General features: G+C 39.2%; 20 protein-coding genes, 6 long non-coding RNA genes and 51 other non-coding genes across 83 annotated transcripts; 24 read left to right on the top strand and 53 right to left on the bottom strand.

The window, feature by feature from the left end:
• The first annotated feature begins 31671 nt into the window (after positions 1–31671).
• Positions 31672–33067, top strand: LOC124196637 (superoxide dismutase [Mn], mitochondrial-like). 2 transcript variants are annotated; one of them, XM_046591788.1, is made up of 6 exons: positions 31672–31785; positions 31847–31965; positions 32045–32107; positions 32215–32387; positions 32457–32750; positions 32824–33067. In XM_046591788.1, exons 1-6 carry the CDS (start codon positions 31687–31689, stop codon positions 32973–32975), a joined length of 900 nt encoding a protein of 299 aa, XP_046447744.1. In that variant the 5' UTR covers positions 31672–31686; the 3' UTR covers positions 32976–33067. The 2 variants fall into 2 exon arrangements, with proteins under 2 accessions (XP_046447744.1, XP_046447745.1); XM_046591789.1 differs by lacking the exon at positions 31672–31785 and having other exon boundaries at positions 31923–31965; positions 32059–32107.
• LOC124196636 (ecto-NOX disulfide-thiol exchanger 2-like) lies at positions 33012–36987 on the bottom strand. 2 transcript variants are annotated; one of them, XM_046591787.1, is made up of 10 exons: positions 36587–36987; positions 35894–36477; positions 35642–35813; positions 35432–35557; positions 35105–35361; positions 34834–35047; positions 34037–34143; positions 33623–33760; positions 33318–33558; positions 33012–33259 (listed from the first exon to the last, which is right to left on the bottom strand). In XM_046591787.1, the coding sequence occupies exons 1-10, from the start codon at positions 36636–36638 to the stop codon at positions 33078–33080; spliced, it is 2073 nt and encodes a 690-aa protein (XP_046447743.1). In that variant the 5' UTR covers positions 36639–36987; the 3' UTR covers positions 33012–33077. The 2 variants fall into 2 exon arrangements, with proteins under 2 accessions (XP_046447743.1, XP_046447742.1); XM_046591786.1 differs by having other exon boundaries at positions 35432–35813; positions 36587–36805.
• A 66-nt stretch (positions 36988–37053) lies between these two features.
• On the top strand, positions 37054–37727 carry LOC124196638. Its single transcript, XM_046591790.1, has 3 exons — positions 37054–37234; positions 37298–37394; positions 37467–37727. The coding sequence occupies exons 1-3, from the start codon at positions 37131–37133 to the stop codon at positions 37695–37697; spliced, it is 432 nt and encodes a 143-aa protein (XP_046447746.1). The 5' UTR covers positions 37054–37130; the 3' UTR covers positions 37698–37727.
• A 319-nt stretch (positions 37728–38046) lies between these two features.
• LOC124196639 (glycine-rich cell wall structural protein-like) lies at positions 38047–38940 on the bottom strand. The gene is made up of 4 exons (XM_046591791.1): positions 38799–38940; positions 38665–38723; positions 38441–38531; positions 38047–38359 (listed from the first exon to the last, which is right to left on the bottom strand). Exons 1-4 carry the CDS (start codon positions 38824–38826, stop codon positions 38175–38177), a joined length of 363 nt encoding a protein of 120 aa, XP_046447747.1. The 5' UTR covers positions 38827–38940; the 3' UTR covers positions 38047–38174.
• Positions 38941–39394: 454 nt separating this feature from the next.
• LOC124197396 (mucin-5AC-like) lies at positions 39395–43085 on the top strand. 2 transcript variants are annotated; one of them, XM_046592840.1, is made up of 3 exons: positions 39395–39538; positions 39773–42031; positions 42143–43085. In XM_046592840.1, exons 1-3 carry the CDS (start codon positions 39511–39513, stop codon positions 42973–42975), a joined length of 3120 nt encoding a protein of 1039 aa, XP_046448796.1. In that variant the 5' UTR covers positions 39395–39510; the 3' UTR covers positions 42976–43085. The 2 variants fall into 2 exon arrangements, with proteins under 2 accessions (XP_046448796.1, XP_046448795.1); XM_046592839.1 differs by having other exon boundaries at positions 39773–43085.
• Positions 43086–43802: 717 nt separating this feature from the next.
• LOC124197429 (cAMP-dependent protein kinase, catalytic subunit-like) lies at positions 43803–46125 on the top strand. Of its 2 annotated transcripts, none has more exons than XM_046592878.1 (4): positions 43803–44096; positions 44160–44650; positions 44750–44865; positions 44967–46125. In XM_046592878.1, the coding sequence occupies exons 1-4, from the start codon at positions 43879–43881 to the stop codon at positions 45723–45725; spliced, it is 1584 nt and encodes a 527-aa protein (XP_046448834.1). In that variant the 5' UTR covers positions 43803–43878; the 3' UTR covers positions 45726–46125. The 2 variants fall into 2 exon arrangements, with proteins under 2 accessions (XP_046448834.1, XP_046448833.1); XM_046592877.1 differs by having other exon boundaries at positions 44958–45809.
• A 100-nt stretch (positions 46126–46225) lies between these two features.
• On the bottom strand, positions 46226–48846 carry LOC124197430 (cytochrome P450 4C1-like). Its single transcript, XM_046592879.1, has 11 exons — positions 48683–48846; positions 48492–48601; positions 48340–48430; positions 48065–48271; positions 47895–47961; positions 47659–47788; positions 47511–47595; positions 47328–47431; positions 47191–47259; positions 46781–47129; positions 46226–46674 (listed from the first exon to the last, which is right to left on the bottom strand). The coding sequence occupies exons 1-11, from the start codon at positions 48834–48836 to the stop codon at positions 46490–46492; spliced, it is 1551 nt and encodes a 516-aa protein (XP_046448835.1). The 5' UTR covers positions 48837–48846; the 3' UTR covers positions 46226–46489.
• Positions 48847–52784: 3938 nt separating this feature from the next.
• LOC124196696 (peroxiredoxin-5, mitochondrial-like) lies at positions 52785–53394 on the top strand. The gene is made up of 2 exons (XM_046591865.1): positions 52785–52925; positions 53002–53394. Exons 1-2 carry the CDS (start codon positions 52785–52787, stop codon positions 53332–53334), a joined length of 474 nt encoding a protein of 157 aa, XP_046447821.1. The 3' UTR covers positions 53335–53394.
• A 966-nt stretch (positions 53395–54360) lies between these two features.
• On the top strand, positions 54361–55237 carry LOC124197378 (peroxiredoxin-5, mitochondrial-like). The gene is made up of 3 exons (XM_046592819.1): positions 54361–54533; positions 54611–54745; positions 54825–55237. The coding sequence occupies exons 1-3, from the start codon at positions 54408–54410 to the stop codon at positions 55155–55157; spliced, it is 594 nt and encodes a 197-aa protein (XP_046448775.1). The 5' UTR covers positions 54361–54407; the 3' UTR covers positions 55158–55237.
• Positions 55238–55774: 537 nt separating this feature from the next.
• On the bottom strand, positions 55775–60001 carry LOC124197377. The gene is made up of 17 exons (XM_046592818.1): positions 59736–60001; positions 59579–59655; positions 59218–59503; positions 59086–59142; positions 58946–59027; positions 58666–58867; positions 58395–58567; positions 58142–58328; positions 57786–58081; positions 57575–57715; positions 57251–57511; positions 57002–57188; positions 56778–56940; positions 56595–56707; positions 56393–56529; positions 56212–56328; positions 55775–56138 (listed from the first exon to the last, which is right to left on the bottom strand). Exons 1-17 carry the CDS (start codon positions 59833–59835, stop codon positions 55997–55999), a joined length of 2721 nt encoding a protein of 906 aa, XP_046448774.1. The 5' UTR covers positions 59836–60001; the 3' UTR covers positions 55775–55996.
• A 9024-nt stretch (positions 60002–69025) lies between these two features.
• Positions 69026–71231, top strand: LOC124196656 (homeobox protein goosecoid-like). The gene is made up of 3 exons (XM_046591813.1): positions 69026–69699; positions 69908–70356; positions 70804–71231. The coding sequence occupies exons 1-3, from the start codon at positions 69156–69158 to the stop codon at positions 70996–70998; spliced, it is 1188 nt and encodes a 395-aa protein (XP_046447769.1). The 5' UTR covers positions 69026–69155; the 3' UTR covers positions 70999–71231.
• A 12102-nt stretch (positions 71232–83333) lies between these two features.
• LOC124198455 lies at positions 83334–84351 on the bottom strand. Its single transcript, XR_006876570.1, has 3 exons — positions 84223–84351; positions 83780–84166; positions 83334–83704 (listed from the first exon to the last, which is right to left on the bottom strand). It is a non-coding gene; the product is annotated as an uncharacterized LOC124198455 (long non-coding RNA).
• Positions 84352–84394: 43 nt separating this feature from the next.
• On the top strand, positions 84395–85542 carry LOC124198451. Its single transcript, XR_006876565.1, has 5 exons — positions 84395–84799; positions 84882–84915; positions 84999–85043; positions 85114–85191; positions 85272–85542. It is a non-coding gene; the product is annotated as an uncharacterized LOC124198451 (long non-coding RNA).
• LOC124198449 (HEAT repeat-containing protein 5B-like) lies at positions 85466–93403 on the bottom strand. Of its 2 annotated transcripts, XM_046594292.1 has the most exons (21): positions 93065–93403; positions 92788–92999; positions 92579–92726; positions 92401–92511; positions 91969–92340; positions 91657–91906; positions 91455–91594; positions 91267–91397; positions 91073–91199; positions 90771–91001; positions 90557–90693; positions 90386–90495; positions 89315–90325; positions 89082–89251; positions 88210–89016; positions 87811–88139; positions 87629–87744; positions 87349–87543; positions 86159–87280; positions 85951–86096; positions 85466–85879 (listed from the first exon to the last, which is right to left on the bottom strand). In XM_046594292.1, exons 1-21 carry the CDS (start codon positions 93188–93190, stop codon positions 85706–85708), a joined length of 6165 nt encoding a protein of 2054 aa, XP_046450248.1. In that variant the 5' UTR covers positions 93191–93403; the 3' UTR covers positions 85466–85705. The 2 variants fall into 2 exon arrangements, with proteins under 2 accessions (XP_046450248.1, XP_046450247.1); XM_046594291.1 differs by having other exon boundaries at positions 87629–88139; positions 93065–93398.
• A 603-nt stretch (positions 93404–94006) lies between these two features.
• On the bottom strand, positions 94007–95370 carry LOC124198450 (zinc finger protein 511-like). Its single transcript, XM_046594293.1, has 3 exons — positions 94757–95370; positions 94491–94692; positions 94007–94411 (listed from the first exon to the last, which is right to left on the bottom strand). Exons 1-3 carry the CDS (start codon positions 94936–94938, stop codon positions 94073–94075), a joined length of 723 nt encoding a protein of 240 aa, XP_046450249.1. The 5' UTR covers positions 94939–95370; the 3' UTR covers positions 94007–94072.
• A 152-nt stretch (positions 95371–95522) lies between these two features.
• LOC124198454 lies at positions 95523–101162 on the top strand. The gene is made up of 10 exons (XR_006876569.1): positions 95523–95629; positions 95771–95987; positions 97648–98546; positions 98606–99200; positions 99360–99498; positions 99563–100323; positions 100389–100567; positions 100629–100733; positions 100799–101014; positions 101086–101162. It is a non-coding gene; the product is annotated as an uncharacterized LOC124198454 (long non-coding RNA).
• LOC124198453 lies at positions 96045–96496 on the top strand. Its single transcript, XR_006876568.1, has 3 exons — positions 96045–96178; positions 96249–96297; positions 96362–96496. It is a non-coding gene; the product is annotated as an uncharacterized LOC124198453 (long non-coding RNA).
• On the bottom strand, positions 96863–97509 carry LOC124198452. Of its 2 annotated transcripts, none has more exons than XR_006876566.1 (4): positions 97388–97509; positions 97279–97317; positions 97101–97214; positions 96863–97018 (listed from the first exon to the last, which is right to left on the bottom strand). It is a non-coding gene; the product is annotated as an uncharacterized LOC124198452 (long non-coding RNA). The 2 variants fall into 2 exon arrangements; XR_006876567.1 differs by having other exon boundaries at positions 97374–97509.
• A 12685-nt stretch (positions 101163–113847) lies between the features above and the next one.
• Positions 113848–113920, top strand: Trnav-uac. The gene has a single exon. It is a non-coding gene; the product is annotated as a tRNA-Val (tRNA).
• A 3410-nt stretch (positions 113921–117330) lies between these two features.
• Positions 117331–117402, bottom strand: Trnac-gca. Its single transcript has one exon. It is a non-coding gene; the product is annotated as a tRNA-Cys (tRNA).
• Positions 117403–120747: 3345 nt separating this feature from the next.
• Positions 120748–120819, bottom strand: Trnaa-ugc. Its single transcript has one exon. It is a non-coding gene; the product is annotated as a tRNA-Ala (tRNA).
• A 792-nt stretch (positions 120820–121611) lies between these two features.
• Positions 121612–121683, bottom strand: Trnaa-ugc. Its single transcript has one exon. It is a non-coding gene; the product is annotated as a tRNA-Ala (tRNA).
• Positions 121684–121794: 111 nt separating this feature from the next.
• Trnal-uaa lies at positions 121795–121931 on the bottom strand. The gene is made up of 2 exons: positions 121895–121931; positions 121795–121839 (listed from the first exon to the last, which is right to left on the bottom strand). It is a non-coding gene; the product is annotated as a tRNA-Leu (tRNA).
• A 1558-nt stretch (positions 121932–123489) lies between these two features.
• Positions 123490–123562, top strand: Trnav-uac. Its single transcript has one exon. It is a non-coding gene; the product is annotated as a tRNA-Val (tRNA).
• A 3538-nt stretch (positions 123563–127100) lies between these two features.
• On the bottom strand, positions 127101–127172 carry Trnaa-cgc. Its single transcript has one exon. It is a non-coding gene; the product is annotated as a tRNA-Ala (tRNA).
• Positions 127173–127814: 642 nt separating this feature from the next.
• Positions 127815–127886, bottom strand: Trnaa-ugc. Its single transcript has one exon. It is a non-coding gene; the product is annotated as a tRNA-Ala (tRNA).
• Positions 127887–127953: 67 nt separating this feature from the next.
• Positions 127954–128025, bottom strand: Trnaa-cgc. The gene has a single exon. It is a non-coding gene; the product is annotated as a tRNA-Ala (tRNA).
• A 643-nt stretch (positions 128026–128668) lies between these two features.
• Trnaa-ugc lies at positions 128669–128740 on the bottom strand. Its single transcript has one exon. It is a non-coding gene; the product is annotated as a tRNA-Ala (tRNA).
• A 783-nt stretch (positions 128741–129523) lies between these two features.
• Trnaa-ugc lies at positions 129524–129595 on the bottom strand. The gene has a single exon. It is a non-coding gene; the product is annotated as a tRNA-Ala (tRNA).
• A 67-nt stretch (positions 129596–129662) lies between these two features.
• Trnaa-cgc lies at positions 129663–129734 on the bottom strand. Its single transcript has one exon. It is a non-coding gene; the product is annotated as a tRNA-Ala (tRNA).
• A 643-nt stretch (positions 129735–130377) lies between these two features.
• Positions 130378–130449, bottom strand: Trnaa-ugc. The gene has a single exon. It is a non-coding gene; the product is annotated as a tRNA-Ala (tRNA).
• A 250-nt stretch (positions 130450–130699) lies between these two features.
• Positions 130700–130836, bottom strand: Trnal-uaa. The gene is made up of 2 exons: positions 130800–130836; positions 130700–130744 (listed from the first exon to the last, which is right to left on the bottom strand). It is a non-coding gene; the product is annotated as a tRNA-Leu (tRNA).
• A 2422-nt stretch (positions 130837–133258) lies between these two features.
• Positions 133259–133330, bottom strand: Trnaa-cgc. The gene has a single exon. It is a non-coding gene; the product is annotated as a tRNA-Ala (tRNA).
• A 643-nt stretch (positions 133331–133973) lies between these two features.
• Positions 133974–134045, bottom strand: Trnaa-ugc. Its single transcript has one exon. It is a non-coding gene; the product is annotated as a tRNA-Ala (tRNA).
• A 782-nt stretch (positions 134046–134827) lies between these two features.
• On the bottom strand, positions 134828–134899 carry Trnaa-ugc. The gene has a single exon. It is a non-coding gene; the product is annotated as a tRNA-Ala (tRNA).
• Positions 134900–135669: 770 nt separating this feature from the next.
• Positions 135670–135741, bottom strand: Trnaa-ugc. Its single transcript has one exon. It is a non-coding gene; the product is annotated as a tRNA-Ala (tRNA).
• A 67-nt stretch (positions 135742–135808) lies between these two features.
• Trnaa-cgc lies at positions 135809–135880 on the bottom strand. Its single transcript has one exon. It is a non-coding gene; the product is annotated as a tRNA-Ala (tRNA).
• A 1801-nt stretch (positions 135881–137681) lies between these two features.
• Positions 137682–137754, top strand: Trnav-uac. Its single transcript has one exon. It is a non-coding gene; the product is annotated as a tRNA-Val (tRNA).
• A 3539-nt stretch (positions 137755–141293) lies between these two features.
• Positions 141294–141365, bottom strand: Trnaa-cgc. The gene has a single exon. It is a non-coding gene; the product is annotated as a tRNA-Ala (tRNA).
• Positions 141366–142008: 643 nt separating this feature from the next.
• Trnaa-ugc lies at positions 142009–142080 on the bottom strand. Its single transcript has one exon. It is a non-coding gene; the product is annotated as a tRNA-Ala (tRNA).
• Positions 142081–142850: 770 nt separating this feature from the next.
• Positions 142851–142922, bottom strand: Trnaa-ugc. Its single transcript has one exon. It is a non-coding gene; the product is annotated as a tRNA-Ala (tRNA).
• Positions 142923–143960: 1038 nt separating this feature from the next.
• Trnav-uac lies at positions 143961–144033 on the top strand. The gene has a single exon. It is a non-coding gene; the product is annotated as a tRNA-Val (tRNA).
• Positions 144034–147570: 3537 nt separating this feature from the next.
• Positions 147571–147642, bottom strand: Trnaa-cgc. The gene has a single exon. It is a non-coding gene; the product is annotated as a tRNA-Ala (tRNA).
• A 643-nt stretch (positions 147643–148285) lies between these two features.
• Positions 148286–148357, bottom strand: Trnaa-ugc. Its single transcript has one exon. It is a non-coding gene; the product is annotated as a tRNA-Ala (tRNA).
• A 784-nt stretch (positions 148358–149141) lies between these two features.
• Positions 149142–149213, bottom strand: Trnaa-ugc. Its single transcript has one exon. It is a non-coding gene; the product is annotated as a tRNA-Ala (tRNA).
• Positions 149214–149280: 67 nt separating this feature from the next.
• Positions 149281–149352, bottom strand: Trnaa-cgc. Its single transcript has one exon. It is a non-coding gene; the product is annotated as a tRNA-Ala (tRNA).
• A 1835-nt stretch (positions 149353–151187) lies between these two features.
• On the bottom strand, positions 151188–151259 carry Trnac-gca. The gene has a single exon. It is a non-coding gene; the product is annotated as a tRNA-Cys (tRNA).
• Positions 151260–159170: 7911 nt separating this feature from the next.
• Positions 159171–161184, bottom strand: LOC124198382. Its single transcript, XM_046594213.1, has 2 exons — positions 161172–161184; positions 159171–161071 (listed from the first exon to the last, which is right to left on the bottom strand). The coding sequence occupies exons 1-2, from the start codon at positions 161182–161184 to the stop codon at positions 159171–159173; spliced, it is 1914 nt and encodes a 637-aa protein (XP_046450169.1).
• A 5061-nt stretch (positions 161185–166245) lies between these two features.
• On the bottom strand, positions 166246–169128 carry LOC124198383. The gene has a single exon (XM_046594215.1). It carries the CDS (start codon positions 169126–169128, stop codon positions 166246–166248), a length of 2883 nt encoding a protein of 960 aa, XP_046450171.1.
• A 2142-nt stretch (positions 169129–171270) lies between these two features.
• On the bottom strand, positions 171271–171342 carry Trnac-gca. Its single transcript has one exon. It is a non-coding gene; the product is annotated as a tRNA-Cys (tRNA).
• A 1150-nt stretch (positions 171343–172492) lies between these two features.
• Positions 172493–172564, bottom strand: Trnac-gca. Its single transcript has one exon. It is a non-coding gene; the product is annotated as a tRNA-Cys (tRNA).
• Positions 172565–175057: 2493 nt separating this feature from the next.
• On the bottom strand, positions 175058–175129 carry Trnaa-ugc. Its single transcript has one exon. It is a non-coding gene; the product is annotated as a tRNA-Ala (tRNA).
• An 85-nt stretch (positions 175130–175214) lies between these two features.
• Trnal-uaa lies at positions 175215–175351 on the bottom strand. Its single transcript has 2 exons — positions 175315–175351; positions 175215–175260 (listed from the first exon to the last, which is right to left on the bottom strand). It is a non-coding gene; the product is annotated as a tRNA-Leu (tRNA).
• Positions 175352–178794: 3443 nt separating this feature from the next.
• Positions 178795–178866, bottom strand: Trnaa-ugc. The gene has a single exon. It is a non-coding gene; the product is annotated as a tRNA-Ala (tRNA).
• A 67-nt stretch (positions 178867–178933) lies between these two features.
• Trnaa-cgc lies at positions 178934–179005 on the bottom strand. The gene has a single exon. It is a non-coding gene; the product is annotated as a tRNA-Ala (tRNA).
• Positions 179006–179116: 111 nt separating this feature from the next.
• Trnal-uaa lies at positions 179117–179253 on the bottom strand. Its single transcript has 2 exons — positions 179217–179253; positions 179117–179161 (listed from the first exon to the last, which is right to left on the bottom strand). It is a non-coding gene; the product is annotated as a tRNA-Leu (tRNA).
• A 2439-nt stretch (positions 179254–181692) lies between these two features.
• Positions 181693–181764, bottom strand: Trnac-gca. The gene has a single exon. It is a non-coding gene; the product is annotated as a tRNA-Cys (tRNA).
• Positions 181765–189712: 7948 nt separating this feature from the next.
• On the top strand, positions 189713–191566 carry LOC124198384 (ATP-dependent DNA helicase PIF1-like). The gene is made up of 2 exons (XM_046594216.1): positions 189713–191348; positions 191439–191566. The coding sequence occupies exons 1-2, from the start codon at positions 189713–189715 to the stop codon at positions 191564–191566; spliced, it is 1764 nt and encodes a 587-aa protein (XP_046450172.1).
• Positions 191567–193820: 2254 nt separating this feature from the next.
• Positions 193821–194605, bottom strand: LOC124198188. Its single transcript, XM_046593900.1, has 4 exons — positions 194481–194605; positions 194348–194419; positions 194021–194285; positions 193821–193960 (listed from the first exon to the last, which is right to left on the bottom strand). The coding sequence occupies exons 1-4, from the start codon at positions 194491–194493 to the stop codon at positions 193834–193836; spliced, it is 477 nt and encodes a 158-aa protein (XP_046449856.1). The 5' UTR covers positions 194494–194605; the 3' UTR covers positions 193821–193833.
• A 3502-nt stretch (positions 194606–198107) lies between these two features.
• Trnav-uac lies at positions 198108–198180 on the top strand. Its single transcript has one exon. It is a non-coding gene; the product is annotated as a tRNA-Val (tRNA).
• An 810-nt stretch (positions 198181–198990) lies between these two features.
• Trnac-gca lies at positions 198991–199061 on the bottom strand. The gene has a single exon. It is a non-coding gene; the product is annotated as a tRNA-Cys (tRNA).
• A 396-nt stretch (positions 199062–199457) lies between these two features.
• Positions 199458–199529, bottom strand: Trnac-gca. Its single transcript has one exon. It is a non-coding gene; the product is annotated as a tRNA-Cys (tRNA).
• Positions 199530–200679: 1150 nt separating this feature from the next.
• Trnac-gca lies at positions 200680–200751 on the bottom strand. The gene has a single exon. It is a non-coding gene; the product is annotated as a tRNA-Cys (tRNA).
• Positions 200752–201486: 735 nt separating this feature from the next.
• Trnav-uac lies at positions 201487–201559 on the top strand. Its single transcript has one exon. It is a non-coding gene; the product is annotated as a tRNA-Val (tRNA).
• An 810-nt stretch (positions 201560–202369) lies between these two features.
• Positions 202370–202441, bottom strand: Trnac-gca. Its single transcript has one exon. It is a non-coding gene; the product is annotated as a tRNA-Cys (tRNA).
• Positions 202442–203176: 735 nt separating this feature from the next.
• Positions 203177–203249, top strand: Trnav-uac. Its single transcript has one exon. It is a non-coding gene; the product is annotated as a tRNA-Val (tRNA).
• Positions 203250–204059: 810 nt separating this feature from the next.
• Positions 204060–204131, bottom strand: Trnac-gca. Its single transcript has one exon. It is a non-coding gene; the product is annotated as a tRNA-Cys (tRNA).
• A 396-nt stretch (positions 204132–204527) lies between these two features.
• Trnac-gca lies at positions 204528–204599 on the bottom strand. The gene has a single exon. It is a non-coding gene; the product is annotated as a tRNA-Cys (tRNA).
• A 1856-nt stretch (positions 204600–206455) lies between these two features.
• Trnac-gca lies at positions 206456–206527 on the bottom strand. Its single transcript has one exon. It is a non-coding gene; the product is annotated as a tRNA-Cys (tRNA).
• Positions 206528–206923: 396 nt separating this feature from the next.
• Positions 206924–206995, bottom strand: Trnac-gca. The gene has a single exon. It is a non-coding gene; the product is annotated as a tRNA-Cys (tRNA).
• A 1150-nt stretch (positions 206996–208145) lies between these two features.
• On the bottom strand, positions 208146–208217 carry Trnac-gca. Its single transcript has one exon. It is a non-coding gene; the product is annotated as a tRNA-Cys (tRNA).
• Positions 208218–208953: 736 nt separating this feature from the next.
• Trnav-uac lies at positions 208954–209026 on the top strand. The gene has a single exon. It is a non-coding gene; the product is annotated as a tRNA-Val (tRNA).
• A 5858-nt stretch (positions 209027–214884) lies between these two features.
• Positions 214885–214957, top strand: Trnav-uac. Its single transcript has one exon. It is a non-coding gene; the product is annotated as a tRNA-Val (tRNA).
• A 703-nt stretch (positions 214958–215660) lies between these two features.
• Positions 215661–216699, top strand: LOC124198211. The gene is made up of 3 exons (XR_006876515.1): positions 215661–215772; positions 215831–215926; positions 215981–216699. It is a non-coding gene; the product is annotated as an uncharacterized LOC124198211 (long non-coding RNA).
• A 750-nt stretch (positions 216700–217449) lies between these two features.
• Positions 217450–220559, top strand: LOC124198385. The gene is made up of 3 exons (XM_046594217.1): positions 217450–217943; positions 218219–219041; positions 219108–220559. Exons 1-3 carry the CDS (start codon positions 217450–217452, stop codon positions 220557–220559), a joined length of 2769 nt encoding a protein of 922 aa, XP_046450173.1.
• Positions 220464–221785, top strand: LOC124197389. The gene is made up of 2 exons (XM_046592829.1): positions 220464–221269; positions 221336–221785. The coding sequence occupies exons 1-2, from the start codon at positions 220941–220943 to the stop codon at positions 221661–221663; spliced, it is 657 nt and encodes a 218-aa protein (XP_046448785.1). The 5' UTR covers positions 220464–220940; the 3' UTR covers positions 221664–221785.
• A 7596-nt stretch (positions 221786–229381) lies between these two features.
• On the top strand, positions 229382–229996 carry LOC124198386 (secreted RxLR effector protein 161-like). Its single transcript, XM_046594218.1, has one exon. The coding sequence runs from the start codon at positions 229382–229384 to the stop codon at positions 229994–229996; it is 615 nt and encodes a 204-aa protein (XP_046450174.1).
• Positions 229997–239619: the final 9623 nt, after the last annotated feature.

Raw genomic sequence — 239619 nt, forward strand, 5'->3', positions numbered from 1 at the left:
CCAGGGTGATCCCGAAGGAACTGTCTGATCAGGTATGCTTTTTATCCCTGAGTATGAATCCACAAGCTTGATTGTCATTTTCCATTTTCCTTCTAGATCCACACTCAATGCAATAAAAAGCTCGCAGACCTGGAAAAGAAGCTTCGAGAAGAAACATCGAGGCAAAAAAAAATTGTGTATTGTCACCCCCTAATTCTTTCCCTAAAAAATGATTTGAAATTCCACCGTGATTCAATCGACTCCACCCCTCTAGGCGAGATAGAGTTGACCCTGCCGATTTCGGTTCAGACAGCTACAACCTCCATCAAACATAATGGTGTTATATCAGATAACGGAACTATGGTTCTGGTTGCCCACTTAATGGCATATCAGAACTCATACAAAGTCAAAAAAAAATGTACAACAGTTGAATTTAAGAAGTGTTAGTTTTTATTGTTCGTATTTTTTTTCGGTTCTTTGACTGGGGCTTTTGGGGTGTATTACACACTTGTTTTCTACATTTCTTTTATTGCCATTAATTAATTTACTTTTCATTAAAATGTGGTTTTTACAGCAGCTCCCAGAGTTGAAAGATTATTATAAGATGATGAATTCCATACAAAAATATCTGAGGAAGTTTCTCCATACATGCCGTACTTAATTTTCAATTATATCCATTTTCAATTCCATATTTCACAGGGTCTTCAGTTTGACATCCATGAACTCGTTGTATCTCGAGGGGGAAACATACTTCTGCACTCCGCACCGATGAAGAATGGCAGAGGATGGTGGAGCGAGTTCGTGAGTTGGAGGAAGAAGTTCGTATTTAGCGGATTAAAAATGAAGATATCTTTAAAGGAAAATCATTTTGTATGAATTTCAAGGAAAGACATGTAACACGGCAAAAATTCATTTCAATCTATCACAAAAAAAACCTCAACGTGGTATTCTGTGCCCTGTCTACATGAGCCATCACTTCCCACGAACCCTTCCACTTCGATTTCTGGTAAAAGTTAAAATGATATGATGTAATTTTATTTGAAGCGTAACATGAAAAAACAAAAAAAAGAAAATAGTTCGGACTCACATACTGCACAAACGAAAACTCTAGTTACGTTAGGGTTTTCCTCGCTTTTCTTCTCCAACATTGCACACGTGTTTTGGACAATGTCGCAAATACACGCCGATCTGACCAGACTGACGACGTTGAGTGATTGGTGATTATGCAGACGTCTTCGTCGTCGTTTTCTAGGCGGTTTCCGTCCTAGCCGTCACCCCAACGAACGAAAAGAAACCAGAATCCAACAGAATACCAAGTCGCAGATGGCGTTGTTCGCATTCATTGGGAATTTTCGTCGACGGCCAATTCACACGGCATCTTTGAGGAAGTGTTCTACGTAAACTGTTTTCCGGTCAATATTGAAAATGCCACCACACTCTTTTTTCCGGCGTTCAAACCCTGATCTCCACTTTCAAAACTATTTCTGTTTGACGTGCTCTGCCTCGTCAGTTGGTGCGGGACGAGCCGTTGGAGAGACTCAACCACCTTCGTGAAGCAAAAAGAAACGCACTTGCCATCGAAAAGCCTCCAGGTGCATCTTGGCACGTGAGTAAATGGGATGAGCATAATGGCTTTGTCGATTGATAATTCCAGGACAACCTTTCGTGGAACAGTGATCGTTCTTTACAAAGTAAAGGTGGCCTGTTTTTAAGGTGAAGTTTCACATGCTGGATGTTATCTTGATTTCGTCTGCCTGGTAGGAAGACAAATCCCTTGTATACTGTTTGGCCATCCTTGTCGACAAGTGATTCCTGTTGGGCGAATGGTTTCTCAGTCAAGCTACAAAATCTAAAATGTAACTTTACTATACGAGGCAAAGGATGTTCACCAAAAACTAATGAGAAAATAATAATTCTTCGAGGCGATTTTCAATTTCACCAGTTATCCCTTTATATTACTTCGAATTTCCCTATTTTCCCCCTATTATTCCTTCGGATATTGATTTTTGTGCAAATATTTTAAGTTGTAAATATTTTTGAAGTTTTATAAGCATTAGTAACACATACGTATGAGTAGACTCGAAAGGTAAATATATAAAGAGTATATAAGATATTTTTGACATCTTTTCCTCTGAAGTTATTTCTGATTATCTTATTTAATAAAGTGCAAATAAGTTAAACGGATCTTGTTCCCGTTGCTATTTGGGTTCTCTTACTTTCGTCAACAAGAAATGAAAATAATATTCGCACTACTCACTATCAAAGGAGGGAAGAAGCGACGTTGCCAAGTTAAAACAATGCCTAAGACGAATTGGGCTTCTAGCATTTTCAAATATTCAAATTTTTGTTTACTTGCCGCCGTTGCTCAAAGTGATTCCCTCCCTGAATTTCAAAATTATTTCAAATTAATTGTTTCTTTATTATCTTCAATAATATTTGTTTACATCACGCTGGGCAAAGGTGCGTTAAATTATAAGCTCTTATTTTCCGAAAGTCACGTGACTCAGCTTTTTGACCAATGAAAACTTCTTTTAATTTCGCCAGAATGAGCATACTATTTTTGAGGAATAAGTAGAGAAATTGAAATGACTTATTTAAACAATTCGTCAACGTAACGTGTTCTCCATTGTCTTGTTTTCGTTCGTGTGAGGGATATCGTCTTTGTTCTAGTAGGAGATATTTACCCGTCCTCCGAAAGAAAACGAAGGGGTACTTCCATGAAAAGTCGAATTTTTCCGTCGCAAAAAAAAATATTTGCACCATTTTTTTACTGTGGGTTCTTATTGTTATCAAGATTACTTTTGCTAAAGGAAAAAATTTTCCAGTCAGCAGGACCTGAGGAATAAATCCCCGAATTTTTCCCTTTTTTAATTTTTTAGATGCGTGTTTTTACGATTTATTTAACATTTGGCCTATTCATTTTTTTTAAGAAAAAAGAGAAAATAGCGAAAAGAATGAGAAAATTTTTCTCTTTCTTTTGGTTTGTGTCCGGTAAAAAAAAAATTTCTCCCGTCTATCCCAAAAATTCATCCCAAGATTAAAATTTTGATTAAATTTTGACAAAATCTGGCCGCTCGGACGGCCTTCATTTTTTTTAAGAGTAATAGAAATGTTTGTAATGAACGACGATAAAAAAAAATCACGCTCAACCCGCTATCAGTTTAAAAGTTTTTGAAAAGTTAAAATTTTTTTTTGAAAACCGTATTTTTTTTGCGTGTTTTCACCGCGCGCGGAGATCACTGTTCTCGTTGGAACAGAATTTTTTAAGAACATCAATCGTTTGAATTATCTAAGTACATCATTTATGGCCTTTTAAGTGGAGTTAAAAACTTAAGCAGTTCAAGTAAAGCATAATAATTTTTGTCCAATAAACTGCTGTCACAAGTCTAGTCTAGTCAAAAGTTGTATTCAGTAATTTGTTTTTCTTTATCAATTGTCTCCTGTATGACTTCTTGCTTTAACGTCATCTTTCACATGTCGTAATCGACGTTCTGTTTTTTTAAATGGCCCTTAAACCTGAAATTAGGGTTCCCACGCGACCAAAATCGATTGAAAAATGGACCAATCGAACGCATTGTTTTATAAACAATCGTAATCGATTCTCAATCGACTAATTTTTTTTACCATCGAATATAATTGTTTGATTAATTTTTGTTAACAATTATAATCGATTAAAATCGATTAAAAGAAATAAAATAAAAAAGTGTAAATTCGAAAAAGTAAAATTCGAAAATATTCGATTATAATCGATTAAAATTTACTTAAATCGATAAAATTGTGATACAACAAAATGAATTTATTTCATATAACAATGGATCTAGAATAAGTTTTTCACATATTTTGAATCTTTCTGTTCAAGACTTCATGAAAGCTGCCAATATAGACAACTTCTATCTTATCCCAGGAAAAATTATGGAAAACGATGTCAATGATATGCAAAATTACGCTGAGACAATAATTAAGACTTATGTCTTAAAAAAAGTAAAAAAAAAAACATAACAATTATTTAAATGTTTCCCACTTAAAGCTTATTATTGATGTCGTTACTCGCTGGAATTCGTAGTTTGGAATGATAGAAAAAGCATTGCAAATGAAAGGGGTCAGAATCAGTTCAAAGAGTTACAGTTAATCAGTTGGATGAATTTATTAATTTGCAGTAATTTTCCAAAGGTAATTAATCGATTTATGCAGAAAACATCCGACAGGACTGTCAAAATCTTAAATCTTTCAGAATTTGAATAGGAATTCCTGGTGGAAGTGAATGAACTATTAAAAGTATATAAAAAAACGTTTAGAACTTATTTTATTGAACAGGATTTCAAAATGGCCAGGAGCAGTCCATAAAAATTTTTTATTTGCTCATTCAACGCCTAAATGGCTATTTAGATATTTAAAAATCTAGATAAAACCCCAAATTTCATCGAATTGGAAAAATATGGAAAATCCATTGTCACTACAAAGATGGCATGGTTAGCAAAAAAAGGTTTTTCAAGTATTTCTACCTTTCGAGTATGCCATTCATTCACTCGACACAAGTATAAGATACATGACATATATAAAATATGTATTGTATACGCAAAATTTATTTATTTATAGTGTTCGACCCGCGTTTTAAGCTCCAGTACTTCAAACAAGCTGGGTGCCTGTCAGTCAAGTTGACGAAATTAAACGTAAAGCCACCACAGCCAGAATCCTCTAAAGTTGTTGATATGGTTTGGTCCGTTTGCTCATCAGCATCACAGTCAGCCAACGTAAATTAAATTTTTTACATAGACGAATTTCAATTATTTTTAGAAGAACCATTGGTTCTCAATAGTAATCTAAATTTCTCCCTTCCGGAATGGTGGAAGGAGAAAGAAGAAAAATTCCCATGTTTGTCTGACGTGGCAAATTATATTCTCGCTTTCACTGCAACATTGATGCCAGTAGAGTGACAATTTTCTGGAATGGTTGACGTTGTAACACCTGTCCGAGCCTTATTACATGCCGAGACAATTCAAATGTTCCATGAGGTTAAAGTAGACTAAAATGCTAAAAATATCGTGTTGACATGTTTATATCTATTAGCCAGAAACAAACATTACCAAAACAAACCATAATCTATACTCACATTTGGTTTTCTTTATTCTAAACTGAAGTTCCGCCTTAATTGAAAGGCATAGAAAACTTTGATTGCACATATTTAAAAGGCAGATGATTGGTTTTAGCTTTTTTTTTGATGATTTTTAGATTTGTTTAATAGCTGGTCATATATCCCGGGAGTTTTGTTTCGACTCGGGGCAAGGTAGAGAGCATTTAATCCAGATAATTTTCAGTTGTCCAGCATTCTGTTAATACAAGACGATGGAATTGTTCGGGTTAATCAGCATATATGTGGTGACCGACACCGCAGATGATCTGAATGAAGACCTCTTGATTTAAACATTCAACTGAACAATGGGAAAAAACCGCTTACTTACTGCATAAACAACATGTTTTGCAACAAAAACTGCCACAGTTGCTGCATCAACGGCAATTTCAACAAGTAACATTTCATTCTTCACTTTCTTAATGTAAACTACTTTGCCACACTGTGAGCAGAAATCGGCAAGAATATCGAAAGTAACTTTTCGCTTTAAATAATAAAAGGGTAACAATCAATGCTGTGGTGATGTCTGGGAAAAAAATTAAAAATGACACACAACAACAACTGTAATTTTGAAAACAATTAATTACTTTTTTTCTGGTACAGTAACGTTAGTTGCATCAATGATGTCTGGCATAGCAGGAATTGGCATCTTGGACTGCGATGTAGATGGCAATTCGTCACATTAGCCTTCAAAGAAACACTTCCACTAGGTTTTAGTTTACTCTTTAACTAAGATTTGGAATACATTAAGATATATACCACTTAGTGCTGCTATAATTAGTATATCTAGAGATACAACTTACAGAAGGAGAGGTAGCATTGCGTTACGTTTTCAAAATCACTGTAACTTTACCTGCGTTTGGGCCTTCCTGCAGCAAACTCATCATGAAATTCTCTAAGGGATAATTAGGGCCAATTAAGGTGCCATTTATACCACAAATATCTTTTGCTTGGTATAACACACCACACTCTTGGAACAGGTGCAACAGAAATAAATTATAATCATCATTTCTTGCAATTCGATTGCGCATACGCATGTCAATATGACTGATATATTCTTGAAATTCATCCGCAACCACCGTTGATGCATCGCCAATTTTAATCCTAAAATTTTTCATGTATAATCTTTAATAATAATAATAAAACATCATATTTAACAATTACGGGTTTTCCACTGCAACATTAACTGTTTGTTGCTGAAATAGCGATTCATCCATAGAGTCGAAATCTGGTTACCAATTTTCATCAAAACAACTGCTTCTGTTGGAAACATATTCGTTATTTTAAAACAAATAACAAATAACTTTTGTATGATACGATTGTGGTTGGTGAATGATTGGTTCTTCGATTGTGACATTTTCCGCAACTGAAACTTTCTCGACTCTATGATGATAAGGTTCAACAATCTCAACGTCACAACGCTCTCCCTTCCCATAACTTGTTTCCGAAGGTAGTACATCACTTACTCTATAAAGGTGAGATAATTTTTTATTTGTTCTAAAATAGCAAATTACATAAATGACATACCTTTCACTGTTCTTTACCTCTATTGCACGATGTAACCGAAAATTTGATTGTCAATAGTGGCTCGTTTTTCGGCAAAAAACCACATTTTTTACTCGAAAAAGTTGTTATGGGATGGAGAGTTCGTTCATGAGTTATTCTACTCCACTTTTTAGTAAATGTTGATTTAAATTTGGACATTCTGCATTATAATTTTGGATCAACATTTTTCGGTTCTGCGTAAATGTAACAATTTTTATTTCCAGCAGTAACGTTTGTGGGTAAAAATAAGGATTGTTCCAAAATGTTTTTTTTGCGTCGAAATTTCATTAATAATTAACTTCTGTAAGTTTGCATTTCTTTCTGTAACCATTATAGATTTCGATAAACAGAACTCTTTTTTCTCAATCGAACAAGACTAAATTTAGGTTGACGTAATTAATTAGGTTGACGTCCAAATAGGCGCTCTCCCTTTCGACCAGAATGTGGAGAGGAGTTTGACCTTTCTCGTCGATAGCGTTAGGATCTGCTCCAAGATGAAGAAACTTTTTGATGAGGCTTAGTTTTTCGGTAGTTTCTACCCGAGCTTCTTCGGTCGTTATTTCTGCAACTATAACGTGAAGAGCAGTGGTTTTGCGTTGCAGAAAGAACGATCTCAGATATCTGTGCAGATGCTGGTTCAATTGCCTTTTTTCTTGCTCGTTTAACTGAGGAGAAATGGACTCTAGAACGAAAACTAGATCGCAAACGATATTGGAAATCCCATGGTACGTTAAATTGAAGTCTGAATCCATCATGCTTGCCACTGTTTCGAGGAGGGCATCTACATCAATGTAATATTCATTACTTTGCTCATAATCGTCAGCTTCAGCATTATTGTCAGCTTGATCTTCAGCTTTATTGTCAGCTTGAGCTTCAAAATCACCGTCACCCTCTTCTTCAAGACCACCGTCAACTTCAAGATCACCGTCACTCTCATCTTCAACACCACCGTCATCTTTAAGATCACCGTCACCTTCATCGTCATTTTCATTATGGTCAAACTCAATGGAAGATAAAATTGCTGGATTTCTGAAATGAGAAGCAATTTTCCCGGATACTTCAGTGATGGCAAGTAGGTTGGTATAGTTGAGTTCTTCTCTTCCTGGATATTCGGGTAGTTTTTTTGCCAAAAGTGCCAAAAAGTGAGACGAAAACGCAAGGGATTTAATAAAAATAGCTAATGTTTGAAGGGAAAGCCATTGTTCTGGATCGAATCCAGTCATTTGTTCCAGGATGAAAAGGAAAGTTTGGATTACGACTCTCTTCAATTCAACAGAAACTTCGTTTTGACCCTCGTAGCCCTGCATCTTATCAGTCACGAATTGGTATAATCTTCGGATATATAACCCCTAAGGATGTCCGGGATTATCTTTCCTGGAAATTCTTCGAATCACAATTAGATATTGACGTTGCATTCGAACGATACAGCTTAGTCGCACGTGCACATCACGGTCAACTATGTCACGCTAGAAATGGTCCTCCAATAGATCCAGTTCTTCCATGGTCATGAATTCTACAGCATTTCCGAAAACCTCAGAAGATGCCACAGTTGTAACACCCACGTAAGGTATCTTGGGCAAATGTGGCTCACCAACAGCAGGGAAATATCGAAGAGCCATGGCTTCTCTCCAGCACCTAAACATCACTGGAAAAGATTTGCTGTCCCAATCATAATATTTTAGCATTGTATGGGCAGCGATTTATATTTACCATCTTGATCATATTCATAGAGAGATGCACCAATCAGTTCTAATGCAATGATCATGATGTCACGAGGAATTGTAGCTGACTCGAAAACAATTCTTGCAATTACATTCAACCACGTCCTACATCCAAAATTCAGTTCTTTTGTTAGATGATCAATAAGGTCTACAATTGATATTTCTGGTTGAAAAACTTGATGAATGGCAAGGAGAAACATATCACTTTCTCGGTCACATTCTCTTAGAAACCCCACCAACTCATCAATAAGGTCAAAATGTGAGCTTTTCATCACTGTAACCAGAGGTGTTTCCCCATCCTCGTTCCATTGTTGAACCAAACTGGTCAACACTTCAGTCTGGCTATAAGAAATTCGAATTTATTTAAATCTTTGAACTGAATTGTTTCTTACAGCTTCAGACACAAGACGATTGCAGTGTTCTGCTCGCAAGTTTGCAGCCATAGCGATAGGACAAACGTCAAAAGAGTAAAAACTAAGCGATATTGAAATATGAAAAATTTGATTCACGAGCACAGTGGGAAATGAGTGTGCAGTGAGTGATGAGCTCCTAGTACTAAATAGTCGCCAGCTATGGCGCTTTGTTACTTTTAGGCGGGGAAAACCACATTTTAATTATTAAAGACTAAACAGCATCCTGTTCTGTGACCTGATTGAACGGTGAGCATGACACTTATGAATTAATCCAGTTATCAGTTTGCTGGAATATGTTTGTATGGTTATTTTTTCTTACAAATTCGTATTTGTTATTTTTCAAAGTGTGGAATTGAACAATTGAAGTAGGCCTAATAAAAAGGTAACTATTCGCAATAGCCGAAACCTCTAACGGCCTCATTTGGCCATTTTTTTAGTTCTGGCAAAGCCTGAAGGAAATCAATCATTCTATGAGATATTTCTGGTTTTCTCCAGAAAGAAAATTTAATAATAAGAATTTAATCCATGGAAGTAATATTTGGAAAGTAGGGCTACTTTATTAATACAATCAAACTTTGTTATTGTACACCTCTAGATAATTTAATAAGTATTGCACGTTTGGCAGCCTGCACCGGTGCGGTGGTAAGGGAGGGCAGGAGTCACAGGGAGCGACGGGAAAGTGGTCGCACTTTGGCCAGAACCCGTTTTCATCGGCCTTCCAGGTCAGAGTGAATTTCTCTCCTTTGGAGGAGACTCAGTAAGAGGATCCAGCGTTGGTGTTGCCATAAGCGTCGTCGTAAGTGGCTTTGCCATAAGAATCGTAGGCGACGCCTAGCCTCTTCTTCTGCACCTGCGTTTCCTCGCAAGTAGTGTATTCGGATCCAGAGTAGCTGCAAAATTAATAACAAGCAATTTCTATTATTATTTGTCTTGATAAATTCAAAGAGAACTTATGGATGTTTGCCCCCAATTGCTGCTTCCGTCGAGATTGCGGACGTCGTGTTTGCCCGGTGATGGTGATTCCACCATTTTTGCTGTCCTTGTTGCAGCCGGAAGAACCGTAGCTGGGAGATGTCATGTAATTGGAATCTCTATGGTATGATGGGTAGCGGTAGCCGGAAGAAGCGGCAACAGTAACGGGCAAGAGAGTGGCGACGATGAACTAAATACAATTTAAATCTAAATTGATGGAAAAAAATAAAATTGAATAAAGTGGAATTATCTAAGTTCATGTTGCAATTTTTTGCAATCTTGTCAAGCTTCATGTTGATTCGATTTTTTGTTCCTACGAATGGTACTTTGGGTAGGTAATCGCTGTTCTTTTTATACTCACTGGTACTCCCATGTTAACTATCGAAATTTGTAAATAAAAAAAATAGAAATGTTTAAAAACTTTGTAAATGTTGGGAATTCAGAGGTGGGACAATAAACAAGCAATTTTTCTATTTCAAATTTCAAAGCTTGAGGCACATAATCATTTTTATTTAATAATTATTATTTTTATTTTGTTAACTGGAACATATTACCTGCAGGAAAGTGATTTTGGAACCGTAATAATGACAGCGGCGCGCGATCTGCTTTTGCTGAGCTAAATTGGTGTTGATTCACTCGCAAACATTTCAGATAACTTTGCTTCCCTTGGCAATCTGAGGAATCGGACCTATCGTTAAAAGTGATAGAGGTATAAAATTAAAGAAGGTATGAAATACCAAAAGCTGAAAGACGCTTGGATGACGTCATGACAGGAAACGCGATCCTTCACAGCCATGAAGGGCAGACGACGAACAAAAGTCGTGGACGCTGAAGAAATACCAGATGCCAATCGATGATAAGGAAGACATGCAGGTCATCGGTCTGGGCTGGGCACACGATCAATGAAAATGAAATCATAGGTCCTAGTTTTAGGTGTGGGAGAGAAATGGAATAATACAAATAAAAAAAGTGCAAATAAAATAACAAGTTAAAAATAAGTTGATATAAGTTAACAAAACTGGCCCAATTGTTGGAAAAAGACAACTTTAGAAAACAAAGCGGAAGCAGTTCTTTAAAAATGTTAGGGCGCAGAGTTTTTGGGCAGATATGAAGGCGAATAATTCGACATGGCAATGAGAAAAGACTAAAAATAATAAGAAATACCTGAACAGCGATTTTCACTAGTGGGGCCGGGTCTAACCACTGCAACAAAATTGTTAAATTAAAATTGATGGATAGGATATTCTATAGAGACCATAATGAATCATTTTACTTGCGGATTGCCTTCCTTGGCTTGATACACCGTCACTGTGAATTGTGGGGTGGCGTAACCCCGTCCCGTGGAAAGAAGTGGTTGGTTTCAAACGTTTGGTAATCGCCTAGCGCACGTTCAATGACGTCCAATTTTAGCGCGTGCTTCCTCACCCCAAAGTTTGGAGGCAACGCCCCACGTTATGGTCTGTGTAAGAAATAACAATAATTAATTTAATGGCGAATTTACAGATAGGCCTATAGTAAAAACTGAAAAGTTAACACACGTCATCATCTTCTTCGATGACAGTCACAACAAGCACGGGCTGAAAAACCAAAATGAATCAAATGAAAGACGATTTTTTGAAAAATGGTTGCTAAGAGAACAAGGACAAGAACATCCAGGGACATCCAGGAACATCCAGGGACATCCAGGGCCAGATGACCTTCAAGTTGGTGTTGCTGATAAAAATTCAATGAAATCATGAATTCACGAAATCGGTTTTTGGAAAGCGATTTTTCAGTTACGCACGTGTACAAATGCCAACAAAGAAACAGACATACAAAAAACCAATAAACTTATTCGTGGTGCCACCGAGGACGTCAACTCCCATCAACTTCCTCATCACCATACAGCGGCAATCACGAACAAATTCCATTGGAGCTGAAGCACTGCAACTACTCCGTGATTTTTCTGTCATCCAGTCAGTAAGAAAGAATTTGAATGTCTCTTAATTTATTGTTAAGATTCGTGCTAGAACTAAAGGAAATTAAATATTTAATTATTCTAAATCAAATTAAAATTTCATTACTTCATAATGAAATTTTAATAATCTTTCAAACTTTCTTGTGGAATCACTAACAATTTTCAAAAATTTGAATTAATTGTTATTAAATTGAAATTTCAATAATAATTAAAACTATCCACTACAGAGCAATGCCTCATTTGAATAACCATGTTCAATTCGTTATGCCACCAATTGGATCTGTGGGTAGTGGGCTTTCTAGCTACCGTGACATGTTCTGTGCATTGAAAGATAAAAAGGGAACCATCTATTCCCCAATTAGTAGCATCGTGTACATGTTGACCACATTCATCCGAAAAGGGTACGACAAGGTCACGCTCGTGGCATAAAAAATGTCATCGATTATCTGCAAACCCTCAAATTTGGTAATCTATTCAATTTGTAATTATTCGTCGCAGTGCTAATTACAAATTTGACAAATGTAGATTCAATTACTTGAAGATTTCAAGAAATTCAATATTTTACCAACAGACATTTCTTTCTTTTTGGGTGGCTTTGAAACCCAGGAAGGAAATGTTTGTTGCAATCCATATTCCTTAAAGGGAGTAGAAATGTTGAACATTTTCCAAAAAAAGAGGTAAATTTTTTTTTCAAATTTCAAATCTATCGTATTTTAAATTTGTTATCTAATTCATAGAATCTGCCTTGGGTCAACGAACTTAAACTAAACTGTTTTGCGCGAATGATTATTGACGGAATGGGTGTGGGAAGGAATACTACCAAAATACAAGAAGAATTTTTATCTCCTGAAGAAATAATTGGAATTAAAAAAAAATTGCAATTATACAAAAAGAAGATGAAGATGACAAGGGTGAAGAATGATTTTGGATAAATGTTTGAAGACTAGACCGGTGCTAATTAATCATTTGTACTTTTTTCTTTTCTTAAACAATACAGTTTCCCGATAATACTGGGCTTTCCAAAATTAACAGTCTTAAACTTCATTAATCTTTGTAAGACAAATTATAGTTTCTAATTTATAATTAAAATTATAATATAATTTCACTTTATTTTGATATACTTATTTGTTATACTTTATTTATGGATTATTTCACTAGAAATTTAATCACTTAAATATTTGATTTAAATTGAAGTGTAACAATTTTATTAATTAAACAAGCTGCTAACCGGCATCACTTCAGACCAAATTATTTTTTATTTTGAGAGTTATTGTTTATTTTTATTAGTTAATCCGTTGGCTGGCACCGTTTGCTTCAATATTTCAATAACAGATTTCACAAATATTTAGGTTGTGGAAATGTAGATGTATTGCATACTGTTCAATCCAAAATATGTCTATCATCTGATGACTATTTCGTCATAATTCCCCTTACGCTCTTCAAGTTAAAGTGCATAATGTTCCTCATGTAAATTGGTAGCTCAGTCAGAAACATGTACAATGCCCAGTTGTATCCCAGTGTGGCAGAGAGTAAAGCCCAGCATGGTGGAGACTTAATAATGGCCATCCATGGCACACGTAACTTCTGAATTTTATAGTCAACAAAATGTTTTACAATGTGGTTACCTTTAAAAGTGACTATATACTCTAGCATTTTTCGCTAAAATTGTTGATGATTATCTATTATATATATATTGTATTCCCGTTCTTGTCTAGATATCCTGGGATGTAGCGCTGGAGAATCTTAAATAAAGAAAAGCCAAGCACTGACAACAACTGCAGAGAGTGATCCTTAAATGTAGAACACAGCCTCCCAGACCAAAGAATCTGCCATCATTTCACTGAAAAATGTCTTGAGAATCGTTCCCATCTGGCTGCCTGAGAATATGAAAGATGAAAAAATGTTTCACTCTGATTCTGGTGCCCACCTGGCCACCAAGGGCTGCATAGATTGAACCAAAGCTCCCTGACAGATGGTTAAATAAATCAACTTCATTCATCTTGAAAATCTGGACTAATCATACATTCACCTGTGCTATACGAAGCATGACTTCCCATTATGAAGAATTCGACTCATACACTTGCAAGAAATGGAAAGCAAACTGTCACAATGCCAACTATGACTTAAAACGAGGCAAACAAGTATTTCGTCCCGATTTTTTCTGCCAGCCTTCTGCCCGTCAACTGAGTGATGATGTAGCCCCAAAAGAAGGAGCCGGAAACAAGCGACTGGAGTATGAAAAACAAAATTGTATACAAAGAATTCTTCTATTCAAAGTAGTAGTTGAATAGTACCTAAACATCCGGACTGGTTTCTGTGTTGTTTTCAACTACTACGTCAAAGCCGCACTCTTGTGTGATTGATTACTATGGGGCCTGACCGTTCATCATTTGATTTTATTAATTTCTTCTCCTACGTGTAATCCAACATCTTATTATTTTTTGACGGGGTAATGTTTTCAATTTCCAGTTTGGTTTTATTGTATTAGCACGAGGAAGAGTTTCAGATTGAAATGAATCAATTTATTGCGCGCCGGATGAAAAAGTATATTTGTTGCGGGGATAAGCCAAAATGTACGAAAAGAAAAAAAGGATCAGGAAATGATAAAAGAATTTGTAGAAGAGAAATGAGACACGGAAAGAAAAAGAAGAAAAAAATATGAGGAAAACAGATGGCAAGGACAGATCCACCATTAAATTACCATTAACTTTGCAGAGCCTGTGCCAACACACCGAGGTACGTTTAAACAAAATCCCGTCTCATCAAAGAGTTGCGACTGAAATATTTGGAAAATCTAGGAAGGAGTTGAAAGTCGATTAGTAAAGTCTTTGAGAACTATGGATTATTTGGCGTTAGGCGAGCTATTGACCGAAGCAGATGCTATGTGTCGTGTGTGTTGTGTCTGTGTGTAAATGAGACACACTTTACAAAAAACCATGTTCCGTTTCAATCTGGAAATGGGATCAATTGAGCTGGAACTTTCCTTCCCTTTGATTAGTCTGAATTAAACTTGACTTTCCATGAACTTCTCGAGATTCAGAAAATCCGTTAACTGTTGTCGATGTTCAAGTCTTCTAACACCAGTACAATGGACCTGATTTTCTCCTACTTACCTAGACAACAACAACTATCAAGATTATAACCTCCGTTTAAGAGTTTAATATGATTAAATAATTGCTTCAATCAATTTAGACTTACTATTAGAAACATTTCATGTGTGCAGGTTCTGCTCACCTTGTGGTACTTCAGCATTTTACAACGTTCGATGGCCAACACTTTGATTTTGTTGGATCTTGCACATATCTCCTCGTCCGAGACTTTTTAACTTACAACTTTACACTAGATATGCAATATGTCAACTAACGCGGAAAGCCTTACGCATCGGTTCTTCAGCAGATCATTGATGGTGTTTAGTGGAACTTAGATCTAGCCAACCACACCGTACGCGCTAATGGAATCAGCCAAATGCTTCCGTCTTTTGGTTCCTCTACTAAACATGACACTACCGCTTTTTTTACGAAAATGGGAAATTTGTCATAGAATCACTTGCAAAAGAAATTGGACTGGAATGTATCGCAGCTAATGACTGCTGCACTTTTACATATTCTGGTAATTTACGAAAAATGTCTTTCCGTAATGTGTGCTAAAAACTTGCCCATTTACAGGTTGGTACAACAATAAAGTCTCTGGATTGCTGAATACCTGGAGTTATTAGATTAGGTTAGTTTCAATAGAGTTAGCAGCTTTAGCTACTTTCTGTTCTTTTCTATGATAGAATCCTCTTTTGATGTGCTTTTATGATCTATTCAATCGTTTCTATATTGAAAATATTAATCGTCGTCTTGACGGGTAACACCTATAGTTGATCTTGCATAACAACCATATTCGAATGGATTTCTTGATAACCAATTGATAGTTCAAGAAAACTATGGTCGCTCTTCAAGGACATCAAACGACATTAAACGATTGCCCTTGTTAATTTGCATGAATTCTCTGCAAATTCCGCATTTCATACGCTCCTGGTTTGGCAGAACCATTATTTATGAAATGGAAAAGAAATTAGAATTAAAAGAAAAATATAATTTTGAACTGCACATACCGTACTGCATTTCAAACAATACAATCTTTCCATTCTTTCTTCCCCACACTGTATACCCCCTTTCTGTTGCATTACTTAGGCTTGTTTTTATATCTTCATTTCTTTCTCGCCTCCACCTCCCACATTTCATAACCACGATGTCTTTTTTTTTGCTCACCCTTTTTCTTCAACTTTATTGTCTCAATTTAACCTTCACTCATTTCACCAGTACAAAATCCTCCAAATTCTATAGTAAATCGAGCTCTTCCCACCTTCCCAAGGTTAATTTTCCAGAATTTGACGTTAGTGTTTATTACACTTATTACATTATTGGCGTGCCTTCTGGGACGTATTTGAATTTGAGGTTCAACAAAGGTACCTACACTGGAGACACGGATTTCAACGTCTTAAACTCTCGACTGAAGGGCCTACCCAAAGCAGCACTATCAGGCCTCACTCTAAAACAACAAAAGATCGCTTCGGTCAAGATAAGAGAATCAGAGCTGCCCAGACGCGAGAGATTTATAACATGGCGAAGCCTTAACTGATTTTGCAAGTCTACACATCTTTGCTGACCAGTTGGAATCGCACATCAGAGGCTCGGATGCTTTTGGCAAACCGGCTGACTCGTTTGTTGATCTCGTTTACATTCTCTTGGATAAGCTCTTGTCTGACCTACGTCGTAAATTGGCTCGGCAATATGGGACTACAGAATGGACTCTAGAGGATTTGGAGGTAGTGACAAAATGAGAACTTGAGATATTGTACGATATTCCATTCAAACAGCATTACAACCAGAATTCGACAGGTTTTCAAAAAAACAATATGATTTTCGCGGAGCATCTCAATCTACAAAGAAGAAGCAACGTTTACTGCACCAAACTTGTATCAGGAAAGCAACCAAGCTGTGCTTAAACTGCTTATACGAGTCACACATTAATTTGAAAGAATGCACTTCCAAGATTCGTTGCAAATACTGCTCCAAGGCTCATAACTTCAGTTTTCATCTAGAAATCTCAGAAGAAATCTCCAAGAACCAAACCGTGGTCTCCATGTCAGTTTCTATGTCTCCATCCACAACCTTGGTGCCCGCTATTCATCATTCGAATTCGTTGGGATCGTTTTCACAGCCGTACATCTTTCTCAAGACAGCGGTTTTTTATATGCACGCTTCAAGGGCTTTAAAGAACGTGCTTACATACTCATCGATGAGGGATCGCAATCTATCTTTATAACATTACTTCTGGCTAAATTATTGCGCCTAAAGCAATTTTTCCGTCAAAATTTTCTGTTTTCCGGTTTCTCCACGAATCCAAAATATTTTTCTAGGCGGCATGACATACGACTTGTGAAATGTTCTTATTAAAGTCTCCCTTGTCCTTCAACACATTTTGGCAACATGACAAGTCATTTGAATTACTAGTTACTGCACACTCTAGTACCTCTGACTCGACAGCACAGCATTCACTTTCTATCACAATCTCCAAAGACATACCAGAACTGATATTAACCTTATCCCAATCACTCTTTTCGAAATTCCCGGAACCCAACTGTGGTAACATCACTTTGAACATGTACGTATTGATTTTTGACTTAATTTCACAACAAGCTTCATTTTCAACAGGAACATATACTACAGCAATATCACATTCAATGAAAACAAGAAGCACGCCAAATAGAGATCCAGTCACGATCATCTGCTGTTGAATTTGATAGTGATAAGGATGGTTTTTCTTTAACGAAAAAGCATCGCCATCTTGGTTAAATGATAAGAAGAAATCACTATGAGATTCAGCAACTTCACTTAATTTATTAATGTCACGGTATTCCCACAAGCAGTTCCTCTCAAGAACACCAGTTCCGTGACATTTGCAATGAAAAAGTCCATCAGGTGAAGCTCCAATTCATAAATTATTATTTACAAATGTAGAGAACAGTTGAGAAAAATAAACATACCGTGTTGCTTCTGTAGAAAACTTACTTCCAGCAGGGTACCTTTTTCAATAGCAACATAGAAGGATTGTCTGTGAAAGTGTGAAAAATGTGATATGATTGTGAGGCAGTAAATAAACTATAGTTGTAACTGTTTCAAATTAGTGACTAAAACTGATTGATTGTTGCTTTTGTAACTGCTTCTGATTGTGGTTTTGTGATTATGAAAACAAAATTCCTTTTGTAGTCTAACACATTCCAATAGTATGTATTCCTATGGTTTTCCTAACAAGAATAGATTGTAGAAATCTGAAAGTGGTTTCGGGATATCTTATATGATACCATCAGCTGAACAAATTCATGTTGAAGCAATTCTTGGCTGAAAATTGATTTTTCTTTTTTGGACATTACTGGAACATCATTAGTTGATAAAATATTTATTTTTTTACTTTTTGGGGTTCGTTCTACGGAATTTACCTGATGGGATCTATTAAAATCACTGAGTATATGGATACTATGAACAAACACAGATCGCTAAGGGTGAATACTAATCATTGGTTTTCCTTAGATGTATTGGGCATAGTAGTTGCACAGAAAAAACTGTAACACACTGCATCGACGTGGCAGCATACTCCACTTAGTCTTATGAATAAAATTCTGTCTATTATTTTTTTTTTCTTCAATGTAAATATAAAGTATCGTGGCGTTAGGATTTCATTTTGTTGGCTAACTGACGAACAGGAATGTACAGTGGGCATTTTCCTTCGTGCTTTGATCTCCAAATTCACCTAAAACAATTTTTATCTTCTAGCCACTCAGCTTGTGGATTGCCGGGGCAATGACAGGGGCAATGAAGTTGTAAGCCACTCTTTACGTTCTAAATCATGTTTTTTTTTGTCCCAGAATTTGTTGGTATAACAGTTAGTGCAGTTAGAGTGATGGATTCTCCTTAGATGATTCGTTGCTTGAAACTGAATTCGCTGCTGGTGATTTAAATTGTGAAGCTGGCAGGTAAAAATACATTATCTACACTTGTATTCCATAAGAAGTGGGAAAAAAGCAAATGGTGATGGTTCACTCGGGAAAGGGATTTTGAAAACTTTACATGCACACAATTGATGGGCCAAAGAATTTAATTTAGAAAACTATTTTGGCCGACTATGAAAGTGTTGTCTTTGTCCTGGATGAAATTATAAATGCATATAAATTCTCCGTTGTCTAAAAATACATACCGAAAAAACAGTGAAAGCACCCAAGAAGAATACAAAGCAATTTCATATTGATTACTGTAAGGAAAAGCAGACACGATCGGACCGCCACAGTGTGATTTCTGAAGAGAAAACGAAACATTTTGTTTTGGAAACATTCGGCTATTGGTCTATTGAGTTCACATATGCCATTTCACCAATACGTTTGACTAGTTGTGCAAGCGGCTTGTCACTTTTACGAATAAGTTTTTTTAACCGCTGAAGGAAGATTTCAAAAGGAAAACAACCAAAGCTAACAAGTAAACTGAAACGACGGACATCGTCAACAAGATGAAGCAAAGAGTGAACATGTATAGTGACAAAATGCCACCCTACACAACTTTTGGGCTTTCTGTACAAAATGGCTGAGTAGTCGATTACAAAGAATTACAACCAATTCTCTATCTAAATGAGAAGGTTCAGAAGACAATAGCTCGATTGCGGTGTGCAAACATAGAAAATAAATGTATAATGAAGCTGGTAACCCGTCCTTAAGAACGACGGGTCCTGTGTATAGCAAAAATTCCCTAAGTTCAGTAGCATTCATCTTGGCAGTTCACTTAATAAACACGGAATTCACGCAAATTCATAAGAAACGTTTTTTTTTTCTTAAATTCAAAAATTTCTCGATTTATGCAGAAGGCAATTTTTAGTAATTAATTGCAAACGAGAATCTCGTTTTACCCAAATTTGAAGCAATTTCAGCATGCAACTCAGGCAGACCACGTGCATATAGTATAGGACTACATCTTTAACCATTTCAAATTGATCAAGTTGAAGTAAGATAGATTTAGGTACATGAAAATCGATATCTTCTTAGCTAACAAAAGCTTCTTGAGTTCGCTGGTGGACATCATGAACAGGAAAAATGACACGACCATGTTTTTTTCCTGTTTTTTTGTAAATAAAGCCTCTCGTTGCACACTTGGAGCAAAAATTCTACAAATGATAAGAAAATTAGATTAGCAGTGGTAAATTCAATTGTTTTCTTGTATCTGAATTGATTTTCTCAGCAGTAATGGCCAGCTGTTCCAGTAGCTGATGCAGACTTAGCTGGATTTTCTGCTGTAAAAGCTGTAATTTTAATTTGAACTCGTTGCATCTCTCCAGTTGACGTTTCTACGTCGATGCCACCTTTTGCCATAATGAAATCCATTTCCTTAATGAAAGGGGTAAAATACTCATCAATATAATCTGGTTTGCTCATTCCATGAAATACACCGATTGGGAACGGAGTTATTTCTCCTTTGATGAGACCCAGTAGAGGCCAAAAGGAACTAGCGCTGCTCTTTGCTGAAGGAATGCCGTCAATGTTTATTAGAAGTTGAACTGGCTTGCTCATGGAGAATAAAGGAATTTGTCGAAGTTGGTCTTGCAAACATTTTTCAACACTAAAACATACACAAACATACTGTCCACCAAAAATGCGTTATTTTGTAGATGAATTACTCTTGGTGTATTGAGCAGGGTACGGGAATCCTTTGGAAGATGACCAAAAAAATCATTCTGGTATTTCAACTCCCTTAGTCCACTTAACAATGAAGGCTTTTCCCTAGCACACAAGTTTTCTAATATCGAAAAAAGATTATTACGTGGTTGTAGATCTTTTCACGCTTCACAATAATCTAAAAAAACATCATGTTGAAAGCTTATTTTTCGCCTACACTAGGATTTCTTATTCTCTTTACGATAACTCAAACGATCGCAAAAAGGAGGGTACAACTTTAGCCGTGGGTAATGTCTACTGTACAAATTATTCATTTATCAATTTATTTGTCGTTTATAACAAATATTTTTATTTTATGAGCATTAATTTGGGGCATAATGGCATTTACTAAAGTCCGTTACTTTGGGTGGGTTGGAACAGACGATCTGTGCAAAATGGTAAAACAGTGTGCGGGCTTAGGGAGGAGGAATTTCTTTTGCTTTTCCTATATTTCCTTGCCATTACTATTTCTTCAGATCTTTATTATTTAAGGATAACCGATTTACGTAATTGATAACCCAAAGCCAAGGCCCCTTAATTCCTCCTCGGTGATAGGAGGTTTCTTATGTTTATGCACAAGACAAAAAATGTTATAATAACAATATATGTTTTTTTTTTTAATTTTGAATATACTAAATTGTGAATATCAAATAAATAAAAGAAAAATGATGTAATATGTAGAGTTTTATGACAGACATCTAAATAAAAACTAAGCATATCTTTTTGACATGCAATAGCCTGTGCATCTGGTATCTCACGAAAACAGAAAGTCCCCACCCATCCACAATGCTTCTTCCCGTATATTCGGCGCTTAAAAAAAAAAATTGACACAAAATGTAGCTTGTTCGTCCCTACATCACATTCAAAAAGGAACTTTTAAAACTATTATTTAAGATGCTCAAGATATCACGATTTTCGTGACACTTCTATTTGCAAAAATTTTATTCAACGCACTTCTCTCTCTGACTCGAGTTGTGACATTGTCACTAGATGCGGAAGAGTAGTCTTGCACATAGTTTCAGGTCTTTAGTTAACTTTTCTTGTTTCCTATGTATCAAGGGCCTATTATCAATTGACACAGATGGGACTTGATACATATGACAAATTTAATTCTAATTTGATAACTAAGAAAAATATTAGGAAACATATGAACTTGAATCCGAAAGGTGCGTTTCTCTGGAAAATATGAGAAAGACAGGAAACAACCGTTTGATACGTAGTGGGCAAGCCGTTCTTATAACCTTATAAGCTTTCTATTAAAAAGATACTATAGCGCGTAGTTTTAATTTACATGATCATTTAATTTTAAGGAAGAGGAGGAAAATATGGGCCACCTTTTTTCATACTTTCCTCTTCTCCCTTTTCTTCCCTCTTCCGATTCTCTATGGGTTAATTGGGTCTCTAAAACAGTAAACATTAAGAAAAATATTAAAATGTTTTGTATATTCTGTAAAATACATAATAAACAGTGGGTCGAGGTTGCCTTCTTGGATATGTATTTTCCCGTGTTAAGTGCAACCACAACCCCAAAGTATTGGCAAAATGGAGGTTCTTTTCATTGAGCAGTCAAGGAAGGGAAGAATAAAGTGGGAAAGAAAGGGGTCAACCCCTCTTTCTGCACTCTCCTTTGCCATTCTTTTTTTACCCCTTCCTTCCCTTTGCTTACGGAAAAAACAACAAAACATATCAATATTTAGGGGTTGTGGCACACCAAACTTGGGAAAATTCCCATCAGATGGCATCCCTGATCCACTCTTATAAAGTAGGCATGCCGAGTACAGTATACATATTGCGACTGCTGCCACCACGCGTGGCGTTACTGACTGGAAAATAATTCGGATTTTGTTTTAAAAAATGTGATAAAAATGAAATTTTTCCAACAGAATTGGGTATTCCATCAAATTTACATTAAAATAGTATAAAAGAAAAAAAAATTAAATAAAAAACAACTCCGAAGAGCTCTATAGGTCTCTTTACGGTTGTGTTTTCATTACTCAGATATTTGGCAACGAAGCCACCAATGTAACAGCGCGAAAGATGCCAACTAATGAAAATTGCGTGAAAGGGGGGTAAGTAGGAATCAGTAGGCTGGTAAAATCCACCCGTTAGGGAGGAGGGGCTTCACGCACTTCTCTCTCTGAATCGCGTTGTGTCATTGTCACTAGATGCGGAAGGGTAGTCTTGCACATAGTTTCAGGTGTTTAGTAGCCATCGTTATGACATTTAGTCTGCTGTCTAGCCATAACATTTGAATAGTGAATGTGCCTTCTTGTGTTGTATGTTGCAAAACAAGCAAGCCGTCTAAAAAAATACGAATCCAATGAAACAAAGCGTGTTTTTTTTTATTTCTAGCGTGTAATCCATTTTCCGTTTTTTTCTAAATTTAATTTCGTTGTACTTAAGAAAAGAAAAATGTGTTAAACTAACTTGGCACTAGACTCTAGAGGGTTGTGGTGGAGACAGAGAGTTGCACTAAGCAAAACGAGGTCTCCCACTTCTTTCCGATATACTGAACCAAGACGGCCGTTTAGAGGGAGCTTTGATTATCTGGCTCTATTGTTTGAAATAGTTTTTTTTTTATAATATCCATTTAATTTTTCTCTTATTTTCTTTTTTGGTCTCATCCACAACAATATTGTTCTTTCTATTTCATATAGAGATGTGTTGCGTTTCTTGGTAAATGAAATTAATGATCTTTAATTAGGATTTCACTTTTAAGAAGATCAATCACTTAATTGTTGATTTAGTAGATTGTGTCTTCTTATAGCAATTCTTCTTCTTGTCGATGTCAATTCAAATTTGACTCTACTGACATCAAGCTTAGATCTCTCTGATAGAAAGAAAAGATTAAAACAAAATTTTGGATAGAAGTAAATTATTTTATAGATTTTTAAACGGTAACGGTGAAAAAGGGAAGGTACCTTGCTTGAGTTCAACTCTTTTATTGTGCTGCATTTCAAGGGCTTTCTATCCCAGTCTTTGTTTTTGGAGGAGTAGTTGTAAATCGTTTCTATTTGTGTTCGGTGATTATTTATAAAACCCATAAGTCGGTCTGTGGCGTATTTATTATATGTGGCGATTTTCAACCTGTCTGTGGTGACGTTCATATGCATTCATTAAATAAATAAATAAAGTGTCCAGAAGTGTCCAGACACAATAATTCATTATTTTTAGGATCTATGATATGTTGAACTGAAAGGTCCTCCATTTTCTCAAGTTTTTGGTGCCTGTACAGCTATAAGAGAGAGAATCTTCTACCTCAACCGCAATTTGTTTTCACTGTGGGTTTGTCATCTGCTAGATTGTTTGCCTGCATACAGCGACTCCACAGGGCACGTATCAACCCTTTCTTTACAAAATTCAGGAAAAACGTGTCTAATGTAAACCTTTTAGTCATGGTCTCTTCTTCGACGTTTGTCGGAATGTTTTTTTCCGGTTCTCTGTCGATATGGTGAAGCAACTGACTTTTTGCTATACGGGTTTCTAGTTTTCCAAATTATGTGAGATGGAGAACTAGTTTTGGACAATAAAGTTCGGGTAGATGTCCAGCCTACAGAGTGAGCAGATTCGAGTGCAGATGTTGTACCCGCCGCACCGGACGACGTGGGTACCGCTGACATGTCCTGGTTCCACGGTCGTGCATATTTAGTGACAAAGGCAAGTATGAATTTCCGAAAATAAATACAAACGTTTGTTGCAGTTTTGGTTTTCTTGTCAATGATGAGGTTTGGAAATCTCACCAACGTGGTGTCCACAACAAAACGGATAGAATCCGGATGTGGATGCAGCGTCTGAATCTCAATGGAGTCGGCTAATGTCCGATATACAGCCTTATACTCGTTTTTGGACAATAGAGTTTTCGCATTTTTCATCTTCTTGGTCAGGGTGGTTCCGAAAAATGATGGCACTTTGTATCTTTTAGTATCAAGTCGACGATACCCTTTATCATTATGTTCTGACAAAGGGAAAATTTGGCTGTAAATTTCCTGAGCATTCACCTCTTCATCAGAGTCTGTGGAAAAAAATAGTTACGACAACATTCACTTTCATTAAGCCAACTGTACTAATCATACCACTAGGCACATTATCAGAATCTAGTTCAGAATCCAACGCAATAGAACTATGTTGATTAGATGTAGAAGCGGTCACCAAATTGTCTATGCAAAATAAATCAAATGATTAGAATAAAATTTACTTTCATTAAGTATACAATTTACAACTAGACACATGATCACAATCCAATCCAGAATCAAATGGAGAAAAAGTATTAAGAAGCTTGGATGTAGTAGCAATCCCCAAATTGCCTGCAAAGAGAAATCATATAAAATCTTACTAGACATTCTGTGTTAAATGACTAAATAATATACCTGAATGTGTGTAATCTTGAAAAGATATTCGTGAACTATTTTGGTGAAGAATGGGAGTTGAATGGAGTATGTTATCAAAGTCTTGTGGCGATTGTGACTCATGCATGAAAGGGACAACCACACCTTCAAACGTGAACTGTGGGATTTTTTTCACGACACAGCACAATTCAGATAGATGTGTTTTGAGCGAATTATCAGATACATTTACCCATTTACTCACTCGGAACTCACTCTCTCTTTCAAAACTACAATAACCTGATTCAAAGACACTAGCTAACTCTTTATTTTTGGAAACCATACGATTTGCAATTTGTTGCAAGTCGCTTTGCTCAGTTGAGATTTCTTCTAGAACAATTTCATATGGGGCATTTGCCTTACCGTCAACTAATTCGACAAATTCACACCGTTTCTTCACGTTATCAAGAGACGCAATTTTCGTTACTAAACTCTAATGCAAATTAAATTTTGACAAGTCTTCGCCGTTTGGAGGTTGCCGTCTTGCCCTCTTAACAAAAACCATGCTTGATTGCGTACCTTTTTAATTAATTGTTGCAACACAGCAAACCTTTCTCTTTGTAGCCCAGAAATTCCGGGGTCCATATGTCCAAAAATTTTCAATCAATTTGAAAAAATGAGAATGATACATGAAACCCCAAAATTCTCGAAAAAAGTCAAGATTTCGTACATTCACTTATTTTGGGGGGTTGACAACCCCGAATAAATTGTACCCTTTTGTTTAGTGGCTACATCTTGATTTGTGGATCGCAATGATTCCATTTTGGCTTTGAAAGAACTCAGTGAAACGGCTGGCCCTCCAACTTGAGTGAGAAGGCCTCTTCTTTCATCCAACAACAGTTGATTGCTATAGTTAGGGTCGTTGACTGTTGCCAATCTGTGAGGCAGTTGTGTAAGTTTTCGGATGACAGTGCAAAAGCTTTAGGCCGCTCTCGCCCATGATGCAAATTTGTTTATAGTACACAACGAAATGAGTCATCATCCCGGTTTAAAAACGAATTACAATTTCTCGTGTTTACCTGAAACAACTTGTCCTTTGCATCGCCATATTAGTGATGTGTGCTTGGACGTACGTTTTGCGCAATCAATTCAGCCAACTTACTTTGCTTTCTTGCAATTAGTTGTCTAAAGTGTTTTTCGCTTTTCCATCTTCCCTGGTAGATGCTTTGGGGTTTTATTTCCTTCTCTTCCACAAACATCACATTTTCGTCAAACTGCACTCTGATGTCTGCTGTTCGTGATCTCCCTTGCCAAAATTGAGGAGATTTTAACGTGACTATCACACCATTTTGACGGCGACTTATCGGCTCCTAACTTGTCTTCCTGTGGACGCATAATTCATTTACACAACCTAAGCAATAAAAATATAAATAGCACGGTAAATTGTTACCTGAGTTGGAATGCGATACATGCCTTCCTGTGGGAAAACACTTCCCGTCACTCCTTCAGGACGTCTAAAGAATTATTACATGTATTATACGTTGATGATACGTAAACATTGTTTCTACAACAAACGGCAATGACACCTCAAAGCAACTGTTGGGTGTTTCAATTTAGCCGCTGCATGTTCCAGAGCTCCCAGATGTTGGTAGCCCTGGCATCACTTTTGCCTGCAACAGAAACAACAGCAGCTCCAACGGTTTTTGGGAAAGCATCGGTGAAAATCACACAAATGGCCCGCGCCCATTGCACACGACCCACAAAGTGGATGTGTTTGGCGGAATCCTTAAATGTTCTCTCTCTTTTTTGTTTTTTTTTTGTTTCATATTTTTCCCACTGGTAGTGTCACTCACCCGTCCATTCAGTGTTTGATATGCGTTTGAGAACTTTGGGGCCTCGTCCACAATGTAAGATTGGTCTGCTTCCCCTGCGTCCTGGTAAGGAGTGTTGTCCTGTTGGGAATTTCTGAGACGAAGGTTTGGTTAGAAAGAGCTTTGGTCTCCAGATAGACCCGCGGTTAGAGTATAGGGGGACAACATTCCTTACCAGAACGCAGCCAAGCCGCTGATCTTACTTCGTGGCCTCGACAACCAGTGGCCATTGTAATTTTTGAAAAGGGCGTCGTTCTCTCACTACGGTCGGAAACTTCGACCACGCCCTAAAACTCTGAATTGTGACAACAGATTAAACGAAAAAGGCAAAGAAATTAGACATATAAAAAAATAGGGGTTTGAAACATCACTAGTTGCATGGTAGCGCCTGGGAACTTTAACGTGTTGCAGGTTGCAGACAACGAGGACGGGCACTCAGAGCGCTACACGCGAAACAGCAGAGGGCACTGAGATTCGATAAAGAACAGTGTAACAGACTAAAAAATGGGAAAAAGGATTTGGAACAAGAAACACCTTGAAGAGGGAAAAAACTAAGTATGTTTGTGAAGTTTACAGGACATAATAAACAAAATTTAGAGAAATGTTACTGATAACCCAGCTGGAACTCAGCAATAGAAAATGTGCAACACTTTACTTATTAAATAGACCTCTGCAATAGACACTGCGAAATCAAAAATAAATAAAAAACCTAGGCACTAGAGAACCTCTGCAATGGAGACTGCGAAAATTAAGAGTAAAGTCAAAGAAAACTTAGGGACTAAAGCACCTTTGTAATAGAGACTGCGAAATTTAAAAAAATAAAAATAAAAACTTTAAAAACAGTTTTCGATGTGCTAAACGTAGCACATCGAACACTTTTTTGGGGGGTTCCACTAACCATTCAGAGACGCATTGGTAGCTTCAATCAAGGATAATTTGTGTATTTGGGTACGAGACGTTTAATGATTGAATTATTTGGGGTTTTTTTTACTTGGTAGTGTTGCAGTAACCGGAATGGAGGACGAGGACGACTTAATTATTTTCTACGAAGAGGAACCCAACGTCGAACACTTGGCAGGTAACTGTAACGGTGATGAACTCTCAAACGACTGACGAACCAAACACGGGAAACTGCACGTTTTGTTTTCAGGCTTCGACGAAATCGCGAAGCACAACAACGCCATTGTAGCCGAGATAACTATTCACTACAACAATCGAAGGGCACCATATTCCAGTGTGGCGGTGAACACACGTGACATTAGAGCCCTCAGGAACGAAATTGACATACTCACGAAACTAGAGAACCCGCATCACATGCACATCCATCGTCAAAGTTGGTTTTCTTTTGTGTCTGGTCGCGAAACTTATTGCAGCCACATAAACTTCTTTGAGAAGGGAAAAGACGGTTGTGACTGCTTTACATATTACTAATGCTAACAGTGTATGTTGCTTTCTGGGTCGCAGATGGTGGACTCTGCCGTTAACTGGACAGCACATGATGTATCTCGTCATGGAATTGATTCACGGTGGTGACTTGCAGCAGAGACTGTTCGACGTTGGGCATTTGTCTGAGCATACTGCCAGGTTTTTCTTTCGTTCAAATAGTCTTTGCCATAAAGTACTGTCACGACCGCTCACCTCCAATTGTTCACCACGACCTCAACCCTGGAAACATTTTGCTGGCTGACTCAATAGTAAAGTCTGTAGTAAAGTAGAGTCAGGCGAGTTTGTGAGAGTAAAGGTAAGCACGTCAATTAAGTCTTTCAGGATGACAAGTTCTAATTTCTTTTTTTTTTCTTGCTTTTCTTTCTATCCGGTTTCCATTCGATATGGTGCGATTTGTTGCAACGGCCGGGATTCCGGGGAAGAAGATTGCTGATTTTGGACTCTTGAAACATCTCTTGAGTCCCTCGACGTTGAAGACCTTTTGCTGAACCGAGTTGTCCATCGCCACGGAAGTAAGACGCCAATTGGAGGACGCCGACGTTAAGCCTTAGCCCAGATAGGAATTATTGTCCCAAGGCGGGACCAAAGCCGTGCGGATGGTGCGGGGGGCACAGGGGAATCTCTAAGAGGTCCCATTGCGAGCCCTTATTTGAACACGTTACTCATTTTCATCTTGTCGGATACGTCATTTTTTACTCCCTCTCGTAGAAGTCTCTGATGCGTCCCGTTTTTATTTTTTGGCTCCTTCTCGACACTTAGAAAATTTCGGAGAAACTGTCTTTGTCTTTTCGCGGCAAAGTTTGATTCTAAAATTCTATTATTAGCTTTATCTTCAAAACTCAGATATGATTTCGTGGTCCATCTGTATAGTACTGGCTTCTCACCACGACGATCCGGGTTCGATCCCCGGGTTAGATTCCATATTTCTTCAACTATGGTGGTTATATGCAGTCGAATTATGATGTGTGCCTCGTAACCCTTTGCATACTCTGACAAATAAACTTTGTCCGGATTGTCCGGATATCCGGATCACCGTTCGTGAAAAAATGTCGGCAAAGCAAACACTCATATGAAAAAGAAGAGTAAAAAAAAAGAACGAAATTCAGAGTCCAGAAAAAGATTTATTATTAATGACTTCTTGAGATCCTTTTTCCGTCCCAAGTACGTCTAAAGTCCATCCAATGGGTCGGGATAAGGACCGCTATGAGATCTCGGCGAAGCGGACATTGGCCATACGTAAAAGACGTCCTAGGAATGTAAACTTTGGAATCTGCTATGTGCCAAGTACATCCCAGACGTCTCAAAGTGACGTGTTTTGGGCGTCTATGGGACTGCAGTGTGCTATCTGGGTAGACGGCGGCAGCCAACGTGTGGAGTTTGGGCGTTATCCTGCATTACATACTGTTCGGGAGACATCCATCGTGCTCCCGCGCAGATTACACGGATCGGTCGACGTCCACCCAACGTACGTATAGCGGGTCTATTAATTTTCCACTTTTTGATCCGTCTGGTTATTTATCATAGATTTTTTTTATGTCGTTTGACCTGATTGTTGGGAATATAATGGCCCAACAGCCGACGACAACTTGGTCCGGCCGCCGCACTACTACCCAGGTGCATTTACGCGACTATTTCCTAGGGGGCCCCGGTTAGGTTGCCCCAATTATCGCATTGTCCTCCCCCCCCTTTAATTTTTACAGCCCCAAAAATTACTGTAATTCTCGTCAGTGTGTGTGAATAAACGAAGGGTACAAGATTTAGCCCAAGTGTCTTCAAATTTCTCTATTTAAACTATAAGTATGGCCTAGACACAACACAACTGTATTTAAAGTTTAACATTATCCTGCGAAACCGTTTAGTAAAATCAGTTAAAATTCAAGTCCCACCCATCCACCACATTCAAATAAAAACAGATTTTTTTTCTCTCATCAGGGCCATCAAACATGTGAATACCCCTAAAAAAGAAAGAGTATTTTTTTCTTAAACTCTCATTACTCACGCGCGGCCATTTGTAAAATGGTGTGGCCCTTAAACAACCGACGGCCAGTTTCTCTTTCGACAAAGATTGTTCTTTTTTTCTCTGTGTGCCGTCCCCCAACTGGTGGCCATTGTAATATTCGTGCCATTGTTCATCTGGCAACCATTTTTTTCTCTCTTTCTCTCTGTGTGTGTGTCGGTCATTTGCAAATTTGGTGATTCGTCTCTCATTGGACGGCCATTTTTTGCAAAGTTTTCCGTTGCGCGCCGTTTATTATCTGATTCGGCCATTGATCATTCCTTTGTGTCGTCACCGTGTCATCTTGACAGCCGTTTCATTTTACTTTTTTCTGGTGAGCCGTCTCACACCTAGACGGTTAATCCTTCAAATTTGTGTGTCTCTCTCTCTCGTTTTATGTTCCCTCTCTTCTTCCCAATTTTTTTAGCGTCGTGAACTAATTCTTTCTTTACTATCTCTCAATAAATTAGTAGACGAGCCGAAAGGTCTCCAAAATCTGCAGCAAAATAGGAAAGAGGAGCCAGAGGATAAAGAGGGTGCAGTTGCGCTAACAGGGGCTATTGCCCCCTTGGGTGGAGCCGCCACCTCGTCCCCCAGCACGAGAGCCAATCCCGGACAAGGCGGATAATAATTTATTAATTTGTTGTTCTCAAGATATGTTTAAGATATATTGGCAAGATATCTAAGAGAGATGACATTTAGCCACTGTATAGCTGGTACAAAGATATCATTAGTTATCTTTACAATAGATGTAAATGTATCTACAAGTTATCCGCAAGATATCTTTTTCTACTTGGGTAATCGTGTATTGTGACCTCTGTATACATGAGGATTGATGCTTAACAGGATGGCCTGTCCACCATATATGAACCAGCTTGTGGAAACCGGTTCTTGTTTTCCTAAGTCACAATCCAGCATAAATCGCCATCTTTTATGGTTTAAGGTGACGCTGTACTTGACTGTTTCAGCTTTTATTCCATGCTTTGTTCAATTGGAAATAACTGTGACAACCGAAATAAAATCTTGAACGGCAGATCACGGTTCCCTTATTTGGCAACACCCTTTGGCCTTCGTGTAACTTAGGATCTCCCCAGTCTCTTGGTACGGGAGGAAGCATCGAGGAATTCTGTTTTCAACATTATTCCCGAAACGATCACGGACAGATTGGAATCACGAACGAGTACAACCTCGAGACTGATCTCCAACGGGACCTTGATGAATTATTGGGGAAAATCCCCAATTAGTCTCGTTTCAAAGCCCGTAAAACTTTATTTACTTTGTATTAATTATATTAATTGAGGGGAACACAGCAGAAAAACCCTTTACCGATTTTCTTAAATGATTTCCAAAACACTCGCAAGGAGGACGCAGGGGGAAGTTGCAGCGGCAAACAAAATGTCCCCCTTGCGGATGTGTTGCAAATCATTTAGGAAAATTGAAAAAGGGTAAAATGAAAGCTTGAAGCTTGAAAGCTTTAATTTTCCCGAGCGTTATGTATGAGTGATTAACACACCCGCTTGGTGGTGATTAGCACAGCCAGAACTAGAAGTGGCTTGAGGAGCAGCACACAAATCGGGTGTGCTAATTACTAATATGAACCCCATGATTTTTTCCACGGGGGTTTTACACAGAAGTTCATTACTAAGGTCGAAAGAAAGCTCATGCAAAAAATTCACTATTAATTTGCTTGGGGTAAAATAGCTTATTTGACTATATTATGTACTATTTTTGAGAAAGTTGCTGCTCCCTTTAGTCTGTCGTTTTTACAGTTAATACAGCCGAGAGCCGACTCTGGAGCGTCCGAGCGGACGACGTTAGTTGTAGTTTTTTTTCGTCGTTGTCGACTACCGGTTCTATTATAACGTTTCGATTGTAAGCATCAGCCTTAATTTGTTTGTCTTTTCTTTTACATTTCAACTTTTTCATTCGTCTTTATTCAACCAACATTTAGTTCAAAACGCCCAGGAGCAACCCATAAAATGTTTCGCACGGTTCAGCAGCGAATGTGGTCAAGGTAAGTTTCATTTCTTCGAATAAACCAAATAAATTATTTAAGATTACACTTTTAATAAGTAATTCGTACCATGACTGCTAACTTAATTAGTAATAAAATCTGCATAGATATATGTTTGCACGACCAAAACATACCTTGCCCGATTTGCCGTATGATTATAACGCACTGGAACCAGTTATTTCGGCTGAAATTATGCAACTGCATCATCAAAAACATCACCAGACGTATGTCAATATGCTGAACCAATCAGAAGAAAAATTCATGGAAGCAAAAGAAAAGAGTCAGTAGTTCTTCAGTAGGAATATTTTTATAATAAAGTTGTATTTTTAATATTTGATGTTTTGTTTAGATGATCTAAAAACTATGATTTCTCTTGGACCAATGCTTCGATTTAATGGCGGAGGTCATCTCAACCACTCAATTTTCTGGCAAAATTTATCCCCTAACGGAGGTGAACCTGAGGGAGAACTGTTAGAAACAATAAATAAGGATTATGGTTCACTTGAGAACTTCAAGAACATCTTTTCATCAGCGACAGTAGCAATTCAAGGTTCAGGATGGGGTTGGCTAGGGTATAATAAATCCACTAAAACTTTAGCCATCACCACTTGCTCTAATCAAGACCCTCTGGAACCTACTACAGGTAAATATAACTAGTATTTTAGTAATTAGTATTTTTTTTTTTTTTTTACACTTACATTTTTATATGTTTATAGGATTAGTTCCGCTGCTCGGGATAGACGTTTGGGAGCACGCGTACTACCTTCAATATAAAAACGTTCGAGCTGACTATGTTAAAAATTTGTTCAAAATAATCAACTGGAAAGACGTTTCTTCTCGTCTGGCTTCAGCGAAGCAGTCATCTTAGAAATTTTGTTTTCTGATTCATAGAATATAACATTAGTTAAGATTGTAACAGACGAGTGTGTATGTTGATTCAATACAGAAAATGGGCTATGATCTTAATATTCTAAAGGAAGAACAACTTGAAACGCCAAAGGTCAGACGTAAAAGAAAAAAGCTCTTTATTACGAAGTAAAACTTTCTCCACTTCTTCTTTGGTGCAAGAGCTATCCGATTTTCGGACGAATTCGTAAACATCGTTGAGACTCGTACCATGGTGTTGTACAGAGAGGAAAACTGATAGTAAACCTACAAGTAAACGTGATTTAAAGGTTTTGTTGTCAACAAAACTATCTCCTCGGCATACTTAGAAATTTGGCGGAACGATCATCAGAAAGACTGTCAGGCGCATCGGTACTATTAGCCAATTGAATGGGTAATGAAGTTGATTTATCCTTTATGGATCTTAATCTCTCTTCAGTCAAATTTTTTTCCAGGGTTTTAACGTGCTGTTCCTTCATTTGCAGCTCCAGCTTAAGGTCGGAACGAACTATCTCCACTTCGTTTTTATAAGCCTCGAGTTGGCAACGTAAACTGTCATTTTCCTCCTGTTGACACCCAAATGAAATAGAATTCTTTATCGAAATATCAAATAAATAAAATAAATGTTACCTTAAGATGCGCAATGCTTTTTTCGGAAGCGTTAGACTTGTAGCGGCGGGGTTCATCCGATTCGGAATCTGAAAACTCCATGTTGTCGTCATCTTTGCTGCTCGTTAAAAACTCGACAGTGGGCTCCAATTTAATGTCCTAGAAGAAATCAAATTCACGTAAGACCACATGGACATCATATGTACAATAAGGTCCCAATCAAGCAATGGGATCCAAACCCTTAATAGTCTAATTATTACCTCTACGCATCCACTTAAAACACTCGCTTTTGCTAGACTTACCAACAAACTTACGTTCCTTACAGGGCAAATCAGGGGTGGAAGAACTGGCGGGATATGTAGAGTGAAACAGCGAAACACAAATTCAAAGAAGAGAAGGAGAAAAAGATGGGAATGGGATTGAAAATTAACATACCATCACGTGTTTTTTCCACGACTCGAGACTCTTTCGTTGAGCTTTGGTGAAATGATCCCAGGCTTTTTGGTGACTTGCTGCTTGAAATAGCCGCTCCATTTCACCCACTAGTTTGGAAATCAGAGGTGACAACCAACCAAATGAGAAGAAAAAGAGAGGCAAAGAAACGCCACCAATTACCATTTATCATGAATCGTTCGCTGACCGGATGATAGGAACTTAAATGACTATCCAAACAAAACAGAAGTTTCGTTGGTTCCATCTTATTTACTAAACAATACGTGAGGACTTGAGCGACACCGCACTACGTTCACAAACAAAATGTCAAACAATGTTTTTTGTTTGGTTTTATTATTATTATAAAAATGAGTTTAAAATTCTACTGAACATTTGAATGGAGTAGCTTGAGTCCATCAGTCATAAAAATTTTAGACGTTTAGTGGGATACTGACCTTGCTGAAAGTTACTTTAAATATGATCTCCACATTGACGCAATCAACATATTCTGACTCATTTACCTTAATTTATTGATGAATTAATTCTGCTGAGACCTTTCTATTTAGAATGCATGTCTGATGAAAGCTGAACCATTATACATGGTTGAACCGCAAAACCTTTATTTTTTTTTACTTTTTAAACTAACCATGGACCAGAACACTATGGAAATCATTTACTCTTGTTAATTTATCGTTTGTAAAGGTTTGACTAAGATATAATGGCACATTGTTTCAAGTGAGAAAAGATGACCCTATTCAAATCCCAGAAAAGATTGGTAATTGTGAACGAAAGCCACTTACGTTGCGAGGTCAGATGAAGGAATTTCTGCCGTAAAGAATCATGGGTCCTACGAGCCTCTTCTTCTAGTTGACTTTTTTCAGATCCCAGACGACGCAAATGTGCATGAGCAGATTGGATCATTGAGTAGAAACCATTTGAATTTCTTTTGGAGCAGTCGCCACGTTCAAGCCAAGTAGCTAAGATCTGAACGGCTCGACCAAACCTTTCCTCATTCTAAATATATTTGTGTAAGTTATGAACACTGTCGACTATTTTATTTATGTAATTTACTTTCAACTGTTCGACCACGACATGTGCTTCGTGTTCGGCATAATGAGGCACTGGTGGTGGCGAAGGCGGTCTCCATTTGTCCTCTTCAATTCTCTGCCGATGGCGTAATTCACGCTCAAGCCGTCGTGCTTGACATTCGTATTCATATTGGTCGTCTCGCGCTTGTGCAAAGTCGACGTGCAGCCGGCCGCTGCTTGTATTGCTGGTACTTGGATTATTAGCGTCTGGTTTCTGATTGTTCAAACGTACACGATAACCTGATAAGTTCAAAATAAATACCTGTAAAAAAAATAAAGGCGTAACAGAAATTTTAATGAATCGCCATACCTGAGAGAAGAATAGCAGTATCGACGAAGCATTCACGTTCAAATCTGACATGAGCAAAGTTCTTTTTGCTCATCCGTATCGTAAGTATACTGCCACACCGTTCAAATATCTCTCTCAAAATTTCCTCTGCAATGATTGAGAACAAAAATTGTTGAATCAACAGAAATACTGGTGAAATCGGTGAAATCAATCTCAAAACTAATATTATACCAGTAATATTTTCAGCCAATCCTCCAACGAAAACGGTCTTGCATCCGAGAGGACGTTCTCTTGTTGTTGGGAGCGGGGCTTGTGGATTAGGTGGAAAAAGCACACAGCTTTTGAGATGAATTGGTTCTTTGGTTGGATGTGAAACATTTCCCATACCAGAGACAAGGCCAAACTGCAACAAAAAATAAGATTATTACAAACTTCTCTGATTAAGATTGTAAAATATGCAATATGCAACATTAATTTTCTTACATCAAAGGGCATTTGAGGTCCCATTGCTGCCATGAAGGAGGAAGCATCTGATGAATACATTGAGTTGTTGACCAGAGAAGGATTGGCCATAGAGAAACCCAGACCCATTGGCATAGGAGGGTTGTCCCAAACATTATTTGACTGAGCATTATTATCTCTTTGTTCACTAGGTTCATTACTGCTGGGAGAATTGGAAAGCACCATGATGTCATCATCACTCTCACACGCCAGACTATTGCTTCTCATTCTTTTTCTTGATTCTCTGTTCTTGCCATCATGTCTCTCTCTGCTGTTGCTGCTGCCAGACTGGTTTAAGTAGCGCTCATTTTCTTTCCCATTCTCTGATGTATTTTCATTTTCGTGTGGGTTTGGCCTAGCCAAGCCTTCAGGTCCACGGTTGACTCCAGAAATTCTCTGGTTGGTTGCCAGCATACCTCCAAGCCCCAAACCTAATGCTGCAGATTGCATGGTAAAGGGTAGACCTGGGATACCCTGTCCAGCAGAAGTCATTAAAGCAGAAAAAGGAAGACCTCCCAGTGTAATATGGTTGTGACCAAGAGTCATGGGTCCAGCATTTGAAGATCCTAAACGGATAATTCAATTTTTAAATCCGTGTAATCAATAAAATGCATTCCCATCGTTCGTTGGGGAAATTGTTAAGTACAACATTAAATTTAACTTGAAAACACATACCAGAGGCTTGAGAGCCTAGAGGTAGTCCAATAAAAGCATATGGATTAGACATTTTCAGGTTGTTTCCGAGTAGTTAATTTCCGAAGCCAACGAGATTCACGATAATTTAAAACAAATCTTTATTTAGATTTACAAAACGCAAAAATACTCTTATCCTCCTCCCGATGTCCACCTCGCACCGTAAACTAGCCTATCTAGATTCTAGAGGGCGGGATAGGGAAGATAAAGATGGATCACGGATCCTTTTGAAATCTATATTGGAACTTGGAAGTGTTAATTATTAAATATGTAAAACAATTATGATTAACATTAGTCTTATCTCTAAAACTTGAATTTTATTTTTAATTTTTTTTATTTTGTTAAATAGAAAAAGGTTAAATATAGAAAAAGCAGAAAAAGAGGAACTGAGTGAGGTTGCCAGCGCCATCTCGTCACTGCTTAATATAAAGAACGAATGTAAAAAGGTTTCATAGGTGGCAGTTGCCATGCATGTCAAATCAAAACAAAAACCAAAGCACTGAAAGCAGCTTCTTACAAAATCAACATGCGAAATACGACAAATAACGAAAATCTCAGCACAAATACACCCACCAGCAAAAGTGGGATAAAAACGCTTCCTGATAAATATTATTACCTGGATGTCCAAGTGTAAGTAAGTTTATTTATTGAATTTCTTTATATATTATAACCCAAAAAATTATTGGTTAACAGAGAATTCGAAGAGACCACGGGGAAAAAACAACCTGTCTTTACAAAAGAATTAATTAAACTATCTGTCTCAAATGCAATTAAAAAATTGTATGGAGAGGTAAAGCTAGTGAAAAATATCTGTTATAATATTTCATAGTTTCAACCAGTAATTTATTCTTTCTTTTCTTAGCTTGGAAGTGCAGCAACAATTGATGTTATTTTTCTAGACCAGGCTACTAAAAGAATTATTCTCAGGTGTCCAAGTTGTTTTTATGTAAAACTTCATAGTTCCCTCACTTTAGCTACTCACTATGAAGGCCATGATTGCTATTTTCAAGTCCACAAAGCCTCAAGCACACTTATCAGTTTAGATTGTCACAGTCGAACCTACAGTTTTTCAAAGGAAGATCAACAATTGTGAAAAATACATGATCATGTTTTTTTTTGTAAATTTACAAAAAGTATGATAATTGACTAATGTTGTCCCATCAATATTATGTGTAAGGTTTTCAATTTACAAAATAGAAATACCTTAGGCATTTGAAATGCTCAACATTTCAACAAATAATGGTTAAATTAATGACACATAAAAAAATGATCTTTTAAGTTTTTGTTTAATTGGAACCAGGTATTTTTTTTTTTACAGATGAAAATGCAAAAGGCCTTTCGTAATCAGCACAGTCGTGGTAACAACAAACAGCTAACAGATAAAATATTAATTCATTAATTTAATCAATGCCCATCAAAATAAGTTACATAATGAAAAGATGAAAGATCAACAGATTTTTTTTATTTGTTTTCTTCCATGCATTTTAAACAAAAATCAGAATCCAATGGACAGAGAGAATGCATATACGTTAACTAACGAAGGTGTTATTATTGCGTCCGGCGCAACAGGTTAGCGATTTTTATTGCTGAAAAAAGATCCGCCATATCCATAGGTATTCCCACCACCTCCATATCCGCCACCGCCACCTTCATTCAAGTAAGGACCAAAGGCTCCCAATGCAGCACCTAGATCGTAAGTCGCCGCTCCGTACGCTCCCTGAACCCCAATGTTTCCTGTGAAAGTGTTGTAAGCTCCTAAAGGATCAAAAATATTAAATGTTACATTGAAGCAATAACTCCGATGTATAGAGATATTGACTATTTTTTTCCACGTACCCAATGCCGAAGAGACGCTGTATGTCGAACCTTTGTTACCGATGTTGTAGCCCCCTGCTGATGCTGGTGATGTCGCAGCGCCACGACGGAACTTGAACCGGTATTCAAAAAGACATCAAATTAGTCAAGCCCCAATAAAGTAAGTACTGCTAACGAGACCCAAGTGATTTGTTCGCTGATCTGATTATTAAACTTATAGGCTAGTTAAGAGATCATTGACCTACTCGGTTCTGGTGATACAAAGGGAAGGATTCTTCTTGTGCCTGGCTCAAAGCCACCAAACCTAGCCAAAATGAAATAGGTGAATAGAAAATCATTCCAAGTTGAATACCTTCATACGACGTTGATTTAAGCTTACCTAATAAGAAAATACAGAGGAACTTCATAGCGATGCGTCTTGAGCTGTTGACTTTCTGAGACAAAGTCAAAACAAGTTGCCATCAATTGGTCATACCCCTCCTCTTTATAGTCGCTAAATACTAGTCCAGTAGAATGGAGAAATAAGAGAAAGTCAGAAATACGCCGAGTAGAATCGCTTTCCCTTTTAAGCAATTAATTAAGTGCAAAGCTGATAGTTATATTATGCTAATATTGCGCTATGAATGCGATTGAGCGATTCGAGTCAGTGTCAACGGACGGTCGTATTTGTGTTGGCAAATCAGAATTACGCATTGAGTTCTACAGAGTTTTAATCAGTCCGGAACAACACCGAATTTCTTCTCTGTCCAACCAATCCATAATATTTTGTAGTTATTGTTCCTACTTCCTTTTATTTTCTCTCCTTCTTTTGTGTCCTGTTGAACAATTAGAATGATCTCCATAAATTAGGTCGAGTTGGAAAGCGGATATTGGCGGTGGCATTCAATGGAAGCGTTCGAGCGTGCCGGGTTTGAAGCTAAGAATGAGACAGTAGAAAGATCTACCTTCTTTTGATTCAAGTGAAACAAGTGAACTCGATATAGATCTTAACCGAGCTGATAAATGCCGTCGCAACTTAGTTCGTGCCATTCTTAGACGGCGACAGCTCTACTCTTGTAGCTAAATATCCCTTGCTGATCGGAGAGATCAGGATGATATTTCTGAATCTCATTTGCTACAGTAAGTTCTTATTGCATACTACTTTGATTTTATAAAGATTTAAACTATATTTTGCGTCATCTAATATTATTTTTGATTGACTCTTTTAACGAATATTACCAAAGCGCACATTTTGAACAGAAATTATCAAAAGATTGCGTTAGCAGTAAAATAATTATATATTGTTTCGACATCGCCATTTACGGTATTTAGTGAACTAAAAAGCTAAATTTTAATGAAGTCATTTTTTGAAAGGTTTGGCTGTGGCTGTGGCGGCAGGTGGCTTGGTTAAAGTTAAAGATCACGACTTGAATGAGTATCGATTGGCTCCCAAAAGGGATCATCGGAAGATCCGTTCAAGCAAAGAAGGAATCGAGTTGCCATTTGCTGGAGAACAACAACCTTTCGTTCAACAACCTGACGAGCACTCTACTCTTCACCCAGGCACAACTGCAGATGAGCCCGTCAATTCGGTCGCGCCCAACACTTCCTTCCTGCTGGAACTGCCCTACCCTTCGCACTTCCTCGTCTCGCTGCAGATGCTTAACCTTTCACTTCCTTTCATCGAAACCGGAATCGCAGTTCCAGAAGACCCGCCAACACCAGAATTCGATTTAAATCAAGTGTTGAAAAATCGACAGTACCAATCGCCGACGAGACCGGAAGAAAATCAAGGCGAAGCTCCGGCTTCTCTTGCAGATCAAGGAGACGTAAGTGGAGGAGGGAGGCGGGCAATTAACCGGAAAAGACATCGAACTCCAGTCCGGCGTTTACCCAAACGATCCGCCGATGTTGCCAGTGCAAATACGATTGGCAAACCCGTCAAATTCCGGAGTTGGAACGCTTCGAATCCTTCGTCTGTTCAGCGACGTCAGGAGTTCACTAGCAAGTTGAGATCCACAACAACTCCGAGGCCGACGTTCATTAAAAAGTTCCAGGCGAAGCAACTGAATCAAAGGGTCAACACAACAGCTAAATCTAATAGTCATAAACGTCCGCCGCGCCCATCGCCCGTCAATGAATACAAAACCAAAGACCTGCCAGTGACGACTTCTCTGCTGGAACAAAGCTTCGCTACCCCCGATCAACGAGAATCATCTGATTTCAATCGCCCGAGTGTTAGTGGAACGTCTGATCGGTTTGTGATCCATCCAGCTGCTGACCATCCAGCGCAGAAAATTCGAATGGGAGGGTTCCGACCCATTCAGCCTAGTAGGCCATCTCTCAGTCCAAACAGACTTGGTCCATCAGCTTCTTCTGATAGATTCACTCGTTTAAATTTACGCGAGAAATCGATAAATGGTCATTCCGATCAATTTATTCCAATTATTCCTATAACACGCGACACTACGACATCCGCCACGACAGAAACAGTTGAAGTTCGCTTCGATTTCCCTCCTCCTTCACGGCTTCGCTTCATCTCTTCATCGTCGACGACTTCCAATCCTTTACCGAAACCAGGACGCTTAACCAAGTACATCTCCCAGTTTCATTCTTCTCCATCGCTGAAAGTCCCCAGTGAGGAAATTACCCAAATTCAAAAGCCGGAAACAACTGCGAATAATGAAGCTGGTAGAGACAAAGTTGCACCTGATAGTAGCAGTAACGAATTCCTCGTATTTGCCACTACGACCACTACCCCAACGACGGAATTCGTTCCCAATTTGAAATTCCCTTCTTTTGAATTGCCGTCCGTCGATGGATCGTCAAGCCCCACGACTCTTCCTCCGCCACTTTCCATTGAGGAATTGATAAAAAAATTCACTGGCAAAGATTTCGTGACCGATTCAACATCTGATAGTTCGACTCCCAATCCGCCTCAGCATCCTTCCCCGATTGAACCTCAGAATACAAGTAGCACAACAACGACCGTCAAATCGACTCTATCAACTCCGGAATTGGAATCGCTGGACGACCTGGAGGCTAGTCTGAAGCAACTGTTGGTGATCACGACATCGACGTCGACTCAAATCCCCAGCAGCAGCCAATCTTTTATTCCTATAGATGCCCCGACAACATCTTCGCCGTCGACTAGCACGCCAAGCGGAACATCCAGTTTCACGCTGCCCGTTCTTCCGCCGCCCAGCGTGAGCCCCGTCACGGAGAAAACCGTATTCCCGCAACAAGAAACTACCACCGTCCAAACCACTACAACTAAAGAGACACTGTTTCCATCCGAATCGGAAATTAACAAATCAGCTCCCCATCCGTCGACTGTTGTTAATTCGTCAATTAAATTGGAGACATCAACTCAACCCGTTTCCGTCCAGCGAGGGCCACTTGACGTTTCGTCTTTTGATGGTCCTTACAATTCAGGAGCTGGCCAGAATCAAGGATTCAATTTCCAACCGTCAGGTTACCCACAGCAGCAACAGCAACAGTTCCAGTCGAACAACAATTTCGGCGGGTTCTCCGGAGGTTTCGGTGGTGGTAGTAGCGGAGATCTGATAGGTGGGCAGCAGAATCCTTACTACTACGGTGCTGGATTGTTTACGGGCTCGTCCGGAGGACAAGGTCAGTTTTCGAATAACTTCCAAAATGGGTTTGATGGGACACTACATTATAGCCCGACTGGGCCACCTGTGGGTGAATCGAACGCCATCACTCAAGGATTATCCCTTTTAGCAAGCTTCGGCGGATCGGGAGGCGGCCAGCAATTCAACTTCCAACCGTCTTCGAGCAATTATCAACAGCCGTCAGGTTATCAGCAGTCGTTCAACGACTTTGCCCATCCGGCATCTCTTCAGGCGTCTTCGCAGATCCAGGCCACTTCGAGTTTACCTTCCCAAGGATTCTCTTCCTATTCCCAAGGATATCCTTCTTTTAACCTTGTCCAGCAACAACCTCAATCCTATGCCCAGCAGCCCTATCAACTTTCCCAGCAACCACAGAATTTCCCGTCTCAACAACAGCAGCAACAAGTTTACGCACCGACCCAACAGCAATCTTACCAGTTGGTAGGTGCCAACCCTGGATCTGGAAATTTGATTCCAGTTCAGGTGATTCAATTCCAACCGCAAGGTGCTTATCAGTCATCCGCTGGATCCGCACCCGCACCAGAAAATTCTGGTTCAACCCAAGTGACCATCAACCCGTCACAATTTGGCACACTTTTGTCTTCTTCTGTCGATGCTTCCGGTCTTCCGGCCGGAACAGCATCGATTACAAGTTTGTCTTCTTCCAGTACAGGTACTGGTAGTAGTAGTAGCGGAACGAATAATGTTCCGGCTGCCAAAGAGAAATCGATCGATGCGGCCTCTTCGCAACTGGTCGAGGTCCATTTGAAACCAGTTTTGCATTCCATATTTGCGGATCAGGAAGCGGAATCTTCTCAATCTGTACAGCTAATTTCTGTTGGGCCCGAGACCGATAAGTTCGGTCCGGCCACCGACTCGTTGAAAACTGGAGCGAGGAAATCTTTGTACAACCGAGGACTCCAATCGGGTTATTATCCTTAATTCAATCAATGTCATCATGTCATTTTTTATACATAGTTCATCATACACCGATATTACTACGTACTTATAGTTTGGTGGTTGCGAATAAACGATATAGTCAACTATTAAAATATGCTCATTTTTATCTACTGCAATACAAAGGCATTCACAAACATTTTCCCTTGATAGATCAATAAAAAATCATTTGATCTACGTATTTGTCAAGGAAAAATTGTCTCAAAAAGAATTTCAAAAGAGGAAAAATATAAAAAAATAAAAAAAAAATAAATAAATAAACAATCAATAAAACAATAGTTAAAGAAAATATGAGAGACCGATTGAGAGACAGCAACTCAGCTACGAGTGATACTAGGCATATATACCATACCAGAACCGGTCGTCAGTAGTAAAGGCTGTCGTTCGTGACTATATGAATAAGGCGGAAGGTCTTAATAAAGGTGAGCGTGTGTACTGAGAGAATGAAACAAATACGCAAATACATTTGCAAAAAAATTGTCGATTATTAGCTACCTATAGTACCTCTACCTACCGTGTAATGTCACACCACACTTTTTTCATTAAAAAAAAATATATGTCTGAATGTATACACATTTCAATATTGCATTAGTAATTACCTTTCAAACCAATTCTGGTGTTCTCGCTCGCCCTGTGAAATCGGAAAAAATAAGAAATTTAAAAAAGTATTTTCGTTTTAGGTCGACTCTCCTATACAAGTGCATAGCGTACGTTGTAACTATTTTCAGTGATAAGATGTTGTGGACTTTTTATCAGATGCTCTTATCAAAACTTTATCTTAAAATTGATGTGGCAATTCACATCCAATTTTCGTAGCCTTTCACATTCATTTTTCATTTGGTCGAGCTAAAGTCAAGTTAAAAACAAAAATAATTATTTAGCAAAAATATGTTTTCTTCTTGGTTTCGCAAAATTCAAATTGAACGCCAAGTACCAATCGGGGAAGGGGGATTTAGCTTAGTTTTACTCGGGAAGTTTAATGGTCATGAAGTTGCAGTAAAAAAAGTTGAGTTACGTAACGTAAATAACGAGGAAATAGTGTTGAAACAATTGGACCACCCCAATGTCATCAAATTATTTTACTCTGAAAGCGACGCCAATTTCAAGTAAAAAATACAAAGTTAGTTGAAATAATATAAACCTGATTGTTTGCTGGTGATTATTATTAGGTATTTTGCTTTGGAACTCTGTCGCGCATCTTTAGATCAGTTGTTTCTAAAGCCTGATCATCCGCGAAAATACAAAGGACCCAAATTACCACATCATTTGACAGTGTTTATTCAGTTGGCTACGGGTCTCGAGTACATCCACTCCAAGAATTTAATTCATCGAGATATCAAACCGGCAAATGTTCTTATATCCGTCGACTCTGATGGATTGGTAACAATCAAATGGGCGGATTTTGGATTGTCCCGATTCGTTAACGAAAGAGGGACATGCACGCTAAGCGGAATCAAAGGAACTATGAACTGGTTCGCTCCCGAGTTGCTGAGAAGTATTGAGAGAGACGACGTAGAACTGGGACGAGGTACAGTCAAGAGCGACGTCTTTGCATTAGCTCTCGTCTTTGGCTATCTTCTCTTGGGTGGGCAACATCTTTACGGTCAGGAGATTGAAGTTCCTATAAACATCGTGAAACAAGCAACGGTCAATATGGAAAGTAGGTATTTTTTTATAGCCTATAATATATATTAATATTTACTGTACTGTAATGGTATGCAAACCAAATAAGATTTTTTTTAAACACACTGTTGAGCAGAAATTGATAACTCGCATTACGCTCGGGATCTTCTGTGCAAAATGTTGGAGGACGAATCTGGCAAAAGAATTTCCTCATTTGAAGTTGCCAATGAATTAAAATCTATCAAAAATGAGGTAGGCTACTGATTATACGTTGGACGGTTTTTATTCATATTTCTTACTAGTTGATGCCTAAATCTCACAACTGAGCTCATTTCTGTTGTTAGGTTTTAAAGAAAGAAGAAGAATTGAGGCGAATGTGCTGGCGAACAAGTTTGGATCTAGAGAAAATCAAACTCTTAATCCAAAGAGGAATTGATGTGAATGGGAAGGATAACAACGAGCGGAATGCACTTCATTTCCTATGTCGATATAATTCAAGTGATAAATTAAGGGACGCAATCAAACTCTTAATCCAACTCGGGATCGACGTGAATGGAAAGGATAACGACGGGTGGAATGCACTTCATTCCCTGTGTCTCTATAACTCAAGTGAGGAATTGATGGACGCAATCAAACTCTTAACCCAATTCGGGATCGATGTTAACGGAAAGGATAACAACGGGCGGAATGCACTTCATTTGATGTGTCTGTATAATTCAAATGATAAATTAATGGACGCAATCAAACTCTTAATCCAACTTGGGATTGATGTGAATGGAAAGGATAACGACGGGTGGAATGCACTTCATTTCCTGTGTCTAAATAATTCAAGTGAGAAATTAATGGACGCAATCAAACTCTTAATCCAACTTGGAATCGATGTTAACGGAAAGGATAACAACGGGTGGAATGCACTTCATTATTTGTGTTCGAATAATTCAAGTGATGAGAAATTATTGGACGCAATCAAGCTCTTAATCCAACTTGGGATCGAAGTAAACTTAACTGGCTTTGATGCGCGATCTTTATTACATAGAAACGAACACATAAGAGAAAATATTGAAAAGATCATCGAATTTCTCGATAGAGCAGCCATTTCTCATCAAAAATAATTGTCACTACCTACTGAGAGGCATAGAAAAAACCATCGCACGCGTTGACAGGATTCCGGTCAGAGATAAGGAGATGGCTTACTCTATGTAAAGTCTAGCATAGAGTAAGCCATCTCCTTATCTCTGATTCCGATCAATAATACACCAATTAGTTGCATATATTTACCAATTGTTGATTATTTTACATGATTATTTTACAATAATCAGTTATCATCAGGTGTCCAGGCTATTTATTATATTTTGATCAACCTACAATCCAATACTACACAATTCGCATCAATACTCCGTACCATCCGTCTCAACGTTTTTTGGTTAATTGAACTAGCTGTATCTGCTGTTTAACAAACTTTGAGAAATAAAAATCACCAAGTAATTCTGTTTTGAAATTTCAATACCAGTAGCATCAGCAGCTTTTGATGAATGGAAGAATAATTAAAGTTAATGAAGCGAAAATAGAATTGAAATAGAATCAGTTACGCATTGTATTGAAATAACTGGAGTTGTTTAGGAAACCGAATTTTTATTCAGCCCGATACCAAGTAGTGTATTCGATAGAAAGATATGATAACAAAATCAACGGTAGTATAAAGAATGTAGGACAAAAGCGGTTTTCGTTGTAAGCCTATAGCATAGCCGCCATTAGAATTGAGAAGCTCGTATAAAAGTAGCACCACAAACAATTTCATTCCAATGCTATGACTAAATAATAATCAAATATAGCTTCCAACATAAACAAACAGCCACAAAACGAACTCATTCCAAAATCATTCAGAGCCCAAAAAGTTGTCAACGAGGGGAGTGAGTATCATCGGCATTCCATGATGAGGTTTCAGAACCAAATCGGCGGATGGTTTGGCCGGTCCGTGTTTGTCAGTGTCGTAAGTAAAACGGAAACGTCTCAGCAAGGTAGACATGATAACTTTCTCTTCAAAGAGAGCGAATCTCTGACCTATAAAAAGCGTCAAAGAAAATAAGCCAAAATCAAATAAAACATAATCAGCCATGGATGACGGATAGTCGGAAAAGAAATAAGGAGCTAGGGCGAACTGTTTTACCGATACAATTCCTCGGTCCGGCGCTGAAGGGAACGAAGGCAAACGGATGTCTCCCAACGAGTTGCTCGTTTTCAAATCGTTCCGGTTTGAAGACGAGAGGATCCGGAAAGACCTCTTCGTTACGATGAAGTGAGTAGATGTGCATCGATATGGTTGAGCCGGCTGGAACTTTGTATCCATTCAGCACAATATCTTCACTTATGTATCGTTTGATGTTGGGTACGCTCGGGTAGAGTCGCAGAGACTCTTTGATGCAACACTCTAGGTATTTCAGTTTGGTGGTGTCTTCTAAGGTACAGGGACGATTTGAATCGCCAAAAACATGGCTCAACTCCTCTCTTACTCGCTCCTGAAAATGTTGTGAATACTGTACTAAATGTAAAAGGTTACAGATAATAAAAATGATTTACCTGTTGCTCCGGGTGAGTACCCATGCAGTATAAGAACCAAACGGCAGCGGATGCAGTGGTGTCGTGACCCTGTGAAAGCGCAAGTAGTATAATGGATTATTGTGACATTTTTTTAAATTAAAATAAAAAATATAAACCTCAAACATAAAAGTATCAACTTCATTTCGTATGTCTGTATCAGTTAAATCAGCCCCTTCTTTGGCAGCAATCAACATTAAATCCAGAAATGCTCTCCTTTTTTCTAGAAAGAAAAAATAGTTCATTCAAATTAAATTGCCAACTTATATAGAATCACGTTATTTTTTGATCAATCAATATACTCGATTCAAATTCAACTTCTTTTTTCCCTTCCGTTTGTTTCATTTCAATTTCTTGATCGATTTCTTTTTTCCTATCTGTAATCACCTATCAGCAAAAAGAAATGATTGAAAAATGTTAAACAATAAAGAGGCTAGAATCGCTTAATACTTTAGAAGTGAAATCGTGAATGACTTTCAAGCTTTTCTTGTACTCTTTGCCTTTTGTCGTCAAGAAAAATATCCATCGAGGGACCAAGCGCCATACCGAAAAGAAATTTTCGAAAAGTAACAAGGAAAACCTGTAATTAATTATACAATGTTTTTCCAAATTTTTAGATCTTTTGCTTCGCGAGAAGAATTAAGCGCACCAATTTTTTAAAAAAGTGTTTTAAAAATGGTGTATACTTCTGAACCGCATTAAGGTACTCTGAATCTTCCAACTGAGCGTTGACCTGAATGCCCATAGCCGCTTCTATAAAAAAAAAACACGTACAAATAATAAAACAAAAACATTTGAACTTAATCGATAAATCAATTACAATGAATGAAATTAGTTCCGTGAAATGCACAATTACCGCAGATAATGTCGAGAGTGCATCGTTTGAGAAAGGGAAACACTTCGATTTCCCTTTCATTATTCAATTCTCCTTCTTTAGATAGTGAACGATGTAACTGCTGGCAAAGAATGTCGGCATTTTTATTGAAAGTGTCGAAGAAATTGTCCAGAATTTGGAAATGGAAGGCAGGGGTCAACAAACGCCTTCTCTTTCGCCACTTGCTTTCTATTAAAACAATTTAGAAAACAAAAATTCTGGCTAACGTTTTGTAAGTCAAAGGCCAACTTTATTACCTTTTGCAGTAAGAAGTCCTTCGCCTAGCCAGGGCAAAAGGGGATCGTAGACTTCACCTTTGTTGATGAATTTTTGGCTGGACATTATTTCCTTTAGAAAAATTCAATGATCAAATATTTGCCTATAAACTGACGCGATTAATTTTGTTTACTTCCATGAGTGATGGAGAAGAAATGTCTATGAACGCTTGAAAGGCGACCCATACGCGGTATATGCGCCCGTATATTTTGGGCCATTTTTCTTGAAGGATTTCTAGGGAACCTTTGTAAACAAGTATGCATATCATAAGAATAAGATTGAAATATTAGAAAGAATAATTGCTTTTGTTTTTTGGTTTTTTACCGTGTGGATTACGAGGAATTAATAAGGCATTGCCCATGACAGGGACTTTTGGGGGTCCTGGTATCAGATCTATGGTTTTCACGTATGTGGAGTATTCCCATCTCAGGTAAAGCAAGAAAATCACGGCCGCAGCCAGACAAACGACCAAAAACATTGGATTTCACTAGTTTGTCAATTGTTTTAACAAAAAACTGAACTGCAATAACAGAACCGAGTTATTAGTGAACGCCACTCCGCTGCAAAGATACGTCAAGGACTCGAGCGTCAAGATTACAGTGTTTACGATGACAGCTCGTGTGTTGTATACATTTTTGTATTCACGAGTGTTTTTTTTTCCTTATCGTGATTCGAGAAGACTTTCTTATACCTCTAACAGCGTCATCTAGCGAAAAGAGCCCATTCTAATCTGGATTTTGGATTTGAAAAAGAAATCACGCGCGCGGTATTATCTGTTGATATAGAAATTAACACGTGAACCTGTTTGCTGCAAAGAACGCTTTGTATTGCTACTCGCCTAGCCACAATCGTCAACAGCACTGAGTCCCCCTCTCTTATTCCTTTGTCTGGGTAGGTCCTTCTCCCCCTCTCTTCTTTCCTGGCTATCCTGCGTTGCCGCACTGTCCAGTTTGTTTATCTTTTATACTCAACACCTCCCCTCAAACTGGACCCCCAAAAATAAACATGAGCACAGAATACACAGCATATTTGAATCAGACATAAATACTAGGTTCAGTGTCACAAGACAAATAATAAGAAAAGAAATATCAGCCTCCTTTAACTCTTCAGTTACACCTCCCCTACACCCCGAACGCCAATCTTGTCACGGAGATACTTGAAGCGTGGAGCAGCCAGGGGTTTCGTGAGTGCATCGGCCAGTTGCTCCTGGGAGCTTACATAGTTTATCATCTCTTCTGTCATGTCGATCGTAACGCTTCCTTTTTCTGTCCGCTTCTTCTCCTTCTCTCTCACGCCGGCGTTTGTATTGACGGCATTGAGCTCTAACATGCGTAGTGGAGTTGCACTCCCAGCATGTTCTCGGTATACCAGCATGTTGACTGGAAGGGTGGCTTTTTCCTTTGTTCTGACCGTACTGGGCAGGAAGTGCTTGCTCTTTGTGCTGTGATTCATCTCTGTTCGGCTTACTGAGATAGGCAGTATCAGATGTCGATTTTGCTTCTTCGTCGTTGCGCAGGCTCTTGTCCAATGCTATAAGGCGAGTAGTCAGTTTCTTGAGAGTTTTCTCTGCAACAGGCGTGCTGTCCCATGCAAAGGCAAAAACACGGAACTCTGGAGGAAGCGACATGAGTATCTTTGCCATTATTTGATTATCATCAATAGCTATGTTGAGGCTCTTCAGACGGAATGCTATCTGTTCCAACTCAGTCAGGAAGCTTGATACACTTTGGCTTGGTCGAAATGTGCATCCATAGAACTTTGTCCACAATAGAGGTGCATTGTCTGCGGCATCTTCTTCATACTCAGTCTCCAATTTCATCCACATCTCTTGGGCTGTGCTACAAGACATCAGGATCCTTGATTGGTCTTCTTTGATGGCGCCAAATATGTTCTGCATTGCCGTGGTATTTCTCTTGTTCCAGTTGGTTATATCAGCTGCATTTTCAATCACCTGGTCAGCATTGCGTCTCTGATTGTGGTAACAAAACGAGAAGATGGTTAGGTTTGTGATATCCATGGCAGCCTCACATTATCTCAATGTGGAATCTCCCTCACATCATCTCGATGTGGAATACCTCTCACATTATCTCAATGTGGAATCTCCCTCACATCATCTCGATGTGGAATACCTCTCACATTATCTCAATGTGGAATCTCCCTCACATCATCTCGATGTGGAAAAACACTCAGCTGTCTCCTAGATGCTTGCAACTCTAGCACACACTTGTCCACCATCATATGATGGAATTTAGCCAGAGTGACCAAACAGATTGAGAAAGAAACACAAAAAAAGAGAAATGTCCAGCAAACACAAACACACAAAAAACAAAATCAAGTGGCAGAGATTAAGCACTCACGCCGGGATCTAAGTTTGTCAATTTAATAGTTGGTACCACGCCACAGATAGGCATCTCATATCGCGTTGTTGTCAGGCACGGATCACACACATAAAGAAAACAATAAATCATCAATAAACTTACTTCAGCAGGTTGCCGTTGAGTCCCGTTCACGACTTCCCAAAGCTCAACACTTTGTAACGCCAGCTTCATTCCAAATTTCCAAGACGCGTAGTTTTTCCCATTCAGACACCATACAACATGGCGGCGGCCATCTTTCTCCATCACTCCAGAAAAGAATTTCTAATTTCTTGGGAACAGTTAGCCGGGGACACACACAAAAAAAATAATTGTTCAGACAGAGTAGCTGTTAGCTGTGCGTACAGCTGGGCCCATAACCTGTTGATATAGAAATTAACACGTGAACCTGTTTGCTGCAAAGAACGCTTTGTATTGCTACTCGCCTAGCCACAATCGTCAACAGCACTGAGTCCCCCTCTCTTATTCCTTTGTCTGGGTAGGTCCTTCTCCCCCTCTCTTCTTTCCTGGCTATCCTGCGTTGCCGCACTGTCCAGTTTGTTTATCTTTTATACTCAACATTATCGGCTCGCTTTTATCTTGCTGATACGGAAATAAATATACAATGTGCACTAATTTGCAATGCCATCGTGACTTGCTCTTTTTGTTTACTCCGGTTTGGTTTCTGAGGTACAACCTTCAAATCGTAATCTGACGATTTATATTTAGAAGTTTAATTGTGGATTTTACTGGCATATCACGCAAAAATCCATTGGTTTCCACTTTTCCTTGATAATTGCAACAGGACTTACGAGATCATCTTTTTTTGAATTTTTAAGGCTTAAAGAAAATCATGCAGAAGTAACTAATAACGACTAATAGGGCTAAATGATTTCACCGTAGGTTTCTAACGTTCCCTAGATGACGCCAAAGACAGCCGAGATCAAATGGTAGGTGACAAAATAGTTAAACCAAAAATGACGGCTTGACTTGTCAAGTCCACTATAGTGTCTAGCTCATTCGAGCGTGCTGGTCGAGCGCGGTCAAGCGCACAATTCCGGCGCAATCGTTGTAAACTTTCAACAACCTTGGCGATAACATTTTTAAGGTTGAAAACGTAAACATAATTTATGCGTCTTGGGATTGTGGCAGCGTGGATCCATTTTTAGTAAATTATACACATTGTGTGATAGGACAAGATTCGTGATGAAGAATTGAAGATGCAGATTATCATGATGATAATTATTAGTGGCCGATAACTGTCAGTTTCGATGGCTGCTACCCGTGTTTGCTGTGTATCACCGAAAATTAGACTTGAGATATTTTAATTAAGAGTTTTTAAACTTCCTGTTCACATGTAGACATCATAAGCAACCCAAGGAAAACGATGCGGTAGATTATCCAGCTTTTTGTCGTATAATGATGAATAGTAATATGCCTCAATAAAGAAAACAATTTTCTTGCAATTTTCTAATTCTGTAAAACTTGGGTTGGACTCAACATTGTTTGACATTAGCATTTTCGGTTTTGTTTCGCTTCACTTATTCCAACCAGCGAGCTTAGTCAATTATGTAAGATATCGTTCTACCTATTTTTACGAACGGATAGACCAGACGAGTCGTCGACGCGTTTCTTCCGTTTGCTTCTATTGCTTCTTCACTCAAGTCGCGATATTTAAAAGACTTTGTTTTAATAAAAGAACAACTCACTTTCAAGGGGAATTCGCTAGATGCGGACCAAAACAGCTGATATCCAAGTGTATCGTTTTCGTCGTTTTCATCGTTGGGTTTTTTTTTTCGTCGTTGATTACCGACGTTGTCAGCATCGTCGTAAGATTTCGTTTTTCGTTGCAGTTTCGTTGCGTTACGGCCCATTGTATATTAAGGGCGACGATTTTGTCCAAGCTTTCAGTTTCCAGTTGGCATAGTGGGTCTCAACCTCTCAACTTCACTTATCTCGAAAAAAGTCGCAAAGAAATACATTTAGCATCTACTTTCAATATGCCGATTAAGGTACTTCTGTATTATTTTAGAAAATGTATAATTGTATAAACAAATGTTACCTTCTCTTTTATGCAGAGCGGAGATAAACTACCAAGTGTGGATTTGTATGAAAATACACCGACCGCTAAAGTCAATATTGCCGAGTTGACTGCTGGTAAGAAGGTGATCATCATTGGTGTTCCTGGTGCCTTTACCCCTTGTTGTTCCAAGGTACCTATATTGCCTTGTTCAAATCAAGTTGATTTTATTCATGACATTTACTCTTTATTTTTTTTTACATTGCCAGACTCATCTGCCAAGCTATATTTCTGACTATGAGAAGTTCAAATCAAAGGGAATTGATGAAATTGTCTGCGTTGCTGTCAATGACCCATACGTGATGGCTGCCTGGGGAAAAGATCAAAATGCTGATGGAAAAGTCCGCATGCTAGCCGACACCAACGGCGCCTTTGCTAAGGCCGTGGATCTTGAAAAAGATATGTCCGGACCTTTAGGAAACGTTCGATGCCAACGCTTCTCGATGTTCGTAGACGACGGAGTAGTCAAAGCCCTCAACGTTGAGCCTGATGGTACTGGGGCTAGTTGCTCATTGTCCAATAATATCTTGTCTCAATTCTAAACAAAATCGTTCCTATAAAAACAAATTTAGAACGAGTCGAATACATGATTTAATAGCTTAATAGCTCAGAAATCGTTGTTTACCTTATCATACATATCATTTTATTATTCATTTTTCGCATGCTTTTCACCTCCCAAAGAATCCATTCTTCATTTAGTCAACCGAAATATCTGTATCAATTGAAATGAAAATCGGATACGATCCATATTTTTCAACTTTCTAAGGACAAATGATATCTCTGCAGGTTTCTAACATTCACTAGATGACGCCAGAGACAGCCGAGATCAAATGGTAGGTGACAATTTAACCAAAAATGACGTCTTGACTTCATCTTCATGTCCATTGTTGTCGAGCTCATTAGAGCGTGCCGGTCGAGCGCGGTCAAGCGCACAATTTTCGGCACGAACGTTGTAAACGTTCAACAACCTTGGCAATAACATTTTTAAGGTTGAAATCATAAACATTTGAGTCTTATCTTTGTGACATTAATATTAATCCAGTATTAAATTGTAAACATTGTCTGATACTAAGGGAAATAATATGGGATGATGATGCAGCATCAATTATTGATTGATAAGTGTCAGTTTCGACCTTTGTGCTATAAGGTAACATCGAATAATTAGACTTATAAGGTATTAATTATAATTTGTAATTTTTCTGCTCTTCCGACAACAAAATTAGGCGGAAGACGGACACGTTCATGCTTTTGCCGTGAAAATCCTTGTTTCACGCGACTTCTCAATAATAAAAGAAAAGGTGGGACATAAATCTGTTCTACTTAGGTTGTTAAAAATTGTCTCAACATAAAAATTTGTCTTTTTTGATTTCGTTTTATTAATTAAATCCTGCGTGCTTGGTCATTCTGACAGTTTCCTTTTACTAGTTTTCAATGTTCTGAGGTACGGTGTAGATCTATTTTCTCTGTTTGCTTTTGTCTCATCAGTCACGATGATTATTAGACTTTGCGATAACAATTTCAGCTTCAAGCGGAATCCGCTAGATGCGGGGGAAAACAGCTGATATTCCCGTTACGTAACACAATATTTGTTCGATAAAGTTTTGTCGGTTTCGCCATGGCTCTTCGTATAATAAAGTCGTCGATTTTGTCCAAGGTTCCAGAAAGCATAGTCGGTCTCAACTTCACGGTGTTTGGTCGTAAAGAAATACATTTAGCATCTACCTTCAATATGCCGATTAAGGTACGAAAAGAAACATAATTATATAAATTTTAATTAAACATCTATAAAAAGAATTTTTAACTCCTTTTTTTATTCAGAGTGGAGATAAACTACCAAGTGTGGATTTGTATGAAAATACACCTGCCACTAAAGTCAATATTGCAGAGTTGACTGCTGGTAAGAAGGTGATCATCTTTGGTGTTCCTGGTGCCTTCACTCCTGGCTGTTCTAAGGTAGCCTATGCCTTTATTATATTTAAGTGAATCATAAGTAGTTTATTACAATGTCTTTTTATTTGTTTGCCATATCCAGACTCATCTGCCAGGCTATGTTTCTGACTTTGAAAAGTTCAAATCAAAGGGAATTGATGAAATTGTCTGCGTTTCTGTCAATGACCCATTTGTGATGGCCGCCTGGGGAAAAGATCAAAATGCTGATGGAAAAGTCCGCATGCTTGCCGACACCAACGGCGCTTTCGCTAAGGCCGCCGATCTTGAAAAAGATTTGTCGGGACCTTTGGGAAGTGTCAGATGTCAACGCTTCTCGATGTTGGTTGAAGACGGGGTAGTCAAAGCCCTCAACGTTGAACCTGATGGCACAGGACTGACTTGCTCACTATCCAACAGTATCTTGTCACAATTGTAATCAAAATCGTTCGTACGTAAAAATGATTTGGAACGAGTCAAAAATACACATAAAGTTTAGCAATCGTTGCTTACCTTGCATATTTGCTATTATTTATTCATCTGACATACTTTTCAACATCACGAACAACCCATTCTTCATTTAATCACCCGGTTAAATATAAAACCGCAAAGATGGATGATGTTCGCCCACTTTATCTATTATTTTTAATTTGTCTTTCCGTAATTTATAGAAAAACGACCGAGCATAGACTTTCCATTTCCAATCTTAACATGATATACATATGTGTACCTAATACATAAAAGCAAACAAAATCTACGAACATTCGGGAAAAACGAACGGTTATTTTACTGATAACTCTGACAACAAAATCTTCAGAAGTGAAATCAGCATAAACTATTTTATGGTAACCACGGGGTTCCGGGGTTCCCATTTCCACGGGAAACCCCGACCGCAGCAACAGAATTTCACAATTAATTGCGCAACTGATTAGGATTCATTTTAAAGGCTGGGTTTGTGATAACAGTAATTTAAACCATAAATTAAATTCAGCCTGATGGTGCAATTTGAAAAAAAAAATCCTTAGTAAGATTTTCGTAATGGAGCTAAGTGTGGAATTCGATAAATATGAAGTTTATTTAACCACCTCCTGAATATAATTTCATTTTTAGCTTGTAATTAACAATAGCGTAAATTGCAAAAAACACATTTGCAATAAAAAAATAAACAATGATTCAAAATTAAAGAATAATACTGTCCCTTCGAAATCAGTTCCACTGTGGAATGCGCTACTAGTTGATTGCAGATGGAATGATTTTTAAACATCTATAATCAACATTCTACAAATCTGATGTATCGACGTTAGCCAAAAGCCGTTGAATCGACGTGTTTAGTGCTCCAATTATATTATTCAATCCATTAGAGGGGTTCTGATATTGCTGTACCCACAGCTGTTGAAAACGCTCGGTTAGACTAAGCATTCTGAAATGGAAAAAACACACAAATGAAGAATTAAGTAACAGAACAAATATTTCTTTTATGAAAAAAAAATTACTTGTTAGCTGCATCTGTTCGTAAAGTTGGCGTTAGGTTAGCGACACCCAAATTGATGGCAGCCACACCCATATTGCTATTTGGGTTGCTCCCAATGGTGAGAATTCCCCTCAAAATACTACCATAAAAACGCAATTGTGGAAACATTATCATGTCATAAAATAAGCACAAAAAGTTCTTACCGACAAGCCAGGAGAAGGAAATCGGCAGAGAGAAGGGCTTGAACAGCAATTGTCTTCATGAAATAATGACGACCTTCTGTAACAACGGTTGCTTCAGTAAGCAGTTTGTGCCATTTTTTGGTGTGGCGAATAGTTCGCTACAAATAAATACAGATAAATTGCTTTTTGTAAAGAGTCATTAAATTAACCAAACTCAAGTTACCACAACGCATTCCATATTGAGGTTATCTACATTAACACTGTCGGGATCTAAAAGCAAGCGGTAGTGAACAGATCCTTCCTTTGGGGGTAAAGAAGGCGGGATGGTGGCAGAATCTGAAAGAGTATAAATAAGAAATTTTTTCGGGGAAAAGACCTATACAATATTTTATTTGGTATCTATTACCAAATGCATTGGGAAGATCAAGTTCCCCACGAGCGTGACGAAGAAGCCAAGTTTCTAATCGCCCCATCTCGACAATTGCTACTCCGACTGAAAAACGTTTGTCGAGTGGTTCATTCAAAACCCACAGTGAAACAAGTTCGCCCATGGAATTTTGAATGTAGTCCTAGAATTTAATCAGTTGGATGTATGATTCTTGGAATGAAGAATATAATCACATATTTTACCCAATGGATGGAATGATTCCAAGCCAAGCCAGCCTGTAAAATCCATCCTGGCCAAGCAAAATGTAACGATCCTAAGGCCACTGAATCAGTCCATGTTGCTACAAACGATCCCAATGCTCCTCTTTCTACAGCAGCATGCACTGCATGAAGAATATTGGCTGAAGCTGCATCTGGGTAACCTATTACACTTCAAAATTCCATGTTGTCAAAAATGACAATTCCTAATGAATTAAATTAGTGCATATTTACCTATCCCATGAAGCAGTTCCGGCACAGAAACACAAGGCAGCCGAACTTTCCCACGCCGACTTGGATTTGTCATGGAAATTATAATCTGCCTGGAACCCATACTCAACCAAGATATGGCCAAAGTTAAGGATTGGTTGAATTTGCTTCTCTCTCAAGCTATTTGCACACAAAAGCCATGTTATATCGGGTGAACTACCATTCAGTAATTCGTAGTTAGCTTCGGCAAGAAGAGTTGTTAAGCCAGGACCAGCATGAAAAAGCCTAAACAAAAATAATGCTTAAATTTGAAACCTAAAAAGAAACGCAAAGATCTTAGAGCTTTACTTGGTGGATGGAAAACACGCTTGGGAGGTGACGACCAATTCTTGTAGCACGCGTGGTTCTTTACAATCTCCTTCCACATCCAGGGCTGGTACTAGTTCCATTCCTCGGTCCGTGCAATAACGATCCAGGCTGATAATTTCACTGCTCCCATAATAAAACCGATTAACGCTGTTAAACAATTGCAAAATAACGTGTCGTTTGTTTGAAATACATTTTGGTGTAGGGCCAAGGCCATTGTGAGCCTCCGGAGGTATTGACTCGACTGTAGAGATGAATTTGATTGAGTTTCATAGAACGCCAAATATCAATCATTGAAAATAGCGAGTCGAGAAGTGGGACGCGGCCGGCCGAACTGACATCAAGCAGAACTGCACGCATCCGCAGCGAGGGACTATCCTCGATGTGGAGTGGGGGTAACTGACCATCATCAAAACACAGCACGATAAGCTGTTCTAGAGTACTCAAAGCGTAATGCAGCCCTTGTCGGTCGGATGAAATGATGGATATCTGAAATGCGGAAAAATCATTTCAGGATTGTAAACGAATTTTCAAAATCAAATTATTTACTTTAGTAGGTGATATTGTTAATCGATAAGATTCGCTACTAGGAAACAGTTGAGACTTGACGCAACATGTCAATTTATTCTCGTTATCTTCGGTCACTTCTGTGTTATTGGGCTTCACATTACCGATAGTAGGATCGATTCCGAGCAAAGCAAGTTGAGGTTTGTGCACATCCCAGATATCAAGTATACTGTAATATAAAATCATGTGAACAAGTTAACACTGAATTGATTTAGGTTCTGAAAAATTTTTTTACTCGTGTAACGGAATAGAACAGGCGACGAAAGATATGTTCCATGACTGGTGAATTTGGAACGGTTGACCTTCCAATTGTTGTATTTGTTTTGGTGGAGGCCAAAGCCAATGTAGTCGAGCATCGGTAATCACTGGGCGTATGGGTGTGCGTATAAAAGGCAAGGAAGTGGCAATCTAATCAAGAAAAAAATTGTGAAGGAAAAATATGCATTGCAAGTGGATGATATTTTAAGTCGAATTTTATTATATATGGTAAGAAATTAGAAATTTACCTCATCGACACTAAGCGCACTCTCGGTTCCAGGTGAGGCAGGCCCAACTCGATAACTTTGTTGAATATTACCATTAACATTCCCATTTATCTCCATTGGAGCTTTAGGGGACATGCTATTTTCTTTACTGGAGCGAGCAAGAAGATCTGTTAGCGGTGAATCGGGAACAGCCAAGTCTATGGCAGATTTCCCTTTTAAATGGCTGAATGTAGATAAAATTTCATTTAAAATTCACACTTGACAGAAAGCAGTTGAGAAAATAAATGTCTGTAAAACACACCTAGTTCCTTGAACGAGAAAATTTACGTCCGCGCCCATTTTTATGAGTAGATTAACAATATCATAATTTCCTGCTTGAACAGCTGCATAAAAATATACATATAAGTAATGCAGATTCAGAACATTAACAGATTATCAAACCTTCATGCAATGGAGTGAGTCCTTTTGCATTAGCGCAATCCAATATGGTTCCTTGTTCTATAATGAAAATATAATTCTTGTAGCAATGAAACATTTAAAATTGATTTACTACTTATGGAAATTTTTTTATACCTGTGAGAAAATGTATTGCTTCTTTATTTGAAAAAGAAACTGCCCAATGCAGAAGGGTGTTTAATTTTTCAGAATTATCTCTAATATCTGTTTCAATGGCTGAGTAATACAACTTTTCCATCATTCCCATATCATGGCTAGCGATAGAAGCAAATAATGCATCCTTGTATGCAGACCTGGTGTGTTTGTCGGCAATGGCAGATAAAGGCTTTTCACCCTTAATGTTAACAACTGTAGGATCTGCTCCATAGTTTAACAAAAGTCTAACCATATCTGATTGATTGTTCTGTGGAATAAATTATGTAGAAGAAAAAATCTAAATTTGAATGTACAGAGGTAATAAGTTAGCTTAATTGAATACCTTTGTAACTAAATGGAGAAATGTTCCATCTTCTCTTGAACAGTTTAAAAATTTAAGAAATTCCTTTTCATCCCAATCTGTATCATAAATGAGAAAAGCATGAATTCAGAGATAAATATGGGAAAAGTGAAGTGACACCCGGCCACTATGGTCAAACCTTTTTTTATTGTGTCGATCACTGCTTTCAGAACATCTGTTCGGTGGGCTTCAATAGACGTTTTGACACTATTAGAAGCTTCATCTTCGTCTATCTTCATAATAATAATTAGCCTCGGTGATTCTGTTAATCCACAAATTGAAAGGATAGCAAAAGTTTCGATGTTTTGGGAGATTCGCCACGAAGGCAATTTCCCAAAAAAATTTTGTATTTATTATTGACACTAACAACAACGTTGCCAACTGGCAACTGCTTCCCGTTCAACGCCCCTTGGGGGCTCGAATCCGAAAACTTTTATCACAGATATAAAGACCACTCGTCGTCTTTATCTATGCTTTTATCATGGGCATGGCATGGAGAGATAATGTTCAAAAGAAATGACTACCTTGCGACAATCCCCATTACTCGTAATTGGTATCGTCAAAAGTTACACTTGACTTGAATTTGTGCCAGCCTAGAAATTGTTTTTAAATTTGAAAACGCTTAACTGCTGTTGCTATTCAGTGATCATTTACATTAAAAAATCATTTCGCATCACGAAATCATTTGCACATCTTATGTATTACCCGCGCGAGCTTCTAGATCTTTTTAACGGAAACCTACGACCAGTAGGTTGTAGACCGAGCCTCAGAGTGCTGAACACGACACGACTATCACGTTTAGTTAGACATTTGTTGGAAATAATTTCCAACGTAAAACTATAGAATAACAAAAACTATAGAACGTAAAGCTATAGAATTATACTGTTTAATTCAAATAATTTCGAAATAACAAATGAAGTGAACTTGAAATTTATTTTATTTTAAAATTCGATCGTCATACAACAATAACATGTTTTGATGACATATGGATCTCAATTGGTAGCTGGCCCGAACGTTTAGTAGCCTATCGGATGATCGAGTCCTCGTAATTAGGGGGATATTCATATTCCGGCGGCAGATCCGGGTAAATGGTTTGATACAGTACATTTTCTGTTTCTTCTGTTGTTGTTGATCCGCCTGTCGTCGCAGGTGGTTCGTGCAACGAAGGTGTGGGGGGTGGTGTCAGGTTTGCGGGGACTTGGCCAGTTTGGGATGTTGGGTCGTTGTTGACTGGAACGTCATTCCAGTGACATGGAAGTGTTGGTTCTTTTTTAGTTTTCTGCCAAAAACTATCCACTGCTAACCACACACAAGCTACAGCGAAGCATTTTAGGTAGCCGGAAACAAATTCTTGGTCGAAATTTGCAACATTATCTGAGATGACGTCGTATCCAATTACCACGGTGAAGCCTATAGCGACTGTCAACTCGAACAGTGCAGAAACTATCTGATTCCTCTTTCGCCACTTTCCCTCCTTCTCCCACTTCCAGTAGTAAATGACTTGTAGTACCGTTGCAAACATCAGGTAAGCTTGTACTGCAGCTAAAGGGGGCAGCGCGTTGGATAGGGCCGGGATCCACATTTCAGGAGGTGTTGTGCATGTAACCAAAACAACCGGGTTCCAATCTTCAGGATGACTGTCGGGACTGCACAGGAGATCTAGCCCCTGAGGTTTGCAGGCGGCTAGGAAGTTTGGAGCCAGAGTTTCAGTGGGGCCGTTGTTCACCCACAGCCAGGCGAAAACTGATCCAGTGAATAACGATAAAAGCCATAGCAGAAGTTGAAAGAAAAACCGTATGATGGATTTCTTTTCTGATATTTTTCTGAACATGAAGCTTAAGATGATGAAGCCACAGCTAGCACCTGTGCCAAATTTGATACCATTTTTCGCATCTCTGAGGGATATCCACGGGAACTTAATTTTGTCGTCGTTGCATGTAACTTTGATTGGTTTGTTCATATCTGGTGGATCAGCAGGTTTATGGACAAAACACAGCAAAAAAATCCACACGATCAGTAGCATTAATACCATTAGAAATGCAATCACATCTTTGTTGGATGATAAGAATTTGGTCGATTTTGAAAAAGCATTTTTCACTTTAGCGATGGGGATGACTTTTGAAAATGCGTTTTTGACTTGTTCGAATTTCGTCATGGTGAATTAAATCGAGTTTTAATTTGATGATTATCCGGATTATCCGCTTCGTCTAGCGGTCGTATATATGCCCTTCGTGCATGGACGGAAACTTGCTCCGCAGTTTCTTAACTGGCCATTTATTCTAGATTTTGCAATAATCAACTTGAAAAAATTATTTTCACATTTAGTGATTCGTTAACTTACAATTTTACTCAATAATGTTCTAAAAAAATTACTATTTTAGAAAGGTAAAACAATTAGCAATCCTATAACTCGAATAATTTGTAACGTCCAAAACTTTGTTCGAAGTCAGTAATTCACATCTTTCGGATTTGGTTTGTAAAATGAACTTATTTTTTTATATTTTGTTACGTTTAACTCTTAATTCATGTCAGTGATTTTCACACCAAAAATCGTGAAACATACAGGAGTCATTTCCGCCTCTGTTTTAGAGACCCAGAGAGATCCCTCCCTGGGTATGGACGGGTATGGAGAGCTCTCTCTCTACTACCCATAACTACTTCTTTTCTCTACTAACCTAATCTCTCCATACCCATGCTTTCCGCTACTAGGTTTATTTGACTCGACCGCTCGAGCTCACGCACATTAGCCTTTCATGACTCTCAGTTATTTTATTTTAAAAAAATAAAACAATCTGAGCATATTTCGGGTATTTTCCATTAGTCGATTACAGCGAGTCATACCACGCCATTAATACTTCTTATGTAAAACTAGTTTTTAGTTAAAAAACAAAACATGTACTACTGCTTGAATATGATTAGAAGCTTACTTGAAAACGTAGTCTGTTTTGTTTTCGTTATTTTTAAATGCATTTATTTTTTCAGACGAGGATCCAACATACTAGAAACTCATAACATGTTTACATATTGGACGTCTATTTTAGGATTTTTTCCCGTATGAATGAACAAGTTCCATACCGAATCGGATGAATAATAAAAAACACACTCAAACATGTTGGACTGAATTGTATATATGTGACTTTAATACGTTTAAAACTTTCACATTCGGCCCAATCCGCATCAAAGCAATCACCATGCAGGCATTTTCTCTTGAGTTGCGATAAGAATCAAATTTACAAAGCTATTAGCAAAAGTGCAAAAGTCAAATAATAAAACAGGACACACACACACACGTGCAGTAAACAGCCGGCCTTGTGCATTGTATATATCTAGGCCTCTACTCTCTATACTATCCGTGTATATATGTGTGGTATCCAGCCGCCCAGTTGGTCCATCCTGTTTCAATATTGGCTTGGCAATCAGACGAACGGCTAACAAGACTATCTGTTAACCAGGGAGGGAGGGAGGTCATCTAGTACATAGATATACCGAGGGCTAAAAGGGTTGTTAAGAGAATGAGGTGACAAAAAAGCCACAGAGCTCCAAACACACACATGTCCTGCTGTACAGCCCATCAGAACACAGCTGCGCTTGATCCCCCCTTTCCATTTCTTGGGGCTGGACAACTTGACTGGGCAGCTAACAAGCACATTGTTGGCCGTGTGTGACGATGGGAGGACACGGAGTGCAACAGTTTGGAAACCAGAGAGACAATCAACACCACCAATGTGTGCCGAGTGACATCCAAATCTAACACCCACTAAATCAACATTGACTCAAACGTCCACGACTAAAGTATAGACGCTTGCCTCTACACCTTATATTATATTGCTAGTCTCGTATATATATAAGCAACTGAAATCCTACATCTTTACGGCACACAACACACAAACACAAGGCCGATGGCGATCCAATATTATTCGGTTGAGGCCCTCATTATAATGCCATTATTCTAAGTCAATAGGCACAGACGTAAAAAATGCTTTTAAACTAATATACGCGCCTCAATTAATTAATGGGCTCAAAAAGGTTAAGGGGGGTCAATCGCCTATCCATCATCTGCTGATCGCCTGTGAATTGCTGAATTGTTGACGATGAGGTTTTAAGCCCAGCAGCTAGGCCAGTATAAATAGACGTTTAGCAGAATCTTTTTCTTAAACACATGAAATATTCCACAGCAAGCGAAGTTCTAGCTGATCGACCACGTGCCAAAATCTTGGTGGTCAAATACAATCTGTTCTCCATTCGATCATTCACAACTTGTGTGTGCACACAAAAGTAAAAAGTAAAAAAAAAAAAAGGTTTGACTCTTGTGTGTTAGTTCTCTCTGTGAAGCTTAAAATAAGAAATCCCCAAAAAATAAAAGTTGATTCCATTTACTGGCTGAAAAAAATAAGGGTGGATAGGCAGCCATCATATATGCTGGATGACGGCCCGGCTATCTACTATACCTTGTCGAGCTCCTCCTGAACTAATAGTTCTTTGGTGGTCGACCATATAGGCCTACGTCCTATAGACTATATCCTGGAGAGTTTTTGTGTTCGTGGGTGCTGCCGTGATGACCGAAGGAAAATCCCAGTATCAATGGGGAGTATATGGGAGCTATTGTCAAAGCGTATTGAAGACTCTAGGGGTCCAGCAGCAAAGAACCGCACACAATGGGTACAGTGTGTCCACCCCCACCAACAAACTAAAAAAATAAAATAAAAAAAACTGGAACTTGTGCCCGGAGTAGCAACAGCACTCAACGCCCAACCAGTGAAAGATTCTTTTTTTCTTCCATCCATCCGCACCTGTGCTGCCCTTGTTGGCATATTGGACGCCTATGCACAGCTCAGTGTATAGCATTGTTATATTAGCTTATAGGCCTCTCCTATAAGGATCTATTCAGATCTATGGTGCTGCCTTGTACACGTGACGAATTGACTCTTGGCGATGGATGATGGCTGTGTTTGAGCGTCCTAATGGGATGACAACAACTAGACGTCCGCTCCTCCCCCAATGTCCATTCTCCATTCCACGTCAACACGTTTATCTGCGGTTGTGGTGATGGGTCGCGGATGTTGGACGGGTTTTATATTCTCAACTCGGCACGTGAGCCGATGGAACACTTGTCGATTTATCACCAACACACAGCCAATTTCATTGCTGCAGAGATAACCTACACGTGCCAAGAGACTCGGGTTCAAGATATATGGTCCACAGCTATCGTGTTGGGTGTGGGTCTCTTTTGTGGCTTATAATACACAGCACAGAAAATCCATTATCGCCGATCCATCATCAGGATCGATCAACATTGTTCCGATTTCTTGTTTTTTTTCTGTCCTTTTCTTTGGTTGGCAATGATAAAATGAGACTTTCATTTTTAGCGATTCCCAACCGAATAATTGAAACCCGATGAGAAGCCTCCAACGTTTCGAATTAGCCAAATCAGCTGCTGCGGTTTATAATTAGATTGGCGGAAATAGCTTGATTTCGGCCCTGAATGCATGAAACCAATAAGTTGTGAATGTCTGTTGTACGAATCGCCTATAGATCCTTTTCGTTCTAACATCCAAATAGATTAATTGAATTTACAAATCATATATACAGCCAAACAAGTAAGTCAGATAGCAGTTATGGAGTTGTAACCTATGGCAAATGCCATTAGGATCATATAAATATAGCAACCGGGATGAGCTTTAAAGCCCATATGGTCATCCAATAAAAAACAACGGGGGGCCCAGCAGAAAGAGGAAGCCACACACTGGCGCCAGAATAATGGTCGTCGGATATTGTGCAGCAAGAAGGATCAATCACGCACGAAGTCGTAGATTTAATCCCCGTATAACCTGTCCTTTATTAGATCCTTTTTTCGGGAGAAGTTATATACACAGCTCACGTTATTCTATGAGCAGTGCGGATCAACGGACAAAAGAGTATAGGCTACATCGATGGAATAGTATAAGGCATACGGTATGTGTATATCCCGTGCGTACGCATATAGTCGGGCCGTCTAATCCCAGCACGAGAGGATCAGGATCAGGACCCCGTAAGTTAATTATTCAGATTTGGTGCATATATCTATATAGACGCAAATTTGGCGTGTTGAGGAATGTCACCCAAGTACAAATATTATAAAGGATAAGCTGTCGCAAAATAAGACCAACAAGGCGTGTCGCTAGAGCTGTGCCCGCTGCTGCTGCTGGACCTGCTGACGGCCATGTGCTAGAACAAAGTAACGGAAGTCTGTCAAAAGGCTAATCCGTTGATTCCCTTTGTTTTAGCCGACTATAGAGAGAATGTGTGTGTGATGACGGTGTGTATTTCGCTATGGTGGATATTATAGCTATACAGCTAGCGGCAGGGGTCACAGATGACGTTTTCTGAATTTCCTGATTCTTCCTCGCGTCTTACGGCCTGGCGCGCTCCTTTTGTCGTCAGCTCCAGCACTCAACTCCTTTGAGGCTACGTGGTGTATAGATTAGACCGTCATAAGCCTAGGTGCATTTTGGGCGGTGAAGATATATCCCCCCCCCCCACCACTACCACCGTCACTTATGACGGCGCTAAAAAGTAAAAACTCAAGGGAGAATTATTTTTAATTTAGTGCGCGTTTGGTTATCACACGTAGCTGATAATCGGTCATCTATTTAGGAAAAATGATCTTGATAGTAAAATTTTGAGTATAATCTGGCGATGAAACAACGTTTCTATATTGCTGATTGTTGAAGTTTCATTCAAGTAATTCGAAAACCCGTGTTTTGTTCCCAATCGAAAAATCGACGTTTACAATTATTTCGCTACGAAAAATACTTTGGTTAGCATTTTTTTTTATTTTTTTGCAAAAGGTTCGTTCTTCGAATGACCGGATTTGTTAGTAATAATGGCGTCGAAATGATCAATATCCTGTTTGTTGATAGCCTAATCAAAGAAAACTGATTTTAAAAAATGTAGGAACTCGTCGTAGTATCTCCACTTTCATTATAACAAATTATAGTGCAATTTAACGCAGATGATTTGTTTCATTGCCTTTTATTTCCTTGCTACTTCCAGTTTTTGGCGATAAAAAAACATAGATTTTACCAAAAATAAATTAAAATAATTCTTCTTCAATGTAGCTATTGGCCTATTTCATAAGTCACCCCTACTATTTGTGGATGCAGAACAAAAACTGATTGATATGTTTCTGTATATGTAACTGTAATAACAGACGTCAGCAAAGGAAAAGGAAATCCCTTATCCGGCGCACATTAAAAATCAAGAACCTCTGATGTGAAAGTAAAAATAGCTTTCCAACATAGCCACCACATGATATCTTTTATGGAGCAAGCGCTTGTAACGCGTTCAATAAAACGATTATTAAGCCAGACAAGGATGGGCCAATAGCTGCTGCCAAACACTTAACGAAAATGGTGATCGCGAGTTGAAATGTTCCATAATATATCGATGTGTTTACGAAAGACGGGTTCACCAACCCCGTCACTCACGGGCATTCCAGGACTTGCCTCCAGCCTTTGAAATAGTGCATACACACCTTGTCAGCAAGAAAAAATACTACGGAGGATTTTTATATACTAGATGTGATTATAATTTAATCTGCAATAAGGCAATCATGAAGTCCATCGCATTCAACTGATTTGCGACATCCGCCATTCCCAATAATCTGCGCACTAGTTTATCGACCATTTTTATTTTATTTTTAAAACCTGTCACCCGATTTGTATATTGCCACCGGCCAAATGCGTAGACCTTTCAGACTTACGGAAGTATCGCTTAATGGCCATCGATTTTTGCCCAATCTGTCGCTCGACCCTGATGCACGTGCAAGAACAAAAAACACAAGAGCAAACCCATACGCGTCTCTGGTGTTTATACGAGAAACCTATGCAGCATATAGCACCTGGTGATGGAAGGGCACCTGGATGAAAAACACCTAAAAAAAAAGAGATGGACCGCGCGCAAGTGGCTGCTGGAAGATTTACTCATTTAAGACAAGTGAATCTCCCGAGACATCACAGCCATTTTCTTCCAGTATAACAAGGAGGAGGCTGTGAAGGTGTGAAGTCAGGTAGGCACTGAAAACCCCCAAAAATAAAAAGACGGAATTTGGCGAAATTGCCTTTTATTTCAAAAATATTTAAAAAAAAGGGAAAAAATTGTGGCCGGTGTCTCATCCCGTCGAGCGAGGGAGACAGCCTGGCGACAAAACACAAAAAGCCAATTGTTATTGGGTGGGAAATTCCGTCTGCGGCAGACTGCATGTCGCCGCCAGTTTTGGCTGCAGCAAATCACCTTCCGCGCCTGGAATATAATATCCACCTGGGCTTTTTTTTATTCGCGTCTTTTGATTAGCTTAAATGCGCCCAGTAGTCCCACCGTTTTGGCCTCTGGAGGAATTAAAATAAAAAATAGAAAATAAAAAAGAAACGCAGGCGACTTGATCCCATTGTCTTTTGATGGGCGACAGCCAATGACATGCGCATTTAGGCCTACACAAGTCAGTCGGATATTTGACACTTGCCGAACGCACTCTGCTGCTAATACACGACGCGAGGAAGTTGCTGTTGGACGTAATTTTCTCGCTTCCTTTCAGCTAGCAGCACTCTTGCCGATTAAATATTGATAAATCACTTATAGAGTCTAGCGCATAATAACTGTATATATATATACGCGCGTGTGTATAATGTGTGTACAACTCTGGGTTGTAATTGAATTACCTGTGCCGGCTAGAGAGAGATATAATATAATCGTGAGAGACATGGCTTTATATATACGTGTGCTGCTGTTTTGGCTGGCGTTATTGAAACCCATGATGTTTGTTGGACCCGAGGATTTAGACTTATATTATATGCGCGCATATAAAGACGATCGATAATGCCCTGATATGGTAATCTGATTATAAAAAAAATTCCCGGCGTCGTCTATATAACGTGTCTAGTAGTATGTAGCCTGCTGCCTACCTATATGCACGGTACACAGGTGCGACAATGTCACATCGGCAGTCTCTCTTCTCTCACACACCGTATAGCCTTGATTCATAATTCAATTAGAGCTTCAATCACGGGCGCAGTCCTATAGATTCGATTCAATTTTGCCTCTTTTTCTTTTTTATTTCTCCCCTATTTCTACCAAATTTTTCGATCATCCATTTTTAAAGCCTGGTACTAGGAAAGCAACCCCCCGAAAAATATTGATATTGATGTGACTATAATATAACCGATACAGTTCAAGGGCCACATTTTTTTAGCGGCTGGTGCTGGGTGATCTGATGGCGTATGTGTGGCTAATTGAGCATCCGCTTGGGACCTTTGGTCGCGGAGCGAATGAAAAGATTTCCGACCAAAGAGGGGGGCGGAGTCCCAGTAGAGGAGGAGCCTCTGTGTGTGTGAGTGTGTGTCTGTGTATGGGATGTAGGTAGGTATAAAACCAAGGTGAGTTTTCTCAATGTCTAGCAGTCAGTTCCTGGCAGAATAAGAAGTGAGTCTTCCATATTTCTTGAACAAACTTGTGTGGCGGTAGATCATCTCAAAACGTGTGCAGCACAGTCATCAGAATATAATAACAGCAGAGTATTAGCCAAATGGCCGGTTCGATTTCTTTCGCGCCCAGCAGTGTTCCACAAGTGTCCGGCTTGTTGAAAGACCGAGCCTTAATCAAAGGAGGACAGCAACAACAACAGTCACCTCCGTCGACCACCAGCAGATTGATTTCAAAGAAAATGTCGGCCACAACAACAACAACAACTACCGGCGTCCACAATAAGATGGGCGACCATCACCACCACCAGCCCGTCAACGCCATTAGTCGCAAATCGTCCGTCTTCACCATCGAAAATCTCCTGGCTCCCAGCATCAAAAGTCCAGCCTCTCCGCCGGTGGTGGTGGTGTCCAGCAACAGCCTCAACCGGGCCAGCACTTCGCCCAGCAGCGGCACCTCTCCGTCCGCCTACAGCCCATCAGCCGAGCTGGTCCAGCAGCAGCAACAACAATTCCACCAGCAATTCCATCACCATCAGCAGCAGCAACAGAATTTGTTCTCCGTCGTCGGCGGCGGCCACCATCCGCACCAACACATTATGCCGCTCAGTTTGACCGATCCGGCTGCTTACGGCTACGCCTATTTAGGTAAAATTTACATATAACAACAAAATCGTGCTGGGCACACCATGCAATATGGTTATTCGGCCTGTTTCCCGTCTAGTAATGCGATTAGAGAGAAAGTCATTTCGAGACGGCCGAGAATCCTTGGAAACCAAAATGTCGATCCCATTTACGAAAGTCGGCCAGAAATAGCCGATGATTTATTCTAACATTCTTTTGATTTTAAAAATAGGAATGCTATCGGGACATCCTGCTTCCGGGTTGTATCCGCAACATTGCGGCGTCATGCAGCAGCAGCAGCAACAGTCGTCGTCGTCATCGTCGCCTAATTTATCTGTGATAGCGGCCGGCAATAATGGCGGCAGCAACGTCGGTCCGACCTTATTCTCCGTGCCTCACCACCACCACCACCTTCTACCACACCACCAGGGATGCTGGGCATTCCCGTCGCATCACCACCACCACCACCAGTCCAGTGGCAATTCCAATCATCTGGTCGTCGGCTCCAGTTTGGCGTCGATGACGACGTCGAGCGGCAAGCGCAAGCGGCGCCATCGCACCATCTTCACCGAGGAGCAGCTGGAAAAATTGGAGGCCACTTTTCTCCAGACGCACTACCCCGACGTCCTACTCCGCGAGCAGTTGGCCCTCACCGTCGACCTCAAGGAAGAGCGAGTTGAGGTTAGTTTTTGTTAAATCAAAAAATCTGTTTTTATTATTTATAGGCCTATATTTGCGGTTAAAACAAAAAAAAGAGGGGAAAAATAGAACGCGGGATTAAATGCGGATTAAAAAAAGAGACTTGTGCTGCTGGAACATGGGAATCGACTCAGCCGCGATCTGCTACTCTTTTTTTATTTTTTAATATTGTTGTTTCAATGAAGCGCCCGCCGTATTTTGATATGCGACGCGCTTAGCTGTTGGCCGGGCCCCCCTTTTGTTTTCCTTTGGCCGTCTCTTATAATCTGAATAAAGTGAGCCGGATCTACTATCTCTCTAAATCTATTATTGTAGGCCAGCAGTTGACACAAGATTCCGGATTTTTTTTATTTATTATTGATACAGTGGCTTTATAGATAGACGAGATTTGGGTGGAAGATGAGCTAATCATTTATTTATTTTCATCAGGTTTGGTTCAAGAACCGACGGGCCAAGTGGAGGAAACAGAGGCGAGAAGAGCAGGAGCAGATGCGGGCCAGACAGCAGAACCCCCACCAGCACCTCGCCGGCCATCATCGCTCCTCCTTGGTCAAAGACGCGATGCTGGACAACGGAGACGACCTCTCCATGGACATGGACCTCGACGCCGATCTCAGCGCATAAGAGACAAAAATCTGATCATTGAGATATGCCTATACATAGATACAAATTTGAATGTATTGTGTGTTAAATAACTTCAACTTGTGTGTCATTTTATTTTGTCAACTTGTTTGTTCCTTTTTTTTTTGAATTATTATTAATTTTGAATGGCTTAGAACCGACCAGGATTATATCATGTATTATCTATATTATCATGTGCAAAGCATTATATATACACTTGGTGACTTATATATATACGAAATTGGATCTTTTATATATAGTAGAACCTTATTTAGATCTGATTCTTGATTCAGATGGGCCAAATATTTGTTTGGCTCCCTATAAAAATCTACCGATTGAAACCGAAAAATGATTTCCAATAGTCAAATATTATAGCTACTACTTATTCTATTAGGTATAGCTATAAGTAGCAAATAATATTTAAAAAAAACGTGATTTGATATTTCTCTCTCTATTACACCGGCCCACGAAGGATATACATTTATAGTCTCTTCTCTTCTTACTTGTCATGCAGCATTGGCTGACTGCCACTGCCACTGCACCGGGGCTACTAATCGGCTTTGAGCCCCGGAAAGTAGAAGGTGAGTCAAGAATCGATATAAGACTTGTTCAAAGTATATATAAAGAGCGCTCGTCGTGTTGTCGCCGTTTTGTTTCAACACACATACGACTAAAGAGAGTGGAGGACATCGTAGAAATCACAATAAGTAGCGACGACTCGTAAGAATGTGGGCGGCAACTCTTGAAACAAAACAAAAAGGTGGGAGGATCTTTTCGGATTTCTTGTCTAAGATATTAGAAAGGACATTTGGTCTGCTGTTGTACGCGTCTACTACTAGCTATACTAGCTACTACTACTAGACATAGAAGAAGACTTGGCCGGCCATGTTTGGCCCAGCGACACCACACATACATTATAAACTATACACAGGCATTAAGTCTAAATCTTGAAAATGTGGAAAGCAGAGGGAGACAGACGATGGCGGGTCAGTTTTGGCCGACTTAGTGAATAAGGGGGTGTCTCTTGTAAGCCTGTTAACGGCTTAGAGTACTACTTTGCGTGAGTATTGCATCAGCAGCAGCAGTAGCGGACAAAAAGTGAACGGAACAAAATAATAATGTTTGGTCGGAGAACTCTCTAAGTCTTAATAGTTTCTCGGACAGAGTTAGTTCAGGATATCAGGGAAGCCCTGCGGCCGTTCGACCGGTGACCGCATCATCCACCTTCAAAGTCGCGTCGTGATTTCTACCCCCAAATCACATTAGTAATAGTCGTGTAGAGTGTGAACAAAAACGCGTCATCTAATATTCTATAATAATAACAAAATGGAAGCCACCAAGCAAGTGAAATACAAATGAATTTGCAAAGTTCTATTGTGTTTGATCCAATTGATTGGGGATATTATTCTTCGCTTTTGATGTTAATTCAAAAAATGATTTACATAAGCAATGATTAATAAATTGCCCAGCAACTGAAACAAGTATAGAGCGGGTCATATGCGTGTGTCTAATGTTTAACGGGAGCGCGACCTTATAACCGTAAGTCTAATGAGTTTATTTGGATTTGAAAGAAAATCTAGAAAATGGAAAATAAAAGACGGGCGTCTTAGCATTTAAGCTAAATTGCTGTTGATGGAATCGCTCTTCTTTTCCCGCTCCTCCTCGGCGAGGTTCGTTGAAAACGTTGATTAAATACTCGACAGCGCATTTCTACGTCTTCTCCAACCCCCCTTATGCCTAAACAGGCTTCTCTTATTCCCTCCTTTCTCTTTCAATCTTCTTATAACACATGTGCGCACAATATATTAAAGGAATCCATTATATAATATAGTCCCCCCCCCCCTCCATCCAGAAAAACGGGAAAATCCGTTTGTTTTCACCTCGCAACCGGGCCGTCTTATAATTCTAATTCCCCAAAAAACGTTCGTTCACAGAAATAACCGCAGCGCGGACGACAATTCGTGTTTTTAGGCCTATATAATTTACGATCACACGCGCTCGTTCATTTCCTTTCGCTTCTGACCGTGCGATTTTGCCTTCTTTTTTAATTTTATATTTTTCCACCAGCTGGGCAGCGCTGGGCAGCAAGAGAGAGGAGGAGCATCAGGTCATCAAGCGGATGACAGCAAACAATTGACGCAAACTATTTGGACAGTGAACTTTGTGTTGAGGAATGTCGAGAGCTCGTCAAGCTCAAACTACCCTCCTAGAACATGGTGGAATAATGCAGAAGAAGCTACTGTTTAGAGGCTGGCTGCTGGACAACTATTCGTTCACCTTTTTATTTAGAAAAAAGAAAGAGAAGCTGCTGGCCAGCAACCCAGGTTATATGGGCACACGCGCGCTTATATTCCTCCGTTTTGAATGGCCACCCAGTGAAGAGCATAAGAGCGTGTGTACATAATGGTTCAATGGGCAGAAAAAGGGCGTTGTTTCTTATACTTGTGTATTGCTCATTTGAGTTAGACACGACAACGACGGGATGCTGCTGGAGTGCTGCTGGATTCAACAAGCAGGTAGGCCACCAACGAATTCGTCGTTCCTTTGATTCACTTTGTCTCTTTTCAAACTGTCGAGAGAGTCTTGAAAAGGAACAACTGACGTCCAGCAACGTTTGATCTTACACAAAGTGTGGCGAAAAAGAACGGGCCGTTTTTTCCCTCAACAAGTCTGCACGTCCTCAAGTCGATTTCTGGCGATTTCTTAGAAGATAAAAGCCACCTGACCGTTTCAGCTTTTCAACTTCTTATTCTTTTATTTGTTATTTCCCTTCACCTGCTGATGTATACATTTCCTTATTTTTTTTTTTGGTAGGGGTTATATTCTCTCGACGGAGATTTGGACCCGTCAGCATCAGCAGCACTACCTTTCTCCGTCCAACCGCGATTGATGTTTCTTACATTGTCAAATAGTAGGTGACTGTTGAGGAACATTCACGAGCTTCGAGTGTTTACCAGCCGGCCAGTCTAGACTCCAGAGACTTTTGTCTGTGTCATTTCTCTGATTTCTCTGTCATTCTGATGCTGCCTGTTTATTATTTCTTAATGCCGTTTAACTGTTTAAGAGATCTGTACTATTACAACAACAAGGGCTTCCCGTTTTGCCCTCCAAAGTGAAAGGCGCCATGACGACGCGATCCAGAAACCAATCAGCGAAATGGCCGACATGAAATCAAAATCAAAAGGTTCTAGGCGATTCCGTAGAAAATGCATCAATCGTTGGCGAATGTAGAACTGCTATAAAAAATAGGTGCACTACATTATTATTAGAGATTGAACCGGCAGGAATGACGTAGGTGGAAGCGGCGATTCAAAGCGGAAACCATACGACTCTATACAACAACTTCTGTACATATACGATCCTGTATTAGAAATATCCTCCTACATAGCTATATAATGCTTTAGCAGCCACACACAGAGCGTTGACGATTCATCAAGTGTGTTAGATTCTCTCTCTTGTGTGTGTGTACGGATGGAAAAAGCCTTAGAGAAGCTGCTGCGGCCAAGGGGAAATCACAACCGGGCGACGAAATGAAAAATAGGAGAGAAACTGCTGGGCTGATGCTGGAGATTGGGAGGATGTTGTGCGCGGGATATGAAAGTGCCAGGATCGTAGCCTACACACAACAAAACAGAGAGCCTTGGCAACTAGCGATCGACGGCCGTGCGTGTATTTGTGTGTGTGGTGACCTTATTTACCGCTTTGGCTGCCGAGAGTTTCGGCACTGCTTAGTTAATCTCCTTGTACGGATTCCTCTCCTCCTCACTCCTGCTGGCGCTCCTTGATTCTCCCTGGTAGCGCGACGACACTGCAAAGGATTCCGAATCTGATTTAAACCTTTGCCAAACACAACCAACATACTAAACACATACACACACAGGCTGTAGCTACGATATAATAGAGAGAACTGGCGGATGTATTCTAATACACATCAGGATGCCGTAGGAATCAAAGCCAACAACATTTCGTGCGCACAGAATATACACGACACACAAGAGTCCGCTGTGTACATTTTAAACGACATACCCACACACACACGAGAGCTAATAGAGGGTCTATTATTACAGGCCAATAATATAGCCGCGGAGGAAAACCCGTGCATATGTCCAACGGTTTTGATGATATTTCGGTTGCTGCGAGGTTAAGATCAATTTGTCAAATTGAACCAAATACAAATCTGACACTTTGGCCATCAGCCAACAGCAGTCACAAGTTTTGAATGTGAATAATAAAGTGTCGAAACTAGGATTTTCTATGTGTGTACGGAAATAAGCTAGGGGGATTAAGAGGGAACTGATATGAGAGTGGGCAAACATTCCTCAAAGTGGATAGGCGTGAAATTGTTTTTCAATTTTATTTTTTTGGTTATATTCCAGTGGATTTAGACTTTTTTATTCTTTACTTTTAATTCTTCGGCGTGTTGAAAGTCCGTCTCTCCTTTGCCGCTCGGCTCATCCGGCCAAACAAATCTCAACCGAATCTCGAACCAGCGCGCGGTACAGCTTTTAGGCCTACATGTTGTGGATTGCTGGACCATCACAGAGTGCTGGACCTAGCCGCCGGATCATGTTCGAATCGAATAAAACCGCTTAAGGAAACAATTGGGAGAGAAAAAAAGACGGAATGAATGTACTATATACGTGTATAAGGGAAACCGCAGCATATATGCATGATGGACAGCATTATAGCCGGCTGGATGAAAGTGTGTGTTGGGCTCTGACCCACAGCCCGGCTTTTTTTATTTTATTTTCGAGGAATTAACCCCCCGTCGAGGCCTATATCTATCCTCTCCGAGCTGGATATAAATATATATCTACCAGGGCGGCTTCCCTTTTATCTATTTCCTCATAGATTTCAATGTTGAATGGTGGTGAGCTGGCAGAAGAGACATGTGAAGTTTTATTTACCCCAACTATTTAGTATTGTTTTCCAGGGGGGCAACAGGCGTATATATATTCTGTTGCTGGTCCTGCTGGACTATACTCCTGCTGCATGGTGTCCCTGTGTAGTATATAGGGCCTATTGTGTTGTTTCTTTTTTTTTTCCTGGTTTTGTTTTCTTCGGTTGTCATCAGGTCAGCTGAGGTCACCTTCAACAGTTTACCCCCACGGCTTTTTATTTTCCCCACCGTGTGTTTGGTCCCGCCCGTTGTGCTATAATCCTCTCGGTTCTTAAGCGAGCTTAAAGATGCAGCCGGGCCTGTATATGTACCGTCAACCCTATATAGCCGGCCGGCCCGGATCATTTATAAAACTATGGCCGCAAACGGTCAAAACTCTCAGATTTAAGGATCGCCCGTAGAGTCTGAGTTGGTGCTGGGCATAGTGTGTGTGTGTGTGTGTAGAATGTTAATTGAAGATTATTCATGTGTGTGTAATTTCTCACATGTATCAAGTTGGTAATACTGGGAGGGGGGCGGGGAGGAGAACCGGCTGCTCCTGGTTGGCCAGCTATATCCTGGAGGATATATCATTCCATCCCTTTTTTCTCCAGTCGATCATCACTAAATTCAACGATCGTGTGTAGAGAGCAGATGATCAGCAACATACTCTAAGCTGTGTGTCAAAGATCTCAAGTTAGGGGTATACTATATCGACTCAGCACAACTTTGAAAATATATACAGTATACGTTTAACCCGGTGAATTTGAGCCGCGGCTATACCCCCCAGCACCTTCGAGCCGATAGATAACGATCCGCGCGACCTGACAAACGACAAGAAAAAAACGATAATCCCACGGATTATTTGTATAAAGCAGACGAGGATTGAGATTAGCCTCTTTTTTTGTTCCCCTCTGTCAATCTCTCTTGTCGTGTACTGTACTATACACAACCCTGTGTGCGTTATCATGTATACAAGCGCTTATTGTGTGTATGTGTGTGTGTGTCACCGTGTGTGGGCATCGGAAAATCCCGGGCTGGAATATAATAATAAATCTCCTCTCGTCATTGGATGGAAAGAATGGAGAGGAGAGTGATCAGCTGTTGATCCGTTGCTATCTCTAACACAATGCAACGCTGATTCAATCCCGCGTATGCGATCAGAAATAAAAGTATTTACACGATCCCCCATGTACAAATTTCGACATCCATCTGTTTGCATGTTAACAAGCAGCGATCCGGCCTGTACCTTTCAAATCTCACATTTATGCAAAACACACACATCCAGTTATCAATTTGATAAGCCTATAGTAATATTCGAACTTGAAGTTAAATGGATTGACGGAATCTTGGTTGTATGTTTGTATTGGAAATAAAAAATTTTAAAAATAGAAATCAATTTGTTCATTTGATTCTGAACAAAATAAAATTTATGGCATTTCTCTTGCGGCAGCCGACATCGACGAGGGTCTTCCGGATGACGAAGGATAGATCCGGTCTAAAATTTTGAAAAATAAAAATAAAAAGGCGCATTATAGACTGTGTATCAATGTGTACCGAAAAGGCCCTCGGCATAACTAACAATACATGAAAAAAAAGCGGTTGAGCCGTATATACGACATGTTATATAGGCGACTGAATGAAATAAAAAGATAAACAGACTCGACTCACAATAACAGGAGAAGAAGAAAAAATAAAAATAGACACACACACACACGGAGCACAACACCGGAAAAAGAGATGATGATGCCGGAGCGCGGCGCATTTGTCCGTCTATTGTAATCCATTGTAGCGGACACAAATATCCTCCGAGTGAATTGAATCGAGATGTGATAGAAGAACATCACATCATATCCCCATGCTGTGTATATCATACCGGGGACAGGAATTCAGCCCGCCCCGTGAGTTACTATATAGGCCAGCAGTTATGGCCATGGCCAGCATATGAGGTGCGATTTGGGACCCACAGGATGGAACGTATAGGAAAAAGGAAACAGAAAAAATGGTGCGCGCCGTGTACAGACAAGCGGCTTAGTTGGACCTACACGACAGTTGGACATTGTTCAGATGCAGTTACGCCTGAAAGTTCAACAATCTTTCCAATAGCCGAGAGAGAGAGAGTGTGTGGGTGGGGGAGGGACCCCCTCAAAGACCACCCCACTCGCTCAACAGTTTCCTTCTTTATTCCTCTCCATTTTCATACCCCCAGCGACAAATTTAACTTTTGGGGCGAATATATAAAAACTGTACATATGCTGACAGGCTGGTGTACAGTTAACATCTCGGAACTAGTCCAGCTATAATAATTACCAAGTGATGAAACAAAAATCTTTACTGATTAGAATTGGTGAGGTACTAGTCGGACTACTAACAATATTAATAATGAAAAGACTGGAACACGTGTTTACAGTCTGTTAAATCCGTGATAGGCCGGGCCCGAGTGTAGAAAAAGGACAAAGAAGAGATGGAAGACGGCCCTTGCTTCCTTATTCCTTGTATATGTACTACAAGACACACAGGAGACGAATTGGCCCACCCTATAGAAAAATCCCCGCATCGCCGGAATACCTCTTGTTCATTTTCATTTTCGTTCCCAAATAGTAGCCTATATAGAATTCGGGGCTGCTGCCATGAAGGGATGTATTCAAGTATATACATATTTATATTGATATACAAAATACAAAGATATGTATAGTTGTATACACACACACAGAGAGAGAGAGACTAGAAACTGATCAGAGTCATTCATAACCGTTGATCCTCTTATAAAGCACAGCGCAGACCCCGCGTCCAGTCCAGTCTCGAAACACACATTCCGCCGACGGATTTATAGTACCTACAAGATATTCCTCTGTTATATAGTAGTAGTAGCTTACTCAGTATATCCTTGTGTGCAGCAACCTATACGAATCGACAAAAATGTCCCAGTCGGCACAAACGTCGCACGTTTCCGGAATAATAGGGTAGGTCTTTCTGCATTACACATCAAAGTTGGACCAACCCGAATTGGGAAACAATTTTTCTAATCCCGATGCAATTGTACACCGAGAACTCTACAAGAATCCCGTATAAGGAAACTCCATTGGATCCTGCGCAACGTTCTATTGAACACCGAGTCGAAATGACAGCAAATTTCGAAAACTTGCAACCGTTCCCAAAAAGTGTGTTATAGATACTTTCTTTTTTAGAATGAATAGCTGCTCAGAGACTAAGCAGTCAAACATGTTGTATAACGAAAAAGCTCTTTTGATCAAACATGTCAGATGCCATTGAACGTTTTCTTCGTAAACTCTCGGCCGAAATAAGAGACTTATTGGGCGAAGAAGACTTGTTTCCGATTTGCAGTCGGCATATCACATAATAAGTCTGTACAGGAATCCAAACAACAACTCTCTCTGACGTACATTTGTGCCTACATTTGTGCTTCAGTTTTGATGGCCAATAATTCGTTTACTTTTCTAGTGCTTTCTATTCATCAGGGATTGTGACGAGAGTCACTAGGCGATCAAATTACTAGTGAAACACGAGCTGTTTGTCAGCTCGGTTCACGACTTGACAACTTTTAAATGGTTTAAAACGTTAAAAGGGTTAGATTTAGTAATGTTCTTTAGGTATTTCTTGAATTATTCCGGTTGGCGGAGCACAAAAACCTGGGCGCCGCAGTGCTTCCAGCTATTTATACGGCCGCGTCCGATGTACCGGTACAAAAGGAAACTACCCAACGACATTTTTTCTCGACATTTTAGTCGACAGCAGCAGTCGGTTCCTCGGGCGACGCAATGTGCACGTGCCATTCGTTTCCTTGAATGGATCGTGGAATCAATTTGAAAAAAATATTTTATTGGCCGTTGAGCAATCGTCAATGAAACGAGTTCAATATCGAAAATGCAGCAGCGGATTATGCAAGGAACTATAAGATATGGAGTGTGGCACAGAGAGAGTTCGTCTCGTGATCCTTGACAAACATCTGAGCTGCTGAGCTGATTGGAGTGAATGCGACTGCGATCCTCGACTGGCCGCTCAGAGAGAAAACAACCGCCCACACAATCGGCTTTTCGAATTATCCACCCACTGAGGAATATCTACGCGCTCCTTTTCTTTGCTCCTTTTTTTTCCCCCGTCGCAATTTTTTTTTTATTGAAACGAAAAAATATTAAATAAAAATATTAATTCGTATGTTTATATCTAAACTTGTATCCATGGCGTTATTTCATCTGAATCAATGGAAAGAGGAAAATCAGACAGCATCTCTACTCGCTCAGCTTGAACCAATCCGATTGACCAAAGCGCTTTTTCTCCCTTCTTCATCACGCAAAGTGCTCGCAGAGGACGTTCACGTCGGCCCGACAGCAACCAGACGGACACAACACTAACCCCCCTTATAAACTTAATTCAAATCCAACCTCTTTTAATCGCCAATCAGACAAAGAAATCACCTGGATAACAAGCAAAAGATTCATCTCTCCATTTTTCCAAATGATGTATCGAATTTCGGAGCAAGTGCCCACGGTCATGGATGATTGATTGATTGATACAGTTTGTCGATGACAAGCACCAATTGAAATCGAGACCAATTCAATTTCGCGTATACCTTTCATAATCACCCCAAATAATTTAGTTTTTATCAGCCAGGAGATGGGGGGGGGGATTCCCTTTCGTAACGAATTTCGATCCAACTATAGCATGGCGACCATTTGCCAGCCAACCGTCAAACAAAGCCGTCAGTCAACCAATCCAATGAATCGAATAATGTGTGCCAACTCCCTTGTTAGTCCTCCCATCAGGTATTTCCCCCCTCTCAAACGGTCTCTTTTGTGTGTCAAACGCGCGTACCGAATCAGCCATCAGCTGCTACTCTTCTTCTTCATTCACAACAAGGGGAAGAAAAAACGAGAATTTAGGAAAAAGAGAAAAGGAAAAAAGGTTAATGCGCAATGTTGAAAATGTGTTCAACGATTCACTGCTGTATTTTCGGGTTCGGTGACATGTCGTTTTACATCCGTTTTTTAAATCTTTCGTTTAATCAAGTGTAAAGGGAGGTGAGAGACAAAGAAGGGAGGGGTATAAGGAAGGAGGAAGTTGAGAGGGATCTCATCTGGATACACAGATATCATATAGGGACAAAACAATCGAACACGTAACCAAAAAAAGGAAAAAAAAATATTTGAATGAAAAAAATACTAAATAAAAAAAAAAAATCCCAAAATAAATAATAATAAAAAAAAAATGTGTTGTTTCGACTTTGGATACTAGGAGGATTGGGATGTGATCATGAAGGGGTGGGAGGAGGGATTGGATGTTTAGCTGGTGGTCGAATGAAACTGAAAAAAAAAAAAAGTGAAACGATGGTTGTTAGCACACTGAAGACGCCGAGGCGCTTATTTCAAGAATGAGCAGCCCGTTCTTAAGAAGGTGGTGGTTGCGACACCGAAAAATTAACGCATTTTTACCAATTTTTTTTTGTTTTTTACTTTAATTTTTATAATCGATTGTTCAGACATGGACAATTAGTCCGATTGGGGGTTTATCTAATATAGAGAAAAGAATCAATTGATTGCGATGGGTGAAATGATGACGGAGAAAAGGGATTTCCCCCTATGTGAAGCAAGTTGGGGGTGGTGATAGGAGATAGAGAGGGGGTGGGTGGGTAAAGGAAAGTGGTGGTAAAGGGATTGAGGTTTGGGCCCAGCTCCTCACAGAGGACATAGAAGTGAACCCCAATTGTATGACCCATCGAGAGATGAACAAAATCACCAATCCCAATTATTTCAATCAGTTACGACTGGACGACGAACCAAAGAAAATAGAAAAAAAAAAAATTAAAATAAAGAAAGAAAGCCACAAAAAAAAGAAGAGAAGAAAGAAGACAAAAATTACAAGTACATAGCGCAATCACACACGACATAATGTTTTTAACCACAAACGGGCTATAATCATTTCATACGGAAACTCGAGGTGTAATATAAAGGAAAGCGTCAAAAAGTGACAGAAGCGGTGATAGCCGAAAATCATTGTGACGGGATGGAGTAAGTTGCCATAGATCAGCAAAATGAAACCGGAGGGGGGTGTGCTCGTATTTGAATTTTCCAAGTGATCCACCGTTACTTATATGTCACAATCTTTTTCTTTCTAGAAAAAAAAAAACGAACAAACCAAAATCAGAAAAAGGACTGCAAAGTGCTTCCGGGTGATGACAGACTAATCATAATGATGATGGGACTTTCGTCAACTGAGAAAAGATCGTAGTTTGGAGCTTGGGTGGTATTCTTTTCTTTTTCTGTTGAAAACTTTCCAGATTTCACTTCAAAACGACACACATTGGCGCACGCATACACTGTACTACACCACAATGATTTGACTGATGACTTTACAAGCCGGTTGTCTTCGCGGGGGCAAAAAATTAAACAAAGTGAAAAATAAAGAAGAAGAAAAAAAAATTGGTATAATTAATAAATTGTACGAAAGAAGATTCCCCGGCCTATTCTTTAAAAAAGAAACGATACGACCCCATCCTTGTTCGTGGCCACAGTCCTTTCAATGAATTCCAAGCACACCGTGAAACATTAAATGATGCAAGCGCCACAATAAAATTTTTATGACAACCAATCTACAGAAATGACAAAATGTACAAGATTATTTCTATTTCATCCCATGTTACCCAGTAGCAGTAGTTTAAGCAGTACGACTGAAAATGTCAGTGATCGTTTTGAATAAGAGCGAACGTGATCAACTGCCCCAACAATGCAGCGTTGCTACAGACGAAAAACGACACACACAAAGCAACTCGTATACTTCGTGATCATGAGGTTTGAAACGATTCATTTACATACCTTGCAAACAATAAGATTTGACTGAAGCTAAATCCGATAGGGCATGAATTGAAGTAGATTTCAACTGAAGTTGATTAAGTGACCCAGCGAAATTGCGTGCTTGATTTGACTGAAAAATTCGAAAGACTTTCCGCGCAATTTGTACATGCGTTGCTGATGGTGAAAACTGGTTTGAACCGACTTTTTCTAATATAATAATCGATTCACGAAAACGAGAAAAATCTCACGAAAACATTTTTCCCACTGACAGACCAATACTGTAAAAGAACTGTAAGTGAAAGAAAATGAAGATAAGATAAAAAAAGAATCCAACCTTTCTAATAATATAATTATCTTGAAAAAAATCTATGTATATTTTTTCGATTTATCTATCGATATAATAATACGGTTTGTCGTCACCAGATGTATATTCGTATTTGCACATTCGCAATTTTTTTTTAATTAGACAGAAAAACAAATTTATATTTTACAGGAAACATACTTACCATAGAATTTCTTCGTAGATGTAATTGCAATGACGTAAACTATCCGACAGAAGTGCATGATGTTTCTTTTCATAAAAATTACTTGTATTTTCCAATAATTGTTTTAGAAAACGCAACGCGTGATTCACGGAAAATCGTGGCACATAGCATTTCGTACTTTTACAATTTCAGAATAAAACTGTTATGCTTTAAAATATTCATAGATCCGACCGTCGTAATCCATAGCCAATACTTTCCCATTCTCTAGAAAACTGCATTATATTTCGACCATTACTTAAACCGGAAATGATTGCAATAGTAGAGCTATAAAAAGATCTCGTCTGGGAAAAAAGAAGTTTTGCAATCAACTGATATTTTTTTGCGCCTTCGTGAGGAGATGTTACTTGCCGAACTCGACTATCGTGATGATAGTGGCTTTTCTCAGACTCGCCTTTCGCGATCGATTTCTGAATGCATGTGGTATCAGGACGATGATGCGGAACAGTTTTTTATGTCGACGTACTTCATTTCTTTCTCTGAAATAGTCATTAATGTGGATGAAATAAAAATGTAAATGATAAAAACAAGATATATGTTTCAATGTTTGTTACTAATTATACAGCTATGAATTTCGTGTTCATCATCGTGGAATGGGAAGGCGGCATCTCACGGATGCAAGATTATCAATCAGACGTGCCAATACACTTTAGATTTTTTCTTGTCTTTTTACTCCAAACTTTGTGAGCGCTTTAAACTTGGTAACGTTAAATAATTAAATTCGCAGAGCGGCTGGTCGAATGCAAATTCCCTCCTGTTCGTGTTCTATCAAAATGCAGTCTAGGATTCGGCGCTTCAGCTAGTTTAGAAAGCCTTCTTCGCCTTGGAAATTGCATCTCCGTGAAAGATTCATGAATGTCTATTTTTTATTTTCTGGATTTAACTTGCGCATGTGATGAAAGTATAAGGGTTCTCAGTAGTCGGTAGCCTTTATATAATTTCTGTAAAAAATTATTTTTATAATGTTTGTATTAAAATCGACTTACATCAGACTTACTTGAATTAGGTGCTCATAGAAATCCAGTGATTAAATGGATTTTTGTGAAAGAAAATTCCACGATGTGTCACTTGTCTGTTGTCCTTGTATGATGGAGGTGAGGATGAGGACGCAAATAAAGTTTCTACATGCCAGATTATTTTGCCATAAGAGATTCCGTGATTAACGTGAGTTTTGTGATTCGTAATTAGTATACAAAACAACGAACTGCCTTGTTGCCAAACCAGGTAGGATAAAAAGGTAATATAACAAAAAATTTTATAAAAAAAGAGCTCGAATCATGAACAGCAACATGTTTTTTAAATCATATTCATTATAAAGTATGATTAATATAAACAACATTCGCATTTATATTTGTTTCTATAGCATCGATTAATGTTGAAGCAGAGCTGTAAAGAAGTCTGCAGTTCTGCAACCGTTATCAGGTAGATAGCATTTTTAGGCGTTTGTCGACACCGTGAGGCAGACCGTAATCTCATTAGACAAGCAAGCGAGTTAAACACGCTTGGACAGGATCGACGGATCGTTGAAAAAGAGATCACGAAATGACAAAACTGAAGATTCTTATAACTTACTGGTAATTTTTCTGATAACTTTGATTCAAGAAAATGTTTGTTTTAATGACAAACTGACATATAATTTTAATTTGTATATTTCAGTGGTGCCTGAGGGTACCGTGGGAAGTTCAACAAGGTACGTTTTTGTCTCGTTATTCTGACAAACACTGTGAAACCAAATATAATTGCATCAATAATAATCATTAATTTTGTTTACAGCTCAAACAAGAGCTTGATGGACTCTTCCCAGGTCTTCTAGATATTGTAAGTGCATCCAGTTATTTACAACAGACATACATACATAATTATTTACTTTACTGCGTCAATTTTGCAGACAGGAGAAGGTACTCCTGGTGTCACTGGCTACTTTGAAGTAGGAATTGAGAATGGCAAACTCCTTCACTCAAAGAAAGTAAGAGATGTATAAGTTTTTTATCCTCTTACACTATAGTTGGATCAATTTTCTGATATTAATGATTATTTATTTGATAGAATGGAAGTGGCTTTGTGGACACTCCTGCCAAGATGCAGGCCATTGTTGATGGTATTAAACTGGCTTTAGCTGAATAACTAATAAAGCCCCACTACTTAAACATACCATCTAGCAGGAGAAAATGTGTTTTACTAGTAATTACAATGACTTGAGTGACAAGGATGAAGGGGCTGATTGAAAAACATTTGTTGAATCAGTTTCTGATGGTTTATTTTGTCTTACTCTTGTTATTGAAAGAACATGGTAAAATACAAATGATTGCATAACTGACCCACTACTGTGTAAATGTGTTGTGAGTTTCTACATCCACACTCAAATGAAAAATAAGTCACATAAAAACAATCCTTTAAGCCATACACTGGACTTAAAGGTCACAAGGATATGATCACGAATCACAAAGTAATAAGCTTGCCAAATCAATAAATCATCAAATCTAATTAAAATTGCTGAAATCGGTTTTCAATTTGATGGTGGGAGCCGCCTTGGTTTCCACTGCGGTGCTCATCGCACCCGATTTAGGATTTCTAGAACAGAATTGGTTTGCTCGGGCAGCTGACTCAAGTTTTGTTCTCAGCTCCGGTAAGTAACTCAATAATGATTTGAATTCCTATTTTTTTAAATATACAGAAACTGAATTGAGTTAGAAGGCCAATAGACTGCAAAGGTATTTTAATTCACCTGTGGATATTGGGTGCCTATCCGCGTCAATGTTTGTAAAGCGTGGGTGTGTAAGGTTTTAGTCAAAGGATTCGCCGCTTTCATCTGCGTCGGATCCAATAGGCAACCAATAAGGATGGGGACCAAAAGTTGCAAGACCAATAGACCTGTCAAATATTACATAATATAAAGTGTGTGTCTTAGTGGAACGATTTCAAAATGAGCTTACAATTTTCGGCGTCGGCAAGTGCAGTCAGAGCTTCCACACAGTTGATAGACTCAATGGTCATCAATAGCTGTTGCTGAGACTCGATGAGACGAGATGTAGGGCTACATAGATGTGCCACAATTTTCGGGGCCAGTGCGTGGACGTAGGGCGTCAGTGGGCGAAGGATTGACTTAGCGTTATCGGAATGCGATGCCAACTGACGAGTTGCATCCTGGAGTAGATTGTCAAATAGTCGTAAAGTGTGTAGCCTAAGTCTTGCGTCGGTGGACTGTAGTGACTGCTGGAAGGCATTAAGTGAAGGATACAATAAAGCGGGACACGAAAGTAACCCAGACGGAGCGTGCAGCAACATTTCGGAGACAGCACTCAATAGAACTAATGGATCCAGACGGTCTTCTTCCTGGCCAGCTTTGCCCCAATCCAAAAGACGAGCAGTACAGCTCTGGAGTAATTTGCCGTACGGCGCTTCTGTTTCCGCTAGTTTCGAAAATGGATGACAACAGAACGTACGCAAACAACGCAATGCTGCTTGAATAGACGGCGATTCCAGTGTTCGGGCCTCTTTCAAGACGTTGGTGACTAAATGTAACAACGCTGGTAGAAGTGAAAGAGCACCGTGCGGCGAACAGACAGAGGGCAATATTCCCATTACGTCTAGAGCGGCAGCCACTAGTTCTTCGCCTACGTTCCCATTAATGCTAACTGCTCTTTTCACACCTCTAGTGCTGCTTGTGGTACTGGGGTCCATATTTGGATAAACTTGAACGAGTAGGCAGAGGCAGACTTCAAGAGCAGCAAAAACTAACGAAGTGCCCGGCAAGAGTTCTCCTTCACTGCCACCTTCCCCTGCAGCGAGAGGGTCACTCAACCGATTCATTTGCTCGTGAGTGGCTTGCACAAGTGCCAATAAAACCTCGAAAGCTTGCTTTTGGATTGAGGCTTTCTTCGTCAACACCACGCGATGAAGAACGTTGCAAACTTCGACTGTTAGCGGTGCCTGACAGGTCATTGAATTTCGGGCTTTTGGAGAGTGCAATAATGCTTGAAGGGCATACAAGCAAGCCTCAGTCGAGGAGTCCGGTTCGGTTGATTTAAGATCACACAAAGCTTCTAGGGCAATTCCTGGTGTTAAAAGTCGGAATGTGCTTATAAGTTTAAGAGACGATACGTGATTTTTCGAAAGGTAATACCGAATACTAGGAAGAAGTGGTTGGAGTAGACATTATCTGGTTCAATTGTTTCACCGGCGTTATTTACATGACCCAACCAAAGTGCCGCAGCCTGGAGCAGAGGGGGCCAGCTCAGTTTGTAATAAGGTCGTGACAAATCGGCCGCATCGTGAGTGTAAAACGTTCCTCCTTCTGGTGGCAACTGAGGGCCAAATTCTAAAAATTAAAGTTGTGTTAGAACTCTACAAGAATGCAAATAATAACATATGATAAATATGATAAAGGATATGTAAAAATTCACCTGGAGGAAGCGTGAGAAGAGCATGATCTTTCAGAGCTGCAAGCCAAAATTGTGCCAAACCGGCCAGTTCTGGTTTGACCAAAGGCAAAAGCAAATGACGACTCTCGGCAACTTTGCTGTAGGAATATAGACACATTTCAAATGTGTAATGTATTAAAGTAAAAAAATTAATCGGACAATACCTGTCTTTCATTGCGGTATCGTTAGACATTGCCGTTACGTAAACCTCAGCCCAAGCTTTGAGGACCGACAAATTCTCAAGAGTGGCAGCGCTCTCATTGTACAAACGGTGCTGTTGAAGACCACCTATTCCACTTATTGGGGGAAGAGTCGATTGTTGAGCAGCAGTGATTCGATTCAATGCCGAAAGAAGAAGCTGTTGAACTCGACGGAGATCTGACAGATCTTGAGCTACACCGCAACACATCCATGTGCTACAGACATGGCAGGCAGCAGCAGTGACGTTTGGGGCAGTATCAGCACTGAAAGCTGGTCTTAAGGCAGCGCTTATCTTTTAAACAATCAAGTGGAAATTAAGAATAGACAAAAAAACAAACAAAACAACAAACATGATTTAATACTTGAGCTTGATATTGTTCAAGGATTGAATGGCCGGGAAATTCAGGCTCTTGTTGGCTGGCAAAACAATCAATGAGCAGTTGAAGTAGACGGAGGCCTTCCATGCGAAGGGCGTCACAATCGGAAGTGGCTGCGATAAACGCTAATCGAATCAGATCGGAGAGGTGCAGAACCAAGAAATCGGTTCCATTCGAGCTGCTAAGTTGGCGAGCGGTTGCCAAGTCAAAGTGAGCCGTTGCCGTACTTTCTCGCATTAGCAACAGCAGTTTTCCGGCGGATTGAGCAGCAAAGACTCTGGTAGGCCAGCGAGGAGGAGGCAGACCAGCTGGGCGACTGCTAGGGGTAGGTGAAAGACTGTCTCCATTTGCGTGAAACTCTTCTTCGTCGTCATCTACTGCACCATCGCCATCTGCATCGGCAGTTGATGATGAGCTTTTAAGTCCTACAGTGGGTTGCCCATGCTGTCCAGATGGAGCAGGACCAGCAGTTGTATCAGCCGATGTCGTCAGCACTTCCTTGAAGAGCGTCAACCATGAGCTGAGCTGCTGCTCCGCTAAGGTAGTCAGAAGACCGTTCAAAGTGTCTCGGAGATGACGCTGCAACATGACGTCTACTTCGCTATCTAATAGTAGAAGTAGCGCCATTGGCAATCCTTGTTTCGATCCGTTGAACAGCGGAATTGCACGACTTGATTCTGTTACGTAGGCGGCAGCATGCTCACAGACTTCTCTGGCCTCTCTCTGTACTAATTGACGCAAGCATGAGACCGCTGCTCGTCGCAGACCCAAATGTTGATTGCTAATAGATCGCTAATGGTGGCAATAATAAATTAGAAAAATAAAATAAAGGTATGATCAAGAAATGCGAGACTTACACAAAGAAGAGGAACAAGTTTGCTAAGATTGACGTGACGTGGTGCAAACATGTGCATCTGCTGTAGGCAAAAGATGGCTTCGGACTGGACTACGGGACTACTGTGTTGCTGGAGTAGAGCACATGCGGACAAGAGAGAAGATCTAGCAGCGATGATGTTGCCAGTATTTCCTATGAAGGTAAAAGTATATGGTTTATAATCTAAAGTATTACACGTTGATTTTTAACATTTACCTTGGAGTTCAGGACCAAAAGCAGTTACCAAAGCTGCACAGCAACGGCCTACTGCCCTGAGCACTTCTACATTGGTTGAAGGAACTGTCATCAATAACTGCAACGCCATATTGGAGCACGAGTCCGCAAATGGCCGAAACACTGGGCCACTTGCTTCTCCAATTGACGCTAGTGCATGAAGGGCCCATTGTTGTACCATTGCTGACGACGTATCTTGGCTAAGGGCGGTCAAAATGGAAATGCTGCTACTTAGTTGTTGCGAAGAGGCTAGACCTAAGCCACCACCATAGCGATGTAAACATCCTAGGGCAAGACTGTGCCCTGTCCTACTCGCAGCGTCTCGGCTGTTCTTCAGTTTATCGAAACTAGTTTGAATAGCTTCACTCGTAAAACGCTGATCCAATCCTATTTGAGCCAAACGACCTACGGCTTCAGCCGCAGCACAACGTAGGGCAGGGCAGGTAGGATTAACGAGTCCGGCTTGGATAAGACTGGAGAGGCCTTTGCGAAGTTCTTCGGCATTGGGACCTAATCCAACCTTTGTTTCGGCTACATTACGCAGCGCAGCAAGTAAACCGGCAAAAATATTCGTTTGAACGGCTTGACGGGTTTTGGCTTGTTTGATGCTATCCTCAAAATGGATCAACAGCTGGAGACGGTGTTTGTGTAGTACTCGAGGGAAAACGTGTCCAAATAGCGTGATTGATGCATCGATAACTGCTACACCCAAGGGAAGTGGCCCAGGAACGTTCCCAACATTCTGTGACCTATCCGTCACCAAAGCATAAAGCGAACATGGATCGTGTTCAAGGGCTCCTGAACCGGCAGCACTGTTGGGCAACAGCTGTTGTTGAAGCAAATTGTAGTCTGAATCTTGAAGATCTGGATGCAACAAGACTGCTGAACCATCAGGTTGGCATTGTTGCTGCAACAGAGATGTGGTTGTATTGGCTGGATTTTCAGCTAAAGTGAACTCAGCCACCAGTAAACGCAAAAGTTGAGTATAACTCGCTAAAAAAAGTATTAAGTAAAGTATTGTTCTTTAGAGCAGACATCCCAAAACGTAAATACCTTCATAGTATTGAGGAGGGACTAAAGAAAGAGCATCGTAAAGACGAAGACGAACCATAGCGCATGCTGCCTTGAGAGGCTGTCCATATGTCTTGACGACTGTTGCAATGCTAATCATCACATGTTTCGTTTATATAAAATAAATGCATAGCTTATGAATTGAAAATAAACCTTGTTAGCATAGTGATGGCGGCATCCAGCGGACCCATTAGACGTTTAGTTATATCCTCAGTTGTGGCCAGCTGTGGACAGTGTCGGAGGAAGCTACAAATTGACGAAAGGGCACCAGCGCGACCCTCGAGCGCCACCTGAGAGAAATAATTATATTAATAAAGATTTATGGCAATCTAAGTTGACTGGATAATCATAAAAAATATGACAGTACCTGCCAGGTGAAAGCATCGCCACGAGCTTTCTCAGATTCTAATTCCTTAGCTGAACGAGGGAAACTGTTGCGCCAAAGGAGCAACATTCGAGGAACCAGGCTACTGACCACAGATACCCCCAAAGTCATAACAGCTCCGATGAGTAACCAACCAGCCTGTGTGCGCTGGACGGCGAGTCTGTTGTTTTGGCTTGCACTTCTTAATAGCTCCTCGGCAGTGTTGAACACAATCTAAAGACGTCGTTTTAAGATTATAGCAAACTGAAAGATAATAATAAACAAATATTGCATTTTATGATTACCTTTCCACGGTTATGTGGGATGCCCAAGCTAGAAGATGAAACACCAGCTATCAATGCTGCCAAAGCGGCGCTGTAACCTGACACAGCTTCGGGCGTGCTTCGAAGATTTTCTAGGGCATCAACACATCTTTACAAATACCAAAGAAAAATTAATGTTATTATTTTTTTTTAAGTCGGGATACTAAATCAGTTACTTGTCGATCAGAAGTGTAAGATGAGATGGAACAGCAACGGCCATAGACTGCAGACTCCAAGCTGCTGCAAGACGAGCAGCTTGCGACGGATGAAGCAAGACAGCGATAGCACAATCAATTACGCCAGCTCCCTACAATACATTTTGTTTTCAATGAGAAAGGCTTGTACAATTATGAAACCAATTTACCTGATCGGCCAAAAGAGCCGATGCAGAGCTAGCAAGACTGTGAACAAGTGAGCCAAGCTCTTGCAGTGCACAAACAAGAAGATGTTGACTAAATATAGTTTCCTGCGTGCTACTGTCTTTTGCATTCTCCGGATTGGGATCTAACACAAAGAAGATGAGCAATTTAGTTTTTCATTAATGGGTGGATTTATGACAGCTATACCTATGCTGTTCATCTGATGATTAATAATGCGAGCTAATTCTTTACAAGCAGCCGTTTGCTGCTTCTCGCCCAACATTTTGCCCAACAGTGAACGAAACACGAAAGTGATGCACTGACGGGAATAGACGGCGTCAACGTGGGTAGGAGCAGCTCGCGGCTGGGCTGCTAAATCAAGTAGATGCTGCAACATGGTGTTTAAGTGGCGCTCCAACCATGTAGAACCAAGTTGTTGGACCATGACGACGTAGCTCTGTTATAGATTTTTGTAAGATACTTGACTAAGAATTTGAATTTTTAAATCTAATCTAATACCATTGTGACTCCAACTCGAACTTCTCGGCTTGTGGCAGCTGGTCCTTTAATCATTTCACCTGTTCCCTTTAGGAAACCTCCACCTCCACGCAAAAATCCGGTCGAAATTACTCCTAGAACTTCTTCTACTGATGCAACCTTCGCCGCTGAAGATGCAGCAGACTGGTTCGCTGCTGCCGAAAGACCGGTTCTTGCTGGACCAGGTTTAGGAGGTGTAAGTGCTGCAGCAGCAGCATGACCTAACAAAAGGGCCACAGCGCATCGAACTTCATGATTGGAACCTTCGAGAGCACGAAAGCTCAGTGCAGCTATGGATTCAAATTCGTTAAGCTGTAGGATACTAGACGAATGTTTCATGACTTCCCACATGCACTGCAAAATTCAGATGAATGAAATCAGAGAAAAAATAAAATTCAGCCATATTTGTCTTACCCTGGCTGCTGCAGCCCGAACATTCATGTTTCTGTCTGACAGACATAACTTGCAGGTCTTAAAGATATCACGATGCTGATTGGATGCTGCTGAACCCATTCCACAACACAGCTTAAACAGAAACAGTATAAACAAATATTTATAATTTAAATTTATAAAAACATGAAATGGATTTTACCTTTTCTAAAGTTACTAAACTCTCTGCTCTTGTTTGAGACTCACTGTTTTTAAGTCCTCTAAGCAATACTTGAACAGATTCATCATATGATCTTCCTGCCATACGCCCAAGTCTTTCGTATAAGAATCCCAAGGTAGTAATAGAAGCTCTGTATAGGAATTAAAAGTTTGTCTGAATAAGACAACCAACAAGTCACAAATTTGACTTACAAACGAGTCATGAGAAAACTTGGTGAATCATCTCTGCTCTTTAACACATCATTCAGCTTGTTGATAGTATCAAAAAGAAGGAATGCATCTCCTACGCTAAACAGAGTGGCTAAGCATTGACCAATTAATTGCCGTATTGGAGGACCTGGGCTTGAATGGATTTGAGCCAAAAGCTGTTCAACAATTTTTTTCTGGCAGTCTTTGATGTCATTCTTCAAATATAACAATGAAATCAATAAATTGGTTAAAATAATAAAGGAGTTGCAACAAATATTACCTTTTGAGCTGCTATTAAAACATTTTCTAGGAACTGTAACCATTCATAAACAAAGAGGGATTTTTTTGCTTCAGGTATTTTGGCAAGTGCTTCCTCATTAAGAATCAAGCTGTGGCTCATTTCCATGATTGGAAAGGCAGCAGTTCGTCTTAAAATTAAATACCAACTTAACTATCTGTTTCTTTAAAATATTGCATTGACTTGAATGTCATACAAGGGAATTTCGCTAACGCCACTCCAATGACAATTGACAAATCTATATTTTATTTTTCCCCTGTAAAATAATGAGTAACCATAGGAATCTAGGTTGCAAGAAGACTAATAAATACAACTCAGACGACAATGACATCTAGCAACGTTAGTAGACAACACGACAGATTTTTAAACTTCTTGATTCAGCTTATCAGGTATAACCGTATATAACCTGTTAATCTGTTATAATATTCACAATTCACATTAAAACCTTTCATGCTGCATGGAGATCTAGATACGAAAAAAAAAAAAACTTTTTTAACCGCGATAAAAAGACCAGGAATACTAGGAATAATAGGACGACGAAGTCGTTTTGCGGCAACACATTATAGCAGAATCCTAGTTGCAATTTTTATCCCGCCCCCTCATTTGAAAGTGGACGAAATTCAAATGACGAATAAGTTAAAAACTTTGGTACACAACACAAACTTTTCGCAACTTTTTGCATTTAATTTATTCGTACTATATACCAGAAATGATAAAATTTTGAAATATCGAATAAGCTAGTAGGAAACTTTGCCACGTTACCGATGACTAGTTTGGTATTCAAATACTTCTAGCCTGGCTTATAGTCAGCTTATAGTGTGCAGTGTGAATGTCTAAACTTCATGCCTGTGGTATGTATTCTATTGATAACATTTAAGTCTTTAAATCATAGTTCAAGTAAATGGAGTACCATAATTGCATAAATGAGATTTGATCATATTTTATTTTTTTTAAAGATTTTAATTTAACATTATTACTTATTATATATTTTTATTCCATGGATGGTAAAGCTTCTTCCAGATCCGCCATTGACACCTCCAGATCTTCAGCTGTGTTCCGGGATTTTTTATTGCCCGAATGAAATCCTCCACGACCACGGCTTCGAAACATACCCCGATTCGAACTGTGCCCAAACCCAAACATTTTACTGGCTGGCTTGGGTTTAATTACTGAAGGATCTGTATTAGCAGCTAACTTCTTTTTCTTTTCACCATTCTTAGAAGAATCATAGCGAAAGTCAGGGGGGAATTTATGCACTTCTATGCAGTGTGAGCGTCGTTCATTCTTAGCTGAAAATCTTAAGTTGCAGCTCTCCACAAAACATTGGAACTAAACAAAAATAAATTTGAAGTACATTTGAAGGAAATATTCAGAAATATAAAATTTTTTGAAGTGGAAAAAAGATTACCATTGGTTTCCTTTCTGCAAGGGCTGCAAAGTAAGAATCATGTCTTTCAGAAATGTGCAAATCCAATAAATGTGGGGATGGAAGACGCTTATGACAGGTATCACAAACAAACCGATGATTAGTATTATAGTGGTCTTCAAAGCTAACCAAGGTATAAAATACTTTCACACACCCAGGAACATGGCATGTAAACTTTTTTATACTGCAAATGATAAAGAAATTATACAATTTGAACCTCAGTTTTTAAAATAAATTCCATAACTTACTTAGGATGAAGAAAATCTTCATTGTCAAATATAATTATTGATTTTTTACCCAGAACATTTTGGCACAATTTGTTGCCTGGCTCATAAAAGTTATCATCGATGAATCTCCTTCGAACTCCAAATTGTGACAATCTCTCCCAATTATTGTTCAATTGCGGACGTAAGTTTTCCGACGACATCATATAAAAAAAGTCTCGACGCAGTCGACAACGACACTGATTGTCACTAGGAAAAATAAACAGACAAACAAATAACGTGGGCCGCACTAAATCGTGGGGATAACTAAAACTCGGGGAACGGACTCGGGGGTCGCCATTTTCGATTTTCCCCGAGCTTTATTGTGTTCAAACGGGGTGACGGGTAAACAACAAATTAACCCACTAAAACTCGGGGAATGGACTCGGAGAATGATTTTTTGGAGGCTATGGAGTGGAGTCATAGCATAGTAAATGCTATGGAGCAGAGCATAGCATAGTAAACAACAAATTAACCCACTAAAACTCGGGGAATGGACTCGGGGAATGATTTTTTGGAGGCTATGGAGTGGAGCATAGCCTACGTAAGTTACGGCCACTCAACGTACGGTACGTTCGCCCCTGCAAGTTTTGGGGAAGCTTCCACCCACCCACCCAACATAGCCAGAAGGCATGCTGTCCCTATTACACAGCATTGCCACTTTTCAAAGGGGATAGCCAAGGAACGATTCGAAATTTTTATATAGGAAGTAAGCGATTGGTGGCTTAGTCATAGCACAGATAAAGACCACTGGTTGATTCTCTCCATAAGAGAATTAACATGGCCAACTGTCGCCAACATTCTTGCTACCCTTCCTCCGATTTCTCCAATCTTGGACTACTTGTCCTGCCCTCTATTGTACGTTTTCATCTCTACACTCTGCTTAATTCTATTCAATTGCAATGATTCAATTGATTTCTCTGCTTTTTCAATTGGCAAACGTCAAAATTAAATACAATATGAATTCTTAATAAAAATTTTTATGAAAAAATTACCTAGGACTTTTAAACGCCGGCAAAGAATTTTACCAAAACAGAGGGAAAACAATCTTCGTCTGCAAAACCCTTCGTAGCCTCGGTGCAGTACAGTACTTTATCCGCTAGAGGCACTACAAGCACTCCAAGAACTCGGGGTCAGTAGGGATAGGGCTAAAAGGATAGCACATAATCAACCATTCGTCTTTATCTATGGTCATAGGTGGATACTTATAAAAGAGGTATAGACCTCTTGCACAATGCGGATAGCAGGATTCTTGTAGTCCGACAACGCTGCAATCCGCCATATTGAGAAAACCACACCCTTTTTTAACACTGTCTCTTATGGAAGTATTTTTTCAAAGTGCTTTTTCTCCTAACTGGATAACAACTTCGACCAAAGAAAAATATTTAAAAATACTACATCATTCAGGTAATCCGTAGCATGTAAGTTTTCCACTATTGAAGTAGTGGAAGTCATACTAATTAAATGTTTTGTACAGGGCATATGGGCATTGTTTACATATGTAGGACCCAAACACCCCCAAACATGTATAGTTTACTTGTAATTTTCAACATGTAAACACTTGGTAATTGATTTTTCCTTATTATTTAGATTGTCATGTTTGACGAGGTATTGGTGGAAAATGCTGTAATCCATCTATTCGACCTCTCAAGAAGAACTGGTGGTGTTATTTTTAAAAAGCAATATTCTGTGGCATTCCTTGTTGGATATGTATCTTTTGGATAGTTTATTCATACATAGATTTTTTTGTGTTTCAAATGATTTGTATTTGTTAGCATTATTTAAAATAGAGAATATGGATGCATACAAAATAGACAATTGGGATGCTTCATCATCGTTGAGAAGTTGCTGTAATCCTTGGATAGTTGAAATGAGTAAGTGAAATTGTTTGCGTCTTTGTTTTAATCTAGCTTCCAATTTCTGACATTCACATTCTGAGGCTTCTAGTACCTGTCGCAATAGAGATAATTTCTCTTGGGTGCTCTTTCGATCAGGCTGTGTTTGAATAATGGCAGCCAAAGCATCATATTCCATTTTATTCCTACGAATCTGTCTTGCTTCTTGCAACTCCTTCTTGGTTGCTTCAATGTCTTTTTGAGCTGACACAATTCCTTCTTCGATCTGGTTGTAAAGGTCATCATATAGTGTTAATGCTCTGCAGTGTTCATTTCACAGCACCTAAAGGATTTTGTGGCAGCAAATTCACATTGGGAAATTTGACCGATCATTCTGGCATTAGATGCTTGTCTGTAAAACATAAAAATACATCACATAAGCAAGTATAGGGGAAAATTTTACAGAAAGTATAAATTATGGTGTTTTAAATTACCAACTTCGAAAGATAGCGTTCTTTTGCCTCGGTTGGCAAACTATCAGAATAGTTGGATAGGTCGAATAATTGGATTATAGCATTTTCCACCAATACCTCGTCACACATGACAATCTAAATAATAAGGAAAAATCAATTACCAAGTGTTTACATGTTAAAAATTACAAGTAAACTATACATGTTTGGGTCCTACATATGTAAACAATGCCCATATGCCCTGTACAAAACATTTAATTAGTATGACTTCCACTACTTCAATAGTGGAAAAATTACATGCTACGGATTACCTGAATAATGTAGTATTTTTAAATATTTTTCTTTGGTCGAAGTTGTTATCCAGTTAGGAGAAAAAGCACTTTGAAAAAATACTTCCATAAGAGACAGTGTTAAAAAAGGGTGTGGTTTTCTCAATATGGCGGATTGCAGCGTTGTCGGACTACAAGAATCCTGCTATCCGCATTGTGCAAGAGGTCTATTAGGTTCAAATCTGTGGAAGACATTAATCATTTTTCAAAATTTTTTCCTTATTTTTTCCATATTTTTAAAGGGAAATGCCTAGAATCTGGAAAAAAATGCGAGTTTTTTCACATTTTTTAAAACTAAATCTGAATTTTTTTTTCTAAGTCCTTGCTAAAGAAAACAAAATTCAGATTTTGTTTAAACGCACACCGGTGTGCGGCCCTACTAATTGGAGCTCACGCACAACACATCTGAACAATCCGAAGCGCTAACCATTACACCCAAGAATTGCTAGAGGGGAACGCATTTAAATGATTTTTTATCCACTGAAATCTAGTACAATATTAGTGTTCCTGCATGGCAATGTCTCCATTTCCTCTCAGTTCCCTTTTACTTTCTGGTATAATTTCTTGTGCAGATGACACAAAACATCCGAAAAATCTTATTGAATACTATTTTTGCCATACAAATAAAAAATCAAATCAAATATAATTGAAGATTGAAATAATAAAACATTTCGCTTATGCCAAGATTTGAACCACTAACACATATGTGATGGGAATGTTTGAAGTTACCAAACAATTATTTACTCAATTCCATTTTTCCAAAAAGAATCATATTTTTTTATTAAAATTTTGAATTTCCAACAAACAAACCTCGGCCATGCAACTTCAACATATCGGTATGCTCTGGTGTGCGGTCCCACTAATTCGAGCTCACGCACACCGGTTTGACGCCCTACTAATTAGAGCTCACACACAACACATCTGAACAATCCGAAGCGCTAACCATTACACCCAAGAATTGCTAGAGGGGAACGTATTTAAATGATTTTTGATCCACTCAAATCTAGTACAATATTAGTGTTCCTGCATGGCAATTAGTAAAACCTCGGCCATCCCCGTCTACGAATGATGTGGCGCCCATACCTAATGCAGCACCCGTCCCTGATAAAATCATCCCCGACAATTTCTTATCAACTGATAGGTAATACTTACAATTACTTTTTTTTTAAATTACCCCCTTGACTTGATTTTTCTTTTTAGTATTAATGGTGAATCAGTTGGTTATGATAGTGGTTCTTTTCTTAAAAAAACTCAACATTCCAATCGTGCGTCTAAGACGGTAGTTCGTAAAGTTAAGGCATCGAAAACAACTACTGCCAAATTAGCGTCGCATGTAATGGCATCGACGCTGGGCCGACGAAATCCTCGTCGTCGATTAAGATGACAATTTCTCAAGTTCGTACAGTCTTCATTGATGAAGCAAACTACTTATTGACTGATAGGTTTTGATCAATATTGTCCGTTTTATTAGTATTTCACTGATGTGTTGTTTCTCACTTAGAGTAAACGTTGAAACAATTGCTGCTAGCAGCAATTGCAAGCAGCAATTGCAGCAATTCTAGCAGCGGTTCTATTCTTGAAAAAACTAAAATTGCGAATAACGTTTCTAAAACTGTTCTGAAACCCATGGGATTAGTAAAAAAAAATCCTTTCTGCTGTCAATGACTGCTGTCAAAGCAGTGTCGCTTCTAAATAGCATGGATGCTGGACCAACCAAATCCTCTTCGTCCGCTGAGATTATTAGTTTCTCAAGTGTGTTTAGCCATCATTGATAAAACAAATTACCGACTGAAAGGTAGTCGTACAATTATCCGTTTTATTAATACCCTTTTGACTTTTTTTCTAGTTTTTTTTATGTTAACGTTTTTCAATCAGTTGCTACCACTAGCAGTCCCATTACTGAATAAACTAACATTTCGAATAACGTTTCTATGACTGTTTCGAAACCTAACAGATTAGTCAAAATACCTGCTGTTAAAACTGTGCCGCTTCTAAATAGCACGAATCCATACCAAATCGTATTCCCCCGCTAAGAATATAGTTTCTCAAGTGCCTCCAGCCAACATTGATAAAACAAACTACTCCACTGAAAGGTAATGTTTACAATGATGCGTTTTATTAATACCCCTTTGACTTTTTTCTTGTTTTTTTTTCTAGTATTAATGTGGAATCAAATGCAGCAGTGGTTGAATTGTTGAAAAAACCAGCGTTTCAATTTACGTTTCTAAGACTGTGCTGAAACCCATGGAATTAGTCAAAACACCTTCTGTAAAACTAGTGTCGCTTCTAAAAAGCATGGATGCTGCACCGACGAAATCGTCTTCGTCCGCTGAGATGATTGATCGATGACGATTATTGATCCTTTTCCCCACATCGCTTTCCCTTTTCCGCAACCACAGCTTCCCCACCAGTTAACCAATCTATAATTGGTTATCTGTGACTCTGCCGAGTCAGACCCATCACTCACCTTATTATCACCCATATGAATTCCTATTTTAACTGAAACGAATCCGATTATGAATCAGCTAGAGGCGCTAGAGGGTAGGCATAACGTTTTTGCCTTCATGCGACTCTAGCGTAAGAGAACGGAAACCAATCCGTTCTACGGCCCTCAAAAAATCCGTTTTTTAACGACACGGAATCGGATTAGTATCAGTTCACTGGTGAAGACTGTGTTGAGCTAACCATGTGTGTTTTTATCTAGGCTAATAAATAAAACGTACATCAAGTTAAGTTAACTATTTACGTTTTTCTTAATTTTCTTTCTTCTGGCAAATGAAATGGGGAAAAAAAATTCTCGTACTGAAGATGCGATAGAAAGGTTATGACAATTGCCCCCAAAAAAGTATAGTGATGGGCTCAAGATATCAATTAAGGAGTCCACGAAGAGAGGGCGAATTCGTTGAGTGAAACGCACGGTATTTTTTTGTATTCAATTTATTTGTTTATTTTTTCACTAAACTGTTGCTGTTATTAATGGTAGTTGGCTGCACTTGAAAGAGACAGTGGGGCTAACGTAGTTATGTTTATGCATACACCAAATGAAAAAGTTTCCAGTTTCAGAACTCGTGCTTATGGAAATATAGGAAAACAATTAGTTGAAACAACCAGCGTTTCGTTTGTGCAAATTGCAATTAAAAGCTCATGTTGCAGAATTTTAGGGTAGGCTATGATAGAATATATTAAGTGACATTCTAATTATTTAAAAAGTAATTGTTTTTAGCTAACCGTTCAAGTGCTGTGGAAATTGAAGATGCTCAGTTATCAGATAAAGATTCATTTAGAGAAGCCAATCATCTTTCTGAAGAAAAAGACGAAATGAATCAAGGTACACTTCTCTTTTGATATTACATCATACAGATCTTTAAAAAAATGTACATTTTGTAATCTCAGCTATAGAAAACTTCCATGTTGGTGGGAAAACCATAAATGACCTAAGTTTCGAAGCTAGTGAGGATTCTGATGATGCAGTAAAATTGACCCGACGAAAAAAAAGTGACAATGAACCCAAAAATAAAAAAACAAACAAATCTTCTGGTGCTAGTGTAACTGATGAAAATAACAGCGAAACTTTCACTAATTCTGTCTCCGGACCAAATTCAAAACCAAGTAGATTAATTAACATAGTTATTTAATTACGTACTGTGTCTTATACAAGTGTGTCATGCCATTATTTACAGCTGGTGGACATCAACCTCGCAAATCAAGATCCAAGAAATTGAAAAAAACCGCGTTTCTGTGCCCCCCCCCCCCCAAAAAAAGGCAAAAAGGACTGCTGAAACTAAGAAAAAGCTACCAATAATTTCCTACCATGCAGCAATCCCCAGCTAAAGTCCTCGTTCACCCAATTGATGAAGAATGTGGTAAGAAGAGTGATTTACACATAATTGTTCCAAGCCTTAAACAATTTATTTCCCATTAAAGACAGTCGAGATTCTGCTGAAATACTAAACGCGGTCCTAAGAAAACGGAGTATGCAACCCCAATCGAATTTAAGAAACTTTGGGAACGATGTTTACAGCACCGATGAGGAAAATAACGAGGTGCTCGATCTTCCGATCACAACAAAGGCTACGATTCACAGAAGTGTAGGAAACGGTAACAAAATGTTGAGATAGTTTGACTTATTTACTTATTAAGACTTAATATTTCTGTTTTCAGAAAATGAACGTGATACAATAGATAAAAAAAGCAAAGAGAACAAAAGGAAAACTACCATTTTTGTTTCCCCCAAGAAGAAAAAAAACGCTTCTGGAATGATCATCAAACCTAAACTGCCGTTCACGAATGAGGCCCTACTCAAAGAATGGAGCGATGGAAACGGTAATAACAAGAAGTTTTAAAAATATTTTGACTTATTTTCTTATGAAAGCTTGTTTCTCCAAGGCTTTCAAAGATGGTGATGGTTGTAACAATGATGAAACAATTGTTAAAAATAGAAAAGTGTTCCTGAAAAAAACTGTACCTGGAAAAGTTGAAAAATCACTTACCAGGAAATTGGCTTCCAATTCAACAACAAGCAAACAAGCCGATTTGGCAAATATTCTGTGTCCTAAGGAACTAATAGTCAGGATCGAAAGATTGTAAGAAAAATGCAGAACTATGGTAAAAAATTGCCTTAAGAATTGGTGGTACCGCCAATAGTGTATTTTGAAAATGAAAATTTCAAGCAGCATAACTCAGAACTCGATTTTAAAACTTGAAAAGATGGTCATAAACTCGGTATTTATTAAAATGTTTTCATTGTTAAACATGTTGAAAGGAAATAAATGTGCAAAGAATCATTTTCAAAAACAGGTTTTGCGATTTCATAGAGGCTATTAATGCAACTTCTGTCAACCTATCTCCTTTATTCTTAATTTTTTAGTTATAAGCGCAGTAGGAACATATGAATAACTAATATTATAAAATAATAGGACCGCAAACAGGATTATGTTTCTAATTTAGAAAGAACTGACATCATTGTTGGTTTACCAATAATACTGACAGAAAATTTTTTAAGTTTTTAACGTAGTAATTTGACAATTGAAACTTTTTTTAAATTGAGGTTTTATAAAAGAATAATTGTCAGTAATCTCATTTTCTTAGCAACAAATTTTTTACAGAATAGCAGTTAACTAGAATAACTAATATTTGCCTCTTAAGATTTTCCAAGGTAAGGCGATCACATTCAATTACCGCCTTCAAAATGATCGCCTTACGGATACTTCTCGTATTTTTTTAACACAGGAAAAAGTTCAAAAAATTTTCTCATTTTTTGCGATCTTGTAGGTCAATACTAGGGAATCACCCAACCGCGGTGAAAAAACACGTCAAAAAATTTTGTCCAAATTTATTATCAAAATGTAAAAAAAAATTAAATTATTATTATAAACATTTTTATTTTTTTTTAAAGGAGAATAACTGAGAATCAAGCTTTTTCACGTTCAACCAAAATTTAATAAATATTGATAAAAAAAAATTTGTTCAACAGGCCCTTTTGTAACTTTGCGCATTGAAATGGGGAAGTAAAAGACGTTCAGACTACATCGAATAAGTGTCAAAAACAGCCAGTAGACTAAACCAAATGTCGACATAACAGTCTCTCGACGAAAGAGCCTATACAAAATTGCAATGAGGGAACCGTTTTTCATAGTTGGACCAAGAAAGGCCTACCAATGAAAATATTTATTTATTCCCTACCATTAGAATAAAAGGAATAATATACGAAATATTTGAAATAACTTAACAAGGTTTTTTTTTCAGATAATGCCGCAGCACATTAGATGGATTTGAAATAAAAAAATACCCTTTTCTAGAATTGTGAAGAAATTTAAATTTTTGTAACCTTCGACAGATCCTTTTGTCGCGTCACCTAAGAAAAACTTCATACTTGAACAAAAAATTTCATTCATTGTGACAAACTCTATGGAAAAATGGAGTTAGATAATAAGAACAAGAGGATGTCACGTTCACACACAGAGTAAATAAATTTGATAAAATAACAATCGTTCGACAGGCTCTTTTGTCGCGTTGCGTATGAAAAGACTGAAACAAATGGGTTCGAAAAGATTCAGTAAACTGTGGTGACCCTGAAAATGCGATCTGTAGGTTCTTTTATTGGGTTTTATGAAAAAAAGCTGAGGCAATACGACAAGGTTTGGTAAAAAAAATATCGGTGTTCGATCGGCTCTTTTGTCGCGTTTCCTTAAAAAAGGTTTTTCAAGTGTAGTATATAGAATTTCAACTGCTTGCCGTTGGTTCTAGGGCTCGTCGGTATTTTCAAAAAAGGTTCATTAGTAGAAAAAAAATTATTTTTAGGGATACACAAAAATCGGTGTTCGATCGGCCCTTTTGTCGCGGTGCCATAAAAAAGGTTTTTCAAGTGTAGTATATAGAATTTTCACGCTTGCCATTGGTTCTAGGGCTCATCGGTCTTTCTCAAAAAGAGGTTCAGCAGAAGAAAAAAAAATTTTAGGGGGGGGGGCACGATTTCAAATTTCGTTCTCAATGGCTGAAATTGTTCCAAATGGGGTCAATCATAAAATTTCAACTACAAAAAACGATTGCCAGTCCTCCTCCGGAGATTCAAAAAAAAAAAAAAAGTGTTGGTACTTCGATGGGACCTTTTGTCATCGACAAATATCGGGTACGACAGAACCATTTGTCACATTGGGAGACAACTTGGTGAGACCAGGTTGGGATGCGCAATCAAAGAATCATTTGGTTAATTATTGAGTTTCTATCGAACAGGAGGCCAGTCAGATATTTCAGTTATTTAAGTGAAGAAACTGTGTGTTATTAAATAATACTTCTTGAACAGCTTTAACGCAGATCAGTTTCCATAAGTTGATGAGAATTTCTTTCAAACTTTCAAAAATCAGGCTGATACGTAGAAATATTTCGAATGGGCTTATTTTTAAATTCAATAAAGACATCAATGATACAATTTAACTGAATAAACCCAATAATATGTCGTTCCCTATATTAGGTTCAACTAAACAGGGGGCATCCGGGGTTGAACCGGGGACATTTCGATCTGCAGTCAAATGCCCTACCACTGAGCTATACCCCCGATATTTTTACATCTTACCCCGTATTATTAGCCCTCCATTTTTATTAAGAATAACTGACTCGTTTTAATTTCTCCATTTTAATTAAGAGTAACTGACTCTGAAATATCGATTGATATTTTTTAAAAATTGGATTTCGTTTCTCTGATATTTCTCCAAGAGAAATGTCGATAATTGATGCCTATTTTTCATCATGTGGCTTTCATTTGGTCAGCTATATCCTGATTATATCGTTGGGGGGACATAAACATGTTATGTTGATTTTGGCTTAAAATTTTTGGCAGAAACCAAAAGTTTTTATGATTCTGGCGAAATGAAATTGTTGCCATCTATCTAATGTTAACGTTTCCATAGTGTATAGTGGTTATCACGTCGGCTTTACATGCTGGAGATCCTCAGTTCGATCCTATGTGGAAACAATTAACCAACTTAAATCCTAGTATGGAATTGCATTTCCTATTGTATTTTCTCGATAATAGCCAATATCTGGACTTGTGTACTGCTATGTAAAATGTGTAATGGAAGAAGAGCGGTAGGAATCTTACACGCTAACTAGCTAGTCTGTACACTTAAAAGGGTGCCACTACCAAGTTGTATTTGTTTGGCTATCCGTCTGGTGTTATCCCAACGAAAAGCAGTCAAAACTGGCGCTTTTTTAACGCAACAATAACCGCTGAAGTTTTGACTTGATTACTGCAAAATGGTAATGTTACATCACTAGAGATAATTTTACAACTATGCAGTCTATCATCCTAGCACTCATTAGAATTAAATGTAAAAAGATAAAATATAGGAATATCACTTATGTGTATCTTAAGATGAAGTTTCTCCCACATTTGCCACTTCCCACATTTGAGGGCCAAATGAATCTCATGAAGATTATGATTTCTGGAGCGATAAATGGTGAAGTGGTTGTTTTTGGTAATTTCCAACTTTTTTTTTATAAGGCAAATACCAATTCATTTGTTTTTATCATTTTTTTTAAAACGTAGTCTACCTAGTTTTAGAATCATATAAGACCAATTTTCTTTTAATCGCAGTATTTTTGTTTTCTACAGATGTAAAGAATGGTCATAAAAAAAAAGACCTTGATACTTCTGCCAGTTAAAATAGTTCCGTCAATCCGACTTCAGTTCTAAAACGGAAGATAAACACGATTGATGTTGACGTGCAGCCAAGTTCTGCAGCCAGCGGCGATATTCCGTCAACTTCGACTGCTTTGTCTCCCCCTATTAAAAAGGGTTCTCTTTCAAATCCATTAAAACAATTAGCTTTACCTTACCAAAAGCGCTACGCTGGTCACCCTAGGAAAAATGGAAAGGGATACTTTTTGGAGTACAATAAATCCCCAAAAATTGTCTCAAAGAAATCACTTATCGAGAAACAACAAACAAAAGAGTAAGAACCAAAATTTTCAACAATTTTTGTTATCAGTAATTGTTATTTCTTTTTCCATTAGTGTTCCTGTCATGGATAATTGGATCTCAAAAGGCACCTTTTATAATTGATTTCGAAAAGAAAATTGTAGAGGAAGAATTAACGTAATCCAAGCCGATGTTAGCAATGCAGTTACGGAAGACGTTGTTGAAAAGGAACTTGAATGTTTTCAATCATTGTTTACCCCTGATGATTGGGCTGCTGTCCTTCAAACGAGTAAGTTTTTATTTCATTTTATTTGTATTTTATCATCATATTGACATTTTATTTTAGTTGATGTGAAGAAAAATCGAAGAAGTCAAAAATATTTCCGTGTAAGGAATGCAATGCGAATATTCTAAAAAATGTTTCGGCTATTTTCTGTGATTCTTGCCTGGAATGGTTTCACATGTCGTACGAGAAAGTATCAAGAGAACCAGCATCACAACATTATGTTTGCATAACTTGTAGAAAATGATGTGTGAGGCACCGCCAAACAAGAATCCGTACATTGACACTTAATTGCTTCGTCATTTACAGGCAAAGAAGTTATGGTTTTTTTTTAGAAACTCGAACCTGTTTAAAAATGTTAGTTTGAAGTTATGGTGATTTCGTAGAAACTCGCACCTGTTTTAAAATGTAATTTTGTCATGTGAACAATTAAGAAAAGAAACTTTTTCAAAAAATACATTGAATGAAATTTTGCATTCTTTTTAATTAGTCTTTTTAAATGGAATGACGTTATTCTAAAACGAAAATTAAGAAATTCGTATACAACTTATTTTGGTGTAGGCTACTTAATATACGCTATGAATTATAAATTTGTAAAACAATAAAGGTACACAAGTAAAGCCATGTATCTTATTATTTAAATAAATTAAACCTAGAGAAATTGACAATCCTTTAATTTCAGCAATGTGTCTTCAATTGAATCAAGCCAAACAGCAGCGAAGGTTATCCTGATAAGAAAATTTGAATGTGAATTGTTGTGATCACTAACAAGAATAACTGTTAGTTATGAGTTAAAGAGAAACATGGCAACACAAATAAGGAGTAGAATTCCCATGAATACTTTACTGGAATCAATGTAATTATGAGTTAAAGAGAAACAGGGCAACACAAAAATTTTTTAGCCGTTTGAAAAATCTGCAAAAATAAATCGCTAGAAATCTGACCGATTCACTATAAATTTTCTCTTGATGGATTTTTCCAGTGAATGCCACCTAATTGTTTTCGGTTAATTTCGACACCCTTACTGTGAGATTCTACCCTGACAAACAAGAACTTTGTTGCTAAGAATGAACTCATTATTGAGTCACGGATCCATATTTTTCATTTTGTTGACGGGTACTGTTGCATCACTTGTCCCTTATTTTTTTTCTATTCGTCACACACTTTTTCTATAATGGAGAAGAAAATTGTTCTTGATTTCGTGGAACGTTTGTTATCCCGTTCGTTGGCAACTGAATTAGATGTCGTGGATATAGGAGACAATAAGGAAATATCAAACTTATTTTTATCGGTATTTACTTTTAATTTTTTTCTTGTATAAATATTTTCTTAGTATTAAATTGGTTGGTCGTTTGGTGTCCTTCTACACCCAAATTTTGATTCCTAATGTGTTAGAAGTAAAAAAAATTCATTTTTGTTGACTTCAACGGTGGTACATTCGTTGCTTCTGCTGTATGTGGAACACATTTCAAATTTTCACGCGATCTCGAGATTATTTGTTTTGTTTTTTTTTGTTTTTTATTTTTTAATTTTTTTTTGCTTGTTATTCCATTATTTTTTCAGGTGAATACGAGTTATCGTATATCGCGTTATGGAATTTTAGGCTATAGGGAAGACGATAAAAAACAATTCCGCTGTAAATCTGATTTCCAGCTACTCTTCCACAAGTATACTGCAGTACGTAGGCTAAGTTAATTTTTTTATGTTTTCCGCTCAATATGACCTTAAATCAACTTTTTTTCATCAACAGTGTGATCCGATTGAGGTGACAAACGGAGTTTTTTCTTTTATTTTCCCTGTTTTCCGTTACGAATTTTGTTCTATTACTTCATTAAAGTGTTCTTCTGCTAAAATTGGAGTTATTGTTGGTAATTTTTTTTATTCGTATTTAAATTTCATTAATTGAAAAAATATTTATTTTAAGATTTGTGTGGCATCGTGTCTTCCGTTCACGAAGATGAATCCATTTTGATAGAGCAGTTGTCTGTGCTCTTTGGAGAAGAAAAGTTGGAAGTACCCTACAGCACAGACAGCAACATTCCGTCTTTTAGACGTCTTTTGTCCCAGTGATCGGGACCGATGGTACCGTTTAAAAGCCCGTACGAAACTTTTAGCTTAAATTTTGACTGTTAGCTAATAACAGCTCACCCGGCGCTAGGCTAAAAAATCAAACCAGCTATAATGCTGCAATCACCTCGAAATTTTTCATCTTAAAATAATTCCCCTTTTTTTAAGCAGATATCAGCTTTTTTTTTCAAGCTAGGGCGTTTTCTTATCTTGCTTGAAAAAATTAACCTGAAAACCAGCTTGAATTTCCCCCCTTAATATTTTTCCTAACTGTAAGCTAATTCCACTATTGAAATTTTAATCTAGGGTTTAGCTCCACTTTTTTTAGCAGATATTCAGCTTTTATTTTCCAAGCTAGGTTGTTTTCTGATCTGGCTTGAAATTATTAACCTTTAAATCAGCTCGAATTTTTTCCCCTTAACATATTTCCTAACTGTTTCACCTAATTGTAGTATTGAATTTTTAATCTAGGGTTTCGCTTAATTTGATCGAAATAAATCATGATATTAAAAAAAAGGTTAAACAAATGCGGCATGTGGGGTGGTCAGGCACAGACACAAAATAATTAGGCCTACAGATTTTTTTTTATTTACAACCTAAAAACCTACGCATAGTAGGTACGTATAATAGTTATGGGCAAAAGGCGAAATTTAGAAAATATTTTTTTACATTACAAATGGTTTGTTTTTATATAAGTTTTTTATTAGTGAAATTAGAAGTCTATGTGAAGAATTAGGCCTATCGACACAATTATAACAGCATCAAATATTTTTTACCTATTACATATCAAAAGATACCAGATCGGGACAACCAGCAGCAATAAGTAAGTAGGTGCAGCAAAAAACTCAAAATCAGTAAATGGATGGGTGATCCTGCTAACAATGGGAATGCGCGCGGAAAGATCTTTTTCTTCATTAGGTAAGGCAGCGAGAAAATTTCAAGTTGCCTTCAATCTAAGATTTATAGCTAGAAAAACGAGTAACCTGAACCCCGGTCAAATCCGGGGAACTTTTGTCTAGCGTAAAGTCGGACTCTTTTGCAATTCGCTTTCCTGTAGCACGATCTACCCGTAATAGATTTTATCGTGGGAAATCTGCCCAGTGACTACCTTACTTGAAGATTATCACGGCGATGCTATAGACATCTGGTGGTGATGCTGGTTGTTGCGTCATCAAAGATTGCGTCATAACGGCGACGACATCTGGTGTCGGGCATGTTTGGGCATGTTCCATTTTGGGGGAGGAGCCTGTGTTGACACATTGTTGACACAGACACAGGCTCCTCCCCCAAAAGCTTGTTCTTTTATTATATATATATAGATAATAGCTAAATCTACTCTAAAATTCCCAAAATGGAATTTTAAAATTTTGACCTGAAAATTTCTAGCTAAAACCGCCTAACTTCGTAGCTAATTCTAGTACAGAATTAGCTAAAAGTTTCGTACGGGAGGCGTCTTTCTGGGTGGTTTTAAGAGGACCAAACTGGGAAACATGTCCGTTATTTCGGGGTTTAAATACGGCCAAAGCCGGTTTTTTAAACTTTAAACAAAATTAATCAAATTTTTGTTTAAATTTAGCCTAAAACATGCTAACATTTCTTTTTTTATTATTTAAAAATAAATTTATGGTTAAATCACTTAAATTGTAATTTCTGAAGCCGAATTTCAAATATAATAGTTTTCTTCGCTCTGCGGTTTAAACGCATTAGTTTTTCACATTCGAATTACTGGTCCGACACTCTAACCACTCGCCCATTACCTGTTATAATTGAATAGAAGTTTGAAAACAGGATTGTTAAGATAGCATTTGGACTTAGAGTTTTCGCGGATTTCGTGTCTTTGTGTCATTGTTCACAAACCCAAAACACAAAAACGAGACCAGTTTTAGACTGCTTTGGGCCAAACGATTTGTGCCCATAAAAAACCAATTTGGGACCACACGAATTGGAAGGACAAAGGCCGTTTTTTTCCATCCTTTTTTTCCCGGCACGACAGGGGCGTCAGACGGAACCCTTTAATTTTTAAGCGTTTCAATTTTCTTTTTCATTTCATTTCAATACGGATAAAAACCTTTTTTTTTCCGGATTGTTTGTACGGTACGGAAGGGACGGTTTTTTTACCGCTTAAAAACCAGGGATGTTGTCTGGGAGATTTGCAATAAATATTTTCTCTTTTAAATTCATCTTATTTTTCTTTGTCTCGATAGGTTATGGTGATTGGACATCGAAAAATTGTCAATCATTTGCGTAGTTGCAACGGTGACAACCCAGTTTTGCGCAATAGTTTTATCAAGATTTATGGACTCAAGCTTGTCAGCAATGGCTCTTTGCCTATAGCTGCTCTTTGCGAGGACAGTTGGATAGAAATTTTTCCCATGTAGTAATTCCCATTTTAAATTCTTCAACTTAGAAGCTCACATAAACTGTAACGTATACGATAATACAAATCTACAACTACAATGCCATTTATTTCGAATTTCTCATATTCTCGGTAATTCATAAATGATAACCATTAAAAGGTTTTCTTTCATAAAACAATCGTGATTCATGTTCTCCACTTGTTATTTTAATAATAAATATGTTTTTGTTGTGACACTGAAACATTCCTTATCATTTGCGTAGTTGTTCTCCACTTTTTAGTAAAAAAAAATAAAATAAAAAATCCTTTTTTAGCGTAGTACTTATTTTCCGTCTTTTTTTACTTAAAAAAAAATAAACATTTTTTAGCGTAGTACTTAATTTTCCGTCTGTACATCTTCGAATTATTCTTGAATTTTCTCACCTTACATCATTTTCCTTAGTGGCATTTTTTTCATAATCCTGTTTATTCTTTTAACTCTACCTCTTAACATCACTAACTATTTTAGCGCGAAACGGGAGACGGTTAAGCAACCCTTTTACCTGACGCAAAATGAATAGAGAATAAGGCTGATAGACAAATTCTATTAATTGCCACTATTCTGTCACACCACCGTTTAATTCTAGAACTCTTGCTAATCAAGCGTTCGTAAATTTCATTTTGCGTTCCGTAAAAGGGTTGCTTAACCGTCTTCCGTTTCGCGGTAAAATAGTTAGTGATGTTAAAAGGTAGAGTTAAGAAAAGAGGGGGGTAGAGGGGTTTGGGTTAACAAGGAAAAATGCGCACAAATAACAACCCCTTTCTCTTGTGATAGGCTCACACTACCCGCCAATACAGAGTAAAAAGGCGTATATTTGAGCACAAGGTACACAAACTTTCAGCCACGACTGTAGATCGTGAAGATCCCGAATTGCAAATGGCTATGAAAATGTTCAATCGCAGATCCTTTGAAGATGAACAAGAAGACGAAGATGTTTACGAAGCCAATCTAGCATCCAGTCGTTCCCGGTCTTCAGCGGAACTTATCGTTAAAAGTCATTCACCATCATTACTTAAACGTCCTTCTACGTCTTTAGCCATCACAACTGTTAGTTTGTTGTCAAACAAACCGCAAGAAAATTCCCCTGCTTGTAGTTTACGTGAGACAGTTAATCGTTCTAAACGTCAACTAGGCGAAAAATCTGATATGTCATCATCAATACGTCTTCTTCGTGATAGGTTGGACGTTCTTAATTCCGTCATATTAGGACGTAGACTAAGGGATGACCCCCTGAGAGACGATGATATACCCAAATAAGATCAATTCGATATCATGTATGGAAAGACTAAAGATTTAATCTAATACACAACAACACGTCTAATACGTAAATTAAGTGTTATTCTTTGTCGCTTTGCGAATCCTTCATACTTATAATATGAAATAGAGAATACCTTCGATATAGAAAATAGAAGCTTTATCGAATCTAAATACTTTGTAAATTTGATTATCGTCAAATAGATAAAAAATGTCAGCACGTTGATGATAAAACGGAACCATTCTCCTTCTCACTTCTATTCGTTTTTCATACAATTCATCCTCATTCGCATCACTGTCATTGTCACTATTTAAGACTTCGTTAAAAACATCAAGGTAAAGTTCTAACTCATCGATGTTATTCATCTTCTATTCTCACTAGACCACTTAATAATGAAAACAATGACACGGGAAATACTAAAATTAGGACAACAATAGCTGTAAGCATTAGCTTAAGCACGGAATTTTAAGAAAATAATCTCTGTGATCCATAAAATAGTTGGCTTACAAAAAAAGCTAACTTAAGACTAAAAAGACAAGTTCAAAAAAAAATCTTAAAAAAAGGTGAGTTGAGAAAAGCTAAAACACGGTTTTAGGAAAATCCAAGCTTAAATTGGATTTTTAAGCCAAAAACAGTAAGATAAGAAAAAATTCCGCGCTTAAGTCAAGGCTAGAATATGGCCCCAGTTTCCATAAGTTGATGAGAATTTCTTTCAAACTTTCAAAAGTCAGGCTGATACGTAGAAATATTTCTAGTGAGCTGATTATCGAATTCAATAAACACATCAAGGAAAAAATTTAACTGAATAAACCCAATAATAGTTCATTCCCAATATTAGGTTAAACTTAATAGGGACATCCGGGGTTGTACCAGGGACATTTCGATCTGCAGACGAATGCTCTTCCACTGAGCTACACCCCCGATAGTTTTACATTTTACCGCGTATTTGTATTATTCCTCCATTTGGCTCTTCCCTACCAAGACAGGTTTTCTGATATCGAAAAACGATTAATACAGGGTTGTAGATCTTTTTACGCTGATCATTTTTAATATAGGGTTTAGGCTATGTTTGTGGGGAGCTACCACAAACGACACGACGACGCCACGCCTCCCGCTCTTGTCGCGGTCGTGAGTTACCAGTTTACCACCGATCTTCCACTTCCATCAAATCTAGAAGCTTTTAAATTTAATTTATCAAAAATCGATTTATTTTTCGACCGAGATTTGAACCTCGGTCCTTCGACATGGCATCACGGGTCGCTAACCATAAGGCTACCGTTGACATGATTGAGTTAAGGGAAAGCATGAGCCGTATGGCAGCTCCCACAAGCTTTATGTAATGCAACATGTGACTGCATGATATAGCAGTGACTGATGCTATTAAAATTTAAAATTTTCAAAATTTTAATTTTTATCGAATTATTTTTTTGACTTGGTCGAGATTCGAACCTCAGTCCTTCGACATTTCAGCACGGGATGCTGACCATTAGACCACCGGTGACATGGGAGCAGCTGGGGAACATGGGCTCGTATAGTATGGCCCAGGTATAAACCCCCCTTCACTCACCCCTCTCCCATGGGTACGCGCCACCCCGCCCCGCTCGACCCCCTTTCTGGCCGGCTTGGGCTGCACGTCAGCTCCGTAAAACTCAAAACTTTGAACGCGTTTTACGGGCACTTCCGCTCATTTGCACACCCTAAACCCTATATTAAAAATGATCAGCGTAAAAAGATCTACAACCCTGTATTAATCGTTTGTCGATATCAGAAAACCTGTCTTGGTAGGGAAGAGCCCTCAATTTTAATTAAGAGTTTCTGACTCTGAAATATCGATTGATATTTTTTAAAAATTGGATTTCTTTTCTCTGATATTTCACGAAACGAAATGTCGATAATTGATGCCTATTTTTTCATCGTGTGGCTTTCAGGTCAAGTCAGCTATATCCTTATTATATATTTGGGGGACATATACATGTTATGTTGATTTTGGCGAAATAAATTTTTTGCCATCATTATGAAATTTACGTTTCCATAGTGTAGTGGTTATGACGTCGGCTTTACACGCTGAAGGTCCTCAGTTCGATCCTGGGTGGAAACAATTTTACTACTTTAATCCGAGTATGGAATTGCATTTCCTATTGTACTTTCTCGATAATAGCCAATATCTGGACTTGTGTACTGCTATGTAAAATGTGTAATGGAAGAAGAGCGGTAGGAATCTTACACGCTAACTAGCTAGTCTGTACACTTAAAAGGGTGCCACTACCAAGTTGTATTTGTTTGGCTATCCGTCTGGTGTCATCCCAACGAAAAGCAGTCAAAACTGGCGCTTTTTTAACGCAACAATAACCGCTGAAGTTTTGACTTGATTACTGAAAAATGGTAATGTTACATCACTAGAGATAATTTTACAACTATGCAGTCTATCATCCTAGCACTCATTACATACAAAGTAAAAAGATAAAATATAGGAATATCACTTATGTGTATCTTAGCAGTAAATCCTCATAACCACCGATGTAGTTATCACCATAGTGCGAGCGATAATCCAAGTGCATTTTACCATGACATATTAGATAGTATTGGATTACAACGTTGATTTGTATGAGCCTGGCTAGCTCAGTCGGAACAGCATGAGACTCTTAAGTATTAATTGCAATTGTACACACGACCTGGGTTTTACATTTTTCGCTAAGATTATCGTACCTGGCAGGTTCTTTCTATATTGTGCGCAAATCTGCTACTGATACAGTGATAATTCTATGGTGTGATTATTGTTTTGTCACTATATATTTGATGTAAATCTTTAAATAAATGATACAAAAGTTTCCATATAAACAGGTAAGCATGCAGAAAACCGCAAGTTATTTCATTTTAAAACATCTTAATAAAGAACATCCGTTGTATACAGTACCCACCAAACTATTAGGTACACCCCCCTTTTTTCAGTGCATTCTTATGGCACTACGTGTCCTAGGAAAAATGCAATAACTCTTGAACCGCTTGAGCTAGATTTTTTTCCTTTTGGCCTTGAGTAGATCTAATGATGATCTACATTTTTTCTACACATGAAGTCGTCGTAGGATTAACCCCCACGGCGCTACGGTATCGTTCAGTTTATTAGGTACACCCATTTTCCCCCATATGCGCCGTGTTAAATACGGCGTTTTCAAATTTTTACAAAAAATACTAAAAGTAAAGCTAAAATGATTTTCTTTGTGCCAAAAGATGCACAATTCTTCACTCTATACGAATATAGAAAATGATTTGCAAAAAAACCAACTCAGAGAACCCTTCCCTATACCCTAAAGTTTTCCACTTCAACATTTTTACGGCAAAATAATAACTGGCGCTGTCGCCACCAGAGGCACTGCAGGATACGGGCTGTTGCTACCAGCCGCCAGCTCTCACAGAATATGGTTTGAGGTCACTTTAATTATTTTTGTGAATAACGTAGCTATTTGAATTCAAAAGATGTGTTTCATGAGAAATTTTTATTCGCAAATATTGCGAAAAAGCTAAAACTTCAAATTTTATTCTTGGTTCCATTAGAAAATAAACAATCAAATATGCGATATGCGATGCGAAAATGAAAATAATCAGATTTTTTTTAAATATCGTGTGTGCCCTCCCTTGGCTTGTATTACTGCTCGGCATCGGTCAGCCATTGTGCCGATGTATCGCTGAATTAATTCGGGCGTAATCATATCCCATGCTTTCTCGAGTTCCTTCCAAATGGTTTTCACGGTGACTCGGTCGGATTCTTCTAGCCTAGATTTTACAAAATCCCAGACCTGCTCAATAGGATTTAAATCCGGGCTCTGGGGAGGCCAAACCATGCGCTTTAACACTCCTAGACTCACATAACAAATTTTAGGAATAATAATTAGGCGAGAATTCATTTGTCTACCTAATTTTTCTTTTCTTTCTAAATATCCTCGACAAAGATGTGACGAATGTTTAGGATCATTGTCTTCTTGATAGACAAATCCTTCTCCGAGTAACCGAAGACCTCCTGGCACTGCCTAGTATAAAATTTTACTGTCATTCGTGTTAACAAAACAAAAGAGAATTTTTTTTTACCTGACGAATCAAAATTTGGTGATAAGTTTGCTTAGTCATGATCCCTACTATTCTGTGCAGGGGTAAAGCTCCTTTGGCACAAATTGCCCCCCAACACATTACCGAACCCCCTCCAAATTTTACAGTTGGTACAAGGCACTCATTCCTATATCTTTCGCCGGGTTTTCTTCTGACAAATGTGCGTCGATGTGTTCCAAAGACTTCTACTTTAGTTTCATCAGTAAACAATACTCGATTCCACTGTTCTACAGTCCAATTTACATGTTCTTGAGCAAATTTTAGGCGTTTTCGTATATTAGCTTTTCTGAGAAGAGGTTTTTTGCACGCAACTCGGCCGTTCATATCAAAGCTTTGCAGGGATCGACGCACAGTAGACATTGAAACTGGGGTACTTATCGCGGAGTTGACTTCTTGAGTAAGAACAGGCAAAGTTTTTCTACGATCTCGTTTTGACAATAATTGCAAATATCTAGCAGTTGCATCGGAAATTTTAGGTTTACAAGAAGTCTTCCTTTCTCTTTTTCCTATGCATTCTGTCTCATTAAATCTATCGATAGCCTGCTTTACTGCGTTTACACTACGGCCTAGAAGAAGAGAAATTTTACGTAACGAAGCACCTTCCTGTCCAAGTGTCACAATTTTAGATTTTTCCGTCACAGTCAAATCACTCGCTCTCCCCATTTTTACCTTTGGACAGGAATTTTTGATCACCACAACTTGTAACTTGAGAATAAATGAAGGCTCGATAAAATCGCGGGTAAAAGAAACAATCGGAAACAATATAGTCATTTTCTTGGGGGTTAGGCAAGATATTCTTTAATAAACAAAGAGAATTTTCCCGTTTAATGACATTGATTCTTTCAAATTCTTCCCGCCGAGGAGGCGAGGTAACATATCTGATTCTACCCCAAACCATATTTTGTGAGAGCTGGCGGCTGGTAGCAACAGCCCGTATCCTGCAGTGCCTCTGGTGACGACAGCGCCAGTTATTATTTTGCCGCAAAAATGTTGAAGTGGAAAACTTTAGGGTATAGGAAGGGTTCTCTGAGTTGGTTTTTTTGCAAATCATTCTCTATATTCGTATAGAGTGAAGAATTGTGCATCTTTTGGCACAAAGAAAATCATTTTAGCTTTACTTTTAGTATTTTTTGTAAATTTTTTAAAACGCCGTATTTAACACGGCGCATATGGGGGAAAACGGGTGTACCTAATAAACTGAACGATACCGTAGCGCCGTGGGGGTTAATCCTACGACGACTTCATGTGTAGAAAAAATGTAGATCATCATTAGATCTACTCAAGGCCAAAAGGAAAAAAATCTAGCTCAAGCGGTTCAAGAGTTATTGCATTTTTCCTAGGACACGTAGTGCCATAAGAATGCACTGAAAAAAGGGGGGTGTACCTAATAGTTTGGTGGGTACTGTAAGGGGGCACCCAGGTTTGAACTGGGGACATTTCGATCTGCAGTCGAATGCTCTACCACTGAGCTATACCCCCATAAATGGTTGTATGAGTTTACCTTCGACATTCTGGATTATAAGGTATTAATTTTGCGAAAAAAAAAACTTATCTTTTAATTTTTGTTTCACACAGGATGCGCAAACAAAGAATCATTTGGTTAATAATTGAGTTTCTATTGAACAGGAGGCCACGTCAGATATTTCAGTTATTTAAGTGAAGAAACTGTGTGTTATTAAATAATACTTCTTGAACAGCTTTAACGCAGATCAGTTTCCATAAGCTGATGAGAATTTCTTTCAAACTTTCAAAAGTCAGGCTGATACGTAGAAATATTTTTAGTGAGCTGATTTTCAAATTCAATAAACACAACAATGAAACAATTTAACTGAATAAACCCAATAATAGTTCATTCCCTGTATTAGATTCAACTTAATAGAGGGCATCCGTGGTTGAACCGGGGACATTTCGATCTGCAGTCGAATGCTCTTCCACTGAGCTATACCCCCGATATTTTTACGTTTTACCGCGTATTTGTATTATTCCCCTATTTTAATTAAGAGTAACTGACTCTGAAATATCGATTTATCCCTGAGGTATATTAATATACGAAGGTCCTTAACAATATAGGGTGTGGGGTATAGGGGGTAGGGTAGTAGTAGCTAGTAGTGAATTTCAGAGGGTTTAATGTCCATTTAGTTATCCTTTATACGTTTCTTCCCTGAATGACCAATCGTCACCAAATTTTGTACGTAATTCTGTCAAAATTTGATACATGTCACACATTTGTACATGATGATCTTGGTTTTAATAAATTTTTTGATCAAGTAAAATTTCTATTCCCCTTTTTTTTAACAGTTAGTCATCAACCAAGAAGTTGAGGAACATTTTAAAAATGTTTGATCATACTCATTTTAAAGCTCTGGGTCATCTCTCTCTTCTTCCCTTGTCCTCTCCACAGTCATCAAGATCTTTTAGCGGTCGTGAACAGTTACCACTGATCTTCCACTTCCATTTACCTCCGAAAGTTTTTTAATAAGCAATCCACCACTCAACCGCACCAAATCCATGGACCCCACTTTTTTTCCCCATTCCGCTATGGGACCAAGAAATCTGAAATAATTCAGGCATATCCAGTTTTTTTAGTTCGGATTCACCTGTTTTTGCAGAATTTAAATATTCCCTGCCGTTCGGGAGATATTTAATGTTAAAGTTTGAGTTTTTTCAAATTTTAACAATTTTAGGGGTCTTTGGCATCGCTTTTTGGGTAAATGCTAACCTTTAAAAAAAAACAAATTCAACCAAAAGTTTGCTTGGCCATCCCTTAATACCAATCCAAAAGAAATTTACATTCCGAATTAGATTGACCGAGTTATTCTCAATCTAGTAAAGTGTAATTTTGACCAGTTTCCCACCCAGCCTAGTCGCAATTTTTATTACTCTCCCTCGCGTTCCTAGCGTCCATAGCGGAATGGGAAAAAAAGTGGGGTCCATGGATTTGTTGCGGTTGAGTGTTGGATTGCATGTTGAGTGTAATTTTTCAAAAGTTACAAATTTAAATTTCCTAAATGGCTTGATCGAGATTCGAACCCCGAACCATACCAGTGGCAGCTCGGTTTGCTAACCATGAGACCAACATTAACATAAGATTCAAGGGAAAACGTGGTCAGGTTGGTGTGTACACCAAACAATGTAACGAAAGACGAAGTAAAGCTATGGTAATATCGCTAGCGACGCTACCATCGGTATCGATTTTGGAACCGGTCGTAAAACACTTAGGTTATATGCCTGAATTAAGATTTTTTCAGCGGTGGTTTAATCTAACTGCTATAAGAGCACATCCATTTCTTTATAGTTAATATGTAACTAATAATTTTTCCAATTCCATGTTACTATAGTAATAAATGTTGGTAAAACTTAATCTAAACATGAAGTGCGACATGGGGTGGCGGGAAAAAGCCTCCGCCACACCTAAGTCGCACCACTCATAATATTAACAGATTATTAGTCAATTAGTTATAAAGAATCAATTATGAAAGAGAATAAAGGGAAACAGAATTTTCCAAACGTTAAAGTATGTATTAATCTACCATAACCTTTATTTTCTGTCTCTTTAACGTTTAAAAAAATCACCGAAGGATATTACCGAAGGAATCTTGTATTGCAATGTGGCGTAAACTAGGTGTATTGAGAAGAGCACACAATTGTAACAATGACAGGGAAAAATATCAATAATTAATGGCAATTATATGCTTTTCTGTTCAATTTTAGAGGATCATTGCAGGTTTAATCGACAGTGCCACAACCGAACGGCCGTCAGAAAATACCGCTGGCACGACAAAAGCCGATTTCTACCAGTAGAAGAAAAAGAACGATAAGAAAGATTATGCCCTATCGTTTTGCAAGGTACTTGTTTGATCACTGGGTATTTACACTTTTCACGAGATATTCGTAGGAATGTGGAATGTAGTTTCATTCTGTTGGCAGACCTGACAATGGTCCTTTTATCAAAATGAAAGTAATTATAGTATGGAGTTGCGGATGATTGAACTCCAAGCTTTTCGCATGCAAAGCGATCACTCTACCACTGAGTTACAACCCCTTGACAATCGAGACTACCAGTATGTTCCTGATACTTGATTTTTAACACTCGATTATTTGCAAAAGCTTGGAGTTGCGGAGGATTGAACTCCGGTCTTCTCACATGCGAAGCGAGCACTCTACCTCTGAGTTACAGCCCCTTAACATTTGTTCGTTTGCTTTGAGTGACTTTTAACGATTGCGACACGTATGTGTTTTCAATGGAGAAGAAGATTTAAAGTGAAAAAGAATAAAACTTGAAAGGAAGGTTTTGTAAAGAGTGGGGTACGAACCCACGCCTTCTTCGAAGACCAGAATGCCAAGTAACGGATTCTACAAGATTACCTATTAATCTATTATTTGAATTAGAATCTTAAGTCTGGCGCCTTAACCACTCGGCAATCTTGACATTGTCAACGCAATAACTACTTATATTGCAATGTGGTGTAAACTAGGTGTATTGAGAAGAGCACACAATTGTAACAATGACAGGGCAAAATATCAATAATTAATGGCAATTGTATGCTTTTCTGTTCAATTTTCGAAGATGATTGCAGGTTTAATCGAAAGTGCAACAACCGAATGGCCGTCAGAAAATACCGCTGGGACGACAAAAGCCGGTTTCTACCAGTAGAAGAAAAAGAACGATAAGAAAGATTAATTCCTATCGTTTTGCAAGTACTTGTTTGATCACTGGGTATTTACAGTTTTCACGAGATATTCCTAAGAATGTTGAATGTGGTTTCATTCTGTTGGCAGACCTGACAAAGGTCTTTATGTTTTTAACTGGAAGTGATTATAGTATGGAGTTGCGGAGAATTGAACTCCGGGCTTTCCGCATGCAAAGCGAACACTCTACCACTGAGTTACAACCCCTTGACAATCGAGACTACCAGTATGTTCCTGATACTTGCTTTTTACTACTCGATTATTTGCACTACCTTGGAGTTGCGGAGGATTGAACTCCGGTATTCTCATATGCGAAGCGAGCACTCTACCTCTGAATTACAACCCCTTAACTTATGCTCGTTTGCTTTAAGTGACTGTTAACGATTGCGACACGTACGTGTTTTCAATGGAGAAGAAGATTTAAAGTGAAAAAGAATAAAACTTTAAAGGAAGGTTTTGTCAAGAGTGGGGTTCGAACCCACGCCTTCTTCGAAGACCAGAATGCCAAGTAACGGATATCACAAGATTACCTATTAATCTATTATTCTATTATTTGATTTAGAATCTTAATTCTGGCTCTTTAACCACTCGGCCATCTTGACATTGTTATCGCAATGGCTACTTTTATTGCAATGTGGCGTAAAATAGGTGTATTGAGAAGAGCACACAATTATAACAATGACAGAGAAAAATATCAATAATTAATGGCAATTGTATGCTTTTCTGTTCAATTTTCGAGGATCATGGCAGGTTTAATCGACAGTGCCACAACCGAATGGCCGTCAGAAAATACCGCTGGGACGACAAAAGCCGGTTTCTACCAGTAGAAGAAAATTAACGATAAGAAAGATTATGCCCTATCGTTTTGCAAGTACTTGTTTGTTCACTGGGTATTTACACTTTTCACGAGATATTCGTTAGAATGTGGAATGTAGTTTCATTCTGTTGGCAGACCTAACAATGGTCTTTTTTTTTTTCAAAATCAATGTGATTATAGTATGGAGTTGCGGAGGATCGAACTCCGGGCTTTTCGCATGCAAAGCGAACACTCTACCACTGAGTTACAACCCCTTAACTTATGCTCGTTTGCTTTGAGTGACTGTTAACGATTGTGACACGTTTGTGTTTTCAATGGAGAAGAAGATTTAAAGTGAAAAAGAATAAAACTTGAAAGGAAGGTTTTGTCAAGAGTGGGGTACGAACCCACGCCTTCTTCGAAGACCAGAATGCCAAGTAACGGATTTCACAAGATTACCTATTAATCTATTATTTGAATTAGTATCTTAAGTCTGGCGCCTTAACCACTCGGCCATCTTGACATTGTTAACGCAATGACTACTTATCGCTTAGGTATATTTATATACGAAGGTCCTTAACAATATAGGGTGTGGGGTATAGGGGGGAAGGGTAGTAGTAGCTAGTAGTGAAATTCAGAGGGTTTAATGTCCATTTAGTTATCCTTTATACGTTTCTTCCCTGAATGACCAATCGTCACCAAATTTTGTACATAATTCTGTCAAAATTTGATACATGTCGTAACGGGGTTTCATTTGTTTTCATTACTGTTTTAAAAATTTAATTTGCGTACTTGTTACCTAGCTGGTTGCCGAATCCTAGGCAGTGAATTCGCTTTTGTTTGCTTAACCTTCCAACTGTCAGTGCAGTGAGTGCTCAGCAGTGTTAACAAAAAGAAAAAAAGTTTGAATCTTCCCTAGCAATTCAAGTTTTGATGATATGATATTGATATTTTGATGATATTTGATTTGATTTTTATTGTTCTTGTTCGATTTCGTCTTTATTGTTCTTATTATTGCCTCTTTTTGTTAACTGTTTTTAATAAATGATGATCTTGATTTTAATAAATTTTTTGATCAAGTAAAATTTTTATTCCCCTTTTTTTTAACAGTTAGTAATCAACCAAGAAGTTGAGGAACATTTTAAAAATGTTTGATCATACAAATTTTGAAGCTCTGGGTCATCTCTCTCTTCTTCCCTTGTCCTCTCCACAGTCATCAAGATCTTTTGGCGGTCGTGAAGAGTTACCACCGATCTTCCACTTCCATTTACCTCCAAAAGTTTTTTAAGTGTAATTTTTCAAAAGTTACAAATGGCTTGATCGAGATTCGAACCCCGAACCATACGAGTGGCAGCCCGGGTTGCTAACCATTTGACCAACATTGGCTTATGATTTAAGGGAAAGCGTGGTCAGGTTGGTGTGTACACCAAACAATGTAACGAAAGACGAAGTAAAGCTATGGTAATATCGCTAGCGACGCTACCATCGGTATCGATTTTGGAACCGGTCGTAAAACACTTAGGTTATATGCCTGAATTAAGATTTTTTCAGCGGTGGTTTAATCTAACTGCTATAAGAGCACATCCAATTCTTTATAGTTAATATGTAACTAATAATTTTTCCAATTCCATGTTACTATAGTAATAAATGTTGCTAAAACTTAATCTAAACGACGTGGGGTGGCGGGGCGAAGCCTCCGCCACTCCTAAGTCGCACCACTCATAATATTAACAAATTATTAGTCAATTAGTTATAAAGAATCAATTATGAAAGAGAATAAAGGGAAAGAGAATTTTCCAAACGTTATAGTATGTATTAATCTACCATAACCTTTATTTTCTGTCTCTTTAACGTTTAAAAAAATTACCGAAGGATATTACCGAAGGAATCTTGTATTTTTTAAAAATTATATTTCTTTTCTCTGATATTTCACGAAACGAAATGTCGATAATTGATGCCTATTTTTTCATCGTGTGGCTTTCAGGTCAAGTCAGCTATATCCTTATTATATATTTGGGGGACATAAACATGTTATGGTGATTTTGGCGAAATAAATTTTTTGCCATATTTCAAAAATTAACGTTTCCATAGTGTAGTGGTTATCACGTCGGCTTTACACGCTGAAGGTCCTCAATTCGATCCTGGGTGGAAACAATCTGACAACTTTAATCCGAGTATGGAATCGCATTTCCTTTTGTACTTTCTCGATAATAGCCAATATCTGGACTTGTGTACTGCTATGTAAAATGTGTAATGGAAGAAGAGCGGTAGGAATCTTACACGCTAACTAGCTAGTCTGTACACTTAAAAGGGTGCCACTACCAAGTTGTATTTGTTTGGCTATCCGTCTGGTGTCATCCCAACGAAAAGCAGTCAAAACTGGCGCTTTTTTAACGCAACAATAACCGCTGAAGTTTTGAATTGATTACTGCAAAATGGTAATGTTACATCACTAGAGATAATTTTACAACTATGCAGTCTATCATCCTAGCACTCATTACATACAAAGTAAAAAGATAAAATATAGGAATATCACTTATGTGTATCTTAGCAGTAAATCCTCATAACCACCGATGTAGTTATCACCATAGTGCGAGCGATAATCCAAGTGCATTTTACCATGACATAATAGATAGTATTGGATTACAACGTTGATTTTTATGAGCCTGGCTAGCTCAGTCGGAACAGCATGAGACTCTTAAGTATTAATTGCAATTGTACACACGACCGGGGTTTTACATTTTTCACTAAGATTATCGTACCTGGCAGGTTCTTTCTATATTGTGCGCAAATCTGCTACTGATACAGTGATAATTCTATGGTGTGATTATTGTTTTGTCACTATATATTTGATGTAAATCTTTAAATAAATGATACAAAAGTTTCCATATAAACAGGTAAGCATGCAGAAAACCGCAAGTTATTTCATTTTAAAACATCTCAATGATGAACATCCGTTGTATAAGGGGGCATCCAGGTTTGAACTGGGGACATTTCTGTTTGCAGTCGATTGCTCTACCACTGAGCTATACCCCCATAAATGATTGTATGAGTTTACCTTCGACATTCTGGATTATAAGGTATTAATTTTGCGAAAAAAACCTTATCTTTTAATTTTTGTTTCACACAGGATGCGCGAACAAAGAATCATTTGGTTAATAATTGAGTTTCTATTGAACAGGAGGCCACGTCAGATATTTCAGTTATTTAAGTGAAGAAACTGTGTGTTATTAAATAATACTTCTTGAACAGCTTTAACGCAGATCAGTTTCCATAAGCTGATGAGAATTTCTTTCAAACTTTCAAAAGTCAGGCTGATACGTAAAAATATTTTTAGTGAGCTGATTTTCAAATTCAATAAACACAACAATGAAACAATTTAACTGAATAAACCCAATAATAGTTCATTCCCTGTATTAGATTCAACTTAATAGGGGGCATCCGTGGTTGAACCGGGGACATTTCGATCTGCAGTCGAATGCTCTTCCACTGAGCTATACCCCCGATATTTTTACATTTTACCGCGTATTTGTATTATTCCCCTATTTTAATTAAGAGTAACTGACTCTGAAATATCGATTTATCCCTGAGGTATATTTATATACGAAGGTCCTTAACAATATAGGGTGTGGGGTATAGGGGGTAGGGTAGTAGTAGCTAGTAGTGAATTTCAGAGGGTTTAATGTCCATTTAGTTATCCTTTATACGTTTCTTCCCTGAATGACCAATCGTCACCAAATTTTGTACGTAATTCTGTCAAAATTTGATACATGTCACACATTTGTACATGATGATCTTGATTTTAATAAATTTTTTGATCAAGTAAAATTTCTATTCCCCTTTTTTTTAACAGTTAGTCATCAACCAAGAAGTTGAGGAACATTTTAAAAATGTTTGATCATACTCATTTTGAAGCTCTGGGTCATCTCTCTCTTCTTCCCTTGTCCTCTCCACAGTCATCAAGATCTTTTAGCGGTCGTGAACAGTTACCACCGATCTTCCACTTCCATTTACCTCCGAAAGTTTTTTAACAATTAATCCACCACTCAACCGCACCAAATCCATGGACCCCACTTTTTTTCCCCATTCCACTATGGGACCAAGAAATCTGAAATAATTCAGGCATATCCAGTTTTTTAGTTCGGATTCACCTGTTTTTGCAGAATTTAAATATTCCCTGCCGTTCGGGAGATATTTAATGTTAAAGTTTGAGTTTTTTTCAAATTTTAACAATTTTAGGGGTCTTTGGCATCGCTTTTTGGGTAAATGCTAACCTTTAAAAAAAAACAAATTCAACCAAAAGTTTGCTTGGCCATCCCTTAATACCAATCCAAAAGAAATTTACATTCCGAATTAGATTGACCGAGTTATTCCCAATCTAGTAAAGTGTAATTTTGACCAGTTTCCCACCCAGCCTAGTCGCAATTTTTTTATTACTCTCCCTCGCGTTCCTAGCGTCCATAGCGGAATGGGAAAAAAGTGGGGTCCATGGATTTGGTGCGGTTGAGTGTTGGATTGCTTGTTAAGTGTAATTTTTCAAAAGTTACAAATATAAATTTCCTAAATGGCTTGATCGAGATTCGAACCCCGAACCATACCAGTGGCAGCCTGGGTTGCTAACCATGAGACCAACATTAACATAAGATTTAAGGGAAAACGTGGTCAGGTTGGTGTGTACACCAAACGATGTAACGAAAGACGAAGTAAAGCTATGGTAATATGACGCAACCATCGGTATCGATTTTGGAACCGGTCGTAAAACACTTAGGTTATATGCCTGAATTAAGATTTTTTCAGCGGTGGTTTAATCTAACTGCTATAAGAGCACATCCATTTCTTTATAGTTAATATGTAACTAATAATTTTTCCAATTCCATGTTACTATAGTAATAAATGTTGCTAAAACTTAATCTAAACATGAAGTGCGACGTGGGGTGGCGGGAAAAAGCCTCCGCCACACCTAAGTCGCACCACTCATAATATTAACAGATTATTAGTCAATTAGTTATAAAGAATCAATTATGAAAGAGAATAAAGGGAAACAGAATTTTCCAAACGTTAAAGTATGTATTAATCTACCATAACCTTTATTTTCTGTCTCTTTAACGTTTAAAAAAATTACCGAAGGATATTACCGAAGGAATCTTGTATTGCAATGTGGCGTAAACTAGGTGTATTGAGAAGAGCACACAATTGTAACAATGACAGGGAAAAATATCAATAATTAATGGAAATTTTATGCTTTTCTGTTCAATTTTAGAGGATCATTGCAGGTTTAATCGACAGTGCCACAACCGAATGGCCGTCAGAAAATACCACTGGGACGACAAAAGCCGGTTTCTACCAGTAGAAGAAAAAGAACGATAAGAAAGATTATGCCCTATCGTTTTGCAAGGTACTTGTTTGATCACTGGGTATTTACACTTTTCACGAGATATTCGTAGGAATTTAGAATGTAGTTTCATTCTGTTGGCAGACCTGACAATGGTCCTTTTATCAAAATGAAAGTGATTATAGTATGGAGTTGCGGATGATTGAACTCCAAGCTTTTCGCATGCAAAGCGATCACTCTACCACTGAGTTACAACCCCTTGACAATCGAGACTACCAGTATGTTCCTGATACTTGCTTTTCGCAAGCCACACACTCTATTATTGCTATTGCTATTAACACTCTATTATTTGCAAAAGCTTGGAGTTGCGGAGGATTGAACTCCGGTCTTCTCACATGCGAAGCGAGCACTCTACCTCTGAGTTACAACCCCTTAACTTATGCTCGTTTGCTTTAAGTGACTGTTAACGATTGTGACACGTATGTGTTTTCAATGGAGAAGAAGATTTAAAGTGAAAAAGAATAAAACTTTAAAGGAAGGTTTTGTCAAGAGTGGGGTTCGAACCCACGCCTTCTTCGAATACCAGAATGCCAAGTAACGGATATCACAAGATTACCTATTAACTATTATTTGAATTAGAATCTTAAGTCTGGCTCTTTAACCACTCGGCCATCTTGACATTGTTATCGCAATGGCTACTTTTATTGCAATGTGGCGTAAAATAGGTGTATTGAGAAGAGCACACAATTGTAACAATGACAGGGAAAAATATCAATAATTAATGGCAATTGTATGCTTTTCTGTTCAATTTTCGAAGATCATTGCAGGTTTAATCGAAAGTGCCACAACCGAATGGCCGTCAGAAAATACCGCTGGGACGACAAAAGCCGGTTTCTACCAGTAGAAGAAAAATAACGATAAGAAAGATTATGCCCTATCGTTTTGCAAGTACTTGTTTGTTCACTGGGTATTTACACTTTTCACGAGATATTCGTTAGAATGTGGAATGTAGTTTCATTCTGTTGGCAGACCTAACAATGGTCTTTTTTTTTCAAAATCAAAGTGATTATAGTATGGAGTTGCGGAGGATCGAACTCCGGGCTTTTCGCATGCAAAGCGAACACTCTACCACTGAGTTACAACCCCTTGGCAATCGAGACTACCAGTATTTTTCTGATACTTGCTTTTTACCACTCGATTATTTGCACTACCTTGGAGTTGCGGAGGATTGAACTCCGGTATTCTCACATGCGAAGCGAGCACTCTACCTCTGAGTTACAACCCCTTAACTTATGCTCGTTTGCTTTGAGTGACTGTTAACGATTGTGACACGTATGTGTTTTCAATGGAGAAGAAGATTTAAAGTGAAAAAGAATAAAACTTGAAAGGAAGGTTTTGTAAAGAGTGGGGTACGAACCCACGCCTTCTTCGAAGACCAGAATGCCAAGTAACGGATTCTACAAGATTACCTATTAATCTATTATTTGAATTAGAATCTTAAGTCTGGCGCCTTAACCACTCGGCAATCTTGACATTGTCAACGCAATAACTACTTATATTGCAATGTGGTGTAAACTAGGTGTATTGAGAAGAGCACACAATTGTAACAATGACAGGGCAAAATATCAATAATTAATGGCAATTGTATGCTTTTCTGTTCAATTTTCGAAGATCATTGCAGGTTTAATCGAAAGTGCCACAACCGAATGGCCGTCAGAAAATACCGCTGGGACGACAAAAGCCGGTTTCTACCAGTAGAAGAAAAAGAACGATAAGAAAGATTATTCCATGTCGTTTTGAAAGTACTTGTTTGATCACTGGGTATTTACACTTTTCACGAGATATTCGTAAGAATGTTGAATGTGGTTTCATTCTGTTGGCAGACCTGACAAAGGTCTTTATGTTTTTAACCGAAAGTGATTATAGTATGGAGTTGCGGAAGATTGAACTCCGGGCTTTCCGCATGCAAAGCGAACACTCTACCACTGAGTTACAACCCCTTGACAATTGAGACTACCAGTATGTTCCTGATACTTGCTTTTTACCACTCGATTATTTGCACTACCTTGAAGTTGCGGAGGATTGAACTCCGGTATTCTCATATGCGAAGCGAGCACTCTACCTCTGAATTACAACCCCTTAACTTATGCTCGTTTGCTTTAAGTGACTGTTAACGATTGCGACACGTACGTGTTTTCAATGGAGAAGAAGATTTAAAGTGAAAAAGAATAAAACTTTAAAGGAAGGTTTTGTCAAGAGTGGGGTTCGAACCCACGCCTTCTTCGAAGACCAGAATGCCCAAGTAACGGATATCACAAGATTACCTATTAATCTATTATTTGAATTAGAATCTTAATTCTGGCTCTTTAACCACTCGGCCATCTTGACATTGTTATCGCAATGGCTACTTTTATTGCAATGTGGCGTAAAATAGGTGTATTGAGAAGAGCACACAATTGTAACAATGACAGGGAAAAATATCAATAATTAATGGCAATTGTATGCTTTTCTGTTCAATTTTCGAGGATCATGGCAGGTTTAATCGACAGTGCCACAACCGAATGGCCGTCAGAAAATACCGCTGGGACGACAAAAGCCGGTTTCTACCAGTAGAAGAAAAATAACGATAAGAAAGATTATGCCCTATCGTTTTGCAAGTACTTGTTTGTTCACTGGGTATTTACACTTTTCACGAGATATTCGTTAGAATGTGGAATGTAGTTTCATTCTGTTGGCAGACCTAACAATGGTCTTTTTTTTTCAAAATCAAAGTGATTATAGTATGGAGTTGCGGAGGATCGAACTCCGGGCTTTACGCATGCAAAGCGAACACTCTACCACTGAGTTACAACCCCTTGGCAATCGAGACTACCAGTATTTTTCTGATACTTGCTTTTTACCACTCGATTATTTACACTACCTTGGAGTTGCGGAGGATTGAACTCCGGTCTTCTCACATGCGAAGCGAGCACTCTACCTCTGAGTTACAACCCCTTAACTTATGCTCGTTTGCTTTGAGTGACTGTTAACGATTGTGACACGTATGTGTTTTCAATGGAGAAGAAGATTTAAAGTGAAAAAGAATAAAACTTGAAAGGAAGGTTTTGTAAAGAGTGGGGTACGAACCCACACCTTCTTCGAAGACCAGAATGCCAAGTAACGGATTCTACAAGATTACCTATTAATCTATTATTTGAATTAGAATCTTAAGTCTGGCTCCTTAACCACTCGGCAATCTTGACATTGTCAACGCAATAACTACTTATATTGCAATGTGGTGTAAACTAGGTGTATTGAGAAGAGCACACAATTGTAACAATGACAGGGCAAAATATCAATAATTAATGGCAATTGTATGCTTTTCTGTTCAATTTTCGAAGATCATTGCAGGTTTAATCGAAAGTGCCAGTACCGAATGGCCGTCAGAAAATACCGCTGGGACGACAAAAGCCGGTTTCTACCAGTAGAAGAAAAAGAACGATAAGAAAGATTATTCCATGTCGTTTTGAAAGTACTTGTTTGATCACTGGGTATTTACACTTTTCACGAGATATTCGAAAGAATGTTGAATGTGGTTTCATTCTGTTGGCAGACCTGACAAAGGTCTTTATGTTTTTAACCGAAAGTGATTATAGTATGGAGTTGCGGAAGATTGAACTCCGGGCTTTCCGCATGCAAAGCGAACACTCTACCACTGAGTTACAACCCCTTGACAATTGAGACTACCAGTATGTTCCTGATACTTGCTTTTTACCACTCGATTATTTGCACTACCTTGGAGTTGCGGAGGATTGAACTCCGGTATTCTCATATGCGAAGCGAGCACTCTACCTCTGAATTACAACCCCTTAACTTATGATCGTTTGCTTTAAGTGACTGTTAACGATTGCGACACGTACGTGTTTTCAATGGAGAAGAAGATTTAAAGTGAAAAAGAATAAAAGTTTAAAGGAAGGTTTTGTCAAGAGTGGGGTTCGAACCCACGCCTTCTTCGAAGACCAGAATGCCAAGTAACGGATTTCACAAGATTACCTATTAATCTATTATTTGAATTAGTATCTTAAGTCTGGCGCCTTAACCACTCGGCCATCTTGACATTGTTAACGCAATGACTACTTATCGCTTAGGTATATTTATATACGAAGGTCCTTAACAATATAGGGTGTGGGGTATAGGGGGAAGGGTAGTAGTAGCTAGTAGTGAAATTCAGAGGGTTTAATGTCCATTTAGTTATCCTTTATACGTTTCTTCCCTGAATGACCAATCGTCACCAAATTTTGTACATAATTCTGTCAAAATTTGATACATGTCGTAACGGGGTTTCATTTGTTTTCATTACTGTTTTAAAAATTTAATTTGCGTACTTGTTACCTAGCTGGTTGCCGAATCCTAGGCAGTGAATTCGCTTTTGTTTGCTTAACCTTCCAACTGTCAGTGCAGTGAGTGCTCAGCAGTGTTAACAAAAAAAAAAGTTTGAATCTTCCCTAGCAATTCAAGTTTTGATGATATGATATTGATATTTTGATGATATTTTATTTGATTTTTATTGTTCTTGTTCGATTTCGTCTTTATTGTTCTTATTATTGCCTCTTTTTGTTAACTGTTTTTAATAAATGATGATCTTGATTTTAATAAATTTTTTGATCAAGTAAAATTTCTATTCCCATTTTTTTAAACAGTTAGTCATCAACCAAGAAGTTGAGGAACATTTTAAAAATGTTTGATCATACAAATTTTGAAGCTCTGGGTCATCTCTCTCTTCTTCCCTTGTCCTCTCCACAGTCATCAAGATCTTTTGGCGGTCGTGAAGAGTTACCACCGATCTTCCACTCCCATTTACCTCCGATAGTTTTTTAACAATTAATCCACCACTCAACCGCACCAAATCCATGGACCCCACTTTTTTTCCCCATTCCACTATGGGACCAAGAAATCTGAAATAATTCAGGCATATCCAGTTTTTTAGTTCGGATTCACCTGTTTTTGCAGAATTTAAATATTCCCTGCCGTTCGGGAGATATTTAATGTTAAAGTTTGAGTTTTTTCAAATTTTAACAATTTTAGGGGGTCTTTGGCATCGCTTTTTGGGTAAATGCTAACCTTTAAAAAAAAACAAATTCAACCAAAAGTTTGCTTGGCCATCCCTTAATACCAATCCAAAAGGAATTTACATTCCGAATTAGATTGACCGAGTTATTCCCAATCTAGTAAAGTGTAATTTTGACCAGTTTCCCACCCAGCCTAGTCGCAATTTTTTTATTACTCTCCCTCGCGTTCCTAGCGTCCATAACGGAATGGGAAAAAAGTGGGGTCCATGGATTTGGTGCGGTTGAGTGTTGGATTGCTTGTTAAGTGTAATTTTTCAAAAGTTACAAATATAAAATTCCTAAATGGCTTGATCGAGATTCGAACCCCGAACCATACCAGTGGCAGCCCGGGTTGATAACCATGAGACCAACATTGACATAAGATTTAAGGGAAAACATGGTCAGGTTGGTGTGTACACCAAACAATGTAACGAAAGACGAAGTAAAGCTATGGTAATATGACGCTACCATCGGTATCGATTTTGGAACCGGTCGTAAAACACTTAGGTTATATGCCTGAATTAAGATTTTTTCAGCGGTGGTTTAATCTAACTGCTATAAGAGCACATCCATTTCTTTATAGTTAATATGTAACTAATAATTTTTCCAATTCCATGTTACTATAGTAATAAATGTTGCTAAAACTTAATCTAAACATGAAGTGCGACGTGGGGTGGCGGGAAAAAGCCTCCGCCACACCTAAGTCGCACCACTCATAATATTAACAGATTATTAGTCAATTAGTTATAAAGAATCAATTATGAAAGAGAATAAAGGGAAACAGAATTTTCCAAACGTTAAAGTATGTATTAATCTACCATAACCTTTATTTTCTGTCTCTTTAACGTTTAAAAAAATTACCGAAGGATATTACCGAAGGAATCTTGTATTGCAATGTGGCGTAAACTAGGTGTATTGAGAAGAGCACACAATTGTAACAATGACAGGGAAAAATATCAATAATTAATGGAAATTGTATGCTTTTCTGTTCAATTTTAGAGGATCATTGCAGGTTTAATCGACAGTGCCACAACCGAATGGCCGTCAGAAAATACCACTGGGACGACAAAAGCCGGTTTCTACCAGTAGAAGAAAAAGAACGATAAGAAAGATTATGCCCTATCGTTTTGCAAGGTACTTGTTTGATCACTGGGTATTTACACTTTTCACGAGATATTCGTAGGAATTTAGAATGTAGTTTCATTCTGTTGGCAGACCTGACAATGGTCCTTTTATCAAAATGAAAGTGATTATAGTATGGAGTTGCGGATGATTGAACTCCAAGCTTTTCGCATGCAAAGCGATCACTCTACCACTGAGTTACAACCCCTTGACAATCGAGACTACCAGTATGTTCCTGATACTTGCTTTTCGCAAGCCACACACTCTATTATTGCTATTGCTATTAACACTCTATTATTTGCAAAAGCTTGGAGTTGCGGAGGATTGAACTCCGGTCTTCTCACATGCGAAGCGAGCACTCTACCTCTGAGTTACAACCCCTTAACTTATGCTCGTTTGCTTTGAGTGACTGTTAACGATTGTGACACGTATGTGTTTTCAATGGAGAAGAAGATTTAAAGTGAAAAAGAATAAAACTTGAAAGGAAGGTTTTGTAAAGAGTGGGGTACGAACCCACGCCTTCTTCGAAGACCAGAATGCCAAGTAACGGATTCTACAAGATTACCTATTAATCTATTATTTGAATTAGAATCTTAAGTCTGGCGCCTTAACCACTCGGCAATCTTGACATTGTCAACGCAATAACTACTTATATTGCAATGTGGTGTAAACTAGGTGTATTGAGAAGAGCACACAATTGTAACAATGACAGGGCAAAATATCAATAATTAATGGCAATTGTATGCTTTTCTGTTCAATTTTCGAAGATCATTGCAGGTTTAATCGAAAGTGCCACAACCGAATGGCCGTCAGAAAATACCGCTGGGACGACAAAAGCCGGTTTCTACCAGTAGAAGAAAAAGAACGATAAGAAAGATTATTCCATGTCGTTTTGAAAGTACTTGTTTGATCACTGGGTATTTACACTTTTCACGAGATATTCGTAAGAATGTTGAATGTGGTTTCATTCTGTTGGCAGACCTGACAAAGGTCTTTATGTTTTTAACCGAAAGTGATTATAGTATGGAGTTGCGGAAGATTGAACTCCGGGCTTTCCGCATGCAAAGCGAACACTCTACCACTGAGTTACAACCCCTTGACAATTGAGACTACCAGTATGTTCCTGATACTTGCTTTTTACCACTCGATTATTTGCACTACCTTGAAGTTGCGGAGGATTGAACTCCGGTATTCTCATATGCGAAGCGAGCACTCTACCTCTGAATTACAACCCCTTAACTTATGATCGTTTGCTTTAAGTGACTGTTAACGATTGCGACACGTACGTGTTTTCAATGGAGAAGAAGATTTAAAGTGAAAAAGAATAAAACTTTAAAGGAAGGTTTTGTCAAGAGTGGGGTTCGAACCCACGCCTTCTTCGAAGACCAGAATGCCAAGTAACGGATATCACAAGATTACCTATTAATCTATTATTTGAATTAGAATCTTAATTCTGGCTCTTTAACCACTCGGCCATCTTGACATTGTTATCGCAATGGCTACTTTTATTGCAATGTGGCGTAAAATAGGTGTATTGAGAAGAGCACACAATTGTAACAATGACAGGGCAAAATATCAATAATTAATGGCAATTGTATGCTTTTCTGTTCAATTTTCGAAGATCATTGCAGGTTTAATCGAAAGTGCCACAACCGAATGGCCGTCAGAAAATACCGCTGGGACGACAAAAGCCGGTTTCTACCAGTAGAAGAAAAAGAACGATAAGAAAGATTATTCCATGTCGTTTTGAAAGTACTTGTTTGATCACTGGGTATTTACACTTTTCACGAGATATTCGTAAGAATGTTGAATGTGGTTTCATTCTGTTGGCAGACCTGACAAAGGTCTTTATGTTTTTAACCGAAAGTGATTATAGTATGGAGTTGCGGAAGATTGAACTCCGGGCTTTCCGCATGCAAAGCGAACACTCTACCACTGAGTTACAACCCCTTGACAATTGAGACTACCAGTATGTTCCTGATACTTGCTTTTTACCACTCGATTATTTGCACTACCTTGAAGTTGCGGAGGATTGAACTCCGGTATTCTCATATGCGAAGCGAGCACTCTACCTCTGAATTACAACCCCTTAACTTATGATCGTTTGCTTTAAGTGACTGTTAACGATTGCGACACGTACGTGTTTTCAATGGAGAAGAAGATTTAAAGTGAAAAAGAATAAAACTTTAAAGGAAGGTTTTGTCAAGAGTGGGGTTCGAACCCACGCCTTCTTCGAAGACCAGAATGCCAAGTAACGGATATCACAAGATTACCTATTAATCTATTATTTGAATTAGAATCTTAATTCTGGCTCTTTAACCACTCGGCCATCTTGACATTGTTATCGCAATGGCTACTTTTATTGCAATGTGGCGTAAAATAGGTGTATTGAGAAGAGCACACAATTGTAACAATGACAGGGAAAAATATCAATAATTAATGGCAATTGTATGCTTTTCTGTTCAATTTTCGAGGATCATGGCAGGTTTAATCGACAGTGCCACAACCGAATGGCCGTCAGAAAATACCGCTGGGACGACAAAAGCCGGTTTCTACCAGTAGAAGAAAAATAACGATAAGAAAGATTATGCCCTATCGTTTTGCAAGTACTTGTTTGTTCACTTTTCACGAGATATTCGTTAGAATGTGGAATGTAGTTTCATTCTGTTGGCAGACCTAACAATGGTCTTTTTTTTTTCAAAATCAAAGTGATTATAGTATGGAGTTGCGGAGGATCGAACTCCGGGCTTTTCGCATGCAAAGCGAACACTCTACCACTGAGTTACAACCCCTTGGCAATCGAGACTACCAGTATTTTTCTGATACTTGCTTTTTACCACTCGATTATTTACACTACCTTGGAGTTGCGGAGGATTGAACTCCGGTCTTCTCACATGCGAAGCGAGCACTCTACCTCTGAGTTACAACCCCTTAACTTATGCTCGTTTGCTTTGAGTGACTGTTAACGATTGTGACACGTATGTGTTTTCAATGGAGAAGAAGATTTAAAGTGAAAAAGAATAAAACTTGAAAGGAAGGTTTTGTAAAGAGTGGGGTACGAACCCACGCCTTCTTCGAAGACCAGAATGCCAAGTAACGGATTTCACAAGATTACCTATTAATCTATTATTTGAATTAGTATCTTAAGTCTGGCGCCTTAACCACTCGGCCATCTTGACATTGTTAACGCAATGACTACTTATCGCTTAGGTATATTTATATACGAAGGTCCTTAACAATATAGGGTGTGGGGTATAGGGGGAAGGGTAGTAGTAGCTAGTAGTGAAATTCAGAGGGTTTAATGTCCATTTAGTTATCCTTTATACGTTTCTTCCCTGAATGACCAATCGTCACCAAATTTTGTACATAATTCTGTCAAAATTTGATACATGTCGTAACGGGGTTTCATTTGTTTTCATTACTGTTTTAAAAATTTAATTTGCGTACTTGTTACCTAGCTGGTTGCCGAATCCTAGGCAGTGAATTCGCTTTTGTTTGCTTAACCTTCCAACTGTCAGTGCAGTGAGTGCTCAGCAGTGTTAACAAAAAAAAAAGTTTGAATCTTCCCTAGCAATTCAAGTTTTGATGATATGATATTGATATTTTGATGATATTTTATTTGATTTTTATTGTTCTTGTTCGATTTCGTCTTTATTGTTCTTATTATTGCCTCTTTTTGTTAACTGTTTTTAATAAATGATGATCTTGATTTTAATAAATTTTTTGATCAAGTAAAATTTTTATTCCCCTTTTTTTTAACAGTTAGTAATCAACCAAGAAGTTGAGGAACATTTTAAAAATGTTTGATCATACAAATTTTGAAGCTCTGGGTCATCTCTCTCTTCTTCCCTTGTCCTCTCCACAGTCATCAAGATCTTTTGGCGGTCGTGAAGAGTTACCACCGATCTTCCACTTCCATTTACCTCCAAAAGTTTTTTAAGTGTAATTTTTCAAAAGTTACAAATGGCTTGATCGAGATTCGAACCCCGAACCATACGAGTGGCAGCCCGGGTTGCTAACCATGAGACCAACATTGACATAAGTTTTAAGGGAAAACGTGGTCAGGTTGGTGTGTACACCAAACAATGTAACGAAAGACGAAGTAAAGCTATGGTAATATCGCTAGCGACGCTACCATCGGTATCGATTTTGGAACCGGTCGTAAAACACTTAGGTTATATGCCTGAATTAATATTTTTTCAGCGGTGGTTTAATCTAACTGCTATAAGAGCACATACAATTCTTTATAGTTAATATGTAACTAATAATTTTTCCAATTCCATGTTACTATAGTAATAAATGTTGCTAAAACTTAATCTAAACGACGTGGGGTGGCGGGGCGAAGCCTCCGCCACTCCTAAGTCGCACCACTCATAATATTAACAGATTATTAGTCAATTAGTTATAAAGAATCAATTATGAAAGAGAATAAAGGGAAAGAGAATTTTCCAAACGTTATAGTATGTATTAATCTACCATAACCTTTATTTTCTGTCTCTTTAACGTTTAAAAAAATTACCGAAGGATATTACCGAAGGAATCTTGTATTTTTTAAAAATTAGATTTCTTTTCTCTGATATTTCACGAAACGAAATGTCGATAATTGATGCCTATTTTTTCATCGTGTGGCTTTCAGGTCAAGTCAGCTATTCCTTATTATATATTTGGGGGACATAAACATGTTATGGTGATTTTGGCGAAATAAATTTTTTGCCATATTTCAGAAATTGACGTTTCCATAGTGTAGTGGTTATCACGTCGGCTTTACACGCTGAAGGTCCTCAGTTCGATCCTGGGTGGAAACAATTTGACAACTTTAATCCGAGTGTGGAATTGCATTTCCTTTTGTACTTTCTCGATAATAGCCAATATCTGGACTTGTGTACTGCTATGTAAAATGTGTAATGGAAGAAGAGCGGTAGGAATCTTACACGCTAACTAGCTAGTCTGTACACTTAAAAGGGTGCCACTACCAAGTTGTATTTGTTTGGCTATCCGTCTGGTGTCATCCCAACGAAAAGCAGTCAAAACTGGCGCTTTTTTAACGCAACAATAACCGCTGAAGTTTTGAATTGATTACTGCAAAATGGTAATGTTACATCACTAGAGATAATTTTACAACTATGCAGTCTATCATCCTAGCACTCATTACATACAAAGTAAAAAGATAAAATATAGGAATATCACTTATGTGTATCTTAGCAGTAAATCCTCATAACCACCGATGTAGTTATCACCATAGTGCGAGCGATAATCCAAGTGCATTTTACCATGACATAATAGATAGTATTGGATTACAACGTTGATTTTTATGAGCCTGGCTAGCTCAGTCGGAACAGCATGAGACTCTTAAGTATTAATTGCAATTGTACACACGACCGGGGTTTTACATTTTTCGCTAAGATTATCGTACCTGGCAGGTTCTTTCTATATTGTGCGCAAATCTGCTACTGATACAGTGATAATTCTATGGTGTGATTATTGTTTTGTCACTATATATTTGATGTAAATCTTTAAATAAATGATACAAAAGTTTCCATATAAACAGGTAAGCATGCAGAAAACCGCAAGTTATTTCATTTTAAAACATCTCAATGATGAACATCCGTTGTATAAGGGGGCATCCAGGTTTGAACTGGGGACATTTCTGTTTGCAGTCGATTGCTCTACCACTGAGCTATACCCCCATAAATGATTGTATGAGTTTACCTTCGACATTCTGGATTATAAGGTATTAATTTTGCGAAAAAAACCTTATCTTTTAATTTTTGTTTCACACAGGATGCGCGAACAAAGAATCATTTGGTTAATAATTGAGTTTCTATTGAACAGGAGGCCACGTCAGATATTTCAGTTATTTAAGTGAAGAAACTGTGTGTTATTAAATAATACTTCTTGAACAGCTTTAACGCAGATCAGTTTCCATAAGCTGATGAGAATTTCTTTCAAACTTTCAAAAGTCAGGCTGATACGTAAAAATATTTTTAGTGAGCTGATTTTCAAATTCAATAAACACAACAATGAAACAATTTAACTGAATAAACCCAATAATAGTTCATTCCCTGTATTAGATTCAACTTAATAGGGGGCATCCGTGGTTGAACCGGGGACATTTCGATCTGCAGTCGAATGCTCTTCCACTGAGCTATACCCCCGATATTTTTACATTTTACCGCGTATTTGTATTATTCCCCTATTTTAATTAAGAGTAACTGACTCTGAAATATCGATTTATCCCTGAGGTATATTTATATACGAAGGTCCTTAACAATATAGGGTGTGGGGTATAGGGGGTAGGGTAGTAGTAGCTAGTAGTGAATTTCAGAGGGTTTAATGTCCATTTAGTTATCCTTTATACGTTTCTTCCCTGAATGACCAATCGTCACCAAATTTTGTACGTAATTCTGTCAAAATTTGATACATGTCACACATTTGTACATGATGATCTTGATTTTAATAAATTTTTTGATCAAGTAAAATTTCTATTCCCCTTTTTTTTAACAGTTAGTCATCAACCAAGAAGTTGAGGAACATTTTAAAAATTTTTGATCATACTCATTTTGAAGCTCTGGGTCATCTCTCTCTTCTTCCCTTGTCCTCTCCACAGTCATCAAGATCTTTTAGCGGTCGTGAACAGTTACCACCGATCTTCCACTTCCATTTACCTCCGAAAGTTTTTTAACAATTAATCCACCACTCAACCGCACCAAATCCATGGACCCCACTTTTTTTCCCCATTCCACTATGGGACCAAGAAATCTGAAATAATTCAGGCATATCCAGTTTTTTAGTTCGGATTCACCTGTTTTTGCAGAATTTAAATATTCCCTGCCGTTCGGGAGATATTTAATGTTAAAGTTTGAGTTTTTTCAAATTTTAACAATTTTAGGGGGTCTTTGGCATCGCTTTTTGGGTAAATGCTAACCTTTAAAAAAAAAACAAATTCAACCAAAAGTTTGCTTGGCCATCCCTTAATACCAATCCAAAAGGAATTTACATTCCGAATTAGATTGACCGAGTTATTCCCAATCTAGTAAAGTGTAATTTTGACCAGTTTCCCACCCAGCCTAGTCGCAATTTTTTTATTACTCTCCCTCGTGTTCCTAGCGTCCATAGCGGAATGGGAAAAAAGTGGGGTCAATGGATTTGGTGCGGTTGAGTGTTGGATTGCTTGTTAAGTGTAATTTTTCAAAAGTTACAAATATAAATTTCCTAAATGGTTTGATCGAGATTCGAACCCCGAACCATACCAGTGGCAGCCCGGGTTGCTAACCATGAGACCAACATTGACATAAGATTTAAGGGAAAACATGGTCAGGTTGGTGTGTACACCAAACAATGTAACGAAAGACGAAGTAAAGCTATGGTAATATGACGCTACCATCGGTATCGATTTTGGAACCGGTCGTAAAACACTTAGGTTATATGCCTGAATTAAGATTTTTTCAGCGGTGGTTTAATCTAACTGCTATAAGAGCACATCCATTTCTTTATAGTTAATATGTAACTAATAATTTTTCCAATTCCATGTTACTATAGTAATAAATGTTGCTAAAACTTAATCTAAACATGAAGTGCGACGTGGGGTGGCGGGAAAAAGCCTCCGCCACACCTAAGTCGCACCACTCATAATATTAACAGATTATTAGTCAATTAGTTATAAAGAATCAATTATGAAAGAGAATAAAGGGAAACAGAATTTTCCAAACGTTAAAGTATGTATTAATCTACCATAACCTTTATTTTCTGTCTCTTTAACGTTTAAAAAAATTACCGAAGGATATTACCGAAGGAATCTTGTATTGCAATGTGGCGTAAACTAGGTGTATTGAGAAGAGCACACAATTGTAACAATGACAGGGAAAAATATCAATAATTAATGGAAATTGTATGCTTTTCTGTTCAATTTTAGAGGATCATTGCAGGTTTAATCGACAGTGCCACAACCGAATGGCCGTCAGAAAATACCACTGGGACGACAAAAGCCGGTTTCTACCAGTAGAAGAAAAAGAACGATAAGAAAGATTATGCCCTATCGTTTTGCAAGGTACTTGTTTGATCACTGGGTATTTACACTTTTCACGAGATATTCGTAGGAATTTAGAATGTAGTTTCATTCTGTTGGCAGACCTGACAATGGTCCTTTTATCAAAATGAAAGTGATTATAGTATGGAGTTGCGGATGATTGAACTCCAAGCTTTTCGCATGCAAAGCGATCACTCTACCACTGAGTTACAACCCCTTGACAATCGAGACTACCAGTATGTTCCTGATACTTGCTTTTCGCAAGCCACACACTCTATTATTGCTATTGCTATTAACACTCTATTATTTGCAAAAGCTTGGAGTTGCGGAGGATTGAACTCCGGTCTTCTCACATGCGAAGCGAGCACTCTACCTCTGAGTTACAACCCCTTAACTTATGCTCGTTTGCTTTGAGTGACTGTTAACGATTGTGACACGTATGTGTTTTCAATGGAGAAGAAGATTTAAAGTGAAAAAGAATAAAACTTGAAAGGAAGGTTTTGTAAAGAGTGGGGTACGAACCCACGCCTTCTTCGAAGACCAGAATGCCAAGTAACGGATTCTACAAGATTACCTATTAATCTATTATTTGAATTAGAATCTTAAGTCTGGCGCCTTAACCACTCGGCAATCTTGACATTGTCAACGCAATAACTACTTATATTGCAATGTGGTGTAAACTAGGTGTATTGAGAAGAGCACACAATTGTAACAATGACAGGGCAAAATATCAATAATTAATGGCAATTGTATGCTTTTCTGTTCAATTTTCGAAGATCATTGCAGGTTTAATCGAAAGTGCCACAACCGAATGGCCGTCAGAAAATACCGCTGGGACGACAAAAGCCGGTTTCTACCAGTAGAAGAAAAAGAACGATAAGAAAGATTATTCCATGTCGTTTTGAAAGTACTTGTTTGATCACTGGGTATTTACACTTTTCACGAGATATTCGTAAGAATGTTGAATGTGGTTTCATTCTGTTGGCAGACCTGACAAAGGTCTTTATGTTTTTAACCGAAAGTGATTATAGTATGGAGTTGCGGAAGATTGAACTCCGGGCTTTCCGCATGCAAAGCGAACACTCTACCACTGAGTTACAACCCCTTGACAATTGAGACTACCAGTATGTTCCTGATACTTGCTTTTTACCACTCGATTATTTGCACTACCTTGAAGTTGCGGAGGATTGAACTCCGGTATTCTCATATGCGAAGCGAGCACTCTACCTCTGAATTACAACCCCTTAACTTATGATCGTTTGCTTTAAGTGACTGTTAACGATTGCGACACGTACGTGTTTTCAATGGAGAAGAAGATTTAAAGTGAAAAAGAATAAAACTTTAAAGGAAGGTTTTGTCAAGAGTGGGGTTCGAACCCACGCCTTCTTCGAAGACCAGAATGCCAAGTAACGGATATCACAAGATTACCTATTAATCTATTATTTGAATTAGAATCTTAATTCTGGCTCTTTAACCACTCGGCCATCTTGACATTGTTATCGCAATGGCTACTTTTATTGCAATGTGGCGTAAAATAGGTGTATTGAGAAGAGCACACAATTGTAACAATGACAGGGAAAAATATCAATAATTAATGGCAATTGTATGCTTTTCTGTTCAATTTTCGAGGATCATGGCAGGTTTAATCGACAGTGCCACAACCGAATGGCCGTCAGAAAATACCGCTGGGACGACAAAAGCCGGTTTCTACCAGTAGAAGAAAAATAACGATAAGAAAGATTATGCCCTATCGTTTTGCAAGTACTTGTTTGTTCACTTTTCACGAGATATTCGTTAGAATGTGGAATGTAGTTTCATTCTGTTGGCAGACCTAACAATGGTCTTTTTTTTTTCAAAATCAAAGTGATTATAGTATGGAGTTGCGGAGGATCGAACTCCGGGCTTTTCGCATGCAAAGCGAACACTCTACCACTGAGTTACAACCCCTTGGCAATCGAGACTACCAGTATTTTTCTGATACTTGCTTTTTACCACTCGATTATTTACACTAACAGTTAGTCATCAACCAAGAAGTTGAGGAACATTTTAAAAATGTTTGATCATACAAATTTTGAAGCTCTGGGTCATCTCTCTCTTCTTCCCTTGTCCTCTCCACAGTCATCAAGATCTTTTGGCGGTCGTGAAGAGTTACCACCGATCTTCCACTTCCATTTACCTCCAAAAGTTTTTTAAGTGTAATTTTTCAAAAGTTACAAATGGCTTGATCGAGATTCGAACCCCGAACCATACGAGTGGCAGCCCGGGTTGCTAACCATGAGACCAACATTAACATAAGTTTTAAGGGAAAACGTGGTCAGGTTGGTGTGTACACCAAACAATGTAACGAAAGACGAAGTAAAGCTATGGTAATATCGCTAGCGACGCTACCATCGGTATCGATTTTGGAACCGGTCGTAAAACACTTAGGTTATATGCCTGAATTAATATTTTTTCAGCGGTGGTTTAATCTAACTGCTATAAGAGCACATCCAATTCTTTATAGTTAATATGTAACTAATAATTTTTCCAATTCCATGTTACTATAGTAATAAATGTTGCTAAAACTTAATCTAAACGACATGGGGTGGCGGGGCGAAGCCTCCGCCACTCCTAAGTCGCACCACTCATAATATTAACAGATTATTAGTCAATTAGTTATAAAGAATCAATTATGAAAGAGAATAAAGGGAAAGAGAATTTTCCAAACGTTATAGTATGTATTAATCTACCATAACCTTTATTTTCTGTCTCTTTAACGTTTAAAAAAATTACCGAAGGATATTACCGAAGGAATCTTGTATTTTTTAAAAATTAGATTTCTTTTCTCTGATATTTCACGAAACGAAATGTCGATAATTGATGCCTATTTTTTCATCGTGTGGCTTTCAGGTCAAGTCAGCTATTCCTTATTATATATTTGGGGGACATAAACATGTTATGGTGATTTTGGCGAAATAAATTTTTTGCCATATTTCAGAAATTGACGTTTCCATAGTGTAGTGGTTATCACGTCGGCTTTACACGCTGAAGGTCCTCAGTTCGATCCTGGGTGGAAACAATTTGACAACTTTAATCCGAGTGTGGAATTGCATTTCCTTTTGTACTTTCTCGATAATAGCCAATATCTGGACTTGTGTACTGCTATGTAAAATGTGTAATGGAAGAAGAGCGGTAGGAATCTTACACGCTAACTAGCTAGTCTGTACACTTAAAAGGGTGCCACTACCAAGTTGTATTTGTTTGGCTATCCGTCTGGTGTCATCCCAACGAAAAGCAGTCAAAACTGGCGCTTTTTTAACGCAACAATAACCGCTGAAGTTTTGAATTGATTACTGCAAAATGGTAATGTTACATCACTAGAGATAATTTTACAACTATGCAGTCTATCATCCTAGCACTCATTACATACAAAGTAAAAAGATAAAATATAGGAATATCACTTATGTGTATCTTAGCAGTAAATCCTCATAACCACCGATGTAGTTATCACCATAGTGCGAGCGATAATCCAAGTGCATTTTACCATGACATAATAGATAGTATTGGATTACAACGTTGATTTTTATGAGCCTGGCTAGCTCAGTCGGAACAGCATGAGACTCTTAAGTATTAATTGCAATTGTACACACGACCGGGGTTTTACATTTTTCGCTAAGATTATCGTACCTGGCAGGTTCTTTCTATATTGTGCGCAAATCTGCTACTGATACAGTGATAATTCTATGGTGTGATTATTGTTTTGTCACTATATATTTGATGTAAATCTTTAAATAAATGATACAAAAGTTTCCATATAAACAGGTAAGCATGCAGAAAACCGCAAGTTATTTCATTTTAAAACATCTCAATGATGAACATCCGTTGTATAAGGGGGCACCCAGGTTTGAACTGGGGACATTTCTGTTTGCAGTCGATTGCTCTACCACTGAGCTATACCCCCATAAATGATTGTATGAGTTTACCTTCGACATTCTGGATTATAAGGTATTAATTTTGCGAAAAAAACCTTATCTTTTAATTTTTGTTTCACACAGGATGCGCGAACAAAGAATCATTTGGTTAATAATTGAGTTTCTATTGAACAGGAGGCCACGTCAGATATTTCAGTTATTTAAGTGAAGAAACTGTGTGTTATTAAATAATACTTCTTGAACAGCTTTAACGCAGATCAGTTTCCATAAGCTGATGAGAATTTCTTTCAAACTTTCAAAAGTCAGGCTGATACGTAAAAATATATTTAGTGAGCTGATTTTCAAATTCAATAAACACAACAATGAAACAATTTAACTGAATAAACCCAATAATAGTTCATTCCCTGTATTAGATTCAACTTAATAGGGGGCATCCGTGGTTGAACCGGGGACATTTCGATCTGCAGTCGAATGCTCTTCCACTGAGCTATACCCCCGATATTTTTACATTTTACCGCGTATTTGTATTATTCCCCTATTTTAATTAAGAGTAACTGACTCTGAAATATCGATTTATCCCTGAGGTATATTTATATACGAAGGTCCTTAACAATATAGGGTGTGGGGTATAGGGGGTAGGGTAGTAGTAGCTAGTAGTGAATTTCAGAGGGTTTAATGTCCATTTAGTTATCCTTTATACGTTTCTTCCCTGAATGACCAATCGTCACCAAATTTTGTACGTAATTCTGTCAAAATTTGATACATGTCACACATTTGTACATGATGATCTTGATTTTAATAAATTTTTTGATCAAGTAAAATTTCTATTCCCCTTTTTTTTAACAGTTAGTCATCAACCAAGAAGTTGAGGAACATTTTAAAAATGTTTGATCATACTCATTTTGAAGCTCTGGGTCATCTCTCTCTTCTTCCCTTGTCCTCTCCACAGTCATCAAGATCTTTTAGCGGTCGTGAACAGTTACCACCGATCTTCCACTTCCATTTACCTCCGAAAGTTTTTTAACAATTAATCCACCACTCAACCGCACCAAATCCATGGACCCCACTTTTTTTCCCCATTCCACTATGGGACCAAGAAATCTGAAATAATTCAGGCATATCCAGTTTTTTAGTTCGGATTCACCTGTTTTTGCAGAATTTAAATATTCCCTGCCGTTCGGGAGATATTTAATGTTAAAGTTTGAGTTTTTTCAAATTTTAACAATTTTAGGGGGTCTTTGGTATCGCTTTTTGGGTAAATGCTAACCTTAAAAAAAAACAAATTCAACCAAAAGTTTGCTTGGCCATCCCTTAATACCAATCCAAAAGGAATTTACATTCCGAATTAGATTGACCGAGTTATTCCCAATCTAGTAAAGTGTAATTTTGACCAGTTTCCCACCCAGCCTAGTCGCAATTTTTTTATTACTCTCCCTCGTGTTCCTAGCGTCCATAGCGGAATGGGAAAAAAGTGGGGTCAATGGATTTGGTGCGGTTGAGTGTTGGATTGCTTGTTAAGTGTAATTTTTCAAAAGTTACAAATATAAATTTCCTAAATGGTTTGATCGAGATTCGAACCCCGAACCATACCAGTGGCAGCCCGGGTTGCTAACCATGAGACCAACATTGACATAAGATTTAAGGGAAAACGTGGTCAGGTTGGTGTGTACACCAAACAATGTAACGAAAGACGAAGTAAAGCTATGGTAATATGACGCTACCATCGGTATCGATTTTGGAACCGGTCGTAAAACACTTAGGTTATATGCCTGAATTAAGATTTTTTCAGCGGTGGTTTAATCTAACTGCTATAAGAGCACATCCATTTCTTTATAGTTAATATGTAACTAATAATTTTTCCAATTCCATGTTACTATAGTAATAAATGTTGCTAAAACTTAATCTAAACATGAAGTGCGACGTGGGGTGGCGGGCAAAAGCCTCCGCCACACCTAAGTCGCACCACTCATAATATTTAAAGATTATTAGTCAATTAGTTATAAAGAATCAATTATGAAAGAGAATAAAGGGAAACAGAATTTTCCAAACGTTAAAGTATGTATTAATCTACCATAACCTTTATTTTCTGTCTCTTTAACGTTTAAAAAAATTACCGAAGGATATTACCGAAGGAATCTTGTATTGCAATGTGGCGTAAACTAGGTGTATTGAGAAGAGCACACAATTGTAACAATGACAGGGAAAAATATCAATAATTAATGGAAATTGTATGCTTTTCTGTTCAATTTTAGAGGATCATTGCAGGTTTAATCGACAGTGCCACAACCGAATGGCCGTCAGAAAATACCACTGGGACGACAAAAGCCGGTTTCTACCAGTAGAAGAAAAAGAACGATAAGAAAGATTATGCCCTATCGTTTTGCAAGGTACTTGTTTGATCACTGGGTATTTACACTTTTCACGAGATATTCGTAGGAATTTAGAATGTAGTTTCATTCTGTTGGCAGACCTGACAATGGTTCTTTTATCAAAATGAAAGTGATTATAGTATGGAGTTGCGGATGATTGAACTCCAAGCTTTTCGCATGCAAAGCGATCACTCTACCACTGAGTTACAACCCCTTGACAATCGAGACTACCAGTATGTTCCTGATACTTGCTTTTCGCAAGCCACTTACTCTATTATTGCTATTGCTATTAACACTCTATTATTTGCAAAAGCTTGGAGTTGCGGAGGATTGAACTCCGGTCTTCTCACATGCGAAGCGAGCACTCTACCTCTGAGTTACAACCCCTTAACTTATGCTCGTTTGCTTTGAGTGACTGTTAACGATTGTGACACGTATGTGTTTTCAATGGAGAAGAAGATTTAAAGTGAAAAAGAATAAAACTTGAAAGGAAGGTTTTGTAAAGAGTGGGGTACGAACCCACGCCTTCTTCGAATACCAGAATGCCAAGTAACGGATTCTACAAGATTACCTATTAATCTATTATTTGAATTAGAATCTTAAGTCTGGCGCCTTAACCACTCGGCAATCTTGACATTGTCAACGCAATAACTACTTATATTGCAATGTGGTGTAAACTAGGTGTATTGAGAAGAGCACACAATTGTAACAATGACAGGGCAAAATATCAATAATTAATGGCAATTGTATGCTTTTCTGTTCAATTTTCGAAGATCATTGCAGGTTTAATCGAAAGTGCCACAACCGAATGGCCGTCAGAAAATACCGCTGGGACGACAAAAGCCGGTTTCTACCAGTAGAAGAAAAAGAACGATAAGAAAGATTATTCCATGTCGTTTTGAAAGTACTTGTTTGATCACTGGGTATTTACACTTTTTACGAGATATTCGTAAGAATGTTGAATGTGGTTTCATTCTGTTGGCAGACCTGACAAAGGTCTTTATGTTTTTAACCGAAAGTGATTATAGTATGGAGTTGCGGAAGATTGAACTCCGGGCTTTCCGCATGCAAAGCGAACACTCTACCACTGAGTTACAACCCCTTGACAATTGAGACTACCAGTATGTTCCTGATACTTGCTTTTTACCACTCGATTATTTGCACTACCTTGAAGTTGCGGAGGATTGAACTCCGGTATTCTCATATGCGAAGCGAGCACTCTACCTCTGAATTACAACCCCTTAACTTATGATCGTTTGCTTTAAGTGACTGTTAACGATTGCGACACGTACGTGTTTTCAATGGAGAAGAAGATTTAAAGTAAAAAAGAATAAAACTTTAAAGGAAGGTTTTGTCAAGAGTGGGGTTCGAACCCACGCCTTCTTCGAAGACCAGAATGCCCAAGTAACGGATATCACAAGATTACCTATTAATCTATTATTTGAATTAGAATCTTAATTCTGGCTCTTTAACCACTCGGCCATCTTGACATTGTTATCGCAATGGCTACTTTTATTGCAATGTGGCGTAAAATAGGTGTATTGAGAAGAGCACACAATTGTAACAATGACAGGGAAAAATATCAATAATTAATGGCAATTGTATGCTTTTCTGTTCAATTTTCGAGGATCATGGCAGGTTTAATCGACAGTGCCACAACCGAATGGCCGTCAGAAAATACCGCTGGGACGACAAAAGCCGGTTTCTACCAGTAGAAGAAAAATAACGATAAGAAAGATTATGCCCTATCGTTTTGCAAGTACTTGTTTGTTCACTGGGTATTTACACTTTTCACGAGATATTCGTTAGAATGTGGAATGTAGTTTCATTCTGTTGGCAGACCTAACAATGGTCTTTTTTTTTTCAAAATCAAAGTGATTATAGTATGGAGTTGCGGAGGATCGAACTCCGGGCTTTTCGCATGCAAAGCGAACACTCTACCACTGAGTTACAACCCCTTGGCAATCGAGACTACCAGTATTTTTCTGATACTTGCTTTTTACCACTCGATTATTTACACTACCTTGGAGTTGCGGAGGATTGAACTCCGGTCTTCTCACATGCGAAGCGAGCACTCTACCTCTGAGTTACAACCCCTTAACTTATGCTCGTTTGCTTTGAGTGACTGTTAACGATTGTGACACGTATGTGTTTTCAATGGAGAAGAAGATTTAAAGTGAAAAAGAATAAAACTTGAAAGGAAGGTTTTGTAAAGAGTGGGGTACGAACCCACGCCTTCTTCGAAGACCAGAATGCCAAGTAACGGATTCTACAAGATTACCTATTAATCTATTATTTGAATTAGAATCTTAAGTCTGGCGCCTTAACCACTCGGCCATCTTGACATTGTTAACGCAATGACTACTTATCGCTTAGGTATATTTATATACGAAGGTCCTTAACAATATAGGGTGTGGGGTATAGGGGGGAAGGGTAGTAGTACCTAGTAGTGAAATTCAGAGGGTTTAATGTCCATTTAGTTATCCTTTATACGTTTCTTCCCTGAATGACCAATCGTCACCAAATTTTGTACATAATTCTGTCAAAATTTGATACATGTCGTAACGGGGTTTCATTTGTTTTCATTACTGTTTTAAAAATTTAATTTGCGTACTTGTTACCTAGCTGGTTGCCGAATCCTAGGCAGTGAATTCGCTTTTGTTTGCTTAACCTTCCAACTGTCAGTGCAGTGAGTGCTCAGCAGTGTTAACAAAAAGAAAAAAAGTTTGAATCTTCCCTAGCAATTCAAGTTTTGATGATATGATATTGATATTTTGATGATATTTGATTTGATTTTTATTGTTCTTGTTCGATTTCGTCTTTATTGTTCTTATTATTGCCTCTTTTTGTTAACTGTTTTTAATAAATGATGATCTTGATTTTAATAAATTTTTTGATCAAGTAAAATTTTTATTCCCCTTTTTTTTAACAGTTAGTAATCAACCAAGAAGTTGAGGAACATTTTAAAAATGTTTGATCATACAAATTTTGAAGCTCTGGGTCATCTCTCTCTTCTTCCCTTGTCCTCTCCACAGTCATCAAGATCTTTTGGCGGTCGTGAAGAGTTACCACCGATCTTCCACTTCCATTTACCTCCAAAAGTTTTTTAAGTGTAATTTTTCAAAAGTTACAAAAGGCTTGATCGAGATTCGAACCCCGAACCATACGAGTGGCAGCCCGGGTTGCTAACCATTTGACCAACATTGATATAAGATTTAAGGGAAAGCGTGGTCAGGTTGGTGTGTACACCAAACAATGTAACGAAAGACGAAGTAAAGCTATGGTAATATCGCTAGCGACGCTACCATCGGTATCGATTTTGGAACCGGTCGTAAAACACTTAGGTTATATGCCTGAATTAATATTTTTTCAGCGGTGGTTTAATCTAACTGCTATAAGAGCACATCCAATTCTTTATAGTTAATATGTAACTAATAATTTTTCCAATTCCATGTTACTATAGTAATAAATGTTGCTAAAACTTAATCTAAACGACGTGGGGTGGCGGGGCGAAGCCTCCGCCACTCCTAAGTCGCACCACTCATAATATTAACAGATTATTAGTCAATTAGTTATAAAGAATCAATTATGAAAGAGAATAAAGGGAAAGAGAATTTTCCAAACGTTATAGTATGTATTAATCTACCATAACCTTTATTTTCTGTCTCTTTAACGTTTAAAAAAATTACCGCAGGATATTACCGAAGGAATCTTGTATTTTTTAAAAATTAGATTTCTTTTCTCTGATATTTCACGAAACGAAATGTCGATAATTGATGCCTATTTTTTCATCGTGTGGCTTTCAGGTCAAGTCAGCTATATCCTTATTATATATTTGGGGGACATAAACATGTTATATAAACAGGTAAGCATGCAGAAAACCGCAAGTTATTTCATTTTAAAACATCTCAATGATGAACATCCGTTCTATAAAGGGGCACCCAGGTTTGAACTGGGGACATTTCGATCTGCAGTCGAATGCTCTACCACTGAGCTATACCCCCATAAATGTTTGTATGAGTTTACCTTCGACATTCTGGATTATAAGGTATTAATTTTGCGAAAAAACCTTATCTTTTAATTTTTGTTTCACACAGGATGCGCAAACAAAGAATCATTTGGTTAATAATTGAGTTTCTATTGAACAGGAAGCCACGTCAGATATTTCAGTTATTTGAGTGAAGAAACTGTGTGTTATTAAATAATACTTCTTGAACAGCTTTAACGCAGATCAGTTTCCATAAGCTGATGAAAATTTCTTTCAAACTTTCAAAAGTCAGGCTGATATGTAGAAATATTTTTAGTGAGCTGATTTTCAAATTCAATAAACACAACAATCAAACAATTTAACTGAATAAACCCAATAATAGTTCATTCCCTGTATTAGATTCAACTTAATAGGGGTGTAAAGAAAAGTCGAAGTCGACAGCACCAAGGGCAATTAAAGGTCCCAACTCTAAAGCCGACGACGGCCGTACGACCAAGAGAGAAAGTAAGGAAGGTCGGGCCGTCCTTAACCCGAACGCCATCCGGACGTTGCGAAGCGGAAAGAGGTATGACGTTTTCTCTCTCTTATAAGGTGTGAAAAAAGGACAACTCAGTTCAGTTTGAATGTTCCTTCCGGATCGAAAACAGATTCCTATTGTGGACCTCATTGTGACTCGATCGTCTTAAACCTTATTAACCTGTGTGAATCTTTGATTGTGAACAACCATTGTTTAAATACTTCCCCATTACGGGCTCGTGGGTGAATAGGTGCGTCGTGTGAGCGTTCACCCACGGGACTAGCACCGGGAGTTTGGCTTAGTGAATTGATTAAGCATTCTCTCAGTTGCGGTACTGTTGGCGTCTACTCTTCGGAAGAAACCCGCTGTCAAGTAAGAAGGAGGTCCATCCGGACCTATGTTGTGTGTTTTGTCGCCTCCGGTTCCCCTCTGCCTAGGTTTTTACATGGTCCGACGAACCGGAAAAGCTCGTTTTAGGTCGGAGGGGAAGGATCTACTCAAATTCAAGACGGTGCCTATAGAAGGCTAACAAATACAAGACGGTTCCTAGTGGGAGTCTCTAAAAAACAAACAAGACGGTTCTTTGAGAAATCCCTAGGAAATTCAAGACGGTGTGATATAGAGTAACTCTCTATCCCATATATTAAAGCGGTTCTTGGAGGAAAAGTTCTAAACGGAAGGGAATAGTGTCTATTCTCCTTCGGTCTGGGTATTTCATATGGCTATTTGTAACAAACGGAGACTGGGGGTTAAAATTGTGAATTATTTTCGGTTAAAAAAAAAACGGCTTTCTCATGTACCAACACGGTTAAGTGGTTAGAACGTCATTTTGACGCATTTCCAGCCAACGACGATATTACGATGATAACATTCTTGTTTGAATCCTTCTTTTAAGATTTAATAATATTTTCTATTCTGCAGAAAATGGAGAAAGATCTGCGCCTAATCGAGATTTACAGTAACCGGTTCCGGGCAGCTCACGAGCTTATTCGTGAGGAACTTGGCAAGCCTGAACCGGCCGATCTTGACGAACCTTTAGAGAACTTAGAGGCTCAATGGGATACCTTAATCGGTCTGTATGATACAGTGATTAACGGGTCCGAGGTCGAGCATCTGGAAGAACGTGTTAACTCTATGGAAGACTGTCGGACTCAATATCTCGCAATTCGAAGAGCCGTGGAGAAGGTAAGAGTGAAAGCATCCAGTTCCTCTGCCCCCAGTAGAAGTACGGCGGATACCTCCCAGAATGCCTTGGCCACGGCCATTGCTAAACTGACGGCAGCTAAAATCCCTTCCTTTGCGGGCGAAACGGTCAAATGGCCAGAATTTTGGGGCATCTATCAGATAGCCATTCATGACCAACCAGTCCTACCTGATCTAGAAAAATTCATCAGACTAAAAGAAGCGCTGACAGGGGAAGCCGCGTCCATTATTGAAGGGTTGCCATTAACCAGTGCCAACTATGCCGCGGCTATCGATCTGTTAAAACTGCATTACGGCTCAACCGAAGTTATTATTCAAGAGAATTATCGGTACCTTTACAACTTACCCGCAGTCCCTCCAGGTAACCATCTAGCTTTAAAGCAGTTTTTGATCAATGGTGAAGTGCGTATACGCAGTCTGGAGAGCCTTGGAGTCCCATATTCAAATTATGCGAAACCGTTCGTCTCCCTTTTTGTTGATCGACTCCCAAGAAACGTCCGTACCGCTTGGTACCGTTTTTCAGCAGACAAGGAGGAATCGGACGTTAAGGATGTTTTGGCGTTTATTCGAAGAGAAGTGACTAGTCAAGAAAGGAGCCAATCATCCGGGTTGATGAATCGGAAAAGGGGAGCTGCGGAGGAGCCGTTGATTCAGATGGAATCTAAAAAGATGCGAATAACGCCGTCTGCAGCCGCCCTTGCGGCTTTAAACAAATCCGGAACCCACCGCGCTCAGGTCAACGAATGTTGCTTTTGTCACGCAGCCCATTCCCCCTTCAAATGTGATTTACCGTTACAAAAAAGGCTAGAAATAGTCCGAACGGAGAAGCGATGTTTTGTATGCTTGAACAAGGGGCATCAGGCAGCCAATTGCCGCAATCCAAATTGCAGAAAATGCAATCGTCGGCATCACATCACCTTGTGTCGCGATACGGCCTATGTCCCGAATAAAGCTAAAAAGGGCGATCCCCCACCTTCATCCTCAAGCAACGATGGTTCAACAGCCTGTTATGTCGCCCTCCCTCAAGAGAAAGAAGTTTATTTGAAAACGGCAACTGTTCTTCTTTACGGAACGAACAAGACTATTAAGATCACCTGTCTTATCGACGAGGGAAGCCAACGTTCCTACGCCACTGAATTTGTGGCTGATCAACTGGGTCTTCAGGAAAGCGGTGTTGAGACAATATCGATTTGTCCGTTTGGATCAAGAAAAGTGAAGAAACCTTCCACAGTTCGTCGCGTCCTACTCGTTGTAAGCGGTATACCCGAAGGGAGTAAATTAATCAAGATGGATGTACTATTAAGGCCAGAATTGTGCGCGGATTTATCAGCTCCAAAAGCCTACGCTGTAGCCGAGTTGGCAGATCGTGTACTTGCGGATGAAAGGATTGCAACCTCCTCTTCTAAACAGGCTAGGATTGACCTGATAATTGGTGCAGACCATTGCCGCTCAACCGTTAATTACAAAACAATAAAGTGTCGGAGTGGATTATTGGCTGTATCCAGTAAATTCGGATGGCTGGTGTTTGGTCGGGAAAAACAACCTGGAACGTCCCTTATCTCCACGCTCCCTGTCGCGTCCACTTCCGTAGTAGAACCCTCCGCTAATGAAAAGGAGAATGTCGACTTAAGAAAATTCTGGGATGTTGAGCATTTCGGGATAATCGATCCGTACGGAGGCAGTAAGGAGCCCAATCCTCTAGAAGGGTTTGAAGATTTAATCCGAAGAGGATCCGATGGGCGCTATTCGGTACCTTTACCATGGCGCTTGGATAGAAAAGATTTACTTGGGTCGAATTATCATCAAGCAGAAGGGAGGTTTGATAGGCTAATGCTTCGACTCCACCAGAACCCTGAACTTTTGAAGGCTTATCATGAACAAATGATGGAATATCTACGAGCAAGATTTATCAGTAAGGTTGAGTCACCGGACCAACCAATAAAAGGAATTACGTTTTATTTGCCCCATCGTCCAGTCGTACGTAACGAATCGGTTTCTACAAAAATAAGACCAGTTTTTGACGCTTCTGCTCGAGCCGACAGCGGTTTGTCCTTGAACGACTGTCTAGAGACCGGCGAAAATTTAAATCCAGAATTATTAGCGATTTTGTTACGATTCGCTGGAGTCGTGTGGCTTGGGTGGGAGATATTGAGAAGGCCTTCCTTCAAGTGGAAGTCAACCCGGAAGATCGCGATGCCCTCCGGTTCTTATGGATAGATGAATTATCAACAAAGGAAATGAAACCCGTTATGTTCCGATGGAACCGAGTTACCTTTGGTCTCTCTCCCAGCCCCTTCTTACTTCGCATCGTCATCCGAAAACATCTGAGTACTTCCAGAGATATGGATCCATCTCTGGCTCGCTATATAGAAGAACGGCTCTACATGGACGATCTCCTGGCTGGATCGGACTCTACAGAAGAAGCGACGAGGATCATAAAACGAATTATTAAAGCCTTTAATGGTGCCTGCATGAAACTGACTAAATGGGTCACAAATGATCCAGCTGTAACTAGTACTCTGCTCCAAGCCGGAAGGACGCCCATTGATAACGAACTGTCGCGTCCCATCGGCTGTGAAGAAAAATCGAAAGTGTTGGGAGTCATTTGGCGTCCCAGTGAAGATTGCTGGACCTTTGATGCGATAAAAATCGCTGAGCTTGTAGCCGATATACCCGTTCGCGCAACCAAAAGACAAATGTTAAGTATTTCCGCCCGATTATTTGATCCGCTGGGCCTTACGTCCCCTGTTCTTCTACTAATAAAATTGCAATTCCAGAGACTCTGGGAAAGTGGGACTCGTTGGGATTCCCCTATTCCAGAAAATATCCATCAAGATTGGTCAGCATTGGTAGCTGGATTACCGGCATTAGCGCAATTAAAAGTTCCCCGTTGGTACTTTCTGGAATTTAATCCTTCCTCTAAAATTGAACTCCATGCATTTTGTGATGCATCCGAAAAGGCGTATGGAGCGGTGGTTTATTCTCGAAGCAAGTTCAACGATTCGTTCTATACTAATTTAGTGGTCAGCAAAACGCGTGTAGCCCCAACTAAGAAGATTTCTCTACCAAAACTTGAATTGATGGGAGCCTTATTGGTTAGTCGCCTGGTGAATTACGTAATCGAAGCTCTTTCTCTTCCTCAAGCTACTCAAAACCTTTGGTGCGACTCAACTGTAACTCTGGGCTGGATCAAAGGGAACATCAACAGATGGAAACCCTTTGTACGGAATCGTGTTGAAGAAATAAGGAAGTATACCCAGCCAGATCAGTGGCATTACTGCCCGGGAGAAGAAAATCCTGCTGACCTTGCCTCCAGAGGGTGTTCGGCAACTGAGCTACTAGCCTGCAAGAAATGGATTGACGGACCCGAATGGCTACGGAAGCCTGTCGAAGAGTGGCCTAATTATCTGCCTCCTCAATTGTCCGAATCCGCTAAACAGTCGATCAGCCATGAAGAAAGAAAAGGAGTCATTACCGCCACCACCTCAGTCTCCGTGAAACCCGAGTTGTTTTCACTCAAGAAATATAGTTCTTTTCTACGTGTGATAAGGATCACCGCCTGGATTTTCAGATACCTGCGCAACAGGAAGAAGGGGGAGTGCGCAGAGAGCGATCCTGCGGGGAATGAGGCCAAGGAGTCGGTTAGAGTAAACAAGGATAAGGTTATTCAACTAGACTGCCTCACGGCCCAAGAACTTGAAAAAGCTGAGCTATTTTGGATCAGAAGTGCTCAAATGTCGGCCTACCCGAACGATTTCAATATTCTCCGTCAAAGGAAAGAGATCTCTAAGTCATCCCCTGTTCGAACTCTACGTCCTCTCTTCGACCATGCTAATGGTATTATGCGAGTTACCAGTCGCCTTGTAGATAGGTACGAGTTTGAAGAACAAGCACCACCAATCCTTCTACCCGTCGTCGACAATTGTCCAGCCGATCGGATTGTGCGATTGTTAATTTGGAAGACCCATGTGGAATGTTTACATGGAGGAGTTAGCCTGCTACTTGATAAACTACGGCAAGACTACTGGTTAATCAAAGGTAGGCAGCAAATAAAAAAGGTCATCGGAAGTTGTGGAAGGTGTCGCCGATTCCATGCGCGCCCATTTTCTCAACCAATGGGAAATCTTCCCCTTCAACGGCTGGTCGAGTCTACCCCCTTCCTAACAACCGGAGTTGACCTTATGGGTCCCATTTATGTGCGTCCTTTCAGCAAGAATAAAGAAACGACTAAAGTGTACGTGTGTCTATTTGTATGCGCGGTGACTCGAGCTGTGCAGTTAGAGCTAGTTAGCTCTTTATCCACGGATACGTTCCTTCTCGCATTGGAGCGACTAATTGCCAGCAGGCAAGAAGTCCGCATGCTAATGTCTGATCATGGAACAAATTTCGCTAAGACCGCCCGCCTTCTAAACAATCTAAGGAGCTGTCCTCGTCTGGCCGCATTCCTCGCGAATAAACGTATGGAATGGCGATTTATTCCCACTGAGGCTCCATGGTGGGGAGGGTATTGGGAACGCTTGGTTCGTGTAGTGAAAGACACGCTCAAAAAAAGCCTCGGGTTCCAGTGCCTAAATTTTGAAGAAATGTGGACTCATGTGAAATCGATCGAAGCCATGGTCAATTCCCGGCCACTAGCGCGAGATACGGACTCACCGACTGATTTACCCGTCTGCATTTCACCTAACGATCTAATCATCGGACGACGCTCATCTGCTCTTCCAGGAACCGGGATATCGCCAGATTTTTCAGCCATTGAAGGGGCGGAGCAGCTAACAAAAAGATTGCGACACCAAAAACTAATTTTCGATCGCGGCTGGAGATGCTGGACGACCGGCTATTTGAAGGACTTAAATAATTTTACTCAGCGGGATCGATCGGGCTTTCCCTATCCTATCCGAATTGGGCAGATAGTGATGATTAGGGACGATAATCTGCCACGACTTCGTTGGAAAGTAGGCGTTGTCACCCACCTCCATCCTGGACGAGACGGCCGCATCCGGTCTGTCACATTACGACGCTCAACGGGCCGTTGCTCGGATTACGCTATCCAGTCACTCTATCCCCTAGAAACTGAAGCATCCCGCAAAGCATCAGAAACCGCCGACGCCGATCATCCACCACGGGTACGTCTCGAATTAGCTGCCAGAGGTAATTCGAGAGGGGAGTGTAAAGAAAAGTCGAAGTCGACAGCACCAAGGGCAATTAAAGGTCCCAACTCTAAAGCCGACGACGGCCGTACGACCAAGAGAGAAAGTAAGGAAGGTCGGGCCGTCCTTAACCCGAACGCCATCCGGACGTTGCGAAGCGGAAAGAGGTATGACGTTTTCTCTCTCTTATAAGATGTGAAAAAAGGACAACTCAGTTCAGTTTGAATGTTCCTTCCGGATCGAAAACAGATTCCTATTGTGAACCCCATTTTGTGACTCGCTCGTCTTAAACAGATTCCTATTGTGGACCTCATTGTGACTCGATCGTCTTAAACCTTATTAACCTGTGTGAATCTTTGATTGTGAACAACCATTGTTTAAATACTTCCCCATTACGGGCTCGTGGGTGAATAGGTGCGTCGTGTGAGCGTTCACCCACGGGACTAGCACCGGGAGTTTGGCTTAGTGAATTGATTAAGCATTCTCTCAGTTGCGGTACTGTTGGCGTCTACTCTTCGGAAGAAACCCGCTGTCAAGTAAGAAGGAGGTCCATACGGACCTATGTTGTGTGTTTTGTCGCCTCCGGTTCCCCTCTGCCTAGGTTTTTACAAGGGGGTATTTTAAATCACCAATTAAATGAATAAATGACACGCTGGGAAGCTTACTTGTATGATGTATGAGTGATTGATGAATATTGATGAAGTACACAAAAACTATGAATAGGAACTTGACACTTGATAAATCTAATGGAATAATGAAAGGGCGATAATTCAGTGAGAGTGAACGAAAGTGAACGAACAAAAAGGGGGTTTAAAACACTTGACAGTTGACACTTGTTTCGCACAGAGCGGTTTTCGAGTTGTTCTTTCTGAGACAGATGTTGGTTTGAATCTGATTTTGCTCTGAATGGAAAAGAATTAGGTCGACGGATCGTCGCTAGTAGCGCCACTCGACTCGGCTCCACTTCTCCCGCTCAGAGGTCCAGTCTCTTTCTAGGGCGCACCTTCCGGCCGGCTCTCGTAACGACGGGATTTTCCACACTCCCCCCTTGGTGGACGTCTTATGGAACGTCTGGCAATAAATCCGGTTGATTTTCTTCCGGTGATGGGGGCTCGATAATGTTCTCGTGTTGTGGGATCGCGTCGGCAGATGACACCGACGGATGAATCTCCTCTGCTTCGGCAAATGACACGGACGGATGAATTTCCTCCTCTTCGGCGTTATTCTGCACAACCGGTGGAAGCTCCTTCTCCCATGGATTGTTTTCGTTGATTTCCAGCGCACAAAGCCGTTGCACGGGTCGGCGCAACTGGCCGGAAGCAGTTCGGAGAAGAACTTGGCGGACGACGCCGTCAGACGACGGGATGGTCTCCTTGATGACTCCAATGTCCCACTGCTGACGCTTCTTATTGTCTTCTTGAATCAGGACAACTTCTCCAATTCGAATAGGTTCAATTCGATGCTGGTGCTTAAAATGAAGAGCTCGTTCTTGCAGATATTCCGTGTGCCATCTTTTCTTGAAATCAGCTGTGAGCTTCCCATAGTATTCGACTCGCTCAACCAGCTCTCTTCGCGTTGCATTAGCTTCCGTGGCGGATTGAGGGATGGGAGGTAGAGTCGTCAATCGCCGTCCAGCAAAAAAATGACTGGGACACAATGGCTGCTCTTCGTCATGGTCGTTGTAGACATAAGTGAGAGGGCGCGAATTCACCACCGCTTCGATCTTACAAAGTGTAGTTCGGAGCTCCTCTTCGGTTAAATGGGCCGTTCCGGTTATCTTGATAAGGGCTTGTTTTGTAGTTTTCACCATTCGCTCCCAGAAGCCACCCCACCAGGGCGCGCCTTCTGGGATAAATTTCCACGTGATTCCGCGGTTGGCGAGATCGATCAAGATTTCTGGTTCGGCTCCCTTCCAAATTTCGGCTAAATCCTTGTTGGCTCGGTGAAATGTCTTCGCATTGTCTGAATAGACTATTCGACAAATCCCAAATCTGGATACGAAACGGTCGAACGCCATCAGGAAACCGACGGCTGTCAGCGTTTGCACCAATTCCAAATGAAGAGCGCGGGTCACTGCGCATGTGAAGAGACAAATCCAAGATTTTGCGTTAGATCCACGTAAATAAACTGGTCCAGCGAAATCGACGCCGGTGACGTCGAACGGCGGCGACATCGTGCATCGATCGACTGGCAAAGGTCCAGTCGGCTGGTCATACGGCTTTCTGTTGACTCGATTGCATGTCGAACATCTTGCCAAAATCTTCTTCACCACTTGCCTGCCCTTTAGAATCCAGCTCGTTTGACGTAATTCTGTCAACGTATCTCGAACACCAGCATGCAAAAGACGCCGATGCACATCACGAACAAGCAGGGTGATGAAATGCGGCGGGAGTCGATTCGGCAGAATAGGAACCTCAGCCTGTTCCGGAAGCGATCTAGAAAGCTTAGTTCGATTCTTCAATGTAATGAGTCCATTTTTATTAAGATAAGGATGAAAATTCGATAGCTTTGAGTCACGATGAACGAATTTGTTCTTGCCGAGCCGCTTCAATTCCGCACCAAACGCTTGTTGCTGCAGATGCCTCATCCAGTAGAACCTGGCGCATTGCATTTCTTCTGATGTAATCAATCCTTGTCGAAGAGCGTTTTGTCGGTCTAGTCGATCGGCAATCACATTACCATAAGCTCTAAGGATATATCCAGTGTACCTTAAGAGAGTTGTCAACGTTCCGTATCTGGTTTCGTCGAACAAAGCTGCAGGCGCGGCAATATTAGTTAACACGATCGTTGACTTCTTCTTCTCCTTGTTGATTTCGTCGTAGCTTGAATCGGGATCTTCCTTTACAGATGGCCAATCCGATCTTGATTTTGACAACCAAGACGGCCCAGTCCACCAAACATTCTTTGGGTCGGCTAAAATTGACGGTTGGACTCCTCTTGAACATAAATCTGCTGGATTTTCTGTTGATTTCAAATATTATTCTCGCACTGTTGCCTAAACCTATTTGTGTTGCGGAAACCCACAACACCTCCCTCCCCAAGGTTTGACGGTCTTGCACACCCGTCGTCTGCATTGACTTGCTTACTTCACGTGTTCTGAACTGGTGTGTACCTGTCTCTGTCCGAAAAGGTGACTTAGAGTTTTGTAAAAAGCAAGTTAATCTGTACCCTCTTTGTTAAACTACTCAGGTATTAATACAGCAAGTGCTATTCAATAGTTCGTATCTTATTTCTGTTAGCTTAATACTAAAATTAAACTCAACAGGTTATGGGCCCAGTATCTTGTTCCCTTTAACGAAATAAGATGGCCAACCAGATGATTGAAAATCATCTTAGAGATGTTAACCATGTACCTAAGTTCGACGGTACCAATTTCCGTGAGTGGAATTTTGAATTGAGAATGATTTTCCAACAACTTGGGCTACTTGGACTTGTCGAAGGAAGAGAAGGGCACACATTGCCCGAAGAGGTAACCAAATCATTCTGAAATTATAACACATGTACTCGTCACACTCATATACGTTAAGCACATATGACCCTGTGATACACATGTACATTTCTCATGTATAATTCAAACACATGTAACTATACACATGTTCACATGTATGACTCGTTGACCTGATCACATGTACAACTCACTCATGTTCACACACGAGTATAGATTAGACACATGTAGCACTACTTTAACTTACTCATGTCTAATCAAGCTTCCATGTATATACACATGCTTACTAAAACCAAACCTATCTTTTACAGATAAGGGATGACCCTGATAATCCACAACGTATCACAAATGTTGCTGCGATTGATGCATGGATTCTCAGAGATGTAACATCCAGAAACTATATCTTTGCGACACTAACCAAGCCAATGAAGGAGAGTTTGTACTCTTGTGAAACAGCTGCAATCATGTGGACAAGATTGGATACACAATACCGGCTTAGAGCAGCTGAGAATCTTCATCTATTGTGGCAATCATTCTATGATTTCACTCATAACCCTGGTATACTCAACATAATCACACACTGCTTAAACATACCACTAATCGTCACATTTATTTATATAGATGATGATATGACTACCCACATTCGAAAACTCTCATCGATTGCTGACAAACTTAGAGAACTTGGACAACCCCTTGATGAGATGCAGCTTGTAACCAAGGCTCTTGCCACACTTCCTGAACAGTTCAGAATTGTAAGATCAGTCTGGGCAAATGTTCCTCTGAATGAAAGAACGGTTGACAATCTACTACAACGTCTCCGTTCAGAAGAAAATGTTCTTAGATCCTACGAAAGACCTGATGGCTCTAATCAAGCTTTTGCAGCATATGGTCAGACAAGAGGACGAGGAAACCGTGGCAGCAGAAGAGGCGGCAGATATTTGCATGGAGTCAATCGACAACCACCACGACCGGACGTCCGATGTGGTTATTGCTTCATACCTGGTCATGAAACAAAAGATTGCAGAAAGAAGAAGAGGGCTGAAAGAGAGGAGCAAGCCAACAAAGACCAGGCACTATTGTCATCAACTTCTGTCAACCCGAAGAGTGTTCTCGCCTTCTTCGCAGACTCTGGAGCAACTCAACACATGTCAGACCAGAAGAATCTATTCGAAGATTTTATACCAATTCAACCTGGATCCTGGTCAATTGCTGGAATAGGAGACATCCACCTCCAAGTACTAGGAAAAGGCCACATCAGAGCTACTATCAATGTCAATGGCGAAACATCAACCAGACTCATCGAAGATGTCCTTTATGTACCAGGTCTTGGTACTAATCTATTTTCAATTGGTGCAGCCACAAGTTCCGGACTAGAAGCAAGATTTTCTGATGATCAAGTATCCTTCTATCGTGGAAACCAACTCGTACACACAGGAAGACGTACTGGCAACACCCTCTATCACCTAGACCTACAACCTCAGACAACCCGCAACACAACAACATGCCATAACGACTTAGCCCAACAGGCCGGTCTACGAGCTTCCCTTATCGTCTGGCATCAACGGCTGGGTCATATGAGTCATCAAACCATACTGAAGATGGTCTCTCAAGATCTTATATCCGGACTTCACCTCACAAATGAAAAAATTCCTAAAACACTTTGTACTGCATGTGAATTAGGAAAATTTCATCGACAACCACTCAAATCTGGAAGAACGAGAGCTACGCGTGTTGGAGAATTAATCCACTCAGATGTTGAAGGTCCAATGCCATCCCCCAGCGTTGGTAACGCACGTTATTATGTATTATTTACAGATGACTTTTCAGGCTGGAGAGTCATTTACTTCATGAAATGTAAATCAGAAGTTCCCGCATTGTTTCGACTCTTTTTCGCTTCCCTTCTAAATGAGACGGGCAATACTGTTCGCACTCTACGTTCGGATAATGGAGGCGAATACACTGGAACTGAATTCAACAAATACCTTGCAGAGAAGGGCATCCGCCACGAAACCAGTGCTGCGTATACACCAGCTCAAAACGGTGTTGCTGAGAGAGGAAACAGGACGCTCCTGGATGGTGCTCGTAGCATGCTTCTCGCCAGTAACCTACCACCTACACTCTGGGCGGAAGCTGTTGGTTACCTTGTCTACATCCGCAACCGTGTACTATCCAGTACCATTGAGGTGACACCATTTGAAACATGGAGCGGAAGAAAACCGGATATCTCCAACATCCGCATCTTTGGATCTAGAGCATTTGTAAGGTGCCCAATTGTGAAAAAGCTGGACGCAAGATGTTTAGAAGGAGCATTCGTCGGAGTTAGCAACACCCAAAAAGCCTCCCGCATCTACGTAACCTCTCCATCACCAAGAATAATCGTGAGCTACGATGTCAAAGTTGATGAAACGGTCATGTACTCAACAAAGAACAAACAAAATGGACCTCAATGGACGGAACCTACTGACAGAACAGAACCCATTATCTGTGATCCTACTGATAATGCAGTTGAAGCTGACCTGGAACTCACCACCACAGCACAGCCAAGCAACTCTGATCCAGTTAATGAAGCAATTCAAGTTGATCAAGTCTTCCCTGAAGAAATGATTCACCTTGAAGCCATGCCCGAAGAAGTTCCGCATCGAGATGAACCTACCCATGACATCATTCAAGAAGAGGCAGTACAAGATCCCGTCATCTTAGAAAACAACAACAACGTTGCTGATGTTCCGAATACCGATGACCGCAATGAGGCGACTAGCATCCGCAGATCATCACGTCTGCCCCACTACAGTGAACGCTACCTGGCTTATAGGAAATCACTAGGACGTCAAGCTGTTTGCTTCGCAATGCCTGCGAGTACTGAAGACACCAATGCAGTACCTGTTGAACCATCCAGCTACACTGAAGCAACAACGTGTCCAGATGCAGACAAGTGGATTCCGGCCATCTTTGACGAATACGAATCCCTTATTCAAAACAATACATGGACTCTCTGCCCACTTCCACCTGACAGGTCAGCAATTGAAGGCAAATGGGTTTCTGCGTTCAAACCTGGATACCAGCAAATCGCTCCACGATACAAAGCCCGTTTTGTAGCCAAAGGCTACTCTCAAGTCTATGGCCTCGACTATATCGACACTTTTTCGCCAGTAGTGAAACATTATTCACTACGCACCGTACTTGCTATTGCTGCAGCCAAGGATCTGGAAATGATACAACTCGACATCAAGACGGCGTTTCTCAATGGTGACCTTCAAGAGGAAATTTATATGAAGCAGCCAGAAGGTTTCGTCATCCCAGGCAAGGAAACTCAAGTATGCAAATTGTTGAAGAGCTTATACGGCCTAAAGCAAGCATCACGGGCATGGAATCAAAAATTTCACGCATTCATTGTCAAGTTTGGCCTAACTCAAAGTAAAGCTGACCCGTGCGTATATTTCCGACATCAACGTGAAGGGGAAGTAGAGGAATTCACTGTGCTCATCATCTACGTCGATGACGGAATCATTTTCAGCAGCAGAAAACAAACTCTTACGGATATCCTGAAACATCTGGAAACAGCCTTTGAGATCCGCTCTCTTCCTGCGCACCGGTTTGTCGGCGTTGACATCACTCGAGATCGCTCTAAACTCATGATGTACATCTCACAGCCGGACTACATCACGAAGATAGCTGGAAGATTCAATATGACCACGTGTACACCCCTTGCTGTCCCGGCTGATCCTTGCTGTCGACTATCTCCTGACATGTCACCCCGGAATGAAGAAGAAGAAGCGGAAATGAAAACTATCCCCTTCAGAGAAGCTGTAGGATCCCTTATGCATATCATGGTCATGACTAGACCAGATATCGCCTATGCTGTAGGACAAGTGGCACAATACGCTCAGAAACCAGGAAAACAACACTGGCGTGCAGTCAAAAGGATTCTAGCCTATCTCATCAAAACCAAAAACTTTGGTTTGTGCTTTGGAAGATCTAGCGACCAACTAATCGGATTTTGTGATGCAGATTATGCCGGAGATTTACAGACTCGTCGCTCTACATCTGGTTTCCTGTTTCTTTATCTTGGAGGACCAGTTTCGTGGGCCAGCCGGCGCCAACCGTGTGTAGCACTTTCCACCACAGAAGCCGAATTTGTTGCAGCTGCAGAAGCCCCCAAAGAAGCTGTATGGTTCCAACAACTACTGTCTGAACTAGGAATAGACGGTCGCTCAACAACTCTTTATTGTGATAATCAAAGTGCCATTGCCTTAGTGAATAACCCTACCTTTCATCAACGCACAAAACATATCGATGTACGACTCTTTTACATCAGAGAGCTGCAAGAGAAGAAAACAATCAATGTTGTTTACATCAACACGGAGCAACAACTTGCTGATATACTCACAAAGCCATTGGCTGTCCCAAGATTTGAAAAATTACGAGATGCCCTAGGAGTTGTTCCAATCAAAATTTAGAGCTTAATATTTGAGGGGAAGTGTTGATTTCAAATATTATTCTCGCACTGTTGCCTAAACCTATTTGTGTTGCGGAAACCCACAACACCTCCCTCCCCAAGGTTTGACGGTCTTGCACACCCGTCGTCTGCATTGACTTGCTTACTTCACGTGTTAAAAAAAGTCAAAAGTTAAAAAGGTGACTTAGAGTTTTGTAAAAAGCAAGTTAATCTGTACCCTCTTTGTTAAACTACTCAGGTATTAATACAGCAAGTGCTATTCAATAGTTCGTATCTTATTTCTGTTAGCTTAATACTAAAATTAAACTCAACATTTTCACTGCCGGGCACAAAACACCATTCTGCTGGAGTCGATCGCTCTTGTATGAACCGCACTCGATTCGAGACGTACTGCTGCCATCTACTTGGCTCGCCCTTGATCCAGGCGAGAGAAACTTGCGAGTCCGTCCAGTAGAATGTTTCGATTTGTTCGATTTCCAATGCGACTTTGATGGCGGAGGCAACTTTCACTGCTACATGGCCTCCTAAAAGCTCCAACCTCGGCAGAGTGATTTGTTTGACTGGTGCAACACGTACCTTGCTGAGTACGATGGAAATGATGACGTTTCCATCTTCGTCTTCACTTCGCAGATATCCAACCGCTCCATAAGCCTTGGTGCTGGCGTCGCAGAACAAATGTAGCTGTTGATTTTCGATTTTGTTCGGCAATCCGTGATGATACCATCTTGGAATCTTGATTGTTGACAGCAAATTGAGTTGATCGACCCAACTCCAGATCTCCTTTTTCACTGGCTCGGTCACCTCTTCGTCCCAGCTTAGTTTCAACTTCCATAAATTCTGCATCAAAATGCGGATTGTGATTATCACGGGGGATATTAATCCAAGAATATCATAGACTCTGGCAGCAATTGATAAGATGGTTCTTAGGCATGATAGATGACGAACAGTAGCACAATATTCAATTAAAGTTGCTGTTGAGAAGGTAAGACAGTCGCTTGCCCGATGCCAGCCTGTTCCGAGAACCTTCATCTGATCGTTGTTGAATTCCATGGTCTCTTCTACTCGTTCGTCTTGATTCAGCTTGGCCAAACTCTCTTGTAGTTCAGCATCATTGGTTCGCCAGCGTCGGAGGGGCATTCCGGCCTTCGCGGCTATCTCGGTGGCTTCTTCTGCGATTTTCAGGCCCATGACGCGATTTTCAGTGCCAATTATGACGTCATCTACGAAGCAGTTCCGCTTGAGCATTCTCACAACTTCCGGGTGTTCACTTTCCTGTAAGGATAGATGATGTTGGATGACTGCAGCAAGATGGAACGGGCTGCTTGTCACTCCAAACACGACTCGTTTCCAGCGAAAAATCTTAAATTTTAATAAATTTGCTGTAGGATCCTCCACCCAAATGAATCGCAAGACATCGCGATCGCCTTCATCCACTTCGATTTGTAAAAATGCTTTCTCCATATCGGCAACGAGTGCCACTCGCCGACTGCGGAATCTGATGACAATATCCTGCATGGGTGGGACTAGATTTGGCCCCGAATTTAGTAGATCGTTTAGAGACGGGCTCCCAAAAGAAGCGTTGAATACTTGACGAATCTTTGTGCTGACCTTATCCATCCGAATAACAGCGTGATGAGGGATGTAATGGAGAATTCTGTTCCAACTTTTCGGGTCCTCTCCAAGAACTTCTTCGATGAATCCTCTTTTGAGGTGATCCAAAATGAGCTCGTGATAGCTCTTTAGCGTTTTCGGCGATCGTTTCAATCGTTGGATGAGACTCTGCGCTTGCTGTATAGCCGGACCTTCATTTGACGGCAGCTCCTCTTGATGCTCTTTCCATGGTAATTTGACACAGTAGCGATCTCCTCGTTTGGTGACTGTCGATTTGAAGTGCATCATGACCGGATCTGCTTCCAGCTGAGCCTGCGCGTCGTCTTCTTGTTCATGCACGCCATCCAAATCAAATAGACGACTAAGCATTGTTTCTGGTCTCTCACTTTCTTCTTCTTGTGCTCGGATGAGAAGAGCGATCGTTTGGTCTTGTTGCTCATCGGACGTGCACACAGCTCCATGTACAAACCAACCGAATATCGATTCAACGGCCATCAGATCTTGCGTGAGTCGAATTTGCGCACCGGTTAGCACTCTATAATAGTGCTCAGTTCCAATGAGAAGATCAATTTCTCCTTTCCATGTGGCTCCCCCCTTGGATTGGTAAGGATCTTCTGCCAGATTCAGGTGTCTGGCCTTCATGCTCTCTGCCCAGGGCCCATTCGGAACGAAGGGGATGGGATCGCATATGCGATTTGTTTCAAGGCAGCTAAGAATGATGAACGGCTGGCCTCCAATCTCGCTTCCCAATCCAACATTCACGAGCGGTAGATTTTTAGTAGACGATCGACCTCCAAATCCACTAATTTTCAGCCGTTCTTGGTCGATTTTGCTAAGTCCGAGCGCCGTGCTGGCCTTAGATGTGATGTATGAACGGTGACTTCCAGCATCCAGCAAGCACCGAAATTTTTCTGATCCTTTAGGTCCCGTCAGAGCTAACGTAATTGTTTTCAAAAAAATGTCTTTGGCCGCACTGCTGGAATGAGCGCTTGTAGTCTCGCCTACTTTCTTCGCCGATTTTGCGTGTGGGACATCGCAGATGAATACATGATGAGATCCACTGCAATTCGTGCATGATCGCTTTGAATCACATTCCGAGGCCCGATGACCTTTTGTCGTGCAGATAAAACACCTGCCCTTTTTCTTCATGGCTTCCTTCCTTTCCTTTACTCCAAGATGGCATTTGAAACTCCGATGGGTTGTGGCGAAACAGAACATGCAAGGTGGAGCAGTGCTGTTGGATCCAGTGTCTGCTCTTGATTCCGTTTGTCGCTGGCTGCCAGTAGTGAGAGCGGATGTAGTTGGCCGGTCTTGATTGTGTCGTTGATGCTCTGGTCTGGTTGTTGTCTGTTGAGCGGGCCCAACACTATTCTTCAACTGCTTACATCTATCCCGAGCGGCCAATTCGTCACGGATGAACGTTAACATGGCCTCGAGATCGGTGGCACTTCTTTTCTTCTCTCGGTTCCAGATGAGAATCAATTCGTCGAGCAGCTTATGGAGCATTATCGTTACGATGAATCCTCCGAATGCCTTGATATTTTCGCCGAGTGTTTCGAGAGAACGAACATGAGTGTTCACCTCGGTGTATTATCGTTCCAATGAGGCGGTGTCCGTTGCTTGCTTGGTATTTTGCAAATTGTACAGACGACTCATATGAGCTTGCACTGCAATATCTTTGTTACCAAATAATTCCTTTAAAGTTTTGACGGCCTTCGGGTAAGAATCGTCGGTTACTTCGAAACCTTCCACAGCACGCAGCGCCTTTCCAGTAAGATATTCGCGCAGATAGGAATATTTCTGCACGTCCGAAAGATCAGCATTCTGATCAAAATTAATTTTGAAGATGTCCCAAAAACTTCTCCATTTAAAAACATCTCCATCAAATTGCTTTATCTTCAGGTCAGGTAGCTTGACCCTTTTTGTAGTAGTCGGAATGCTCCTTGATGGCGCTGCTGCTCTACTTGCTGCTTCAAGCTTTTCCGTGAGCTCCGTTTCGACTCGAATCCAAGCGTCTCGCATTTCTTCGCGTTCATCCATCTCTATGTCAAGAACCGACAGGCTCGCAGCATCTCCGTTCGTGTCGGCCACCAGTTTCTGAATTTCTGTGTAGGCCTTTTCCATCGTCTCCCATTTTTGCTTGATTTGTGCTTGTAGAGTCTTGAGTCGCACTTCCGATGTGGTTTCATCTGCTAACGCAGTGTCGATTTCTCGAATCTTCGTGCCAAAATGCCGCTTGACTTGAGCCTTGGATCTTTGAAGTGTGTCCATGTCTTTTGAGGTTGATTGTGTTTGAGCACAATTGAAATTGGGCCAGGCTTGCGCGGGACCAGGATCTTCGGTCGGACCAGGCCTTTCGCCGCACCAGAATTGATCAAACGGACCAGGATTTTACTCCGGACCAGAAATGTTCAATAGGACCAGGCTCGAAACCGGACCGGCGTTGAAATCGGACCAAATAAGTATCGGACCGTCGTTGAAAATTTTATCTGAAAATAGCTTGAAGAAGAATTAATAAAAAAATATGTTTGTTGAAAATGCTTTACTCTTCGTCGAATTCTTGTCCCAGAATTTGCAAAACTTCTTCTTCAGTTTGTTCTTGAATTGGCTCTTGAATTGGTTCTTGAATTGGTTCTTGAATTGGCTCTGGGTCGGCCTCTTTCTCTTTAATGATCTCAATCTTCTCCAATTTTTCTTCTTCGGGATTAAAGGCCTTCGGTAAAATTACAACTCGGCGTTGATCTTCAGCTTGTAAGGGAGCAACTTCCAGAATTATAACTCTTCGCCTCGGCTCTTGGTTTTCTTGTGGCGATCGGCGAGACTTGCTGACTCGGCCTCCAGTGGCCCGTCGCAAACGCGACTCGGGACTGTTTCGCTTGCGAGGCAGTTTCAAGCAGTTCAATTGCACACAAGTGTTCAACACAAATGAATGGGACCGAAAAAAAAATCGAAAGAGATAATGAGGGGGAGAATTGACAGCCCAGTGGCAAATGTTACAAAGGAAAATTATTTTGAAAAAAACTCAAATCAAATTGTTTTGCTTCTAATCCTTGATAAACTCAATACTAAATGAAATTCAAGTGATACTGTCAAAATTCAATCAATGATGGAATGGATTCCGTTGGATAAAGTTTCAACCAGCGTGACTTAAATATTTAATGGCGTCTAGAGTGGTTTTAAATTAATCAAAGAAAATTGAAAAATTATCTCCGGTTCGAAGGACCATATTGTAAATCACCAATTAAATGAATAAATGACACGCTGGGAAGCTTACTTGTATGATGTATGAGTGATTGATGAATATTGATGAAGTACACAAAAACTATGAATAGGAACTTGACACTTGATAAATCTAATGGAATAATGAAAGGGCGATAATTCAGTGAGAGTGAACGAAAGTGAACGAACAAAAAGGGGGTTTAAAACACTTGACAGTTGACACTTGTTTCGCACAGAGCGGTTTTCGAGTTGTTCTTTCTGAGACAGATGTTGGTTTGAATCTGATTTTGCTCTGAATGGAAAAGAATTAGGTCGACGGATCGTCGCTAGTAGCGCCACTCGACTCGGCTCCACTTCTCCCGCTCAGAGGTCCAGTCTCTTTCTAGGGCGCACCTTCCGGCCGGCTCTCGTAACGACGGGATTTTCCACAGGGGGCATCCGGGGTTGAACCGGGGACATTTCGATCTGCAGTCGAATGCTCTTCCACTGAGCTATACCCCCGACATTTTTACATTTTACCGCGTATTTGTATTATTCCTCCATTTTAATTAAGAGTTTCTGACTCTGAAATATCGATTGATATTTTTTAAAAATTGGATTTCTTTTCTCTGATATTTCCCGAAACGAAATGTTGATAATTGATGCCTATTTTATCATCGTGTGGCTTTCAGGTCAAGTCAGCTATATCCTTATTATATATTTGGGGGACATATACATGTTATGTTGATTTTGGCGAAATAAATTTTTTGCCATCATTATGAAATTTACGTTTCCATAGTGTAGTGGTTATGACGTCGGCTTTACACGCTAAAGGTCCTCAGTTCGATCCTGGGTGGAAACAATTTTACTACTTTAATCCGAGTATGGAATTGCATTTCCTATTGTACTTTCTCGATAATAGCCAATATCTGGACTTGTGTACTGCTATGTAAAATGTGTAATGGAAGAAGAGCGGTAGGAATCTTACACGCTAACTAGCTAGTCTGTACACTTAAAAGGGTGCCACTACCAAGTTGTATTTGTTTGGCTATCCGTCTGGTGTCATCCCAACGAAAAGCAGTCAAAACTGGCGCTTTTTTAACGCAACAATAACCGCTGAAGTTTTGACTTGATTACTGAAAAATGGTAATGTTACATCACTAGAGATAATTTTACAACTATGCAGTCTATCATCTTAGCACTCATTACATACAAAGTAAAAAGATAAAATATAGGAATATCACTTATGTGTATCTTAGCAGTAAATCCTCATAACCACCGATGTAGTTATCACCATAGTGCGAGCGATAATCCAAGTGCATTTTACCATGACATATTAGATAGTATTGGATTACAACGTTGATTTGTATGAGCCTGGCTAGCTCAGTCGGAACAGCATGAGACTCTTAAGTATTAATTGCAATTTTACACACGACCGGGGTTTTACATTTTTCGCTAAGATTATCGTACCTGGCAGGTTCTTTCTATATTGTGCGCAAATCTGCTACAGATACAGTGATAATTCTATGGTGTGATTATTGTTTTGTCACTATATATTTGATGTAAATCTTTAAATAAATGATACAAAAGTTTCCATATAAACAGGTAAGCATGCAGAAAACCGCAAGTTATTTCATTTTAAAACATCTTAATAAAGAACATCCGTTGTATAAGGGGGCACCCAGGTTTGAACTGGGGACATTTCGATCTGCAGTCGAATGCTCTTCCACTGAGCTATACCCCCATAAATGATTGTATGAGTTTAACTTCGACATTCTGGATTATAAGGTATTAATTTTGCGAAAAAAAAACTTATCTTTTAATTTTTGTTTCACACAGGATGCGCAAACAAAGAATCATTTGGTTAATAATTGAGTTTCTATTGAACAGGAGGCCACGTCAGATATTTCAGTTATTTAAGTGAAGAAACTGTGTGTTATTAAATAATACTTCTTGAACAGCTTTAACGCAGATCAGTTTCCATAAGCTGATGAGAATTTCTTTCAAACTTTCAAAAGTCAGGCTGATACGTAGAAATATTTTTAGTGAGCTGATTTTCAAATTCAATAAACACAACAATGAAACAATTTAACTGAATAAACCCAATAATAGTTCATTCCCTGTATTAGATTCAACTTAATAGGGGGCATCCGTGGTTGAACCGGGGACATTTCGATCTGCAGTCGAATGCTCTTCCACTGAGCTATACCCCCGATATTTTTACATTTTACCGCGTATTTGTATTATTCCCCTATTTTAATTAAGAGTAACTGACTCTGAAATATCGATTTATCCCTGAGGTATATTTATATACGAAGGTCCTTAACAATATAGGGTGTGGGGTATAGGGGGTAGGGTAGTAGTAGCTAGTAGTGAATTTCAGAGGGTTTAATGTCCATTTAGTTATCCTTTATACGTTTCTTCCCTGAATGACCAATCGTCACCAAATTTTGTACGTAATTCTGTCAAAATTTGATACATGTCACACATTTGTACATGATGATCTTGATTTTAATAAATTTTTTGATCAAGTAAAATTTCTATTCCCCTTTTTTTTAACAGTTAGTCATCAACCAAGAAGTTGAGGAACATTTTAAAAATGTTTGATCATACTCATTTTGAAGCTCTGGGTCATCTCTCTCTTCTTCCCTTGTCCTCTCCACAGTCATCAAGATCTTTTAGCGGTCGTGAACAGTTACCACCGATCTTCCACTTCCATTTACCTCCGAAAGTTTTTTAACAATTAATCCACCACTCAACCGCACCAAATCCATGGACCCCACTTTTTTTCCCCATTCCACTATGGGACCAAGAAATCTGAAATAATTCAGGCATATCCAGTTTTTTAGTTCGGATTCACCTGTTTTTGCAGAATTTAAATATTCCCTGCCGTTCGGGAGATATTTAATGTTAAAGCTTGAGTTTTTTCAAATTTTAACAATTTTAGGGGGTCTTTGGCATCGCTTTCTGGGTAAATGCTAACCTTTAAAAAAAAAAAAATTCAACCAAAAGTTTGCTTGGCCATCCCTTAATACCAATCCAAAAGGAATTTACATTCCGAATTAGATTGACCGAGTTATTCCCAATCTAGTAAGTGTAATTTTGACCAGTTTCCCACCCAGCCTAGTCGCCATTTTTTATTACTCTCCCTCGCGTTCCTAGCGTCCATAGCGGAATGGGAAAAAAAGTGGGGTCCATGGATTTGGTGCGGTTGAGTGTTGGATTGCTTGTTAAGTGTAATTTTTCAAAAGTTACAAATTTAAATTTCCTAAATGGCTTGATCGAGCTTCGAACCCCGAACCATACCAGTGGCAGCCCGGGTTGCTAACCACGAGACCAACATTGACATAAGATTTAAGGGAAAACGTGGTCAGGTTGGTGTGTACACCAAACAATGTAACGAAAGACGAAGTAAAGCTATGGTAATATCGCTAGCGACGCTACCATCGGTATCGATTTTGGAACCGGTCGTAAAACACTTAGGTTATATGCCTGAATTAATATTTTTTCAGCGGTGGTTTAATCTAACTGCTATAAGAGCACATCCATTTCTTTATAGTTAATATGTAACTAATAATTTTTCCAATTCCATGTTACTATAGTAATAAATGTTGGTAAAACTTAATCTAAACATGAAGTGCGACATGGGGTGGCGGGCAAAAGCCTCCGCCACACCTAAGTCGCACCACTCATAATATTAACAGATTATTAGTCAATTAGTTATAAAGAATCAATTATGAAAGAGAATAAAGGGAAACAGAATTTTCCAAACGATAAAGTATGTATTAATCTACCATAACCTTTATTTTCTGTCTCTTTAACGTTTAAAAAAATTACCGAAGGATATTACCGAAGGAATCTTGTATTGCAATGTGGCGTAAACTAGGTGTATTGAGAAGAGCACACAATTGTAACAATGACAGGGAAAAATATCAATAATTAATGGCAATTGTATGCTTTTCTGTTCAATTTTAGAGGATCATTGCAGGTTTAATCGACAGTGCCACAACCGAATGGCCGTCAGAAAATACCGCTGGCACGACAAAAGCCGATTTCTACCAGTAGAAGAAAAAGAACGATAAGAAAGATTATGCCCTATCGTTTTGCAAGGTACTTGTTTGATCACTGGGTATTTACACTTTTCACGAGATATTCGTAAGAATGTGGAATGTGGTTTCATTCTGTTGGCAGACCTGACAATGGTCTTTTTTTTTTTAAAATGAAAGTGTTTATACTATGGAGTTGCGGAGGATTGAACTCCGGGCTTTTCGCATGCAAAGCGAACACTCTACCACTGAGTTACAACCCCTTAATATTTTTTCGTTTGCTTTGAGTGACTTTTGACGATTGCGACACGTATGTAAGTAAAAAAATAAAACTTGAAAGGAAGGTTTTGTCAAGAGTGGGGTTCGAACCCACGCCTTTCTCGAAGACCAGCATGCCAAATAACGGATTTAACAAGATTACCTATTAATCTATTATTTGATTTTGTATCTTAAGTCTGGCGCCTTAACCACTCGGCCATCTTGACATTGTTATCGCAATGACTACTTATATTGCAATGTGGCGTAAACTAGATGTATTGAAAAGAGCACGCAATTGTAACTATGACAGGGCAAAATATCAATAATTAATGGCAATTATATGCTTTTCTGTTCAATTTTCGAGGATCATGGCAGGTTTAATCGACAGTGCCACAACCGAATGGCCGTCAGAAAATACCGCTGGGACGACAAAAGCCGGTTTCTACCAGTAGAAGAAAGGAAGGATAAGAAAGATTATGCCCTATCCTTTTGCAAGTACAGTATGGTCCAAAAAAATCCGAACAACCTAAAAGCCACCTATCAGTCATGTGGGAACTATGTTAGGCTTTTCAGTCCTAATTTTGGGGGCTAAGAACAAAGCGAAAGGTGGGAAGAAGGAAAAAGGAGTAATAGGCTCATTTAGCCACTGTTCATGCCTTTCCCCCCCAAAAAATCATGAATGAAACCAGACAGGCTGTCTGGAATTTCCTTTGCGGGTAAAAACGAATAACCGCATTGCAATAGCCTTAGGCCTTAGGCCCTAGGCTCACCGTCAATATTTCGACAAGTGACAAGAAAAGAAAAAACTGTCCAAATCCTGCACCATAAAGCGAGAAAAATTCAAAGTTATCGTAATGTTGCTTTGAATCACGTTTCATGCAATTCAATTTTGACCGAATGTCGTGATGTCAATGAAATCATTTCATTGGCGATTATTAATAATTTCCTATCATTTTCCTATCATTTAATTAAAGAAGTAATGAAAAACGACAATTTGATTGTCAATAAAACAAGATTTCATTTTTTGGAGATGCCGAGATTTGAACTCGGGACTTACGGGGCAGGAGATAACTACCGGAACCACTAGACCAACACTGAGTTATTTAACAAGTTTTATTTTAAAAATAAAAACGAAACAAGAAAGTTATTATTTAGTCCAATGCCCTTCAGCCTGACCTCATAAGTCTAAACGAGAAAATATTGAATCAGACAATCTTTTCCAGTATCCTAGTCCCAGTCTAGTGGATACGGGAGTTTTCTACTACCCCTAAGGTCCCGAGTTCAAGTCTCGGCATCTCCAAAAAGTGGAGTCTCGTTTAATTGACAATCTAATTGTCGTTTTTCATTACTTCTTTAATTAAATGATAGGAAAATGATAGGAAATTATTAATAATCGCCAATGAAATGATTTCATTGACATCACGACATTCGGTCAAAATTGAATTGCATGAAACGTGATTCAAAGCAACATTACGATAACTTTGAATTTTTCCCGCTTTATGGTGCAGGATTTGGACAGTTTTTTCCTTTTCTTGTCACTTGTCGAAATATTGACGGTGAGCCTAGGGCCTAAGGCCTAAGGCTATTGCAATGCGGTTATTCGTTTTTACCCGCAAAGGAAATTCCAGACAGCCTGTCTGGTTTCATTCATGATTTTTTGGGGGGGAAAGGCATGACCGGTGGCTAAATGATCTTATTACTCCTTTTCCCTTCTTCCCACCTTTCGCTTTGTTCCTAGCCCCCAAAAATTAGGACCAAAAGTGAAACATAGTTTCCCGCAATGTGGGTAGGTGGCTTTCAAAATAAAATCGGTGTTCGGATTTTTTTGGACCATACTGTACTTGTTTGATCACTGGGTATTTACACTTTTCACGAGATATTCGTAAGAATGTAGAAAATAGTATCATTCTGTTGGCAGACCTGACAATGGTCTTTTTTTTCAAAGTGAAAGTGATTATAGTATGGAGTTGCGGAGGATTGAACACCGGGCTTTTCGCATGCAAAGAAAACACTCTACCACTGAGTTACAACCCTTTGAAAATCGAGACTACCAGTATGTTCTTGATACTTGCTTTTTAACACTCGATTATTTGCAAAACCTTGGAGCTGCGGAGGATTGAACTCCGGTCTTCTCACATGCGAAGCGATCACTCTACCTCTGAGTTACAACCCCTTAACAATTGTTCGTTTGCTTTGAGTGACTTTTCACGATTGCGACACGTATGTGTTTTCAATGGAGAAGAAGATTTTAAGTAAAAAGAATAAAACTTGAAAGGAAGGTTTTGTCAAGAGTGGGGTTCGAACCCACGCCATCTTCGAAGACCAGAATGCCAAGTAACGGATTTTACAAGATTACCTATTAATCTATTATTTGAATTAGAATATTAAGTCTGGCGCCTTAACCATTCGGCAATCTTGACATTGTTAACGCAATGACTACTTATATTGCAATGTGGCGTAAACTAGGTGTATTGAGAAGAGCACACAATTGTAACAATGACAGGGAAAAATATCAATAATTAATGGCAATTATATGCTTTTCTGTTCAATTTTAGAGGATCATTGCAGGTTTAATCTACAGTGCCACAACCGAATGGCCGTCAGAAAATACCGCTGGCACGACAAAAGCCGATTTCTACCAGTAGAAGAAAAAGATCGATAAGAAAGATTATGCCCTATCGTTTTGCAAGGTACTTGTTTGATCACTGGGTATTTACACTTTTCACGAGATATTCGTAGGAATTTGGAATGTAGTTTCATTCAGTTGGCAGACCTGACAATGGTCCTTTTATCAAAATGAAAGTGATTATAGTATGGAGTTGCGGATGATTGAACTCCAAGCTTTTCGCATGCAATGCGATCACTCTACCACTGAGTTACAACCCCTTGACAATCGATACTACTAGTATGTTCCTGATACTTGCTTTTTAACACTCGATTATTTGCAAAAGCTTGGAGTTGCGGAGGATTGAACTCCGGTCTTCTCACATGCGAAGCGAGCACTCTACCTCTGAATTACAACCCCTTAACTTATGCTCGTTTGCTTTAAGTGACTGTTAACGATTGCGACACGTACGTGTTTTCAATGGAGAAGAAGATTTAAAGTGAAAAAGAATAAAACTTTAAAGGAAGGTTTTGTCAAGAGTGGGGTTCGAACCCACGCCTTCTTCGAAGACCAGAATGCCAAGTAACGGATTTCACAAGATTACCTATTAATCTATTATTTGAATTAGAATCTTAATTCTGGCTCTTTAACCACTCGGCCATCTTGACATTGTTATCGCAATGGCTACTTTTATTGCAATGTGGCGTAAAATAGGTGTATTGAGAAGAGCACACAATTGTAACAATGACAGGGAAAAATATCAATAATTAATGGCAATTGTATGCTTTTCTGTTCAATTTTCGAGGATCATGGCAGGTTTAATCGACAGTGCCACAACCGAATGGCCGTCAGAAAATACCGCTGGGACGACAAAAGCCGGTTTCTACCAGTAGAAGAAAAATAACGATAAGAAAGATTATGCCCTATCGTTTTGCAAGTACTTGTTTGTTCACTGGGTATTTACACTTTTCACGAGATATTCGTTAGAATGTGGAATGTAGTTTCATCCTGTTGGCAGACCTAACAATGGTCTTTTTTTTTTTCAAAATCAAAGTGATTATAGTATGGAGTTGCGGAGGATCGAACTCCGGGCTTTTCGCATGCAAAGCGAACACTCTACCACTGAGTTACAACCCCTTGGCAATTGAGACTACCAGTATTTTTCTGATACTTGCTTTTTACCACTCAATTATTTGCACTACCTTGGAGTTGCGGAGGATTGAACTCCGGTCTTCTCACATGCGAAGCGAGCACTCTACCTCTGAGTTACAACCCCTTAACTTATGCTCGTTTGCTTTGAGTGACTGTTAACGATTGTGACACGTTTGTGTTTTCAATGGAGAAGAAGATTTAAAGTGAAAAAGAATAAAACTTGAAAGGAAGGTTTTGTCAAGAGTGGGGTACGAACCCACGCCTTCTTCGAAGACCAGAATGCCAAGTAACGGATTTCACAAGATTACCTATTAATCTATTATTTGAATTAGTATCTTAAGTCTGGCGCCTTAACCACTCGGCCATCTTGACATTGTTAACGCAATGACTACTTATCGCTTAGGTATATTTATATACGAAGGTCCTTAACAATATAGGGTGTGGGGTATAGGGGGGAAGGGTAGTAGTAGCTGGTAGTGAAATTCAGAGGGTTTAATGTCCATTTAGTTATCCTTTATACGTTTCTTCCCTGAATGACCAATCGTCACCAAATTTTGTACATAATTCTGTCAAAATTTGATACATGTCGTAACGGGGTTTCATTTGTTTTCATTACTGTTTTAAAAATTTAATTTGCGTACTTGTTACCTAGCTGGTTGCCGAATCCTAGGCAGTGAATTCGCTTTTGTTTGCTTAACCTTCCAACTGTCAGTGCAGTGAGTGCTCAGCAGTGTTAACAAAAAGAAAAAAAGTTTGAATCTTCCCTAGCAATTCAAGTTTTGATGATATGATATTGATATTTTGATGATATTTGATTTGATTTTTATTGTTCTTGTTCGATTTCGTCTTTATTGTTCTTATTATTGCCTCTTTTTGTTAACTGTTTTTAATGAATGATGATCTTGATTTAAATAAATTTTTTGATCAAGTAAAATTTCTATTCCCTTTTTTTTTAACAGTTAGTCATCAATCAAGAAGTTGAGGAACATTTTAAAAATGTTTGATCATACAAATTTTGAAGCTCTGGGTCATCTCTCTCTTCTTCCCTTGTCCTCTCCACAGTCATCAAGATCTTTTGGCGGTCGTGAAGAGTTACCACCGATCTTCCACTTCCATTTACCTCCAAAAGTTTTTTAAGTGTAATTTTTCAAAAGTTACAAATGGCTTGATCGAGATTCGAACCCCGAACCATACGAGTGGCAGCCCGGGTTGCTAACCATTTCACCAACATTGGCTTATGATTTAAGGGAAAGCGTGGTCAGGTTGGTGTGTACACCAAACAATGTAACGAAAGACGAAGTAAAGCTATGGTAATATCGCTAGCGACGCTACCATCGGTATCGATTTTGGAACCGGTAATAAAACACTTAGGTTATATGCCTGAATTAATATTTTTTCAGCGGTGGTTTAATCTAACTGCTATAAGAGCACATCCAATTCTTTATAGTTAATATGTAACTAATAATTTTTCCAATTCCATGTTACTATAGTAATAAATGTTGCTAAAACTTAATCTAAACTACGTGGGGTGGCGGGGCGAAGCCTCCGCCACTCCTAAGTCGCACCACTCATAATATTAACAGATTATTAGTCAATTAGTTATAAAGAATCAATTATGAAAGAGAATAAAGGGAAAGAGAATTTTCCAAACGTTATAGTATGTATTAATCTACCATAACCTTTATTTTCTGTCTCTTTAACGTTTAAAAAAATTACCGAAGGATATTACCGAAGGAATCTTGTATTTTTTAAAAATTAGATTTCTTTTCTCTGATATTTCACGAAACGAAATGTCGATAATTGATGCCTATTTTTTCATCGTGTGGCTTTCAGGTCAAGTCAGCTATATCCTTATTATATATTTGGGGGACATAAACATGTTATGGTGATTTTGGCGAAATAAATTTTTTGCCATCTTCGTGAAACTGACGTTTCAATAGTGTAGTGGTTATCACGAAGGCTTTACACGCTGAAGGTCCTCAGTTTGATCCTGGGTGGAAACAATTTGACAACTTTAATCCGAGTATGTAATTGCATTTCCTTTTGTACTTTCTCGATAATAGCCAATATCTGGACTTGTGTACTGCTATGTAAAATGTGTAATGGAAGAAGAGCGGTAGGAATCTTACACGCTAACTAGCTAGTCTGTACACTTAAAAGGGTGCCACTACCAAGTTGTATTTGTTTGGCTATCCGTCTGGTGTCATCCCAACGAAAAGCAGTCAAAACTGGCGCTTTTTTAACGCAACAATAACCGCTGAAGTTTTGAATTGATTACTGCAAAATGGTAATGTTACATCACTAGAGATAATTTTACAACTATGCAGTCTATCATCCTAGCACTCATTACATACAAAGTAAAAAGATAAAATATAGGAATATCACTTATGTGTATGTTAGCAGTAAATCCTCATAACCACCGATGTAGTTATCACCATAGTGCGAGCGATAATCCAAGTGCATTTTACCATGACATAATAGATAGTATTGGATTACAACGTTGATTTTTATGAGCCTGGCTAGCTCAGTCGGAACAGCATGAGACTCTTAAGTATTAATTGCAATTGTACACACGACCGGGGTTTTACATTTTTCGCTAAGATTATCGTACCTGGCAGGTTCTTTCTATATTGTGCGCAAATCTGCTACTGATACAGTGATAATTCTATGGTGTGATTATTGTTTTGTCACTATATTTGATGTAAATCTTTAAATAAATGATACAAAAGTTTCCATATAAACAGGTAAGCATGCAGAAAACCGCAAGTTATTTCATTTTAAAACATATCAATGATGAACAGCCGTTGTATAAGGGGGCACACAGGTTTGAACTGGGGACATTTCGATCTGCAGTCGAATGCTCTACCACTGAGCTATACCCCCATAAATGATTGTATGAGTTTACCTTCGACATTCTGGATTATAAGGTATTAATTTTGCGAAAAAAACCTTATCTTTTAATTTTTGTTTCACACAGGATGCGCAAACAAAGAATCATTTGGTTAATAATTGAGTTTCTATTGAACAGGAGGCCACGTCAGATATTTCAGTTATTTAAGTGAAGAAACTGTGTGTTATTAAATAATACTTCTTGAACAGCTTTAACGCAGATCAGTTTCCATAAGCTGATGAGAATTTCTTTCAAACTTTCAAAAGTCAGGCTGATACGTAGAAATATTTTTAGTGAGCTGATTTTCAAATTCAATAAACACAACAATGAAACAATTTAACTGAATAAACCCAATAATAGTTCATTCCCTGTATTAGATTCAACTTAATAGGGGGCATCCGTGGTTGAACCGGGGACATTTCGATCTGCAGTCGAATGCTCTTCCACTGAGCTGTACCCCCGATATTTTTACATTTTACTGCGTATTTGTATTATTCCCCTATTTTAATTAAGAGTAACTGACTCTGAAATATCGATTTATCCCTGAGGTATATTTATATACGAAGGTCCTTAACAATATAGGGTGTGGGGTATAGGGGGTAGGGTAGTAGTAGCTAGTAGTGAATTTCAGAGGGTTTAATGTCCATTTAGTTATCCTTTATACGTTTCTTCCCTGAATGACCAATCGTCACCAAATTGTGTACGTAATTCTGTCAAAATTTGATACATGTCACACATTTGTACATGATGATCTTGATTTTAATAAATTTTTTGATCAAGTAAAATTTCTATTCCCCTTTTTTTTACAGTTAGTCATCAACCAAGAAGTTGAGGAACATTTTAAAAATGTTTGATCATACTCATTTTGAAGCTCTGGGTCATCTCTCTCTTCTTCCCTTGTCCTCTCCACAGTCATCAAGATCTTTTAGCGGTCGTGAACAGTTACCACCGATCTTCCACTTCCATTTACCTCCGAAAGTTTTTTAACAAGCAATCCACCACTCAACCGCACCAAATCCATGGACCCCACTTTTTTTCCCCATTCCACTATGGGACCAAGAAATCTGAAATAATTCAGGCATATCCAGTTTTTTAGTTCGGATTCACCTGTTTTTGCAGAATTTAAATATTCCCTGCCGTTCGGGAGATATTTAATGTTAAAGTTTTTAGTTTTTCCAAATTTTAACAATTTTAGGGGGTCTTTGGCATCGCTTTCTGGGTAAATGCTAACCTTTAAAAAAAAAAAATTCAACCAAAAGTTTGCTTGGCCATCCCTTAATACCAATCCAAAAGGAATTTACATTCCGAATTAGATTGACCGAGTTATTCCCAATCTAGTAAGTGTAATTTTGACCAGTTTCCCACCCAGCCTAGTCGCCATTTTTTATTACTCTCCCTCGCGTTCCTAGCGTCCATAGCGGAATGGGAAAAAAAGTGGGGTCCATGGATTTGGTGCGGTTGAGTGTTGGATTGCTTGTTAAGTGTAATTTTTCAAAAGTTACAAATTTTTCTTCTACTATTCTTCTATCTTCTTCTATCTTCTTCTTTCTATCTTTCTTCTACTTCTTTCTTCTTCTATCTTCTTTCTTCTTCTACTACTCTTCTATCTTCTTTCTTCTTCTACTACTCTATAAACCGCGGGCGTGGGTAAGTGACCTTGGCCTGTCTGTGATTCGGTGTGTTTGTTTGTTTGTTTGTTTGTCCCAACCGAGGTCCAGAGTCGTTTGTCTGTATCGGCGAGACGCAACCAGTGGCGAAAGTTTTTTCGAATTGAGTAAGCGAGGCGATACACACACACATCAGCTTTCCTCATCGTTTGTCCGTTTGCGCGCGCCCTTCTCGCCACACACACACACACGGGCTCGAACCGTGTGCGTTTTTTTTTTTTTTTTTTTTTTTTTGGGACTGGGGGGGGGATTTGTTAGTAGTCGGGTAGGTTTTTTTTCCATCGGTTATATATGTCGATGTCCTCTATTATATTCGAGTGTACTACTTGGGGTTTGAACCATGGTCGGAGAGGTGTTTCCGCCGCACATCCGATAGGGATGACATTGTCGCACACACTCTAACCACTACACTATCAGAACTGATATTCATATCGAGTTGGAATTTGGACAGATGGTTGTTTTTTGTTGCGCTTCCAGTGTTTCGTGCGCGGCGCGCGCCTTTTGTCTTGGACATGAATTTTTACATCCAATTTCCTCTATTTCGTTCCATATCTCTCTTGGTGTATTGGTTAGCGTGCTCGGCTAACATGCGAGAGGTCTGAGGTTCGATCCCGGATCAAGGCGCTGTTATTATTTATTTATTTGCAATGTTCAATTTGCAGAAATTGGAGTGTTTTTCGGGATTTGAACCCGAATACTCACGCATGGTAAGCGAACTTGCTAACCACTTGACCACCATCTGATGTTTACATTTGATCTTATTGACAAGTTGTTTCAAACATATCTGCGTCTCGCGTCAAGTCGCTGATGACGCACAGGTGAGCGCGACGCGATGCACCGTGTCTCTACGACATATTTTTAGATCCAATTACCTTTATTTCATCTTTCTAATGGTGTATTGGATAACGTGCCCGGCTACGAAGCGATAGGTCCGAGGTTCGTTCCCGGATCAAGGCGCTGTTATTTATTATTAATTTACTATGTTCAATTTTTTCTATATAGAAAGTGGTGTGTATCGGGATTTGAACCTGACAACTCACACATGATAAGCGAACTTGCTAACCACTTGACCACCAACTGATATTTTTTCTATGATCTTATTGATAAGTTGTTTCAAACATATCTGCGTCTCGCGTCACGTCGCTCATGACGCACAGGTGAGCGCGACGCGACGCACCGTGTCTCTACGACATATTTTTACATCCAATTTCCTCTATTAGAGTTCATCTCCTAACAGTGTATTGGTTAGCGTGCTCGGATAACATGCGAGAGGTCTGAGGTTCGATCCCGGATCCTGGCGCTGTTATTATTTATTAATTTGCAATGTTCAATTTACAGAAATTGGAGTGTCTATCGGGATTTGAACCCGAATACTCATGCATGGTAAGCGAACATGCTAACCACTTGACCACCAATTGATGTTTTTTCTTTGATCTTACTGACAAGTTGTTTCAAACATATCTGCGTCTCGCGTCACGTCGCTCAGGACGCATAGGTGAGCGCGAAGCGATGCACCGTGTCTCTACGACATATTTATAGATACAATTTCCTCTATTGAATTCCATCTCTCTCATGGTATATTGGATAGCGTTCACGGCTACGAAGCGACAGGTCCGAGGTTCGATCCCGGGTCAAGGCATTGTTATGAATTGTTTATTTGTAAAGTTCAATTTTCAAGTTAGAAATTAAGGTCTATCTGGATTTGAACCCGAATACTCACGCATGATAAGCGAACTTGCTAACCACTTGACCACCAATTGATATTCATCAGTGAGCTCATTTAGAGGTAGTTTCAATTATTTTGGCGTCTCGCGTTACACACGTCGCGTAGCTCTTGCCTCACACAGGTGAGCGCGACGTGACGCACCGTATCTGAACGACATACTTTTACATCCAATTTCCTCTAACAGATTTATCTCTCTAATAGTGTATTGGATAGCGTGCTCGGCTAATATGTGACAGGTCCAAGGTTTGATCCTGGGCAAATGCTTTGTTTTTGATTATTAATTTGCAATGTTCAATTTTTAATTTAGAAATGGGAGGGTCGATCGGGATTTGAACCTGAGTACTCACGCATGGTAAGCGAACTCACTAACCACTTCGCCACCAATTTAAATTAAATGTTGATCTCATTGAAGAGTGGTCACCGTATAGTGGTTGCTCATGCCGAGTTGAAAATTATTCACTATTTTTCGCTCACGTCGGGCTGAAAAGAATTCACCCTAAGTTGCTCACGACGGGCTGAAAAGAATTCACTCTATTTCGCTCACGACGGGCTGAAAATAATTCAATCTATTTCGCTCACGACGGGCTGAAAATAATTCACCCTACGTTGCTCACGCCGAACTTAAAATTATTCACCCTATTCCGCTCACGACGGGCTGAAAAGAATTCACCCTTATTTTCTCACGAAGGGATGAAAATAATTCAACAAAAGTCAATCACGACGGGCTAAAAGTCAAGTGGGATGATTAACTTTCCTGATTTGGCTCACGCTTAACAAGTAGCTACAAAGAATAGTTGTAAAAAAGTGAGAATGCGTTCGACGGGCGAAACGTGTTCAAGGTACAAAAAACCGAGGATACCTTCACCGCGACTCGAGCCCGCGGGGGTGGGGCCCCCGAAGGGGCACCCCCGCGGCCGCGAGAGTTCGTGGTGAACGAATTTGAGGGAATTTTTCGGGTCAAACATAAGGTATCAGACATTCAATGACAATGGTTTAACTGGCAAATGATTTGTCCACGGGCAGGAAATTTAAGCGCAAGCTCACGCTTAACGGGCAGGAAATTTTAAAATTCCTTCAAAATACGCTGTGCCATGAGTTGATATATGAGAAATCTAATGGCAGTGGTTTAACTGGTAAATGCGTAACTGAGTTCGACGGGCGAAACGTTTTCAAGGTACCAAAAACCGAGGATACCTTCACCGCGACTCGAGCCCGCGGGGGTGGGGCCCCCGAAGGGGCACCCCCGCGGCCGCGAGAGCTCGTGGTGAAGGAATTCGAGGGAATTTTTCGGGTCAAACACAAGGTATCGGAGATTCAATGACATTGGTTAAACTGGCAAATGATTTGTCCACGGGCAGGAAATTAAATCTTTTAAACTGTTAAAAAACGGGCAGGAAATTTTAAGTGTCCTACAGAACACGTTGGGTGAAACATAATATCTACAAATTTGTTTACGTTGGGCCATGAGTAATTGCAACTAATTCGCTAACGACGGGTGATGAATTATTCTACCAATTTATTGCAAACGCAACTGTTCACTATCGATGTTGCCTCATATATGTCGATGACTTCCTCCCAAGAAAATACACCAATACCTCTCAATAGCTATGTGGTTAGAGAACAGGACTCAAGATACGATGGGCTATTGTTCAAACCGGCAACGTGGAATGTATAGAAGGAAAAAGGAAATTATGAGGTATTCAGATTGAAAGCCAAGTAAATTATTTCAAACACTTTGTCAATTTTTATTTTCACAATTTATGAGTATTGAACCTAAAGACATTATTATGCTATGCGAACACTCTAACCAATACACCACCAATCATATATTTTACTTTTACCTCTCAAGTGGTTATTCGAATTTTATATGCGAAGCTGAGTTTTGTAGATTTCAGTAAAATACAGGAGCAAATACTTACGGGCCAAAGAATTACGTCGTGCGATTAATATTTATTGGTATTTAGAGCAAATCCGAATTAACTTAAGTGGCTGATGACTTTTCCCCCTGTTTAACTGATAATACAACTCAACAGCTCAGTGGTTAGAGCATTGGATCCAGGATACAACGGCCCGTTGTTCAAGCCCTCATCGAGATAAGTACGAGATACATGTGAGTCTAAGGGGAAGGGTTACATGAGGGAGGAGTGTGCAAGGAGGGGATGGTGAGGGGTGGGGAGATAGAGAGGGGGAGGATGGGAGTGGGGAGTAGGAGGGGAGAAAGTGGGAGGGGAGAAAGTGGGAGGGGAGGATGAGGAAAGATAGGAAGAAGGAGGGGGAGATAAGAGTAGGAAGTTCGACGTGCCAAACGTGTACAAGGAACAAAAAACCGAGGATACCCTCACCGCGACTCGAGCCCTTGAGCGTGGGGCCCCCGAAATGGCACCCCCGTGGGCGCGAGAGCTCGCGGTGAAGAAATCCGAGGAAATTGTTAAATCCAATTCAACCAAACTCTGAAAAATACAAGTCCCAAAAAATTCCTAAATTCCACCGATACTTGGTTGCAACGAAAAAAAAACAAGTCCACAAAAAAAACCCAAAAGACCGACTGGCTCACGGTGGAAGATGTAAAAGTCCATAAATAGATGAAAAAAATAAGTCCCGGACAGTAAGGAATTGGCCAGTGGGATTATACGAGTGGCGTTTTGCTCCATGTGTAGTGTGCGCTTAGGTGATTATGTCTAGCCGCCTGGTTCGCCGTCCTTGGACGGGCATCTGGTATACTAGTCTTCTACTGCTCTATAAACCGCGGGCGTGGACAAGTGACCTTGGCCTGTCTGTGATTCGGTGTGTTTGTTTGTTTGTTTGTTTGTCCCAACCGAGGTCCAGAGTGGTTTGTCTGTAGCGGCGAGACGCAACCAGTGGCGAAAGTTTTTTCGAATTGACTACCAAGCGAGGCGATATACACGTCAACTTTCCTCACCGTTTGTCCGTTTGCGCGCGCCTTTCTCGCCACACACACACGGGCTCGAACCGTTTGTGTTTTTTTTTTTTTTTTTGTGGGGGGGAGAGAGGGGGGTTGAATTTGTTAGTAGTCGGGTAGGGTTTTTTTTTCCATCGGTTATATATGTCGATGTCCTCTATTAGATTCGAGTGTACTACTTGGGGTTTGAACCATGGTCGGAGAGGTTTTTCCGCCGCACATCCGATTGGGATGGCATTGTCGCACACACTCTAACCACTACACTATCAGAACTGATATCCATATCGAGTTGGAATTTGGACAGATGGTTGTTGTTGTTGTTGCGCTTCCAGTGTTTCGTGCGCGGCGCGCGCCGTTTGTCTTGGACATGTATTTTTACATCCAATTTCCTCTATAGAATTCCATCTTTCTAATGGTGTATTGGTTAGCGTGCACTGCTACCATGCGAGAGGTCTGAGGTTCGATCCCGGATCCAGGCGGTGCTATTATTTATTAATTTGCAATGTTCAATTTAGAGAAATTGGAGTATCTATCGGGATTTGAACCCGAATACTCATGCATGGTAAGCGAACTCGCTAACCACTTGCCCACCAATTAATATTCAAGGATGATTTCATTGAAGTGTGGTTTCAAACATCTCTGCATCTCGCGTTGCGAATGACACACAGGTGAGCGCGACGCGACGCATCATATCTCTACGACATATTTATAGATCCCGTTACTTACTTTGAAATACATATCTCTCTTGGTGTATTGGCTAGCGTGCTCGGCTAACATGCGAGAGGTCTTAGGTTCGATGCCGGATCAAGGCGTTGTTAATATTTATTAATTTGCAACGTTTTATTTGCAGAAATTGGAGTGTTTATCGGGATATGAACCCAAAGACTCACGCATGGTAAGCGAACTTGCTAACCACTTGACCACCAATTGATGTTTTACCTTCGATCTTATTGACAAGTTGTTTCAAACATACCTGCGTCTCGCGTCACGTTGCTCATGACGCACTGGTGAGCGCGACGTGACGCTCCGTGTCTTTAAGATATTTACATCCAATTCCCTATACTGATTCCATCTCTCTAATGGTCTATTGATAGCGTGCTCGACTACGAAGAGAGAGGACCGAAGTTCGTTCCCGGGTTATTTCGCTGTTATGAATTATTAATCGCTGTTATGAATTATTAGTTTGCAATGTTCAAGTTTTTCAATTAAGAAATTAGCGGCTATCAGGATTTGAACCCGAGTACTCACGCATGGGAAGCTAACTTGCTAACCACTTGACCACCAATTAATATTTGGCTTTGATCTTATTGACAAGTTGTTTCAAAGATATCTGCGTCTCGCGTCACGTCGCTCATGACGCACAGGTGAGCGCGACGTGACGCACCGGATCTCTTAGACATATTTTTACATCCCATTCCCTTTATTGTTATCATCGTTCAAATGGTCTATTGGATAGCATGCCCGGCTACGAAGCGAGAGGTTCGATGCTCGATCCCTGTTCAAGGTGCTGTTGTTAATTTGCAATTTATTATTTTTTGCAATTTATTAATTTGCAATTTGCAATTTTCATTATTGAAATTAGTGTCTGTCATCATTGAGCTCATTTAAGAGTAATTGCCGCCTTTGAAATGCCAGAACGATTGCGACAGCTTTTTGTTGACATTTGTCTGTTTTGCAATCCTACGGATGCTCTTTATCTCTTTGAGCGATCTTTGCCTCAGCTAATGGAAGATTTTATTCGTAATGGTCACGACGCCGAAATAGCAAAAAACTTGACTTTGAAATTTATTCAAGACAAGCTACTTCTCAACAATCAAACGATGGAAAATCTCTCATTGCCTGTTCCTGATTTTCAGCTTATTCATCGTCTTATCGCGGCTCAACTCGAAGAAAATGCTGAAATTACTATGAGAGAGAAGAGAAGATTAGGTGAATTGATGGTTAGTCAGTTGAACGAAGGTCAACGGGCTGCCTTCGATCAAGTCATGGCTGCCGTCAACGATACTGAAAATGCAATTCCGCATCAGTATTTCTTGGATGGCCCTGGAGGAACGGGGAAGACGTTCCTGTACAACACTCTCATCACCGTACTGCAGGGACAAGGGAAAACAGTGATCGCCGTTGCGTCTACCGGCATCGCTTCTACGTTGTTGATTGACGGCACAACGTATCATTCCCAATTCAAGATTTACCCTCCAATCACTGAAGCGACCAGATCAAAAATCGAAGATGGTAGCTTCCTCGCTCATTTGATCAGAAGTGCAGTTCTCATCATTTCTGACGAAGCCACCATGAAGACAAATCACGCCCTTAGTGCTTTCAATTTCCTGTTCCAAAAGTTGCACAAGAACAATATTCCTCACGGTGGTAAAGTGCTCCTTCTTGGTGGCGATTTTCGTCAGTGTTTACCGGTCGTCCGACACGGAAACAGGGTGACAGTGCTGGAAGTCACTATCCGAAACAATGACACTTGGCCTCAGTTTCAACAACTTCGTCTGACTCAAAATATGCGTACCGTGGCCGGCAGTCAAGACTACGCCGATTGGCTCATTCAGCTTGGAAACGGAACTCTACCGACGCATCCAAAATTGAACATCCCCGATATGATTGAAATTCCTAAAGAATTTTTCAATTATAACCGGAGTTTAGTCGAGCACGTCTTTGGTGATCCTGCTCAACTGTTAGATCCTGTCGTATCTAAACAAATATGCAGTCGCGCTATTCTTTGTCCGAAAAACGGCGATTGCTTACGAATCAACAATCAGATCATCAAAGACATGCCCGGTACGCTTCATGAGTACAGAAGCATCGATACCATCGACTCTGACGACCCTGAAGAAATTTCAAATTACCCAACCGAAGTTCTCAACTCCTTTGACGTCTCCGGAATTCCCACCCATTTGCTGAAAATGAAAGTGGGAGCCGTCATCATTCTTCTGAAGAATATCGATTCGCGTCAGGGACTTTGCAATGGGACCCGGCTCATCATCAGGGCGCTTAGAGAAAATCTGATCGTTGCAGAAATTGCTGCTGGAAAAAACAAGGGGCACATCGTCTACATCCCGCGGATGATGATGTCCCCAACTGATTCGGATCTTCCAGTCATCCTCAAGAGGCTCCAGTTTCCCGTTTTGTTGGCGTTTGCGATGACCATCACAAAGTCACAGGGCCAAACGTTTGATCGGGTCGGAATATTACTTCCAGAACCCGTCTTCAGTCATGGCCAGCTGTATGTGGCCTTCTCCAGAGCTACATCGAAAGACGGTTTATTTTGATTTCTTATACATTTTTAAAATTAATAGTTTCATGAAATATTCAATAATTCTAATATTTTTTGTGTTCCCTCCCAAAAAGGAGTCCGAGTCGAGATTGCTGAGTCTGGGAAACAAGGCAAGCTTCTCAAAAATCATCCGACAGCCACCGAAGAAGAAAAGAAAAAGGTGTTTACTTTAAATGTTGTCTTTAAAGAAGTTTTATTGTAACCATTTTAGACAACTGCAATTTAAACATATAGTCAAACATTCTCAAATCTAATTAAGAAATATTGATTTTTTGGTGAATACATTAATACATTCCCTTCCATTCCTTTCCTTCCCAAGAGGAACTAAATTCCGCCTCGGCCTACGGGCCAAAAAAAGGAGCACGGGCATGGCCATGGGGGCAGTTCCCATGTGCGCTCAACCGTGAATTAATAAACCTTATAAATAATAAACAATGGTCTTTCTCAAGATTTTATAAAACTTTTATTTTCATAACTAATTCTACAAGAATTTTTTATTTGTACGAGCAATAATGAACACTCAAAACAAAATTTTTCAAGACTTGAAGCCTAAGACAGAAATAAGCAATAACTGTTGCATGGCCAAAATTCATCAATTTTATTTCAGATTTAAATTTGATCATTTCAATTTATTTTTTTCCATTTTATCCTAAACAAATTTCATCCACTTGAATTAGCTATGTCACTGATTGAACAATATGACGTTTTTTTTCTGGAAAGATAGACTTTTACTTAACATACCTAAAGTCGTTGACGGATGAATAGGAATCCTTATACTACTAAAAAGTCATGGACGGATGAATAGAATGTCAATACTACTCACACTCTCCTTTAAAACAGAAAAGGAGACTCAAATTTTTCAGCAAACACAACGTAGTCACATGGTGTAGTGGATAAAGTGCCGGACTTTAAAGAAAGCGGTCTACGGTTCAAGTCCAGATCAGTGGTTTTCAATTTATCACTTAGGAAATTAGTCATATAATGTTAATTACTACTTTATTATTTGTGCGTTTACATGAATGATTTACTATTTACGTAATTTCTTAATCTGAAGCTTATCAAAAATCGAAAATAACACAAAAACCAATAATATTTTCAATATTTCAAATTTATGCAATGTTCCGTGGTGTATGATGAAGCAGATGCTAATGAAGCAAATAGTCTTATTATTGAAAACTTCAAAATTCGATGTAAATAAAATTTCTTTGCTCACGCTGGGTGATAACTATGACAATGTGTAAGTATGCGCTATCCAACTGGTCACATCGGATATTATTTGTAAACACCGTTGTTGATGTAGTGGTTATAGCATTGCATTAGTAAGTCAAAAGTGTTTGGTTTAAACCCCCTCTCAAGCAAGCAAATAGTACCCGAAACGATGAATTCTTAAAATGAAGTAAATAAATTGTTTTTGTTCTTGCTGGGCGATGATACTGAAAATGAAGAAGTATGCACTATCCAGCGGATATCGTCAAGAATTGGGAGAACACACCGCCGATGGTGTAGTGGTTACAGCAATGGATTAGTAATTCAAAGGATGTTGGTTCAAATCCACTCTCAGTATAACTATAAAATAGCACTCAATAAATAGCATGCAAATGAATGGAAAGCTGGAAAAGAATAAATCTTTACATGAATGATTTACTATTAACGTAATTTCTAGATCTAAAGCTTTATTACAAGATTTGCAAAATACCACAGCCAATGGTGTAGTGGTTATAGTATTGGTTTGTTAATTCAAGGAATGTTGGTTCAAACCCACTCACAGCATAACTATAAAAATGCACTCAAATTGCATGCAAATGAATCGTATATAATTTGGAAAAGAACAAAGTTTTACATGAATGACTTACTATTAACGTAATTTGTAAGTCTAAAGCTTTATCGAAAAAAATACAAAACCAATAAAATTTTCAATATTTCAAAATTCTGTATCGTTCCGTGGTGTAGCGGTTAAAGTAATGAAATGCGATTCCTAAGATCAATGGTTCAAATCTAAATTTCGAAAATAATGAATTCATATTACATTTTCAATATTTATGTAATAAGGATAATGATAAAAATTATAGTGGTTGAAAAAACTCTTACTCATACAATGTCCAATTCAAAGTACAATGTTCTACTTTTCTTCTTTTGAGTTCCATCAAAAATATAAAAAAAAACGAATATAGCATTAAACATTCGATATTAAAATAAGTCTCCATAGTGTAGTGGTTATAGAGATGGAATATAAATCCTTAAGGTCAAAAAGTCAATGGTTCAAATCAAGAATCAAAGAGAAGTAGAGCTACGTACTTATATGGATTTTAAAATATTGAGAACATCAATTATGAAGTTGGAAAAAATAAAAAAAGCAAACTAAATGAATATTCTAATACTCTGTTTATTACTGATCAATAACCAACAGATCAACAAAATTAACAAATAACAAACAAAGAAAAAAAATTAAACAAATCGAACAAAAATCATCTAAATCACATCTCCAAACATTCTCTGTGCCTCAGCTTCATCCTTGCACATTTTGGAGCGGAATGAAGCCAGCTCCTTTTTGGCCCATGCCTCATTCCGCTTAGATCTTTCCAAAGCAGCTTCAGCACTAAAATGAAAAAAAAAATTACATAAAAAAACAAACATGAAATAACTTGGATAAACTTACTTCTGTCGGTTTTTCTTAAATTTTTCGTGCCGAGTTTTCAGCTGCACTCCACGTAATAGATTGGATCTTCTCCTATCTTCAATCCTCTGAAATTCTGAAATCGTCCAAGATTGAAGAAAGGAGACAGGTGGGGAAGACGGCGGGGTATTGAAATCCATATCCATGGATGCTAAAACCCCGTCAACTTCGTCATCACCCAGTGGATTTTCTTCAGGGACAACCACTTGAGGAGACAAAGAGACGGGGGGAGAAACAACAGGCAAATCTATCAAACAAAAAAAAACATTGAATAGAACAGAAATATTGGATAACATTAAGAAGACTTACCAGAATTGGGTATTCCATCACGGACAACCACTTGAGGAGACAAAGAAACGGGGGGAGAAGCAACAAGCAAATCTATGATACAAAAAAAACAATAAATATAACAGAAATATTGGATAACATTAAAGAGACTTACCAGAGTTGGGCATGTTGTCAAGGGGAAGTTCAGAGAGAATGTGAAAAACAATTATTCGTTGACTTACCAGCAAGATAATAAGCCGCCAAACGAAATAAAAGCACAAAACATAAGCTTCCCTCCAAAAAACCACGCCCACTGGTTGCAATTTTTATCGTTGATATAATGTTTTTGAACACGTGAAAAAAATTAAGCATTGCCTCTCCCCAAACCAGGTGTTGAGGGTTGGATTTTTTTTATTGATATATCCAATATTTATGTATGTGTAGTACTTGGGGTTTGAACCATAATCGGTGAGGTGTTACCGCCACATACATGTAAGGGCATGGCATTGTAACACACACTCTAACCACTACACTATCAGAACTAATATCATTATCGAGTTCCAATTTCGACAAATGGTTGTCGCGCTTCACGTTTTTTTTTATTAACGTGTAACTACGACATATTTATAAATCCCATTACTTCTATTAAATTCCATCTCTTTCATGGTGTATTGGGTAACGTTCTCTGCTATCATACAAGATGTCCGAGTTTCGATACTTGGTTAAGGCGCTTTAATTCAATATTAATTCAAACATTTATTTTCAATTTTGAAATTGGTGTTTTTAGGGAATTGAACCCGAACATAACGCATAGAAAGCGAACTCGCTAACCAATCGATCACCAATTGATATTCAATTCTGATCTCATTGACAAGTGGTTTCAAACATCTCTGCATCTCGCGTTGCAACTGGCACACAGGTGAGTGCGACGAACCGTGTCTCTACGACATATTTATACATTCCATAACATATAGTGTATTTCATCTCTCTCATTGTGTATTGGTTAGCGTGCTTGATTGTCATGCGAGAAATCCGAGGTTCAAACTCCGGGTAAAGTCACAGTTGCTAATTATGAATTCGGTCATCAATATATTTTAGAAACTATTGTTTATCGGGAGTTGAACCCGAGTACTCACTCATAGTAAGAGAATTCGCTAACCACTTGACCACCTATTGATACCAATACCGATTGATCCTACAGAATCCATTGGGCCATGATTGGATGTATGAGAAATCTAATGACAGTGGTTTAACTGGTAAATTATTTGTCCACAGGCAGAAAATTTAAGCGCACGCTCACGCTTAACGGGCAGGGAATTTTAAATGTCCTTCAGAATACGCTGGGCCATAAGTGGATGTATAAGAAATCTATTGGCAGTGGTTTAATTGGTAAATGCGTAACTGAGTTCAACGGGCAGATAGTGTTCAAGTTACAAAAAAACGAGGATACCTTCATCGCGATTCGAGCCCGTGGCGGTGGGGCCCCCGAAGGGGCACCCCCGCGGCCGCGAGAGCTCGTGGTGAAGGAATTCGAGGGAATTTGTCGGGGCAAACGCAAGGTATTAGAGATTCAATAACATTGGTTCAACTTGCGAATGATTTGTACACGGCAGGAAATTTAATTTAAACTGTTAAAAAACGTGGAGGAAATTTTAAGTGTCCTACAAAACACGTTGGGTGAAACATAACATCTACAAATTTGTACACATTGGGCCACGAGTAATTGCAACTAATTCGCTAACGTCGGGTGATGAATTTTTATACCTAGCAAATTTTAATGTTCAAAATCGATGTTGCCTTACATTGGTCGATGGCTTCCTTTTAAGAAAATGTGTCAACACATCTCATTAGCCAAGTTGTTAGAGAATAAGATTCAAGTAACGATGGGCTGTTGTTCAAACCGGCAACGAGGAATGTATAGACGAAAACAGGAAATTATGAGGTATTCAGATTGAAAGCCAAGTAAATTATTTCAAACACTTTGTCAATTTTTATTTTCACAATTTATGAGTATTGAACCTAAAGACATAAATGTGCTATGCGAACACTCTAACCAATACACCACCAATAATGTATTTTACTATTACCTCTCAAGTGGTTATTCGAATTTTATATGCGAAGCTGAGTTTTGTAAGTTTCATTAAAATACAGGAGCAAATACTTACTGGCCAAAGAATTACGTCGTGCGATTAATATTTATTGGTATTTAGGGAAAATCCGAATTTACTTAAGTGGCTGATGACTTTTCCCCCTGTTTAACTGATAATACAACTCAACAGCTCAGTGGTTAGAGCATTGGATCCAGGATACAACGGCCCGTTGTTCAAGCCCACATCGAGATAAGTACGAGATACATGTGAGTCTAAGGGGAAGGATTACATGAGGGAGGAGTGTGCAGAGAAGGGATGGTGAGGGTGGGGATGGTGAGGGAGGGGATGGTGAGGGAGGGGATAGTGAGGGAGGGGATGGTGAGGGACGGGATGGTGAGGGAGAGGATGGTGAGGGAGGGATGATAGAGAGGGGGAAGGATGAGAGAGGGGAGGAAGATGGGAAAAAGTGGGAGGAAATAAATTGGAAGGGAAAAAAGTGAAACGGGAAGATGAGGAAGGAGAGGAAGAAGGAGTTGAGGATCAGAATGGGGTGTGTGACGGTCCAAACATGTTCAAGATTCAAAAAACCGTGGAAAACTTCACCGAAACTCGAGACCGTGGGAAATGTGTCAAATACAATACAACCAAACTCTGAAAAATAAAAGTCCCAAAATAAAACCAAAATTCAACCGATACTTGGTTTCAACGAAAAAAAAAACAAGTCCACAAAAAAACCCCAAAAGACCGTCTGGCTCACGGTGGAAGATGTACAAGTCCATAAATGGATGAAAAAGCAAGTCCCGGACAGTAAGGAATTGGCCAGTGGGATTATACGAGTGGCGTTTTGCTCCATGTGTGCTGTGCTGTGCGCTTGGGTGATTGCGTCTAGCCGCCTGGTTCGCCGTCCTTGGACGGGCCTAGGTATACTAGTAAATTTCCTAAATGGCTTGATCGAGATTCGAACCCCGAACCATACCAGTGGCAGCCCGGGTTGCTAACCATGAGACCAACATTGACATAAGATTTAAGGGAAAACGTGGTCAGGTTGGTGTGTACACCAAACAATGTAACGAAAGACGAAGTAAAGCTATGGTAATATCGCTAGCGACGCTACCATCGGTATCGATTTTGGAACCGGTCGTAAAACACTTAGGTTATATGCCTGAATTAAGATTTTTTCAGCGGTGGTTTAATCTAACTGCTATAAGAGCACATCCATTTCTTTATAGTTAATATGTAACTAATAATTTTTCCAATTCGATGTTACTATAGTAATAAATGTTGCTAAAACTTAATCTAAACGACGTGGGGTGGCGGGGCGAAGCCTCCGCCACTCCTAAGTCGCACCACTCATAATATTAACAGATTATTAGTCAATTAGTTATAAAGAATCAATTATGAAAGAGAATAAAGGGAAAGAGAATTTTCCAAACGTTAAAGTATGTATTAATCTACCATAACCTTTATTTTCTGTCTCTTTAACGTTTAAAAAAATTACCGAAGGATATTACCGAAGGAATCTTGTATTTTTTAAAAATTAGATTTCTTTTCTCTGATATTTCACGAAACGAAATGTCAATAATTGATGCCTATTTTATCATCGTGTGGCTTTCAGGTCAAGTCACCTATATCCTTATTATATATTTGGGGGACATAAACATGTTATGGTGATTTTGGCGAAATAATTTTTTTGCCATCTTTGTGAAACTGACGTTTCAATAGTGTAGTGGTTATCACGTCGGCTTTACACGCTGAAGGTCCTCAGTTCGATCCTGGGTGGAAACAATTTTACAACTTTAATCCGAATATGGAATTACATTTCCTTTTGTACTTTCTCGATAATAGCCAATATCTGACCTTGGGTACTGCTATGTAAAATGTGTAATGGAAGAAGAGCGGTAGGAATCTTACACGCTAACTAGCTTGTCTGTACACTTAAAAGGGTGCCACTACCAAGTTGTATTTGTTTGGCTATCCGTCTGGTGTCATCCCAACGAAAAGCAGTCAAAACTGGCGCTTTTTTAACGCAACAATAACCGCTGAAGTTTTGACTTGATTACTGCAAAATGGTAATGTTACATCACTAGAGATAATTTTAAAACTATGCAGTCTATCATCCTAGCACTCATTACATACAAAGTAAAAAGATAAAATATAGGAATATCACTTATGTGTATGTTAGCAGTAAATCCTAATAACCACCGATCTAGTTTTCACCATAGTGCGAGCGATAATCCAAGTGCATTTTACCATGACATATTAGATAGTATTGGATTACAACGTTGATTTGTATGAGCCTGGCTAGCTCAGTCGGAACAGCATGAGACTCTTAAGTATTAATTGCAATTGTACACACGACCGGGGTTTTACATTTTTCGCTGATATAATCGTACCTGGCAGGTTCTTTCTATATTGTGCGCAAATCTGCTACTGATACAGTGATAATTCTATGGTGTGATTATTGTTTTGTCACTATATGTTTGATGTAAATCTTTAAATAAATTATACAAAAGTTTCCATATAAACAGGTAAGCATGCAGAAAACCGCAAGTTATTTCATTTTAAAACATCTCAATGATGAACATCCGTTCTATAAGGGGGCACCCAGGTTGGAACTGGGGACATTCGATCTGCAGTCGAATGCTCTACCACTGAGCTATACCCCCATAAATGTTTGAATGAGTTTACCTTCGACATTCTGGATTATAAGGTATTAATTTTGCGAAAAAAACCTTATCTTTTAATTTTTGTTTCACACAGGATGCGCAAACAAAGAATCATTTGGTTAATAATTGAGTTTCTATTGAACAGGAAGCCACGTCAGATATTTCAGTTATTTGAGTGAAGAAACTGTGTGTTATTAAATAATACTTCTTGAACAGCTTTAACGCAGATCAGTTTCCATAAGCTGATGAGAATTTCTTTCAAACTTTCAAAAGTCAGGCTGATATGTAGAAATATTTTTAGTGAGCTGATTTTCAAATTCAATAAATACAACAATGAAACAATTTAACTGAATAAACTCAATAATAGTTCATTCTCTGTATTAGATTCAACTTAATAGGGGGCATCCGGGGTTGAACCGGGGACGTTTCGATCTGCAGTCGAATGCTCTTCCACTGAGCTATACCCCCGACATTTTTACATTTTACCGCGTATTTGTATTATTCCTCCATTTTAATTAAGAGTTTCTGACTCTGAAATATCGATTGATATTTTTTAAAAATTAGATTTCTTTTCTCTGATATTTCCCGAAACGAAATGTCGATAATTGATGCCTATTTTATCATCGTGTGGCTTTCAGGTCAAGTCAACTATATCCTTATTATATATTTGGGGGACATAAACATGTTATGGTGATTTTGGCGAAATAAATTTGTTGCCATCTTTGTGAAACTGACGTTTCAATAGTGTAGTGGTTATCACGTTGGCTTTACACGCTGAAGGTTCTCAGTTCGATCCTGGGCGGAAACAATTTTACAACTTTAATCCGAATATGGAATTTCATTTCCTTTTGTACTTTCTCGATAATAGCCAATATCTGGACTTGTGTACTGCTATGTAAAATGTGTAATGGAAGAAGAGCGGTAGGAATCTTACACGCTAACTAGCTAGTCTGTACACTTAAAAGGGTGCCACTACCAAGTTGTATTTGTTTGGCTATCCGTCTGGTGTCATCCCAACGAAAAGCAGTCAAAACTGGCGCTTTTTTAACGCAACAATAACCGCTGAAGTTTTGACTTGATTACTGCAAAATGGTAATGTTACATCACTAGAGATAATTTTAAAACTATGCAGTCTATCATCCTAGCACTCATTACATACAAAGTAAAAAGATAAAATATAGGAATATCACTTATGTGTATGTTAGCAGTAAATCCTAATAACCACCGATGTAGTTTTCACCATAGTGCGAGCGATAATCCAAGTGCATTTTACCATGACATATTAGATAGTATTGGATTACAACGTTGATTTGTATGAGCCTGGCTAGCTCAGTCGGAACAGCATGAGACTCTTAAGTATTAATTGCAATTGTACACACGACCGGGGTTTTACATTTTTCGCTGAGATAATCGTACCTGGCAGGTTCTTTCTATATTGTGCGCAAATCTGCTACTGATAGAGTGATAATTCTATGGTGTGATTATTGTTTTGTCACTATATGTTTGATGTAAATCTTTAAATAAATGATACAAAAGTTTCCATATAAACAGGTGAGCATGCAGAAAACCGCAAGTTATTTCATTTTAAAACATCTCAATGATGAACATCCGTTCTATAAGGGGGCACCCAGGTTTGAACTGGGGACATTTCGATCTGCAGTCGAATGCTCTACCACTGAGCAATACCCCCATAAATGTTTGTATGAGTTTACCTTCGACATTCTGGATTATAAGGTATTAATTTTGCGAAAAAAACCTTATCCTTTAATTTTTGTTTCACACAGGATACGCAAACAAAGAATCATTTGGTTAATAATTGAGTTTCTATTGAACAGGAAGCCACGTCAGATATTTCAGTTATTTGAGTGAAGAAACTGTGTGTTATTAAATAATACTTCTTGAACAGCTTTAACGCAGATCAGTTTCCATAAGCTGATGAGAATTTCTTTCAAACTTTCAAAAGTCAGGCTGATATGTAGAAATATTTTTAGTGAGCTGATTTTCAAATTCAATAAACACAACAATGAAACAATTTAACTGAATAAACTCAATAATAGTTCATTCTCTGTATTAGATTCAACTTAATAGGGAGCATCCGGGGTTGAAGCGGGGACATTTCGATCTGCAGTCGAATGCTCTTCCACTGAGCTATACCCCCGACATTTTTACATTTTACCGCGTATTTGTATTATTCCTCCATTTTAATTAAGAGTTTCTGACTCTGAAATATCGATTGATATTTTTTAAAAATTAGATTTCTTTTCTCTGATGTTTCCCGAAACGAAATGTCGATAATTGATGCCTATTTTATCATCGTGTGGCTTTCAGGTCAAGTCAGCTATATCCTTATTATATATTTGGGGGACATAAACATGTTATGGTGATTTTGGCGAAATAAATTTTTTGCCATCTTTGTGAAACTGACGTTTCAATAGTGTAGTGGTTATCACGTCGGCTTTACACGCTGAAAGTCCTCAGTTCGATCCTGGGTGGAAACAATTTTACAACTTTAATCCGAATATGGAATTTCATTTCCTTTTGTACTTTCTCGATAATAGCCAATATCTGGACTTGTGTACTGCTATGTAAAATGTGTAATGGAAGAAGAGCGGTAGGAATCTTACACGCTAACTAGCTAGTCTGTACACTTAAAAGGGTGCCACTACCAAGTTGTATTTGTTTGGCTATCCGTCTGGTGTCATCCCAACGAAAAGCAGTCAAAACTGGCGCTTTTTTAACGCAACAATAACCGCTGAAGTTTTGACTTGATTACTGCAAAATGGTAATGTTACATCACTAGAGATAATTTTAAAACTATGCAGTCTATCATCCTAGCACTCATTACATACAAAGTAAAAAGATAAAATATAAGAATATCACTTATGTGTATGTTAGCAGTAAATCCTAATAACCACCGATGTAGTTTTCACCATAGTGCGAGCGATAATCCAAGTGCATTTTACCATGACATATTAGATAGTATTGGATTACAACGTTGATTTGTATGAGCCAGGCTAGCTCAGTCGGAACAGCATGAGACTCTTAAGTATTAATTGCAATTGTACACACGACCGGGGTTTTACATTTTTCGCTGAGATAATCGTACCTGGCAGGTTCTTTCTATATTGTGCGCAAATCTGCTACTGATAGAGTGATAATTCTATGGTGTGATTATTGTTTTGTCACTTTATATTTGATGTAAATCTTTAAATAAATGATACAAAAGTTTCCATATAAACAGGTAAGCATGCAGAAAACCGCAAGTTATTTCATTTTAAAACATCTCAATGATGAACATCCGTTCTATAAGGGGGCACCCAGGTTTGAACTGGGGACATTTCGATCTGCAGTCGAATGCTCTACCACTGAGCAATACCCCCATAAATGTTTGTATGAGTTTACCTTCGACATTCTGGATTATAAGGTATTAATTTTGCGAAAAAAACCTTATCCTTTAATTTTTGTTTCACACAGGATGCGCAAACAAAGAATCATTTGGTTAATAATTGAGTTTCTATTGAACAGGAAGCCACGTCAGATATTTCAGTTATTTGAGTGAAGAAACTGTGTGTTATTAAATAATACTTCTTGAACAGCTTTAACGCAGATCAGTTTCCATAAGCTGATGAGAATTTCTTTCAAACTTTCAAAAGTCAGGCTGATATGTAGAAATATTTTTAGTGAGCTGATTTTCAAATTCAATAAACACAACAATGAAACAATTTAACTGAATAAACTCAATAATAGTTCATTCTCTGTATTAGATTCAACTTAATAGGGAGCATCCGGGGTTGAAGCGGGGACATTTCGATCTGCAGTCGAATGCTCTTCCACTGAGCTATACCCCCGACATTTTTACATTTTACCGCGTATTTGTATTATTCCTCCATTTTAATTAAGAGTTTCTGACTCTGAAATATCGATTGATATTTTTTAAAAATTAGATTTCTTTTCTCTGATATTTCCCGAAACGAAATGTCGATAATTGATGCCTATTTTATCATCGTGTGGCTTTCAGGTCAAGTCAGCTATATCCTTATTATATATTTGGGGGACATAAACATGTTATGGTGATTTTGGCGAAATAAATTTTTTGCCATCTTTGTGAAACTGACGTTTCAATAGTGTAGTGGTTATCACGTCGGCTTTACACGCTGAAGGTCCTCAGTTCGATCCTGGGTGGAAACAATTTTACAACTTTAATCCGAATATGGTATTTCATTTCCTTTTGTACTTTCTCGATAATAGCCAATATCTGGACTTGTGTACTGCTATGTTAAATGTGTAATGGAAGAAGAGCGGTAGGAATCTTACACGCTAACTAGCTAGTCTATACACTTAAAAGGGTGCCACTACCAAGTTGTATTTGTTTGGTTATCCGTCTGGTGTCATCCCAACGAAAAGCAGTCAAAACTGGCGCTTTTTTAACGCAACAATAACCGCTGAAGTTTTGACTTGATTACTGCAAAATGGTAATGTTACATCACTAGAGATAATTTTAAAACTATGCAGTCTATCATCCTAGCACTCATTACATACAAAGTAAAAAGATAAAATATAGGAATATCGCTTATGTGTATGTTAGCAGTAAATCCTAATAACCACCGATGTAGTTTTCACCATAGTGCGAGCGATAATCCAAGTGCATTTTACCATGACATATTAGATAGTATTGGATTACAACGTTGATTTGTATGAGCCTGGCTAGCTCAGTCGGAACAGCATGAGACTCTTAAGTATTAATTGCAATTGTACACACGACCGGGGTTTTACATTTTTCGCTGAGATAATCGTACCTTGCAGGTTCTTTCTATATTGTGCGCAAATCTGCTACTGATACAGTGATAATTCTATGGTGTGATTATTGTTTTGTCACTATATATTTGATGTAAATCTTTAAATAAATGATACAAAAGTTTCCATATAAACAGGTAAGCATGCAGAAAACCGCAAGTTATTTCATTTTAAAACATCTCAATGATGAACATCCGTTTTATAAGGGGGCACCCATGTTTGAACTGGGGACATTTCGATCTGCAGTCGAATGCTCTACCACTGAGCTATACCCCCATAAATGTTTGTATGAGTTTACCTTCGACATTCTGGATTATAAGGTATTAATTTTGCGAAAAAAACCTTATCTTTTAATTTTTGTTTCACACAGGATGCGCAAACAAAGAATCATTTGGTTAATAATTGAGTTTCTATTGAACAGGAAGCCACGTCAGATATTTCAGTTATTTGAGTGAAGAAACTGTGTGTTATTAAATAATACTTCTTGAACAGCTTTAACGCAGATCAGTTTCCATAAGCTGATGAGAATTTCTTTCAAACTTTCAAAAGTCAGGCTGATATGTAGAAATATTTTTAGTGAGCTGATTTTCAAATTCAATAAACACAACAATGAAACAATTTAACTGAATAAACTCAATAATAGTTCATTCTCTGTATTAGATTCAACTTAATAGGGGGCATCCGGGGTTGAACCGGGGACGTTTCGATCTGCAGTCGAATGCTCTTCCACTGAGCTATACCCCCGATATTTTTTCATATTACCGCGTATTTGTATTATTCCCCTATTTTCATTAAGAGTAACTGACTCTGAAATATCGATTTGTCCCTGAGGTATATTTATATGCGAAGGTCCTTAACAATATAGGGTGTGGGGTATAGAGGGTAGGGTAGTAGTAGCAAGTAGTGAAATTCAGAGGGTTTAATGTCCATTTAGTTATCCTTTATACGTTTCTTCCCTGAATGACCAATCGTCACCAAATTTTGTACATAATTCTGTCAAAATTTGATACATGTCGTAACGGGGTTTCATTTGTTTTCATTACTGTTTTTCAAATTTAATTTGCGTACTTGTTACCTAGCTGGTTGCCGAATCCTAGGCAGTGAATTCGCTTTTGTTTGCTTAACCTTCCAACTGTCAGTGCAGTGAGTGCTCAGCAGTGTTAACAAAAAGAAAAAAAGTTTGAATCTTCCCTAGCAAGACAAGTTTTGATGATATGATATTGATATTTTGATGATATTTGATTTGATTTTTATTGTTCTTGTTCGATTTCGTCTTTATTGTTCTTATTATTTCCTCTTTTTGTTAACTGTTTTTAATAAATGATGATCTTGATTTTAATAAATTTTTTGATCAAGTAAAATTTCTATTCCCCTTTTTTTAACAGTTAGTCATTTACCAAGAAGTTGAGGAACATTTTAAAAATATTTGATCATACTCATTTTAAAGCTATGGGTCATCTCTCTCTTCTTCCCTTGTCCTCTCCACAGTCATCAAGATCTTTTGGTGGTCGTGAAGAGTTACCACCGATCTTCCACTTCCATTTACATCCGAAAGTTTTTTAAGTGTAATTTTTCAAAAGTTACTCATTTTAATTTCCTAATTGGCTTGATCGAGATTCGAACCCCGAACCATACGAGATGCAGCCCGGGTTGCTAACCATTAGACCAACATTGACATAAGAATAAAGGGAAAACGTGGTCAGGTTGGTGTGTACACCAAACAATGTAACCAAAGACGAAGTAAAGCTATGGTAATATCGCTAACGACGCTACCATCGGTATCGATTTTGAAACCGGTCGTAAAACACTTAGGTTATATGCCTGAATTAAGATTTTTTCAGCGGTGGTTTAATCTAACTGCTATAAGAGCACATCCATTTCTTTATAGTTAATATGTAACTAATAATTTTTCCAATTCCATGTTACTATAGTAATAAATGTTGCTAAAACTTAATCTAAACATGAAGTGCGACGTGGGGTGGCGGGCCGAAGCCTCCGCCACACCTAAGTCGCACCACTCATAATATTAACATATTATTAGTCAATTAGTTATAAAGAAACAATTATGAAAGAGAATAAAGGGAAACAGAATTTTCCAAACGTTATAGTATGTATTAATCTACCATAACCTTTATTTTCTGTCTCTTTAACGTTTAAAAAAATTACCGAAGAATATTACCGAAGGAATCTTGTATTGCAATGTGGCGTAAACTAGGTGTATTGAGAAGAGCACACAATTGTAACAATGACAGGGAAAAATATCAATAATTAGTATTGGATTACAACGTTGATTTGTATGAGCCTGGCTAGCTCAGTCGGAACAGCATGGGATTCTTAAGTATTAATTGCAATTGTACACACGACCGGGGTTTTACATTTTTCGCTGAGATAATCGTACCTGGCAGGTTCTTTCTATATTGTGCGCAAATCTACTACTGATACAGTGATAATTCTATGGTGTGATTATTGTTTTGTCACTATATATTTGATGTAAATCTTTAAATAAATGATACAAAAGTTTCCATATAAACAGGTAAGCATGCAGAAAACCGCAAGTTATTTCATTTTAAAACATCTCAACGATGAACATCCGTTTTATAAGGGGGCACCCAGGTTTGAACTGGGGACATTTCGATCTGCAGTCGAATGCTCTACCACTGAGCTATACCCCCATAAATGTTTGTATGAGTTTACCTTCGACATTCTGGATTATAAGGTATTTATTTTGCGCAAAAAAGTTTATCTTTTAATTTTTGTTTCACACAGGATGCGCAAACAAAGAATCATTTGGTTAATAATTGAGTTTCTATTGAACAGGAGGCCACGTCAGATATTTCAGTTATTTGACTGAAGAAACTGTGTGTTATAAAATAATACTTCTTGAACAGCTTTAACGCAGATCAGTTTCCATAAGCTGGTGAGAATTTCTTTCAAACTTTCAAAAGTCTGGCTGATACGTAGAAATATTTTTAGTGAGCTGATTTTCAAATTCAATAAACACAACAATGAAACAATTTAACTGAATGAACACAATAATAGTTCATTCCCTGTATTAGATTCAACTTAATAGGGGGCATCCGGGGTTGAACCGGGGACATTTCGATCTGCAGTCGAATGCTCTTCCACTGAGCTATACCCCCGATATTTTTATATTTTACCGCGTATTTGTATTATTCCTCCATTTTAATTAAGAGTTTCAGACTATGAAATATCGATTTATATTTTTTAAAAATTAGATTTCTTTTCTCTGATATTTCCCGAAACGAAATGTCGATAATTGATGCCTATTTTATCATCGTGTGGCTTTCAGGTCAAGTCAGCTATATCCTTATTATATATTTGGGGGACATAAACATGTTATGGTGATTTTGGGGAAATAAATTTTTTGCCATCTTTATGAAATTGACATTTCCATAGTGTAGTGGTTATGACGTCGGCTTTACACGCTGAAGGTCCTCAGTTCGATCCTGGGTGGAAACAATATGACAACTTTAATTCGAGTATGGAATTTCATTCCCTTTTGTACTTTCTCGATAATAGCCAATATCTGGACTTGTGTACTGCTATGTAAAATGTGTAATGGAAGAAGAGCGGTAGGAATCTTACACGCTAACTAGCTAGTCTGTACACCTCAAAGGGTGCCACTACCAAGTTGTATTTGTTTGGCTATCCGCCTGGTGTCATCCCAACGAAAAGCAGTCAAAACTGGCGCTTTTTTAACGCAACAATAACCGCTGAAGTTTTGAATTGATTACTGCAAAATGGTAATGTTACATCACTAGAGATAATTTTACAACTATGCAGTCTATCATCCTAGCACTCATTACATACAAAGTAAAAAGATAAAATATAGGAATATCACTTATGTGTATCTTAGCAGTAAATCCTCATAACCACCGATGTAGTTATCACCATAGTGCGAGCGATAATCCAAGTGCATTTTACCATGACATATTAGATAGTATTGGATTACAACGTTGATTTATATGAGCCAGGCTAGCTCAGTCGGAGCAGCATGAGACTCTTCAGTATTAATTGCAATTGTACACACGACCGGGGTTTTACATTTTTCGCTGAGATAATCGTACCTTGCAGGTTCTTTCTATATTGTGCGCAAATCTGCTACTGATACAGTGATAATTCTATGGTGTGATTATTGTTTTGTCACTATATATTTGATGTAAATCTTTAAATAAATGATACAAAAGTTTCCATATAAACAGGTAAGCATGCAGAAAACCGCAAGTTATTTCATTTTAAAACACCTCAATGATGAACATCCGTTTTATAAGAGGGCACCCAGGTTTGAACTGGGGACATTTCGATCTGCAGTCGAATGCTCTACCATTGAGCTATACCCCCATAAATGTTTGTATGAGTTTACCTTCGACATTCTGGATTATAAGGTATTAATTTTGCGAAAAAAAACCTTTCTTTTAATTTTTTTTTTCACACAGGATGCGCAAACAAAGAATCATTTGGTTAATAATTGAGTTTCTATTGAACAGGAGGCCACGTCAGATATTTCAGTTATTTAAGTGAAGAAACTCTGTGTTATTAATTTATACTTCTTGAACAGCTTTAACGCAGATCAGTTTCCATAAGCTGATGAGAATTTCTTTCAAACTTTCAAAAGTCAGGCTGATACGTAGAAATATTTTTAGTGAGCTGATTTTCAAATTCAATAAACACAACAATGAAACAATTTAACTGAATAAACCCAATAATAGTTCATTCCCTGTATTAGATTCAATTTAATAGGGGGCATCAGGGGTTAAACCGGAGACATTTCGATCTGCAGTCGAATGCTCTTCCACTGAGCTATACCCCCGATATTTTTACATTTTACCGCGTATTTGTATTATTCCTCCATTTTAATTAAGAGTTTCTGACTCTGAAATATCGATTGATATTTTTTAAAAATTAGATTTCTTTTCTCTGATATTTCCCGAAACGAAATGTCGATAATTGATGCCTATTTTATCATCGTGTGGCTTTCAGGTCAAGTCAGCTATATCCTTATTATATATTTGGGGGACATAAACATGTTATGGTGATTTTGGCGAAACAAATTTTTTTCCATCTTTATGAAATTGACGTTTCCATAGTGTAGTGGTTATCACGTCGGCCTTACACGCTGAAGGTCCTCAGTTCGATCCTGGGTAGAAACAATTTGACAACTTTAATCCGAGTATGGAATTTCATTTCCTTTTGTACTTTCTCGATAATAGCCAATATCTGGACTTGTGTACTGCTATGTAAAATGTGTAATGGAAGAAGAGCGGTAGGAATCTTACACGCTAACTAGCTAGTATGTACACTTAAAAGGGTGCCACTACCAAGTTGTATTTGTTTGGCTATCCGTCTGGTGTCATCCCAACGAAAAGCAGTAGTATTGGATAACAACGTTGATTTGTATGAGCCTGGCTAGCTCAGTCGGAACAGCATGAGACTCTTAAGTATCAATTGCAATTGTACACACGACCGGGGTTTTACATTTTTTGCTGAGATAATTGTACCTGGCAGGTTCTTTCTATATTGTGCGCAAATCTGCTACAGATACAGTAATAATTCTATGGTGTGATTATTGTTTTTTCACTATATATTTGATGTAAATCTTTAAATAAATGATACAAAAGTTTCAATATAACCAGGTAAGCGTCCAGAAAACCGCAAGTTATTTCATTTTAAAACATCTCAATGATGAACATCTGTCTTACAATGGGAAACCTAGGTTTTAACTGGGGACATTTCGATCTGCAGTCGAATGCTCTACCACTGAGCTATAACCACATAAATGTTTGTATGAGTTTACCTTCGACATTCTGGATTATAACGTATTAATTTTACGAGAAAAACCCTTAGCTTTTAATTTTTGTTTCACACAGGATGCGCAAACAAAGAATCATTTGGTTAATAATTGAGTTTCTATTGAACAGGAGGCCACGTCAGATATTTCAGTTATTTAAGTGAAGAAACTGTGTGTTATTAAATAATACTTCTTGAACAGCTTTAACGCAGATCAGTTTCCATAAGCTGATGAGAATTTCTTTCAAACTTTCAAAAGACAGGCTGATACGTAGAAATATTTTTAGGGAGCTGATTTTCAAATTCAATAAACACATCAATGAAACAATTTAACTGAATAAACCCAATAATAGTTCATTCCGTTTACAAGATTCAACTTAATAGGTGGCATCCGAGGTTGAACCGGGGACATTTCGATCTGCAGTCGAATGCTCTTCCACTGAGCTATACCCCGTATATTTTTACATTTTACCGCGTATTTGTATTATTCCCCTATTTTAATTAAGAGTAACTGACTCTGAAATATCGATTTATCCCTGAGGTATATTTATATACGAAGGTCCTTAACAATATAGGGTGTGGGGTATAGGGGGTAGGGTAGTAGTAGCTAGTAGTGAAATTCAGAGGGTTTAATGTTCATTTAGTGTTCCTTTATACGTTTCTTCCCTGAATGACCAATCGTCACCAAATTTTGTACATAATTCTGTCAAAATTTGATACATGGCGTAACGGGGTTTTCATTTGTTTTCATTACTGTTTAAAAAATTTAATTTGCGTACTTGTTACCTAGCTGGTTGCCGAATCCTAGGTAGTGAATTCGCTTTTTTTGCGTAACCTTCCAACTGTCAGTGCATGCTCAGCAGTGTAAACAAAAACAAAAAAAAAGTTTGGATCTTCCCTAGCAAGACAAGTTTTCTGCTACGGGAGTGGAGAGTATTTATTATTTGATTTTGTTTTTATGTTCGATTTCGATTTCGTCTTTATTCTTCTTTTTACTTTGTATTTTCCCATTATTACTTTTTTAAATCTTTTGTTTTATTATCACCTCTTTTTGTTTACTGTTTTTTGTCTTGATTTTAATAAATTTTTTGATCAAGTAAAATTTCTATTCCTCCTTTTTTTAACAGTTAGTCATCAACCAAGAAGTTGAGGAACATTTAAAAATGTTTGATTATACTCATTTTGAAGCTCTGGGTCATCTCTCTCTTCTTCCCTTGTCCTCTTCACAGTCATCAAGATCTTCTGGTGGTCGTGAAGAGTTACCACCGATCTTCCACTTCCATTTACCTCCGAAAGCTTTTTAAGTGTAATTTTTCAAAAATTACAAATTTATTTTTCGAGATCGAGATTCGAATCCTAAACAATACGAGTGGCAGCCCGAGTTGCTAACCATTAGACCAACATTGACATTTTAATATAAGGGAATGCGTGGCCCGGTTGGTGAGTACACCAAATAATGTAACAAAAGTCGAAGTAAAGCAATGGTAATATCGCTAGCGACGCTACCATCGGTATCGATTTCGGAACCGGTCGTAAAACACTTAGGTTATATGCCTTAATTATAAAGATTTTTTCAGCGGTGGTTTAATCTAACTGCTATAAGAGCACATCCATTTCTTTGTAGTTAATATGTAACTAATAATTTTTCTAATTCCATGTTACTATAGTAATAAATATTGCTATAACTTAATCTAAACATGAAGTGCGACTTGGGGTGGCGGGGCGAATCCTCCGCCATTCATAATTCGCACCACTCATAATATTACAGATTATTTTTCAATTAGTTATAAAGAATCAATTATGGAAGATAATAAAGGGAAACAGAATTTTCCAAACGTTATAGTATGTATTAATCTACTATAACCTTGATTTTCTGTCTCTTTAACGATTAAAAAAATTACCGAAGGACGTTACCGAAGGAATCTTGTCCCTGAGGTATATTTATATACGAAGGTCCTTAACAATATAGGGTGTGGGGTATAGGGGGTAGGGTAGTAGTAGCTAGTAGTGAAATTCAGAGGGTTTAATGTCCATTTAGTGTTCCTTTATACGTTTCTTCCCTGAATGACCAATCGTCACCAAATTTTGTACATAATTCTGTCAAAAATTGATACATGGCGTAACGGGGTTTTCATTTGTTTTCATTACTGTTTTAAAAATTTAATTTGCGTATTTGTTATCTAGCTGGTTGCCGAATTCTAGGCAGTGAATTCGCTTTTTTTGCGTAACCTTCCAACTGTCAGTGCATGCTCAGCAGTGTAAACAAAAACAAAACAAAAGTTTGGATCTTCCCTAGCAAGACAAGTTTTCTGCTACGGGAGTGGAGAGTATTTATTATTTGATTTTGTTTTTATGTTCGATTTCGATTTCGTCTTTATTCTTCTTTTTACTTTGTATTTTCCCATTATTACTTTTTTGAATCTTTTGTTTTATTATCACCTCTTTTTGTTTACTGTTTTTTGTCTTGATTTTAATAAATTTTTTGATCAAGTAAAATTTCTATTCCTCCTTTTTTTAACAGTTAGTCATCAACCAAGAAGTTGAGGAACATTTAAAAATGTTTGATTATACTCATTTTGAAGCTCTGGGTCATCTCTCTCTTCTTCCCTTGTCCTCTTCACAGTCATCAAGATCTTCTGGTGGTCGCGAAGAGTTACCACCGATCTTCCACTTCCATTTACCTCCGAAAGCTTTTTAAGTTTAATTTTTCAAAAATAACATATTTATTTTTCGAGATCGAGATTCGAACCCTAAACAATACGAGTGGCAGCCCGAGTTGCTAACCATTAGACAAACATTGACATTTCTATATAAGGGAATGCGTGGCCCGGTTGGTGAGTACACCAAATAATGTAACAAAAGTCGAAGTAAAGCAATGGTAATATCGCTAGCGACGCTACCATCGGTATCGATTTCGGAACCGGTCGTAAAACACTTAGGTTATATGCCTTAATCATAAAGATTTTTTCAGCGGTGGTTTAATCTAACTGCTATAAGAGCACATCCATTTCTTTGTAGTTAATATGTAACTAATAATTTTTCTAATTCCATGTTACTATAGTAATAAATATTGCTATAACTTAATCTAAACATGAAGTGCGACGTGGGGTGGCGGGGCGAATCCTCCGCCATTCATAATTCGCACCACTCATAATATTACAGATTATTTTTCAATAAGTTATAAAGAATCAATTATGGAAGATAATAAAGGGAAACAGAATTTTCCAAACGTAATAGTATGTATTAATCTACCATAACCTTTATTTTCTGTCTCTTTAACGTTTAAAAAAATTACCGAAGGATATTACCGAAGGAATCTTGTATTTTTTAAAAATTGGATTTCTTTTCTCTGATATTTCACGAAACGAAATGTCGATAATTGATGCCTATTTTATCATCGTGTGGCTTTCAGGTCAAGTCAGTTATATCCTTATTATATATTTGGGGGACATAAACATGTTATGGTGATTTTGGCGAAATAAATTTTTTGCCATATTTCAGAAATTGACGTTTCCATAGTGTAGTCGTTTTAACGTCGGCTTTACACGCTGAAGGTCCTCAGTTCAATCCTGGGTGGAAACAATTTTACTACTTTAATCCGAGAATGGAATTTCATTTCCTTTTGTACTATCTCGATATTAGCCAATATCTGGACTTGTGTACTGCTATGTAAAATGTATAATGGAAGAAGAGCGGTAGGAATCTTACACGCTAACTAGCTAGTCTGTACACTTAAAAGGGTGCCACTACCAAGTTGTATTTGTTTGGCTATCCGTCTGGTGTCATCCCAACGAAAAGAAGTCAAAACTGGCGCTTTTTTAACGCAACAATAACCGCTGAAGTTTTGACCTGATTACTGCAAAATGGTAATGTTACATCACTAGAGATAATTTTACAACTATGCAGTCTATCATCCTAGCACTCATTACATACAAAGTAAAAAGATAAAATATAGGAATATCACTTATGTGTATCTTAGCAGTAAATCCTCATAACCACCGATGTAGTTATCACCATAGTGCGAGCGATAATCCAAGTGCATTTTACCATGACATATTAGATAGTATTGGATTACAACGTTGATTTGTATGAGCCTGGCTAGCTCAGTCGGAACAGCATGAGACTCTTAAGTATTAATTGCAATTGTACACACGACCGGGGTTTTACATTTTTCGTTGAGATAATCGTAACTGGCAGGTTCTTTCTATATTGTGCGCAAATCTGCTACAGATACAGTAATAATTCTATGGTGTGATTATTGTTTTGTCACTATATATTTGATGTAAATCTTTAAATAAACGATACAAAAGTTTCCATATAAACAGGTAAGCATGCAGAAAACCGCAAGTTATTTCATTTTAAAATATCTCAATGATGAACATCCGTTTTATAAGGGGGCAACCAGGTCTGAACTGGGGACATTTCGATCTGCAGTTGAATGCTCTACCACTGAGCTATTACCCCATAAATGTTTGTATGAGTTTACCTTCGACATTCTGGATTATAAGGTATTCATTTTGCGAAAAAAAAAACCTTATCTTTTAAATTTTGTTTCACACAGGATGCGCAAACAAAGAATCATTTGGTTAATAATTGAGTTTCTATTGAACAGGAGGCCACGTCAGATATTTCAGTTATATGAGTGAAGAAACTGTGTGTTATTAAATAATACTTCTTGAACAGCTTTAACGCAGATCAGTTTCCATAAGCTGATGAGAATTTCTTTCAAACTTTCAAAAGTCAGGCTGATACGTAGAAATATTTTTAGTGGGCTGATTTTCAAATTTAATAAACACAACAATGAAACAATTTAACTGAATAAACCCAATAATAGTTCATTCCCTGTATTAGATTCAACTTAATAGGGGGCATCCGGGGTTGAACCGGGGACACTTTAATCTGCAGTCGAATGCTCTTCCACTGAGCTATAGCTCTTCCAATGAGCTATACCCCCGATATTTTTACATTTTACCGCGTATTTGTATTATTCCTCCATTTTAATTAAGAGTAACTGACTCTGAAATATCGATTGATATTTTTTAAAAATTGGATTTGTTTTCTCTGATATTTCACGAAACGAAATGTCGATAATTGATGCCTATTTTTTTATCGTGTGGCTTTCAGGTCACGTCAGCTATATCCTTATTATATATTTTGGGGACATAAACATGTTATGTTGATTTTGGCGAAATAAATTTTTTGCCATATTTATGAATTCGACGTTTCCATAGTGTAGTGGTTATCACGTTGGCTTTACACGCTGAAGGTCCTCAGTACGATCCTGGGTGGAAACAATTTTACTACTTTAATCCGAGTATGGAATTGCATTTCCTATGGTACTATCTCGATATTAGCCAATATCTGGACTTGTGTACTGCTATGTAAAATGTGTAATAGAAGAAGAGCGGTAGGAATCTTACACGCTAACTAGCTAGTCTGTACACTTAAAAGAGTGCCAATACCAAGTTGTATTTGTTTGGCTATCCGTCTGGTGTCATCCCAACGAAAAGCAGTCAAAACTGGCGCTTTTTTAACGCAACAGTAACCGCTAAAGTTTTGACTTGATTACTGAAAAATGGTAATGTTACATCACTGGAGATAATTTTACAACTATGCAGTCTATCATCCTAGCACTCATTACATACAAAGTAAAAAGATAAAATATAGGAATATCACTTATGTGTATCTTAGCAGTAAATCCTCATAACCACCGATGTAGATATAACCATAGTGCGAGTGGATCCGCGAAAGGCACGGCATGAGTGGCCATCTAGCAGCATCATCAAGATTATTATTTTTATTGTAATACGCACTCTGGCACCACTTGTCTGCGTCTACTGTTTAGTCTATTTTCCCTCCCTCCTGTCAGTCAATGTCGTTCTCATTGTTAATATGCAGTTTGATTCCTCTTCTTCTGATTGACGTGTAACCTGACAGGTATCGTAAATTGTCTTGGTGCCCATTAACCCCATACTGATTCCCATTTATTGTAACTTTAGATATTTGCTTTTATTTGAATGATTGGCTCTGGTGCCCTTGATGTATATTCGTAAACTCTCAGTGACACATTTCATATTGACAAGTCGTCATCTGACGACACTCTATCAAGGTATTCGGTCATTTGTATAGTGCATGAAGCTCATGATCAACTTGTCTTCTTTTTCCAGATTGTGTGCCTTTGATGCATGTCTGTGTGTAAGTGTGTTCACCTCGAACCACATTCAAGTTCTGTGTTTGACCCTCATCGAAGACTGGTTTTCCAGGTATTATTTGCTCACATTCAACTTTACACTCGTAATAAAATATTTTGTACATAGGATTGATGGAAGTTGTTAGACAATAGAAATTCTACGACCTAGCTGGGTTTCTGAATACAGTATACTAGTCTCTTATGACGATTGCAGTAACATCTGGTCCTTCAAACCGGAGCTTCCAGTGAACCTCCGGATTAGATTCGCTGCTTTGCAGACTTCATTCGCTGCTTTGTAGACCTGACTTGCTGCCTTTGGCATATTCTGAAGATTCGCTGTTGTGCAGACCTCATTCGCTGCCGTGTAGACGTCATTCGCTGCCTTTGGCAAATTCTGAAGATTCGCTGCTGTGCAGACTTCACTCGCTGCTGTGCAGACCTCATTCTCTGCCGTGCAGACCTCATTCGCTGCTTAGCAGACCGGACTTGCTGCCTTTGGCAAATTCTGAAGATTCGCTGCTGTGCAGACTTCACTCGCTGCTGTGCACACCTCATTCGCTGCCGTGCAGACCTCATTCGCTGCTTTGCAGAATGGACTTGCTGCCTTTGGCAGATTCTGAAGATTCGCTGTTGTATAGACTTCACTCGCTGCTGTGCAGACCTCACTTGCTGCTGTGCAGACCTCATTCGCTGCCGTGCAGACCTCATTCGCTGCGTGGGTAGACCTCATTCGCTGCTGTGCAGACTTCATTCGCTGCTTGTGCAGATTTGATTCGCTGCCTTCAGGCAGATCCTTTGAATTGAAGATTGTTTGCCGATAACAAGATGCCGGGAGAAGATATCACCACTCTCACCCTTGACCAGTTTAAAGGGAAACAGAAGCTGATCCGTGCAAAGATTACCGGCTGCTGCACTCGTATCCGTCGCGTTATCAGCAACAAGCAATCTCGCCGGGAAGCAGAAAAGTTGCTCAACGAAGCTAGAGCTCACCTTGGAGAAACTGGCCCCCTTAACGACCGGATCATCGAGCTACTTAACGAGGAAGATGGAGTCACTCCACATGACCAATTTCTTCGTTATAGTGGGGCCGTGGATGGTTTAGCTGATGAAGTGACCGACTATTTAGCGAGCCGCGCCGATGACCTCCCATCAACTAATGGGGACCCTCCATCACACGCGCGAGTTGACGCGGAACAACGCCAAAAGGAAGCACAAGAAGCCTTTGAGGCAGCCAAGAAGGTGTTGGAGGAGGCCGACGAAACACTGGCGGCTGTGGTGAGAGAAGAGGAGGATGTCGACGACGAGCAGAGTGAATCATCCATTTACACGATTCCAGTTCTGCCGAAACAGGAAGTGTCGACCTCCGCCTCAGATGACTGGATTGAAATATATTGTGCATGGAAGGAGAAACCTGCTGCACTAATGGGTGATCATCGTCATTCTTCGGTACGGGTCGACCTGGAGGTCTATTCAGGCCGCGCGTTGGACTGGTTCGAATAGATTGGACTATATCATGCGCTCGTTCATCGAACCGGCAAATCACCAGGGGAGAAGTTTGCCATTTAAAAAAGAAACGTTCGTGGAGAGACGGCTGACATGCTGTATGGACTCGGAGGGGGAGAAGCAGCCTACAAGGACGCCCTTAGCAAATTGAAAGCTACGTGTGGAAGCCGTCCAATGATGCGGGCCGCCCATTTGCAGGCCATTGAGAGAGTGGAGGCACCGAAAGGAGACCCGACTTCATTCCGTCGATATGCTGAGAAGGTGCGGACCCATTTGTTCAATCTCAGTTGCATTGGGGAGACTGGACACGCAGATATCATCGAACGATTAGCCCAGAAGCTTCCTGTGTATGATCGACTGTCATGGAATGATGGAAGGCGAGGTGGACTGGAGAACCGGACCATGAATACGTTCGGAATGTGGCTCTGTGCCCGAGCTTCATCGTATCAAAATGCCTATTCCGTTGCAGCGGACCAAAATCAACGAACGAGTGGTCCCGGAAAACCTGGGCATCAACATCCGCAGCAACCCGCGCAACATTTCACGAGGCGGAATGCCCGAACGCACCATGGGGCCAGCACCCTGCGGCATGAACAAAGGAGTCACCACCAGCCAACCGACCACAAGTCGACGGAAGAGAAGAGAGACTATTGTTTTAAATGTGAAGGTCCACACCAGCTTCTTTCATGTACTTTCTTCAAAGCCTTATCAGTGAGTGAACGGCTCACGTTTATGATTCGTCGCGGTTTATGTTTTGTTTGCTTCGGTGTACGACACGGTGCCCACGACTTGTGACGTGTCGAGAGAAGAGAAGCTGTGGTGTAAATGGATGCAAGCTTCTACACAATCCTTTATTGCACAGTGATGTGGCTTGTCGAGATGCAAAATCGCACCATGCTGTAAGAAGTGACGCGTCTTTAATTGCTTTCGGTGTGATTCAGCTTGAAGCCTTATCGGCGAGCGGAGAAGTAGTTCCAGTGACAGTGATGGTCGATCCCGGCAGCAATTCTACACTTTTCCGAGAAGGACTTGCTCGTTCTTTGAAGTTACGCGGACGGAGCCAAACTCTCCGGATTGATGGAGTAGCAGGTGCAATCTCAACACTACAGTCAGAGCATTTGGAGATAAGAATAAAGACGGCGTTTGGAGAATTCGTCACGCTCAAAGGCTCCACACTACCTGTGGTCACCCGTCCGGTGCCATTCTTCAAGTGGGAGTCGTTGCGTGAACGTTGGCGTCATCTGGATGATTTACCTGAGCTCCGACCGGCAGGTGGAAGAATTGATGTATTAATTGGACTGGATCATTCAACCCTGATCACCCCAACCGAATCAAGAATGGGAAGTGAAGTCGAACCAGTTGCCGAGAAGACGCGACTAGGATGGATCGTGAAAGATGTCATTAATGAAAGCGGTGGCCGAGCGCGAGTTCATCAAGCACTAGCGTCGACGGATATTGGTGTGCAGTTGCTAGACCAAATGCGTCGCTTCTGCGACACCGAGTCGTTTGGAACTGAGCATCATGCAGAGTGTATTTCTCCAGCGAACAAAGAAGCAATTGAGCTGATGGAGCGGTACACCATCAAGTTGCCAGTTGGATACGAGGTGCCAGTTCTATGGAAGGGTGGAGTTCCACCATTGTTGCCTGACAACCGTTCATTGGCTGAGGCCCGCCTTCAAGGCACAGTTAATAAGTTCCGACGGTCGCCGCCGGAGCAGCAGTATGAATACTGGTATCGACGTTCCATGTAGAAGAATTTTGATGAAGGATACGCCCGGCGTTTAACACCAGAAGAAGCAGCTGCCCAGCCGGCGTATTACTTGCCACATTTCGGGGTACCTAAAAGCCCTGGAAGTTCCGAATTACGACTGGTGTACGATTCGGCCACGAAGTATCAGGGAAGCTGCCTTAACGATTATATCACCAGCAGGCCAGCGTTGCAGAATCCATTGCCGGCGGTGATAATCCGGTTCCGAGAAGGTGCAGTTGCCTGGTCGGCAGACGTGGGCGCGATGTACAGCCGGATCAGGTTAAATGCGGCGGACCGCCTCTATCATCGCTTCATGTGGCCGGAAGAGGACGGTTCCATCACCACCTGTGAGATGACGCGGGTGATGTTTGGTGTCTCTTGTTCTCCCTTTGTATCAATCCGGACCATGTGGCGAGTGGCAGAAGATTCCGGACCGGAACTGAAAGGAGCAACCGAAGCAATCCAAAACTGTTTTTATGTTGATGACTATTTGGGTTCAGTGCGCAGCACAGAGGAAGCTTTCACCGTAACCACCACGGTATCAAGAGCATTGGCCTGCGGGGATTTTCATCTAGGAGGTTGGGCTTCCAATGACCCAGCCGTGTTAGATGCCATCCAGCCAGCTTGTAGAGTGAAGGAGAAGATGGACGGAGGCGCTCAGGACCTTGGCGCAGATGAATTGGAAACTGTGTTGGGGATTACCTGGCGCCCTTCCTCCGACCTGCTCGGTTTTCGTGTTAAAGAAAAGGAGGTGATCTTCACACGCGTGGGATTGGCGTCGATGGTTGCTGGACAATTCGACCCCCAAGGAACGGCCGCTCCGATGACAATCAAGGGTAAAATTCGTCTTCGTGAGCTGGGCGTCCGCGGACTAGACTGGACAGAATCAGTCAATGAAAAGGACCGCGAATGGTGGGCGCAATATTTCCAGACCATTCAACAACTCAAAGACGTTGAGTTCCCGCGCTGTCTGTTTGAAGAGGAAGAAGACATCGTCCGTTCAGAGCTGCACACGTTCGCCGATGCCTCGGAGGAAGCATGTGCTGCCGTTTGTTATCTCCGCAACTGCTACAAGGATGGCCGAGTGATTGTGCGCCATGTCAAAGCGGCGACAAAATTGGCCCCTCTGAAGACTGTGTCTGTGTGTAAATTGGAATTAACGGCGGCGCTTTTAGGCGTCCGACTCACGCGTTTTGTGAAACAGGCGTTGACTAGAAAAATGGACGCTCATTTTTATTGGACAGATAGTAGTACCGTCAGAAATTGGGTGCGTGCCACTTCTGCCCAGTATCAAGTGTATGTGAGCCACCGTATTGGTGAAATACAAACTCTAACTCAGTTAGAGTTAGACTCTAACTCATCATCAAGAAGAATCCGGAGTAGAACAAGAAATGCAAGAAATGGAAGATCAGGCAATAGAAGAATTTTTGAAGATTACAACTATACTGGATAAAAGAGTTTCTGATCAGATTTATTCCCTACCACCTCATAGAAGATGTGCATCTCACACCCTCAATTTGATTGCAACTAAAGATGTCTACAAACAGATTGATGCTTCACTTAAAAATCTAAAGGAATCAACTGAATCAAAAATGAAACAAATCTGGAACAAGCAGAGTCGAAGTACAAAGGCTTCTGACGAAATAGTAAAAAAACTGGACGGACTATTTAAGATTCACAACGAGACTCGTTGGAACTCCTTCTTCGATGCTGTCGATAGATTCCGAATTTTCATCAACAATAGGAAAAGTGACTTAAGGATGTGTTCAACCATTTCAATGTGCCATACTTTCGGCCTGCAGAAGAAGACTATATTCGTGAATACGTCAAAATTATGCGACCGCTGACTGAGGCCTTGGACATTTTACAGGCAGACAAGAAAGTCTCAATTGGTTATTTACTGCCAACTCTGACTATTTTGATGAACAAGATGGAGTCTCTTAGAAGGAAGACTGGAATTGTACATTGCAAAGCGTTTATTTCATCCATTATCACCGCTTTGAATTGTCGATTTGCGCATTGCTTCAACGATGAAGATCTGTGTTTAGCTGCAATGGTGCATCCAAAATTTAAATTAAGCTGGATCAAGGAAGGTGAGAGAACTGACATGCTGGAAAAGCTGAATTTATCGTTTGAGACGTTTTCCACTGATTCAAACCCAAGGTTCGAACATTCTTTTTCATCTTTCAAGTATTATTTTACTAATTTTCAAATTTTGCAATCTTTTAGTTCTTGTCGTAGAGTAGTGAGCGAAGACAGCGACGCCAGTCCAAACAAGAAAAAGAATTTTTTTGAGTCACTTTATCGGTCATCTTCCATCCCATCTACGTCTGAACTTGATATGTTTTTAGCTGATCAATCTACAAAAACAAATTCTCTCTTGAAATTTCCAACAATCAAGGAAATGTTTTTGAAGTTTAATGCAGCATTGCCTTCTTCGGCATCTGTTGAACGTTTGTTTAGTGTTGGCGGAAGTATCTTCCGACCAACTAGAAATAGGTTGTCAGATGCCAACTTTGAGAAAATGTTATTTCTTAAAGTAAATAGCAAATTGTAGAGTAGAACGTAATAATAAAAGGATTCAGGCATTTATTTATTTTTCATGTAACGCAAATTGTACCGCTACCGCGGTATTACCGCAATACTTTTACCGCTACCGTTACCGCTACCGCATTTTTTTTAAAATTTACCGCAGTACCGCCACCGCGGTACTTTTTCAAAGTACCGCTTCCAACACTGAGTTAGAGACACCACTTCAGCTAGAGTCTAACTGAAGCACACGAATGGCGATTTGTCCCTGGACGGCTCAACCCGGTGGATGCAGCAACTCGATCAGTTTTAGAGGCCGAAGCCATTCCTGGCTATTGGTTAAATGTACCTGCATTGTTATATGAATATATGTCGTGCTGACCAAAAGATTTGCCTTGGATGGCCGAAAAAGAAGAATTAAGGAGTGTTCATGCACAAGTGGCGGATTTGGCGGTCAAATCAGACTGGAGTGCCATCAAGATTATGCCATCAGAACTTCCGGCCCTCATCAAGATGGAAGGAAAGTTCCAGAAACTGCTGCAGCACTGTCAAGAGGAGGTGTACCCAGAAGAGTTGAAAAGGCTGAAAGCCAAGAAGACCCTACGTCCCACCTCTCGATTGATGCCGTTGAATCCTTTCCTTGGCGACGATGGACTATTACGATTAGGCGGAAGATTAGGACGAGCAAAACTCCCGTATGATGTGCTACATCCCCCGATTCTGCCCGGCAATCATCCAATAGCATGGGCCATCATTGGAGCTTTCCACGACAGTATGCATCATGTGGGAACATATTTTGTCCTCTCACACATCCGGCAGCACATCTGGATTACTGCCGGAAGAGAAGCAGTAAAACGCGTCAGAAATGAGTGCATTCCATGTCGCCGTTTTCGCCCAAAGGCAGCCCTCCAGATGATGGCCGACGTTTATCAGGCGTGATTAGGAGCCCGGGAGCCGCCTTTCACCTACACATCGGTAGATTACTTCGGCCCAATCGATGTCATCTATGGAAGAGGAACGGTACACAATCAAGTTGCCAGTTGGATACGAGGTGTCAGTTCTATGGAAGGGTGGAGTTCGACCATTGTTGCTTGACAACCGTTCATTGGCTGAGGCCCGCCTTCAGGGCACAGTTAATAAGTTCCGACGGTCGCCGCCGGAGCAGCAGTATGTTAAGTATCCACGAGAGAGTCAGGTGGGGCATCGGCTGGTGAAGAATTGGCGATCGACTCAGGTGGGGCAGCGGATGGTGAGCCGAGTACGGAGTCAAAGGAATTTTTACGGCAATCTTCGCCCACCTCGTCTGGAAGTTCCTCCTCCCATGTGTCTCGGGCCGCATCGTCAAATTCTAATGCTTCCGGAAGAAAGGTTTCGGCGAGATCAGGGTCGCAATCTTCCCTTTCCGAATTGGAGTACACTCCCACTGGAAGCAAGGTTAGCATTTTGACATTTTCAATGTAACATTATCGTGACTCCATTTTTCTCTATTTTTCTAGTCCGACACTCACTTCCAATCAGATATGGAGATCATCCGGGAGTGCGAAGAGCGTGCTAAGGAAGAAATAACACGCTTGATAGCAGCCATGGCAACGTGGAAGAGGAAAAATCCGAAGCAAAAGGTTCCAGCCAACTTTCTCAAAAACAACCAGACTTACACCAGAAGTTCCTTCATTTCCAAAGTGATGAAGAGCGGTTTCGATGCCAAATACCTCAGTGGAAGGAAACTGACAAACCAAGTGGCAAAACATGGGCGAAATGTTAAGGAGCCTTTGCATCCGGATTATGTCCACGCTGTCATAGGTTTCATTTCTTTTCATTTCTTTTCAAGTGCATATGTCTAATTTCTTTCCATTTTTCGCATGCAGCCCTAGTCTTCCGCACGTGGAAGAAACTTCCATTACTTTCAAAGAAAAAGGACAGTCAAAGCGAACTTTATCGGATTATCAGGTCGACGATACGTACTTACCTCTCCAACAAACGGGTCGGAAATGTACTCAAGTAATTTCTTTCCAAAATGGTTAGTGTATGATCTCCGTTTCGCTTCATCGGTTATCTTAACCTTTGAACCAGTAATACACTACATTTTGCCTAAAGTTTCGCATTTCCTGTTCTATTTTGCTAAAGCAGCTCGTATAGCTAAGAAGTGCAATAAAAGAACAGTGGTAGCGTTATGGTTATCGTTAGCGTGATACTGTTACAAAATTTGCGTTAGATATTTACAAAGCAGTGTGATCGACTGGTTTAAATCACTCATTTATTTTCAAAAGTGTAAAGTAAAGTCCAAACCCGCTTCTCATCTTTTCCCTTTTGGCCACCAGAGTGGTGTTACGGTTTATTACTAATCTCTACAGCTTTAGTGGAGAGGTATGTTAATATCTCTCGGTTTACTTGCTTCTACGATCTATGCTGTGAAGGGACTGTCTCTCTATTTACATTATCCCTATCTATGTATCTTGTATAATTCCCACGTACATAACTGTTCTAAGTAAGTGTGTGTTGATGTATAAGTGTTGTGGGTTCAGGATAAATAAAGATAACGTTGTCTGCAAGTAGAAGCTGGGAGAGATAGCTTGTGTGTTAACTTTTTCTTTAGGTTATGGGCCCAGTTATTGCTAGAGGCATATTTGTTGAAATTACTCCATATTGTTAGTTAGGCCCCAGTTTTTTTTTTTTTTTTGGGGGGGGGGAGTTTGTCTGAACAATATACGCAATATATTGTCTCCCCAAAAAAATTGTAACACGTTTGTGCACATACTGGCTTTTAAATTTTACAACCTCTTGCAAGGCCTGCTTGGGACTAGGGAGTATATAAATAGACCAAGTGTACAGTAGAAATCCATCGCAGATTTTTTTTTGCATCCAAGTCACCGAACCAGCTGATTTTGTTGTTTATGTAGGCCTACATGTAGCTCCCTGTCTAATGTTTGTCTTTTTGTCAGAAAGAAAAAAATAACGAAACATTAACGATGGAAAATGTTGGACCTCCAGTTGGTGAGGTGAGACACATCGCCAAACCTAATTTGTTGAACTGGGGTTCATGGAGATATGGTATATCAATACTGCTTGAAAGAAACAAGCTATTTCGTGTGACACTGAGACAGGAACTTAAACCAGCTGAGGTAATTATTGTTGTGTATTTATCATGTTATATGCCTTGATGTGGTGGTTGAAGTGATGTGACAGAAATTCACTGCAGACAGCTGAGTATGTAATAGAGTATTCTCATGAACACACTATTTTTTACGGTTGTAAGAAAACAGAAGTGTAGTGATGACACAGAAATCCACTGAAGACAACTGAGTATGTTATAGAGTGTTCCCATGAACATATTATGTCTTACGGCTGTAGGAAAACTTATGTGTAGTGATGCAAAGAATGACAAAAGAAAATCTGAATTGTCATATCTTACTACTGCAATCAACACAGTGTGGTATTGAATGGCTCTGTACATGTTGTGTTTTTCGTTTAGTGTTAGCTATATCGTACGTCTGTGTCTAATTAAGACTAAGCTTGAATTGGTCTGATTGTTACAGATTCTAAACAATGGTGTGGTGACGAATCAGGCCCTTATTGATGTTTGGGATCAGAAAGATGTTGATGCCAGGATGATCATCTACTGCAACATCGAGCCATAACTACAGGTGCTAGTTGAAGGGAGTCGTACAGCTGCTGATATGTGGGATCGGCTTATACTCCAATTTGCTCAAGCAGCTGCTGCGAATGCAAACCTGCTGTTGAGTAAATTCACGAATTACCGATATGAAAAAGGTAATCTTAGATCTGATTACTCGTTAAATTATTGTTGACAATTCCTTATGATACAGGGAACAACGTGTTGAGCCACGTTAACAGAGCGAGGACAATGGCTGAAGAACTAGGAAACCTCAACTCAGCAGTGTCAGAACAACAAGTTGTCATGAAGATCCTGGCAACACTTCCACCAAGTTACAGAACTTTCTTGTCTGCCTGGCAGAGTGTACCTCCTGTTGAACAAACGATCGACAATCTGACCACCAGATTAGTCGGAGAAGAGATCATGAGCATCGAACGAAATGGAGGAGAAGATGATCCTGCCTTTTCCGCCACCCGTGTGCCACAGATAACCAACCACACTGATCAGAGTCGTGCAGCTAGAGGCCATAGAGGTGGCTACTCACGTGGAAGAAGCGGACGAGGAGGTGTTCGTAGCAGAGGAATACATCATAATTATAGAGGCCGTAGGGGAAGCCAACATCACGATTCATCAAATGAAGAAAGGCCGCAAGTTATCTGCTTCAACTGTGATCAACCTGGTCAGAAGACGTTCAACTGCCCTGAGAAACGAAGTGAAGAGAGAAAACAAGCTAGGGACGACAGTTTCAACCAAAACCGATCAGCTGGGAAATCCTTTGGAGCTGTGTCCTCATCCCTCTGTCTTATGGCCCAACGTCCGTCCCACTGGCTAGCTGACTCTGGCACAACACACCATATGACTGAGAAAAATCTTACTTCACAACCTATCGAGAGATACCTCCAGGAACATGGAAGGTGAACGGTATCGGTGGAGTCGTGTTATCAGCATTAGGAATCGGTACTATTGAGGTGACTGCCCTTGTCAATGGCGAACCGGTCTACGGTGAACTACATGAAGTTCTACACGTCCCTGGCATCGGATCAAGTCTTTTCTCGATTGGCTGTGCTACAGCTGCTGGCATGAATGTGCTTTTCTCTGAAACCAAGGTAGTCTACCTTGGTTTGACAGAGACAGACAGAGCCTCTGTCTGTCAATCAAAACACAGTAATTGTTGGTCAAAGAATTGGTGAAACGCTTTATTATCTACAAATATCTGCCAATAACAAAGAACGAGAGGATTCCGCTAAGGCGACCAAACTGAAAATTGGAACGGTTCATCAGAGATTTGCCCGTCTCAATTGCAAGGACATTGTGAGAATGAAGAAAATGGATGCAGTAAAGGACCTTGGACTTAAAGATGATGATCTCTTTCTCCTGTTAGGCATGCGTATTTGGTAAAATGCATAGAACACCTTTTCCAAGAGGCATGTAAAAACAACAGAAGTATGTGAACTCGTTCATGGCGATGTTAGAGGACCAACACATGTATCTACGTTTAATTACTTCAGTATTACTCTCTACTAAAAGACGACTACACCAACTACATCGACGTCAAACTCATTAAGAAGAAGGATGGAGTCGTGGAGCACATCATGGAGTTCTACGAGCGCATCAAGAATCTAACTGGCAAGCTGATTAAAGTCCTAAGGACAGATCAAGGACGTGAATACGAAGGTGAACGACTGGCTACCTGGAAAAAGCAGAAAGGCATTATCCACCAAACTACCAATCATTACACCCCACAACAGAATGGAGTTTCTGAAAGGTCAAACCCCAGACAGCACCCTTCCGTCTTTTAGCCGTCTTTTCTCCAACGTATTGGGACCACGCATACCGTTTTAAAGACGAGGTTTTATGGGATGAAAAGAGGCGCAAACAAGGGAATGTGACCGCTTTTTCGGGGTTTATGTTGGGCCAATGCCGGTTTTTAAAACGGGCCAAAACCGGTTTTTTATACTTCAAACAAAATTAATCAATTTTTTGTTTAAATTTAGCCTAAAACATGCTAAAATTTCTTTTTTATAATTTAAAAATAAAATTATGGTTAAATATACATAATCGTACTTTCTGAAGCCGAATTTCAAACATAAAAGTTCTGGACAATCTGCGGTTGGAATACTATTTCTTTTCATATTCGAAATGCTAGTCCGACACCCTAACCACTCGCTTATCTTCAGTTATATTTCAGTAGAAGTTTGAAAACCGTATTGTTAAGATAGGCATTTGGACTTAGAATTTTCGCTCATTTCGTGTCTTTGTGTCATTGTTCACAAGCCCAAAACACGGAAACGAGACCATTTTTAGACTGCTTTGGGCCAAACGGAATTTTATATTTGTGCCCATAAAAAAAACAATTTGGGACCACACGAATTGGAAGGACAAAAGCCGTCTTTTTTCCGTCCTTTTTTTCCCGGCACGATAGGGGCGTCAGACGGAACCCTTTAGTTTTTAAGCGTTTAAATTAGACGGATAAAAACCGTCTTTTTTCCGGACTGTTTGTACGGTACGGAAGGGACGGTTATTTACCGCTTAAAAACCAGGCGTGCTGTCTGGGACCGTACTGTAATGGACGGTGTTCGCAGCTCTATTTACAACAATAACAGCAGCAACCAACTGCTTCAGAACACTGGCAGACATCTGGTGGAGTTATGGGGTGAGTTCCTGTGTGCCACCGTTTATGTCAGGAACCGTTCTGTCAGTTCAATCTCAGACGTCACTCAGTACGAAAAATTATTTAATAAAAGACCGTCTGTTGCTCATCTCCACATTCTTTGTTGTCGAGCCTATGCTCATGTTCCAGACGCAGTGCGAAAAAAATTGGAACCAAAAGCTGTTGCATGCTGGTTCGTGGGATACTGTGACAACATCAAAGGATGGCGTCTATGGGACCCTGTAACAAGGAAGATCATCATCTCTCGTGACGTATTCTTCGATGAAACAATACTCATCGGTGACACAACCAACGCTGCTGAAACAAGCTTCAACCCGCGTGACCCGTTTCAAATCGTTATGGAAGTTCTCTACTTGCATCGTAACGCTGAACAAGAAGAAAATCCCGAGCAACCTGCCTTGGAAGAAGAAGGAATAATTGAACCAATTGCGAACATCATCGCGGATGTGCTTCCTGCTGCACCTTCGCATAGTGAGAAAGCTGTTGAGATAGAAATAGCGACGCCTGTACAAGCCGTATCTAGTAAAAACAGTAGTATCAACCCTGTCGACAATCAGCATAACTATCGAAGGTCACGGCGGATTCAGTTATTACAATCTAAGAAATCTTGTGGAAAAACTGCGTCGACCAGTGGCTCAGGAGAGCTTTCTGAATCGGAGTGGATGAGCCTAAGTCCTATAAAGAAGCGGTCCAGTCCAAGTATGCTGCCCAATGGATGAAGGCCTTCGAGGAAGAGTACCAGTCAATTATCGAAAACAAATCGTGGGAGCTCGTGCTGCGATCTCAAATACCAACCAACAGCAACGTCATCGGACACAAATGGATCGGGAAGTACAAGCAAGGGTATGGTGAAGTTCCGGCCCGCTTCAAAGATCGACTCACAGCAGTTGGTTGTCGGCAACGCTATGGGATTGATTTTGACGAGACGTTTGCACCTGTCCCACGTTCCGAGACCGTTCGTGCAACTCTATCTCTGATGGCCAATCTCGACATGGACATCATCCAGATTGACATCAAGACAGCGTTCTTTAATGCAACCCTCGACAAGCCAGTGTATATGACACAACCCGAAGGATTCATCGAACCCGGCAAAGAGGATCACGTGTGTCGCCTTCCTAAGGCACTCTACGGTACCAAGCAGGCCCCTTGACTCTGGAGCAAATGACTGGAAGAGGCTATCCGGAAATTTGGTTTGAAGCCCATATCAGCGGACACCTGCATCTTTGTCCGCACCAGCAAAAAAGAAAAATCTATTCTAGTTAAATTTGTCGGTGATTTGGTCTATGGCAGTACTCTAGGTGGATCACTCGAGACATTTTCACAATTCATGAGTGCTTAGTTTCAAGTTCACTTCCTTCCCCTTGAAAGATTCATTGGTATCAACGTAGTACGCGACAGAAAAAACCGCCAAATTTTCATATCGCAGACTCATCTGATCAAGAACATACTTGAAGAACACGGCATGGTCAACTGCAACCCCAAATCTACTCCTCCTGACTCCAATGCTCGTCTTAGCGCTGCTATGGTCCCGAAGAGTGAGGGAGAGAAGAAGAAAAAAGCCGTCAACAAAGTATCGATCGGTCGTGAAACCTTACTATATCTGTCAGCAACTACTCGTCCTGAGATCTCCTATAGCGTCTCTCAAGAAGCCAAGTTCTGTGAAAACCCTCAACCGGCTCACCGGAATGGCGTGAAACGGATCCTTGCTTATCTGAAAGCTACTTGTGACTACGGCTTGTGGCTTGGTGGAAGAGATGAACGTGTTGTGGGATATACTAATGCTGATTATGCCGGTGACTTAGATGATTCCAAATCAACGTCAGGTAACATTTTCTTTTACAAAGGCGGTCCTGTTTACTGGGGATGCTCAAAACAAACCTGCGTCGCTCTTTCCACTACTGAGAGTGAATACATTGCAGCCACTAAAGCGGCACAGACCGCAATCTGGCGTGGTCTACTAGAAACGGAGGTTGAGACAGAAGAGCTATACCTTTCAACCGTGACATCCAAAACACCAACACCTGTTACCATCTTCTGCGACAATCAAAGCGCCATTCGGCGTGTGAAAAATCCATAATTCTATCAGTGAACCCGTCATATCAACGTGCGATATAACTTCATCAAGGATTACCCGGAGAAGAACCAGATCATTATGCAGTACGTTGAGTAATCAAACCAACTTTCTGACATATTCACCAAGCTTCTGCCGGCACCCGCTTTCACCGACATACGAGGAAGAATTGGCGTCGGAACATTATTGAAGGAATAAGAGAACCGTGTTCGAGGGAGAGTGTAAAGTAAAGTCCAAACCCGCTTCTCATCTTTTCCCTTTTGGCCACCAAAGTGGTGTTACGGTTTAGTACTAATCTTTACAGCTGTAGTGGAGAGGTCTGTTAATATCTCTCGGTTTACTTGCTTCTACGATCTATGCTGTGAAGGTACTGTTTCTCTATTTACATTATCCCTATCTATGTATCTTGTTTAATTCCCACGTACGTAACTGTTCTAAGTAAGTGTGTGTTGATGTATAAGTGTTGCGGGTTCAGGGTTAATAAAGATAACGTTGTGTGGGATATACTAATGCTGATTATACCGGTGACTACAAGAAGGAATGGATGACGACAAACAAACTGAAGCTGAATGAAGCAAAGACAGACTGTCTTCTCGCTTTCTCCGACTCATCACGTGTAAAGCCTATTAGCCTGCCGCTAATGGTAGGTTCTTCTCCAGTTCTCCCATCTACTTTGGTCCACTACCTTGGTGCTGGGCTTGACTCTCAGCTATCTATGGAAGCCCAAATTTTGGCCACCCGGAAGAAGGCTCTATTTCACCTCAGCCGTATTTCCCGGATGAAGAGATTTCTGTCGAAACCTGCCCTGGCGCAACTGCTCCATGCATTCGTTCTCTCTACTCTTGACTGCAACAACTCTCTTCTGGTCGGATGTCCTGAATCAAAGCTATATGTGCTTCAAAAGGTCCAAAACTGGGCTGCTCGACTCGTGACTGGCTGCAATAGACGTGACCACATCACTCCGTGTCTTAAATCCCTTCATTGGCTTCCCGTCCGCCAACGCATTGATTTCAAGAAATCGTTGCTTATGTTTAATTGCCTAAATGGTACTGCACCAAGCTATTTGACTTCCCTTGTCACGCGCTACGAGCCAACCAGTTCTCTTCGTCGTTTGTCCTCCCGTCCTGAGCTTGTTGTACCAAGAAATAATTTATAAAGAATAATGATAAAGAAGAATGGCTCCACCTTCTTCTCATATGCTGGCCCAGCAATCTGGAACTCATTGCCCTTTTCCGTGAGATCTTCAACGTTGGCACAGCTCCGCTCCTCCTTGAAAACCCATCTCTGTCGTGTTGCTTTTGAAAACTGAAACTTATATGCTTCATCTTCCCCAAGTCATTGCCGTGCCTTTGTCCATATTATTTGTAAAAGTGCACGTTAAATATGTATTACATTATTATATTATTATTATTAACGTTGTCTGCAAGTAGAAGCAGGGAGAGATAGCTTGTGTGTTAACTTTTTCTTTAAAAAGCATTGGTGTGCTGTACAATTTCATCTCTTTCAATCGTCACAGGAATTCACCGTACAACCATTACAGTGCACATCTCTGTCGTCAGTTCCCGCTTGGGTTTCGACCACTATCGCTGTAGGCTCAAATTTGACGCTTCTTTCATAAACAAAATGAAGTCGTCCTGCCCCTTCCACAGTTTGGGCAGCATGTAGTTGACAAGTATCCTAGATACATTTCTTTGTTCTTGTTGGTCGCTGGGAGTGACAATTTCACCAAATGCCATAGACCTAGACGGTAAACCAATATAACCATTTACACAATACCAAATCACATTATCACACTACCTTCTATAGTGTTGGTGTGGGCTCCAGTGACGGGGTCTTTATGGTTTTCGGAATGGGTTACCGTGAAACGGATTTAATCCATGTCCGGCATCACCCTGCATTTTCCCTGAAAAATATAACAATTTGCATTCATTATTTTCCCAGTGGGCTACGACCAATTATAAAATTCATTTACGTGACATTACCACATTACACCACCTCTGCTTAGGATTATGCTTACCAAATATCGTTGTAAGGGGCCCAGCAATCCGAAATTATTATTGTTCCAGGCGCGATCCATCGCTTTATTAAACGAAGTAAGGTTTATCTCTTGCGGTTTCGGACGGCTACAAGAAAACATTTGTTGCTGCCACGTTCAACGCCACCAAAAACCCATTGGCCCTCAACATGTTTCCCTTTATAATATTTCCCTTAAAGAATTAATAATTTTTTAATGTGTTTCACAGTGAGATAGAACATCATTGACTTACTTTTCCCAAATTTGGATTCGTCGATTTCTAGAACTTTACCGGGACCACCTATGCGCTCAGATTTCGTTAGCATGACTTCGATTGCCACTTCACGGCAGAAATTTCCCCAGGCCACCACTGTTTGTTGAGCACATTCCAGTTCACGCTGGATATACTGTGAGGGGTTTTCGTGCCACCAATAGTATGTAAAGAGAAGAATTTCCCAAATCATCAGGTGAGATTTCCAAAACCAGGTATTTCTTCGGACAGATGATTTCGTCTCGCATTTCTCATACTTCTTCGTTTTCTCGTTCACAACTTTGTTGTGACATAGGTAATAACATTCATATATTTTGGAGGCATCTTTCTCTATCTTCATGTGGGATTTACTCTTGCAGCGTTCGCAGCTGATTTGACCTGTGTAAAGTAGTGTTTTAGTGTTGTAGGGTGATCTTTTAGTGTTTAACTGAATTTTTTAATTACCCAAAAACCCTACTTCTTTCACGTATTTCAACGAGATCGACCAATGACAGGACAAATGTAAGTGCCATAATGAATTTACAGTTCCATTTGCTGCTAGGTGGTGGTTGTTCTTCATTACTACTTGACTTTTTGCGTTTCGTTTTTTTCTCCAATTTTGCAAATTTGTCCACATACTTACTCAAGACTGGTGAATCTAAATACTTGGAGCTTGAATTCCTGTTACCCATGTTTTTTATTCTCTATTGATACCACAACTGTTTATAGGAAGACCAGTTCAAAACAAATGCCACCTGATGCGAGGTAATAGCCCTTGCCCACCTCACCCTTACCTACTAAAACGGTTTGAGTGAAAATGCTTATCTTACTTGCTCCCATTTTTCTTCAACCACATTCTATCTTACCGATTCTTATTGGCTGGGACGAAATGCTAACCTTTCCCACTCACATTCTCTGCGACAAAAGGAAAATTTTACCCTTTCCGCTTTACAAAAAAAAAAGATTTTCATCACCTCCTTCACAATTTTTCTTTTGCCCAGATACTTACCCTTACCTATTCTACATATCTAGGGAATATAAAAGTAAATATTCGGGTTACAGTTTTCTCTCTGTATTACTCAATCGCTCAAATAACATACATTTATGATGCTTTTCAGTTTTTCATAACTGTCCAAACTTTTCCTTTCCAGTATTTTAGCACGACGTGCACGCTTTACCACCAGGTGTTGGGTTGAAATACACATCTGCTAGTTAACATAATTTTTAGCATATATAGGAAGCAGAGATGTGTTTCAATGGATCTGTTCCTGAATGGACAACTCACAAACAACATGAAAGATGTTGTCGCGTGGTGTTGTAATACTGTAGTGTAACAATGCGCTTACCCTGTGGCGTATTTGGATTTCTTGTGCTTCTTCTGCTAAACGAAGAACCAAGTTACAGCAGAAAGATATTTGCATTTTCCAATTTGTTATTTGCTCTTCGGAGATTTTCGCTGGTTCACCCCTTTCCCAGCGCCTTAGACAGCCACTTAGTTTGTATTCAGCTACCACTGCATCCAGCAACGGAGGTAGCGTATCCTTTTCTTTCTGCTTCAGCACCATCTTCCCGTCACTCCACGGAGACCATATAAATAGACGACCCCATACATCCATTTCTGCCACAACAGTTCAGATTGCAAAATTTAAATAGACTTTTCGGTACGACTTTTCAAGTGTTGCGCTTATTTAGTCAATCGTCAATCCCTTCAATCCACATTAATCGTCAATCCACTAATACTACAGCTCTCACAATCGTCTGAGCTTCTTTCTTTTAGAAAACAGCATGGCCTTGCCAGGATAGCATTTCCATTAAAAAAAAAAAGGCCTTCAGCTTTCACAATTTTTACTAAAATTTTTACGTACACCCATCATCCTCAAAGCCATATTGAAAAACCAATAGCAATTCACCCTACGGCAACAACGAAATGTGGCATCGCCGTGTATTTCCAAATCCTATACTATAAAAGAATAAGCCTCTTGGGCGGAGCTAAAAAAAGTTGTGCTCACGCGCTGATTGGCTCCCAGAGTTTCTACCTGTTTTGGGTTCTTTACCCTCAAGGGAAAATCCTCGAGTTGCAAGAGGGGAGGCTGAGTCGCTGAAGGGGGGATCTAGCTAGGGTAGAAAATGTGGCGAAAGGAACACGGAAATTCGTTTTTTTTTTACCTACGATAGCTGTTAAGCAAAAATAACGTTTGTAAAAAATGAACTTCATATTTAACACTAAGGAAAATGTGTTCACAAAAAAATAAAGACTAAAATCGGCTTACTAATTTATAAATAACGAGACGGCAGTATGTGAATTTCACTCACCATGGTTGGAGCTACGGCAAAGTATATAGAGGGTGACATAATTTTTATTATAGAACTGCTCTTTCTCACTAAAGCACATGTGTGGAATAAAACAGTATTTAATGCAAAATTCCATATGGAACTTGGAAATAAAAGGGAAATTAGGTCTGTTTTCAAGGAGAAATAAAATCATTTATTAATGTGTCTACTGTGTACACACAGCAGAGGCTCGCGTCATTAACGCCGAGCTCTGCGTGCACGAACGGACGGAAAAAAAGATGGCTAATGAGTTGATTGGACAGTTTTTATTTCCGAAAGACGATGGCAAAGGAGAGGCCGGCCGAGATTCGCGAGCTATTTAATATTCCGGTTACCATAATATCGCGAAAAATTTTCTTACCTAAAGTTATTAATAAATATCCGAGAATTAACTTAAAAGAAAAAAAACACGGCCAAACACATTGCGTGAGTGACGGTTAACTTATGAAAAGACAACAACTCCAGTCTTAAATTAAACTGTTTGATTACGCATCCACGACTAAAATAGACCAAGTTTTTGGGGAAAAGACGAATAGCTCTAACACCCGAGTGGCAGACAGAATATCAGGCGACGAACCGACGGGCAGGCAACGAATATTAGGTAATAAAAAAACTACGGACAAGAATTGAACAGGCTAATCAAGATATCACGAAATTAAAATAAATTGCAAATTTAAAAGTCTTTACAAATTAAAACGAATAAAAGAAAAAAAGGGATAAAAAAACGAAAATGGTCTAGCAAAAAGAAAATTAACTGGCAACAAGGCGACAATGAGTTTGACAGGCAAGATGTCAACGGCGGGAAAAAATTTAAATCACTCTGAATCAAAATAAAACATCAATCAAATCAATTGCAAATTGCAACTTAAAATGAATAAATGAAAAAAGTGACCAATAAAGGAAAAGGGTCTGGCAAGAAGAAAATTAATAAGGCAACAAATGAGATTGACGGGCAAGATGTCAACAGGGGAGAAAAATATATAAAAATGACGAAGCAAGCACGGAAATTTGTTAATTTTTAAAATTTACGAGAGCTGTGAAGTGAAAACGACATTTGTAAAAAATGAACTTCATGGTTAAAACCAAGAGAAATATGTAATGAAATAATAAATACGAGAATCGGCCATTTAACTTATAATTAACCAAACGGCAATGTGTGAATTTCACTCATGTTGATTTGAGCTTTGCAAAGTATATAAAAAGTCACGATGGTTTATTATTGTAACAGTCTCCCATTGACGGGAAAAAATGCCGCTTGGATTCTTAATATAAAGTAGTCCTTTTTCTTAGGGTCCCATATGCCTGTCTGCCGTTTATAGCAAAAAGAAATTCAACTGGCAATAGGAGAATGACAAGAAGACGATAAGATTAACAGGCAAGATGGAAATTGGTGGGGAAATAATTCAATCACTCTGATTCAAAATGAAAAAAATTCAGCAACTCAAAAATTGCAACATCAACCACTCTGTAAAAAAAAAACTAACTGCCACTAACTTTGGTATGGTAAGGTTAGGTTAGGTTAGGTTAGGTTACCAAGTGTTGTAGCTCCCGAACAACAATCACGGCGAAGCCGTGACCAGCAAATTTAGGATCATCACGGCGAAGCCGTGAAATTCACATTCGGTATCATCACGGCGAAGCCGTGTAATTCAAATTCGCGATCAGCACGGCGGAGCCGTGAAAATCACATTCGGGATCAGCACGGCGAAGCCATGAAAATAGGTAAAAGGTTAGGTTAGGATAAGTTATGGGTTTATTATCGAAGTAATCTCGAACGACTCGAAAAGTAAAAGTCAAAATCGCTTACGAAAAACACGAATCCACGTTTTCTTGGAAATCATTAACCCACCAAATTCTTATGTTTCCGTTACATTAGCTTTTAACTGGCACAAGATTACTAGTCTATTTCATATTACATGTAAACTGACTTCAAATGTCGGCACTGATAGATAATTTAATCGAACTTATTTAACTTTCAATCAAAACAATACTCAGTGAACAATTAACTTGCAAAACTTTTCTTTTTCATGAGGCGCGGGTTGATTGGCAACGCTGGTTTCCAAAACCTGGTTTCATACATCTGCCGTCCGGGGTTCATTGTCAGCGGGCTATGCGTGTTGTTGCATTCCAGTACGTCGTACTGATCGAAACAATTATTACGTGACGTTATACCGTGCCCGGGAAGTGACATAGTGTAACGTGAACTACTTCTGTGTTGCTAGTGATCGTGTTACCGTTGGTCTATTAGTGTACATAAGCGTTACTGTTGAACTGTTATATTGTACCGAAGCGATACTGTTAAACTGTGGAAGTGTGCAGTGTTGTACTGTAGTGTGTGGTGTGTAGTACTGTATTGTTTGTACTGTGGAAGTGTGGAGTGTTTGTAGTGTTGTGTGTAGCGTAAATCTACTCCCCTAAACTAGACTTTTACCGTCCGAAGTTGCTAGCCACAATAAGATGCTCCATTGACATGTCACAGTCCTCATCAGCTACCGATGATTTTGTTTAATACCTGTATTAGATAACACATATTTCATTCTTGTTTTAATTAATATGAAAAACTGGTTAGAATACCTCAGAACGGATACTGATCTCTGTGGAAAAAGTCAAAATAAATATTCTCGGCTTTTCCTCCTGTGCTGAGGGTTTCACATCTTGATTATTGTTTACCACAGGGACTAACTTCTTGGACTTAACGGATGGACACAAAAAGCAATATTGATTGTGTGGGCTTACACCGAATGACACTTCTGCAGTGAAGTGGATAATGTAGTGTCTGGTTTTGCCATTACCTATTTCATAAGGAACCATAACTTTAGCATTTTCAAAAAGTATTGAAAATGATTAGACTACATTTGCCCTTGCTAAGAATTGACTTTACATAAAGATTACAAGCCTTCTCAACTAACTGTCATACTACTTGTTTAAGCTATTCCCTAGGACCCTAGCATGAAACACAATATTATTGTTTTATTGAACTTTAGGAATAATTATATCTAATTACCTTTACATGGTAGAAAAAGTTGTTTAGCACCAAGCTTTGTGACTATGGTGAGATGAAAATAGTCAATTCCGAGATACAGTAACTACCTAAAGTGTCAGCACAGCTGAGAGAAGCTTATGGGAAAACGGGTTTTTTGAAAATTTGCCAAAAATCAAGTTTTTGTCGGACGAAAACGATTTCTGGACAGGGGGTTCTTAGACTTAAGGTTTATAACATATATTTGTGGGGGATTTTTTGTTCACAGGAAGGTACCTTTCGAATTGGAATCAAAAGTTTCCGCACAGTCGAGAGGGCCTGTAGTAAATATTACTACTTTGGCTTTTATTTAAGGAACCGAAAATAGGGCTAGGAAGGTTCATTAGGGCTTAAAAAAATGAACATCGTTAGCTCTATAACCTCATCTATAATTTCGACCCCCATATATGCCATTTGAGAAATCACTTTAATTTCGATGTGAAAATGAAAAGTTTTCATTTCTTAGCTATTTTCTCTTTGTTCCCCCTCCCGCAGATGCCAGTTTTCCAAATACCAAGCCTTAAAAAAAGATCCTAGAGATAGCCTGTCTTTTTCTCCCCCTGCCCCTAACATTTAAAATCTTGGTATTTGGAATCTAAAAGATTTTTATGGCCCCGTTATGCGTGTCAATTTATATAGTGCGCTTTTGCGAAATAAATGTATACGAGTTCAAATCAAGAAGTATTTCAAGTGGTTGATAATAACGGTGAATGATTGAGTTATAGTTTTATTCATATGTAAATTGGTTGGTTTTTATTACTTTATAGTCAGATAATATCTTCTCTATGATTCTAACTCATTCCTATAATACTTCGCTTTAAATTTGATAATTAAAGAAGGAAAATGCCCTGGTGCAATTGCTCGACACTAATCTTAAAGATAGTGCGAGTTAGTTTGAATGCAATTCGGACTACACTACGGACTAAACTACGGCATTTGTCTTCTCCCGTTAACATATCTAAAGCGAAGTCATTATTTGTTCAAACGAATTTAGACTAAACTCGTAAATCTTTACTAATAGGGCCGGGCAATTACACAGGAGCATTATCTTCCATGGGGAATTATCTTCGTGTTATTAAGTTATGAACGGTGTGGACCTATCACTAAGATACACATATTAAGCTTCGTATTCTATTTTTGTTGTATTCAAACCTATTTCTCTATAGAATTGTTTCATGGGGTGCTATTTAAATAAAGTTAGTCAATAGTTATTTTAGTTGCCATATTTCAGCCAGTAAATTTACAAATTTGTTTACGGGTTGTAACCATTTTGCATATAGAATAATATGAAGTAAAAACGTGAGAAAAGTTTGGTTTTTAATTGACACTTACGAACTGCAGTGTTTTACTTAAAACTTTGTCATAAACTTATTTTGCGCCGTATACTCGTTTTTCGTCCCCATTATGGCACCGGCTGGCTATTTTATACGCCCATCTGTTTGGTTTCCGCGCAAGTATGCGATAAAGAAAGATCACAACAGGTATAACATCAGAATCCATTTCTTGAAAAATGAGTCTTTTACATATTTTATTGATTTCCAAGAATAGCAGTGGAATCCCTACTAAAACGTCGACGTTCATTGCATGTTAATGTGAGATTCGAAAAATGTATGTGGATGTTCAAATGGTATGTGAATATAACGTTCATTGTTCGTGCACTATTTCCGCTCATTTAATGTCCATTTCGTCACATACTATTATAGTTCTCTTCTGAATACCTTTGGTATGTTCATAGAACATACAAAAAACATACACATACATTGTTATCTATATCTAATCTGCCATGCTTCCGAAGCGTTATATTAGAGAAGTCGGAGCTGGGAATCGAACCACAGACCTTTGGCTTACAAGGCCGCTGCTCTACCATTGAGCTATTTGTTCCTATCAAAATTTCTGGCGCCAAGAGGCTAGAATCACATACACCTTTGTTCAAATGGGAAGGTTATATGAACATTCGCCCAACATTCAAAATAGAAGCATAATTTTCCTATATTACATGCGATCCCGCACGTCAC

Source organism: Daphnia pulex, chromosome 7 (genome assembly GCF_021134715.1).
Source record: "Daphnia pulex isolate KAP4 chromosome 7, ASM2113471v1".
NCBI classification, from domain to species: Eukaryota; Metazoa; Arthropoda; class Branchiopoda; order Diplostraca; family Daphniidae; genus Daphnia; species Daphnia pulex.

Bases quoted from the DNA above. Each gene is read 5' to 3' on its own strand.
- LOC124196637 (XM_046591788.1), top strand. From the start codon at position 31,687: ATGAACCCCATGATTTTTTCCACGGGGGTTTTACACAGAAGTTCATTA. The intron at 31,786-31,846 runs GTAAAATAGCTT...TGCTCCCTTTAG, and splicing joins TCACTATTAATTTGCTTGGG to TCTGTCGTTTTTACAGTTAA. The intron at 32,108-32,214 runs GTAAGTTTCATT...AAATCTGCATAG, and splicing joins CAGCAGCGAATGTGGTCAAG to ATATATGTTTGCACGACCAA.
- LOC124196636 (XM_046591786.1), bottom strand. From the start codon at position 36,638: ATGTCTAATCCATATGCTTTTATTGGACTACCTCTAGGCTCTCAAGCC. The intron at 34,144-34,833 runs GTAAGTGGCTTT...TTTCCAAACTAG, and splicing joins CCTTCATCTGACCTCGCAAC to TGGGTGAAATGGAGCGGCTA. The intron at 33,260-33,317 runs GTATGCCGAGGA...GTTTACTTGTAG, and splicing joins TCGTTCCGCCAAATTTCTAA to GTTTACTATCAGTTTTCCTC.
- LOC124196638 (XM_046591790.1), top strand. From the start codon at position 37,131: ATGCGAAATACGACAAATAACGAAAATCTCAGCACAAATACACCCACC. The intron at 37,235-37,297 runs GTAAGTAAGTTT...ATTGGTTAACAG, and splicing joins TATTACCTGGATGTCCAAGT to AGAATTCGAAGAGACCACGG. The intron at 37,395-37,466 runs GTAAAGCTAGTG...TTCTTTTCTTAG, and splicing joins TTAAAAAATTGTATGGAGAG to CTTGGAAGTGCAGCAACAAT.
- LOC124196639 (XM_046591791.1), bottom strand. From the start codon at position 38,826: ATGAAGTTCCTCTGTATTTTCTTATTAG. The intron at 38,724-38,798 runs GTAAGCTTAAAT...CATTTTGGCTAG, and splicing joins CCTCTGTATTTTCTTATTAG to GTTTGGTGGCTTTGAGCCAG. The intron at 38,360-38,440 runs GTACGTGGAAAA...TTGATCCTTTAG, and splicing joins CAGCGTCTCTTCGGCATTGG to GAGCTTACAACACTTTCACA.
- LOC124197396 (XM_046592839.1), top strand. From the start codon at position 39,511: ATGATATTTCTGAATCTCATTTGCTACA. The intron at 39,539-39,772 runs GTAAGTTCTTAT...ATTTTTTGAAAG, and splicing joins TCTGAATCTCATTTGCTACA to GTTTGGCTGTGGCTGTGGCG.
- LOC124197429 (XM_046592877.1), top strand. From the start codon at position 43,879: ATGTTTTCTTCTTGGTTTCGCAAAATTCAAATTGAACGCCAAGTACCA. The intron at 44,097-44,159 runs GTAAAAAATACA...GATTATTATTAG, and splicing joins GAAAGCGACGCCAATTTCAA to GTATTTTGCTTTGGAACTCT. The intron at 44,651-44,749 runs GTAGGTATTTTT...ACTGTTGAGCAG, and splicing joins AGCAACGGTCAATATGGAAA to AAATTGATAACTCGCATTAC.
- LOC124197430 (XM_046592879.1), bottom strand. From the start codon at position 48,836: ATGTTTTTGGTCGTTTGTCTGGCTGCGGCCGTGATTTTCTTGCTTTAC. The intron at 48,272-48,339 runs GTAATAAAGTTG...TTGTTTTAATAG, and splicing joins AGGACTTCTTACTGCAAAAG to AAAGCAAGTGGCGAAAGAGA. The intron at 47,962-48,064 runs GTAATTGTGCAT...TTTTTTTTATAG, and splicing joins CACTCTCGACATTATCTGCG to AAGCGGCTATGGGCATTCAG.
- LOC124196696 (XM_046591865.1), top strand. From the start codon at position 52,785: ATGCAGAGCGGAGATAAACTACCAAGTGTGGATTTGTATGAAAATACA. The intron at 52,926-53,001 runs GTACCTATATTG...TTACATTGCCAG, and splicing joins TTACCCCTTGTTGTTCCAAG to ACTCATCTGCCAAGCTATAT.
- LOC124197378 (XM_046592819.1), top strand. From the start codon at position 54,408: ATGGCTCTTCGTATAATAAAGTCGTCGATTTTGTCCAAGGTTCCAGAA. The intron at 54,534-54,610 runs GTACGAAAAGAA...TTTTTTATTCAG, and splicing joins CCTTCAATATGCCGATTAAG to AGTGGAGATAAACTACCAAG. The intron at 54,746-54,824 runs GTAGCCTATGCC...TGCCATATCCAG, and splicing joins TCACTCCTGGCTGTTCTAAG to ACTCATCTGCCAGGCTATGT.
- LOC124197377 (XM_046592818.1), bottom strand. From the start codon at position 59,835: ATGAAGATAGACGAAGATGAAGCTTCTAATAGTGTCAAAACGTCTATT. The intron at 59,504-59,578 runs GTATTCAATTAA...TTTATTCCACAG, and splicing joins TTCTCCATTTAGTTACAAAG to AACAATCAATCAGATATGGT. The intron at 57,512-57,574 runs GTAAAGCTCTAA...ATTTTTGTTTAG, and splicing joins GCGTGTTTTCCATCCACCAA to GCTTTTTCATGCTGGTCCTG.
- LOC124196656 (XM_046591813.1), top strand. From the start codon at position 69,156: ATGGCCGGTTCGATTTCTTTCGCGCCCAGCAGTGTTCCACAAGTGTCC. The intron at 69,700-69,907 runs GTAAAATTTACA...TTTTAAAAATAG, and splicing joins TTACGGCTACGCCTATTTAG to GAATGCTATCGGGACATCCT. The intron at 70,357-70,803 runs GTTAGTTTTTGT...TATTTTCATCAG, and splicing joins TCAAGGAAGAGCGAGTTGAG to GTTTGGTTCAAGAACCGACG.
- LOC124198449 (XM_046594291.1), bottom strand. From the start codon at position 93,190: ATGGAAATGAGCCACAGCTTGATTCTTAATGAGGAAGCACTTGCCAAA. The intron at 91,398-91,454 runs GTAAATTGGTTT...AATGTATTGTAG, and splicing joins CGGCTCTTTTGGCCGATCAG to GGAGCTGGCGTAATTGATTG. The intron at 85,880-85,950 runs GTGAATTAAAAT...TTAAAAAAATAG, and splicing joins TAGGCACCCAATATCCACAG to GAATTCAAATCATTATTGAG.
- LOC124198450 (XM_046594293.1), bottom strand. From the start codon at position 94,938: ATGATGTCGTCGGAAAACTTACGTCCGCAATTGAACAATAATTGGGAG. The intron at 94,693-94,756 runs GTAAGTTATGGA...TATCATTTGCAG, and splicing joins GAAGATTTTCTTCATCCTAA to TATAAAAAAGTTTACATGCC. The intron at 94,412-94,490 runs GTAATCTTTTTT...ATTTTTGTTTAG, and splicing joins TTGCAGAAAGGAAACCAATG to TTCCAATGTTTTGTGGAGAG.
- LOC124198383 (XM_046594215.1), bottom strand. From the start codon at position 169,128: ATGCTCCATAAGCTGCTCGACGAATTGATTCTCATCTGGAACCGAGAG.
- LOC124198384 (XM_046594216.1), top strand. From the start codon at position 189,713: ATGCCAGAACGATTGCGACAGCTTTTTGTTGACATTTGTCTGTTTTGC. The intron at 191,349-191,438 runs GTTTATTTTGAT...CCTCCCAAAAAG, and splicing joins CAGAGCTACATCGAAAGACG to GAGTCCGAGTCGAGATTGCT.
- LOC124198188 (XM_046593900.1), bottom strand. The intron at 194,286-194,347 runs GTAAGTCTTCTT...TTTGTTTGATAG, and splicing joins TGATGGAATACCCAATTCTG to ATTTGCCTGTTGTTTCTCCC. The intron at 193,961-194,020 runs GTAAGTTTATCC...TTTTCATTTTAG, and splicing joins TTTAAGAAAAACCGACAGAA to TGCTGAAGCTGCTTTGGAAA.
- LOC124198385 (XM_046594217.1), top strand. From the start codon at position 217,450: ATGCTGTATGGACTCGGAGGGGGAGAAGCAGCCTACAAGGACGCCCTT. The intron at 217,944-218,218 runs GCATGAACAAAG...TTTATTGCACAG, and splicing joins CATGGGGCCAGCACCCTGCG to TGATGTGGCTTGTCGAGATG. The intron at 219,042-219,107 runs GTTAATAAGTTC...CGTTCCATGTAG, and splicing joins AGGCCCGCCTTCAAGGCACA to AAGAATTTTGATGAAGGATA.
- LOC124197389 (XM_046592829.1), top strand. From the start codon at position 220,941: ATGCGACCGCTGACTGAGGCCTTGGACATTTTACAGGCAGACAAGAAA. The intron at 221,270-221,335 runs GTTCGAACATTC...GCAATCTTTTAG, and splicing joins TCCACTGATTCAAACCCAAG to TTCTTGTCGTAGAGTAGTGA.
- LOC124198386 (XM_046594218.1), top strand. From the start codon at position 229,382: ATGGTCAACTGCAACCCCAAATCTACTCCTCCTGACTCCAATGCTCGT.